The following is a 282344-nucleotide window of genomic DNA, read 5'->3' as shown; positions in this document are numbered from 1 at the left end:
TTGCCGTAAAGAGGTTCACTTCACAATACAATACGGCTGACGAGTTACACACCCAGATCCTCGTACCAACACCGCGTGTTTTTAGCAGAACAATTGTAAACTGTGCAGCAGAACTACACAGCAACATTCAGTGCAGTAAGGTTAATAAAATTGTTATCTCCTTAAAATGAGCAACAAAAAGCAGCGTCTCGGAGATGGCCGAGTGGTTAAGCTCACGGTTATCAGGTCATTAGACAGTGGGTTCGATTCCCAGTAGTGGCTTTTTTTATTTTCCCAAGCCTTGCTGTCAGTCAGTAGCCTATAAGAGACTCTACTTCACCCCTGCCAAATACCAACGGTACCTTAGCCCACGGGATAAGCTCTTCTGCTGGTACTGTCCGCGAAGTCCAGATGAGCACCTAAGTACAGGTTCGAGACGTATGGCCGACTCGGCGGCCAGGGCTTAGGGGCCTGTCTCGTTTCCTCCCTTGCATGGTCGCTCAGACTCTTTTTGGAGTTAAATGGATGGGCAGGGAGGAAGTGTGGTGGGCCGGGAAACCCGAGATCCCAGAAGAGTCCTATATGGAAGCCGGTAACTGCGATTCCTTGCGAATTTCAGGAGTCCGTGCGCCTGAATGCTTGGTCAACACCACATAACTTTTGCATTTTTCCCTCACCAATTTCTTTTTTTTTCTGAGCGCAAAACTCCCAAGGTAATTTTTTAGGTTGAATACATGGATTTTTTAAATCTATAATCTGAATTTGGGGCTTTTTATTTCAATGACAGCACACAATTAATTTGTTTTCACGTAAACCCTCAAAATGCACCTTTCTGTCTCAGTTGACCTCGCTTTCAACTTTTGTTTCACTGTTTTCAAAGGGTGCTTTTATAAATGCTTGGTTTTTTTTTTTCACGGTAATACGCATTCCCATATTCAAGCAAAACAGCCACACTTTCCCAGTCAGGGATAGGAAGGGTGCAGGGTAGGGTTAGGGATAATACAGTAAGGGATAGGGATAGGGTTAGAGATAAGGTTAGGGATAATGGTTAGGGATACGGTTGGGGTTAGGGGTAGGGTTAGCGTTAGAAATAGGGTTAGGGATAATGCTTAGGGATAGGGTTAGGGGTAGGGATAAAGTTAAGGTTAGAGATAGGGTAAGGGATAATGGTTAGGGATAGGGTTGGGTTAGGGGTAAGGTTAGGATAGGGTTAGAGATAAGGTTAGGGATAATGGTTAGGGATAGGGTCAGGGTTAGGAGTGTGGACAGGGTTAGGATTAGTGATAGGGAATAGGAATAATGGTTAGGGATAGGGTTAGGGGTAAGGTTGGGGATAGGGTTAGGGCTAGAAGTAGGGTTAGGGATATGGTTAGAGATCGGGTTAGGCATAATGGTTAGGGTTAGGGTTGGGGTTAGGGGTAGGGGTAGGGATAGGGTTAGAGATAGGATTAGGGATAATGAATAGGGTTAGGGTTGGGGTTAGGGGTAGGGTTAGGGATAGGGTTAGAGATAGGGTTGGGGATAGGGTTAGGGATAATGGTTAGGGATAGGGGTAGGGTTAGGAGTAAGGTTAGGGTTAGGGGTAGGGTTAGGGATAGGGTTGGAGGTAGGGATAGTGTTAGGGTTAGAGATAGGGAATAGGAATAATGGTTAGGGATAGGGTTGGGGTTAGGGGTAAGGATAGGGTTACAGATAGGGTTAGGGAGAATGGTTAGGGTTAGGGTTGGGGTTAGGGGCACGGGTAGGGATAATGGTTAGGGATAATGGTTAGGGATAGGGTTGGGGTTAGGAGTAAGGTTAGGGTTTGGGTTAGGTTTAGGGTTAGGGATAGGGTTAGAGATACGGTTAGGGATAGGGTTAGGGATAATGGTTAGGGATAGGGTTATGGTTAGGGGTAAGATCAGAGAAAGGCTTAGGGTTAGTGGTGTGGATAGGGTTAGGGTTAGAGATAGAGAATAGGAATAATTGTTAGGGATAGGGGTAAGGTTGGGGATACGGTTAGAGATAGGGTTAGGGGTAATGTTTAGGGATAGGGTTAGGGTAAGGGGTAGGGTTCGAGATAGGGTTAGAGATAGTGGTTAGGGATAGGGTTGGGGTTAGGGGTAAGGTTAGAGTTAGGGGTAGGGTCAGGGATAGGGTTAGGGGTGTGGATAGGGTTAGGGTTAGATATAGGGAATAGGAATAATGGTTAGGGATAGGGTTGGGGTTATTGGTAAGGTTGGGGTAGGGTTACAGATAGGGTAAGGGGTATGGTTAGGGACAGGCTTAGGGTTAGGCGTAGGGTTAGAGATCGGGTTAGGCATAATGGTTAGGGTTGGGGTTAGGGGTAGGGTTAGAGATAGGGTTAGGGATAATGGTTAGGGATAGGGTTAGGGTTAGGGATAGGGTTGGAGAAAGGGATATTTTGAGCTATATATTTACATCAACATTTGACACAACTGAATATACGACAGCTTAAGACAGCATATTAAAAATATCTTATAAAAATGACAGAAACATGGCTCACTTTTCAAGTACATAAGGAAGTTGCTGTAAAGAGGCTCGCTTCACAGGGCAAGGTATCTGAAGAAATAGACCACGTATCATCATTCACCACAAAATATAACATGTTATTTAGCAGAATTGTTCGGTTCCCGATTCACTTTCCCCCGGAAAAAAATGGCCTGCATGATACTATTGAGGGTGCATTTCGCGAAATGGTTGTATTTCTGCGCATGACTATTTTGTGATCCCACGGGTTCTTACAATAAGACATGCCAAAATCAGGAGGGATCACAGAAACATTTCTATAAATCCCGAATTTGGGACTGGCAGTTTCCAGTTCGGGTTATTTCTTTCGCAAAAGCCCTAAATTGCGGGCATATTTGGATAGGGGCGGGCGGCGACAATCACAGCTGGGCGAATAGTTTTGCTACTTTGGAGGTATCTTCGAGGAAAGGCGAATAAAAACAATCGTGGCTAAAACCCATAAAGTTGAAAGGAAGAGTGATCTTCTGGTATGGCCATAATCTTGAATTTCCGCTGAAAAAAAGAGACAAACCTCCTCCGAGAGTCAACAGGCGGCGCGTTTTCGCTCTGATTTTTTACTGGTTTCTATGGGCGCGCATTATGGTGTAGTGCAACCTGCCAGAGTTCAGGGCTGTACCACTCAGTGCAGAAAAATTCCCATAGACAGCAATGATAATGCCCACACCCGGGAACTCTCTCATATTGATGAGCGCATTTAATTTACCAAGGAGAAGCTGTCAGGGAGATTTGTGCGCAGGCCCCTTGTGCATTTTGCTACATGATGCACTATTGTAGCGTTGTAATTACTCAGTCTTTGCAGAGCAAAATTCTGTGCGGTATAACTTGGTCAATGGTTTTGTTATCTACGTAAATATGAACGGCCAAAAGCAATTCCCTGAAATTGCCACATGGTTAAGCTCGTGGTTATCAGATCGTCAGACGGTGGGTTCAAATCCCACTGATGACCTTTATTTTCCCAAGCCTTGCTGTCAATCAGTAGCCTATAAGAGACTCTAATTTACCCCAGCCAAATACCAACAGTACTTTAGCCCACGGGGTAAGCTCTTCTGCTGGGACTGTCCGCGAAGTCCAGGTGAGCGCCTTAGTACAGGTTCGAGACGTATGGCCGACTCGGCGGCCAGGGCTTTAGGGGCTTGTCTCGTTTCCTCCCTTGCGTGGTCGCTCGAACCCTTTTTGGGGTTAAATGGATGGGCAGGGAGGAAGTGTGGTGGGCCGGGAACCCCGAGATCCCAGACGAGTCCTATATGGAAGCCGGTAACTGCGATTCCTTGCGAATTTGCATTTTCCCCCTCACCACATTTTTTATGTCCCTGGGAGCAGAACCCACAAGGCGATTTTCTGATTTTTAATGCAGTGAGCTGAGGTATTGATGCTGATTTGTTTTCATTTCTAATCTTAATTTCCTTAATTTTCGACAATGAAACACCCGACAATCCAAACCGTGTTTCGGTCAATTTCTTCTCAATGATTTTAGTACAAAAGCTGTGAGATATATAGTAAATATTTATCATTGATGATTCAACAGTTCGGTAACAGATCCAGGGGTGGAACAGCCGGGCGGCACTTGCCTCGCTATTTTATTGATGGAAAGTACATTTCCATTTGTATATAACAGCAAATTTCGTTGGCTTTCAACTGCAAAATAATTTGATATTTTCAAAGAGAAATTCTCAAAAAAGATACGTCTCATACTTTCTTGAGTCACCCCAACGTCCCAACAAATGTGTTGCAACTGCCGTTCTTTCTTGTGAGTGGAAAATCCATCACTGACCAGACAGGTCTGCCAAAAAATACAAGTTGGAAAATAATGAAATAAACTCAAAAGAAACGATCGATGCCTAGTCGCTGGAATTTAAACAACAGAAAATGACATCGAGATTGCACTAAATGTCAAGATAGTTAAAGCTTTTGGTTTTACCTCATTGTCGCCGGAAAAGGCGCATAGGCCATTCGGGTTTTCCCCCTCGTTAACCCACGTTAGATTTAGTAATATTTTGATCTGACTGAAACTTAATGTTGTCATTATAGCTAATGGGTGCCTCATTGGCCACAGGTTTAGTATCGGTATTCGGAGTTACAAAAATGGCACGGCAAAAAGTCACCATTACGTTGTCAAGTACTCCCTTTTCACAACTCAAGATAGAATACTGCCAAAATGTACCTGTCATTTCTCGAAAATTTCTAAAAATCAAATGCAAGTATTGACCATCCCATATTTATTTTTTGCACAGTTATGGAAAGTAATGCCATGGTACATCGTCTCCGATGCCCTCCTGCAAAACAGTTGTGACTGTACACGCACAATACAAAATGGACTATTGTCCTACTTTTGCTTGTACAATTTGCCCGAAATGTACATCTGTCTATACGTAACAGTTGGCTGGCATTTGTTTTCCGCAAATAACGCCAGAAAAAATAGGCCAAACGGCACCGTAGACACAATGTTGGGTCTATGCGCGCCGTCTGCGCTCCCGCTGGACAGGATAACATTGACCAGGGGAGTGGGGATCGGGACTGGAGATCGTATGGCTATATATTGCCAAGTGTCCCAACAATTTAGGCCGTTTTACTTGGTTTCGTCTCTGTTCAGGCTTTGTCTCGAAAGCAATCTGCGTTTGGTGTGAAGTGATCAAAGTAAATGCTGTAATACATTACTATTAGCATCTAATTTGATGTTCATGAAACACTATCTGACTTACTTTTGAGCTTAGACTTCAAAGTCAGGTATATACAAATTGAAATAAAATGAAGCCTCAAATGGAGACGAAGTCAGGTATTGGAAAACGGCTCTACGCTTTCACGCGCCAGGTGAAGATCACGACAACTAGAAAAGCTTTTTTCAATTTCACCCTTATTAGCCACCTCACTTCTTAATTATCCCCCTTCCAAGACACCCTAAAGGTCCCCGCTAGCCTCTGCAAAATAACCCACAAGTTGGAGGTATTTGTGGACTAAGTAAACCCGTGTTGGAAGCCACAATTCCCACGCCCTTGATTTAGAGAGAAAGTGCTACAATCGGTCCTGATCGACCATGACGCCTCTTCTTGTTAATACCCCTAAGGGATCACAAAATATAAATATATAGCAAACTGGTGACTTTCGTCTCATTTGCTCTTTTTACCCTTATTTTTTATCCGCGTTCCTTTTACCCTGCCTTTTCTTTGACCCTTTAAACATTCATTTTCTCTATGGGGGCGGGGGAGGAGGGAGAAGCAAGTGCCTCTGCCTAGAAGCTAATGGGTGTTATGTTGCCTCCTGAATTTCAACTCATACCTGTTAGACTCTCCCGCAATTGCGTGGCCACTTTGCTTGGATATGCGTTACCAGTTAGTTAACAACAGTTCTTTCTGTTAAGAATTTGCAAAGATTAAGATTTCTGAATATTATGTAAACTAGTAAGTGGAGGCCCAGTCACTGGATTCAAATAGTAGTCCGCGCTGGGGTCTGACCACACTGGACTTTAAAAGTTCAGGAATTATATTCCTCGTTGGATTCTGAGCTTTGCACTTTGAGGGCGTGGGCAATGCCCTTCCTCATATGCTGTGTTTCTACAGTCTTCAGGCGTCATGAGTGATCGTTGATCGTGCAGCCGAGGTCTCCGTCTAAATTGCCAAGCCAAACGACTGCTGGCAATCTCCTCGCCACCGCCACGCCCTGCGACCTGACCCGACGGGTCCACGAGCCCGAGTTCCCGCCGGCTGACCCAACAACCTTTCAAGCAGTCCTGTCGGACCGGTGCACGGGATGTTGGAGATCGCCCCAGTTGCCATCAAGACCAAGGCAAGAACTCTCTCACGACGTTCCGAAGACCGGCTTCGGAATACCACCCTTGGAGGCACTTCCTCTTCTGCAGCCATGGCCAAGCCGGTTAATAAATTTACTTTGTAATGAATATATTTCTTTCAAATTGCTGATCTCAAAAGTGTTCTTTAGTCAAGTGTATATAATTAAATTTTGATTATTTCTTGTTCCTAAAAACCCTTGATTCTGGTTTTCAGTTTTGCAGTGTTTTATTCCCACAATTAATTGTTGTCTGTTATGTTGTTTTGCTTGGATTTAAGCGACTTAGTAACACTTCCTCGATTGTCTGTTCCTTTCTGGTTCTGTTCCAGTTGAAATTATTTACTTTGACCGGTACCGGAGAAGATCCTTGCATCGATCATTAATTGCTTTTGCAACAAAACATTACTTAAATTGTAACAGGCCTCCTATGTAAAGCATTGTTCTGACATTGTGACGTAAGAGAAATCAATATTCAGTTAGGTAGGCCAACATAATTTTTAAAGTTTGTTTTGTACAAAAATTCTGCAAAGGTCATTAGATCACGTAATATTAATATTTCTCAAGTGTGTTATAATTGCCTAGACTTTTCTACCATGCATAAACTGTTGATCTCTTTCACCTTTTTTATCTCAAGAAAATAAACGTGCGCAAATAGGATAATGACTTACAATTGCAATATTTGGGAAACTTCTGGAAGTTGGCATTCAGAAATCTTGCGAGATGTGTTAACTTGGCTTTTGGTTTAGTCTGTATACACTGCATTATCTCTTTAGAGTTGTATCTATTAGGGATTATAATGTTACAATACGCCCACGTCACTGACTGTGCACACGTCATGGTGTACGTGGAAACTTCGCCACAGGAAAATTAAACTCCCAACGGATCATCTCGCTCGGGGCAGGGAGTAATACGACTCATATCATGCTAAAGAAGACCATTCGGTTGACGACGGACTGATGGAGCTGCATTGCCACTAGTACAGTAATACAACTAACACCAGCAGACGTCGCCTCAACTAACATTTGAAACAAAAGCTTCTACGGCAGGGGCAGAAAAAGCGCCCTTGGCATTGATGTGTCCTACTGTTTTGAATGTACTCAAAGATAAGGTTGGCATGTTCAAGACCATGAACTTCGTATACCTCTTTGTGTTGTTTTTGCTGATTGCATTCAGTTGTAAGGTGGGTAACCTTCGTTTTTTCTTTCTTTTTAGTACAAGGTATCATAAATTGTACACCGACTAAATTTTGCTACACAAGTGGTAGATCAGTGTAGAAAAAGACCAAAGGAAAGGACAAACGGGCATACTTATCTTACTTTCTCGGTATATACACACTACTTAGGCCCTAGGCGCTTTGGTAAACTTTATGTATTTTTGTATTAATCTGATCACTTAGGACTAAGTTTAATTTTGCTTAGTTGGCATTTCTGGTAACTCTTGACCAGAAATGTTGTATTCTACATTGTATTCTTATTTCTCCAGGCTGTATTTGTAGTCAGGTATTAATCCCAAGTTTACCTTGATTTGATTTGTTTGCCTTTCCACATACGATAAAATAATAATAAAATGCATTTTGATTTCAATAAAACTATACATAAAATTAAGATATCAGGACTTTGGCTACATACCAGTATTACAACGCAAAAACATTTGTGGAAAGAGCAGGGATGACGCAAAAAAGTTGTAAAAACTTATTTCCATTGCGGTCCCAAATATTATCTATCGTTTAAAAAAAAGAATATAAAAAGCTTAATAAGGTTATGTGAATTCCATAAAAGGGGAAGTGATTCCTATAAATAAAAATGTACAAGTATGCTGTGCTGCTCGTTGCTTTTTGCACTTGATCTAATGCAGGTTCTCGGTTCGACGAATAGTAGTGATGCCATTTTGTTAGGGCCAACAACAATACCGCCCATGAAGATCCACTCAACGATGTCGCGAGAGCCAACCACGACGATCAAGCCAACGACAAAAGTTGTGCGTACAACATCAACTGAACCCATCACAACACAATCTTTTAAAACAACAACTCAACCCATTACTTCTGATTTCAAGACAGCTATGGTGGCCACGCTTACAACACAACCAAAACCAACTGAAATAACACAGTTTCAGTCCAATACAACACAGACCCAGCCTGTCACAACTTCTGTCACTCAGCCCAATGCAACACGGACCCAGCCTGTCACAACCTCTGTCACTCAGCCCAATGCAACACGGACCCACCCTGCCACGACTTCTGTCACAACGCAGACCACAAAGCCGGCCCAGCTATCAACAACTGCAAATTCTGTCAAAACAGCCAATCGCGGCATAACACAGCTGCAACAGACTGCAGCGTCAACTCACTCCTCTACTGCAGCCGCCAAGACTGTCACAAATCAAATAGCAAGCTTGCCCCAGCCTGCAGCTCGGTCGACAACACTATCCCAGCTTTTAACAACATTTACACAACCTCTCACAACAGCAAAGCTTACCACAAAAGAATTGGAACAAACCACGTTGGCTCGGCCTACTATTACACCAGCTCGGCCTGACGTAACTCCAACCAAATCTATCACAGCATTGGTCCCGCCTGTAATGCATACCCAAGTGATTACAATGCAGACGAAGGCCGAGCCAGTCACAATAAAGACCATATCGGCTGTCCAGTCTATTACATCGCTCTCCACCAAGTCTCACACTACGCAGGCCCGGTCGGTAACAACACCATCCCAGCTTGGCACAACGGCATCCAGGGCCTCTAAGAAACAGACCTCTACAACCCAAATTTCCACAACCGAGTATGATGAGAGCGATACTTCTACCACAGTTACCGGGGGAGAGATTGCAGGCAGTAAGTTGTGTAGCTCCTAATTAATACCCGTTGCTGAGTTTTGTCGGTTTTTTTGCCGTAGAAACCCGCAATGTGACTGTAGTTTTTACAGTAAAGCAATGTTAACTTTAATGGAACGAACTTTTTGTCCATAATTATATTTAAATCATGGAATTTATAACACCAACTAAACTAATCGTCAGCTGTCTTTTACTTAACGCTTGTGATAATTAATTATTTATGTATTATTTTGGTAATTCTCTGTGTCCTGATATTGGGAGGAAATCGACAATGTGTCGATTGTTCCCGATCCCCAATTTTTGAATTTTGGATTTGTTAATTTTGTCCCAACCAAACCAAACCAAATCAACCAAACTAATCGGCCCAAAAGCCCAATATTACAGAGAAAGATACAGATTGTTGATGGAATGAATGTGCCTATTACTTATGAGCAGCAAAGTGCTCTAATGACGTGAATTAGGACCATAGAAGCGTCGGTGCATTTTTTAATCAATCACTTTGTAAAAGAAGAAAATCCTGAAATGTCTTTTTCAAAATAACATTGACATTTATTTACAGTTCTTCATCGAAGTATAACAAAGGACGTGTCCTTAATTTACCTGTTTTCCTAAAGAAATTAGAGGCCTGTGCCAATTGTATTACTTTTCAATAAAGTGTTTATTTTTACATTTTCCTCCAACCTATTACAGATTCATCTTCGGAGGCGACAGACGGTATTAAGACTATCACTTTGGCACTAGTCGTGCCAGCACTCAGCCTTATACTGATTATGGTTGTTACTGCGCTGTGCTTGGCCAGGCTGTTCCAACTGTAAGAAAGTGATTAGAGTCGTTTTGTTTCTTTAGAAGTGTCGTTTAGCCATGGTTCTCATTGGGGGATGAGTGGGTGCCTCTGTTCTTAAGAAAAATTGGCTGTGCACGAAAAGTTTGATTAGTGAGAAGGCTTTGAATGGGCCAACTGGACGTGTTAGAAGAGGTTGGGCTTGTTGAATTTATAAAGAAGGAAGTCGGAGTTCGTAACTGTTTGCAGGATTTGCAGTTTGGGATCTGTTAGAGTACTGGTTGGTTTGACACGGGCATTATTTTGTATTTTCTTTTCACAAGTTCCTAATATCACTTTGAAATATATGTTTTATTTTAATGAATTAAAAATCAGTTTAAAACTGATCTGTCTGAGACCAAATGCACTGTTTGAAACATGTATCACAATAGTCTATGCATTTGTTTGCTTTTGTCGTAGGCAACCTCTGCGTTCAGTCTGCCGTGGGTGTTTTCAAACAAGCGTAAGTACACTTGCGCAATTGTTACAGTTTGCGCCATGTTGAAATCTAAATTCTTAGTATCCGGTAATAAGATGTATACCACTTTTTAAAACAAACATTTGTGGAACATCCATGTAGGAAGAACAAGCTGTGGACTGTACTTACGTACATTAAGGAATAGAATCAGTTTGCAAGAACTATATTCAAACACAGAAAACAAAATCCCAGACTTTTCAAGGTATTATTCCGTGTCACATTACTCACAGCGCACCAAATGTCACAGTTTTATTTCTATATTTTATATTTTTAACATGAAATTAGGAAGTCGCATCAAAATTATAATTCCAACTGTCTCATTCAAATTTGAATGCAAAGTTGAACGAGTGTTACTAGAAATATCCAGAGTGTCAGTTTCTTTGCAATTTCGAATAACTTTCGAATAAATTCAGGACCCAAAGGTGTGACATTTGTGTGTCACTTTCACATCTGCCCCGTGTAATTTTGCGTGGAAATATCACTGGAATTAATTTCAAACTGTTTCTATTTGTTTGACAGGTAATTTGCATTAACTCGTCACTCTTGGAAACTAGAGAATGTCTTCTCAACCAGTACAAAATCATATGTCAGCTGTGACAGGAATATGGAAAAAATTGGACCCCTAATTAACAGAGTGACCTTTTGCAAAGTGGAAATTAATTGCAACACGATGGGAAAAGTGCTACAATATGCAATGATGTTCACGTCACAGTTATTCCTTGGGGGATCATGTGACACAGCGTTAAAATAATTGTATTAACGTTATCACCGGGTTGCTGGGCCACTAGAAATTATTTTTAATCTCATGGAGTGCTTACAACTATATTGTACCCAGGCGTTCAAATCATTCGGGATTTTTAATACTTTTAATGGTTTTCAGGTTTTCGGTTTGGGTATTATGTATCCAACGTTTATATATATATTTCGTAGAAATTTTCACAGACAGCATCACTCACTCATTATAAGTTGATTTATTACATGCACATTCGACGCTTCAAAAATCGCTTTCTCACATTAAAAGTTTACCCCTCTGTACCTTAATATTTCTTTTATGAATAATAATCGATCTAATAATAATTGACCCATTTTCAAAGTTGCATCTTCCCCCATCTCATTCTTGTCAAAGGAAATATGTCTCTTTTTTATAGTTCTAACGTCATTATATTTGTTTGGTACCGGTATATGCCCTTGATAGACTCATTTATGACACTCGAAACAAAAATGAAAATCTTGTGGGGGTTATCTCCTTTGAAAGAAATCTAGACATAAAATATGTTGCAATTAGATTTGACTGCATTTTTCATATCAAACTTAGAGTGGTATGTCAAAGTTATTGCACAACCCCATTCTACCATTGAAAGAACACAACCTAAAACACATGTCTGTATTAGTCTTTGAATTTGGTATGGATCAGTAACTTCAGCACTTCTAATTTCCGAATTCATTATTCCGAGAAAAAAAGGGTGCTTCAGTTGCCAAACCCAAGAATTGAAAACAGTGGGCAAATGACACGTCGTATCGGCTCCGTGCCTTCCGAGCAATGACCAAGGAGATCGAGAACGGGACGCTCCAGTTCGTGACTGTCATGCACGCACACGGGGCTCTCACTGGAGGCCTGGAGGAGAAAAAAACGGGACACTCGCGTTGCTTCTCATTAACTTCCGGTTCCATGCCGGTACTACCTTAGCCTTTCGTCAAGGCCTTCGCGGCTGTGTTTGTGTAACTGTAAAGCGGCTGGATGGGAGACCACATGCACGAGTGGCGCCACTTGCCTGCTCTCGTGTCCAGTCGCTTTGCAGGTACACACACACACACCCATCCTTACACAGCTATACTTGTGGGGTATTTCCTTTGTTCTCGTGTACAAAACTCCCACACAACACGCAAAAAATTTCAACTCACTCCAATTTAAACAAAATTCCCCTTCCTTGGTTGAAATTTCGACCGTATGTCCCTTATTTAAAACACTTCAATTTGCGACGGATTTTTACCCATCTTTTACCCGTTTTTGAGTTATTTCCCAATACCAATTTCGTGAAATTCTTGTGGGGTATCAATTTTGGTACCCCACATGCCAACTTTAAAAACTGGCCTTGTGGGGTACTTCCCATTGTTCCGGTACCCCACAAGGCCCCATCTTCAAGCGCGCACACACACACGAAGGCCTTGACGAAAGGCTAGTACTAGCTCTGTGTGCCTGCGGTGGGTGTGGTTTAAACTAAGGCGACGTCACACTTACAGATCGGATAAAGGATAATACGCTACAAACCCCAAAATATGAGCAGAGTCATAGTTTTTCTTTTATTATTATTATTATTCCAGCGTTCGAGAGACCTGAGGTTTTCCGACATTCCTATTGATGACAGCCCTTCATACCCTTTTAAGCTGCGTAGATTTTTGCTAGTAGACGAACAACCGACGCAAGAAACCGATGGTCTGGCTTTGTCAAATTGAGATCAGTGGCGGAGGATGATGAGGACTAGCTGTCGGCACACTGAAATGAATATCACTCAAAATGATTCAATAATGATAACGCAAGAGGAGGACACAAAGATCTATCCCTTCCTGTTGAGAAAATGATGAGGCCAACGATGTTTAACATGTATTTCTAAGAAAAATGTGCTTGACCAGGATGAAAAACATTCCACGCAGCTACACGCACTGGGTGGACCAGGATTGTATAGCAGTGCTTTTTCCTTCTAGACAAAATAATTGAGGGACATAAATTACCCCAGTTACGTAACTAGGAACCTTCATATCTTATTGAGAATTTTCTCACATCGCCAGAAAAATAGGTCCCCGGTGTGGAATAAATGGGCCACCAAGCAAACAGACTTAAATGACCAATTTGCTCAGTATAAGTGATGGTGTTGAAGCAGATTTTCTATATTTTTCAGCTCAAATTGACATAAAATTTTAATATCTTGCTCTTGATACTTCTTAATTTTCATATCTGCAGATGTTTCAGCTTAAAATTGACTTAAAATATTTTATAATGAATGTATTTTCACATTCGTGTTTGTGTAATATAAATCAGCGCTCTTATGGAAAGTAGTTGAATCTGATAAGACCGCTCTGTATCATAAAACGAATAAACAAATAAATTCAGCTGCGTTTAGAGATTGAAGTTGAGAAACCTTTATTTTATTTTTAGTTTATTTTCAAAAAGGTCACAACTGTGAATAGAGAAATCGTTTTGATGAAATGGCTGGTCTAGTTTGAAAAGTACTCTCGCGTTACTGTGGCTAACAAGCATGATGGGTTTGTAACAAGGACATTATTTCTGAAAGCTCGGCTTTACTCAGTGATGCACCCAAGATTTGTCGGGGGGGGGTGCGGGGAGTGGGCCTCGGATTTGAATTTACCCCCCCCCTTCCCCACAGGTCATGATGATGATGTGTAAGACTCCACCCCGCCCTCGATTTACGCCACAGAGGACCGGCTTGTACGACCATATCAGGACTACTAGTTGTTTAATGTAGGTGAATTAGTACCTTCGTTCTTCAGGAAGTAATAAAAAAGACTTATGAAAAATGGACAACCTCGGGGTCGGAACGCCCCCCCCACCCCCGCTCCCCGGGCGGCGCCACCGACTTGGCAATTAATGGTTGGCGGAGACTCCAAACTATATCTAGCATTTGAGGACTCAGATTTAATGTTCGCCGACCCATGCCCCCCCCAACAAAATAACACAAATAATAATGATATATAAGGAATAGGCTTTCGTGATGAAATAGTTGGCGCCAATTAAAATCGTTATCAAGACAGCTGTAACTCGGAGACTTTGCGAATGGTCAATGAACGAAGCCGAAGTCCCAACGTCATGCGTTTTTATCGAATACGCACACCACTACACCCAATGCCATACGTACATTGTACTTGGCAAAAGCCTGCAGTGTTGGACATTTTCACGCAAATTCTGCTTGCTAATATGAAGTTTTAACTCAATAATAAGTGTACTCCATACCAAAAACCAGCTACTGGAGTATTTCTATTTAATTTGAACACTGTAAGACCGGGCTACAGTGAGGGTCGTTATTGGGAGACAAAGCTGAAATGGGACGAAGCCGGGTATTGGAAAACAGCCACTACTCAAACAAATATGGCGGCCTCCTTAGACGTGATGATGCGTACCGATACTGCACTTGCTGTAACAGTGTAACGTAAGTGCAACTGCAACTTCAGTGCAAGAAAACTGTTGCCGGGAACTAAAGGTTTCTATGTATTTACCAGTAACTAAAGTTAGGCTAGTAGTAGTTGGTCATGTTAGTAAGGTTTTTATGTGTTTTCTTCCATCACCACTGACTGAGGTCCTTTGCCATGATGATGTAACAATGTATGAACTATGATGTAGGCCTAGGCCTATGATGATAACCAACATCATATGAACATGACTAACGTGTAGGCCTAATAAATTCTAGCGTTAGGCCCACAACATTGACATAATTGATTCATGATTGAATGTTTAATTAACGTCCTAATCAACTAGTAATGGAAAATACCCTCAGAACAGTCTGTTGTTGGATCTGCAGACTGGCATGACTGGGCTGGCCTGGGGGTAGAGCCTAAATGGAAAAAGTTCCATACCACCTGCCATGCCTGCATATAGGCGAAAATGAGGGACATTGGGACCTACTTGGCACCTTGTGCACGAACCCTATGGCTATGACAATATTTTAGGCCTAGGCTAGTATGAGACTGGTCTGTTGAATGCTTCAACATGACATTCTAGAACATGTTATTACCTTACCTCCATGCTTTCTAACATGTTCTGAAGGTTAATAATAAACCTGTGGTTCTATAGTAGCCAGGTTTCTAATTTCACCACTTACTGTAAAAACCAATTAGACTTGACAATAGGTGGCAAAGTAAGGACCATGGGGACCTGGCGACTATAAGGTCATAAACTTTAAACCTGTTAACAGGGCCTTTCATATACTTTTCCATCGATACTGGGCCCTGATTACTGATACAGGAAACAGGGGCAACTTTTGTCACTTGACCTCCCTACATGTAGGTTTTATGAGCTCATTTCTCCAGAATGCTTACTTCTTACCTATATGTATCAGACTACAAATAAGTTGCTGTTTCAGGGAATTGGCAAGAGGTTGCATGCTGCCACCCCTATTATTAATTATTTCTGGTAATGACACCAAGGATTCCTCAACAAATGCCCCAGGTATTGTAGCTCACAAGGCTAAAGAAACCTGTTGAGAGGAGAGAATGAGAAGCAGTTACAGATTTTAGAGGTGGGAGGAAAACCCCAGAGGAATATTCTTGGTAAAACCCACGGAATCAGGGGAGGGACTGAAAACCCAATCCACATGTGGGAGGAGCTGGGATTTGAACTTAAACTGCAGAGTTGGAAGCGAAAGAACCCCAGGACACCAACCTGACTCTACCAGAAGGATTAGTGGGACTTACAACAATGTAACAGTTCAATATACATGTACATGTATGTTAATAATGGCAAACATACTGTAGGCCAACTGGACATATGAATGTATGCATGTGTGTTGGATATGTACATGAACAGTAGGGTTTACATGGTTTAAGCCTGGTGTGGTCAGTGTATTCACTGAATCATCGCGTCTTGAGCATGTGCACCTGTTATTGGAATTGCCGATCTTCAGGTGAAACTAAGTAGGCTCTCCTGCTCAAACGCACAGCCGCAGCCACAGCTAGTCTAGCCTACAGCCACAGGTTAGCCTAAAATCCCAGACCAGCTGAGGGCTCTGCAGAAGGATGAGCAAAAATGTCTGGCCGACCTTGGATTTTGAAAGAAGTCCATAAATATTGTATGCAGTTCAGGCTAAACAATACATTAAAGTTACACTTTCTCGTAATTTCCTGTTGAGGTCTCCTTTCCATTGTGCTCATTTGACTCTGAAATTTACAACAATAAATTACAGCTAGCTCCATTTCTTGTAAAATTCAGAGTCAGATGAGCACAGTGGAAAGGAGAACTTTAACAAGTTCCATCTATTAGGAGGGTTTTTACAAGGACAGAGGTTTTACTCAGTTTAGTACATGGAGGACTCAAGTTGAAAAAATTTGGTTTACTGGTTGGTTTTTTGGACTCCCAAAAAGTGAGATGGTTCAATATGGAATTATTTGTGTTGTACGCTAAAGTTTGTACAAATGACTGAATTATTTTCAGGCTTATTGTGAAATTGCTTTTCATTTTTGGCAGGTTATGTGATGCATGATTATAAAAATGGAGGCAGTGATGCAGAACCGGCCTCTGCTTTTAATGAAGCAAGCCGCAATTTGTGCGCTCTGGTCAAGGACTTCATTTTCAGCCCCCACACTGTGCGTACGATCACAGCGACTCATCGGATGCTGTCTCCCATCGCAAATGCCCCAGAGACATTTTGCTCGTGCAGAGAAATATTGTCGGTCGAATCTTCGCTATTGTCATGATAGAAACCTGATTCCCCTTGCCAGCTCTGACTGGCAGAGTGTGACCAGTTGTATCCAGGGTGAACCAGTTCGAAGGTACTCTAGGGAAACGTCCCAGAGAAAGCTTGAACGCAAGCTGGAAAAACTAGAAAGACGCAAGAAGGAGAAGAAAGAGAAGAAAGTGATTGAAATCCATGAGAAAATGAGCATTCTGGAGCTTTCCATTGCATTGGATATGGACTTAGGTGAGGGGAATCAAAGCACTCACAGTTCTGTTTGTTATTGAATAGTTCTCTTATTAGCTCTGCATGTAGTTCTCCTCCCTTAAGATTCCTCCAAATCTACTACGAGTTTTTGGAGGATTTTGCTAGATTGATGATACTCTTGAAATTTTAAGGAAAACTGCATGTACAGTAATGTACTGCTAGGTTCAATCATGGTGAATATCATTTGCCTTTATTGGCAAAAATACCAAAGAAGTTCATTGAAATTTGTAACAATTTCCCAAAAATGTGTTTCTTCCAATTCTCTCAAGTGTGAATTTTTTTTCAATATTCAACTTTTGAAAGATTCCTACTGACATGATCAAGATCATTCGATGGGTCTATGCTGCTTCATCCAGTATTTAATCTTGAAAGTGAAGTATGTTTGCATATCATGTCAAATTAATTCTAAAAAACTATTTTGTTCGTATTATTTTGATATTAAACCTAATTCGTAAGCTAATTTGTCAGTATTTGTCATGTACCGGTATGTCTAGGCCATGTGCAGTTATACATATGAATGTCATTTTGTAGTGCAACCACTGAGTTTGTTTGGACCACACAGACTGATAAAGATGTCATAAGACAATCAGCGGGCCTCAAAGAGGGCAATGTTGATTGGTTCATTCTTTTCAAAATATTTCCAGATAGGATACATATATATTTAAAATTCCTTTTTTTCCTTCCGCAGATTACATTTACTCAGTCGTGTAAAATTTACAGTTTGTTATAACTGTCTTTTTCATTCTTCACAGATGGTGTTTACGAATGTTTATTAATGAAAACAGATGTTGATGATCTAAAACCAACAACAGGTAATTAGACCATCACAAAATTCGTCAACCTTTTACCAGGGTTGATATCGGTCTTACAGAATGATGGCAATGCTTCCCCCAAAAAAGTCTCAGTGTTCAAGTTTGTTTCTATGTCCAGAAGAAAATGCGTGGTACATATCTGAAACAGTCAAATTCTCCAACAGATTTGTCAATTTCAAATATTATGTTCAGCTTTTGACTGCAGGTGTTTCTTTTTGCAAAAGTGACTCAAAAGATTTCCCAGCCATTGTTGGTCAAACCAAACCCTTTTCAAACCAAACGCGATTGGCACTATTTTTAACTGTAAGATATACATGTACTTGTATTTGGTAATATTTATGTTTGTTGTATGCTTTACCAATGTACTTTTCCTTATGACATTGATTTCTTACTTCATACTGTTAAATGATCTGTAATGTATTGCAGGGCCCCAATGGAAACCAGTATTTAACTGGGCATACCCTGGGTAAAGAAATGGAATAAAGATACGATGAGGTAAACTTTCATTTATTTGCAGTGCTGAAGTTGGAAACGATAAAAGAAGTGCTGAAATTGTTGGGAATGACATACCGCTTTGCCTCCTTGCACAAAGACGATGCCAAAGAGAACAAAGACACTGTAAGAAGGTGAGGATGCTTTGCTGGTTCTAAAGAATGGACGGATGTTATCTTAATTTCAGCTTTGGCATGACATTTCTCATCCCTTGTCAGTTTCTCCGTTCAGTTCCAAAGGCCTTATTATCTATCGCCTATAAGGAAGAAATTTACAGTGTATTAATTGCCAGGTGGTCCAAATGGCACCTTATAGTTCATTTGCCCAATCACTGGTACTGCACATACACTTTAAAAACCAAAGGTATTCTGTATTCTCTCTAAATCTCCATCAAAATGACCATTCCATTTCCTTTTGACTATTTGAGGATAGAGTAAAATACTTTCAAGACAGAATACTGATCAGAGTATTCAAGGATAAATAAAGGAGTAGTTTCTCTTCCTTTACAAACTTCAGACCACTTAACCATATTTTTATTTTATCATTAGACCGCCTCCTGATCCATCCCAGCTGAAGCCACGGCCTCCGGTCGTCACGGTTATGGGTCATGTGGATCATGGGAAGACCACTCTACTGGACTCCCTCCGCAAGACCTCCGTAGCCGCAGGGGAAGCAGGTGGCATCACCCAGCACATCGGTGCCTTTCTCGGTTAGTCCAAGTTTAAGGGGGGTCAGGTTGGCGTAGTGGCTCTTTCCTTGCTTTCCACCTCTGCGACCCGGGTTCAAATCCCACCCAGCTCAGCTTGTGGATTGGGTTTTCAGTCCCTGCCTGATTCCGTTTCCCTGGAATTTTCATCTGGGGTTTTCCCTCCCACCTCTGAAATTGAACATTTCTTCATTGTCATCTTAAATGTCACTTCACCCTGTAAATTGACACTAAATCTGCTGTTGGATGAACATCTATTAATAAATAAATAAACGAAGTTGTGGCCTAAATTCAACTTTAGCAGCTCGTTTCCCCAAGGAGAGAAAGCAAGAATTGGAGATACTTATGGAAATATCTCTTGCATTGCTTTTTTTTCTCTGTGGACGTGGACTGAGAAAAATGGCCGAATAGCACAAATCTATTCTCCCTTGCACCCAAATAATGCACAGTGTAGATGAATCGTTATATCTAGCAGTGAAACCGCATAATTCCTCAAACGTTTTCTTCTATTGGCATGTTCAAATGTACGTGCTCACATGTGCAATGTTTGAAACTCAGTATTACATGTATCTCAGTAAGACAGTGTCATATGTGCAGTACAAAGATAATCAGTAATACAGAACCATCGTATGAATGGGGATGTTATCTCACTGTGCTTGCCAGCTTGAAAAAATCTATCAAGAGAAGACAACGACGAAGTGTCCATCTTTAGGGAGTAACCCTAGACCAATATACCAATTCCCTTGGAATCAGGTTGAGACACAGAACCCATTCCACGGAGTGACCCAAGCAGGATTGGAACCTGGTTCACAGAGATTGAAGGCAAGAGCAGTACCACCCAAGTGCCAGCTTCAGATTTTGGAAACAAAATGGCTGTTTATGATGCGTAATATAGAGCATGCAGCTGTTGTATACAACTGTCTGTTTGCACTGGTGCATACACCTGCCAGTTTGTTTCCCAACAGTGGTGACACTCATGTCGCAACTCTCTCCATACAACCACCCTACCCCCTGCGCCTACCTGACTCCTTTTTTTAAAAATTGCACACGGTGCTAAAGTGTCTGTGTGCATAACACCCATGCCTTGCAATGTCATTGCAAATATTGCATCTTGTGTATAGAATCTAGAGGAAGAGATGGTAACGAGCATAGTCTATTTCATTATTAATACAACTGTGAAGTTTCAATTCATCCATCATGCTTCTTGAGTTCGTCGCCATGGTCATTTATATTTCATGCTCTCTTGTGCATTGGCCCACGTACATTTAGCACATATTCAGTAGGAATAGTTACATTTTTTGGCTGACCTCTCTCGTAGAAATTTGCAGTGCTCAAGAACAATGGATGTGACATTCTTAAAAGTGATGATCAAATCAAAATGAGATGTTACAGGAAATTTTCTTAAGGCTCAGCTGTCAGCATGAAAAAAAAGCATGGAAGATATTGGAGAAACTATGGGGACAGATTCCACCTCCCCCTGGGTCTTTTAGAGGTAAACAGGTTAGAAAGGGGAAAACTATTAGAACCTCCAGAGGAAACGTTTTACTTTTTTCTGCACTTGCTGCATACAGTTCCTCTTCCGACGGGTCAACAGATCACCTTTCTGGACACCCCAGGCCACGCGGCATTCTCATCCATGCGTGAGAGGGGGGCCAACGTGACTGACATTGTCATCTTAGTGGTTGCTGCCGATGACGGCGTCATGGACCAGACCAGGGAGTCCATCAAATACGCCCAGAATGCCGGAGGTTAGGGTTGAAACAAACTGAATCATGCCCCCGGGGTTCCCCCCAAAAAAGTAAAATCAAGATACACGTGGCAAAGGCGACCATTGCTGACCGTTCGTCTCTATTAGAATATACTACTTCTCTGGTTGATTAATTGCTCTCACTTGTGTTCTGTAAACTACATCAGTCTTACATTGTGTGGCCTGCTTTAGGACCAATCCTAAAGCGGAGTATTTTACAAACTCTTATTTTCAGTTTTTTACATTTTCCACCTTTTACTTTTGTTTCAGTGTGAGGTGGCCATTTTGGTCAAAAAGGCTGAGTTGATTGCTGGGAACTATGGGGAGGGCAACCTCGAATTTAAATAGACTTGGACACCATAAATGTTCTCTGTAAGATGTGGGCACACAGTTCTGCGATTTGGTGTCCTAAGTGATGCCTGTGTTCACCGAGTAGGAGTTTAAATTTGCATAATGAGCACAAAGGCCGAATTCTGAAAAGTAAAAAATACTCACAGATAAAGGTCGAGGCCAATTTTTGGGGATTTAAGATTTTAACCACTTCCGGCCAGGTGGAGTTTGCACATGCAGGACGCATTGCCGGGTGATTTTTCATGATTTTTCTGTTTTCAAAATTCTTCAAAAATTCATATCTTCATTTACTGGACACTTACGCCCACACGAATGACTGTCTGGTGGCTACTCTAATCTGACAGGCAACCTCCATTGACGCCTGAGTATTGCAGCCAGGCCTGCCGCCCAGTAAAGAGAGCCCTCATTGTGTGGTATTGCATAATTTCCTTTGTTCCCGAAATTGGCCCAGTGCGTTGCCGAATGGCAGTGGTGGCTTTGTAAATGTGGCCAGATTAGCGTGCAGTGGTATTGTATCGCTCATCGCTGGAGTGCTTTCGTCCACACTGATAATCAGCAGGTGCTGAATGCCACATATAGTGGTATACTGTTTTTAACAATGACGGATTACCTCCGCTAATGCCAACACTCTGTGCTGACAGCATATGAAAATTGATTAGCAATTCCCAGCAGCTCGGTCTTTTATTCCCGAATTTGGTCTTTTGTTACAAGGCCCAGTTCCTTTGTGCCAATTTTGAGCACCCTGGCTATGCATATACGGCCAACTTCTCTAGTACCAGGCTCGCTCCCTGACATGAACTTGGTGAAATATTTTGAATCAAAGACAAGACTTATGCCACCGGCCTGTGGTGTAAATGCCAATCGCATGTGGCACAAAAACCAGTAGGTGATCCACTGATAATATTCAGATAACTCAATATTATGCAGACTCCATAAAGACTAATGAAAGCCATGTTTGATTCAATATTTCGTTCTTTATTCAGAACATCTTCATTCCTGAAGATGTTCTGAATAAAGAACGAAATATTGAATCAAACATGGCTTTCATTAGTCTTTATGGAGTCTGCATAATATTGAGTTATGTGGCGCAAATTGTTTCAAAAGTCAAACATCGATAGCATGTCTTTTTGTTCCTCTGTAGTTCCTATCATTGTGGCTGTCAACAAGTGTGACAAGCCTGGAGCTGATCCCGTGAGTACAGAAAACATTTTTTTTTCAAACGCCACATCAACCGTTTTATTTTTCTCAGCCAAAAGGTGCATTTTGTCAATGTGGTAGCTTCCTCACTCCATTGAAATTTTAGGCAGACGCTGGCATACAGCATTTCCTTCCACGTCAACCTGGACCACAAGAATGTACAGATCAACAAATCTCAAACCATTATATTATAAGAGTACCTGTATTAATAAAGCCCACTCAAGACATTTGATTTGTGGAAATCTGCTTTATGCCTGGAATTGCAGTAAAGAATGTTCGCAAGAAATGAATTACATGGTTGGCATGAACTGTTCTTCCTCTGTTCTCTCTCAGGACTTTACCAAGCGAGATCTCTTAGGCCATGGCATTCAGTTGGAGGAGTTTGGCGGAGATGTGCAGGCTGTAGAGATATCAGCACTCAAGGTTGACCATATATTGATTTCACCACCCTAAAACCAACAAAAGTGGGAAATTTCAAGTGCCAGTTCTGGTTTGTTGAGCCTCATGTGTTGCCATGGCCACTTGAGTTTCAGTTTGTGTTTTCAGACTTACATACATCTTTTCCCAATTTTTTTCTGAATTTAGATATGGGAGATGATTCACTGTGGCTTTTTCCTTGATTTTTTACAAGACAGAAGTCACTTGTTACTCAATGAAAACCCACAATTGGCAGCTTGAGAAAGTTTTGTTATTTTACCAACTCACAGGAAGGGTTCATGAGCTCCACTTCAGCACAGAGATCAACTTTACTGAGTCAAAATCCCGTGTTGAATACCAGGTGTGCTGATATTTTGATCATTGTTCATACTACCGACAAAGTCACAATTTTCCCCATAAAACTTCAATGTGGGCGAACGAATTGCCAATTACCGACTTAGGTAATGTACCTGTTGTAAGAGGAAACTAGAGGGAAGTCTGTCTCCATGTGAAAGTTATGCTGGTTTTTACACATCATGAGAGATGTTGTTATCTTGTGGCAGGGAACCAACCTGAATGCCTTGAGTGAAAGCGTTGTGGTTTTGGCCGAGCTGATGGAATTAGGAGGAGATCCAAATGGGCTGGTGGAGGCTACGGTCATTGAGTCGCGGGTCGACAAAGGAAAGGGGTAGGCATTTCCAGGGTTTGCTAAAAAATGCAGATTTAAGCCCATTCAGGATGATAATGCTGGATCTGCAAGCAATATTCTGAGATAAAGTTTAGTAAAACAGTGGTTCGTCTCAGCTCATCAAACCTCCATCCAGTCAGTAATGGTTGGCCTAGCTCTTGGTCACACAAGGCTGATAATCCACATTGAAATATGCAGCAAAGAACTTGTATGATATAAGCCTGTGTCCTGATGACGTGCACTTGTCTACATGGAGCCAGTGAGGGGTCACTGTCTGCTGAGCACCATAGGAAGGTACAGGGTCTATTCCTGTGATCAGCTTGCTTGAAACTAAGGATCTTTAATTGTAACAATGTGCTGATAAAAAGGTTTATACGGACAACTGGCTAAAGTTGTCAATTTAGTTGTCCACTTGTGTCTCCTAATATTTTATCTCTCCTTCTCTCGTCAGTCCCATAGCCACAGCCATCATCCAGCGAGGCACACTGAAGAGAGGCTGCATTCTGGTCAGCGGGACGGCCCAGTGCAGAGTGCGCGCCATGTTTAACGAGAGGGGACAGCAGGTGCAGAAGGCGGAGCCAGGGATACCGGTGGAGGTGATTGGCTGGAAGAAGGTGCCCAGTGCTGGAGACCTGATACTAGAGGTGGAGTCGGAGGTATCAGCTGGGTTTTTGCATTCGGGGGGAAACAGCTTGCCGCTGGGCTCACTGGAGTTCTGGACTAAACATTTAATTGAGAAATGGGTGAACAAGTTTGCCAGTGCCTTTTCTAAAGAATTTTTTTTCAGAATTTTTTTATTGTTTTATTACCTTTCCTTCCATTGTCTTTTCACAAGTTATTTATGGCTACAAAATATAGTTTCATATTTTCATATGTATATTGCATATTGCATTATCTTCTTTCTGATAAAAGACCGGGCATAGCTAAAAAGGAAACGATCAGAAACAAAGTTATGTAAAGGAATTGGGCTGCTGTCAAGAGATTTCAGCTCTTAAACTGGCTTTAATATGAAAGATATCAAAATGCACGTTCTGTATACAAGAATGAAACAAAGCAAGGGTCCTAAATACATGGGTATAGTAAAAATGTTAAACAGTGGGAATGGCTTCAGTTAGTTTTCAATGTGAACTCAAAAGCGTGAAGTTGAAAGTGTGTAGATTAAAATGTGGCAAGAGTTGAAAATATTAAATTTAGATAAAATTACAGTACTTAAAATGGAATAAACTAAATTCTGTCTGTGTTATGTGTTAAAGAACCTTATCATTTACCACATTCAAAACTTACTTAAGTTTATGAATGAAGAATATCACAAAAAAAGCTGATTATTCCATGAATGTTTTCAGGTTAACCTGCAATTACTCTGTGCTAACTTTTTGGAGGAATCGTTTGACAGAAAAGGGCCAAGGAGGTTGTCAGGTGGCGAGAGGAGACAGCAAAGTCCAAGAAGCTAGAAGTAGAGTCCGTCATAATCAGGGGGAGGGCGGCCGAACACCAGCGGGCATATAAAGAGCGCAAGCAGGCCAACAGCCTGCTGCACTGGAAGGTGCTGCGGGCGCAGAGGGCAGCAGAGAGGTTGGCACGGCCTAAGGAGAACATCAAGAGCGATAACCCCGAGGTCAACCTGGTCATCAAAGGTCAGTTAGTCACAGGGAAAATAATGATCATAAACGTGAGATGCAGTACAGTGGGTAATCTTAAAAGGGCTGATCTCATGGCAAGTTGGAAAACCTTTTTTTCCTCATTGGGCGTGCATTGGAGAAGTACTTATTTGTGGATGATAGTCTGGAATGCTAATGACTACAATCACATTGGACTCTATTCACTGGAACTAAACCTTTGGTAACAGGTGATGTAGATGGCTCCGTGGAGGCCATCCTGGATGCCTTAGCAACATACGATAGCCAACAGCAATGCAAGCTGGAGGTGCTGAGCTACGGTGTAGGAATTATTTCAGACAAAGATGTGGAGCTGGCAGACACATTCTCAGGTGAGATTCGTTCTCCAGAAACTAAAATAACGAGGCAGAAAGGTTTCCCTTGCTGAACTCAAAAGTCAGATGGAGGAATATTTTTCAAGTGTGAGTGATGACATCTGAAGCTAAACTTTAAAGGGCGCAACTCGCTTATGAGTAGAGTTGTAACTCACACTCAGAAGACAGACTGGTATTTTATAAATTCTGTATCTTGCATCATGGTTCACACCCTGTGCGCCTTACCATGCTAAATTTCTTTGTCAGCAGTGCTTATGCACAAAACTCTGTTCAAGTGATTTTTCTGAAAACATTTCTCAAAGTTCTGTTTGGCATTTCCCTTGCAGGTATAGTGATAGGATTCAATGTCACAGCATCTCCAGAGGCTGAGGCCTTAGCCGGAGATAGAGGAGTCCCGATGAAGATGCACTCAGTGATCTATAGGATGCTAGATGACATCAAGGATGAACTCAGCAGCAAACTCCCACCCAAGGAGGAGCATGACATCCAAGGTATGTAGACTCATTCTGGCAACCAAGGTTTTATCGACTCATCGTTGTATGGCACGAAGGGCACTGTGACAGCCAAGCGACACAATCTAGACTGTCTACCTCAACAGTTTTGTGACATCTCAGACCCTTGCATTACATTTACACATGCATATTACTATTCACTGACTGTGCTGCCATTCTCTGCTTGACGCAACAGTAGAGATGTGCTGATTATGACATCATGAAAAAATCACAGATCTGAAGCCTACCTTAGTATTTCTGTGTTAAACTGAACATTTATTGAATTGAGCTGAAGTTTTTTTTCCCAAAGTGGTTTATTTGTATAATTATTTTTGTATTTGTTTTCACCTCGTCAAAAATTCTTGTTCATCAGGCGAAGCCACAGTAATCCAGAATTTCAACATCTCAGTCGGCAGGCGCAAGGTGGCTGTTGCAGGTTGCCGAGTAAACCAAGGTTCATTGCATGCAAACAAGATGTTTAAACTACTACGGAATGATGATGTAATACATCAAGGTAATACAAACATTTTTTTTGGTTCAAGCTTTGAAAAACAAGATCTGGAGGTTTGGTTCTTGGGCGGACCGGGCTTGGGCATGGCGGAGGTGCGTTTTCTGAGCTGGCATAGGACGGGGAAGATATGATACAGGGTGGGGTGTGAGATGGGATATGAGATAAGATGTAGGTTGGAATGGAATGGGTAGGGATGGGATTAGATGGGAAGAGAATGATGGGCCTGACTTAACTGAGCCAATTTTTGTTCAATATTCACCTTGGTAATTTTAACACAGAGAGACATATGATGCAAGATATGAGACGGAGATACCCCCCTGCTTTGTGTTGGTCATTGTTTCACTGGAAAATGAGGAATTCTTTTCAGACATCTAGAGGGGATGTGTTAGGTAACAATAGTCCAGAGTGTGTATAGCGATTGGACATGTTGGTGGGTACCCCTCGGTCTCATTTCTTGCTAGATATAATCCATGTATTTATTTTTTTTTTACTAAAATGACAATTTGGATAAGGATAAAGAACATGGTTTGAACAAGCATCCAAGATGTCATCCATAACCCAGAATCACAGTTAGTGCTTCAATCAGCAGCTGGTCCTTAGGGATGTGCAAAACAAATTGAACTGTGGACCTCTTAGTTCATTGTGAGGCAGAGAGATGTTTTCCCCACACATTGTCCGTATGCTGTCTTTATCACAGGTTCACTGGCATCTCTCAAGCATCTTAAAGATGATGTCAACACAGTTCAGAAGGGCATGGAGTGTGGTGTAAGGTTCCAGCAACAAGTTGAGTTCCACGCCGGTGATACAATCATCTGCTATGATATCAGACACGTACAACAAACCATCGACTGGCAGTTAGGGTTTTGAAGAAGGGGCGAGGGTTTAGGCCTCCTCCAATTTCCCCCCCCCCAAAATTTTAATGCCCGTTATTTCTGGCTACTCTGATAGAATTTGAGTTCCTGTGAATTAGATTTGAGATCCAGTCCATCGGAAGAATTTCTTGAGACCATGAGCCACTCACTGAGGTTAAACCGTGCTTGTAGTAAGTCATTACGTGTTCCATAATTTAGGGATCCTCACACGTATGACAGTCATTTGGCAAATCAAAAACATTATTGGAAAACTGTCTGAATTTGCCTCACGGTGAAACGCTTTGCACGACACAGTACACGAACCTGCTAGAACCCAACTTCACAGCACTGCATGATAGAGCATAAGTTGTCCTTACTATAACAGAAAATATTGCTGCTCTTTATGGTGCCATTTCTTGGTGTGGATATCGCAAGACGTAAGCATGCATGGATAGTTTGTTCTGTGGCATCACTTAAGTAACTGTTTTCCTTCGGAGTCAATCAATCATGATTTGCTAGTGCTTACTGGTAAATGGTCTCCCTGGAATAGACCCAGGCTTTGCTACACCTCAAAATCGGCTATTACGCAGTGCTATGAAATTGGACAGAGTTTGTATAATACATACTCCGGGCTTCTGTAACTGAGAAATGCCTCTCATTCACAGTCTACAGATGTTCACATAATGCATCCAGGAATGGTTACAGGTGTATTGTAGAATTATCAGTGCCATGCGTTGTTCACATATTGAAGCGCAATGAGCCAGGTTGGACTACGTTTCACCTGCTTGGCCATGCAGGAGATGGTGTCGTTGTGTAACTTCAGAACATTAATTTGGAACATTAATTTTTCAACCAGTGAACCTTTTCAACATTTTCTGAAGACAAGGTCAATGCGCTATCAGTGCAATGTTCATTTTAAGGAAATACGATTGGTTGTAGCATTTGTAATAACTCGAATTAAATTGAATATTATTTATAAAAACACGTCATTGAAATTTGTCATATTCATGGTTTTGTTTGCAGCAGTGAGGAAAACGGGGCATTCGGATTTTGGTTGCGTCTGGAGTCGGACGTTTTTACCATCAAGTCTTTAGTTTTCTAAAGCCTTTGAGTTTTTTAAACGCTTTTATCTGTTACTGTGTTATGAAAAAGTTGAACTATTTCTCAAATCTGCAATGGAGAGTTATGCAGTGTTCTTTTTGGGTTATTTGTTTGGTAGAAACCACTTTAAAATAACTACAAACCACATTCCTTTTACAAGAAGGACTTGACACAAGCTTGTGTCAGTTTTATTTCCAATCCTCACAAACCGTAAGTGTTAGGCTGCATCCGAATATCTTGTCTAGAGCTAGGTCTAGGTCTTCGCTCCATTGGAAATGTGTGGAGACGTGCAGACAACAGACCTAGCCGTAGCTCTAGAAGCCCGTTTCGGACACGGCCTTAGATACAGACTGGTCTTGCCATGATAAACTGATTTGATTTCATTTTACTTTATGCAGTGGTTTAATTAGGTTGAGGTTTGTTTTGTAAAGTAGATTACCGAGTAAATCCTTGGTGAATGGATGCCAAATCTAGTTTAGAATGGGTGCTCATTACTAGTGGGGCACTGGTTTAACACCGACGCACAGATGGCGGTTGTCAGTGAGTGCATTGCTGCATGAATAACTAGGTCATTTTATAAAATCTATTTGTCCTTGAAGACGTACGTCAGGCAACACTTGCCGCAGTACTGCCGGTCAAAGTGGGAGGCCATGAAGACGCCAGCACCGCACTCCTCGCTGGGGCATTCGCGGCGCAGACGAGTGATCTTGCCGTTCGCATCAACCTGGGGACGACATGATGAATAAATACAATGAGTTCACAGAATGTTTCTTCAACATGAAGAATTTGTGGGATTGACCCCAACTACTGCAGTGCTTTTAAAAAGGATATTTCTGAAACCTCCAAAACCATTCTGCATCATGGAGGAAACCACCACAATATTTAAACTATATTTTTCAAGACATCAAACTTTATGTAACAGCAGTTGTCATGCTTGTGCTTTTACAGTCCTAAATCCTGCAAAATCTCAAAAATGCCCTGGTAGATTCCATGGATCTGGGGGGTCAAATGTGACAGGTCAAAGAAAATTTGTATAGGGTCGGACTAAGACATCAAAGTACTGCATGACTGCACGGTTTTCACTGAGATTGGCAAACATTCCTAGAAACAAACATTTTCTTGGTATCCATACGCTGCAAACAGTATGGCTCATTTTCACCTGTTTTAACCGTGAATTCTTAATGAAATGGACTGATCTCCATTTGTGCCACCCGAGTTCATTGTCATCATTCCAATCAAGTAATGGGTGCTGGCACTGAATAAAGTAAACTTCGACTAAGCCGGCATCACCTAACGTCATATCGTCTAAGTCGGCCTTTTGATAAAAGTCCCAATCGTCTGTAATGCATTTCCATTGAAAATTTCATTTCTAAGTCGGCATTTATAAGTCGTCATTTCATACAAGTCGGCATGTTTTTCTCGGTCCCTTTTCCACAAAACCACAAAAGTTCCTTTGTGTGAGTCGGCTTAAAAAAAAAGTGCTTCGGTATCAATTTCCTTCGCCGCAGTTGCCAAGAAGTGTCAAGTGACAAGTCCCACACTTGACTGATGTCTGTTTATTAGCAGCACAGGCCGTGGTTGATAATTGGCCCGGCCAGCATGAGTACATCAATACCAGTAACCCCTCTAGTGCTACACACATGCGCTCCGTCCATTATTGGGGTTGCGTTATTGAGCAAACTTAACCAATGCGGGTGTGTGGATGAGTGTATGTTTTCTGTACCGTAACTGTATCACGTACATGTACGTACTGCACTGTCGAGTCGTGATGTGATATGCAAGTGGCTTGCCGTCCTTGCTTCGTCCTTAGGGGCCCATGATCAATTGTGGAATTTGCAGCCCGTGAGGATAATAATTGAGAACGTATTTGTTGGGATCGAGCACGGAGGTAGAAATAAAACAGGGTAAATCAAAGCCATTGAATTAGTGCAAGGAATCGTAGTGTACAAAGGCAATACATGTGTACGTCCAAGTCAGCAAAATGACAACTTACAGCACAAGTTGGCATTTGCGTTAGTCGTCATAGTTTCTTAAATCCTGAGAGTACCGACTTACACGGAGTTTACTGTATTTGCCATTTACAAGCTTCAAAGGCAAGCTAGCCTACTATGTAAATACCGCGTATTGTGCCACAGTCTTTACCTACGACAATGGCAGCTGTGCATTAGGTCACGAGTCAGTGAGAGCCTCCTTTCGAGGCCGGTTTATACTTCCAGCAAATACAAAAGTGAAGTGAATTTGATGTCATAAAATGTTTCCAGTGTAATTTTATCTCATTTGAGATGTGTTCAATTTCTGCTAATTCCCAGCCCAAATATGATCTGATGTCACACAATCCTGTCCGTGATCACTTTCACACCCATGAATGAACTGGCCTCGAGAGTGACGTAGAAAAGTTCTACTGTCTGATGCCTTTCTGCGGCAGTCTCCCCCCCACTCACTTTGTAGTATTTGAGCACGGCCAGCTTGACCTTCTTCTTCTTGTGCTTGATCTTCTTGGGCGTGGTGTAGGTCTTCTTCTTGCGTTTCTTGGCCCCGCCCCGCAGCCTCAGCACCAGGTGCAGGGTGGACTCCTTCTGGATGTTGTAGTCAGACAGGGTGCGGCCGTCCTCCAGCTGCTTGCCGGCAAAGATCAGCCGCTGCTGGTCGGGCGGAATGCCTTCCTTGTCCTGGATCTTGGCCTTAACATTCTCGATAGTGTCGCTGGGTTCGACCTAGGAGGGGGGAACGACAGGGTGTGTTTTCAGTAGGACTAGGTGCTCCATATTTCACAGAGTTGCTCAGGGGTCATCAATTTTTTTGTCCTTTTCACAAGCACACATGACGTGCAAGACGGTGGAGTTAACAATTTGAGTACACTCATGCAGAGTGGAATTGGTGAAATGTCAGAGAAATTTCGAGAAACTCTTCCTGCAATAGTACGATGCTCTCTAGGAATTTCTAACCACCTTCCTAGGTTTCTGGCCTCATGTAGACCACTAATGAGAAACATTTGGGTCAAAAATTTGTGACAAGTGGGTGAGGAACTGCAAACCATATCTAAAATTTCTTTCCACAATCCACAGAAACTTTCTGTAGGCCTTTCTGCAAGTTTAACTACTGTACTTGTACTTGTAAAACCTGGTCTGGAAGTAGCCTGATGTGGTAGCTCAGAAAAGTTGTGGTAATTTATGTGAATATTATTTTTTTGCCAAGTTCAAGTAGCAGGCTTGTTTTTTAGGTCTCCTGATCTTGATCTGCAAAAATGGATCTACCAATTGCTAATGTCATTTTGGGAAATCAGAAAATAAATTGCAAAGAACATACATTTCACAGTCATCTTCTTGTGCACAATTTCTGTGGCAGTAAAAAGCATGTTCTGGTCACATTTCACAACACTTCACATTTTTCATGAAAATTTACATCTCTCTAGTTCCATGTCCAAAATGTTGTCAGTTTACTTTCAACAAGATAAAAATAATAGCTGCTAACTCGGCATCAGCAGAATCTGGTGACATTTCTTCTGTTTTCAGCCAAGACATGATTGCGAATATCAAGGAACACACACTGAGGAGTGATTGCAGAATAACCTGCCCTTCCAAAATACACCACGTGAAGTGTGAGATGTACGTGAAGTGTCATCAGGAGCATGAGAGAGTGGTGAGTAAAAGCTCCAAGTTTTAAAGAAAGTCGGTTGCATGGTCCTGAACCCACAGGAAGGGACACGCAGGAGTGAGTGGAGGCACTGTTCATTTGGGATCTCATTTTCTGAATCAAAAATTGTGACCAAAAAATTGTCTTTTTCCCCACACTGTACATGTACCTCCTTTGTTTAATTTCCAACATTTCTGCTATTTATAGTGAAGACAGCAGTTAAGTCATTGAAATAATGCACAAATGAGATTTTACAAAAATATGTATTCTAAGCTTTTCACTGAAAATCCACAGTCATTTTTGTGTACAAAATGATCAGTTTCCTCTGCATTACACATGTACAAAAAAAATCTGAAAATATCTCAACACATCCCTGCATAAAAATCAAATCAAGTTTTCTTTGCTTTACAGAGTCCAAATTGTATCCAAACTTACATTGCAATGTTTCTTATGCCTTCCTCTCCAAAATCACTTCAAAAACACAACAACAAAATTTAAAAATTCCTTGACTTTCCTACCGTCTGACCATAGGTCATAGGAGTTAAATACATGTAGATATGCAGCAGTTTTGATGGCTTTTTTAAAGAAGAGTTTATTGACATGATTGAGAAAGTGGCTTCTTTTACAACGAAAATGTGCCCCGATTTGACGTAACAGGGCTGCACTCATAACTCATACATGTAGCATTACCAACCATTAAAAATTCAATGGCCCTCCACATCAAACAGTGTAATTACTTGGAGTTCTGCAAGTCATGCAAGCAGGCCTAGGCCAGGTTTAGTGTTTGGTTTATCACCCATGTCAGGGGATTGTATATCTGGAGACCCCGTTCCTATAATAGAAGGGAGACTAGACTCATAAACTAATGTTAGCCAGTCAGACTATTTAGCATCAACAAGTGTCAACAAACACTGCGTCGAAAAGCATTAAAGGGTCATGTAATTTAGCGTCAACAAGTCATTCATTTTATGGAAAAAGTTTTAATATAGGCCTAGGCCTATATTAAAATCCTATGTTATTAGGATCCCACATATCAAATTCAATAAAAATCTGAAATGGTATTTGAGTGTTGAAATTTGAGTGACAAAGTCGGGCCTGTTTGTGCAGTCCGACTAGCTGCCATCTTGTTTATGCGTGGATGGCAGAGGAAAGAAAGATGGCGGCCCCCATACATCACAAAAAATTGTCGTTTTCCTGCAACTGCAAGAATCTGGAAGCAAATTTGATGTTTTTCTTATAGAATTGTCAGAGTCTCGAAAATATAATAAAACCACTTTTATATCTGTAGAGGGTATTCTTAAGTTGGTGACGCTTTGTTGATGCTACTTCAGTACTGGTGTGTGTCGACGCTACATAGCATGACCGACGTTAGCTGGTACATGTACATATCACCCTGCATATGTGTATGTTGCAAATTCATGATGAAGTTAAACATGTTAAATAGTATAGGCCTACTTGCCTCGAGAGTGATGGTTTTACCCGTCAGAGTCTTCACAAAGATCTGCATGTTTGCAGTGAAATGCCACCTAATCGAAAGATTGATAAAAGGACAACATATTAAAAACTTAAATAACTGATACAGACTGAGAAACACAAGTAAAATCAGATACTTTCTCTAAGCGTAAAAGCTCACCCTTCCGACGAAAATGGCGGCGGTGAAAGAGAGAAAGACTGGACCACGTGGTACGTGTGAGGGCGCTAAAACAAATTCGTTGAACAATTTACGCAGATTTGTCACAGGAGGGCGCAATTTCATCACAGCCTTCATTCCATGATTTTTAATTTTGTGAACTATGTAGAACAGGATTTTGCCGGAAAATGGCTGTTTCTAAGAAGGCGGCAGCTCGTCTTGAGACCGAAATTGAGAAGTATCGTGTTGAATGTAATTGGGAGAAGGTGTCTGAGCTGATCAAGAACACAAAATCGAAAACACCCCCGCTTGGTATGAAATTGGAAATTGAACTCAAGTTTGTGCCGTGTTAAAACATCATTTATATAATAATTATTTAATGTTTGCCATGTTTGTGTGTTCAGCTGGAGCTCCAACTCCAGCCCAAATGAAATAGGCCCTACTCATGATATCAGAAAAATGAGCCAGTTCAGTATTTCATAAAAAGCAAGGTCATTTGGGAACTAAGCACTTGGTGCGAGTTCGCGCAGGGCCTAGTTGATATAGGCCTAGAACCTCTTTGTTTAACACGGATCCCGACTGAGATCAGCTCTCAGATGCTGGTTCACTGACCCCAGAAACTGCCTGTTTGGATAGAGACAACCAGTTCCGGGATCACTGCTTGAGATTCAAATCCGTACATGAAACAATCAGGCCTATAGTGCAGTGGATCATGCATGCATGTCCGAATGACAGTAAACAAGAATGAATGACTTCCGACACAATTCATTTTGGGCATGCGCTGTTGGAATACTGAAGTGGATGATTCACTGTTGGGTTAATGCCATCAGCATTTTGAGCAGGAGTTAACCTTACCTAGTCCCAAACTGAGGCCAGTCTACTAGACTACCTCCGCATCTTTGGCTCCATGATGGCCCACCCAAAAAGTGGAGACTTTGCGAAAACGCTTCTTATGAGCCCCATTTTCTTAAACAGTTCACTCAACCCAGCCGGTCATTGATCTATCGGTACAGGTGATTTTAAGTTTGTTACTGTCTGTGAAATTTTGGTTTCTATTTTGGTCATCTCAACACAGCCATTCGTTTACTACCGTGATTAATTCTTGATCATTTGATGATCTGTTTATTTATCTTGAACAGTAAAAATTGCTCTATTGCGAATGGGTGTTAGATAGTCAAAATGATGGTTGTGTGTGGTGCAAGGAATGCCTCAATCAATAAAATATTCCAAAATCACGCAAGTGGGCTTAATCCCAGCAACGTGTTGACTGCAAACTTGAAATTGGACCTGTCTGCGGCAAACTCTTGGTGTGGCACTGTGTAGCGAATCACCCGTATTACAGCTACTCTTCGCATCACCAAAACTCTCCCGTGTTTTGAATTGTATTCATTCCTGTTTATGCAAGGGTATAAATCCTAGCTGTTCACGTGTTGTACATAATAATGTATTTACTTTTTACATCACTGCCAGTACATTATCATTTGCAGAGTCCTTGACCCATCTGGCCTTAGGAGAGAGTGAATTGGAGCTGTACCTTCTGCAGAATCCCCCAGGCAAAACGCTTAGCAAGGACGCTAGCAAGCAGCTGGCCAGCGCTAAGCATCATCTTCACCTGGCTGCAAAGTCAGGCAGCAAGGTCAGTTATTGTGTGGTTACCATTCTCTTCCTTGTATCAGTTCCCTAGTGCTGCTAATATATTTGTAAGCAGTGAAATCTGCTAAGTGGTAAAGCTTCTTCTTAAAAGCAAAGGTTATCAACATTTTCCCACTTAGCAGTTCCATGGCAATAGGCCCAACAAAGTACTTGTATTCTGAAAACACACGTATAAACCACTTCATCACACAGGAGTTAACAGAGCACTGTATTGTGCCACACTAAGTTTGGATGCTTTGATCTGTCAGAACAATTGCCACACACCAGTCCATCTGAATCATGTCTCAAGAGCTAGGTCTGGCTTTTCCAGTTGCAAGAACATGTGTAGTGTAATTTGACCACCATAATTAGAGGCCATTACTACGGTGGCACAACGCTCATGGACAGGTAGTACGTATGTGTTACATGTTTCTTCGACCGACAGCATGTCATGATTTGCCAAATGCATGCGTGCGACAAGCTGAAGAATGTGCGTGTGAGTATGGTGCCCCCGCAGTTTTGGCGTCTAATCAAATTATTCTATATGGTCATTGTTCTGACAATTGACTTGGCCTTAGCATTGGAAGTCCATTTCGGATGCAAGTAACATTCACACGGTACATGTACATATACATGTAGGTAGGAAATGGTTGCATTGTTACCATGATTACCGGGGATGCGGTGATTGTAAAACATTTGGTACCCACAGACAACAGCTGAAAGATTTGAATAAGCTCTGATCTCAACTGGAGATTCTCCAGTATCATCATTTTGAACCCAATATTATTTTGAACCCAACAGTATCTAAAAACTGCATAAAAGCATGCCAAATTGTGAAAAAATCTAACCACGATCGCAAGCCAATGTGTTTATTCTCTTTGCTCACAGCATTGATCCAAAATGGTCCATCCAATGGCATTAGATTTCAACAGATTGGGTTATAAGGATTCGTGTTTACAGCACACAGATCCTAACCCTAAACCAAAAGTGATTGACCAATCTCATCAAAATTGGATGCTCTGGATTATTAGGGATGACTCTTAACCCTTTCTGCAGTCTGCATCCTTCCTCAGTCCTATCTGCAGGATTGAGGAAGCTGGGAATTTCTTCTTAAGTTAGATATTTTTTTTTTTTGCTCTGTTAACCACAGCATGTCCTCCGCATCGATGCCCAGTTGCTTCTGGCCAAGCTGGATTACACTCTCGGCGAATACGGAGATGTCTTGAAGTTATTTGACAAGATCCACCTGGATGAAATCTCCAAGTCATCTATGTCTTGTACAAGACTTAAAGCAGTCGCTGAGGCCTTTGCTATCAAAGGTGAGGAGCTTGGTGAATTTTGAAATCCAAAAGGGGAAAACTGCAGTAAATTATGAACAATGTCATTTGAAAACATTGATACGACAGAAAATTATTACATATTTCAATGTTGCAAAACTGTTAACAGGCAAGAAGGGACTTACAAGAAGAAAAAATTCTGTGTTTTGATGTGAAAAGAAATTCTGCTTTGAGCAGAACGTGGGCCTTCCACGGCAATTTCCTGACATCTGCAGTTGCTCTAATTTGCCACATTACCCAATATGCCAAAGGCCTTAACACCATTCATTCCTCCGTCCTGTCAGGAATGTGCAAGGAGCAGATGCTGTCAGCCATTGAAGATACTTCTCAGAAAGAGAAGTTGAAGGAGGAGATTGTGCAGTGCTTTGAGAAGGCAGGAGACATGGCCCTGCTGTATCTGCAGGTTTGTCCACACACTAAATCATTTCCCTATTCTGTGGACAGTTGTGTACAGGCTTTCTTCTGGGGTACTTACATGTTTGCCAAATTCTAGTGCCTAAAACAAAAGGGAATGTTTTCAAAAAGGTGCAATAGTACATTTACTCTAAATTTCCCTTCTAATATAAATCAGTCTTGTATTTTGTGTACCTCTGAAAAAATTTGAAATGATTTGAAACTGATCTGTTTCAAAATATCTTAGTCATTTTGCTTTTTCCTTCCATCTTTGTCTATTTAACTGTGAGGTGGTAAAATTCAACAGAAAAAGCCTGAGGTGGTCATTAAAATAAGCGAGGTGGGCCGCCTCACACTTGAATAGGCAGGGGAAACCCTGGTTGTATACAGCTGCGTAAATGTTCATGTTAGTTTGGCTTAGATGAATGCAAAAACAATCATACGGAAAGTTAGGAATCAAATTAAAAATGGTAGGGCCTTCTTGGTATTTTAAGTAGTTCAAGGCTGTTTAGTGAATGCATGTTTAATCTTTTTTGTTTGCACACTTCCCTGTTGGATTTTGGGTTCAGTCACCAAATGACCAAGATTTTTTTTATATTCCAGGAAGTGGACAAAGGTCGTGGAGCAGGCTCAGTACTGTCCTCAACCAGTAGTCTTGGAGGGGGCGGCAACTTGGTGGGCCCAGTGCTAGAAACAGCTGTGCAGAGAGCACCTCTCATACACATACAAGAAGGGTAATGTACTATATCTACTCTTGTCCCTGTTGCTATGAACTTTCTTAAATATTCTACATCTTTCAGTTTTCAGGAAACTGGTGGCACCCATTGACACATTTCTGCGAGATGTTTTTCATTATTTTACATTAAAACACGAGTAACACTTTATTAACGTCTAAATTACACGAATCATGCAAAGGGCTCCCTCCCTCCCTTGAGATTTTGAAATACATGCATACATATAAAAAAAACCTACCTGTTTGTATCCCCCTGACAAAAGTGTGTATCCCTTGATGGAAATTTACCCCGGTTATGCCGTTGTGTATAGACAAATCATGTGACAACGTTAACCCTGTCATCATTTCTATGCAGTGGCCCCCATCAATGGCGATTTGCATTGTGGAAGCTATTGTACAAACCACTGCTCTGCGACGCTTGCTCTGTACAAACCAACACAATGCTGTGTAGTATTTTGGAGGGGGGCTATGGGTAATGGCCAGTGAAATCCGAGACTAATCCAAGGATACCCTGGCCAACATCCGCACATCCATTCTGAAGCTGGGCACATACATGGTTTGGCAGTTCGCGACCCCCTGTTCAGAGAGGCATCTAAAGAGCACCTCTAAGGAAAACATGTTTGCTCTGATTTTATCTGTTCAAATAAATATGGAAGCATCCAAATTGAAGGCAGTGTCATTTGTGGCTACGTGCTTTGTTTGGCATGCACAAGGGTTTATCCACTACAAACACAGGGCGAGGGTTCTCCTCAGTTCCTCTGTTCTCTCAGAATGGTGCAATCTACATTCAGCATGTTTAGAATTGGCATCTTGGCATGAACAGAAAAAAAGCCCTTTTAAGCTTGTTATAGTTGAGCTCTGAAGTCAAATGACACTGCGCTCGATTTTTTCCTGAGAGGTGCTCTTTAAATGTGTGTGGCACTATGTGCCCCTGAATATCGTTCCACCTCAGTAATGGCCTTGAATTCTAGTTACCAAATTACAGTATACACAACTGTGCTGATACATCCATTTTCCATACTTTGGAGGAATTGGTAGCTTGGCTGAAAGGCCCTTTGCAATTTTCTGATTCACCAATCTGGGCCCAATTTCACAGTGCTGCTTACCGCAAGCGAAAAATGGGCACCTACTGTAGCATAAAATTATGTGCTTACGGCAAACATATTTGACAAGTTGGCGAGGAATTTTGGCTTGTGCACATGTGTACATCCCCTAACTAAGGATTCTGTGTTTAAAAGGTTAGGACAGAATTTTTCTGCTAGCGTGGTTTGCATAGAATGGACATCTTAAGTGCTAAATTCTGAAATAAGTAGTGCCACGAAATTGGGCTCTGTTTTGAGGTGACACATGACAGCAGCCATGCCCTCTCTTAGCCAAGCTGTCTGCCTCAGATCAGTCGTATTAAAGCTTTATCCAGTCACACATCTTGGCGAAGCACTTGCCAAATTAAATATGAAATTAAATTGTTGACTGTTTCTCAACAGGAAGTTGGACAAAGGTATTGGTCGCTTCCGACAAATCCTCAAGGCTGTGGAGGCAAGGACCTCACAAGGCATCCGCACGACCATGGCCCGAGAGCTGGCTGAAGTGCTTCTAAGAGGTACATTGGACCCCGATATTCAGACATAAAATACCTGTAGGCTGACAGCGTTGGGCGCAAGATCGCTGTCTTCCTTGGGCAAAGCATGGGCAAAACCACAATCTCATTATCAGGAGTTACTTTATTTTGCAGTCACTCATTGTCCGGTACATGTATATGCCTCAACTTCTCAGCCTGTGCTATGTACCTGTGTGCGCAACAGGTATGGACAGTTTTCTCATTTGAATATGTGACTTATTAAGACAAGGGTACATGCAACTTAAACAATATTAGTGTCAATATGTGCGCTAGACTACAGCTGAACAAATGGGGAAAGTTTGGAACAACTGAAACATGTTTCACTGTGACATTGAAGAAGATTCCAACCTTACAACACACCCAGCACCCCATCTCAAGCAGTGGCGCACCCAGGATTGTCATGGGGGGGGGACTCAGACCAGATTTTACTCCCCCAAAATAGCTCAAGCCTCCCTTCCCCAGTTGTGCCACGGGGGACTGGGATTTACGGCTGAATCAGAGCTAGTAGTTTAACCCAACCTCTTGGGTTGGGCTCAAGTCCCTCTAGGCCCCCTCTCCCATTGAGTGCACCACTGATCTCCAACCCTCGCCTCCCCCCACCTTTGCCCTTTCACAATGCACACATTGGTTGAATGGATGTCTAGGTGTTTGCAAGAACAGATACACCCCGCCCCCCATCGAGAAGGAGGTGGAGAAGGAGGAGAAGTCTAGTACGCCGAGTTCTCTGCCTCGCGGGCCAGGTTCTGCCTCCCTGTCTTCACTCAAGCCTGTCAGCTCCAGGAGCTCCTTCAAGCCCAAGATGTACACCACAGAAAGGTAAGCCAACAGACCAACTTAAATTCAAAGAGTAAATCATTTTTTTTCCAAAGCTTACATTTCTACATCTTACAAAATTATTGCACCCAAAATCACAGTGTGATCTTCTCAGATAAAGTCAGTGATTGTTTGAAATTATGGAAGTTTTGCGATGGAGAGATGATATGGGTTTTCCTCTGTTGAACAATCGTAATATATAAATTGAGGTTAGATTTAACACTTTTCGTCAAGAATTGTTCTTCAAGACCTCTGTGTAATAAAACTCATTATGAGAATTTTCATGCAAACCTTGCCGTCTTTGTCAACCCGAGAACAAAACATTTCCACATAATGCAGGTGCACGACAGGTTACCCACTTTCTGATAAAAAGTTGTAGTTTGCTGGTAGGATTATTCACAGCGTAAGGAAACCATGAACAAAAATCCAGCCCAAAATGGTATTCACAGTGTTTTAAGAATAGGTGTTCTCTCTGAGTTTCTTCATTACTCAAAAAATCAAATGCACGTCAACACCAGGTTTGTCACAGAAACATTTGTTTGCAAGTTCTTCAATATGTCACCTTGTAGCAACGCTCATACTAGAACTCCAAGCAAAGTAAATGTACAAAGTCTTTGACAATGCTCATCTAGATTCACTGCACTATATTGTCTAAATTGTCATTTTAATCTCTCTTGCATTGTTCTGTGCCCTCTCTTGACGTCACCCACCCTCTCTTAACTTGTCTCCAATATGTACATATAGACTGTAATAGAGCCCTTGGTATGCGTTATCAATAGTAATGTTGTAGTGGAGACCATCACAGGATCATTTGCAAGACCAGAAAGAAAACCTTGCCAAAGACCATTCTCAAGGCTAGAGACAAAACCTTGCCCAAGGCCATTCTCATGGGCAGAAACAAAACCTTGCCTAAGACCATTCTCAAGGCCAGAGGCTATGGCTTGTGACTTGAATTCAGACTTGTATTCTCATGTATAGTCTTGTGGCAGTCTTGTGATGGTCTCAACAGGTCTTGACTACAACACTGGTTATCACAGTGGCGACATGTTCCTACCCCACCATGTATACATGTAGGTGTGTAGAATATAACCTCATCTCTCCATGTTTATATACAGCCGTCCCAGCCACTGTCCAGATGAACTGTAAGTTCCCCAGCTAGTATCTTAGTTCTGGTGGTGGTTCACTGAATGGACATGCCTTGATTCTAGACCCCTTCTATTTGTGTCTGCTTTTATTCCCATCAATATTAATGTTTGGTTGACTTTCCAACAGTGCTGTGGGTTGAGTCCTTTTCCTGAGTGTGTCAAGTATGCTGAAATGTATTGAGGTGATGTGGTAAGACACAAGCCTGGGAACTATTCAGTGCAGCTGAAAACTCAGGTCTCTGATTATTGGTTAGGATCTGAGCACAGCACATGGATGAGATGGTCTGCTGAACGAGAGCTTGCAAAAAACATGACCCAGGCTGTAATCTACATCCGAGTTCTGATGCAGACATACTAATGATAAGCTCTGCATCCAAACGTTCATGTCCCTACTTTTTTCAGTCAGCACGTCTTGGGTGATTTGGCTTAATCTACTGCTCCACCTTACGTTTCAGTAAATTTGGAGAACTGGAAAAGGACTTGGCTGAAGCACTGTTTTTCCAAAGTTCTCTGATATTTTGCCTGTCCATTGTTTGAGAGTAAACAGGTTTCTTGTGTGAGTTTACATTTTCAAGATATGAATGTAAAGATTTCAGAGGTAAATACCAAAATGCTCTCTCCAACTTTTGAGAGCATCAGTTGTAAAAAGACAGCCCATTACTCTGTGCCCAAATGGGGACCGTCTTTTCTACCACATCTTCGGATCTCCTTATAGAGGGTTTGCATGGCTGCCATCTTGCAGGCCAGTGCTTTTGTTCCACAGGGTTTGCACAAAGGAGGTTCCCTTGTGGTACAAAAGAACTGCCTTGCAAGAGAGCTACCACGCAAAGCCTCTATAACTTTAATTTAAAGAGAACTTGAATTGTTCAGGGGAAAAAAAATTTGTCTCATGAAAAATTTTCCCCACTTTGTAATATTGTCAATTGTCACCTTTTGCATGTAAACTTTTCGATGTAAACTTTGAAGTCAGAGAACTTTTGGAATTCAAGACCCATTTCGTGAAAAAATCCTCAACCTGCAGTGGCCATCTTGGATTTCCCCATGCACACGTCTGTGAGCATAAACAAAATGTCTAAGTGGGAAATAGCACGGTGCTCTTTTGGTGTTTACATGCATAAAGCTGACCGTAGCGGGGAAACTAAACAAGATGGCTACCATGTGGGCTTATCTCCAAACCTTAAGCTTGAAGTGCGATTTTTGTCCTGTTGCCCTTCCCTCCAGTTTTCACATGTCTGTCAAGACCGATGTCTTTGCTTCAAATTAATGACTTTTCTTGTCCATGATCTTTGTCTTGAGGACTTGTCCGATATTGAACCCTTTACCTTGTCTGTCCAGCACTGATGTTGCTTCTGCTGGCATGATGCAATATTGCCACTCATTACAATTTCACAATTTTCTCTTTACTTCAAGATTTTCACCAGTTGAATCTTCACCAGTAACAGCACATTTACTGATTTGCATTTTGTAGATAATATTTTGCAGAGTTGTCCCATGAAGTTGGTTAACATTCTAAATTTGCAAAAGAAAAAAGTTAGCTATTCAGGTCATTCTACATTTTTGGGGTCCAATTTTTTGGTGCCTGGTCATAGCTGACGTGATTTTTTAAAAAATCACATTTTCCAAGCGTGATTTTGTGATTCAAATTACACATCTACCTGCCAATGCCAATTTTAGTGCCAAACAACTAAATATATTTTGAAATCAATTGTAATGATTATTTCCATGTCAAATTTACATTCGCCGGGGCGTAACAGAACACAAAAATGTCACACATTTGGACTCAAATCGTAGAATGGCCCACTCGTCTGTAAAGTCAAGTTGTCAGTGCAATCTTGCCAGGAACCTGTCTTAAATCTCCTCAAATGTCCCATGTGCAGGAAACCAGTGCACTATTCTGTAGCATTGAACTCAAACGGTATCAAGTCCCGCGTAAAGTCATCATGGTGGAGCTCTACTTTCTACAATTTGGCTAAAATTCGCCCAACCCTCCAGCTGGATTTTTGAAAGAAACAGGAGGGTTAAGTCCATATTCTAAGTTATCCATGCGGCAGGAAACAGACCTAAACTGGATAAAAATGATGGGGTATCTACATTCAGCTGATTACCAGCATTTCTGGTAATGAGTCGTGTTGAATAACATCTGAATGCTTTGGCATATTGCATAATAGCAAGGAGAGTGAAAACGATCATCACCATATCAAATGGAAACATCTGTGGTAGTGAAGAATTGTTTCTGAGGCTGGTAACTGGTAACAGAATAACATTAAGTACATAAAATAGTGTTATTTTGTTACCGACCTCATTGACGTAATTACAAAAGTAAAAGTGGTTTTTTTTTTAAAAATGGAACTTAATTTGGTGTTAGAAGTACATCAGTTGACCTTTTGCTGTTACTAGTGAAATTATTCGCACATCATCACCTTCACTGAAGGTGTGCTGTAATATGTCAAAGTGTCATTCCATTACCATGGAATTACTTACTGGCCATTGGTCATCTTTTGTAATTTCTATTTGGGGTTGAATAACAAGAGTCATTCCCATCATCATTCATACAAATGATTACATGCAACAGCTTTATTTCAAACTGATTCATCCACAGCAAACATGTGTTGTGGTTTAATACCCAGGGCTGATTGCCAGCTGTTAAAAATGGATGACTGACGAGCCTTGGTCAGTGCATTGTTCCCCCTTCCCCCTTAAGTAAGCGTCTGGCTAGTTTTGGTTTCAAGAGGTCCTTGGCAGCACAAGGGCCCCTGTTTTGGTGAATCATTGCCCAATGCAAGAATTGTGCACTCTGAAACATTGTACCACTAAGGACGTCTTGCAACCAGGACTAGCTTCAGGCCTGCTCCTTACTCAATATAAAGCAAATTCCCAACTCAGTGAATTTAGGCTTACTGTGCGTGACTTGCTGGATGCCATTAGGTTGACAGTGAGGGGACTAATGCACATGTATCTATGTACAATAACATGTACTTGATGAGGTCTGGTGAATGTCCTCAGAAGGGTTCTGTCTTCGAGGGCTAAGCTCATGGGAAGAGGCCCCTGTGGTGGTCACTTATCAGCCTAGACAGTGCATAGACCTGTCAGTATAATCTCGGACAATCTCTTACGTGTATGATAGCCTGAGGAGGGCTCGTGTATCACCAGTCGATCATCAAGAGTATGTCCGGATAGTCTAACTGAGCACGGTACTCCAGACATTGTAAGCATGTGATGCTTTAAGCACCAAATTCATGTTCAACTGAAATTCCATGCACTTGCTTGTATGCATATTAGTGTACGCCATGTGGCTATGCCTGAAAAACCTCCCGAGATGACGATTAAGCTGTGAGAGGTGTGTTATATTCTATGGCTTGCGGCATTTTGGCATGCACGGTTGTTCTAATTCTAACCATAACCATTTGTATCAGGTGTAGCATATTTGGCACAGTTGGTAGGATGCATTTGCCTGCAACACGGAGCTTACATGGAGTGTGTCATGTGGAGTCTTTCCCAATGTTTAAAAAATTATGGAACATCTGAAATGCCTAACTTTGAATACTAAACAATCAGACACTAAGCATTTCTGGAGTTGTTTGCTTCACACTGACATGTCTAAATCACTGACGTAGAGATCTTCATAAAAGCAAACATGCACTCCATCTTATAGTTTGTGTCATGACATCTCACCCACCTGCACTAAATACAAATCAAGCCAAATTCGAAAGGAAACTGCTCAAGTTACAGAATGACACCAACATTAACCCGGTCTTTGTTTTGTCTTCACCAACAATATCTTTTGTATCTCCTTCAGCTTATTCGTTCCTAAGAATGTTGAAGAAGAAGCACTTTTGCTTTTACTGATCAGCGAGCTTCAGGTAATTTCTGTCACCAAAAAATAGAAATACTCCTTAAATCCAAGACAACTCCTCGTAAATGTTGTCACATTGAACTATGATCTGTGGGATGACAAGGATTCACTAGGAGGGATTTGGGTCCTAAATTAATATTGCAGGAGTTCAGGACTTGTGAAAGGTAGCTGTAATGGAATTTTTTAACAAAAGCCTCCAAAATGCACCGTTATATCTCGGTTAACCTCATGTTCAGTTTTTGTTTCACTCTTGTAAAAGTTATTATGCTGCTTTTGGTTTCCATGCGAATGAAAAATTTCATTATTCATGTTATTTTGGTTTGTACTCAAAAACCTCCTGCATTATAAAAAAATTTTGCTTCAAATCTGTGTTTAAAACACACACGCAGCCTTCACCATTTGCACTTTTAAGATTAGTTTTCTTTGGATACTCATTGTAAAAGTATGTCACACAGCGTGTGTACATAATCAAGATCATATACACATGCTTATACCTCAATGTTGTCCACTTACCCACATAGGTGAATCGGGATGTCGTCTTGAGTCGTTCTAAAGAGCATGCTCAAAGTAGAGAACACTCCTTTCTTCACGCTACTGCCGTATATGATCTGCTTGCCATTACGTTGTCCAGGAGAGTCCAGTTTAGTATGCTTGCCGATGTAAGAAAACTCCAGCTGATGTTCACCTCTATACTAAATATGAATATTCTTTCGAAAACATACTTACACTTTTCATCATGAAAAAGAGGCTAGAAAAATTTTGCTTTCCAATATTCCAAGACGATGTTTTGTTTTCTTTTAGTTCTTGGATGGCACAATGAAGTTTTCCTACCAGGAGTTTCATATGTGGTACCAGTTTGCATTGGCGCTCATTAGTGCTGGCAGGGTAGGTCCAAAAAATGAAACAGCAACTAGGAGATTCTGTTATACTGACAGGTGGAGGCGTGTGGCCCATGTTGTTATTCTAACCATGCCAAATTCAACAAGATCGTATGTGATTTACGCTAAACCTTGGGACTTAAAGTCTGTATTGGCCTGTTGTCATTGTTCTATGACCTCTGACATAACTATCAACAAGCTACAAAGCTCCACGCATCCAGAAATACTCTTGACCACCTTGTGCAAGAACATTACATGTACATGTAGGTCCTTTAGTGGAGACTCATCGCTTTGGGGAACAGGTTTGGTGCTGGTCATGCTGAACATGCTCAGCCAGTTTGTGTGCACAGGGTAACCAGATGAAACAGTTCCCGCCAACCTGTCCCTACTTTGCCATTTAGGGGGTGATTCAAGTCCTCACACTTGTAGTTGAGACGCAGTGTGGTATTGGTCATCTCTTTGACATCAGCCAATAGAGGCTTTGCGTAGTAGCCATCTTGCAGGGCAGTTCTTTTGTTGCACAGGGAAACCTCCTTTATGCATACCCTGTGGCACCAAAGCCCCGACCTGCAAGATGGCAGCCACGCAACCCTCCATTATTAGTATTGAGAATCTTTGCCCTTCTTGCTTACTGCAAGTATGTAACACATGTATTTGTCCAGACTGTGAAAGTGATCAAATCAAATGTGTTTCAAAGTGAATTGAGTCATTTAAAATTTGCATCCCAATTCACATTGCTGTAGTCAAGAGCTTCACAAGGCCAGACACCAGACCAAGCAGAAGTAACAATGAAAACTGACAAAAATTTAGTTTGTTTGAATAGCTTGTGACTTGCATTCAGACTAAATGTCTTGTCAGGTTGCGTAACAGTCTTAAGGGATTTCAACTAAACACTGATAATTTCCCTTTTCTGGGGACTATGTTATGAATTTTCAGCACACCAGGGCATTATTAGTGCTGCGAGAGTGTGCCACAATGCAGCCCGAGAATGGGCCAGTCTTGCTACAAGCCACCAAGATATGCCTTGAGAAACTGAATATGGTAAGAGTTAAAAGTCTGAAGATAAAGATGTTCAACATGCAGTGGCTCTTTGTTTTTCAATTGATTGTCCATGTAATTGCAACAGACGTTGTAAAGTTCACATGGAGTAGAACTTCCAGAAATCTGTGTATAGGGACAAAGAACTGTTTTCGTATGATAGCAGCAGTTGACATTGAGGTTTATTTGATGACTTGTTTAATTTAGATTCTGCTCGCTATATGTGGCCTAGGGTCTTGTCGCGAAGGATAAATGTGGGTACAGTAATGTCGCACTTGCCTGAGAAGCACCTGTTCACATACCCCGGAAGACAAGGCATTGTTTCTCCTTTTCTTTGTGTAAGACTCTCAGGTGCATTAAAGACACACATTTTCGAGGACCAATTTTGTACAAAAAATTGACTATTAAAGACAAGAAAATTTGTCTGTGTTCTTTGAGCATCGGAGATGTAGCCCACAGATCACAGACCTTGTGATTAAATTGGACAGAGTGTTTGAATCATTGTAGGCTCTGTTCATGGCTCTGTGTGGCTTACTTGTCACTGGAACTAGTCAAGGACTCTGCCCATGCAAACCTGTTTTCAGTGTTCAAAGAGCCAGGACTACACAAAACCAATTTTCAACGCAATGCACACAAATTTATCCCATCTTTCTGTAAGATGAGTGGGGTGTTGTTTCTCAGGATTCAAGACATCTTTTTCTTCCTCATTTTTGGTTAGATAAATGAAGGCATCGAGTTTGCAGAGAAAGCTGTAGCCTTGGGGGAGGGCAGCCCGTTCATCGCCAAAAGCTATCTGTGGCTTGGTGTTGGCTACTCGCTTAAAGCTAATGAAAGTTAGTGGTCATATTTCACACCTACCATACTGGTACATATTCACCCCACTGCTTGCCGTAATGGAAGGGTAGTGGTGACATACTCTGGCAGCTCTCACTTAAATGGAACAACTGTTGTTTGATTTCTCCTTACTTATTAGACGAGCATGTTGGTGTCGTTTTTATCATTTTTTCTCCTGAGATGTTCTCACTGGTCAGAAATTGACGCAACCTGTTGAGTCTTTGAATACATTCCAATTTGCATGCTACCCCTCACTTGAATGAACTAGAGGGGAAAAAATGAATAGATGCCAACCCCAGAGACTTGGCCCTGCTTTAACCATTAAGTGCTGCCGTAACTGTTCTTTCTATAGTTGACTCTCAATATTAAGAGCACTGCTCATATGAAATCCTGTCAGGAGCAGCAAACTGTCAGGCTCTCAATCTCTCATTTTTTTGGTTTTTATCCCTCCAGTCTGTTTATAGCAAGGTTCTGGTTGTAACAAAGTGACCTGGCTTGTCCTCAAAGCAGTATTATCATGGAGTTGACTGTATTGGCTTCCTCACACATACCATACAGGGTTCCCACAGCCTGGAAAAGTCGTGAAAAAGTCATGGAAATTTGCTTTTGTTTTCCAGGCCTGGAAAAGTCATGGAATATTGTAAAAATGACTAAAGTCATGGAAAAGATATGGAACTCTTCAAACACTGTGTGATTTCTATGATCAGAAATAAGTGCATAAAATGTGTGATTTTATTTGCAATTTTAAATGTCTGAATAGTCCAAGAAGTTGCATTATTAGGTCATGGATTTTCATAATTTGGTCATGAAAAAAGCATGGAAAAGTCATGGAATATAATTGTCCTTTAGGTGCAGGAACCCTTATACATTATTAAGTAAGAGTAGTATTTGAACTATTAGATTCTTCAATATAAAGAATTCATCTGGAATACATAGGTGTCGGGGGAGGGCGACAAGTGAGGTACTTATCCCAAACCCAGCCCCCCCCCAAAAATAAGAAATGATGAAAATCACCAGTTTGCTTGATAATACCTCAGAATTGACCCCTCCTCTGTTAATTATTTAGGGTGTGCCCCCTCCCCCCAAAACAAATCTTTCCCCCTCCTTCCGAATAAATTCTTTGTGACATCTGTGCCAGTATAAGAGCCCCTTGTTAAATGTTGTCCATTTGGGATCATCAGATAAGTGTATACATCATGACAATTCAATGTATGATGACCTTTTTCCGTTGTGCATTACAGCCAGCATACACACAGAGAGGCAGGAGCTACAGAAGAAGGCCCTCAAAGCGTTGGAGAAGTCCAACTCTCTGGATGCTGGAGACTTCCTGGTCCTTTACCACATCGCATGGCAGCTGGCAATATCCCGACAGGTAAATAACAACAGGCAGCAACCAGACAACAACTTACCACAGCAGTAGGAAAACAACACCAACAAAACATCAACAGCAGCAGCGTGACAAGATCAACATCAAAACAGCATGAAAAACACCGACCACGGCCTTATCAAAGACAATAGTCAGAGGAATGAGTGAAACAACTGCATCAACCATGATAACAGCAGCCACACCATTAAATGAGCTCTTACATTACAACAGCAGCTGCAACAATATTAATGGCTAGTTATGAAGGTTTGCGGTAGCACCATGCAAGGATATCTCTTATGTGAGTGGGTGGGGTCCTGAAAAGAACCAAAAGTACTCAACGTTTTGGACTGCCTATCTGACTGACTGCAGTCTCCTGATGATGGACAGAGCACCCTCCTTGCATGGTGCCACCGCAAACCTTTATAACTAACTTGCTACCTTCACCATGAGAAGCTTCAAAGAGCAACAGTAAGCAATGACAAAATACCAAACCAACAACCAGATCCTTGCAATAACAGCAAAGAAATGGACATGAGTATCAGCACTAAAGATGCCTGCTTACAGCTAGAGTTACAAGAGTAATGACACCCAAACTGGAAGTGCAACCACAACCAACTACTGCTCTTAAATGCCCCGGTTTCGGGCACATATATGTAGGCTTTATAAACAAAGCCAGGGAGCCCGAAACCGGACAAAAGAGCTGGGCCTTATAACAAAAGACCGTACTCAGAACAAAAGACTTGAGCTGCTGGGAATTGCCAACATATTTTTCAGTTGTCAATAGCGGAGGAAATCTGTCATTGCTTTAAAAGATTGTACCACTGTTTGTGTCATTCCGCGTGAGCGGCTTACCAACGGGGACAAAAGTGCTCCAATGCTCCAGTGATGAGTGATACAATACCGCTGCACGCTAATCTGGCCCCAATTGAAAAGACGTCAACCACGCACCGTGCCAGTTTCAGGAACCAAAGAAACTTATGTAACACCACACAATCTGGGTTCTTTTTACCAGGTGGCAGGCCTGGCTGAAATACTCAGGAATCCATAGATGTTGTCTGTTTAAGAGTAACCACCAGACAGTCATTCGTGTGGATGTAAACATCCACTAAATGTACTTACAATTTTTTTAAGAACTTTGAAAATGGAAAGTCTTGAAAATCCCCAGTTTTACATCATGCAAGTTCAAATTAAACCCGGCAGCAAGTGATTAAAGAGTGGCATCGACAGTGTCGGCATCAAAACCTCGAGAGGAGTTGCAACCCTAGAAACTCACTTGTATCCAAATCTTTACCAGCTTCTCTTTTTTTTCCTATCCAACACCAATCCAGATTCCAGAGGCTGTCTTGAAGGTTCGCGAGGCTCTCAGACTGAACGGCGAGCATATCCCATCCCTTCACCTGCTGGCCTTGTTGCTGTCGGCCCAGAAGCAGTACATAGAGGCCTTAGGCCTGATAGAGGTAGCCTGCAATCAGTACCCAGACAGTATGAGGTAAGACAGCAGAAAAGATCTGATTGATGAAATTCATTTACTTAAACCACTGTGATTATTGTGTTGCAACCACTTGCAGAGTCGCACCCAGGGTTTGGCTGAAGGGAGGGAGTGGTGTTTGACAAAAGATGGTACAGAATGTTTGACTCACCTCTTTATGTTTTGCCTCTGGAAAACAGATGCCAGTAATAACTGAACTCTAATGTATTCATAGTCGGGCATGTTTTGATTTGGTTTAATTTTGGTTTGGTTTATTTTTGCCTTGTCTTATTTTGTTTTGGATTTTTTTTTGGAGGGCGAGTCTTGCACTCTAATACCTGTTTGATACCCTAACATCAATTACATCTCGTGAAAGGGCCTCTTGCTCCCCAACAGCAGACATGTACCCAAGAAGAGCCGACTGCCTCAAAGTTTCCAAGCTCACATTAGGGTACTTTGCAACATGTCTTCCCTTTTGTCTTGTTAGCCTCATTCTCAAGCATGCGTATGCACTCATAGCCTCGCTTACTTCTGCACAGAGGTTCCCGTCAGATGTCACGAGGACAAGAATTTATATGACGTTTTCTGACTCTGTCCCAAAAGAGTGATATTGAGGCAGTGTTTATTCTTAGAGATGCCTAAAGCCAGATACACAGAAAAGCTTTTATGAAGCTAATAGAGGGATCCCAATACGACGCTTTTAGCATCGATCTGCGCACTTCGGCGTTTGAAAACAAGGCTGTATGTGTCAACTTCAATTTTTAATACGATCAGACGATTGAAAGTAAGGAGTTAAGACACAAAATACATAAAGGTATGTTAAATTCAGACTTTTCAGCCCGAAATTTTTGTGGAAGAGTCTTTCAGGATGATTGGACACGTAAAATCCAAAGAAAAATAAGGACAATTGACCGCAAACTAACATACCTGCGATGGTCGTGTATCTTGTGCAGTGGGCATGGTTGAAATTGAAATGGCGTCACAGTTACGAACCGGATACATGTACTGTGTGGACTCCGTGGGCGCGCGCGAGGAAGTTCAACACAGAGAGCCTCGGTTTCGAGGCAGATATGCGCAGACGGCGCTAATGTGAAATCCCTCTACACGTTATTTCAAAGTCAAAGTGAAAAAAACCAAACACCAGGCAATTGCAGGAGACGTGTCCTTACCTTTTTCTATAAAGCCAACAATTGTGTCTCCTCGTTCAGTCTCATGTTCACCAAAGTCAAGCTGGAAGAGTTACAGTCTGGCCCGGAGGAGGCCCTGATGACCTGCAAGCAGATGCTGTCGACATGGAAGGAAACATATGATGCCATGCAGAGGTAGGAAAGCTTAATGTAGCTGGTATTCATGTACAGCACCTGTTCACTAGAATGAATGGACTAAAGCCATATCGATATCAACCAGTTTCAGCCAGGAGCAACACATGGGGTTATGGGAAGTAGCTCTTGCCGCTAGCTACTGGCATCGTAGGTCTCTGCGTGATTTCCAGCCAGAGCCATAACATTAGCACACAGCCTTCAAGTGTTAAGATATGTACAAGAAGTCTTAGGGAGTCCCAACCCAGTCTCACCAAATTTGGTTGACTGTGAAAGATACACAAATTTGCTGGTGCAGTGCCATGCACCCTCTATTGAGCATAAGCAGTGCGGTGTATAATGAGCTACATGTATTAAGTACATGTATCACAAAAATACCCCTTCCAGATTGGTTTACGTAGCTCAGCAGTTTTTGGAATCCACTCTGTAAACCAAAGATTAGTGGTTTGTATCTCTCTTCGGACTCTCTTTGTTGCAGTCTGTCCTCATTTTTTACACCATAGTGTCAGGAAGAAGTTAAAAAATTTTTAAAACATTAAGTGCATCATTGTGCATATAATACAATTGGTCGGTTATGAAATATGCACAAATTCAGCAAGAGACCAAGTAGAAGTACCCCCTCACTGGCAAAGGAGAAACAGGCTAATGGGAAAGATGGCATTTTGTGAGCAAAATCAAGGGCAAGACTTACATGATCATTGTCATTTGAATTCATGCCTGATTAAAGGGAATATAGGTTATTCACCGACGTCACATTGTCATGTGATTTTAGCTCGCCTGCCATATTGGCCGTCAAGCCAACTTGTGAGACGTGCTTGCACTGCATAGTAACACACAATTTGGATCAATGTTGGAGAAGAAAATGACAAATCTCATGAAAGAAATCATATTTTCTGACTCTTAATATTTTACTAATAACTTGGATGGTGTTCACAGGGTACGATATGTTTCAAAGGTTTTGCAGTACCTTGAGACGAAAGTCAATGGAAAGTATGAAATGCGCTATGTTACGGAACTGTACTGACGTTAGTACTAGGCTTACTACTCGCAATGAAGTGAACACTGCAGAGTCATATGTGCGAGTTTGGAGTCCAGTTTTCTCGTCAAATTGCAGCAAAAGATTTCGCTCTTTTTGCGGATCTGCAGGAATCTGATAGAAATGCAGATCTTTTAAAGTATCTTCACGATTATAGCACCCTGTGGCACAGCAAACCTAAACCATTTTACCGTGACAGCAAAGAAACTGTGCTCATACATTTATTTGGATGCGTTACCATGCATACGGCGCTTGACGGCCAATGACGGCATAAGCAAAACTACAGACTGTATGACGTCATGGGAATTTCCCATATACAAGCATAATGGAGCAGTTTAAACAAGTTCCTGTAAAAATAGACAGTGACCTGGGGAAAGTAAATGGCCAAACCAAAAATGAGGTCCTTGCTTCTTGGTCGCACTGCTAAAATCGTTTGGAAACTCTAGCGCATCCTACAGGATGATCCACAGAAGTGTTGTTTTCAAGTCCATCACACAAGTCCATGTAAGTCCATCACAAGCCCATCACGAGTCATTCAGTCTTTTGGTCAATTCACAAGCTACATGTACTCAAATGAGCTGTGACAAAAGCATTCATTTGTCATTGTTTACCCTGTTAGTCATGACTGGACTTGTGGGACTCGTGAAAGGACTTGTGATGGGACTCGTGACTGGACTTGTGAAGGGACTTGTGAAAGGACTTGTGATGGAGTTGAGTACAACACTGACCCACAGAATATTGCGTTGCTGGTGTAGAGTGGAATTTTGGCTCTCCGAAACCACAGACCCAAAGGTTTTATTGTGCATGGCTGTCTGACAGTACTTAGATCTGTGATCTTTATTTATTTCTGTTCATCCTATAGTGCATTTAGTGTCAATTACACAACGATAATGAGTGAAGAAGACAATGAAGAAATGTTCAGTTTTAGAGGTGGGAGGAAAACCCCCAGATAAGCGTTTCAGGGTAACCCATAGACTCAGATAGGGACTGAAAACCCAATCCACATGTGGACCAAGCTAAATTCGAACCCAGGCCCCCAGAAGTGGAAGGCAAAGAAAGAACCACTACGCCAATCTGACTCCCATTATGTACAAGTTTAATGGTTAAGAGTTCCTAAAAGGAGGACTCAACATTTTACATGAAACCAGGAGGATGCTTCAAACCAGTTGGTAGTTTTATCATCTGTAAAACCACCCATGTAACAGACTGTCAACCAATGGGAATGGGTGAACTGTCCGAGGTGTTTATAAATAAACAAGTCCAAAAAGTCTAAGTATCTTACTGTCGTCATTGTTTCAAGCCCTGGATGCTTTGTGAATTGCCCTTTCTCCTCTTATCCCAATGCCTGATTTCCAATTTTGGTTTTTAATATGGCAGCGAGGAGTCTAGTCGAGGGACAGGACTCCTGGATGTAGTGATGAGTGACCGACGGAGCCTGGCCCAGATGCACCTGTCAGAGTACAGCGACAGAGACTCAGGTGTGTAAAATACTCTGACAACAGCGTTGTTGTCGAGTCCTTTTTGAGTACCAATTTCACTGCCAAATATTGAACAGGTTAGGTGCGAACAAAGCTGAAGAATGTGGACCTTGGATGGTAAAGGTACAAAGATAAGATTACAAAAGAAAGTGATAGCCTCAAATTATCATAGTCATATAAAAATTAAGTTTTCAGGACGGATGTACTCGAAGAGTGCTCCACCGAGTGCTTTCTGAGTATTTTTACGGATTTGTGAGAATTTGAACTCTTAAGTTAACTTTAGAATTTTCCCTTGTGCATTTAGTGCCATCCAATGTCCATGTTTATCAGCTTTATTCCCACTTAACCTGTTCAATATTTGGCAGTACAATTTGGCACTCAAAAAGTACTTGACTGGAACACTGGATGATAGATAATGCCCTGGGCCCAGTATCCTAGTTCAGCTGACTACGGAATTATGGTCTTGTTGTTGCCATTCTTTGCTTACAGTGCCAGCACAGAAATTGGGCACCGACTCTGTAAGGACTGAGGCCTGTGGAACGTACACTACACGTTCACAAGCCAGAATTCCTCATTAACCTGTGAAGTGCGCTGAGTGTTGTCCCCAAATTGTATGCTGCACTCAGTGTAGATTTCTCTCTCAGGAGTATTTATTTTGTTCTGTGTGGTTTTGGAAGGACCAAAATATTTTGGATTCTGATGAAATGTTTGCCTAGGTTTGTGGTCCACATGAACGAAAGACACGAAATGATTGTGTTCTGAGGCCAAAGTCCTATGTCATGTATATTTATGGCATCTTTAGTCCTGGTATCAGCCAGTGATATCTCCCAGGTGTTTGTGTTTGTATGCACTGATTTTTCAGGTCAGCACCTTGGTGTTTTAGGCACTGTATTGGAGCTACCCAATCCTTAACGGTGAAGGTTCCACATCTAACCATATGCCCATTCTTAATTTAGTCATTGATACATGTATGCTGTTACTTCATGATTTCCTCAAGTTCATTTAACTTTGGTGGGATAACCGACATAACAAGCCATCATTATCTTAACATGAATAATTCCACCTGTACATTGAATTGACTTTACTTTGATGAACTCCAACATAAGTAGTTGTGATGTATTATCTCATTGCACCAAGTCACATATTGACTCCTTGGAGTGTCAATTTTTAGATGTCTTCCTGATATTTCGGAACTTTTCAAATACATGTACTTGGGGGTTCAGGTTAGCACAGCATTACGTTCCTCACCTTCCACCTCTGCAGTGGGGTTCGAATCCCATCCAGGCTGACCATGTGGGTTGGGTTATCAGCCTCTACCTGTTTCCATTGGTTTTCTCCAGTAGTACATTTTATCCGGGGTTTTCCTCTCACCGCTAAAACTGAACACTCTCGTCATCTTACTTGCCACAGTACTTCGTATAAAAGTTTCACTATCCTCGCTTTTCTCAAGTTGCTAATGATGGACCATTGATAATTATCTTGGAGAAGACATAGCTACCATCAATAAATTAAGTTCTTACATGTATTGAGAAAGGAAGATGGATTTTCGAAATCACATTAAAAGGTTTTTGTATTCTGTAATAAAAAAAATCAATACACCAACAGTGGGAGAGTTCAGTAATAAATGATATCTTTAAAGTTATTTAACCGCAGATCGACTTCTAATCTGTGTCAGTGAATTGTGCCAAGTCCCAAGCTCCATTTTGTCTTTGAACCTGATGAAAACAAAACCTGCGTGAGTTACATATACCTTTTATTCCATTCAAACTCAACAACGGAGGGAGCCCTTCACCAATCCACTGATGTTTTCAGAACTCTTCAGAAGGTCATGAGTTTGACCTTCAAAATTGAACATGTACCAACTCCCGGAATTAATCACCTTTTTTTTCTCCGAGTTGCATATTTGTGCAGTGGACTGAAGTTGTACACCATACTGACATTGCAGTAACGCAGAGTTTGAAAGACTTCATAACATTTAATCCAGTCGACAGAAAATTAACACACTTAAAATATTTGTTCAGGTGTAGGCATTTGCCAAATAAGGAAAGTAGGACTTTTGAGTAAATAAAGTGGCATGACATGTGATGCTGCAGTTGGCCAATAGATATTGCGCAGCAGAATACTATATGCTGTCATTTCTTTAGTGTAGCCTCAAGAATGTATGACACAGTAATACATGTCCAAGTGCCATTATTGATCCAATAGAAACCACAGAAATTGACGATTTATTGCTTTTGTAAGTACATATAAATGATTTTAATAATTTTATGACACTCATCCATGAACTCTTCAAAGTAAATCTGTTTGCATTATTTGCATATGTGCATTGTAGCCCAGGTACCAAACGTTCTAAAAAAAAAAAGAAATACGTATTTCTCTTTTATGTACGGATGAATGTCAAAGACTTGGGCTTAGTTTTTTTCTATTGACGCTGCAATTCTAACCTAAATTGTTCAAGGAAAATTTCTTAGCAACACAAGATAACAATTGCTTATCAAAGAGGCTATGAAATGATCTATGTGTGATATAAATGCATAGGAACAGAAAAGCAAACATTAACTGCAGTACCAGTGGATGGTTTCTGTGAAAAGTCAAGCACTTCATGCCAGACAGGGTGTGAATCAAGGACACCTCATGCTTTTTTACATTGTTCGTCAGATTAGCGCACACCCATTGCTTTTTGCCATCAACATTCAGTAAACAGATTTTGGATTTTCCCCTTGCTTCCCCGGTGTTGTAACCACAGCACTTCAAAAATTTTTTTTGAATATCCTTTCGTCCTGTTTTCATTTTTCTTGTGGATTACACCCATGAATGGGTCACATTTTGTGGTGGTGAAAATACAAATCTTGTCCCAGCGGCTTTTGGACTTTGGATAGGTGGCACATATTGACTCAGGAACTTGGGTCCAAAAAACTGTCTGCTATCGTTTGAATACTAAAAATGCCAACACAAAATGTTATTGCCTTTTTTCAAATTTAAGTTCTTAAACAAAAGATGTAATACTGATGAAGCACTTGTTGAAAAACTGATGTTCATGTCAAACTTTCTGGGTGAAAATAAATCTTGTCCAGTAAGTCTGATTTTCCCTTTCTGAAAACGTGTGTTGAACAAACGGGGTAAAAGAGATGATTTGTTGCAGACCTGAATCACGTATTCTTCAGAACTTAAATGTACATTCTAAGACAAAGAAACTGTGGAGAATAATGGATCACTTCCAGAAGTCAGAGAAATCCCAGTAAGACACTTTGGACAAAAAAGACAGGGATTCTTTTGAGGACAAAAAAGTCCTCTCCCACATCTCACTTATGGTTGGATTCTAATCAGGGTCCCAGAGGTGGAAGGATAGCACCATTAGCAAGCCCCCCCCCCACCTCGGGCAACTAGTGGCATCCAGTTCAAGACTTGAACCACATATTTCCCTGCTGTTGTAATGTGATATAGAGATTATATGTGCAGTTTTGAAACCCTATTACTCATACTCCCCATGTTTAACCTCATTAACCCTAACAGTCCTCAATCCTTCACCGGAGGACTGAGGACTGTTAGGGTTAATAAGAGGTCCTTCAGACTTAACATATCAACTTGTTAAGACAGGAACCTTGTATTATCAGGAATAAAAACAATGAAGAACAAAGGATTGGGACCTGGATTATTCCATGAGGTTGGGGCACAATTTGTGACTGTGTCCTTGTTACATGAGCAACTTTTACCACCTGTCATGACCTGTAGAGTAGGTCTTTTACTCTGTAAAAGTAACACACTCCTCTGTATTCAGCCTTGCAAGATGTATAATTTGGAATCCACGTGCAGGGAAATAGCTGTTCATTTTTACGGAACCCACGTAACAGTGGACACCATCACAAATTGTTCCCCAACCTCATGGAATGACCCACCTAAAAATATCCTTGTTAATGCAGAATGTTGTATTACATGTAACATTGCTCTTATTAACGAAATGTTAACAGTGCTTTTATTAACGAGATTTCACTGTATATCCATTAAGAACCTTCTTGAATCCCCAGAAATCCTCCACCTTGCAGGCACCCTTCTTTGTAGGCCTACTGGAACTTTCGGGGTCACCAAGCCCTGTTTTGTAATTTAAGATAAATTATGGCTGGGTTCTACTCCTACCACTCTAAATAGGCTTATGGATTTTGAAGGATCTGGGCAAAACAAGGTTGAAGATGGTGATGTGTGTATTGACAGATGTCATTTCAAACATGTATATGCAAATCCTTTTGTTTGTTACCAGTATGTTCCCCATATGTTATTAGTTTTTGTATTTAGTTTGGTGGAGTTTCACAACCCTTACTCTCTTGGGCATTTTTGGCAAGAATCTTCCCCAATCTGATACTCCATTTATTCAAAACTAGGACATCGGTGCAAGTGTAAAAATATATTCAAGAAATAGGAATGGCATTTTGACAGATATTGATTAATGGGGTGAGTCTCTATAGCCATTACGCTAGAAAAATTACCGCCACCCCACACCAGCAAACAGTAATGACAGCTTTTTTATTTAATAATAAACAAACTTGCGTGACTCGTGGTGAATATGCAATTTGCTAATCAGTCGTTCAAAGATCAGATCTCAGTTCCGATAAAAAGACAAGCAGTATCTTTTTCCTTTGATCCCAAAAGTTATGTCTTTTGAGGGCCCAGGGTCCCACAAAGGCCTGCAGATTGCCAATCTAACTTTTGGTTTTGTTTTGTTATCAACAAGACCACAGATAATCACAGTGCAACCTCCTTATAATCAACAAGCATGGCAACCAGCTTTGGGACTATTTTGTATCTGTTGCCGAGGACTCCAGACACTCATTGTCTTATAGTTTTTGCAGTCTGTCTGTCCTGCACCTCGTCCCATTTCCCTTATTGTTTAGTGGGGAAGGGGGTTAGTGTAGCCCCCCAATCTATAGCTACCAATATTTCATTAGCCTTGACATACCTCTGACAGGGAAGACAAATTTGAAAAATTCTTATAATTATAAAACCCAACTCTAGCTGGTCGTTTTACATATTGTAATACTAATAATTATAATCACTGTGGTGTTTTTATTGCATTTCCATTGTACCAATGATCTCAAATGTGCTTTACAAGCAACAATTACCCCCATTATCAGGCAAGGTCAGTCAGTAGCTGGTATAAGCGTACATGTTTTCTCTGCCTTTGACTATTCTCTCTCCCAGCTATTCACATACAAGTTGCCAGGTGATGTACTTCTTGTGGGGACCAGAAACATTATAAGGGCAAATGTTTGTCCCCAGACAAGGCAGTTCCAATTTTCCTAACCAAAGAAACTGTCCAATTAACGTGGGTAAGGCCTTCTGCCATTTGTACTCCCAGGGTGGAGAGAGGCAAGGAGTTGATTGACTTGCCCAAGGTCACAACATGTAACCAGCTGCCAGATGCAAACCCCCCAAACAATATTTGCTTCAACAACAGCTCGTGAACAGAGGTCAAGTCCAAGTTAAACATATGGTCTCCTTCTGTGTGTGCACGCAAAACAAAGCAAAATTTGTTACCCTCCATTATGAAAGTCCGTTACCAGACCAACGACTCCTGCACCGTAGTTGTGGGGACATACACTCAATATTTCACCTGTTTTGTGGGGACCGAAAATGTTGTGGGGACTCAGAAATGCCCTCACAACGCGGTTTAAATTTCCCTAACAAAAGAACTTGTCCCTGAATGCAGTGAATGCCTACCCACATGTGCTAGTTACCAAGTTGTGGGGACTACCTGTACACAATGTGTTGAAATACAAACGTTATGGGGACCAGCTGGGGTCAATTTCATAGTGCTGCTTAAGCGAAAAATTTGTTTAACCGTGAAAAAAACGTGCTTGACAAATCAGGTTACCAGCCAATACTACTTGTGATGTATGTTGCTTTGGAAGGGTATTTACCTGTCTTTTGGTTAGCATGGCAATCACACAGAGTTTGAGCTGGTAACCTTTGTTTTTTAAGCAAGGTTTTTTCATGCTTAAGAAACTTCTGTGCTTAAGCAGCTCTATGAAATTGACCCCTAGAAACATCATAATGACAAATGTGCTCACAACTCAGCCCCGACTTGTCAAACAAAAGAAATGTTCCCTTAAAGTGGGGAAGGCCTCATCCTCTACGAAACGTAAATCTTGGCAGGTCACTCGTCCCATTATGAACTTCTTAACACATCTCCTGAAACTTTTAAACCCTTTACCCACCCCAGCCCTGTCGCCCATCAGCCCTCCATCTGCCCCTTCCACCAATCCCAACATCCCTTCACCCCAATTTCCAAAGCTGATGCAGGCAACTACAGTCTGTACATGTAGCTATTTTGTGCATACATGTAGCAAGCATACGGTTAAACCTGCCCTGTGGTTTTTTTATTAACAGTTTCCAATGCAGCCATATTGGGAGGTACATGGAAGAGTGAGTAATGTTAATATCGCACATTAATAGTTTCTTTTTGTGTCAACTCAACTGCCGGTGATTGGACAGTTACTTGACAGAACCTCTGAAACTCTTCAAAACAAAAATCATCCTCTTTCAATTGCAACACAGGAATCCATGCTCACAGATTTCATGATCAGGCCTCTGAACACCCATTTTATCTCCTCAATTTTTCTTCAGGAAGTCAACTGTTATGTTATACATTCTTTTACTCCTTATTCTTATTGATCTTGTATGCATGCCAATTTCGAAGGGGTGAAAACATGTCTAATATTGTATTGGATGCCCGTTCTTTGCTTGTCTATAACATAACTGGATGTGTGGAAGCAACATGTGTTACTTCCATTAAAATTACATTTAATGCATTGTGATCCCCCCATTAATTTTTGCGGGGAATAGCATGGACCAGAACCCAGATTGGACCTTTTGCCAAACTTCTGCCCCCCACACCAGCACCAACCCCTTGCTCCAAAGCACGCCCAGACCAGGTTCAATTTTCCATTCTCAGCTTGGTCCACATGGGGATTGTGTTGTCAGTCCTGACTTGACTCTGAAGACTATTACACTGGGGTTTTCCTCCCACCTCTAAAACTGTCTGCTTCTCATAGTCTCTACACAAAAGGTTTCTTCAGGCTTGCGAGCTACGGTGCCTAGGGTACTTTTGAGGAGTCCTTGGTGCCATTACCAGAAATAGATAATAGTAATAACTGTTAGGGAACAGTAGATCCAAACAACAGTTATATCACAATGCCTTCGGCCATTATCAGAAGTGGCTGCAAATGGCCAGTGATAGCGTTACCATGGTCACCAGATTTGCCTATATTTAGCACTTTAAAACCCATGTATCAATCTTAATAGAATTAACCAGTGTACTTCAGGTTTAAGGAATGCATGCATGAAGCAATGGTTTTTTCTCCTGGGTATTGTGTCAAAAGGGACAAGGTTTAAGAAATTTATTTGCCTTCTTAATGAGAGCTGTGTTACCTCTGCTTTAGAAACATACTACTTTGCACTGTATTTTCATTGAACACTTTTCACAAACTTCTCCTTGGAAGCTCTCTTGCTTTGGTCAGTTCGGATATTTCTTCAACCATCATGATATTGTCCAAATTATTGAATTCTCTGCAATCTGTCCTCTTTTGTTTGAAGTTTGTGATGTTTTCAATTAAATCAAGTAACAGAACACAGATTGTTGAACTGAATGTACGTGCATTGTAATGTTTTGATGATAGCTTGCATGGATATGCTCAAAGGCTCACTGGTGTTTAAAAGAAATTGTTTAAACCTGTAACTGTGTACGTATAAGCACTGATGTCTGACCACTTTGCCACGTGGATGTTTCAAAGTGAAGAGTTTTAGCATAGAGTATTTGACTAAATATAAAAGACCATGCAATTCAAAAAGACCAATATGTGGGGAAAAAAAGAAATATATTCATAAGTCAGATGAAAGTTGCAGCAAGGTCTGAAATCAGTGTGTGACTGATCATGGCTGATAATTGGTCCATTTTCAATGGGAGACTTTGAGACGCTTGATTGTGGCAAGCATACTGGTCCTTTTACCCAGTTCTGAGCATGTGTGAATAGTTCTGATCACGCACAATACTGTGAAGAAAGACCAACATGTCTGTTGCCACCATCGTCTGAAAGTCTCCCATTACAGTTATCCCTTTTTGTGTTCATCACTCTGTTTTAGGCTCTATCCACAATTCCATTGCCGCGTCCCGCGTCGAGCATGCCCTCTCTGAGGTGGCGTCCTCTGAAGGTAGCTCCATCCCCAAGCAGGGACGGTCTCAACAGATCTGGATGATGCAGGCTCACATCTGGCTGGCCATTGGTGGGTTCACTCAGATTTTTTTGAAATTTCAGTTAGAGTAACACGGGATTTATAATGTGCACTTTTATGGAAGCAGTTTTTCTAAGGCCCTGATGTAGGTGAAACTGAAAATTGAATTCACATCAGTCCATGGGAAAAGCCAGCATAAAAATGCAGCTCAGATTTCTTAGGAAATAGTTTAATCTCACCTGCACAGAGTACATGTAGCTCTGAGATCAACGAGTCAACATTTCCAGGGCCCGGACATAAAGTTTGAAAAGGTTCTCTTTCCCATAAATGGTTGGGAGGTTTCAGAGATAGTAATACATGTATGCTACCACAGTTAAAGTTGCTAATCCTAGAAGCAGTGTCAATTAGAAAACACTATAAAGCACATTGTCACATGCAATAGTAGGTAGTTGGCCTGTTTTAAATTCTCAGCCTGCTATCGATGCTAACCTGTTTTCTTCCAGCTGAGTTGTACCTGAGCCTGGAGAAGCCTAATGAAGCCAGGGCCTGTGTACAGGAAGCCTCCTTGCTCTTCCCCCTTTCTCATCACATCCTTTTTGTCGTAAGTAAAACTTTGTCAGTTTTTGACTTCAGGCTGGTGTGGATCAGCATCGACTAGTATATTGTAACAGAGTTCTTCCCATGATATGTAAGTGGTATTTCAAGGATTGTATGTTCAACTTGGCCGATAGGAAGTTTCCTTGTTAGGTATTAAGTGGTTTTTTTTCTTGTACATGTACATTTTTGGTGTGCTCCTTACAGAGACTGAAAGTAGCTTGTTTTAGAGATGAAAGAAACAGCTGCTGAGAATACTTGTCAGGAAGAAAGTCAGGAGGGCATCTTTGTCATTCAGAAGCACTTATTAAGCCATGAATATCCATAAGTAATGTACAAATGTATGCCAGGATTTTGTACCCATTGAATCGAAAAGCAAAATGCCTCATTTGAGTTGGCCACAGAGCTCCCTCCACAGCTGAGGCATGTGCCCGCATCCATCTTATCTCCTCTCTTACATACTTTGACTTTCATAGCGCGGCTGCATCCATGAGTACAACCAAGACTTTGCTGAGGCCAAGACCTGCTACGACAGTGCACTGGCCATCAACCCCTCCCACATCAAGAGCATGCAGAGCCTGGGGGCGGTGCTGCTGTCCCTGGAACAGTACGAGATGGCCGAGAAGGTGCTAAGGGATGCCGTGAATATTGACCCCACGGCACACATGGCCTGGTGAGCACTTGCAGGGTTTTTGCTTTTGACCAAGCCAATGTTGTCATAAAGCCCATCACAAGTCCTTCCACAAGTCCAATCATCATAAGTAAGAGGATAAACAGTGACAAAAAAGTACTTTTGTCACGGTTCTTAGCCTAAGACTGTGTGACTTGTCTTAAACTTGAAGGGACTTGTGATGGACTTAACTACAGCACTGTATAGCACATTGGGGAAAAAGTTGGACAGCAGTTGTAAATGATGGAGGTTTTGTAATGCTTGGTTTTAACCTATTTTAAGGGTTACAGAAATAGAAACATTTAGTTCGCGTAAAGTATTTCAAAATAACAATAAATACATAACCATTTCAAAATCAAAAATTTAATGTTCACCCCATTAACTGTGACCGCTAAATTAATAAAAAGATCCTACGTTTCCCTGCCCACAAAAAGTCCCCCTTTTGGCCATTTGCGCTCCCAGACAGATTGGATGATGGTAGGAGTGTGTCTTTTAATTTCTACCTTGATGTGAGACAGTGTGTGCCTGTGGGCTGTCTATTGCATTCGATCCTGCATGTACTGTGCGCTGTGTGCATGTACGCTGTACATGCATCGTTGTGGCGATGACGTCATCCAGTCAGCCTGGGAGCGTGAATAGCAAATAACAATAAATGGGGTGAACATTAAGTTTGTGATGTTTTTGAAATGGTTACGTATTTTTTTGTTTTTTTGAAATACATGTAGTTCACCTGAACTAAATGTTTTCTATTTCTGTAACCCTTTAACAAGCACTGATACTCACTTGGTATTTTCCAAGAGCTCACGAGGAAAACTGCATGCACTTGCCATGGTAGAGCTCAAACGCATCAGTTTCTGCTGGTTATTTCATGGCACACCAGTGGCAGATCTGGCGTGTACAAAGAGGGGTGCCCGTAATGCTGGTAACAACTGAACCTATGAATGGGGCATATATTTTCCATTCAAGAGCAGAAGAAAGAGAAAAAAGAAAAGGCACTTTCCCCCCCCCTCCCTGAAAGAAAACCAGACACCAAACAGCTATTTTAATTTTGGCTGTGGCAGGGAGAGTATAAATGCAGACTCATTTTGACTTGTTCCACCCCTTTTGTCACCTTGTGACTTCCCGGACAGGATTAACCTGGGCAAGGTCCTGGAAGCGCAGGGGGAGTTTGAATCGGCCAGCGACTGCCTACTGACAGGGCTGCAGCTGGAGTCAACCTGCCCCGTCCAGCCCTTCACCACTGCAGGCAAGCTGGCCTGAATGAAGCCCATTCAGTCTCTGTTGGATTTGGAGTTGTTCGTGGTCAGAGATAGTTGGTCGGGTCAGACTTTTGACGTGTTCATATTATCGCAGTTAGCAAACCACAGGCCATTTGTGAAAGTATAGTGATGTGAATGAAAATTCATCATCCGATGGTTTTGGGGACCAGTGTATAAAATCACTGTCAACAGCAAAACCGAGTTTAGATGAAGGGCTAATGTGGTTTTGGGACCAGTGTATAAATCCACATCAGCAGCAGAATCGAGTTTTCAGAAAGGGCCCATGTGGCTGCACAACAGTTTTTACCTTAATATGTCAACTGTTCTACTCCATTCAAGTGCTCACTCGAGTCAACAGTTTTAAATAGCACTGTATGCATGTGTAACATGGAGAGGCAGGATGACCTTTTTCAGCCATTCACAAGCACCAGAGATTAAGTCAAGAATGTCCTACAGAGCTTTGGCCATGTGTTCAGCTCTTGCAGCTTGGTCAAGCCAAGTTTAAAGCCAGTTAAGACTCATCACGCGCGTGGAAACCGAACTTATAACCTGTTGCACTTTCTTGGCCTTTTGACAGTGCAGTTGTGCCGTAACCCAGCCTTAATGTTTGTGGCTTTGTGCAGACCCAGCTCTTTTGAGAGGGGAAACATTAACGTCTTATTCTAAGCAAAACAAAACAACCTCTTATTTAGGAGGTTCGACTGTATTTGTGCCAGGGGCTGTTTAAAAATTTTACACGAGACCGGCACCGGAACAAGTTGCCAAATAGAAGTGACCGCCCACTCTAAATATTTAAACTAAAGCACTTCCATCACTGTCTTCCCTTTGTGCATATATATAGTGTTGCTTTGAAACAGAGTTGTTTACTTAAAGAAACTGTAGAATTGAAGTAGTCCTGAACAAGTTTGTCCCGGCTACTATTCAAGTACTACGCAACAATATAAACAATCGCTTGGATTCTTCCCGGTTACCACCCTAAGAGGAAAACTTGGTGGTGGTGGAATGGCTTTCAGTGGAGAGGACGTGGAGTAATTCTGAACTGGATATATATTTAATAATTAATGATCTCAGGAAAATCAGAGGATAGGTCAAAGTTAAGAACAAAGACTTGCATCGAACTGGGAGGAGGGACAAAATCCTGTGCACAAATTTGAAAACAGTCGTTTGAGAAAAGCTTTGCATCAGTTTTGATTGTAAAAATAGGAACTGTCATATTATTGTGTCTGCAACCGGAACACAGTTCAGACGTCATAGGCTTGAATAATTCTGCTTCAGTTTATTTCTTTGTTCAACCATTGTCAAGTTAAGAATGAAGGTTATCGGCATAATTTTCGGTTTGTGTGAATTTACTACACTTGAACCAGGTTTGAAGTGTTAGTTAAACCTCGCTTTTACATAGCTTGCTTAGGCCTATGTGTACCAATCTTCCATGTAATATTTTGAGTGTTTGGTTCGTGACTTCGTCGTGCACGTGCGCGCGCGCACGCAACACTAATTACAAGCTCCCATTGGACGAACACTCAAGTTGCGCGTTAACTTGGTTCCATATAACTAGTTATACAGTGGGCGAGGTTTAAAATAAAATGACGTCACACTGTTAAACCAGATTGCGATTTAAACCCATGTATACCTTTGCCTCACTAACTGACCAGCACTGACCAAAAACTGAACATCAGTGATTCCTGGAAACTTGTATTAGTATACAAATCACTCTGGCCGTCTATTCATTTTGTATTACAGTGCGTTTATGTACATACTTAAACCATTATTCGCAGGTTGTGGATAGACTTTATAAGAAAAGTTTGAAAGGGCAACTGATTCTGAAACACATTTGATCAGAGCTTGCAAGGATGATCTGCAGAAACGAATTTATGTATCTCAATACTTTGGTGAGACTCGGAGCTTTTTCCCTGGGTTTGCTGTGATATTGAGTGTTGAACGTTTACAGATTTGTGTTTATAGTGTGTTACATTTTCGTAATTTTTTCTCCTCTCCCAAAATTCTTTAATTTAACTAAATATTTAATCTACATCGGGACCTAATTTTTGTTGTCGATAATCAATCAATCGGTTACTTTTGTAGTATTTTTTTTAAATACCTGACTGGGTACTACATTGCTTGCGCGCACGGACACGTTGTCATTGAATACCAGGATTTTTCATTTCTTTAATACCTGGTTATACCGTTTCATCTAAATTACTGACACTTGTACTTTATAAGTTATATTTACAGATTATGACGAACTATAAAGAGCATGCATTTGTGCCATAGGCGGTTCTTGTGTTCCTTTATCTTCACATGTGCATGTAGTTTTATTGTCAGTTCTGTTGCTGTCAAGCCGAACTGTGTACGAGTCTAAGAGTACACCGACTGACAAAGCAACTAACAGTAACTTCCACGATACTCTGGTGAGGTACTTTTAATGGAAGAAGCATTAGGGAACCTCACTTCATCTTGAATTTACACCAGATCCTCACCAGAGCCCAAACTCAGATAAGTTTCCTCCGAATTTGGATGGGATAGATTCATTGCATTCTTCTTACACTGTAGTGCAATCGATTGTTGGTCATGTGTCCAAATGATATCTTCCCAGGTGTCGACAAGAATATAATATCAAATCAGTGCTCTGAAATGTGTGATTGCCGAGCTTTCGGTAACTGAGTACCTTCGTCAGGGCAAGCAGATTCAGTTCAGGTGTACTGTTTTAGTCACTTCATTTTTGGTGATTTTTCGTGCAATATATTTTAAAGGCAAATGGTAATTATTCTAACGATGAAATATCGTGATAATAACTTTACCGTTTTGTGTTATGGAGTTTTCGCATCAGAAAAATGAATAAAGATAGCATCTTATAAATGGCGGTTAAGACATGTAAGCGTGGTGTGCCATGTTCACCTCGTGGAGGTCTGTGGTACCGAGCCAAGGTTTCGGTATGTGGAATTTTTCCTGAATCAGCGCATGGAACCAAGCAGGAACAAAACCCTGAGCCAGTACAGGCTGTTTACTTGACGTACATTAGACATTAAAAGGTGCCAATTTGCACTCGCCATGTAAAATCGGTCTTCCGGAGCTATAATTTACATTATACGTCCACGTATTCGACACTAGAGCGGACGTTTAGATACAAGGTTCAGAGACAACGTAATTAAAGATGCTACCAATTCTGGCTAGGCCTACATCATGGTCCAAGGGGGACCAAGAGAGGGTACAACTTTCCGAACAACGGAGGCTCCTATGGTGGGAACTGCACTTCGCTGATTTACAGACGACTAAATACACACGTTACGGTCGCATGGATACCAAGATAATGAACACTCAGCACCAACATCACTTTTCAACCGATGATGGGTGCTTCTGCTCAAGGTGGATATTAATAGAAATTTAGTTTTGGGACTCAGTGTGGTTAGGGTTGTTAGTGAAACATGATGACACTTCTGTTTTTACTATAGGCTACGTTACTGTACCGTACTCATTTCGGCGCTACAGTGTTGGAACCAATTGTGGGAATGATTTTTTTTTCATTCAAAGAATGCCAAAATTAACTACAGGGGGTGCATGTGTGAAGACTATCACGTGGCTGCACAGCTAGCTACATTCTTATTGCACAACAGGGGAACGGCGCATTAATACAACCTTTACACGTTGCTTTAATTTTCGTATCAGCAATCAAGGTTCTGTTCATTGGCAAACCGATGCCGACTGCATTAATTCAAAACTCTTCAAAGCACGCCTTGATTAACTTATACACAGTTTGTGCTTCATTTGGGCTTGTAAAATGCTTTACAAGCGGAAGCAAACATACTCTCTAAAACGGATGGGTAGGATTGACTCAGAATCTGAATCCTGGTCTGCAATATCATTTTCGGGTCAAAACGAACCTTATTCTGGGTCATCAATGGCATGCCACTGGGACGTAAAGACCTGGGAATGGTGTGAGTTTTGACAAGGAAAAAGACTGAGCGACATTCAGGGTTTGACCATGGTTTGACCCAGCATTCTTCAGAGAAACCATTCTTCACTCCTGGAAACAATATGCAAACATCTCTTTGACCGTAATCTGGCCACATAAATAATGTCAATTATCATTTTGCTGCTTGTGAGTGGCTGAAACGTTCAGGTTTTGGCCACGTATACTCACTTAGTTTGTGCGCATGTGTACTGAATCCCACTGTAACCAGAAGCCAGTAAAATGGCTCTTGACTGTGACAGGTGGACCCCAAAAGTAATCGACCAACATCAAGCTCAGAAATAGTTGTTTGCCCCTTATTATATACCGACTAATGTTTAAACATTCAAAGTCCCTTTTGATAACTTGCACATGATAAAAATCCTTTTTCTGCCAAACTTTTCCCGTCTTTCTTACGTACCTCCAAAGTAACAGAGTCAGAAGTTGGAAGTGCTGTCAACATTTTAAAGGGGATTTTTTTCCAGTTTTGCCAGGTTTTCCCTGACATTTCTCTTCTTGTGAATAATAAGGAATATCATGAACTCTCTAATGAGAAAGTATCATGCAAGAAGGAAACCGTATGGGTGAGAACAGAAAGTTTTGGTTCGGGCCTTTTAGTCGGGCAATTTGACGTGTTGTGCGTATTAGTGCAATGCTGTAAAGTCAATTCGTACCGAAACGTACTCGTCCCCAGGTGTGTGTGCGTGTACTTGAATGCCATGCCCCAAATCCAGACAACTCATTTTTGACCACTATCCGGTCATGTCGGACTCAGTGCGGAAATTTGAATCCGCATGAAAAACGAACCGCATTTCAGACAAATGACTATCTTGAAGAAATGAACTGATGGATACAAACGATTCACCAGTCTTCCAGACAGTATCATCGACGGCCCAAGGGGAATTTGACAAAAGTGTAAAAATTGGGTACTTAGGTAAGGTGAAAACACGGAAAATGACGAAAATGGATCCCAATGAAAAACGAAGTAAAGTTTTTAAAAAAAACACGTTTCGTACCTAGAAGAAATAAACTTTTTTGATCATAAGAGTTACTAGTCTATCATGTGGCATCAAAGTTGTTTCAAGGTAAACCCGGTAAAATTGTGAAAATTAGACACAAAGTTAGCTAAAAAAAACAAAAAATTTTCATAATTATCCATTGTCGTAAAATTGACGTTTTCCACTTCTTTGATTAGTTTCCGGAGATCTTTATTATCAGAAGCTATTATATATCACCGTTTGATAGATTCTTGGTAATTTATTCACACACGAGGTCTTCAAGGGAAATGGCTGGACATATCCCGCACCGGTATGCGTCGTCTGCTAGAATATCAGTTTTCAGGCTGACGACAATAATGCTGCTATTGCACATGCGCGAATTAACAACTAAATGCACGCACAGTCAATGGGAACTGATCATACGTGTGGCTTACAAAGCCAGAAGACACAATTAGTCTTTGAGCCTTAAAGCAATTTGCCTCAATGCAAACACAATCTCGCATGCAATGTTACAAAGGTTGTCAAAGGTTGATCATCGGTTAATTGATAACGGGAAGTATTTCTGCCTGTTTTGATAGCACCTAGTACAAGATCAGCCCCTCGACCCAGCGCGATAAGCAGTACGCGCGACGCATTCTATCTGTTTTGGCCTAAATGGTAGGACTTGAACGCGCATCGCCCTTCTTATCTCGGCTGGGAACCGTGATTCGTAGCTTTTTTAATCTCATACAGTATTGAAATCTGCGGCATCTTTCTTATCTGGTTGTGCTGAACGTGAAGTCAACGTGCCTACTATAATGTGAAAAGTGGACAGCATATTACTGCACCGCATTTTCAGGATACTGTAAATTGTTTAGGTCCTTTCGAGTGATCCGTGTCTCAAGAAGATGGGAGCTTTACTCGGTATTCCACAGAGGTTCTGCCCTGGTGAAAACGAGACCAACTGGGCCGATGGGTCATTAACATCAGGTAAGCCTTTCGTTTACATTCATCTGGATTGGACTCGGTGATCGGCAGACAAGCCAAATTCTGCGGATAGATGCTAAACCTGTCATGCCTCTTAAAGTGCCCATCTTAGCTTGGGCCAGTGTCTTGTCTGAGAAATCAATGCCTTGGGCCTAAACAGTTCGAACATGGGCCGAGGAAAGAAATCAATTTGGTTAACGACAGTTTTCAAGACCTCAAAATTCGAAATTTAACATTTGATTCGAAATTATATGCATCGTGAGTCTTCCATGTGAGAATTTTAGCGCATTATGAACTCAGACTTTGTTATTGCGATTAGTTTTGCCCACTTTCAGGTTACAGGTTATTGCATATAATAAGTTCGCCCTGCTGTGTCATGGGCGGAAAGATTTGGGGGTCAGGAATGTTTCATTCGATTATAACCTGTAACACTGCATGTATATTTACAAATGACATTGAATGAATCAAAGTCTGTAGTCACGTTTTTATCATATTTCAGTTTGGTTGCTTTACACTGGTTTATGTTAGTTCATGTAATCGGAACCAGTTGCAGCAAATTGTATTTTCTTCCTTTTCCTGTCAGTCTTGCGGACAGTAGTGGGACTGTCATCCCACTGCACCATGAACAGACACGGTAAAATCTTTGTAGGCATTTGACATTGTTATATTCATGTACAGTGTGATTTGTGCTGTTTTATTCGCATCTTTTACCATGTTACATTTTGAAAGTTTCTTCATATTAATGCTATAAAAGGCATTGAAAATCTTTCAGGTGAAGGTTCAGCTGTTAAAGTTTACGCCACATGAATGAGTGCAAAAATACTCAGATAATGTTAGAAGTGAGATCATTCTGTTCTTTTATCAACAGAGCTGGCTAAATATCCGCTCTTCACTTTGCTATTTTCCTATGCGGCCGTGGCGAGTTTCACAGTCATCGTAATATTCTTAGAAGCTGCGTTCTTTACGGCAACGCGGGTCCCACGTTCGTCCGTGGCCAATCATCGCCTCAATACCGTTATCATGATGTCTGCTTTTCCGGTGAGTCTGGACATGTTTTGAGATACCATCACAGCGTGTCGTGTGGAGAAGACCAGTGGCAGTTACAGGGACAGGTTGTTTCAGGTTACACAGACAAAACAATTTTAGAAAGCTCTTTGGCGCACCAGGTGAATCGATATAATTTTCACGCCATACTGAGAGATCAGTCCGTAACTTTGGCAGTACTTCGGGCCTTAACTGGTTAAAAGTCAAAATTGCAAGCTTTTTTATAAAAAAAAAATTATTATAAAAAATAAAACCTCAAGCTTCGGTAGAGGGTTGGGTTTGACTGAAGGAGGAAAATCCGGTGGGTACTTCTGAACTAGTGCCTTTTAAAGCTGTTGTGGAGTCTGGCGTGGGTCACTGGCTGAAACGAAGGTGAGATTGAATATCGCCGCCATTCATGAACACCTTATAAACAAGTCTTAAAATGTTAACAAGCATTTCAGAAAACCCAATTATATGAAGTATTCTGACTCAACGCCTCCTGGGTTATAAATGAAATTAATTGAGGGGTTAAAAACTAACATCTGCCTCTTCAATTTCGTCATGTGCAAATTAATGTGCAAGCCTCAGTCCTGTTAAGCTTCCATTTCAAAGTGGTCATTTGACGGACTTTGAACCAGTCAGAAGAGGTTAATTGTCTAGTTGTGGCATGCATGCGCCTTCCAGTTTAGGTCGCCGAACAGTGGAGGCCAGTACGGCCCATACAGCTGACAAAAGTAAGAAAAGTGACAGCTTAAAGCTGCTGGAGAAGGTGCACGTGGCGTAGACTAGGTCTCAACCTCACTTCCCAAAGAGATGCGATCTCAGCGATAAAATTGCCAAACGGCCTACAGATGGCCATCTACTGTTGCGACGATTTAAATTTGACAGAAGCACTTTCTCAAAGAGGCAGGGTGTGAGGGCGGTGTTGACACGGCGTGTTGGGTTCACTCTATACTTTGAATAGGCATCTCTGCTCTGCGAATTGAAGCGACTGCGCAGCCATCTTGGGCTATTCAATAAAATGGCATTTTCTAAGTCACCGGCTTTTAGCGCTGTGCATGAATGCACTTAGTGAATGGACTGAACTTGGTGACCATTATTGAATACCCAAAGATCGCTGCGCTATGACTTCAATTCTATGGAATTCCATATCTGCCGTCGCCCGTCGTGCGTCGCCCGTTCTGCGTCACCCGTCACTTTTTTTGGGGGGGGGGTCACGCTTGAGCAGTGCTATTTTTCACCTTTGACCCTTGATCTTTTCACATGTTTGATCGATCTGCCATGCCTGTATATCCTTCCACAATACCCCAATAGACCATACCCCGTAAATACAAGAGTAACTTTGAACTAAATGTATATAATAAATTACTTACAATATTTGATTTCTTAATATCTTTTATAAGAGACGAACTGATTCAACATTATTTTGAGGGCGGACATACCTACAATGAAATCTGCTGTATACTCAAATTAGACATAACTTAAACTGCACGTAGGCACACAGAAGTCTTTTAAACAGTAATATTACTTTACCCCATAAATAATGTTGCTATGCTGGGTATCTGTGCTCATTGGCCTATCCATCATGGCATACACACCCACAAAAACCAAGATGTCATATTTGCTGAAAATTAAATCAAGTGATAATTTCCCCCTAACATTTAATAAACAGTTACTTATCTACAGCGCAATACCGGCGTTTCACAATAGCGCACCTCCAAGAGCTTGCAACGCGTTGACCAATCACAATGCGCGAAATCTGTCGACCCAATGCGCGTTTGGAGATAATGGATTTTTATCTCCCCGTCATTGACAGCAGTGCTAGCAACACAGCGTAGGAAAAATTCCACTAAATAGGCACATCTTGCCGTAAAAAAATAACCAGATTTTGTGAGAACTATTTATCACAGTACTGAATTCAGTTTTTCGCCACTGAAGCAGATAGTTGGGTATGAGTGTTCGAGATCACAGCCCCACTTACACTACTCTCGAGGATAGAACAAATGAAAAATGAACATAAAATGCCCAAGTTATTCTTAATGTCAATTGCCTGCCGTTGAAATTCTACGATGTTTTAGAAACAAAAGTAAACAAAAATACCCAAAGCATAAACACAGAATACCTTAGAGACCTCCAATCACAACCATTTTGTTCTGATTGTTCGTAATTGCATTGAATAAAGTCGATATATTTCACAATTGCTTTGTGGTACTTCCGTTTCACAGTACTGGATAATGCTCCTCCACCCCTCGCAGAAGGCCGATCTAGCAAGGTGCCCCACCTCATCCCTATTTTAAATCTTGAAGTGAACACAGCAAGTGTCATTTTTGCTGTTTCCCCTCATTTAATCTCCTACAGGCTTTTGTACTGCTCTGTCTACCAGCAGTCCTGATTCCGAGTTCTGCTGGATTTTGTCTGGCACTGCAAGACTTGTGAGTAATACGATTTTGTTGAATATTGTTACTATAAACGGTTAAAGACCATGATAGTGACTTTATACAAGTTGATTTTGAGATGTTCAGAAAAGCTACGTCACAGTTTTTAAAATTTAAGTTTAGGCCAACAGGATGTACCTTTGGCCCGGGATAACTTGCTGAGTACGAGCATCATGCAGCTCGATGCTTCCTATGAAGGCATTAACGACTATAATCAAAGGCAGCACCAGTCTCTGTCTTGCACAAGTATACCCATTTTACCCCCACATGGGGAGAAGAATTAGTAACAAGGGAATTTGCCCAACGAACGAGATTAAACTATCCGGTATATATTAAAATCCCCTCAACAGATGCTCTTGGTCACCACTTATAGGGGGCTGTCCTGAAACGGAAACCAGAGTTTATGAGTAAACGTTTAGGAACCAATAAACTTTTTTCTTCGGAAGTGTAAGCACATTCTTTGTGCATATCGTTTGGCGTGCATGGCTTGTAAAAAACAATCGTGACAACAAACAACATGTCTGTAAATCTAGAAAGTTAAGGTTTGCGAAACACATTCTATCACTGCCAATTGTTTTTGCTCTCTCCTAAGATACTACTCCTTCGTCATGTTCAAGTTCATCGTGCTCCAAGTGGATTACTACGGGGGGCATCGGAAAATGATGGCGCGGCTGGCTGCCGAGAAAGTCATGTTCAACATCAATGTGCCGATACTCTGCTGCTTATTTTGCCTCAAACCGGTCCGTCTGACAAGGTCTGTTCCTGACAAGATTTGTCAGTTTGCCACACCAATTAATGCACCGATTGGCAAAGCCGTTGGGTAGCAACGTTGCCCTGCGACCTCTGCCTTACCAAAAGAACTTCTGGATTTTGAGTACATGAGAAACGTCTTTCCTTTTTTTTACAAAAGCTCCCCTTAGAAAGGTCTTGAGGCCACACTAAAACACTGAAATGTTTGCCCTGCCCCGCAACCGAAATTTGGCTCCCTTAAAACATAATTATGATGCCATATCAACGTGATTGTAATAGACCGATTCGCTGACGCCATTATTCCTGTGGTGTCCCCGTCACTCATCAGGCGCACATTTCTTAGCTTTGGAGCGCGAGATTTTGGTTATCAGTGCGCTCCCATTGGCTAATGAGCAAGCATTCAATGCATCTATATCTCTTTTGTTCAAGGGCGTGGGAACACCTCAGTGAGGAGATTTAGATATGATGCACGTATTAAACAAACGTGAACGCAAACGCGACTATTTTTCTTATCGCGCACGGATGCACGGGCGTCAAACGCCTATTTTGAGATGCGCGTCCCACATAAAATGTACATCTTCCAATGACCACGCGAATAAAAGGAAAAATCATCAGTCGCATCCGGTAAATCTCCCAAAGAAGTGCAATCATAAACCAAGCATGAAAAAATCCCAGTTGCATAACCTTTGCACTTTGCAAAAATGTCTATTTCACATTAGCGAATGTTCAAAGCATAATTTTAAACCTTCCAAAAAAGTTGCAGTTTTCCACGTTTTCATCCAACGTGAACTTCCCATGTTTCACGTATTGGACGTCCGCGCAAACCACCCGTACGTGAGAGACAATACGCAGAAAGCAATGATGTCAGTAACAGTCCACACTTTTTCCCGTTTGCGTTCACGTAGAACGTGCAACTAAATCTCTCTAATGGCTCCTGATTCTTGTCACCGGATCTGTCTATGTGCCAAAGAATTTTCATATGGTTTCCTCAAGTCCATTTTTTTTTCGATCTATCGACGAGACTGACATCATGCTTTCTTTTGAACCTTCTGTAAAATCGACTCTTCAGCTATTTTTATCTCGCTGTCTTCAAAATCTTTTAGGAAAAGTTTCACGACGATCAAGATTCTGGTGCTCCAAACTTCCATCCTTAAACCGATAATGACGTTTTTCAGAGCAATCGCTGGTTTTGCGAATGTGGTAAGTACTCTTCCTACCGTCTTCTACGATTGACCAACATTTGAAAACAAAAATTAATCCCAAGAGATGGTGTATGGTCGTTGCGACCGCACTGAATTCAAACATCATGCTAGCAGCGAGTAGACCTAAATCAAAAACTCTAAGCAGCTATCTCCTAAGTACTCCATGGCCGGTCGAGGTTGTCAAAGGATCACCCGAGTCTTCTTTTTCCCCTTGGCAACAGAACCTGCTCGGCGTGCCGGATTTGATCCTGCAAGCCTTGACTGTCGTGTCCACAATGACGGCAGTGACAGGAATGAACATGCTCACCAAGGCATCGAGTAGCAAGGATCTGGAGAAATATGACCTGCCTGCTAAGAACCAGCTCATGACTGCCGGCCTGTTGATGAACGGGCTTCAGCCAACTCTCATCTCCCTGGGGACAGTCTTTAGACCCCTAGGTTGCTTCATCCCTTTCCCTTCACCTTTGCTGGCCTCGCGTAAGTTCGAATAAGGGTGCAGGCGATGAAGTTTTCTCAGGAGCACTTTTTGAAAGTTGCAGCTTTTAAACTCTCACCTCGCGCTCGATGTATGAAAGCACTTCGTGTTCTTTGACGGTTAATTGCATTGAAAAATGTTTGTAAAGCATCAAAGATTGTATGAGCTTTTCTGGAGAGCACAGGGCGCTGTTGCCGTCATGTTAATTTAATCAAATTTGACACATTATGTTCTGTTTAGGTTTGTCTGTTGCTCACTCATTACACTTCTGAAAGAGGGTTGCTTGTTAGCTCATTAGCATGTGCTTAACAAAGAAAAGAATAGCACAATATTAAACAAATTCCAGCAGTTTGTGTGTGTGCTCATCAAAGCAATAGTGACACCACATTTACCTTTAGAATGCGTGCAAAAGGAATATAAGATTTCTTAAATCTCGAAGGTGCATTTTCAAAGGTTTGGGTCGAACATTGCATCGATAGGCTTTTGTGTATTTCATCTTGTCAATTTGGTTTCAAAGGAGATGCTGAACCCTGTTTTAATACTGAAAAATGTGTAAATAAAAGAACCATACGTATACTTTGACCCTAGTTTAGTGTATCAATGAGGAAAGGTCTGTTTGTGTGTCATGCCTTCATTTTAATGAATAATAGAAAAAAAGAAAGAACAAAAATAGTTTGTTTTAGGGAGGAAACCCACACGATCAGACAACTTAATCTTTATGGCAGAGAAATACGGGCGTTTCACAATTGTGTGCCTCCAAGAGTTGAAATCTGCCAACCCGATGCTCGTTTGGAAAGGGTTGACAGATTTCGCGCATTGTGATTGGCCAACTTTTGGAATGTAGGCGCTGCAACATTGCGTAAAAACAATCTACAGAACATGATTCGTTTCCTTTTCAGCAGTATCCATGGATGAAATTGTTCCGACCATTTTTATTTCTTGATTCGTTTATTTCTTATTTTCCCCTTCATTCAGAGTGGCAGGCGTTCCTTGTGATTCTGGAGTCTACATTGATAATGATCCCTGTCCTGAGATACTACAGGACGGCTGACAGCAACGTGGTGGGCGTACCCCCGCCTATCGAGGAGGACGAGGAAGAGCCAACGACGCAACTGGGGAAGATGCGACAATGGATCAGACGACACACACTGATGTAAAGCAAGGACAGGTGAACGTAAATCGCTCGCAGCTTCATTAACTTAAAGAGACCAGGTGGTGGTAGTGGTAGACATGCTTCCTTTTTTTGGAAACTCATACTCGTCTTCAGCGAATGAAAGCAATTTGACGTCCTTCTAGCGGATTCGGTTTATTGAAAAATGTGCTGTTTTAAAGAGTCAAACATGTCAAAGCTTTTCAGCGCAATACGTGTCGAAGGAGTTGTTGCTCTGATGTCAATCATCAGGAAAGACACTGTTCAGTGCTGTAGATTTTTCTGTTCATATTGGGAATCCAAATCTGCTCACTCAATGCGTCACTGAGAAAGGGTTGCCGGTTGCAATGAATTTAAGCAACAGTGAATCACCAAGTGAAGGGATGTTTAGATCTGCAAAATATCAAACATTTCAGTGTTTGAGAGCACAGATTAGTGAAACATTGAGGTTTTCTCTCTTGAGTGTCATCATAGTTTTGCTCATAAATATTTACTTTGCATTAGCATAAGAACCAAAAGAGTACCAAATATTTTGTATAAAATGGCAAATCAGAATTGACAATAAGGTTAGTAAAAGCTCTGCGATGCATATTTGCAAGGACTGTGGTAAAAATGCATTGCATAGACCCTTTAAATGTGATCACATGTTCCAAAACTAGGCTGAGGAATTACAAAGATGTATTATCTGGAAATGACATGAACATATACACATAAATGAGGCAAATTCTATATTGGCCCAGTACCTGCAATGTCAGAAACTTTCTGCAGAAAAACCTTTGAGATGGATCTAACAGTGGAGAGAAAACTTGTCAAACGTCAAAAGTTCATGTTTCAGCATGGTTTCGGGGTATTTGGTCACAACTGTGAATTTTATTTGGCAACACACACTATTCAAGTGGATGATTTTAATGGGTAATATTTCGGAAACGGTGGTGTAAATTGTGTAGTTACAATATGTCAGTTACTACACTAATAACGTTGGACAGCTGAGTTTGTCATGAATAAGCCTTTTGCGAGTTAAATTCGAATGAAACCTGATACACTAAGTTATGATTGTACATGAACATAACCATTTGAATTACCCAGACTAAGGGTACTGTTGCTATACCTCGTGTTTCGGGCAAGCTTTTGCACTGCGACCGCCCTTTCTGGTATGGACTGGTTTCTTTGTGCCCTTCTTATCCATTCAAAGTAGTGCATTGGTGCAAGGCGTCTCTTATGTAACAAAGCAAAAGCCATGAGGTATAACAACAGTGTCTTTAGTGTGGATAATTTAAACTGTAACATTAACGCGAAAACAGAGAATTCAGTGTAAAATTACTCGCGAAAGGTTAACTGGTCAATACATTTGCTATTTAAATGGGTCGGTTTTATGAAACTGATTTACCGTTCAGATGTTTTCACCATCATGATGGTTAAATATAGATTTCGCAACTCCTGCAGATCAACAAAAAGCTCAAGTATCGTTTTACATGCGTGACAGTTCGGGCAAATTGTCTTCTCTAGGTGCCAGGTTTGGCAAGCAGGCCCCGCATTTTGCACACGCATTGGAATAGTTCATGGAAATGTCTTTACCCTCTCCATGCACTGGTGGATTCAAGGGAGGGGCAACAGGGCCATTTCCGGACCCCCCCCCCAGCCAGAGAGAAAACAATGAAACATAACGAGACTGGCGGCTTCTGTGGTTTATTTATTCCTAACGCATGCGTGTAAAAAGTCAAATGTATCCTCACCCTTCAGAGGGGAAGAAACAAAGTTTCCACTCCACTCCCCAAAACATGGTTCCTTCACTGAGATACTGCTGGACGGCCGATGGTAACGTAGTGGGCGTGCTTCCGCCCCTCACTCAAGAGGAAGAGGAACCCAACACGGGAAACGAGAAGATGAGGCAGTGGATACGCCGCCACACCCTCATGTGATGCCGTTCAGATTTTTCCCCTTCTCATTACTTCAAGATGACACGCCCCTCTTTAATCCATATGAGTGTGTGCAGAATGATAGGACTGAACTCTTCTCATGTAGTCACTTGTTCTTTCAGAGTTGCTCAATTTCTCCCGTTTCGTGGATTAATGCGACTCCAGTTTTACATGAAACGTTTACTGTGTTTAAAGAATTCCTTTGTGCTTCTTTTGATTTTGTACTCCGATGCGGTTCTTAAAGCGATTCAAGTTACATTTTTAGAGGTTTTGTAAAATTTATTTCACATCTATGAGACGTTTCTTCAATCTGATTTGGTTTGCATGATATTGCGACAGTGAACATCACCATTGTCCTTGGAACAATCTCTGCAAGATACAAGTAGGCTATTTTCTATATGCTGAACGATGTGGGCTGTTACTTTGAGCTTCTTTAACATGTACAATACTGAAAGTAAATCTCTCAATGAACAATTTCGACACTGTTTAGGTAGTAAAGTGTCTTCCAAGGTATACTATTATTAAAACACTAGAGTGTCTGTCAATGTGTTTAGCACAAAGTATTTTACCAAGTCTATAGAACACACGGGTAGTACTACTCTATTATGCTGCAGTTAGTGTGTATCGAGTAGGAATATGATGTCTTGTATTGCAAACAAATACGACAATGCACTATTAGGCGAAAAGTATTTTCCATGCGTTTCATTCACAGATTGGCTATGCTACTGGGAGCCATTGTAACTCTATAAGTTCAATTTATGCAAACATTCTGCAGGGCAGTTCTTATGGAAAGGGTCCAGTGTTTCTAGTACTTTTTTAAAGAGTGAGGCAGCTTTGCAAGAATTACTTGTAACTGTTTTATTAAAGAAGGTAAACGGTCTTTGTGCTGACGTTGCATTTCTAGGTTTGAATATTTAATACTGAATTGTAACAAATATCTTCAGTTCATAAGTAATGATGAAAAATTGATGATAGATGACGCTGGTTCGTTTACATCTTTCGATAGTATTCATCATGAGGGAATGGAAAACTATTCACAGGACACTATTGTTTAGAATATAACAATAACCCAATTTGTTTGTGCAATTTATGGAGAGTATAAAGTGATTAGACAGTGTGCTCTCACAAGTAACACCCAATAGAAATAGTGTCTATGGCTCCTAGATGTTCTAATGACTATTCGAATTAATAGACTATGTAAATTTTTATATTCCTAATTTTGGGTCCACTATGTTTCTTTTCTTTTCTTTTAGAAACAAAGTTGGAAAAAGACACGTAACTAAAAAAGTTGTTTCATGTTTTCCATCAGGCTCATGCTTTTGCGGTACCGATTTCCTTTTTTCCTACACTCCTTGACTCAAAGCGCGAGGGCATTTGTCAACTAACAGTCATCTTATCATGATGCTAGTTGCTAATACCACCAGCCATTGGCGGATCAGGAAAGCTTGCCATAAAACCCAAATGTAGCTTCCCCTTTCAGACAGGATTACTCTGCCCACATTTTTGGCTCTTACAAAAAGCAGTTTTGTTGTTTCCCCGCAACTCTCCATCTTAGCAAAGCCCACCAATATGGTAACCAAACAATTTTTAAAGAAAGAAACAAGCCGAGGGAGAGCAAATTAGGGCTTTTTCGCATTTCCTTTTTTTACTTTAAGAAAAAAACAGGATTTGTTCATTTGAGATACTAGCACATTTCCATTTCTGGCTTTTTGCTCAAAGATAAACCCAAGAGCTACAAAACTAATTCTAATAGTTTCTTTGGTGACGTCATAATAACGGAATGCGCAAACCCTTTTGGACATTAGAAAATATGGAGATTAAAGTGTGCACGTTTAACGTCACTTCACTTCTTCTTTAACTCGTCTAAAGCCTTCCCCTTATAAGATACCTGCAAGGTTTAAATTCAGTCAGACATGTGCTTCACGAGATAGAGTGCCTTGAAAGTGCACCGTAATGTCACGTGACTTGTCACATTATGTCGTCATCATCACTTAAGATCAATGTTCCTCTAAAGCCCCCAATTTCAAAGTTTGAACCCAATTGGACACGAACTTCACGAGATATAGCGCTTTGCAGTGTGCACCTTTTATATCACGTGACTTTTCACATGATGACGTCATCATCACATGAGGTCTTTTCTGTCTATGACATTTCCGTTTCCAGGTACCTGCAAGGTTTTCATACAAATTGGACATGTCCTTTAGGAGATAAAAAAGCTGCGAAGTTTGCTCCTTTAAAGTCATGTCATCTGACACCGTATGACGTCATTATGATGATGTTCTTGGATCCTCTCCAGCTGGGGGACTGAAAGAGTGCACACAAGATACATAGTAAGATCAGAAAAACAAAAAACATGTTCAAAACCTATTAGGAATATAAAATATTCAAAAATCAATAAAAAACGTCAGAAGGTGACTCACCATGACGTCATAAAATTGGCGTATTTTGTGTATCCTATATCAGGGTTTTGTTGGCTGTAACTTTGATGACAATTCAAGATCGCCAAGTTACCAACATGATGGCTTGAAACCGTGTACAAAGTCAATGGGCTAAAAATCACGGTGCAGAAAAACTGCACCTATAATTGCAAGTCACGTGATTTGCGTTTTAACTGAAAAATATTGGTGAAATGTTACTTAATATTCTGACTGTTGGGCATATTTCAAACAAAATATCAGAGCGAAAGACATACGATTTCTTTCTCCTCATAGTAATCTTCAGCTGAAGTTAAGGACTACTCACTCATCAAACTTAATTATAGTGTGCATTAAAAACAACGTGTACAAAATCTATGCCGAAAAACTGCCTCTTTAATCTCACGTCACGTGACCCCTGAAGATGTCATTATGACGATTTTATTCTGGGACCCTCGCTACGTGGTGAACTACGAGTGTACACCAATATGAAATCAATTAGAGTTACCAGAGTCCTGATGTCTGGCTGTCGAAAAACTTGTAAAAAACCGAAAAGTGCATTCCACCAAATGGTTGTTTTTCTGCGCGTATTTTGTGATCCCACTGGATTTTTCCAATAAGACAGACCAAAATCAGGAGGGACCATAGAAATATTTCTATAAATCCCGAATTTGGGAGTGATAGTTTCCAGTTCACGGTTTTCTTTCATAAAAAAGCCCCAAATTGCAGGTCTATTTTGGATAGAGGCGGGCGGCTACATTCAGAAATGAGCGCTTAGTTTTACTGCTATGGGGGTATCTTCCTTGAAAGGTGAATAATTTTTTTGTTGTGGCTAACCCCAACGAAATTGAAAGGAAGAGTAATCCCCCGGCCATAATCTTGAATTTTCCTGTGAAAAAACGGAGGCCAACCTCTTCACAAGAGTCAACAGGTGGCGCTATTTCGGTCCGATTTTGCACTGTTTTCTATTGGCGCGTATTTGGTGTGGTGCAATCCTAAGAGCAAAAATTAAATATAAAAAAATCAATAAAACGTCACATGATGACGTCATAAATTTGGACTTCTTTTGTTTTGGGGTCTTTGTTGGCTGTAACATTGGTTACAATTGACCAAATGACCAAAATAGTGTCATGTCACGTGTACAAAGTCAAAGTCACTTAAATAACCATAATAAAAAAAATTACTTGATGACGTCATCATGACGCCATCAAGTAATTGTTCTAGACGCATCCTTACACAAGGGTCCTTCACTGATGTAAGATCCAAAAGTTGTTAAGGGACTAAAGTCGGTGGGGGAAGAAACGTGTACAAAACAAAAGGAATTTGGGTCATCAGAAGAAGAAGACTAGACCCGTGTTTGTTGACAAACACAAGCTGTTTTGGCAATGGTCTGTGTGATGGGTATCTAGGAAAAAAATGTGGGTGGCTCAAAAAAGTGTAAAAAGCCATATAACTGAAATTGATGATGACATCTGTTTTCTCTTTCGTCCTCATAGTAATTCGCAGCTGAAGTTGAGAGTCCATGAAAAAGCTTGCTCAAAACCCTTGGGGACAAACTACACCTTGAAAATGATATCACGTAATGTGCGTTTGAATTTTAAAATATCTATAAAAGCTTACTTGATATTTGGACACCTTGGTATCTTTGTAATCGAACAAAAGGGTAAAATTAATCTGATTTCTCTGTCGTTGTCATAAAAAAACAAAAGCTGTTTCGGCTAACTTGCCGAAACAGCTAAAAAAAAAAGTTTTGTCTGTCTTAAGGACAGAGCAAAGGGCTTTTTCGCATGTTCGTTTTTTCCTACGAAAAGGGCATTTCTTCATTTGAGATACTGCCACATTTGGATTTCTCATTTCTTACTCAAACATCTATCCCAGAGCTACAAATAATTCCCAAAGTTTCTAATAGTATTTGGGTGACCTAATTATGACAAAATATTCAAAACCCTTTCAGACACTAGGAAATATAACGAATTAAAGTTTGCACCCTTTACATCTTGTCACTTTTCTATCACACTTCCCATTAAAGCCATCAACCATATTTCAACCAAATACGACATGTAGATCACGAGATATACGGCTCTAAAGAGTGCACCTTAATGTCATGTTACTTGTCACTTCCATTCAAGATCTCAGCAATGTTTGGACCAAATCTTACATGAAGTTCAGGAGATAAACTTCTCCAGAGAGTGCACCTTTAATGTCACGTGACCTGTTATATGATGACGTACAAATCAGATTAGGTCAATTTCTGCCTAAAACCCTTCCCTCTCCAACTATACTCAAAGTTTCAAACCAATCTGACATTTACTTCACGAAATATAGTGCTTTGAAGAGTGCACTTTAATGCCACGTGACTTGTCACATGACACTTCATTATCACTTAAGGTCAATGTTCATCTAAAACCCTCAATTTCGACATATCTGCAAAGTTTGACCCCTATCAGACATGTACTTAACATGTATGTCACGAGATACAGTGCTTTAAAGAGTGCACCTTTAATGTCACGTGACATGTATTCTGATGACCTCATCATCACATCAGGTCATTATTTGTCTAAAGCCCCCTTCAAGCTAAATGCAAGGTTTAAACCCAATCGCACAAGTACTTAACAAGATCCATTGCTTGAAAGAGTGCACCTTTAATGTCACGTGACTCGTCACATGATGACAGTCAATTTTAGTCTATGACACTTCCCTTTCTAGATACCCGTAAGGTTTCAACCAAATGAGACATGTCCTTCAGGACATATAAGGCTTTGAAGTTTGCTCCTTTAATTTCATGTCACCTGGCACCATATGACGTCATTATGACGATGTTGTTCTTGGATCCTCTCTAGCTGGGGATTTAAAGAGTACACACCTAATACATAGCCCGTCAGATCAAGAAAATTTCCGAAGACTGGCTGTGGAACAAAAAACACGCTTGAAACCTATAGGGAATATAAAATATTCAAAATTCAAAAAAATCAGAAGATGACGTTATTATGGCGTTATTAAATTGAGTATTTTTGTATCAGGGTTTGTTGGCTGTAACTTTAATGACAATCGAAGATCGCCACGATACCAAAATGATTACTTGAAAAGGTGTACAAAATCAATGGGCTAAAAGTCCGAGTGCAGAAATTCTGCACTTTTCAATTCAAGTCACGTGACTTCAATTTAATCTGAAACATTTTTATGAAATATTACTTGATATTCTGACTCTTGGGCCCATTTGAAATCAAATGAAGACGAAATAATACGATTTCTCTTTCGTTCTCATAGTAATCTTCAGCCGAAGTTAATGATTACTCACTTATCAAAATCGATATACGTGTCTTAGTACAAAAATGTTTACAAAACCTATGAGAAAACTGCAGCTTTAACCTCATGTCACGCGTGTAGACAAATATAAAGTCAATTAAGATTGGCCACAGTCCCAAAGTCTTGCTTTTGAAAACCGTGTACGAAATCTTTCGGGAAAAACATTCAAAAATCAATTTAAAAAGTCACGTCTTCATAACGTCATAAACTTTAACATTTTTTGTATCAGGGTCTTTGTTGGCTATAACTGTGGTTACAATTGAAGATAGTGTCCAGAAAACGTGTACAAAGTCAATGGCTGAAATAAATATTCAAAAATCAATAATAAATCACTTGATGACGTCATCGTGACGTCATTGTTCTATACACATCTTCAGACAAGGGTCCTTCATTGATGTAAGTTTTTTTAAGTCCCAAAGTTTCTAAGGGATTAAAGTCGATGGTGGAAGAAACGTGTACAAAACAAAAGGAATTTGGGGCAGAAGAAAAAAAAGAAACTAGAGGCCACTGTCACATCTCAGCCCATTTTATTTTTTTAAAATGACAACTGTTATTTTTCTTTCATGTAGAGTTTTATTGAGTTTCCCAATTTTGGCTGCAACAAGAGAAGTTGCTTGATTTAAATATTCATTTCAGTATGTGATGTCATTGATTTGCATTTAGCACAAGGTGCTTGGGGCTCTAGATTGTGGACTTTGCATTTGAATGGTAAGTACAAGCAGTTTGGATGTTTCAGTTGGGTGTGGTCTTTTCATTGGGTGCACTGGAGTCTGAGGGAGTGTGGTGTATATAGAGTGAAGATGTGCTACCCATGGTCAGTCAGTTGTCTTGCTGTAAAGCATATTGACACCAGTGGTCAGGCTCTCCAATCCAACAAGAGTAATTTAAGCTAAGGGCCTTGTGCTCTTTTGGGGTTGCCATACTTTGTCAGCTTATACATCTTTTCCCCGTTTTGAGCGGACCGTCCAATGACTCTGGAACTGGTGACTGACTGCAGACAACCGTGAAGCCACAAACTGTAAGAATTGTTTCTGTGTTGAGTAATTTAGGGTACTTGTATAAAAGATTATCGTAATATTTTGATAGAAGTCATACATTTTGATGTTCCTGGAAAAGTCACAACTTTGATAATTGTCAGCCATGAGGAACAGTATTGTACAACTATTTGGAGTTGAATTTATCAACTTTTCCAGAGAGCCCTACCTTATGGCAGTTTTACTACCTTGGGTCCGGCCAAGATGCTCTCCACTGTTCTGTGCTGTGTCTCGTGAGGGCATCGCTAGCTGTTTGACGGAGCGCTACGACTGCCGTAGACGTCCGAGGCCCATGCAGACCAAGATAAACTGTTATGTCATATTGTATTAAAGGCTTGGTTGTAGAATTTAGCCTGTGTGGCACTATTTATGGTACTATTTAGCCTGTGTGGCATTATTTAGCCTGTGTGGCACTGTTTATGACACTATATAGCCTGTGTGGCACTATTTAGCCTGTGTGGCACTATTTAGCCTGTGTGGCACTATAGCCTGTGTGGCACCATTTAGCCTGTGTGGCATTGTTTACACTTAGTGTCGGGTGAATATTTTCTCCTGAACTTGGAAGTAGCCTTGGTGGCTTTTGAAGTAATTTTGGTGCACTTACCGGTAATTACATGTGTTGTAACCATGGAATATTTTTGTTGAAGCTAATTGACTTGATTTACTACTGTAGTTCTATTGTCTTGTGATTGTACTCCAAAGCATAATGTTTGGTGTTATTGGCGTCTAATGTAGTTCTTTTAATTAAACCGTACAATTCTGTGACGTCATTTTTTATGAATATCCTCATTTGAGGAACTGTACAAAACTATGAGAGGGTGAACCTCGGGACTGTAAATAGGTAATAAATTATTTTATTAAGATAAATTTGTGTGTTTGGCTTTGCACTGATTTAGTTCTCACAGCCATCTGTCTGTTTGCCAAGAGAACAAAGGGCCTTTTTCGCATTCCTTTTGTTAATTTGAACAACGAACCTACTGCACAAGCCTGAGGGTGTAATTATTTCACATCATGACCTTTCGGGTCCAAGGTTTCAACCTATTCAGTCATGCACTTCAGGAAGTAACATGCTTTAACGAGTTTATGTACATGTACTGTGTAATTTAACTCCTCATCTGATGACGTCATCATCACATGAGGTATATCTTGGACTGCAACACTTCCTTTTCTTGTTATCTGCAAAGTTTCAATTCGATGAGATATGTACTTCAGGAGATAGAGGGCTTTATACAGTGAATTTTTAAGGTCACGGGACTTGTCACCTGGTGAAGGCATTATCATATGAGGTCCATATTTGGCTAAATCACTTCCCTTTCAAGATATCCGCAATAGGACATATGCTTTAGGAGATATATACAGTCTTAGAAAGAGTGCACATTTAATGTCTTGTGGCTTGTCACCTGATGAAATCATTATCACAGGAGTTCAAAATTTGCCGAAAGCACTTTCCTTCCAATATATCAGAAAGGTTTAAACCCAATTGGACATACACTTCACGAGATATGGAATTTGTCACAAGAACACGTCATCATCACATCAAGTCAGTTTTTGTCTGAAACACTCCCATTCTGCGATATCGAAAAGGTTTCAACCAAATCAGAAAAATACTTAACGCTTGTGAACTTCATTCATTTGACTTCAATGTTTTAGCTATCATCTAATGAAAACTTCATGCTTAAATCTGTTACGGTTGATTTTTACTGATTTTTTAAGAATAAAAGAACGTTTTAACATAACTTCCGATGTAATGACGTCATCGGCCCCAAATTTCACACGTGTTAACTGGGTTAAGATCATCGTCTAGATCTATTTTCAGGCGATTCAGACAAACTTTGCCATAGACATCTACTCAAAATTCATTTTTCAGAAATTTTAATGTGTCGCTAGAGGGCGCTCGACAATAACTGACGTCATCAGTAGATGATTTGAAGAATGCTATACCCCAATAGATTAACTCTGTTGAAAACAAATTGATGCCCATTACATATATTATTAAATATATAATTAAATACTATTATTAAATATATAATTTTTAATTTATTGAACAATAAGACCACTTCCAGTTTTGACCGGAAGAAAAGGTCACGTCACTTGACCCACACGAGCTGAATTAAAGACCACATTTTATTCCACCACTTGCTGCAAACAGAATGTTGCGAGAGGCCACGGTTGATTTTATGTGGATTTTCATAAATTTAACGAAATATTTAAAGATTCAAAATTTAATAATAAATCACTTGCTGATGTCATCATGACATAAAATACTTCCGAATTTTCTTCGTGTTATAGTTAGTGTTTGCTGTAATTCTGACGACGATCAACGATAACTAAGGTACCAAAATAGTGCCTTGAACACTAGATAGAAGTGTTTGTAAACAAATACAAACACAGAACTGTTTCGGGACTGTTTCACCAACAAAATGAGTATTCTCAATTGTTATGAATAAACCTAGCATCAAGAAACTATGAGAGAGTAAAATTGAACAATTTACTATAATGACGTCCTATACCCTGAAAGAGTTACTTGGTAATTTGCAATGAATTTCAACCGATGCAGTTGGATGTCTACTTTAGAAAATAATCTACCATGACTTGTCACGGGATTTCATTCTGACAGTTAAGATTTTGCTTTGTACTTGTGCCTGTGGAGTTTCCCAGAATTGCTTGAAAATTATATTTACTTAACAGATGACATATCTGACTGTTTAGACTGATGACGTCATCACTATTGGATATGACACCAGTTAAAGAATATTATTTTTAATCAATTCCCTACATTCGACCATAGTATCGACAGGCTAGGTATGAAGCAAAGAAGTACGGAGTGGATTGAATTAAGCATTCGCATTTGAAATAACTATTCATAAAATCATTCTTTAAAGTAGGGAAGGGAAACATACTGTCTTCGTATCTGAGATCGCAATCAAGGTCATCTTATTCCAAACGGATATTAAAAGATGATTTTTTGTTTCGCGCACAAATTAAACTGAACTGGAAGTCTAAAGTTTGTGGAGTCTGTTGTCAGTTAAATTTGTGTATTATGAAAAGAGTGTAATGGGCCTTCACTTGATGGAAGTCAACATCGTGTCAGCCATTAAGATAGCTAGTAACGGAAGTGTTGTAGACAAAAATTGACCTATGATAACGACGCCATTAGATGACAAGTCATATGACATTAAAGGTGACTCTTTTAAGCCCTATATTTCCAAAAGTATGTCAAAGCCGGTTGAAACTTTGCAGATATCTGGAAGGGGATGTCTGATGTCTGTCTGACGAAAATTGACCTCATGGGACGATGACGTCATCGGTTGACAAGTCACGTGACATGATTAAAGGTGCATCCTTTAAAACCCTATATCTCCAAAAGTACATGTCCCAGGGGGTTGAAACTTTGCGGATATCTGGATGGGGATGTGTGATAGACGAAATTGACCTCATGGAATGATGATCGTCCCAATGAAGTTATTATATGACAGGGCGTTAAATCTGTAAACTTAAAAGCCTTTTATCCCCTAAAAGAAATGTCCGATCGGATTCAAATCTTGCAGATATCTTGAAAAGAGAGTACTCTAGAGAAATATAAACCTTATGTGATGATGACGCATCAGGCGACAAGTCACGTGACATGAAAGGTGCACATTTCAATGCCCTTTATTTCCTGAAGTACATGTTCAATCGGGTTCAAATCTTGCAGATATCTTGAAAAGGGAGTGCTAAATAAGAGGAATATTGACCTTATCCGATGATGACGTCACCAGGAGACAAATCACGTGATATTAAAGGTGCACTCTTTAAGGCCCAATATTTGCTGAAGTAGATGTCCTATTGGGTTCAAATCTTGCAGATATCTTGAAAAGGGGGTGCTCTAGAGGAATATTTACCTTATATGATGACAATATGAAAAGTCAAGTCACGTGACATCAAAGTTACACTGTTTAAAGCCCTATATCTCCTGAAGTACAGGTTCTTTCTGCTTGAAACTTTGCAGATTTAAGTTCCAAGGGAGGTGTTATATACGAAAAATCACTTGGTGTGATAATGACTTAGTTGGTCAAATGTACGAAATAATGCGAAAAAAGCCATCTTTTCTGTTGTCAAACAGACAGATAAGTTCTTGTTTTTAGCGGTTTCGACAACCTGCCGAAACAGCTATTGTAGTCGTTCTGTTTTTTTTTCTCCTTTTTCGGACAGCTTCTTCCACCAGTACACTTTAGCAGTTAAGAAAATCAGAACGAATTCAAACTTGGAAGATAGTTGGATGATTGTAAGTAAGCACACTATGAAAAGCAATGGCCGCGCGACCCACCGATGCAAGTCGTACACAGCCCCAAGCTCCATACACAGCGCGGTGTTGCACACAAGAGGCCTACAGTGCACACCACGTCCAACGTAAATGTAACGTAACGTGCTTTGTGTGTATACATATACATGTGTATAACGTATGCCACACAGCAATCTATCGCAGAAGAATCCCCAACAATATGATCATAAAACCACTCAAAAAGTGAATCAAAATCCCACTATCCTTATGTATAAGATCAACTGAAATGCTCTATAATGATCAGCGGTTATGGTGATGATAAGCCCTGTGAGGGTACTTAACCACAAAAAGTACAGAAAGTGAAGAATTTTGGAGCAAAACTTTCTTACCTGGGCGTTGCTCGATTAGCAGCGAAATGGCCACACCCGAGAAAGTTCTCGAACGACCAACACCCACAGCCATAAAAGGCACTGTTCATAGCGAGGATCCCGGACAAATTGCTCCGCCATTCATAAAAAGTGTAAATGCGGATCATTCCAAACCCGAACTAAGGTAACGCATTGGAACTTCCCGTGGAACACTAGCAAAACAATGTTTACAATTAGTTAATTTATAATTGAATGTCAATTAGGCCTAAGGGGTATAATCTTAATTGGGACATAAATCGTGATTCCAAAAGGACTGTTTGTTATGGTGGAGGTTCAGGCTTATGTAATGGAAAGTGTAGAATGGTTTTCGGGCTGCATAATTAATTAGATAAATAGTTTTCCATGCGATAAATTAGAACTACAAAGTACAGGTCACTACAAAAATGATGATTTTATCATTTTATTTATTATTGATTTTTGAATAATTAATTTTTTCCATAGACTTTGTATACAGTTTTCCAACAATGCCCAGTTTTGGTCATTTAACGTAGTTGATACATACTAAATAAATGACGTCATGATGACGTCATCAAGGTGCATCATTTAAAGAACTATATCTTCTGAAGTATATGTCAAATTAGCTTCAAACCTTGCATATATCTAAAGGGAAGTGATTTAGACGATTATTGACCTCATGTGATAATGACCTCATCAGGTGACAAGTCACATGACATTAAAGTTGCACTCCTCAAAGCGCAATGTCTCATGATGTGCAGGTCTGATTGGGTTGAAACCTTGCTGATATCTTTGAAAGGAAGTGCTTTAGGCAAATATTGACCTTGTGTGATGATGACGTCATCTTGTGACAAGTCACGTGACATGAAAGGTGCACTACTTAAAACTCTATATCTCCCGAAGCATATGTCAAATTGGGTTCCAATCTTGCTAATATCTTTGAAAGGAACTGATTTTGACGGATTATTGATCTCATTTGATGTTGACGTCACCAGGTGACAAGTCACGTGACCTTAAAAATTCAGCCTTCTACGGTATCTCCTGAAGTACATATCTCATTGCGTTGAAACTTTGCAGATAACAAAAAGGAATTGTTGTAGTCGAAGATTTACCTGATGTAATGATGACGCCATCAGATGAGGAGTTAAATAACATAGTACCTGCACTCTTTCAAGCATGTTATTTCCTGAAGTACATGTACATGCGTGATTGGGTTGAAACCTTTCCCAAATGGCAACAAGGTTCAAGGTGACTTAAATAACCCTCACCCACTTCCAGTTGATTAAGATGGCCATTATAATAGTCCTCACCAGACTGTAAATGAAACCTGCACCCAGTAAACCTCAACGAGGAAAGCCAGCTCTCAGACAAGGACTGCAACCAACCGTCGCTATGCTATGGAACTCCATATCTGCCGTCGCCCGTTATCCGTCGTCCGTTGGCTTTTGCTTTTTGTTTTGTCACAATTCTGCCATTTACAAGTTCGAAACATGCTATTTTCTGTCGCCCGTCGTTCGTCGTGCGTCGCCCGTCATGCGTCATTTGTCGTCCGTCGTGCGTCGTGCATCGTCCATCAAATGGGTTGCATAGGGCCTGCAAACGCCGGCATTTAACATATGACAATGTGATGATTCCATTCACTTTTAAGGATCTTTTCCTAATAGGCAAATACAAATCGTACCTGCAAAGCATATATTAGTCCCATATTTAATGCCAATAATGCTAGACTACCTCTGCCCCTTGTTAGGAAAATATAGTTTTTCTGAGAATTCAACCAAGTGTTTTATTGGTAAAAACATTTTCAGCAAAAATGTTCAGGCCAACTTATCCACAGTCTTATTCTAATTTGCATACAGTAAAAATGTGCCGACAGATATTCCATTTTGTCCTTTCAATTTCACCTTGAAATACAGAAATACTAGACAGTGCTGTGGATAACAAACTGTTTATTTAAATGTATTGTTAGGGGGCAATTACCACTTGGTTTAAGTTTGAGAAAATGTGACGATTTGGTTTTTGTGGGTGTGTATGCCATGGTAGATAGACCAATGAGAACAGGTTGTCCAGCACATCAGCATTATTTATGGGGCTAACATGTAACGTTACTGTTTAAAAGACTTCTGTGAGCCTACCTGCAACTCAAGTCATGTCTAATTTGGAGTATACAGCAGATTTCATCATAGGTATGCCCACCTTCAAAATAATGTTGAATCAGTTCATCTATTATGAAAACTATTAAGGAATCAAATATTGAAAATAATTTATTATTCACATTTAGTTCTGTAGGATATCGTGCAGGGACAGACAGAAATATTACATAGGCTATAGACCTAACTTCAGGCCGTTAACGAGCAAAGTTACGTCTAGAGTTACTAAGTTATCAATGTAACAAAAATGGTATTGTTTCATATACATGTCAGTTTACCAATGTCAGTCTTTAAAACTGAAAGGATATTATTTTTTATTTCAAGTGGAGTTCGGCGCAACTGCAAAAGCGAATACATCTTCTAGTTCTACTGCTAAAATGAGAGTCAGGCACGATGGATCGATCAAGTACATAGACATGTGAAATGATCAAAGGTCAAAGTTAAAAATACCACTGCGCAATCGAGACAAAAAGCGGACGACGGGCGACGCACGACGGACGACGCACGACGGGCGACGCGCGACGGCAGATATGGAATTCCATACTATGCCAACAAGCATGGAACAACAGCACGCAATCCTTCTAGTCTAAGCTTCGCTAATTCCCCTATAAACTGGTTCACACGGATTCCCTAACCCTATAATCCAACACTTCTTAAATAAACGAGACTGTTTAACCACCCCCAATCTTCAAAAAGATCTGATATAATCTGCAGCGACGGCAACTGAGAACAAGCACCACACTAACTGATCGCACCAGGTACACTTGAGGTAGATCCCCAACCATCAGCGGTCGTACTTCAAGATTTAAACTCGAAACTCAAAGCACAACACAACTGCACAGAGCTCTCGTTTGCACGCTGCCATCTTGAGAAGTCCCGGCAACCTATGCAGCCAGCGCCCATACCTAAGGTAATGCACGCCTCTGATTGGTTGCCGCAGGCATGTTTAATGCATGTTTAGACGTGCCCGAATTATTAATGACTCAGACTAAACACAAGTCTGCGCAGCTACCCTGTTTCGCCACAATATGTTGAGATCATTGAACATGGAGCAGAGACAGGTTTTAATAAGATTCGTAGCTGGTGCTTAGAGAAGATTAATGGTAAAAATCCTGAGCCATTTCATGTGTTTGTGACAGGTGGAGCTGGAACTGGTAAAAGCCACTTGATAAAGTCAGTTTATTATGAAACAACAAGACTTTTTGCTAGAATGATTTATAATCCAGACAAAGTATCAGTGTTGATAGTTGCACCTACAGGAGTTGCTGTATTTAATGTCAATGGTAGCACAATTCACAGTGCTCTTTCAATTTCTACAGATGCTACATTACCGGTACCATATCAACCACTTGGCGCAGAGAAATTGAATTTACTAAGGAAGTGATTAAAATCATGCGAAGGTAATGGAAACTGAAGTGTGAAAGTGGTGAAGAAATCAACATACACAAATTTTGGCAGAGTGTCTGTGGTAAGGTGTCGGTGCAAGTTAAAAAATAAATAAAATTGGGCCTTCCTTTAAATGATAAATGACAATTGGGCCTTCCTTTATGCGTATTTCAAAATACCCTTTTTTACGTCATCATGACGTCACACATTTTTCCAAATTTTGTACATTTATGTACTGCCCAACGAACCTAATACAAAAAAATATTTGTCATATTGCGTTGGTGAGATATTGCAAAAGTTTGAAAATATATTAAAAAGTTTAAAATTATAAATAAAATCGCAAGATGATGTTACGATGACGTCATCTCAAATTTCATCTAGAACACATCCCGGTCTAATAACATGCCAAGTTTCAACCCAATCAGACATACTGTAGATATAGGGCTCTAAAATAATGGACTTTGTAATGACGCAATATGACCAACGATGACGTCATCATGACGTAACTCTTCGGCATACATCTATGCAATAATGACTATGCCTATGACAACTTTGAGTGCTGTGCGAAACTTTGAGTGTTGTGCGACAAAGATTAATGGCAAAAGTGCTGCACAGAAAAAAGTGTGCAAAGTCTATGGGCTTTTGGCCCAAAAAGAAGAAGAACCTCCCCCTAAAAATCCTGACGAACAGAAAGGCTTTTTTGCAATTTCCAAAAATAAAAAGAAGGTAAAGAATGCCTTTTTCGTACAAGTGCGAAAAAGCCCAAACAGAGAACAAAAACAATGCCTTTTTGCAAAATGCGATAAAGCCAAAACAAAAAGAAAAACAGGAACACCTTTTTCGCTAAAAATAGAGCTTACCTGTCTGTTGCCAACAGAACAGATGGCTTTTTCGCCTTTTGAAATTTGACAAATTAATATTCAACACAAACCTTATGGTATAATGATTTGATCATTTCCATATAGGTTCGAGTTTCGAACCCAATCAGACATGCACTTCAAGAGAAATAACACTTGGTAGAGTGCCCCTTTTATAATGTCACTTGACATAATTATCTGATGACGTCATCATCACATGAAGTCGATTTCCTCCCTTCACGACACTTCCATTTCTAAATACCTGCCAAGTTTCAACCCAATCGGAAATGTACTTCAGTAGTACTTTATAAGATGCACCTTTAATGTCACGTGATTTGTCACCTAATGGCATCATCACATCAGGTCACTCTTTGCCTAAAGCACTTCCTTTGCAAAGTTTGAACCCAATTGGACATTATTTTCAAGATGTATTTTTTGCGTTGGGGAGATGTTAATTATATATAACAGGTTTCCCCCTGCTCAACGTATATTAATAAGCACTGTATGCTCAGTGCTCGTCCGAGAGCTTGCGAAAAAACCTCATAAGTTTATTTTTTTCATTTTTTTCATGCCATATTAATTTAATCCATACACAATATTCATTTTGACAGTGACAATTAAGCGCCATAGGCTGTAAGGATTTTGACCGTCCAGTTTTACTGCACACTTTGGTTGTGCTTGTAAGGGGCGATTAATGGTAGCCAGATTAGCATTGAGAGCTCGTGACTTGTATTGTTAAAATATAATTGAGGTAGATAGTTGAGGATTTTTTTTGTTGAGGCGTTACTGTTTTCCCTTTTCATGGTAAAAGCTATGCTTTCTCCATTATTTTGGGCGAGTCCTCAGTAAAAGCAGTGCTCTCGTGCTACTGATTAGGTATGTGGGTGAGAAAATGTCGGTGGAGGTCTGTGGTACCGAGCCAAGTCTTCAGTATGTGTAATTTTTCTCAGTAGCCCAGTGGAACCAAGCAGGAACAAAATCCTGAGCCAGTACAGGCTGTTTGCTTGACGTACATTTGACAGTAAAAGGTACCAACTTGCACCCGGCCATGTAAAATCGGTCTTCCGGAGCTATGGCTACTTCTATTTACATTCCACGTCCACGTATTTGCAGCTAGAGCGGAAGTTAAGATACAAGGTTCAGAGGCAACTTAATGATGTTCAAGCTCAGCTGCCAATTCTGGCTACATCGTGGTCCGAGCGGGGCCAAGAGAGGGTACAATTTTCCTAGCAACGTAGGTTCCTATGGTTGGAACTGCACTTCGCTGATTTACAAACGACTAAAAACACACGTTACGGTCGCATGGCTACCAAGAAAATGAACACTTAGCACCAACATGACTTTTCAACCAATGATGGGTGCTTCTGCTCAAGTTGGATATTAACAGCAACTTAGTTTTGGGACTCTGTGTGGTTAGGGTTATTAGTGAGACTTAATGACACTCGTGTTTTTGGTATAGGTTACGTTACCTGTCGCAACTCATTTAGGCGCTACAATGTGGAACCAATTGTGGGAATGATTTTTTTTTTTCATTCAAAGAATTTCAAAATAACTACAGGGGTGCATATATTTAAATTATGAAGACAATGACGTGGCTGCACAGCTAGCTACATTCTCACTGCACAACAGGGGAACGGTGCATTAGTAAAAGCTGTACACGATGCTTTTATTTAGGTAACAGCAATGAAAGTTCTTTTCGTTGATGAATCGATGCCGACTGCATTAATTTGAAACTCTTCAAAGCACACCTTGATTAACTTATACACAGTTCCTGATTCATTTGGGCTTGTAAAAGGCTTTACAAGCGGAAACAAAAATACTCTCTAAAATGGATGGGTACGATTGACTCAGAAACTGAATCCTGGTCTGCAATAACCTTTTTGGGTCAAAATGAACCTTATTCTGGATCTACAATGGCATGCCACTGGGACGTAAAGACCTGGGAATAGTGTGGGTTTGACCAGGAAAAAGACTTAGCAAATCTGGATTCTATGTCAATATTTGACCATGGTTTGACCCAGTAGTCTTCAGAAAAATCATTCTTCACTTCTGGAAACAATATGCAAACATCTCTTTGACTGTAATTTGTCAATGATCATTTTGCTGCTACTATGTGGCTGAAACGTTCAGGGATTGGCTTACAAAGCCAGAAGACACAATTAGTCTTTGAGCCTTAAGGCAATTTACCTCAATGCAAACACAATATCGCCTGCAATGTTACAAAGGTTGTCTTTGAACATCGGTTAATTGATAACGGGAAGTATTTCTGCCCCTTCAGACAGCAACTATACAAGATCAGCCCCTCGACCCAGCGCGATAAGCACTATGCATGACGCATTCTATCTGTTTGGGCCTTAATGTGTATAAGACTTGAACGCGCATCACCCTTCTTACCTCGGCTGGGAACCGCGATTTGTACCAATTTTAATCTTATAGAGTATCAAAATCTGCGGCATCTTTCTAATCTGGCTTGTGCTGAACGTGAAGTCAACGTGCCTACTATAATGTGAAAAGTGGACAGCATATTACTGCACCACATTTTCAGGATACTGTAAATTGTTCAGGTCCTTTCCAGTGACCTGTATCCATAGAAGATGGGAGCTTTACTCGGTATTCCACAGAGGTTCTGCCCTGGTGAAAACGAGACCAACTGGGCCGATGGGTCCTTAACATCAGGTAAGCCTTTCGTTTACATTCATCTGGATTGGACTCGGTGATCGACAGACAAGCCAAATTCTGTGGATAGATTCTAACCTTCCGTGGTTTAGTGCCCATCTTAGCTTGTGCCAGTGTCTTGTCAGAGAAATCCCTGCCTTGGGCCTAAACAGTTCGAACACGGACCGAGGAAAGAATCAATGTGGTTAACGACAGTTTTTGAAACCTCAAAATTCGAAATTTAACATCTAGCCTAATTCGAAATTATATGCATCTTGAGTCTTCCATGTGAGAATTTTAGCGCATTATGAACTCAGACTTTGTTATTGCGATTAGTTTTGTTCACTTTCAGGTTACAGGTTATTGGATATAATAAGTTCGCCCTGCTGTGTCATGGGCGGAAAAATTTGGGGGGTCGGGAATGTTTTATTCGATTATAACCTGCAACACTTCATGTGTATTTACAAATGACATTGAATGAATCAAAGTCTGTGGTCACGTTTTTTCATATTTCAATTTGGTTGCTTTACAATCGTTTATGTTTAATAGTTCATGGAATCAGAACCAGTTGCAGCAAATTGTATTTTCTTCCTTTTCCTGTCAGTCTTGCGGACATTTGTGGGACTGTCATCCCACTGCACCATGAACAGACACGGCAAAATCTTTGTAGGCATTTGACATTGTTATATTCATGTACAGTGTGATTTGTGCTGTTTTATTCGCATCTTTTACCATGTTACATTTTGTAATTTTCTTCATATTAATGCTATAAAACGCATTGTGAAAATCTTTCTGGTGAAAGCTCAGCTGTTAAAGTTTACGCCACAGGAATGCATGCTTAACTACTCAGATAATGTTAGAAGTGAAATCATTCTGTTCTTTTATCATCAGAGCTGGCTAAATATCCGCTCTTCACTTTGCTATTTTCTTATGCGTCGATGGCGAGTTTCACAGTCATCGTGATATTCTTAGAAGCTGCGTTCTTTACGGCAACGCGGGTCCCACGTTCGTCCGTGGCCAATCATCGCCTCAACACCGTTATCATGATGTCTGCTTTTCCGGTGAGTCTGGACATGTTTTGAGATACCATCACAGCGTGTCGTGTGGAGAAGACCAGTGGCAGTTACAGGGACAGGTTGTTTCAGGTTACACAGACAAAACAATTTCAGAAAGCTCATTGGCGAACCAGTCAATCGATGTCTCGTTTTCACGTCAGACTGAGAGATCAGTACGTAACGTTGGCAGGACTTCAGGCTAGGGCTAACTGGTTTAAAGTCAAAATTGCAAGCTTTGTCAAAAACAAAAAAAGAAATTTTATAAAAAATAAAATCTCAAGCTTCGGTAGAGGGTTGGGTTTGACTAAAAGAGGAAAGCCCGGTGTGTACTTCTGAACTAGTGCGTTTTAAAGCTGTTGTGGAGCCTGGCGTGGGTCACTGGCTGAACCGAAGGTGAGACTGAATATCAGTGCCATTCATGAACCCCTTATAAACAAGTCTGAAAATGCTAACAAGCATTTCAGAAAACCCAATTATATGACGGATTCTGATTCAGTGCCTCCTGAGTTATAAAAGGAATTGATTTAGGGGCAAAAAAATTCATATCTGCTTCTTCGATATTGTCATGTGCAAAACTAATGTACATGCCTCTGTGCTGTTAAGCTTCCATTTTAAAGTGGTCATTTGACGCACTTTGAACTAGTCAGAAAAGTTTAAATTGTCTAGTTGTGGCATGCATGTGCCCTCCAGTTTAGGTCGCCGAACGGTGGAGGCCAGTACGGCCCATACAGCTGACAAAAGGGCCACGATTGATGATCTTGTACAAAAGAAATGAGCTTGAGGATCAGTAAGGGTCCATGACAGCAGGTATTTATTGGAAAAGAAATGGAAATGTGACATTAAAGATCGCGTTTTCTTTAATCCAAGTTTTACCCAACTAATATGCAATAATCTTTCGCTTAAAAGTAAAAAAAAAACCTATAGCACGAACACGGAATACCTTAGAGACCCCCAATCACACAACCATTTTGTTCTGATTGTTTGTAATTGCATTGAATAAAGTTGATTTGTCTCACAAATTCTAACGTTTTTATGCTATTAAGTTATCGATTGCTTTATGGTACTTTCGTTTCACATTACAGGATAATGCTCCCTCCTCTCCCTAAGGTGCCCCCCACCTCATCCCTATTTTAAATTTTGAAGTGAGCACAGCAACTTTAATTTTTTTTATTTCCCCCCATTTCATATTCTTCAGGCTTTGGTACTGCTCTGTCTACCAGCAGTCCTGATTCCGAGTGCTGCTGCATTTTGTCTGGCACTGCAAGACTTGTGAGTAATATGATTTTGTTAAATAATGTTACTATAAACTGTTAAGACCAGGATAGTGAGTTTATACAAGTTGATTTCGAAATGTTCAGAATAGCTACGTCACATTTTTGAAAATTTAAATTTCGGCCAACAGGATCTACCTTTGGCCTTGGAAAAAGTTGCTGAGTACGAGCATCGTTCGTGAAAAGTTTAAGATGTATACATGTGAGGATGACGTGCATTTAGAGAGCACATACCCATCATTACTGATGTCCAAGGCCCAACATCATTATTTATTATTGCCCCCGCTTGCATGGTCCATGAACATTACTGAAACTATCTCAGCTTCAAGTGGGAAGAATGCAGCTCAATGCTTCCCATTAAGGCATTAACGACTATAATCAAAGACAGCATCCGTCTCTGCCCTGCTCAGGTATACCCATTTTATTCCAAATGGGGAGAAGCAATTAATAACAAGGGAATTTGCCCAAAACTAAACTATCTGGTATATATTAAAATCACGTCAATAGATGCTGTTTGTCTCCACTTAAAGGGGGCTGTCCTGAAACGGAAACCAGAGTTTATGAGTAATTCTTTAGGAACCAATAAACAATTTTTTCGGAAGTGTATTCTTATTTGAAAGGCACATTCTTTGTTCATATTGTTTGGCGTGCATGGCTTGTAAAAAACAATCGTGACAACAAACAACATGTCTGTAAATCTAGAAAGTTAAGGTTTGCGAAACACATTCTATCACTGCCAATTGTTTTTGCTCTCTCCTAAGATACTACTCCTTCGTCATGTTCAAGTTCATCGTGCTCCAAGTGGATTACTACGGGGGGCATCGGAAAATGATGGCGCGGCTGGCTGCCGAGAAAGTCATGTTCAACATCAATGTGCCGTTACTTTGTTGCTTCTTTTGCCTCAAACCGGTCCGTCTGACAAGGTCTGTTTCTGACAAGATTTGTCATTTTGCCACACCAATTAATACAGCGATTGGCAAAACCATTGGGTAGCAACATTGCCCTGCGGCCTCTGCCTCTCCAAAAGAACCTCTGGATTTTAAGTACATGAGAAATGTCTTTCTCATAAAAGCTACCCAAATTTTCTCTTTACCCTTAGAAAGGTCACGAGGCCACACTAAAAACACTCAAATTTTTGCCCTGCCCCGCAACCGAAATTTGACTCCCTTAGAACATAATTACGATGCAGTATCCAGAAAAGATACTGGATTGGTTTTCAAAAGCGGATTTCGATGCCGATGCACTGCCAAATATGCAGTTGATTTAACAACTCTTGGAATAACGACCAGAAAAGAACAAGCAGTCACACTTCCAAACAGCGGCGGAAATTGCTGCAATGCTGGGGCGATTGGGAGGCATCTGGTTGGCGATGGGACATCCCCTACGGGATGACTGCCCCTCCCCCATAGTTCGCCACTACTACACAAAGACTAGAGGGCATTTCTCGGCAATTTTACTTGTACATCCTCTGTACTCTTTCTTGCCCTCAACATTTGAAATTCATTAACTTGATCGTTCCAAATATATTGCCCCCACCTGCCCCTCCCCATGTTTAAGAGTCTTGTGCCACCACTGCAACCACCGTGGTGTCCCCGTCACTCATCAGGCGCACATTCCTTAGCTTCGGAGCGCGTGATTTTGGTTAGTAGTGCGCTGACATTGGCTGACGAGGGAGCATTCAATGTGCATTTATATTTCTTTTGTTAACGCACGTGGGGACACCTCCGTAATGGCTCCTGATTCTTGTCACTGGATTGGTCTATGTGCGAAAGAATTTTTATATGCTTTCCCGGAGTTTTTTTGTGTGTGTTTTTTTTCGATCTATCGACGGGACTGATATCATGTTTTCTTGTGAATCTTCCGTGAAATCGCCTCTTTATATCTAATTTTTACCTCGCTCTGTCTGCACAATCTTTTAGGAAAAGTTTCACGATGATCAAGATTCTGGTGCTCCAAACTTCCATCATTAAACCAATCCTAACTTTTTTCAAAGCAATCGCTGGTTTCGCGAGGGTGGTGAGTACTCTTTTAACCGTCTTCTGTGATACCAACATTTGAAAACAACCTTTAGAATGCCAACAAAAGGAATACAAGATTACTTTAACTCAAACGTGTATTTCAAAGGTTTGGGTCGAACATTGCATCGATAGACCTTTATATATTGTATCTTGTTAATTTGCTTTCAAAGGAGATGCTGAGCCCTGTTGTAATACTGGAAAATTTGTAAATAAAAGAACCATGCGTATACTTTGACCCTAGTTTAGTGTATCAATGAGGAAAGGTCTGGTTGTGTATCATGCCTTCATTTTAACGAATGATAGACAAAAAAGAACAAAGATGGTTCGTTTTAGGGAGGATTTTTACCTCGCTCTGTCTGCACAATCTTTTAGGAAAAGTTTCACGATGATCAAGATTCTGGTGCTCCAAACATCATTAAACCAATCCTAACCTTTTTCAAAGCAATCGCTGGTTTCGCGAAGGTGGTGAGTACTCTTTTAACCGTCTTCTGTGATACCAACATTTGAAAACAAAAATTAATCCCAAGAGAGAGTGTATGGTCGTTGCGACCGCACTGAATTCAAACGTCATGTGTGCAGCAGGTAGACCACAATCAAAAACTCCTGTCCAGTCTAGGTTGTCATAGGATCGCCTCAGTCTTCTTTTCTCCCCTTGGCAACAGAACCTGCTCGGCGTGCCGGATTTGATCCTGCAAGCCTTGACTGTTGTGTCCACAATGACGGCAGTGACGGGAATGAACATGCTCACCAAGGCATCGAGTAGCAAGGATCTGGAGAAATATGACCTGCCTGCCAAGAGCCAGTTCATGACTGCCGGCCTGTTGATGAACGGACTTCAGCCAACTCTCATCTCCCTGGGGACAGTCTTTAGACCCCTAGGTTGCTTCATCCCTTTCCCTTCGCTTTTGCTGGCCTCGCGTAAGTTCGAATAAGGGTGCAGGCGATGAAGTTTTCTCAGGAGCACTTTTTGCAAGTTGTAGCTTTTAAACTCTTACCTCGCGCTCGATGTATGAAACCACTTCGTGTTCTTGTATTGAAAAATGTTTGTAAAGCATCAAAGATTGTCTGGGCCTTTCTGGAGAGCACAGGGCGCTGTTGCCGTCATGTTAATTTAATCAAGTTTGACACATTATGTTCTATTTAGGTTTGTCTGTTGCTCACTCATTACACTTCTAAAAGAGGGTTGCTTGTTGGCTCATTGCCATGTGCTTAACAAAGAAAAGGAAGAATAGCACAATATTAAACAAATTCCAGCAGTCTGTGTGTGTGCTCATCAAAGCAATAGTGACACCACATTTACCTTTAGAATGCCAACAAAAGGAATACAAGATTACTTGAACTCAAAGGTGTATTTCAAAGGTTTGGGTCGAACATTGCATCGATAGACCTTTATATATTTTATCTTGTTAATTTGCTTTCAAAGGAGATGCTGAGCCCTGTTGTAATACTGAAAAATTTGTAAATAAAAGAACCATGCGTATACTTTGACCCTAGTTTAGTGTATCAATGAGGAAAGGTCTGGTTGTGTATCATGCCTTCATTTTAACGAATGATAGACAAAAAAGAACAAAGATGGTTCGTTTTAGGGAGGAAACCCGCACGATCAGAAAACTTAATCTTTATGGCAGAGAAAAACGGGCGTTTCACAATTGTGCGCCTCCAAGAGTTGAAACTTGTCGACCCGATGTTCGTTTGGAAAGGGTTGACAGATTTCGCATGTTGTGATTGGCCAACACGTTGTAAACTCTGGGAATGCAGGCAATGCAACATTGCGTAAAAACAATTTACAGAACATGATTCGTTTCCTTTTCAGCAGTGTCCATGGATGAAATTGTTCCGATTATTTTTATTTCGAATCTATTGATTTGTTTATTTCTTATTTTCCCTTCATTCAGAGTGGCAGGCGTTCCTCGTGATTCTGGAGTCTACATTGATAATGATCCCTGTCCTGAGATACTACAGGACGGCTGACAGCAACGTGGTGGGCGTACCCCCGCGCATCGAGGAGGAAGAAGAGGAGCCGGCAACGCAACTGGGAAAGATGCGACAATGGATCAGACGACACACACTGATGTAAAGCAAGAACAGGTGAACGCAAATCGCTCGTTACATTGAGTTAAAGAGTCCAGGCAGTGATATGCTCTCATTTTTGGAAACTTGTAGTCTTCTTCAGTGTGTGAAAACTTGTTGACGTCCTGCACTGTTTTACGCATTTACGTTTGCCAATGCCTTTCTGCACAATAGAGGGCGTTTTTCCGTGATGTCAATCAGAAAAGACACTGTTCAGTTTGTAGATTTTCTGTTTATATTGGAAACCCAAATCTGCTCACTCAATATGTCACTGAGAAAGGGTTGCTGGTTGCTATGAATTTCAAGCAACAATGAATCACCAAGGAAAAGGATGTTTTAAGCTGCAAAATATTAACATGTCAGTGTTTTCGAGCACAGATTAGAGCAACACTGAGGTTTTCTCCCTGGAGAGCCAAAAGAGTACCTAAATATCTTGTTTAAAAAGGCAAATCAGAATTGGCAAAAAGGATGCAGATTTGTAAGGATTGTGGTAAAAGTGCATTGCATAGACCCTTTAAATGTGACCAATTATTCAAAGACCAGGCTGAAGACTTTCAAACATAAAGAAATCGTACTAGATTTAATTCAAATTTAAGCTCACAAAAAGGCTTATTAGTCAATTCATTTAACTGGATTGTTTTTATTAAACTGATTAATCGTTCAGGTGTTTTCACCATCTTGAAGGTCAACTATAGATTTTGCAACTCCTGATCAACCATCGCTCAATCATTGTTCAGCATACATGATAATTGCTGTGGTTGTGGAATTCATTAATTTTTTACCGAAATTTTGCATTTTAAATTAATCAACACAATTTAGGCTAACCTGCATGATGGGTGGCTCAGTACGTGTTGCTCAATACAAAGGGAGGACACTATCTGTACGTGGACTGTGTCTGTTCGTCTTCTCTCAGTAAAAAGTTTGGCAAGCAAGCTCAGCATTTCAGACATGTACTGAAATAGTTCTATAGTCTTTACCCTCCATGCACTGGCGTATCCAAGGGAGGGGCAATGGGGCCATCCCCTCCCCCGAGTAAAAAATGAAACATAATGAGAAGGGCGGTTTCGGTGGTTTATTTATTTCCTTTCCTAACGCAAACGTGTAAAAACACACCTGTCCTCACCATTCAGAGGGGTCATGAAGGATACACGCCCGAAGAAACCAGTTTCCCCTCCCCTCCCCAAAACACGGTTCCGAATCCGCCCTTGCCACTGCCACGATACAGCTTGATATTATACTTCCGATAGTGTTTCGAACCGATTATTCGAATACACATGTTTCTCGTACATCTTAGCAAAGTCACACACAAAACAGACAAAATTCAGAAATGGTTAAAAAGAAAAGTGATACGCAATTCTGATGCTTCGATCTAGCAACATTCCAAACGTATCTGCTCATCGTAAGTGTTTGGTTAGGAATTGATTTGTTTATAATCAATCAACATGCATTACAGAATTATCGATTCTTTTATATGGTTATCTATACCTGCTAGCGCTTTATACTAATGTAAACATTGTTGTTTGTAAATAATCGACACAACACCATATAATAACATTCATCCGCTTATTTTGTACATATGCAATTTGATGGAACTGGTTTCCTCGTTTATTTTGTTCTACATTGCAAGCATCAGTCAGCTGATAACCCTATACACTTCTATATACACAGTATAATGCTTTCCTCTCGACTACACTCTCAATTCCTCAAGCTGTAAATAGAAATATAGTATGTGTCATAGGAAGTGTTAATTTATCAGAGCGAAATGTAATGGAACTGATTTCGAGTCGCAGATCAGCATCGAAAGGATGTATTCTGATAATACGGTAGCGTATGTTAAGGAAGGAGGAGAAAGAGCGGAAAAAATAAAGGAAAGGGCCCGGTTGCTTTTCTATGTGAAACTGACTGTAGAAAATGCCCAGTACAGATATGCTGATATTTACATTGCTGACATTCCTAAAGTATTAGATAATTAACTCAGTATCTATAATTTATGTAGGTGTTAGAATTTTTGGAAATTCTCTGTCTACAGTTTATGTAATGTGTTGGAATTTCTAGCAAGGGGGTCCTCAACCTCCTTAGAGACTGACCCGTTCGTGTCCAACAGTTCGATGGGAAAAATACCAGAATGTGGCAAAGAAGCCAATGGCAGTTATTGGCAGTAAAAAATGTCATTACGCAGGGATCAACAAAGATTCCAGTCACTCGTGAAGCTGACATCTTGTGATCTTATGCACTTTGAAACTGTGAGAGCCATATGCATGCCAGTAGTTATAATGATGGATATTAACCCAATTTGAAACATATGAAGCAAGATATGGGACAGAGAGCACCCCCGCACCTTTATGTTGGTCATTGTTTGATCGGAATCTCGGGAATTCTTTACTGACATGGGAGGGGGTGTTAGGTAACAAAAGTCTAGAGTGTGTGCAGGGATTGGACATGTAGGCGGGTACCCCTCCGTCCCATACCTTGCTGGGTATAATTTGAAATGGCTGTCTGAAAAACGGAGCCATGCGTGATGTTTACTCTTACATTGTTACATTACATTTATGTAAATAAATAGTCGAATTTATGTGCTAATCGATTTCTTTGTAAATGTTTTATTGAGTGTTATAGAGATATGTCACTGACTAATAAAGAGTTGACAGAATACTTTACATTCTGTTTTTGTCAAGGATTCTGTGAGAATCGAAAGGTCAGGCCTTCATGGCGTTTTTAGAAATCTTGTGAACAAAGTCAATCCCGTTAATTTTGACCGTATCACTATCCCGTGACTGTGCTTACATGAACTTTCAAACCATGACGAATATTAAAGTCAAGAAAGGCCTAAATAATTGTTGCGAATAATGTAGTGGATAAATAAACCAGTGGATAAATTTTCCAGCGCGACACAGCGGCGTAGCAATGATTCCGAGTACGGGGGAAGGGGTTAGCGGGGGGATTCACGCTAATTTGTGTGGGCCTGATCAATAATGGTGTCCCCAGGACTAGGAACGGGGGTTCCAAAATGCTTCAGTTTCCAAAATGCAAATGAGGGGCGACAATTTTCATGAAGGGGGCACCCCCATTTCTTAGCCACGCCGTTGGCGCGACATGGTCGGCAAATCAAGGAACTTCGGTATGAAAACTGGTTGATCTTTGCCTAAGAACTTAATTGGCAAAGGATTCGTGCAACTCAACTCCAAACTGAGACCGATTAGGACACGCATGGGTTGCGCATCTTTGACCTAATGATAATTTGTCAAACTGATTTGTGCAGAAATTACAAACGTTGCTCTCGTGGAGTTATTATATTGCTACAGTCAGATAAATTATGTGTATCTTCCACATTGCAGTTGAGTCCCGCTCCTGCAAATATAAATTGGAAGATAAGGAAGTGCGACCTTACCTGGGAACGAAGTTCAAGGCTCTCATTAACCCGCAATTTTTCATCGAGTAGAGGCACCAAAAATGGCTAGTTGGCAAGCAAAAGAAATGTAAAGATTTTCCGTAGGGATTTGTTTAGATGTGCTGGGAAAAAATCTCCATGTTTCTGAAGTGGACTCTGGTAAAACGACTTCCGTTTGAGGGGGTAAAATGTGTCTCACCTTCTAACTATCGAACTATAATGGTTTGAAATGGGAACTATTTTAGGTATCGACAGTGGTGAAGACTGTACTAAGAATGGAACCATCGACTTCACAAAGGGATCCCTCACTGGTGGTAAGAATGTCTCCTCTTCTGGTATATTCCCATTTTTCGATTTTCAGTCTTACATAGAATCACAGAAAGTAGGATCGATTCTCACAAGGTGCCTTTGCCGTTTGGGAGGCGTTTCACGACATACTAAAGGGAAAAGTTTTAGAAACCGGTTCAGAATTATCTTAGAACAAGCATCAATGTTTCCACTCTCTTTGGATATTGAAAATACCATGCTACTCTCCCCGAAATTAATTCACCGTTTTCGTAATTCACAAAAGACAAATGTAATATTTGCTATAGTTAAGTTCCCAAATAGGGAACAGTTGCTAATCAGTTTGAAGAACTGGGAAGTAGAAAATAAAGTTGGTAAAAGTAAGGGCCAATCCACGGGGCCGACGGGGGAATCCCCCCCCCCAAAAAAGCCAAAATATTTTTACAACTTAAACAGGAGAGAGAAAGGCGAGTTATTGCTATTTTTCATTTTTCTTCCCTGTCAAAGCATGTAAAAACCCTAGCACATAATCTGTGCTTGGCAGCGCCATCAATATGCATCAGTTGACAGTTGCATTCTGCTTTTTTACGACAGAGTTTGGTGGATATCCTGTCTTCACCTTGCTGTTTTCCTACGCGGCCGTGGCAAGTTTCACGGTCATTGTGATATTCTTAGAAGCTGCGTTCTTCACGGCAACGCGGGTCCCCCGTTCGTCCGTGGCCAACCATCGGCTCAACACTGTCGTTATGATGTCCGCCTTTCCCGTAAGTCATGTCGCTCTCAAGATACCGGTTGTTGACGACTTCCTGTTTTGTGCTTGGTCGTTGGTGTCAACGCTGCGTGCTTTGGTTTTCTGTTTGCATGTAATGCCTTTAACAGCCCCTTCTACCCCTGTTACATGTACAATGTCCACATAATTGCAACACACTCTAAACGAATGATTATCAAACACATCCCCCAGTGACTCAAGAGTTCCTGAGATTCCCGGGAACGGAGTGAAAACTCCCTGGACATTTTTGACATTATAATTACAAGCAATGGCACTTCAGATAGGGTGCCAAGCCATCTTTCTTTGGGGGAGGCCGGGAGGGGAATGGTGTAGTATAAGGATTCTTTTACGCACCAAAAAGTGTAAAAATGTTTGTAGAAAACGACCGCCATTTTGCCCCCGGCGTGAATGGCAACAGATACGCAAACTTCATGACAACTCTGTCTCGTGCTTGTCGTTTTTAACCCGTATTTGCATGGGCGTAAACCCCAAGGAGGGGATTGAGGTGCGTATTTCCTCTAACTTTTGGGGAGGTAGGCTAGTGAATCACCCCCCCCCCTTCTCGTGGGAGAAAAAACAAAGGCGGATTGTGAAGAATATTTCGAACTTCCCAACAACCAAAGTGTATTCAAAAGTACTGAAAAAGGGAGTTCTATCTAAAACCCAGTAAATATGCCTTTCTCATGTAAGATTCTGCAGGATTGTAATACAGACGTACATTGTACATCTGTATCATGAACGTTGGCCTTAAGAATCGTCGTGTCCGGCAAAAGGTCTTGAGCGCTTACAATTGTAGTTTTTCCACGGTCAATCTCTGTTCATTTTTTATCCTGATATCACTTTTGTTTCTTATTACCTTCATTTCTTTGTTGCCATTGTTGTTGTTGTTTTTGTCGTTTTGCCTAATCTCTTCATTTTACTGATTCTACATGTATTTTTCTATTTTAACTCCTGGTAGGTGTTTGTAATCTGTTGCTTCCCAGCTCTTTCAATTCCAAGTTCTACAGCATTCTGTCTGGCACTGGTAGATCTGTAAGTTATGATGGAGACCAAAATTATAATTGTCGTTTCGTAATAATGGAGTTTCGAGGGGATCAGTTCAATGTAACTATCCCTCTGTCCATTTTAATTTTTCATTGTGAACCATGTGATGGTGCACGGGGATCCTCCCAGGTATTAAACATAGCTTGCATACATATATAGATTTTTGAAAAGCGAACTTTAGCCAAGACACCAACTGCCAAGATCTTAAATTTCTAAACTTTGATGAAACTGTCCTCGAACACCCGATAATGGCATAACGTTTTAAACTGGCCCTTTTCCTACAGGCACAGTTTACATTGTTATGAGCAGGTGGAGCAGACACACTCAAAACAAGCAAACAAACCAACAGACAGACACTAAACCAAAACCCTCAAACTTTTGGTTGCGTGGCATTATTAGTTGTTAGGGAGATTGTGTACTTTTTATCTCGTGTTCTTGGCCCAGAGCGCGACTCAAGTGGATATTAACCTTGTTTGAGCTACGGTACCTAATGCTATTTATGTTTTAATGATTTTTTTCTATTGAAACGAGGATCAAACTTCAAATAACGTAACTGATTACAACGCACTTTACTGCTGACGGAGTTTGACGCACATAAAGCCTGTCTAAATGAAGGCATAAAAATACTGTGCTGGAATAGCTCCACTTCATCGAAATTGACATTAACTGGGTACAAAACTTAAGCAATCCAAAAGTGCGGATCGAATTATTTTGTTGTGAAACAGTTGATGAATTTCATGCCTGGATTTTTAGTTCGATTTTGTCCCCATCATCTTACTAACAAAATTAGAAAGAGAAAGGCAAATATACAATGGATTAATTTTAAAGTTTCACGAAATTATCTCCTCGATTGTGAAAGATTAATCATGGAGGTTTGTTGAGTTCATTTGGTAAGATTCCACAAAATTAGGGTGTTTTCTTTTCCCTCCATTATTTCTCATAGGATTAAACTACAGCTCTCTAGAATACAGGATGAGTTCGTTGAAGTCACTGATTGGCTTACTCTAATAAAAATGGGTTGTTTCTCAAAAAGTGAATATTTTGCCAACGTTGGTCAAAAATCAAAATATAACAACTGCGTGAATAATAATAGTCCTGTCCAACATCAATTAGCCAGATATTGTGACTCAACCTAACGACATGAGTCGCAGGTCACAAAAGCCACGTGCCTGTTGAAAACATTTCAAACATTCTTGCACATTGTAAATCGATTACATGTAAAAGCATCCACAGGTTGACATTTTTCACCGCACTATGTAATTTTTTCGGAGGATGCCAAACTGCGGGATGCGTCAAAACAAACAGCTTGGTTGCTCTTCCTGCAATATGAAGTTGAACAACGTCACTGGAGGAAATTAAGTAAGATTCTCTTTGTGGGATCCTGTCATATTTTGGGTGTTGCTTTCTACCAAGATACTACGCCTTCGTCATGTTCAAGTTCATAGTGCTCCAAGTGGATTACTACGGGGGGCATCGGAAAATGATGGCGCGGCTGGCTGCCGAGAAAGTCATGTTCAACATCAACGTGCCGTTACTTTGTTGCTTTTTTTGCTTCAAACCGGTTCGTCTCACACGGTCAGTATAATCTAGATCCAACAATCGCTTTGCTACCGTGTGCTTTGACTGAGGTTACAATGTATGGGAAAATCAGGTTGGGTTCGCAATATGTCACATACCCAGAATTACAGGGAAACATTACATAAAGATCTATATAGCTTGTTATAAGCAATTCTTTCACTCGTCCTTCTACTTTCATCTTTTGACTTCATATTATACAATATAAATGCATTTATGCATTGTCAAGAGGAGTACGGCATTAACAACCCGTTTTGTCCATCCTAATTGTGTGTGCTTTAACTAAGAAAACCAAAACTAGAAGTGGTGGGAAAACATTTGAGAACACAGAATAATGTTCGAAATAAACTGTGCTTTAATTGGTTAGTCGGATTCCTACCAACTGTAACCAGAAATTACTAAATCTACAAGGCACCGCGCAGCTGAACTTTACACGGTGGCGTATCTAGGTTTTAAGTCGGGAGACGAGGGATTTCTCACTGAAATGATTCTCCAAACTTGTGCTTCTCTGTGAAAGAGGCTTACTTCTATAAAGGAGCCTGCTAAATATCGTTCGCTCTTTTGGAACAAAAAATGCAGCGTATCCCCGGGGGGTGGCAACCTCTACCCTCTCCTGTTGGACACACAACTGGATTTTTCTTATCCCTTCCATGCAGATGGAGCTTCATAATGATCAAGATTCTAGTGCTTCAAGTTGCCGTCCTCCGGCCCGTAGTGACGTTCTTTAGGGCAATTGCAAGCTTCGCCAAACTGGTGAGTGTGCATAATTAGCAGGCAGTGCAAACTCGATACGAGATATTACCTGTTACACTCTCCTACTGAGAAAACCATTAAATTAAGCCTTGATGTCACTTTCGCTGTTCCCTTACCGAGTCATGGAATGGTTGTAATGATCGCAGACAGCCCGTGAGATGTCTAGACGAAGGGAGTCACGGAAGAGACAGTGTGACGTCCACAGACATCGCAATTCATTGTATAGAGATGAGTTTATCATACAAATATCGAGCGTGATTTGGATGTATAACCGTCCTTTAATAGGCACTAACACGGTATACCATATGAGCCTGTTAACCTATGAGAGGAGAGAAGAAAATAACATAAATACCACTTTGACAGTAATGCAGTCGCTGTAGTAGACAAGGATTACAACGAAGAGTATTTTCTCATTTTTGAAGGATTTACAGATTACTTTCTGCCATTCTAAGATTAATTTTATGGCAAGAGCACGCTGACAAACTGCTGCCCCGCATCTACGATCTTCGTATTGTAACGCGCATGGAGGGCGCTGTCTAATGAAAGGTGTCCAAAATCCTCAAACAAGTATCTGAGTCAGTAACTCGGCCAGGATTGAAAGGGTTTTGTTGAAGAGGCTTCAACTGTGCCGGCTATTTGCGTCCGTGTTTGTGTCAGTTGAAATAACGCGTTTCCATGATTGCATTTCATCAGGGACTGTCGGTGCCCGTGACGATGCTACCTGCGTCTATTTACGTCGATTATGGTAAGCCGTTTTCCAATTCTCGATTTCGTCTCCGTTTAAGGCTTCGTCTCCATCAATCCCCAATTGTTAGGCATAAGCGTTCAAATTAGATTCAAGTATGTTGCTCATTCGTCTCCTATTTGATGTTCCTTTTGGCACTATCGGGCTTACTTTTGAGCCAACAACTTCAAAGTCCGGCGGTTAAAAAAGAAAGTCGAAGCCTCCGACTGAGACGAAGTCGAGTATTGGAAAACGGCCTCGGCTTCGCTATAGAGCCTGAAAGTTGACCCCTGGTGGCGCGCTTCCGGAACCCTTGGATATAAAAAATAACGTCCAAAGATTTTAGAATTCTTAAATTTTTGGTCAATTACTTCTTAAAAAATCCAACTCGGAAAAGGGGCTTTGGACAATATTTGCTAGTATATCAGTTGATAGAAACTGAAAAATTACCTGACCGAAAGGAGAAATATCCTGCCAAAAAATTGACCCATCATTTCCGAAAATACCTGAAGAACAGTGCAATGCGGCAGCCTCTTACGCAGATGAACATTTTACAGTTTGAAATTTTATGGTAGTCTGTTGGTGAAAGCCGAAATAAAACATATCAAAATATTCTATAAAAATTTATAATTTACAAGGTAATAAACTTAAAGCAATATTCTACTTTTAAGAAAGATTCTAATATTTTATCTGACTTTTGCTGACAACAACTGAGTGGTATCAACTCAACGGAATCTGGAACACGTTGACGGCAGGTAGGTAAATCTTTGCAACGTTGTACAATCTCGTTTTCAAGAAAGCACAGCGAGTGAAAACAAACGTGCATGAACAAGGAGATCTAGGTACGATATTGCCGGACGTGAAAGGTCGTTTATAATATTTGTTTTTTACCCATCTCCGGTGACTTATCCTAAATATTACTCTAGGAAGGTAAAGGTAAAATTCCAACATGAGTGCTTCATGGGGTGGTTTCAGTCAGGAATCATTTTTCCATAAATTATCGAACGTAATAGGACAGCCCAATGTAAAATCTCCAAAGGCAGACCGCGCAAGGGTTCCGGAAGCTCGCTGAGTGATCTTTTACTTTCAGGCTCTATCCCCCATCGCCTAAGACAAGTAACGCAACAAACTCCTTTGATATCTTCTAAGTAGGCGTATATACAAGTATCACATATCATACATTCTATATGCTGTTTTGAACTTTTAAACCCTTTTTCAACCATTCCAGTCGTTAGCTGGTCTCCCCAATCTTATCTTGGTGCTCGCCGTATCTGTACCGTCCACCTTGACCGCAATAACAGGGATGAACATGTTAACTAACGCCTCCATTAGCAAAGACCTCCAGAAATACGAACTACCGGCAAAGGCACGTCTGATGACAGCTGGACTCATAGTTGTTGGCTTTCAGCCAACGATCATTATGATTGCAAACTGGTGGCGACCATTGGGATGCATACTACCCTTCCCAGCAGACACGCTGACTGATCGTGAGTTGCTCTTCACCTAACTCAACCATAACTGCCTATTTATACGCCAGGTACCGGAAGGCAGTCGCAGGAAGTGGTACTGCCGCGCGATATCTTACGTTTACACTGAAGCGAAAACGCGTGTAACGGCTGCAATTTCATCGAGCGACTGCGGGGGTTTTCCGCTTTGACCGTAAACGACCTTATAGAAAATCATTTGTCCTTTACTTCAGACGGCACGAATTCTGTTACCGCGAGCGTGAAATGGGCCTTTATAGTTTGTGACGCAGAGCGCACACTGAAAACCAATATGGGCGTTTCACAACAGTGCGCCTCCAAGGGTTTGCAATGCGTTGGACAATCACAATGAAATTTGTCGACCCGTTTGGAAAGGGCAACAGATTTCGCGCGTTGTGATTGGCCAACGCGTTACAAACTCTTGGAAGCGCGCTATTGCAAATCGCCCATATTAGGGAGCAGTGCATCTATTAGTCAAAGTGTTTTGTGTCGCTAGACATCAAGAATTCACACCTCTTGAACTGTTGAAAAGTAAAGTGTACACAAAGTTTATGAAAACTATGATATCAGTAATAGAAAGTTTCATTTATTCTGTTTTGTTTCAGAATGGCAGTCATTCATTCTTATTATAGAGTCAACGTTGCTCATGATCCCCATCCTGAGATATTACCGTACGGCTGATGGAAACGTGGTGGGCGTGCCCCCACCAATCGAGGAGGACGAAGAGGAGCCGACAACCCAACTGGGCAAGATGCGACAGTGGATCAGAAGACACACGTTGATGTGAATTCACATAACGTCTGTAACATGAATAAACATCATCTATTTGCACAACCCAGATATGTGGTGATGTTGGATGAAGAACTAGTCAGTAATTTGTACCCAAAACAAACTGTCTTTTGTGTCAAGTTGACAAACCCCGATAGAGTCATTTCTAAGATCACGAAGGAAATCAGGTGGGCACTTTACGCTTCCTCGCAATGTATTTGGCTCTTTCAATTCCCAGCCAAGCCACAGTGTTCGTCAGGATGACAGTTTCCACCTGATTGTATTTATCCACCAGGATCCATAATCCCCGCTTTTAAGGTCTTACCTCGGTCTGGGTCTAGGCCTATTTGTGTTCAAGCTACTAATTGGGAAAATAGAGTTCACTGTTTCTGGAAGTGGTGGAATACATATCAAAATATTCTTGTTTAGAAGCATCTTCTGTATACGACTCGAATAGAGAAATCTCTCTTCGCTGTATTAAACTAATACATGAAATTACTCGCTTTTTATTTCCATTCAACTACCTGCTACAGAGAATGACCATTATTAATTCGGTGATTTGTAGCGACTAAATTTACTTTAAAATTGCAGTGATTTCATCATAAGACCTGCCACGACTCCGATAACACGGTTTGCTCTTTTTTTAAAAAATAGTTAAGAGTTTTTCCCGCTCATCTACGTCGTAGCCTTGAGCTCATTGGAAATGGACCACTAGGTGGCGTGGGATACGGGTAAGTTCGGGGCGGCAAGAGTGATTTAGTTCAACGACATAGTGAATGGCTTCTTATACTAATCACATTCGCTGTGTGTATAGGCGCACTCGAATATCCCTGGTGGACCCATTCCATGGAATCCCATCGTAACTCGCATTATGCCGTTGGTTGCATCCATAGCTGCGTTCGTGATTTCTGTTATCTCGAAAATTATGGTCATGGCAATGGTTCCTTCTCTATCATTTAGGACAAGGCTGCAAGTATCGATAACAATGAAAATTGCGCCCTCTCTTGGTCCCGCTCTGGTTGTGCACCAAGGACGGCTAAAATCGACTACCCACCAAAAACAGAGCTTGTTTTGGTTGTTTTACCAATCAGACATATTGACACTAAAAATTCATGAGCAAGAAAAGTTACCATGTGTTATGTTGTATAATGATAGTTTTGGTGCAAGTGGTGTTTTCTATAATGTTCCATTTCGGAGTCTGTAGGTTGTTTACCTTTGTGAGAAAAAACTTCATTCCCAGACATTACACGTTTTAATAATGATCGATGTAAATAAAGAATGATTTAGTGAAAATGAAATACCTATACTTCAAAAAGACCCAATATCACTGATAACTTTGTACGAAACGTTTCATTACACCTTCCTCAAAGAAATGGAAGTATCGAAAATATTTCATTATTCAGCCACTTTTGTTTTTGACGATGTTTTAGTTTAAAACAATAATTAAATCCCTCAACTCAATAACTAAACCTGTTGGTGTCTTTCTTTCTAGAAAAAAAATTCTTGGTTATCCCAATCAAATTCTCATTTTGTTTTCGATACGCAGAGCGATGCAGCCCTTTCGGTATTAAATACTGCCTTTTGATTTGATTCTCAAAAGGCATGCAGCGCCACAGTAAATACCCCATAACCACTGTCTTCTTTTAATTAACAATATTTTAGCAGGGTTAATTTTAATCAAATATAAATTTTCGAAGTTCTTTATTATGAAGTAATTTTTTTACCTTTTTTCGGGGGGGATATTTTTCCAATGTTCGCTTGTACAAGATATATAGTTGAGTTCTTTCTTATAAGATTTATGTTTAGAAAAAGTGTTTGTATTTCCAAAAACAAAACGTGTCACAACATTTATTCACAAGTTCGTTTTTAGGAGATACATAGTTTTGTACTTCGTTTTTTATGAGTTATATTTTTGTGAAGTTCGTTTAATGAGAGGTGAAATCAACCTTGAATTTATATGTCTTGAGAATAAACTTGGAAAAATACATCTCATAAAAACAAATTTGATCAAATAATATAAAGAGTAAAGACGATTTGTTTCCAAAAGTTATAATGTTTATTAAAATTAAACTCATAAAAATGAAATGAACTGGAGAAAATATGTATTTGATAAAAAAATCACTTTTTAAACGAAGTTAAAAAAAATATATACTTCACTTTTTGAAAATATGTATTTGATGCACTGCAGGGCTTTCGTGCTAGCAGAACCTTTTCAACCCGATTTTTAAAAGCTTGCTCGCTATAATTATCAAGGTACATTACGGTACATTCCTTATCTGTTGGCCTCTACGTTCCTAAACCCATTGCATTGTACCTAATTTGCTTATGGTGTATTTTGTTAGCGTCTGACCTTAGCCTCATATCTATTTGGTAAGTGGAACTTTGGTCGGCCATTATTTCTGCTGTTTGCATGTTATAGCCTTTTTGTATCCGCTGTGAGGCGAGCGGTGCCTTGTTATCCACATAGAGGAGCTTATTGCCAGGCTTACCAAGATTCTTTCTGATAACCTAGAATCAAGAGATTCTTTTGGGCTGAATCCAATGCACAATACAAGAGGGAAGAAAACAACATGGATGTCGGCGAATGAAGTATTTTTATGCTTTGGATTTCAAATTGCAGCAAAATTGCCATGTAGGAAGTAACGACCTTCCAACCTAATGCGAGTGGGGTCCGAGAATTCGACTGCTTGTTCGATCCTACCGCTGCCGAAATTTTCGCAACTAAAACTAATTCGCATTTCTTTCTTTTGAGAACTTTGAAGCAACTGCTATGTGCAAAGAGCGTGGGTGCTCACAAATAAACTCAGTTCAAAAGCGGAGACTCGGTGTAATTTTACGATTTAGAAATCAGAAAAAGTGATAAACAAAATTCTGAATTCCTTAGGCACGGCGATTGTGTGGTGTCAAAAAAATACTGAAGTATATAAATTATACCGGTTCTGTAAATTGATAATCTACAGCCAAACGTAGATTCACGAACATAATCTACATATAGTGTAAATAAATGAAAAATAACTTAGAGTCAACAATAGTCTGATGTCACCAAAATAGTTTTTGATTCTCGAGATATTACAACCAACTTTGTCTAAAAAACTTTTGTACAAATCAACTTTACGTTTTCCAAGCGGGTTTCTAGTGAGGCAAATGAACTTTAAAATAAGGTCTGATTTTTAATTGTGTGATATGCATGGGCGTTGGGGTTTTCTAGGGCCAGGGTATTAAAGTTTTCCGGCTGTAAGCACTTATGCAAATGCGCACTGAACCGCTGACGGTGGAAGGAGTTCAATTCCAAAGCATTTTCAAGAAAATTGGTGATTTGAATCCTCTGTCCTCTTTATTTTTTTAATTTAGTTAAATTTATCTTCGCAGAGACTAGTCATAATGAATCCACTACCTCTCTAAAGTTCTTATTTATATACATACTTGTTCACTGGCTATTTTTACGTAACTGTACAAGGAATTGGCAAGGAGGAACTGAAAATTTGTGTTTTGTCAGTCTGGCTCCCCCCAAGAGATATTGCTCCTCTTCTTGCCACGCCCATATTTGCCTGCAAGTTTTGACACTTCCAGTTTTCAAAGTCACACACACCGTTTGGAATCGTGCATGAACAATCCACGAATAATTGGCGTCATCTGATTAGATTACCGATCACGTTCCATTAAGTTACCCGTCCAAGCCCCCGAGTGCTCTAGCCCGAAAGACAAGGTTCCATTAGACCGGCACATTGGAGCGCCCATGGTGTTGTTTAAAATAATGAATTTTTGGAAAAAAAATAATTCATGAGGTGACCGTTGGAATGTACTATTCATGTCAATTTTGCCTGGAGGAGTGTAACATTCCATCTGTTACGTCATGTTATTATTCCTGTAAATGCCCTGAATCGTATAAAAAAGCAATGGACCACTCTTCCTCGGAGTTTTTGGGGGGATTTGGAGAATGCAATGATATTCGAGAGGAAACTGAATTAGAGAGGAAGTCAAGCTCCGGCACGGTGTTCTGGAGTGGAATATGGGTGGAATCAGGAGCCAACTGAGGTCATGCCCCTCCACCTCACGCCCCCCTCCCAGCTTTTTTGTCTATTTCATTTTTATTCCTTCCCAAAAGCATACGCAAAGTCCCAGAATGAAGCTTCACCCCTTGGAAAAGCCATAAAAGGCTACATTAAAACACCCTCAAAAAATAGTTCTGGATCCGCCCTTTGAGTGGACAGGCTCAAAAGCCGCTCCTATCTAGCCCATTTGTGTGCTCATTTCTAGACAAATTATGATGAAACTGTTATCATTTAGACTCCATTTTTTAATTCCTTTCAGGAATCAATGGAAACCCCGCATTTCTTGCTGTTGACCATGACCATCTGACCATTGGACAGATTGCCAAGAATATCCCGCACAGCGAACAGGCGACGTGTCTGATATGGATGTTTTCTTGCTGGCCAGTGAGTTGAGCTGACAATCGATAACTACTTTGTGTATAATTGTAAAGTCTTCATTGGAATGTTATTTATAAGATCCGAATCATACACCAAATTTTTAATACCTTCCGACAGTGTTCATAATGCCACCGAAACTTGATTAAAGATAAATTAAAGAGATAGGATAGACAAAGGATTCAGTTACAGCTTCGGGACAGTTTAGATCGACTTCTAAAATAACTAATAACCCAGTTTTTGTTGACTGTTATTTTAAAATTGTATTGAAAATTTCGCAGGTTACTTTTCAAACTTTCCAGTTTCAACATTTATATATGTCTGTAGTTCGTGAAAACGACGTCAGCTGCAGCTTAATGAGTCAAGTCGGTCTTTCACGAAAGCAAGGTCATTCGAGAACAAAGCACTCGTGCCAGTCGCCATGCGGCAGTGCTGATAGGGCGGACTTCGCGCAAATTTGGTTCCATCATATAATACTTTTTTTTGTAAAATCAATTTTAACCCTTTTGGCCTTTTTTAACAAACAAACTCAACGCCAATCAATAGACAAATTCTCAAACAAACTTGGTTCAGTCGTTTAGGGCGTCCTATGCCATGCGCAACCATGTATGGGGCGCGATTAAGCGATGTCCACGATCGCGCGATCTTTAAGCGGTCTGTCGATCTTGTTGCTCAATATTATTTGGCATTAATGTTGATATCAGCTAATTGCCCTTAGTTTCTATGTTAACATTTATGGAAGATTGTTTCCAAAAGGGGAGGTTAAGTTGGAGAATTCATGCAATTTATCTACCGATAGCGCAATGCGATCACGCAATGATGCAGATCGATAGAGAGCGCCTGACACACACCAGCGCAGCATACAGCTACAGGTAGGCGCAGCGCAGGCAGGCGCGGTCTGGGAGGATGTATAGGGAAGGGGCGTTATCATACATGTCGCCTCTACGTCTTAAAAGTTTGGTGGAATGGAGTACGTCAGCCACCACGAATTTCATTTTTTTTCCCGGATTGTGTTCCAAAGTTAAGAGTAGAACGAGTGGATCAGTTGGAACGGAGTTGGGCGAATGTATAAAGGATGACCTTGTATGATCGAGTATCATCGATAGGCCTACCAAAAAGAAAAAGAACTGGATGTGGAGAACATTCAGATCCTAATAGAACTCCTACAGGAGAAATTGAGAAGTGTCCTTTAGGCAAGGAATTCAACCAAAAAACCCAAAACTGAAATCCGCCTACTCCTATCACGCATGGCTTGAAGAACAGCGATACAGACAAGGTTCTCTGCCATCAATTGCAATTAATAAGAATAAAAGAACCAAAATTAGAGACTGATAAAGTGCGGAAAGAAGGCACAGAAAATAAGCTCTGTATCCCCCGACACAGAAGAGAAAAAAGCAGGTGGGATATTATCACCGGTATACTTTAAGTCATTAAATGAAGTAGAAATACAAACCACAAATATACACAAAAGAGCCCTTGCATCGCCAAGCTCCGGGTACGGACTGAGTTTTAAAACTACCGCTCTCTGGGAAACACTAGCTTAATTAACGGGCATGCGGGCGAGTTATGTGTTGAAAAGTGCTATCCACCCAGTCTCGTGACCTTGCACGAGACCAGTGATGACTTCCTAGTTAACAATTGAACATTAAATTGAAGCGAATTTCAGACATACTTTCTAGGTAGCTCCAGTCTGCAAAAACGCTGATATCTCTACCAGTGTATTAAAAGCGACATTAACCTAGTAATCATTCCATGCTAGTCGCAAAAAAGTGTTCAAATACATCAGGGAAGACCGCTTGTCCACGAAGCTGTGTAAAATCAAACAATAAGAAAAGAGTGGGAAATGGCCCTGTTGATGCCGATAACAAATTTCATCCACTCTCTGCTATACAAAAATAATTTACGGCAGCAATCTTCTTGGAATATTCCTGAAAACCCCTGTTAGCAAAAGGATAAATTGGCCAATTATTGCTTGAATCTTGATTGCACCGACGGTTTCCCTTATTTTCTCACCCATAGAATTTAGAAACACTTTTAAATTTGGAAAAAGTCCAGAAAAAACCATGAACCATGGTGGTGGCTGTACTCCACTCCACCAAACTTAAGACGTAGGGGCGACATGTATGATTTTGCGTCGTCCCTATACACACCTCCCGGCCCGATCGTGGACATCGCCTATGTCGCGCCAAACACATATTGCGCGTGACATAGGACGCCCCCAACGATGGAACTCAGTTAGTTTAATTGAGAATTTGTCTATTGATACGGGCGGCCAAAAGAGTCAAGATCGGCCAAAAGGGTCAAAATTAATTTTATAAAAATATAGTATTATACGGTGGAAACAAATTCGTTTGATTAAGAATTTTTCTAATGATTTGCTTTTAGCTTCGTTGTTAAAAATTGAAATAAACTGTTGGCCACCTTTGGTTAAATTTCGACAATTTGCTTTCTTATTTTATTAATTATTTCGTATTTTGATTTACTGTTGTTTTTTAGGAACTTTTTTGGGGCATACTGTTTTCGAATGTTGGTTATTTATTTTTAAATAATTTCTTTTAGGAATGTTTTTTGTGTTTGTCTTGTGTTTTACTAGTTACATTTTGATAAGAGAATAATGGTCGCCCGTCATGGTAATTGTTTATTTTTGGTAAAATTAAATTTGGTGACATATTACTTTTAATTTTTGTTATTTAATTTTTCAATAACTTGGTTTGTAAATGGTTTTTGGTGTTTGTTTTGCGTTTTGTTGTTTTTTTTTTGGCCGCCCATATCTGAGCAGAGAGGAATGCCATCAGTGTTGCATTTGGGGAAGATCTATCAGTAGCCTTAAAATGGCAGAATGACCACTATATGTTCCTGACAGAGCCCCAAATCGCCCCATGTGTACCTCCTGGTCCTCAACACCATCAACACTCTGTCCAGCAGATGGAAGCGCCGTACGATTTATTGAAACAACATTTTATCTTAAGATGGCGACACATTTCGGGCAAGGTGCCAATATCCTAACATGATTTTTGGGATGATAGCATCTTGTAAAATCAAGATGTCAACATTCTGAAATCAAAGATTTTTGGATGACGACATTCCAAAGAACAGAAGTCGATATCCTTTTATAATTCATCACGGGACGGCAACATGCTGGTAACATATATCACAGGATAATGATATGGTGGAAGTGGGAGAGTAAATCCCACTCTGGGTAATTTCGCGCGATGACTTTAGGTAAATACAATTCCGCCAACGTCGCCCACTCAGTGATGGATGGCTTGGTCTATCAAAAGTGGACAATCTAGAACCAGGCCCCATACGTTATTCAATATCAGCACAAAGGGAACCATTCACATGAATTGACTATGAGCCCCATGACAGTTGCACCCAATGGCAAAATATGAGGACGATGAGATTTCACAAAACAGACCAACATGGGTCATTTGTCGTTGACAGTTGAAGGGGTTCTTGTCCAAGGTGGTAGGTGCTTGCCTGAACTTGTCCACTGTTAGATAATTTAACAGTACGTATCACTGACCGCACCATTAGAAAAGCAAGATCTGAGTACTTGTTGGAAGTTGGAGAAAGTCTAAAAACTGGGGACACAAACCCTTCTGGAGATTCATCAAAAACAACCGCCAGATTTTTCAGGTGTTGCTGCATTAAATACTGCAAAAGGATTTGCTTAACCAGCTGTAGAGAAAGCCAATGCTTTAAATGAACAATTCCAATCTGTATTCAAAGAAGAAGATCGCAACAGTGTTTTGAAAATAGCACCTGAGTTTCCAGACTTGCCACCTATTTACATATCTACTCATGGCGTAGAGAAGATTAAGGAATTTACAGTTCAGAAAGCACCAGGCAAAGGACCAGATTGGATAACTCCAAAGTTACTCAAAGAAAGTGCCAGCAGTATTGCTTCTCTGCTGACTATACCAGAAGTCCATTTCTACCGGTGAATTTCCGGCTAATTGGCTGAGGGCGCACGCCACTCCTTTTTTCAAAAAAAAGGAAATCACTCAGGGCCAGGGAATTATCGTCCAGTTTCACTAACATCCATACCTTGTTAATTACTGGAACACATCATCCATTCAAACATAATGTTTCATCTGGAAAAACATGGATATCTAAATGATCAGCAGCAAGAACCGGTCATGCGAATCTCAACTTGCATTTACCATTGATGACGTTACTAAGATCCTCAACGACAAAGGCCAATTAGATGTAATTATTATGGACTTGAACAAGACCTTCGACTGCGTTCCGCAAGAAAGACTCTTAACTAAGCTTAGCCATTCGGGAATAAATGGCTCACTCCATACCTGGATTAGGACATTTCTTGCAAGTTGTTCTACAAGGTGGAACCTCATCTTCCATTCATGTAACATTTGGCGTCCCATAAGGTACAGTCTTAGGCCCATTACTATCTTTGGTCTTTGTGAATGACATCTCAAATGGAATTACATCGAAAGTACGTCTATTTGCAGACGACTGTATCCTTTACAGACAAATAGACAATATTAACGATACCCAGGATCTTTAAAATGATATTAACTACCTCTGCACATGGGAACAACGATGGCAAAGGAAGTTCAACAAGTCCAAATGTTACACCATGCGAATTACCCACAAAAAGAAACCAATTTTGGCAGATTACAGGTTGGGGGATACGGCACTACAAGCTGTCACAAACCACACTGACTTGGGAGTCGGGATCAACAATAAATTAAGTTTGGCAACTCATATTCAAGGTATTACCGCAAAAGCTAATCAAATTCTAGGTCTGCTACATAGAAATCTGTACAGCTGTTCTTCTGAAGTAAAGGCGAAGGCTTATAAAACACGAGCCAGATCCCATCTGGAGTATACTTTTCATCAGTCTGGGATCCCAATCACAAGGAACATAAAATACAGCTGGAAGTGGTTCAACGACGATCTGCCAGATTTGTCTTCAACAACGACACAAAGAGGGAGAGCGTCACCAAAATGCTGTCCCAACTGGAATGGGAGCCCTTGGAACATCGTAGAGCAGCCCAGGGATGACCCTCCTCTACAAATCTGTCAACAAAATCGTTGCTATAAATACGGACTCATACCAGGCCAAACCAAACCATTCTACAAGATAACAGGTATCCTCCACCAAACCATCCTCACATAAAGACTGCTACACGTTCTCATTATTTCCAAGAACTTTTGCAGAATGGAATAAATTACCACCGGAAATACGTCATGCACCAAGCATTGCATTTTTCAAGTCAAAACTTCAATCTCTCAATATAGGTGACATCATCAGGGGGCTCACTTTCTGTAAATATCTGCTCAGTCAGGAGATTATGCAGTATTCCACCACAACTAGAACCAGAAAAGTTGACGATAGTTTGAAAGTAGGCGACGCGCTATCTTAGGATATTGATAGCCTATACTCATAGGATGTCGTCATCTCGTAATAATGTCTCTCAGGATGTAGTCATAGTGACATAAATTGTCGCCTGATGTCGACTTCTTGATTTCAGAACCACGTCATTCTCAGATAATTCATCTCAGGATGTCACATCTTCTCTGTAATTATAATTATGTTGTCATTCTGAGATAAAAAAAAGATAGAATAAAGCAGGATAGGGAATAAATCCGATTGCACTTCTGGAGCTCCTTAGTTTTTGCTTGGAACTGTTCAGGTTTTCACCTTATTTTCGTTATTTTAGCTCAAAATGACATTACTTATGAGTGATGTTAGATATGAGAAATTAAGCTAAGATCGGTGAAAATAAGAGATGCTAGTTAAATATTGGAATTAACCGACTTTAAGCGTCGATCTCGGGGGCAATCGCGACCATTTTTTCCTTTGTGAGTATCGTATTCAGGGACAGCTTCCATAACTTGTGGCATATTTTCTTATACATGTATGTTCACCTCTTATTTTCGTCCTCTGTTCAAAGGTTCTCTTCAGTCAACTATTGTGGGATTGGTTTGGTTTAGTCAGGTTTGGTTGGTTTGGGTTGGCCTTGTTGCAATTTTCTTTGGTTGGGTTTGATTGGATTTGTTTGGTTGGGTTGGGTTTGGTTTGGTTGGGCTGTGTGGATTGGGTTGGGTTGGGTTGGGTTGGGTTGGGTTGGGTTGGGTTGGGTTTCCAGAGTGGTGCAAAACAGAAAATATCTCTAACAGTCAGCGTATCCCATAGGTTTAGACCAAAGTGTGATGTTTCTATCAACTGTTTTTGCTATATCCGAAGAAATATTCTGTATACTTATTATTACACACGAAGCACGCATAGAGGACCACCAACGATGAAGTTGAAGGAAACAGGAAATGATTTTTTCTTAGAATCGCTTTGTGTATATCTGTACTCTTCTTCCATGTATGAAGACTGTTTGACATCTTTTTTGAGTTATGTGAACTGAAAGGTGCACTTCTTGAAACTTTAAAAATTGGCCAAGCATTTCTGGACAAGTGAGGGAGCTTTTCCTTTGATGTAAATCCAGGAAGACATCGTTCAGATTGCATGTTTTCATGTTCAAATTGTGAACTCCAAAGTTGCTATCTGGGAACATTTCTGTGAAAAGGATTTTGGCTGGATTATTGCCATATACTTACACCGCAGTAATTTGCCAAAGAAAATAAAATCCGCCATAGCAGTGCTTAAAGGAATCTAGAAATTTTTCGTGCACAAATCAGTGCAACATTGATATTTAGGGCCTTTGGATGACACCATAGTTCTGCTCATGAATATGCAAATACATGTAGCATTAGCATAAAACCAAAAAAGCATCAAAATGTTGGTTAATATTGCAAAAACAAAAATTAAAATAAGGTTAATTGAAACCCAAAGATGCAATTTCAAGGGTTTTTAGTAAATTTATAAAAAAATATTTCTATTTCCTGGTTCATTAGTAGTATAGTAGTATTGGAAGGGAAGAGACAAGCCGCTGAAAAATAAATAATACTGGGTGAGCTTTGAGCTAGTTGATGGTTAACTTGCTAGATTATAATGTTTAAATATAGGCTACCGAGGTACCGGCTTTTAGTCGAGCGCCGTTTTCACGCTTATCAGCAATCCAAATATCAATCCGAATCGGACAATATAGTAGCATGTTATGGAGATAAGATCGTCAGTTATTTTGTGCCAATTTGTCAATTACGGGTGGACTTTACCCGCAAGTTGGCGAGAAGTTTGCAATTTATTGTGTGTGCGCGCTGTTAGGCGTACGCGCCGATTAGACAACTAAATTCGGCTGCAGCTCACACCGACAACGGCACTCACATTGGCGCGGTCGATTTTGAACCTAGAAGAGAATTTACTTCCAGTTATGAAAGGAAACACTCTGACTGCTTTCAAGCTTGGAAAATTGCCGTGTAAGAATGGATTTGACTCTGCAGTGCAATGCTAAAAAAAGTGAAAACGACAGATCTCTGAGTGACTGATTCGTGTTAGTCTTGGAACTGCAAACTCCCGTAAGCTGCCACTCAGCATGGAGGAAGAATTCAACGAAACGGAATATTATAAAATTTTCAACTGCACATCAGACCCCTCAGCATCGGAGATGTTTGCATGTAAGATCATGTCTTCTTCCGTTTTACAGGCTCACACAATTATAATTCGTGCCAGGTGATGTGGACATGTACTCTAAAGGGGATTTTTTGTTAACCTTTTACAAACCAACTACAGGAAATTAGTTTAGTATTGCAAAAAAATTGAAAACAAGAAAGTTGAGTTCATAAGGAACAAGGTGCGCTATTTCATTACATGGAGTGATCATGAAATCTGGTAAATACGCTTTTGTTCCAATGCCATGAGCAAAATTATTCAAACAAAGCACAAAATACTGTAAACAACGGGGCTATTTATTCCAAACTAATTCCAGAAGAAAGCGTTAATTAAAGGCAATGACTGCACATGTACATTTAGAGCACTCGGGGTAATGTAAACAACTGCGCAAGTACGAAATTGATGTTGCTATGAGATTATACCAAGCACCAACAAATGTATGAATATTCAATTTCCTATACCTCAGTACACAAAGTTTTAAGGATGCAGATTACCAGCGAAAAATTGTGGCGGCAGTCATGGGTTACAAAGGGGTTTTGTGGTTGCAAGCGCTCGCTGCGCTCTGGCTATGGACATACTGGGCATGCCAAAGAGCGGTAATTGGCCAGATGTTATTGCCCAGGCAGTTCAAACTCCTTCTGTGTCCTTCCTCTATGGTTAGTCCTGGCATATACTGTGGTGTTTGAGATGCGATCATCCCACTTTCTATTTTGCAATAATAACTATTTGAAACCATATAAAATAATTATGTTGCTAGCCCCAATTCATCCATTCCCACCACTTGAGATACACTATACCTGGGGTTATTTTTAAATCCGTATAAAAATGAATAAGTATACTCTAACAAACGTCACTTTCTTTTTATAGTACATTACATTTATAGCATTTTAAATATATACATGTAAATAATATTTAAATAAAATCTAGTGAACTGACTGACAAAAATGCATAATTGAAATTGAACAGGTCAACGATTTAGGCAACACAGAACAAGAAATTTCCAATAATTTGTTCTGACAAGAAACGTTTATTAGAATAGTTGAACAAACATTGGTAGAACGTTCGTTTGATTTTCTAAACTATATTTTATTCAAAATTAGTGATGCAAAAATCCTCTTTTCAATCCTTCAAGATTTGGAGCTCTACTAAACTTGGGCACCGTGTTGTAATTTTTCCCCTAACGAAGTAAACTGCTCACCGCAGTTGGTGGAGGTGGGCGTGGGAAGGGATCACGTTGCTAGTGTACTAATCAGGCATTTTTACCCCTCTCCCCAGGGTGTGCCCCACCACCTTCACAGTTGAATTTCATATGCATGTAAGCCAACACCAGAGGCCCTGAACGTGCTAGTTGCCCTCCCATCAAACAGTAAACTCTTGCCGTCAACAAGTGGTTGGAGGGAATGGTGTATTTGGGGGCCCTGATCCTGTAATAAGCGAGGCCTACATTTTAACTTTTGGATTCACCTAACTAGATGACTGTGACATCATACTCAATGTATAACCAAATAACCAACAATAACCAAACAACACTTTAAATTTCTTTATCTTTGCCTCAATTTCTTTTTCTACCAACTTATTACAACGAATGCCAGGGCCGCCATGTTGAGACACATTCCCCGGGGACTTTGATCACCCGCTAGTTTGCACAGTTTCGCAAGAGGTCATTGATTTGTTGCCTTTTAAAATCTTTTATCGTCATTCTCACCGAATAACCCTCTTATTTGCTAATCTTATCAGCAACCTTTGGATCCGGCAATTTGAAGTTAATTTAGGGCAAAATGTAACGAGTTCCATATGAAGCTTGCACCGTCGGTGCAAGGATGCACACATTAGGGGCGTCGATCCTACGTGGGGACGGGAGCATATATCTCCCACCTTCCCACACACACCTTTTGACTGGGATTGGCCCATTGAATCATGTCCCCATCCCAACTTTTTCGTGAAAAGGAGGAAAAGCAAGCGAATTTTTAGGGATTTTGCGAAATTCCCGACAACCAGAATGGATTCAATGGTACTGAAAAAGAAGAAAATTAAAAAAGCTTCAAATGCAAAATAGTGTTATGTGGTGTTCTGCAACCACCGCTCTTCGAATTTCCACGGCTGGGGCAATCTCATCCTCCACCCCCTACTCCTGGGCCAAGACGGCAGAACTCGATAGTGGACTCGATCGAGCATAATTAATGCCTCGCTCACCGATTGTTATTGCGCCCTCTCGTGACTTCAATCGACGGCTCGTTGTACTGTCTTAGGAATCTCCTACAAACCGTTTAAATTTTTCTTTACTTTTCCTCCGGATTTCCGGAGGAACCAAACACCGCCCGGGAAATTCCAGTTGAATACGTATGTATGAACATGGATCAATGAACTGCATAACATGACCTATCACGTGATATAATGTACATGTAAACGTAGTACTACGCGACGCCAAACGTACTAGTTAGGTACCAGTAGGCCCTACTGTCACTGTTAATAATGGCCGCGGTCGATGCATTGGAACAAGGAGCGAAGAAGTAAGTCTGTAAAAGACTTCCTACAACAAAACTGAAGAAAGAACAAGGTGACGCTATTAATGCGAACCCGCTCCAACGCTCTGTTTTGTATCCTATTTCGCATCTTAGGGTCAATGTGAATATTCATATAAACTACTATTTTGCATACAAAGGCCACGCCTCGGTTGTAGGAGATTCTTAAGACGGTAGACTTGACTAAAGTCGGGATCTTTGTGACGTCTTCGTTCCTGCTTTGGACACATCGAACGAAACCACGCCCCGTTGCTTGCTTTGCGCCCCTCTTGTGTCCACTTATTACTTGAGTTCAGCTCAGATATCCCGACTAAGTTGACGAATTTGACAACCGTTTGTACACAGCGAATGGGCTCATCCACCAAAAGTGGTAGCAGCCAATCACTTTGCCAGGCTTGTTTTTACGTCGTTCATACCTGCGTTAAAATGAACGGAGTCTACAAGTCTGGCTACTTTGATTGGTGGAAATTCTGTATGCGTTATGCAAGTCATGCCATTCATGTGCAATTGTGAATAACTACATATCACCGACAGGGGTCCGATTGGCTTATCCGTCAAGTCGGACTTACTGACTGGTGACGTATGACACACGTTGTACAATAACGGCTATAATGAGGGCGCCTTATGAGGGTTATGCGATTATATATATAACGGGTTTGCCCTTACCCAACGTATATTTATATGCACTCTATGCTCAGTGCTTGTCCGGGAGCTTGCGAAAAAACCTCATAAGCTTGCTCGGGTGGGACTCGAACCCACGACCTCCTGCTTACTAGTGCAGATGTCTTAACCACTCGACCACCGAGCTTGCCGGGGTCGGCTGGCCGGTCCGAGTCAAATAAACTATACCTGACAACAAATCGTATTTAATCAAACACTTGAAAAATTTGAAGAGGGGTCATTGAGTGCCCATCAATTTGCCAATCAATCTAAGGTCTAAAGGTAAAACATAACTGTATTTCGCATGAAAAACATTTAAATTATTTCTGATTGGACATGTACGAGTTCAGTATTTGGACTCCTTTAGTTATAACGATTTCCACTAGCAAAACACTTCATTTGTATAGGCGTATACTAATCGGGAAGTTCTAAGAAAAGGACCACATGAATCCCCCTCCCCAAAAAAGCAGAGAACAATTTCATGAAGTATAAGCAACAAATTAATTGTATTCATCGTTTAAATTTTCCAGCCTATTGTCTTTGCTGATGAGGCTATACTCTGTCAAAAAGTTCCTCATACGAACTTCAACATTTTCACTTCCTCGAATTTCAGTAGTCTAAATGCCTTTTCTTCTACTTAGAAATCCAGTTCATTAAAATTCAATTGTCGTCAGGGGTCGTTATACTGTAAACGAGTCAACGCCTTATACTTAACAGCATGTTTTCCATTTGACTTCGAATGAAGATGGATATCAACCTGAGGTGAATCCGTGTAAAGACGATTTCTGTTCTTTCAGATTTTGAACACAACCCAGGGGGCCTGGCTTGTCTGATCATCGCTACTGTCATCACGGCAGTTCAAACAGTTATCATGATCGACGGTGTCATCTGGATATCGAAGAACATTCCACACGCAGAGAGATCCACCTCCATGATGTGGCTGTACAGTATCTGGCCGGTGAGAAATACTTCTCATTTGCAACACGTGTTGTAAAATTAATGGTCACTGTTATGCACAAGAACGGGGCTCATCGAAATTGAAGCACGGGGGTAAGCTAAGTCCCTTTAACCCTTGAAGAGCCCAAAGGAGGTGTAGAACTCGCTGCAATCATCGTCATAACGTCGCTGTGAGATTTTTTTCACGTGCCGAGCTTTCAGGATTTTTTTAAAGTAACATCAGGCAGTTCGTTTGACAACATCGTTGTGAAAAATGGAAATACCGTTCGCACGCAGCGCACATTTTTCTGAGACAGGTCAACCAAGTACGTACACTTTTTTCATTGAGTGCTCGAGACATGCTGGCCGACACACATGTAGCCTTGAATTTCAAATAACCAACAAAACCGTAAGTCGGAAACTGTACAGATGCGAACCACACGTAAAGACAATCGGGAATGAGGCAGCCGAGTTCTTAGGGGCAGAATCCGCACTGCCCCGTGTGTGAGATTGTCCGAAACAAGCTCTTTTAATACATGCACTAACAGTTCTTACATAGCGCATCTAGGAATGTCTCTGGGTATTTATTATCATTATTCATGCAAATCGGGCTCACATCATCTGAACATTCCTGAAACCATGTCAGATCCCTGGGGAGTATACTAGCCTGATGCTGCCATTTTGGCGCAAACGGCCGACCATAACCGTGTCTGCCGTCACAGGTACCCATTTACTCCTGGAGGGATCGAGAAGCACATAGGGTAAAGTGACTTGCCCAAGATCACAACATGCTGCCACAGCTGGATTCGAACCCCCCGACCCTATGATCAGAAACTACAAAACCCAACCACTAGGCCACATGCCTCCTTGTCTGGAACAAGCTCTTCTATGGTTTAAAGTGCTAGTCTTGCAAATACATTTTTGTTTCATTAATTTAACCTCCATTTTAATTTTATTTTACCATTTTGAGAGTATTTTAGTGCCATTTAAGTCCTATGATATAATGAATTTGCTTGTATTCGTGTGCAAAAGTATGATCTCTTTTAGGAAAAATATTCAATGTCACACCTATTTAAGCGCCGAAGTTTTTCAAAATTTTGGACATTTTACTTTCTGACACTTTCCTTTCTTGCGGGGGTATCCTATTTCTCTGAAATTATTGAAATTTAAAAACAAAAGTTTTCAAAAATGCACTTTTCAATAACATTAACCAAAAAAGATGACTAATCGTCCTCACGCATAGTTTGCAGTAGAAGAAAGCATGCTTGTATTCGAGTCATGAAACATCGAGTCCAAGTCACATCTCTCGAGTCTCAGTCCGAGTCCCAAATCATCCGGGTCAAGTCCGGGTCCGAGTCCGCGAGCCCAAGTCCGAGTCCGAGTCATTTGTCAAAGTGACTCAAGCCCGAGTCGCAGTTTTAAAAATGTGACTCGAGTTGTACTCGAGTCTGAGTCAGGAGTCACACAAGTCTGGTGGAAAGTGGTAAAAAATATCTTCCCAATTAAAATTACATGCACCAAAGTGTGAAGTTTTGCACCGAATGCTTAATTTTACTGATGTACAGAAAGCATGGGCGTCGTAAGGACGGAGGGGGAGGGTACTCCCCATCCACCCCTGGAAAACGAAGAAAAAGATAACCACTGGGCAAAAAGGAGAAAAGTAAAAGTGTGAAAAACTAATAATAAAGAAGGTGGATGAAAACTACCCCTTTGCATAAAAATACCTCAGAATCATGGGCGTGAACTCCGAAAAATGTTGCGATGCCCCCATGGGAGCGAGCCATTTCCTTAAAACCCAAACCGTGTTCCCTTCAAAGACTTCATTATGATTATTCTTTCTTCCTCTAAGGTGTTCTGTATCGTCTTTTTGTGCGGTTTGTACATACCCAAAGCTGCTCTTCTTTCCAAAGCCGGCGCAAATTTGTGAGTATTAAAATCGGAACTCAAAGTTGTAATTAACTGGCCTCCTTCCTGGAGCCGAAGTCATCATGTGGACGAGATTCAATGTGTGTGTCAAAGATGCCAGCAACTAACTTGTAAACCCAAATCACGGCGATGGCTCATGATGCCGACAAGACCTTAAATGGGACACCCCAGTTAAGGTAGTTTATAGTTATGTTATAGTTTGTCAAGATGGCAAGTTAAAATTCTTACAATTAAAATACCTGCCGACACTGAATTGACTCAGCCTGAATTGAGGGTAAATAACTCCACCTTACCGCTCAGAGTTCAATTTGGGACGGTCGCATTTTAACTTTTTTTAATCTGCCAATTTTCAGACAAACAACAGGCGTCTGTCCATGTTAAAAGTCGATAACCCATAAATGTCTTGCGTCATTTTGGTTCTATTCTTGATATTTTTCCTTTCCTTCTCCATTCTTTCCCTCTCTGGGGACAGGTTTCTATTCCCCACAGTTTACAACTACTTAGCACTCCTTGTTGACTACTTCGGCGGGGAAGACGCCATGATAGGTAAGATGAAAGATGACCCTGTCAAGTACAATAAGCCTCCGTGCTGTTGTTGCTGTCCACCAAAGAAGTGCCGCGGAATCTTGAAAAGGTGAGAAATGCAGACTTGAATGACAAAAACAGTAGACTAGAGCCAAAACGAGAAGAGATGCACATCTTTTACAAAGGTGGACTGTCTGGGAACAAACAACTTGTCGATTCACAATAGTGCGCCACCAAGACTTTGCAACGCACACTTCTCTCTATAAACTAAAGAGATGGTCACACCCGTGCTGTTGCAAACCTTCACAGGTTGATGCCATCACGGCAGTTTCAAGTCTTGATTAGAATACATCTATAAATTACTCTTTGCGAGTTATATGGTGGGGGACAAGATAGATCGGACGACCTTGCTCGAACGTTAGGGAAATTTTCGTTTCCAAATTATCAGCTACGGATGTAAATAAACGTGCCATTGCTCTGTACGAGTGCATCTTATTCAAAAGACGCGCTGACTTTCGTGTACGTTGTACTTGCGCGTTGCATTTAGAATACTTTACTCGATACTCATTCATCTGATTTCGAATTTTCCACAAGTACGCACATGAATTCAAAATGTCTGTGCCCAGGACGGCGTCATGATTTTCTCCGCGTGGAGAATGAGAAGTTAGCGCTCTAGTTTTATAGCTCTGTGCTGCACCCGTAAGTTGGTAGTGGCTTGAGATACCATGTGCGGCTATGGAGTCTACTGGCAAAAAGGCTGCAGGATCCCCACAGTCCTGTGTGTTAATCCTATAGCCTTAACAACCACTTTATTCAGACACGGCTTTACATTTTTCCTCTTTTGTTGGTCTCATTTCCAGGCGTCAATACAACGTTCTAGAGCTCCTCGTCATGCAGGTTGCAGTCGTCCAACCGCTACTCTTGTTTCTGTCTGAAACCTTCATCATTGACGGGACGTTTCCAATGCAAGACCCTTTTGTAAGCGTCAAGTTGTTGGTGGTTCAGAAATTTCATTTCACATTTATACCGTGCGCATTATCGACGTAAAATAATTATGATCGCAGGCAACTTTGTTTCGTGTCGTCACTGCCAACTAAGTCCATGTTGTCACCACTGTCAGCATTATCCACTGTACCACACATCCCATCACCCTCGTTACATGTTATGTTGTTAAAGTTACAGCCTACCAGTACGCGATCCGATTTCCCCGCGCCTATGATGTGGCTTTTAGTCCCCCTCTCCCCCCCCACCAAAAAAAAGTTTTCTGAGATTTAGGCATCGGTGTTGCATGACGCTTGGCAACTGGCCGTCGTGTGCGACACTCAGACACAAAACTTTAACATGTAAAATTGACACAGAAGCAGGTTGCGCATGTTATTAACGGATGCGGGGACAGGGGACCGTGTTCCCCTTCCTTAATTAAGGGATCTAAACAAAATTTATTTGAAAAAAAAGAGAGACAAAGGTAATTTATTCGGTCTATTTCATTTATGATGTAAACATTAATTGGTTCTGGATCTACCCTTGAATTCGGACACAGGGTTCCATGAGTACCAATGTGTTATGACAATGGGTGAACAACATTATTTTCAAAGACGTCTAATCCATCGAATCATGAAAATAGAAGGGGTGCTACCGATACGTTCATGTATACGTCGTTGTCCTGTATTCCCCTTAGGTGTGTCGTCAAAACATCACTCTGCATGTCGTTGAAGCTTCCTTCCTCCTCACCACTCTCTCATGTCTCTTTTAAAATCCAGAATTACATGGCACCGGGTCTCTACATACAAATTCTAACCGTGATCAGCACCCTCACGGCGATGCAGGTTCTGGGTTCATTCAGTTCTGCCTTCGCGCCTCGTCTCACTCAGTACAAGTACAGCACCGGGCCCAAATTCGTCATCGTCCAGTTTGCTCTGCTGATGTGCAACGTCCAGAGCACGCTGATCAACTTCATCGTGGGCGCGGTGTCCTGCAGTAATCCGTACCCGTACAAATCCCGCGACAGCAGTGAGTTAACTTGACTCTGGAGAGAGATTTCCAGATTTCCAACCTCAGGAATTTGGAATTGTTGGGATCGTGTTGTCAGGTGTCACTTTTCTCTCTTAGATGCCGTCTACCTGTAGCGACAAATCCATGGAGTGTCAACAGGGTCCACGCCCCCCTCAAAAAAGGCTATATTTTGTTATCACGTGAAAGTTTGTTCAAGGGATTGGGACTTACGTTTCCCCTTATTCCCCAAGTGTGTAAAATAAAATGTGAAATAAAAATTTTAAAAATTCTCGCCCTATAAGACAGGCCACACAAGGTTTATCAAGAAATTCCAAAAATTTCTCAATTCCTCCAAAATGGTCCAGGCAAAAGTTCGAATAAACCTTCAATAAAAACCTCGTTGACATAGCATTGCATCAAGGTATTGGATGACAAGCAAGAAATGCATTTGCCACGAAGCTATGGAAGATGTGAGCCCGCAACACTTTAATCAATTAGTGGTTATTAAATACCCCGGATAAAGTTATTTTTTCATTGTATGGCATTGAAAATTTTGATTTTAGATGACCCTTGCGGGAATCCCTTCTACAAGTATGATATTCTGTCTTGAACTATGACGGTGAATGTCAATAGGTTAGCATTGACCAATCGGAATCAGGATAAGAAACTCGTTCCTACCGCGTTGGCAAATCACGTTCATTCTTTTAGGCTGATGACTGACACTTAAAAGAACGCCTCTAAGGAAAACATGTTTTCTCCGACCAATTTTATCTGTTCAAATAAATATGTCCTTGTGCATGTCAAGCAATGCCTACATACATTGTACTGCATGTAGGCATTGCTTGGCGTGCACAAGGGTTTATCCGCTACAAACACAGTGCGGGGGTTCCGCCTCGTTTTCTCTGAATGACGCAGTCTACATTCAGAACTTGCATGAACAGGAAAATAGCCCCGTTTAGCTTTTTAGAGTTGAGCTCTGAAGACAAGTGGCACTGCCTTCGATTTGGACACTTCCATATTGATTTCAACAGATAAAATCGGAGAAAACATGTCTTCCTTAGACGCGCTCTTTAATTAACGATATCTGGGGCTTTCTCTTTACTTTTTATATACTCTTATTTTTCCAAAATACTTTTTCAATACAGCCACCACTGATATTATAAAGAGCATGTTCTCATAAGGTTTCGGGACAAAAATTAATGTTTGACTGATTAGCTTCCTCCGTGGGGTTACGCAAAGCCTGGCTCCCAGGCCAAAAGATGTCAACTATTTTTGAGAGATCTTCAGGTCCGGTAGCGGCCACGGTAACATAACAAAAACAGGATATTTTACGAACCCCATGTCGTTGATATTTCGAGAACTGTCGATACCAATAGCGGGTGTATATAAACTGATTTCCTTTATCGCTTTGCTCGCATGCAGTACAATTCTAAACCAATTCCCCAATTTCTTTTTCAACGGATATGTACATGTTTCAGCGAAAAGTAACATCCTACACTTGAGGTCATACATTTTCATTATCAATACGGCAAGATAAAACCTAGATTATGCTTAAAATCAAACGCTTGTTTGTCATCCAATCCAGTGATTCGATGTGAAAGTCTGAGGTTTATCCCCATACGAGTGTTTTGTGTTGTTAAAGTTCCGGGTACATTCGACAAAGATTAGAGATTCGCTCAGCAATCGTGCCAAGTTATCCAAATAATAGCTGGCCTTGCTAATCGGCTAGTGACCACTCTATCCTTCCAAATTAGATTCGACTGACTCACAAAGCCGATTGAAGTTTAGAGTGTTGAGCAATTTTGGGGAAAAAAAGGCATCCACCGTGCATGGGGTATGTTCAATGGTGCAGTATACATAATGGCACTACGGCATACTCTGTATTTTTATTGCGCATAATTATTTAGGCACAGTATTGCCTTGCTGAATTTGCCCAAAGATTGCTCAAAATAATATGATCTGACTTGATATTGATCACCCTGATACTCCTTCATGGTGGATCAATAACCGAATATTAGGGGGTAAAACCGAATTTTTGTGGGGGGGGGCACAATCACATAAGTTTTAGCAAAATTTATCTATTTATTGTGCATCAGGAAGGTCTTAAGAACAAAAAGATGAGGACAAAACAAACAAACGAACAAGGTTCATCATAACCAGAAAAATGACACACTCGAATCCCAAGGATGTCGGAAAAGTAAGACTTTTGATCCCCCGGTCGATCAAAGAAAATAGTATCACCTCTTCCTATTTTTCTTTCGCCACAGTGTGGAACGGTTTCCTCGTAATCATTGAGAGCCTAATCTTCCAGCCAATTTGCATCAAGAACCTCCGTACCCTGAAGGGGAACGTGTTGTTTCTACCGCCGCAGCTGAAGAAGTCCAGCACGTACGCGGGGTCGCTGGTGAAAGCCGGCGGCGGGTCCTTGCTGGAGAAGGCCTTGGAAGCGACCGACCTGAACAAGGCCACGGAGAAGACGCCGCTGTCCATACGCCGCTCACGCAGCAGCAGCAATCTCAAAGAGGGATATGGAAGTGTCATCACGGTATAACCGCGTACTTCTCAAGCCCGTATCTCAGTAGGTTGCGACAGATCGCGACTATTGGAGACACAAAATTGTATGAAAATCTGCGAATCTAGCGACAATTTTCACGTGGACTCACACTGATTTGGTAAGGCTTATGAAACATTTGCGTATGTCATTTGCAGGGGAAGCGCACGAGCTCCCGGCAAAATTTCGGCCAGAATTTGCCTGGAGTTCACATACATGCCGTGCGACTGTTCATGTAGCATGACATTCGCGCCTGTCTCGCACTTGGAATGTCAGATTCTCATTTTTGCCTTCAACCAGTCACAGTTTCGTTTCACAGGTTGCCACCCCCTCACAACGTTGTCTAATATTTCTGGCACTTTCTGACTCATGGAAACTAAATTGAGAAGGGTTTGAGACACTTGCGACGACTCTGTGACTATTTTGAGAGAAAATATGTCGCACAATTTTTTTGAATCGTTCAAAATTCCCGCGACACGAAAGCGAGACCCTGCGACTCAAGCGAGGAAATTGAGAACCCCCACGAGCGTTTCGAGACATTTTGGAAACTCTTTCGGAAATGCCGTTCGCAATTTGCCGCCAATAGTCGCAGCCAAGTGAGAAACGAGCTTTAGGGAAAGCGACAGCTTGACTAGGGACCAGTGTCAGAGAACAGCGAAGTCCTCCTGCTCAGTGAAAAAACCACAGACAAGTTCCCGGTCAATATTGCATGCACGTTGTATATTGCTCGCAGTTAATTTCTGATGCATGAGATAGAAGCGAGCTTTAAATACTGTGATTGAAAGAACAATGACCGGTCCGAAATTAAGTACATGCGCCACCTTTGAGGAGCGTTGTCCATCTTCGAAACTCGCATGCACAGTCCAGGATATCCGGTTGTTCAATTTTTGAGGTCTGTATAAAATCAAGCCTTAATGCATGGTTTGTATAGGTTCTTGGATTTAGAATGTTTAGTGGTACTGACACCGATTGGTCCGAGTCTGGCTTTAGGGGTTAGTAATATCAAAAGTGCACTCGTATTGCTGTGTTAACTTTACCATTTTTGCCCGACCGTGGGTTGCTTTCGCGCGCTCTTAGCCAGGATTACTTCCCAAACTCCACCTTCTTTCCAAAACCAAGGCTAGCCACCAACTTCATGAACAAAACCCTGGCGATTTCAGCTCACAATCGGTCGAATTTCTGCTACACATATACATGGGGATCAGACCACATGATTTGAAATCAAAGACGGGAATTTTTAGGTGGAAAGCCTACTAACAGCCCTAGAGTCAAACACAAAATATAAACCCGCACACGATTCCCGAGCTCTGATGAGGTCAAGTTTGCATTCATGGGGCTGCCGGACTGACGCACAATCTGAGCGAAATTTACGGCATCTGCACCGTCCGAAATCTTCGGTGTTCTGCTAAGTTGGGATAAGTAGAGTTAAACAGTAGCAGCCAAATCATTCCGACACAGCCAATTTGGTTCAATTGGACTCTGCTTTCGCAGCTTGGTCAAACGCCGGACCAAGTCTTTGGGGGAGGAGATAAACCATGCGCGTATTAAGAGAAGATGATGTGCGAATGAATGGAAGACTGTAAGCACTGCAGTGCCATCAAGTATATATCTTCAAAGGTGAAGTACATTTGTATCGAATTCCGTTGTTAGGAGAATTTTTGGAACTTCGTTTTTAAGAGATATTTCCACAGTTCGTTTGTTTGAGACATACATTCTCCAATTCGTTCTAATGAAACATTGTTTCAATTTTGGAAATTATTCGTTTTTACGAGATAAGGTAAGTACAGGTAATATGGACCATTAAGCTCATTTACATAATTTGCATGAAGACTGAGAGAACAATTAGAAAGAAGCATTGGGTGTTGGGAAGAGTAACAACTACTTTTCCTTTAAATGCTACAACTTACACCATGTTATTTCCATAACAACAGTTAAGATGCAAAGTATGACGTCATCACCAAAGGCAGTATGGGACAGCGTGATGTGCAGGTAATATGGGACACTGATTCTAAGACAATGTAATGACATTATAATTATTTTGCACAACTGGAAATATTTACACATGCTATTTCATTTAACACGTTTAATGGAAATAAAAAGCATCCTTTGACATCTCCATACATAAAACTCAGACAAGACGTGTAATTATCTCACTTTTAAAATGTTTATTTAAGTTCGGTTTAAGAAGATACAGTTTTGATGTTCATTTCTATGAGTTATGGAAATTTTTGTGGGATAAATAAATTCAAACTTGAAAATGTATTTCTTGAAAATTAGCATAACTTGGCAAAAATATACACGTATTTCATAAAAAACAAACTTGATAAAAATGTATTTCGTAAAAAAACATATTTCTAAAAATAGACACGTTTCTAAAACTAGATCCCATAAGAACGAACTGGAGAAGATAAATATTGTACAAACAAACTTTGGAAAAAAAATCGTAAAGACGAAGTTGAAAAAACCAAATAAAACGAACTTCGAAAAAAGACACTTTATAAAAATGAACTTGAATAAAACAACTCCCCTTTTTGAAAATACATATTAGATGGCACTACAGGGCTTTCATACAAGCCTTTCATTCATGACATCACAAGGTGATACCCAATCACGGCCAACTGTACTCACTGCAAACAAATTGTCGCAGGATCAACCTGCATCAGAACTACAGGTATCAACTGACGATTTACAATATTTGGCTTCCTGAAACCTACGTCATTCTGTAAACCTGAATGAGCAAACACAATTTATGGTCAAATCTATTAGGGAAATATAAAAACCGATACCTGCAATGAAATCAGAAACTAAAACCAAACGATAAATGCACAACAAACTCTGTAAATAAGTAGGCGTTTTTCAAAATTCAAACTACATGTATCCGGTATAACTTGATTACATTTGTAGTAAAAATCGTACATATGTAGGGATTTTCTTCGGAGAAACTAGGCTGCATGACACTCAGCTTATTATGACAATTCTGACACTCCGCTCATTATGACAATTCTGACACTACGCTTATTACAACAATTCTGACACTCCGCTTATTACGACAATTCTGACACTCCGCTTATTACGGCAATTCTGACACTCCGCTTATTACGACAATTCTGACACTCCGCTTATTACGACAATTCTGACACTCCGCTTATTACGACAATTCTGACACTCCGCTTATTACGACAATTTTGACACTCCGCTTATTACGACAATTCTGACACTCCGCTTATTACGACAATTCTGATACTCAGCTTATTACAACAATTCTGATAATGAAGGATTCTTAATTTTGCATTCCTTAATCCATTTGTGCCACTTTTAAACTACTGGTGGCAAAATAGCTATCTCCCTGACACCAAATAGTATAAAACTCACAAAAGACTTGGTGATGGTTCGAGAGCTTCCTTCATCTAAAAGGTTCAATGCCAATCAAATTTCTTCTTGAACCAAAAAAGAAGGCTTTAAAAACTGAAAAAAGCGTCTGTAACAGCATTTATTCATGAATATGGCTTGTATATAGCTTGGGCACCTTAAAGATTTTGCATACTACGTGTTTCATTGTAACACCAGGGCTCATAGCATACATGTAGTGTGCGTTTCATCTGTTAAATAAGGCCACATTATAGAACAAGGAGTAACTGGACATTTTACGTATACAATAAAATGAATACATGGCTGGGTGCATTAATATGAAGAAAATTATGTCAAGGATGTTGGAAATTAATGTGATGGACTGTTTACTTACAATGTGTTTCCCGCATATTAAAGTTGAAATATAAACTAGCATTTTAAGACAACCATTGTCAAACCTAAGGGTGCTGTGTCCGTTTTTGCTCCTCTCAACCACCATGTACTATTCTGATTCCGCCCTTCATGTTCAACAAGCTTTTTTGTACTGCAGTTGGTACTGCCATGATATATCAAATAAGAATTTTCCAGTTCATATACGTCATTTTTGTACACTATCACTACTTAGTTCTAGAAAATGCAAGTGACTTAAGTGTGTTCGAACATTTCTATTTCTTCTGAAATACATTTTTGTATGCATTTGCCTAATATATTTCATAATAATCATATTGACATAGAAAGCACAAAGTGTCTTTATGTGTATGAAAGTAAATATCAATCATGAAGAAGAGTAAATTTGTTCGGAGTTTGAAAACACAGATGTAAGACTCTTTAAGTATTTATTTTGTAACAACTTGAGTTCCTTGACCAGGTATTACCCATGTTATTACAAGACTCAAAAAAGCTGAGAATTGGTTACTGATTTGTTAACATTTTGTCAGGGGATGGAATTGGTCCATTCAATATTGCACAGGATAAAAAAGCTGGAAGCTTTAACCTGTTCATGTATGGTGATTTTTCAGTCAAATTTCATCAAAGAAAGGTTGAAGGCTCCTCATACCAGCATTAAGTCATAAAAACTGGCTAACAAGATATTTGGAGAGAGCAGCTTGCATAGTCGATGCCTATTCATGTAGATACAGGGTCGGCTCTTTCACGTGAGACACTTCGAACATATCCACTTTTGTGATTCTGCACCCTGTACAAATGTGCATGGAGCACAAGCTTGTTTTTCTGTTTGGAAACTGAAGACTTCTTAGCAATCAGAATAGTCCTTTAGCAAGGAGTGCAAAAAGGACCAATCCACATTGCATTAACACAAACCCTCTATTTAGTCTTTAAAAAGGACCTACTTCTCACAAAATGATTGCACAGCCGACAGTGATGCCTGCCATTGTAAAAGTTTTAATAGGCCTACTTAGTAATCTGACCAAAGGGCATTTGGAGAACTGAGCTTAATAGAAAGCTGCAACCCAAAATAAACAAAACAAAACAAAATTAAAACCAGCTTAACAATACTGTAGAAAATAGCTCCCACACAAACTCACAATTCAGAGAGATTTTACTTTCTCTGGCTCCAAATATTCCAGACTTTAAACTAAAGAATCTTATGATAGTTACAATAAGCTGTAAGTGACACTTGGAAATGAAAAATCAAACTCTTCAAACTGGGAAGAGGCACGTAGGTTAGTAGCTGCATCCAAACATTTAGTAGAACTTGGCATGTTTGCCGCAGTCGGGGTGAATGCACTTTGTGCCCTCCATCACCTCGGCTGGCTGCTTGAAGCACGGACGTATATAAAAAAAACCTGGACTTGCAATGCCTTTGTATGAAAAAGAAGCCAACCAGCGGCCATTTTACTGAGCCGAATACAAAGGCGTGGGTTGGCTCCCTACTATTGACGTCAGGAAGAACAAAGGCGGGCATTACCAGGAAAGCTTTGTATTCGGCTCGGTAAAATGGCTGCGAGTGGATTCAATGACTCTATAAGCTGATTAAGGGCATTGCGAGTCCAGATTTTATTATACACGTCTGTGGCTTGAAGGGGATGCAAAGGCTCTTGGCCCCCATGGAAGGTGCCCCCACCTCTACATCTTGATCCCTGGGGGGAATGGAATAGAAACTGTCTGAGGTTCTGTCTTGGACGAAACGTAACACAGTCTCAGTATCTCCCAATGATAAACACTCCCAAAAACAGCCAGCAGGTTGTTATCACAAATCCCAGATGTGATGCCAACTCATTCTGCTCATGTGAAAATTCAAACACGTGCAAGCACTGTATTCCAGGAGCATGTATCATTGAGCACTAGGTCAGAGAAGGGAATGTGAAAAACCATTAACAAGCCACAATAAAATTTCGGAGCTTTGAAGGCACTAGTCCAGCTCACATATGCCGATGATACAAGGTTGTGTCTGGTGTCCAGACTCAGGCTGACTTCTGACGACCTGTATATGAGGCCATGGCTGCAACAATGAGATACTGAAGCTGTGTTGTCCAGACCTTGCTACACTACTTGCTGTACTGCTTTGCTTCACTGGTTCTCACATGTTCAGTCATTTTAAAAAGGTGTCCAGACTACAATACATAGTCTGGAATACAAAGACATTAAGATGAGACCTGGGACACTCACCCTGCACTGTCTTTCTTAATCCTGTCTTCACAGCTGCCCTCACCACAAAATGGGGCTTGGATTAGCTGAAACAAAAAAAACAGAGGGAACACTGGCCACTGAAACAACCTGCAGTCCGTTAGGACCATTCTTGTATACGCATGTAGTTTGATTGCTTGGTCTGGCAACATAAAATCCCAAATTTGCTGATCATTTTGGGACAACAACTGTCCCGAATCCCCAACAACACACCACTGCATGACAACCCAGTAAACAGTCTTTGCACTTTGACATTTCCTGTCTGAATAACAGAGGCCAGGCTTTAAAGCTCCTCCTAAATCTTAAGTGAAAAATTTAGAGGCCCCAGGAGGTGTACCATTAAAGAGCAGTTTGTCTACCTAATTGCATTTACTTTTCTATCAACCTGGGACACCTACTGCAGCAAGTTAGGAGACTACCAACAAAGACCAATATGGCAAAGAATTCTAGAAATTGCAGCAGCAACGACATGTACAGTTTTGTTCAAGCTACCAGTTTGTATTTCATTCATATCTGATCATGAATATTATTCATCAAATCAATTAAATTAGCTGCATCAGATGTTGACTTGTATAGTTTTGTAATTAGTTAATACCACATTGCTATCATGATGGTCCAACTGATCAAATGCCAATCATCAAGTTGTTAAATTTATGTACCAAACTTTATTCCAAAGGAAAAAAAGCGAGAACGGAAAGTCTGTACCTGATACTACAAATGGCCCCATTTAAAAAGTTGAATGATTAATCTTTTATGCATTACGCATGTTTTATATAAGTAGTGTTGCAGTGGATGTGTGGCCTGCTGAGTAGGGCTTGTGACTCATCATCAGAGGTTCAGCGGTTCAAATCCAGCAATAAACTGTAGCTTTGGGCACGCCATTTCACACACCCCCTTGCCTCTCTACATTCAAAAGTTAAGTGGCTTCAGGAGAGCCATTGTGATGCACTGGCATCCCATCCAGGGGAGGACAGACATATTTTCAGTCTCTTCATGACAAGAAAGGTTGGGGATAAATACTGTCCTCATGACATGGATGAGAAAAAAATGGTAGAGACAGAGTTTGCTGTGTTGTAGTGTCCTCTCTTACTTGATGGTCTTCAGCTTCTATTCCTGTTCTTAACTTCCAATTTATTGTCAATAGTGTTTGGATCAAAAATCTGAATATTTTCTTTGAACAAGAATATCTTGGCTATCACTGGAATGTCATTTCCTTTACAAATTGGGTAAAAGGGTTTTGGAATGTGCGGGAGGGGTATAACAAGACAGAAAAATGAGGCATCAACAAAACTTTCATGGATTAATAAGTTTCACTCCAAGTCCCCTTTTTTTAACAAGAAAAGAACTCACATTTTTCAGGTCCAGATATGAGCAGAATTCATTCCAACTCTCGGTCACCTTCAGGTGGTTCTTCAAGCCCTTGCTTGCCCTATCAAGCCAAAAAAGTCACTCAATCGAAAAATGGCCCGAGGAAGGTGATTTTTGGACCCCTGACCCTAATAGAGGTTTTTGGATAGAAACAACCACATTTTGAAAGATTTTGTACATAAAATAGTCATCCAATTGCATTGGGCCTATTTTCCTCTCACCTCAGATTGAAGAAAATCACCTGCTACACTTCCAGACAGCCCTGAGAGGGGCATATGGCCATAGAAATCATGCATTTTCCATTCTGAACACTAAACTGAGATTTACTTATCATAGAGCCGGTGGTGAATATCTTCCAACATCTCCTTGGCTTTGCTAACTGCCTTGCTCTCTTTGTAGGTAACTTTCTCCCCCGTATCACGGCAAACCATGACAATCTCTCCTCTGTCCACGTCGCAGGGGCCCAGCTCCACACGTACCGGCACACCCTGCTCAAATTAAGACGTTTTGCCATTGTCGGGATAACAAGTTAATGCAAATCTCTCATGCTGACACCAACCTCAAAATTTATGACTCATGATACCCGGTATGTTAATGCATGCATATGATGAAACCACCATACAAGTGTTTTATTGCAGGATGAAAAAAAAACTGGTACTTTGACAAGACTGTATTGCCATTTACATACGAATATCTTCCACACTTGAATGCCAATATTGCCTTGCTATCAAATCATACAAACACCATATTAATGAGCACTTTTTGGAGATTAAAAAAGCATGCATACTTTCTGGGTACTCCATGTGCTTCTGCACAAACAGTATACAATTCTAACATGTTTTGAGGGTGGATAGTTGATATTAGCTACCCGAATTGATGGGAGGCAAAAACCTCTTGAGGTATGAGTAATACAAAATAATTGCATTACAAAGTGTTTTCTATACAACTAGTACAGTCCTTCCACCACTGCCGTGGTGCCAAGTTTCACTTATTCCATTAATAAAACCTCTCACCAGTGTGATCAACTGACCTTGAGCTCCCAGTGGTTGAACTTCCACCCAGGACTGTAGTTGTCTCGGTAGTCTTTGCGCACTTTGATCCCCACCACTTTGAACTTGTCAACGTATTCGTCGCACTTGCTGAGCAGCGTCTCTTTCATCTGATTGGTGGTTGTCTTGGTGATTCCACACGGCACAATGATAATCTGGTTTCATACAAAAAGCAAAATCCATTGTGAGCAAAAAGAATGAATCATATTCTGTGAAAAAAATCCCTCCTTTTCTGCCGTTTTGGTTCCCTAAATTTGCTAACGAAAACAAAGCCTAGCCGAGACAGCAGAACTTGAAACTAAGCAAAAGTAAATGCACAAGTTGTTGAGTTCCAGGGAATGGGAGAAATGCATGGTCATCCAGCAAAAGAATCCTAACAATAATAACAATACAATGCTGTGACTTCTCAGGCTTTATTACAGGAAGAGTTTTTCTGCCAAATAACCATCATTATGTTATTATTAAGTATTCGGGGAATGAAATCAAGCATTCCCCTAAAATGCCTGAGGCACTTTAGCTGGCAAGCCTGAAGAAACCTCAGTGGAAAAGAGACAATGATAAGCAGTTGCAGTTTTAGAGGTGGGAGGAAACCCCAGAAGAATATTCTGGGTAAAACCCACTGAATCAAGTGAGAACTGAAAACCCAATCCATATATGGACTGAGCTGGGAATCAAACCCAGGCTGCCGAGGTGAAAGGTGAAGAAAGAATCTAATGCATAGGGTTCTATACGACATGCAAGACGTAGAAAAACCTGAATGGTTAAACTTTTAAAACTACAGAAATCTAGAAAGATCCTGAGCAACCACACCCAAACGGGCAGCTGCAACTTTGAAATTTGAAAAATGAAACAGATGTTTCCTGAGGGGAAAGGAGGCTGACAAGATGTGATGGATTTACTTAAAAACTGGGACATTACAGTGGCTCAGCTTAGTAATAGTGAATGCATCCGAACTCTGCATATTAGTCTGGTTACAGGAAGTGCTTAGATAGAAGTCAGTGACATGGAACAACACACTGGGAGACTGTTTCACCAGACCTTGTCTGAATAGGAAAGTGCAACTAAATTCTCTGGATGAGATTTGACTTGTGGGACATTATTTGCCTCATCAGTGAAGGCAAAGTGTGGAAATTTACACTACATGTACCTTTATTACAGCATTTGTCACACAAACCAAAATAAATGACCAAAGAAAAAAAAAAAACCCAACTGGTTTTAACAACCTAGAAAAAAAAAGCAGCTTAGTCTATCTGATTAATGCGAGAAAGGACATGAACTTCTCATATCTCTACATGACTCTCTCATCCCCTCACAAATGTACTCAGTTTACACTCAGTTTCAGGACAAACGTGTGTTATCATATACATGTAGTCGCCAGGTCCCCGACATCGCCACATATTGTCAAGTCTGATTCGTTTTCACAGTAAGTGGCAAAATCAGTAAGGCTGTGCCGAATGTCCGAATAACCGAATATTCTATTGATTCAAATATTATTTTTGAATTTGAATGCAAAATTCATGAAAAGGGAGGGAGAATTTTCTTTTGTTTTAAATGACAAAAATTGCTTGTTCCAAGCAGATTCAAATGAAAAACTTACGATTCAAATGGTACATTATTCATTAAAAAATTTAAAAGGAATATACAATTTCATCAGGACACGAAGTCTTATTCGTCTCTTGCTAAATCGTGGCTGGAGATACTCCAAGTGAGAAGCTACTACAGTGATTACAATGTACAACTGTGTGCATTATTGCAACTGATTTTGTATACGTTTTTTTTCTCAACAAAGTGACAACCGAATATTTGGATATTCGATTGAATTGAATGTCGACTATTCGAATAGTAAATTATTTGAATTGACTCAGCCCGAAAAATAAGAGAACTGACAACTATATGGACTAGTTGTCTTTGAGTTGTGAATCTTTCTGTCCAAGACAAAAGTCCATCTGCATGTTGTTTACAACATGTCCTTTGTATCATAAACTACCACAACAGCAAGTGTCATCAGTTTTTGCAAATCTACAATTCATATTCTTGCTAACATGTTCCTCCTTCAATAGATCAAACACTGATGAATCCTGTGTCCTGGGTGTTAACTACAAAGTTTAAAAGAAAACAATGGCAGATTTTTTTTTTTGATGTCACGTACCAACAGCGTATCTACCATGTATAACTTGAGCCATGCACATTTACATTCAAAGGACAATGCATCAGTAACTAACTACATGGTCCTGTGTTTGCTCAGTGGGCCAACATCATCAACCAGAAAAGAAACTTCCTCTGAATGATATCAACTGACAAAGGTCAACACTGTAATCTACTGACAAATGGACTAAGCTCTGATATGCAGAGTTTGATCAATGGTTTTTGTGGTGTAATGAGTCATTGAGAGTTCAAAAACTTGCATCTTTGAGAGTTCAAAGACCAAAATTGAAAAGGTCACTCATTATCATTAAATTCAAATCAGGTGCTACGTGCAGGTTCTAAAAATATCTGAAGAACATTCATGATAAATTGATTTTGATTCTATCGTAAGGACCCCTCAGAACAACAGGTAATATACATGTACACGTATTCAACTGTCCATGAATGAAATTCCATGCAATATTCACCCAGCTTAATACTAATACACTGCTTAACATAAAAAATAAACCTCTATTGTGCTTAACTTTTATCCCAAATCAAGAACTCTACTCTTTTAAATTCCTCCTTGTTTGCAACCATAACTGATCCAGAACAGATCCAGAACCAGACAAAATTTTCGGGGGGGAGTCAAATAATTTGAGAATACTTTTATGTGATATTTTGTGGCATTTTGAGGGGTTAGGCAAAAGTTGGGGCTTTTTACATGCTTTTGGAAAGAAGGAAAATAACAATGTAAATATAAAATGATGTAAATCACCTTTTACTCTTTATATTTTGAAAACCTTCTTTTTTAATTCTGTGTTTCAAAAATCTCCTATTACTCTATACATATATATTTAACAAATCTCCAATAAATCTTTTTTATCTCTTCTCATACAGGGCAACTTTCATTATAGAAAAGGGTGTCTTCCTCATTCAGAATGGACTTGAAACAAGTCTGACATTCATAACCTATGCACCTGCGACAGATCTCAGAGATCTTCAACTGCAACATGCATGTAATCTTACTTGTACGCAGGCCACCCTGGGAGGTAGCACCAACCCTTTGTTGTCCCCATGGACAAGGCACAGGACCCCGATGGTCCGAGTGGTGATGCCACACGAGTTCTGGTAAGCAAACTCATGAGTGCCCTCCTGTAATCAGATTCAATGAAAGACAAAATCCTAAAATACTGAATCTTCTTTGACTCTGAGATCATTTCCTAAGGTTCTCTTTCTCTAGGAATAAAATCCAACAGGGAAAAGGGGACATCTGTTGAACAGATCAAACAGATTTGACACACCTGTCCAGCCAAAACTTCTGGAAATCCACCACAGTTAAAAATAAAAGTCTTCAGGACTAATAAGTATCCTTTGGTTCCGATGAAACAATGAAACTGTGTGTGGACAAACATCAACCCGCACATGGCACACAATTTGACCAACAGATATGATTCAATCATTTAACTGAATCGAAAGGATGAAATTAAATTACTCACGTTGTTAGGGTCTTCAAACTTGATTTCTAATATCTTGGAGTAATTCTGGCCCAAGTGATGAGCTGTAGCACCCTGAAAAACGTCCAAAAGAAAAGGATTAATTTCACATTGTAGTGTTTAAGGACACCAATGCTTCCAGAGCAAGAAAGCTTTGGCAGGGGAATGTTACATACATGTACACCTTAGCCAAACTAGTTCAACACAATGGACTGATGCAGGTTTGCAGCATTAAGATTCAGCCTCCACACCCATTGCAAATTCTACATATTGAGGGTCCAAGTCCAGTCTGTGAGATTGTCGTACATGCGATTTGCCGGAGTGGCTATTTGGGCTTGAAGCGGTCATCTCAAGCAGCAAGCATAGGAGCTGGAATTATTTTGGGTGTGTTTACAGACTTGCAGAGTTACTGAAGTGCCTTAAACACAGGTATCTCCTCTTAGCAGAATATGAATGAAAGTTGCTGTCGTCGTTTCTGTTACTTAGACGATGTCCGCTGGACTTATTCTTGAACACAAAAGAATTTGAAGCATATTGGTTCTCTTGCATCATCCAAACATGGCTTATTTTGTAAAAGAAAAAAAACAGACAGACCAATGTGACATATTACAGATTACGGATATGCAATGTGACTGGTAAAATTCTACTGGCTGTAAGTACAATGCCACTGTAAAGAAAAAAAGTCCCCACCCACAAACCTCTCCTTCTCAGTTTTCTTTCCCTGCACCACAGGGATGGCCAGAAGCTCCTCATAGACCTTGGCGTAGTGGCCCAGGATTGTGAAGACTTCCTCCTCGGCGTTGGCACGGTTGGACCAGGCTGTGTGGCCCTCTTGCCAAAGGAACTCGCGAGTCCTGAGGACGGGTAGTGCATTAGACTCCCACCTCTGATGGAAGAGACCAGAAGTACAAAGACATACAATTTCTATTGCAATCTGGATAAAAGCTGCCTTCTTTGATGGAAAACTTGCCTCTTAGCAGTGAGCACACAAGAATCACTGGAAAAGTTAGTGGGCCTGACATTTCAATCCCAAAAGAAATTAAATGTTCAAAGGCAAAAGAATCACATATGTATACGAAAAATCACAATCCAAATGCTAAATACATGTATTCAAATATTCCACCTTTCTATTCCATTAAATTATCAGTTATACCAAATTCCCATAGAGCAGAAACAAAATACATGCATGCATTTTTGTACAGTGAAACTGGTTGAATTTCGGGGAAGGAGTTCATTCCCTGGTTTAGGGAGGAGGCTGGGAGTCCAACTTAGCTTCGGTCCTAATTCATTATTTATTTCCTTGCTCCAAGTGAGACAACACACCACCAAAAAAAAAAGAAAAAAGAACATTAGAAGGAAACAACTGTTTGGCCTTGTGGGCCTCGAGCTGGACCAAGAGAGGGCGCTATTTCCTTAGCAACGGAGGCTCCTTTGGTACCAACTTCACATCACTGGTTCATGAACAACTTATATATGGCCCACCATTCCATAACAGGACAGAAAAATTTCAAGCTGTTATCCTGAAAAAATGGATGATGCAAATTCCACAACTTACCCAAAAAATTGGATCACTCTGAAGAATGGAATTTTATAGTGCAGGACAGAAATTATCAAACATCTATATGTACCTACTTCAGAATGGCTCTACAATGGCGGGTCACATATCTCGATAAAAAATGTAGCGCGAATGACATGCTCATTCTGAACGGTGTTTTCCTTTGCTCTGTCCTTTCCAAACTCGATCTGTAGTACCCTTGCACACTTTCATAAAGAAAATCTCTTTTAAACGACAACTTAGTCAGAAAACATGCGGACGAATCAGTGAATCAGGTGGGGTGATGTACATACCACAATGTTGCACCACTGGTTGAGTTTGATGGGGAGATCCCTGGGGGACAGGACCCATTTGGCGAATGCAGGGTACATCACTGCAAGAAGAAAGGGAAGCCAAATTTTGCTTCATGCTCTAACTTCACAATTAGTGACTACGGTTCTGTACTTTCACATGTCCTGTTTAGTTTGTCTCTACACCGTCACAACAATCTAGGAGGAAACTCATCAAGATTTTGACCAGCTTCCCCAGCAAAACGCTGGAGAAGGCTGCTACCATCAGGTTCATAAATATAAATGAGGTATTTAGAGCTCATGACTACATTTATTATATGGGCATGACTAACATGTCTCGCTGGTAGGGGGGATGGCAATTGGTTCGGCCATTTCAGAGCTGCCCGACTTGGTCACCCAGGCAACCTTGGAGAAAGAAATAAATGTAAAATTTGACATAAGAAAGGTACAAAAATGCATAAAATCTTGAAGCAAACATTTGATTAACGAAGACATGGTTTCCCCATTAGGCCCCATAAAAAAATAAGTTGTTGACCGTCCTTTTTTTCCAAAAAGTTGGGTCGGTTGGGAGGTTTTTTTCTCATGACACCACTAATCTGACACGAAACAATTGATCATGTTTAGTTTCTCACCTGAAAACTTACACGTGTTTCATTTTTTATCTTGGCTCCGTGTCAATGATCAATTTCACTTTCAGATAATTTTTCTAATTCTACAAAACCAACAATGTGTGTGCAAATCTGTGTGAATGTTTGGTCAAACCATGCATTGCCAACACGTGCTGCACGGGTGATTGCCAATCTGGGCTTCGTCTCCAACTTGCTTCATTTATCATCCAATAACTTTGGAAGTTCTAGCTCAGTAATGCTATGCTACTGACCAAAAGATGGAAGTAATAAATACAGGCCAACAAGTGATTTTTATGTCAGAGGCAAATGTGCAGCAGAGGCGAGGCAGAAATTTGGAAAAGTTTTTCTAGCCTTCCGGCAAGATTATATTACAACAAGCACACTCTGTGATTGTTGAACCGAACATTTAGCAGCAAACAAGTCTAGATGCAGAGTGCTGTCATCCGACTAGTCCGGTGTCACATATCAGGTTTCTGCGAAGTATTTGGATGGATTCATTGCATACAAGTACTGTACAGCTCAAGCATGTGGCACAACCTGCGCTGCGGGGCCAGTGCCGCCACTACACCTGCAATTCCACATGAACAGAGACTTCTGAAGTTAGCAGGTTCCGCTCTGGATTGTACTGTCTCTTCATGGGTTTGTACTCAGAACTGAATTATTGTGGTCTCAATCTTCACCATATGAACTTTAAAAGACAGTGATCAGGCCATTTTGGTAGGTCGGGCGGGGACGATAAAAAAATTATTTTTATGGGGCCTGAAGAGTGTTAATGCAGTGCACTTTCCATGTTGTAGAAGGAGTCACAGGTGAACATGTACCTCTAAGCGCAAACAACAACTGTACGTAGCAGGCTACAAAATTAATGGAATTTAATTTGCAGTTTAAAACATTCCACTGTGTGCAAGACAATAAATGTAACTTTTACCAAATTAAAACTAACAAGCGTTTGATACAGGTAGAGGCAAAATTCAAGCTCAAGTAATCTGTGTCAAGATAAGTGAAGCATTCATGAGGACCAAAAAACAAGATCAATATGAAAACAACAAACTTTCTCGTTCTCTGGTACAGGCTGTGATGACATTAATTTTCAGTGTAATGGCAATAAGTTAAAACCATACAACTAAAAAGCTGGGCATTTCTTTCTCAAGTAAACTGAATACTTTTACTCTCTGACCTGGGTTTCCCCCAAAATATGGCTTTATATCTGCCTTCCGATTCCAAAAATTTTAGAAATCCCCATTTCTTTGTTTTCGCGTAGTTAAGAAAACTTTTTTTTTCATTTTCTTGAACTGACAACACTTTTAAGCTGGATTTCTGTTGATAGTTTCCTTGACTGTTCTTTTTCCTTTCGCTCCAGATAACCATAACCCCAAAAGCCTCTAAAACTGTTTTCAAGGAAGGGGGTAACCTTGTGTGGACTTGTCTTGGTCCACACAAGGTTAGCAAAAGCTGTATTACATGTACTAGACCTCCTATATTCATGGGTCCACACAAAGTATGTACATGTAAAGTTGGCAGACATTGATAAACTCTGCACTGAACTTTCTCTTGTCGTTTTCATGTTCATTGTCCTGTCAGTTTCGCCTCAGCATGAGTGAACTTTGAAACTGTTGGTCTCGTCTGGCTTACCTCACAGGAGAATTCAGCTGTGTGGTCCTTCCCACGGTGCAGTGCCGCATATGATTCAAACATGGGGAAGTAGCAGTTCTCCACCCCCAGTTTTTTGATGCAGCCGCCAAAGTACTCTTTGATGGCTTCCTAGATGGCGTAGGACCATGGACGCAAGACATAGCAGCCACTGACGTCATAATACTCAATCATCTCTGACTTGGTGATGACCTGGCCACAGAACAGAAAAGCACTACCGCTGAGCAGGCTTTTCCAGGATTTTGTTGACGTAGCACTGTTGAAACAGTTCTCCGGCTGGTGCATGTACGCACTGAGCCGGTATGGTCCCGGTCACTTCAATGCACATAATTAAATGTAGTATAGTAACACGTGTGTAGTTACAGTTATACACTGTCCCAAGTGCGAGGCGCAGAGCCTTACCGCCTCGAGCCCATCGTGCCACCGGAGCGCCAATGGGATCCCAATCGGGCTGACGATGGGGCCACCGCTGGTGAACAAGGCAGTGAAGGAGTCCATGATCATTTGATAAATATGGTTTGGTAAGTTCAGAGTGAGGGACAGATGTTTTTCAATGTTTTTTATGTTGTTATTTTATTCCGAAAAAAGTGTTCCCGGGCGAAGCTGGCAGCTCAGGCATGCAGGCCTTTGTACAAAAACATATCCACGAAACCAGATCCTGCAAGGTCATGACGTTTTTCGTTTCCACTGTGGTACGTAATCAAAAAAGCATTTCTGCGTGGCACCACCAATGGTACAAATGTGGAAAGGTTTTGAAAAACCTGCTGAATTGGTCCATATTTTTCATCACCGTTGGGGTTGCTCTTTAAGTGAGCTCAGTGCTCAAAGGTGATACTCTAGGCCCTACACCATGGCTGTTTTATCATGGAGTTCTCTGCATAAGATCATCAGTGCATACTTACAGTTCAGGCAAAGACAGACTCTGCTTACCTTGCAAGAAAGATACCTTTTAGTTGTGGGATGTTTGCATGTGCTGAAGCCAAATTACCCTGCTAACCTTGGAGATATGCTTATTTCGAATGCAAGATTTTCTGCTAGGGGTTGGCCATATCAAAATCAAAAGGGACGTTGACTCTTCAAGTTTGGAACTTAAAAGTAGTAATAAAAGCAATACAATAGAAATGTGTATATCGGTACTAGTTTATTACGATGAGTAATTTTACATTTATAATTAAACAGACCTTAGTATTTAAACCAGGTAATGAAACATATTGAAAGGGGGCTTGGCAAGCCCAAACATCATATCATAGTCTTCTGACATCCATATCAAGACATGTAGTTCACAATTTAGAAAACAGATTCTGGGAGCATGATCAAACTTGGCTTCCTTCTGTAAGGTTGATAGACCACAGACATTTTTATGTGACATTGGGCAAAGATCCTAATTGGAAGCCATTTCCTTGAGTAATCAAAGCATTGCAAGCCCATTATAAGCCAATCTTCTGAGTAGAAGTACATGTAACTTCTCACCAGCTCATTGAAATGGCCAGTACTTGGTACCGAGTCAAATTACCTGTGAGTACCACTCACTCAGATTCTTGTCTTTCTTGACCTCCAGGCCCAGCCTCGGCTGATTCTTGCCCACCCCTGCTGCTGCTACCTCCTTGATCTCTTCCTTGGCTTTCTTGGGCTCTGCCACCATCCCCTTCTGCTTGTCGGCCCTCTTGTCTGCCTTTTGACAACCCCCTGGGGGCTTGTAGTCACTGCCAGTCAGGGCTTTGTAGTCAGCTTTGAGGCCGAGGAGAGTTTTAATTTCAGTGTCTTCCGTTTCCTGTCAAATGAAAGGTTCTAGGTTTTTTCAAAGTTCACTTTAGATCATAAGACAACCACTACATGTAATTGAAAAGGTCTGATGAAGAGGTAGCTTTTATACCATATTAAAAGATCTGTTCCCTATAAGTAACAGTGGCTGAATGATTCCAAAGCGGGGGAGGCCCAGTTGTGAGACTATCAGGCATCAGCCATTAACATACATTCATTAAGCTCAAGCCCATTATAGGACCTGCAAAGAGTGGGGGAATGCCCTCCCCCAGTCAAAAAAGTGAGGAGGGACCACTGGCCCCCTGCCAGCTTACATGTATAAGACCTCTTCTTATCTACAAATACCAGCTCAGCTCAGAAATGAGTTGTCAAATAATCTGTTCCTGTATTTTTTAAAATGAAATAATACCTTTGGTGCCTTGTCTGTTTTCAGCTGCCAGACTTTATCCCCCTGGGCCGTTATCTTGTCGGCAAGTGCTGCCATCAGGTCCTGCAGTCTCGGCCACATCAGATCAGAGTGATCAATTGGGAGGGGAATTATCCTTGGGGTTACTGGCCTTCTGGCCACCAGTGGCTGTGGTGGCTGAGTGGTAAATTAGCATGAGGACGGTGGAATTTTACATGGCATGAAAATATGGTTTATTACATGTAGATGCCATCTCAGTTTCCCAACAAACAAATGAGGACATTTTTTTAACAACACTACATTCACCCTCTTTCTTCAGATAACAGTATAAGCTGATATCTAAAGAAACAGGATGAATAACAAGAGCAATGTTAACTGAAGACAAAAGCAAAACAAAATTGTGGTCAGTCTGCTAAGGTCGGGTGTAAGACCATCTTTGCTGAAGACGTGTCCATAGAATCAGACTTGTGGCAGAGAGAATTTACACTTCTGTTTGTTCAGCTTGGCATTATGGCTCTGAAGTCTGTCGAGTACTGCTTTCAGGTTCTTGTTGTGTTCCTGTCAGTCTTTACCAGAGACGATGATGTCATCTGACACATTTTGCATCCGTCTAGACTAGTGAGGAGTTGTGCTACGGCTGTCTGGAATAGTTTAGAAGCAGCATTGATGGCAAACATCAGAAGTTTGTATCGCAAGAGAATGCCATGAGTGTTGAAGGTTATGTTGTTGTGGCAATCGTCCTTCAGTTCAAACTGGAGATAGCCGGTGTGCTGAATACGGTCCTTCCATTCAGATCAGCAACATTTGATCATCTAGGGTGGGCACAGTGGGTGTCACTCTCGCTGAATAGATTCTGTTCACACCTGAAGGCTTTGGTATGAGAATACGGCTTACCCATGAGGTTGGACCATTAATGCTCTCTATGATGTCAGCATCTTTCAATTGCTGTACATGTACATGTAGCTCATGCTCCACATCTTAACCAGTGTGGAAGGGAATGCGTCGTTATTTTTGTCGTTTCGATTTTACTTCAGGATCAATATGAAGAGATATTTTGACATCTTACATTTTTTCAATGCCCAAAAACACGTCACCAGACTACTTCATTATTTGCTCAGCTCCATATTGTTAGCGGAACTCAGCAAAGTATTGGGGCCAATTAGTGACTGCAGCTTCAATTACGCCACACACCAGGTAGGGTGTCTTTGTACCATAGGCGAAAACTCTAGATGTAGATTTTCAGGTTTGGAACTTCTGGCCATTACACTGAAGGAGATCAAATGATGTGAGATTGAGAACCTTAACAGTTGCTCCTGAATCTATCATGGCCATCAAGGCAGTGTTCCCAATGGTCATCTTGTGTGTAGGTACTACATGTAATAGCAGAGTAAATGGCACATGCAGAGTCATGCTAGTTGGCAAAGATGTAGTCAATATCGGTGTCATCTTGGTCAATGGTGCCAACAGTTAAGGAACAGCAAACAGAATCAAAATGTCTGATTTTTCTGCAGTTTTGGTACTTTTTCCCTTTTGATGGGCAAACTCCGGCATGAAAGTGCACTCCTTCAACTAGTCAAATATCGCGAGGTTTACATTAGTAGTCAATATCGGTGTCATCTTGGTCAATGGTGCCAACAGTTAAGGAACAGCAAACAGAATCAAAATGTCTGATTTTTCTGCAGTTTCGGTACTTTTTCCCTTTTGATGGGCAAACTCCGGCATGAAAGTGCACTCCTTCAACTAGTCAAATATCGCGAGGTTTACATTAGCAGTGTAGTTGGCTGCCTGGTTACACAATTTAGCCAGTTCCACAATAAAAAATGTCCTTCGTTTTCAGAAAGACAGAACTGCCGAAGACTCAGTTCGTAGTCTGTAACTTAAAGGTCTTCCAGAATAATAACATGCGGAACCACTTCAGTGAATCACGAAGAGCGGCCCACTCGTTTTTTTGCCGCTTGCGGTTCGCGATAACTGCGCGTACGCGTTCTGCGCAATGTTGCATTTACTGATCTCTTTACTCGATCGTCACTGAGTTTATTTGTTTCAAACCAACCACCCATGCTACAATTAGAAATTCACAGATTTTCCGCCATAATAATAGAATTTTGTCTATTAATGCCGACAATTGTTGGGATGAATTGCCCTCTCATGGTGTTCAGAAAGAGAGTGCTGCTTGAGTGTTCGTATAAGGCATGTGTGACTTGAACAAGCTCTTCATTGATGTTAAATCCTTGAGGACTCTCCAGCGGCTTCTGCGCATGTCAAACTCTGTAAAAAGGGTCTTTTTTAAGTCAATCAAATTACACGACAAGTGCACAACAAAACTCTGTAAATATGTAGGTGTTGATCCAGTGTTTAACCATGATCAAGTTTCTTGTACAAATTGTATGTAATTAAAGGCAATTCTCTAAAGAAACCAGGCTACACATATTTGCCTCATTACAACAATTCTGACAACGAAGGATTACTAATTTTCATTTCAATTACTACATTTGTGTCACTACGCAAACTGTCGGTGACAAAATAGCTATCTCCCTAACACCAAATAGTATCAAACAACTCAGAAAATACTGGTTGATGGATCGAGAGCTTTACCTCATCTAAAAGGTTCAATGCCTAACAAATCTCTTCATAAACAAAAAAAGAAAAAAGTAAAAGCCTCAAGAATTGACCAAACACAAAAAGCAAAAGAGCAAATACAACATGACATGGCTTGTATATAGAATAGAGCACCTCAAACATTTTGCATACCATAACACGCTTTAGTGTAACACCAGAGCTTATAACATAGTGTGAGTTTCATCTGTTAAATAAGGCCACATTATAGAACAAGGAGTAACTGGGTGCCAAATAAAATATAAATATCAGTCAGGGATGTTGAGCATGAATGCGATGCTTTGCCTCTTACTAATTATGTAAGTATTCTCCGCATAAGTTGGAGCACCAACTTACACTTTTTTAAAGACAAACCACTACAAAAACTAAAGGGTGTTTTATCCTCTCTTGATCCTCCTGCCCACTATTCACTATTATGATTCCGCCCCTCATGCTCAAAAAGCCCACTGTATCACAATTGGAAAAGCCATGATCTATCAAATAAAAATGAGTTTTTCAGTTCATATACCTGTTTGTTAAATGTCAAGACTTTGTTTAAGTAAAAATCACTTAAGTGTGTTCAGAGAGTGTTTCTTTTGCTTCTAAAATAGATTTTCTGTATGCATTTTCCTGAAATATTTCATTAAAATCTAACTGACACAGAAAACACAAAGTGCTTTGATTTGTGTGAAAGTAAATACCAATAATTACAGAGGAATAGGTTCCTCCACAGTTTGAAAACACAGATTGTAAGACTCTTAAAGTAATTTCATGTCATAACTCACGAGGTCCTAAACAAGGTCATGTTAGTACAAGACTAACAAAAGCTGAGAATTGGTTACTGATTGGTCGACATTTTTTCAGGGGATGGAAGCTAAGGACAAAATGTTTTCGGAATTTTTGTCCTGTTCACATATAGCAGGTTTTCAGTCAAATTTCATCAAAGAAAGGTTGAAAAATTCTCAGACCAGCATCAAGTAATAGAAACTGGCTATTAACAAGAAATATCTAGAGAGAGCGATTTACATAGTTGATGTCTATTCCTGTAGATACAGGGTTGACTCTTTCGAGACACTTCCAACATACAACTATACAGTTTTGTGTTTCTGCACCCTGTACAAATGTGCATAAAGCACAAGTTTGTTTTTCTGTTTGGAAACTGTAGACCATCTACGTAATCAGAATAGTTCTTTAGCATGGAGTGCATAGATGACCTACTTCTCACAGAATGATGGCATAGCCAATGCCTACATTTTAATAGGCCTCCTAAGCAATCTGTCAAAAGACATTTGGAAAAATGACCTTAATAGAAAGCTGCCTGACACACACACACAAAATACTGAACCTCCCCCCAGAAAAGAGAGAAAAGAACATTACAACCAGCTTAAGAATACCGTAGAAAATAGTTCCCACCCAAACTCACAATGCACAGACATTTCACTTTCTATAGTTTCAGCTTCAAGTAATCTAGCCTTTGAACAGGAGAATCCTATGATAGTTACAACAAGCTGTAAGTGGCGCTTGGAAGTGAAGAATCAAACTCTTCAAACTGGGAAGAGGCACGTTGGTTAGTAGCTGCGTCCAAACATGCAGTAGAACTTGGCAAGCTTGCTGCAGTCGGGGTAAATGCACTTAGTGCCCTCCATCACCTCGGCTGGCTGCTTGAAGGGGATGCAAAGGCTCTTGGCCCCCATGGAAGGTGCCCCCACCTCTACATCTTGATCCCTGGGGGAGGGGGGAATGGAGTGGAAACTGTCTGAGGTTCTGTCTTGGTCTAAACTAAACAATGTCTCAGTAACTCACAGTAATAAACACTCTACAAAATGGCCAGCAGATTGTTGTCATAATGAACGCAGATGTAGTGCCAACTCACATGCAAATCAAAACGTGCAAGCACTGTATTCCAGGTGCATATATCATTGAGCACTAGGTCAATATGAGTAGGGAATGTGAAAAAACCATTAACAAGCCATAATGAAATTTCCGGAGCTTTGAAGACACTGGTCCTGCTCACATATGCCGATGATACAAGGTAGTGCCTGGTTTCCAGACACAGACTGGCCTCTGATCATTTGAGGCCATATCAAAATGGTGTGGCAGATACTTAGGCTGTGTTGTCCAGACCTTGCTGCACTACTTGTAACAATGCTATGCTTCACTGGTTCCCTGGTGTTCAGTCATTCATGTTTCATTCATTCATTTAAAGTCATTCATGTGAAAAGGTGCCCAGACTACAACACACTACTTGAAATTTAATTATGTACTTCTTTGACTCAGGAAAATAAATGAACGCAAAGAAGAGTTTCCCTGATTGCTTGAGGGGAACAATTGTAATTTCAAATTTCCTCTTAAAGGGCCCGTTTTATGAATTTTGAGCAACTGTCCCCTCTTATCTGACATCCCTTTTGGGTTAGTCTTGCTGAAAAGGGAACTTCATTTTAAACGTTTACAATTTCTCACACTTTTCCTGATAAATGAGGGTGCTGTTGCTGTGATTCCATTTCAGACATTTTCCGTACCAGGGCCTTTCTCTTTTGGCTAACACGTAATTTGTAAGGGCTGCCAAAGTTTACAGAAAGCTCAACCATGGTCAGTGACACGTTTGTTCCGAAAGTGCAAAATTGCCCAATTGATGTTAAAGAGAGAGGTATTTTCATTGATGAGTAAGTTACTGAGGTTTGATAGGTGCATGAGAGTTTCTGAGGCTTTGTGAATTGATTCGTTGCTGATACTCAGCCACATTTGACCAGAAACTAACAAGCAAGTAATTGAACTGTGACATAGCAAGAGCCATCTCTATAGACCTAAACATAATGATGCAGCACTTTGTTTACATGTGTGCTTTCCAGTGTTGTAGTCAAGACCACTTAAGACCTTAAAAAGACCAGTACAAGACCAACACAAGACCTCTAGTTTGAATTCAAGCCACAAGCTATTCAAATGAACTGCAACAAAAGCATTCCTTTGTCATTGTTCACGCTGTAACTTGTTACTGGTCTTCTGCATGGTCTTGTGCCTGGTCTTGTGTCTAGTTTTGTGTCTGGTCTTCTGATGGTCTCGACTACAACACTGGTGCTTCCCTGCCGGGGGGGGGTGCAAACCATGGTGGACGTCATGTTACAGGTCTATTGCCAGTCCCAAATTTGCTCAATGAAATAATACTGTCATGAAACTTTGCTTACTGGCCTGTGAAAATGTTCAACAAGTATCCAAAACATCTGTCAGACTTTACTGCTGAAACAGCTGTAGCATTGAGGTTTCTTCCTAAAATGACATCACACTTTTGACCATGACTGTGCAGACTGCATTAGCTTAAAAATTTTGAAAGGCATCAAATTACCCTTAAACACACTGCATGCGAAAAATACACTGCATGGGAAAATATGCAGCATGGGGCAGTACAAGGCAAGGGAAAATACACGGTATGGGAAAATGGACTGCATGGGAAAATACACTGCGTGGGAAAATATGCAGCATGGGGCAATACAAGGCATGGGAAAATACACGGTATGGGAAAATGGACTGCATGGGAAAATACACTGCATGGGAAAATATGCAGCATGGGGCAATACAAGGCATGGGAAAATACACGTTATGGGAAAATGGACTGCATGCGAAAAATACATTGCATGGGAAAATATGCGGCATGGGGCAACACAAGGCATGGGAAAATACATGGTATGGGAAAATAGATTGCATGGGAAAATACACTGTGTGGGAAAATATGCAGCATGGGGCAATACAAGGCATGGAAAAATACACGGTATGGGAATATGGACTGCGTGGGAAAATATACAGCATGGGGCAATACAAGGCATGGGAAAATAGATTGCCTGGAAAAATACACTGCGTGGGAAAATATGCAGCATGGGGCAATACACAGCATGGGAAAATGCACCGTATGGGAAAATAGATTGCATGGGACATGAGACACTCACCGTGCACTGTCTTTCTTGATCTTGTCTTCACAGCTGCCTTCACCACAAAATGGGGCTTGGATTAGCTGGAAAAAAACAGAGAGAACATTACGGCAAAAATAACATGTACAGTAATTTGATTAAACTTACAAGTACATGTACTTATTTTTATTCAGCCCTGATTATAAATATTATTCATTAAAATAATTTGAGTCATCTGCATCAGACGTTGACTTTGATAGTATTTGTTAATTTTGGCTAACATCAACTTAGCAGCTTTTGTGGCACCAATTGCTGTGGTCCAACTGATCAAATGCCAATCATCAAATTGTTAAATTTATATACAAAACTTTATTTCAAAGAAAACTAGAAAAGCAAAGCCGCCATGGCTCGCTGCTTGTTATGAATTTGAATTTCTTTCCTGTAATAACAGGAAAGAAAGTGACATCAAGTTATACAAATATGGTTACTAAATTAAATAAGAAAATACTAACCAAGTTTCATCAAAATTTGTTACAAGATTGGTTGACATACGACTGCAATACAGATGTACAAGATATTTTATCAACCTTAGCAATAAAATCCATTGTACTCCAGAAGAAAAATCCTAGGAGTTTGTGCTGCATGCAGACTGTGTGTTGAAAGGTGCCTGTCATTTAAAAGTAAATCGACAAAGACCACCAACAAGGGAGATACAGGTGCAAAGGCTTCACAGTTCTTCACAGGAGAGAGGAATGCCTATAGAATGTGGGTTCAGTACAGTCAGACTAGACCTGGATGATTATACAAGCAGCGCATTTGTGAGTTTGATGGATGGTGCATAATTAAAATTCCTCTTAAGTACAGTTCTGCACTTTGTATCCAACCCCATCATCCTATCCTCCACAATTATACCTCTATCATCCATATCCCGTCATCCCATATCTACCATGTCTTCTTTGACTCAACCCCTAATCCCATCTATGTATCTCCAATCTCACATCCACCTTATCTTTCCATTCATATCCTACTTCACCCCTCCCCATCATCTTATCCATCTCCTACTCCAACCCTCCCATCATTCTATCCATCTCCTACTCTGCCCCCTCACCCTCATCCTCTCCATTTCCTACTCCAACCCTCCCATCATCCTATCCATCTCCTACTCCAACCCTCCCATCATCCTATCCATCTCCTACTCTGCCCCCTCCCCATCATCCTATCCATCTCTTACTCCGCCCCTCCCCATCATCCTATCCATCTCCTACTCCACAACTCCCCATCATCCTATCCATCTCCTACTCCGCCCCCTCCCCATCATTCTATCCATCTCTTACTCCGCCCCTCCTTCTTATCCTATCCATCTCCTACTCCACCCCTCCCCATCATCCTATCCATCTCCTACTCTGTCCCTCCCATCATCCTATCCATCTCCTACTCCACACCTCCCCATCATCCTATCCATCTCCTACTCCGCCCCCTCCCCATCATTCTATCCATCTCTTACTCCGCCCCTCCTTCTTATCCTATCCATCTCTTATTCCACCCCTCCCCATCATCCTATCCATCTCCTACTCTGTCCCTCCCATCATCCTATCCATCTCCTACTCCAACCCTCCCATCATCCTATCCACCTCCTACTCCAACCCTCCCATCATCCTATCCATCTCTTACTCTACCCCTCCCATCATCCTATCCATCTCCTACTCTGCCCCCTCCCCATCATCCTACTCCACCCCCTCCCCATCATCCTACCCATTTCCTACTCTACCCCCCTCCCCATCATCCTACCCATTTCCTACTCCGTCCCCTCCCCATAATCCTATCCATCTCCTACTCCAACCCTCCCATAATCCTATCCAACTCCTACTCCAACCCTCCAATCATCCTATCCATCTCCTACTCTGCCCCCTCCCCATCGTCCTATCCATCTCTTACTCCGCCCCTCCCCATCATCCTATCCATCTCCTACTCCACACCTCCCCATCATCCTATCCATCTCCTACTCCGCCCCCTCCCCATCATTCTATCCATCTCTTACTCCGCCCCTCCTTCTTATCCTATCCATCTCCTACTCCACCCCTCCCCCATCATCCTATCCATCTCCTACTCTGTCCCTCCCATCATCCTATCCATCTCCTACTCCAACCCTCCCATCATCCTATCCACCTCCTACTCCAACCCTCCCATCATCCTATCCATCTCTTACTCTACCCCTCCCATCATCCTATCCATCTCCTACTCTGCCCCCTCCCCATCATCCTACTCCACCCCCTCCCCATCATCCTACCCATTTCCTACTCTACCCCCCCCCCATCATCCTACCCATTTCCTACTCCGTCCCCTCCCCATAATCCTATCCATCTCCTACTCCAACCCTCCCATAATCCTATCCATCTCCTACTCCAACCCTCCCATCATCCTATCCATCTCCTACTCCATCCCTCCCATCATCCTATCCATCTCCTACTCCAACCCTCCCATCATCCTATCCATCTCCTACTCCATCCCTCCCATCATCCTATCCATCTCCTACTCTGCCCCCTCCCCATCATCCTACCCATTTCCTACTCTACCCCCTCCCCATCATCCTACCCATTTCCTACTCCACCCCCTCCCCATCATCCTATCCATCTCTTACTCCATCCCTCCCATCATCCTATCCATCTCCTACTCTGCCCCCTCCCCATCATCCTACCCATTTCCTACTCCACCCCCTCCCCATCATCCTACCCATTTCCTACTCTACCCCTCCCCATCATCCTATCCATCTCTTACTCCGTCCCTCCCGATCATCCTATCCATCTCCTACTCTTCCCCCTCCCCATCATCCTATCCATCTCCTACTCCAACCCTCCCATCATCCTACCCATCTCCTACTCCACCCCCTCCCCATCATCCTATCCATTTCCTACTTCGTCCCTCCCCATCATCCTATCCATCTCCTACTCCAACCCTCCCATCATCCTATTCATCTCTTACTCCACCCCCTCCCCATCATCCCCTCCATCTCCTACTCCACCCCCTCCCCATCATCATATCCATTTCCTACCCGTCCCCTCCCCATCATCCTATCCATCTCTTACTCCACCCCCCCCATCATCCTATCCATTTCCTACTCCACTCCTCCCCATCATCCCATCCATTTCCTTACTCCACCCCTCCCCATCATCTTATCCATCTCCTACTCTGCCCCCTCCCCATCATCCTACCCATTTCCTACTCTACCCCTCCCCATCATCCTATCCATCTCTTACTCCGTCCCTCCCGATCATCCTATCCATCTCCTACTCTTCCCCCTCCCCATCATCCTATCCATCTCCTACTCCAACCCTCCCATCATCCTACCCATCTCCTACTCCACCCCCTCCCCATCATCCTATCCATTTCCTACTTCGTCCCTCCCCATCATCCTATCCATCTCCTACTCCAACCCTCCCATCATCCTATTCATCTCTTACTCCACCCCCTCCCCATCATCCCCTCCATCTCCTACTCCACCCCCTCCCCATCATCATATCCATTTCCTACCCGCCCCCTCCCCATCATCCTATCCATCTCTTACTCCACCCCCCCCATCATCCTATCCATTTCCTACTCCACTCCTCCCCATCATCCCATCCATTTCCTTACTCCACCCCTCCCCATCATCTTATCCATCTCCTACTCTGCCCCCTCCCCATCATCCTACCCATTTCCTACTCTACCCCTCCCCATCATCCTATCCATCTCTTACTCCGTCCCTCCCGATCATCCTATCCATCTCCTACTCTTCCCCCTCCCCATCATCCTATCCATCTCTTACTCGCCCTCTCCCATCATCCTACCCATCTCCTTCTCCGCCCTTCCCCATCATCCTATCCATTTCCTACTTCGTCCCTCCCCATCATCCTATCCATCTCCTACTCCAACCCTCCCATCATCCTATTCATCTCTTACTCCACCCCCTCCCCATCATCCCCTCCATCTCCTACTCCACCCCCTCCCCATCATCATATCCATTTCCTACCCGCCCCCTCCCCATCGTCCTATCCATCTCTTACTCCACCCCCCCATCATCCTATCCATTTCCTACTCCACTCCTCCCCATCATCCCATCCATTTCCTTACTCCACCCCTCCCCATCATCTTATCCATCTCCTACTCTGCCCCCTCCCCATCATCCTACCCATTTCCTACTCTACCCCTCCCCATCATCCTATCCATCTCTTACTCCGTCCCTCCCATCATCCTATCAATCTCCTACTCTTCCCCCTCCCCATCATCCTATTCATCTCTTACTCTTCCCCCTCCCCATCATCCTATCCATTTCCTACTCCACCCCTCCCCATCATCCTATCAATCTCCTACTCTTCCCCCTCCCCATCATCCTATTCATCTCTTACTCTTCCCCCTCCCCATCATCCTATCCATTTCCTACTCCACCCCTCCCCATCATCCTATCCATTTCAAACTCTGCCCCCTCCCCATCATTTCCTTCACTTCTTACTCTGGCTGTCCCATTATCCCACTGATCCAGCTCAGCCATTACACCAACCATATCCAGCATTTCATCCACTTTCTACATGCACATACATGTACATTGTCCCCATGATCTTCCTCCTTAAGATACCCCTCCCCCAACAAACATTCTAATCTGTCACTTGGAGTCCCCCCCCATATCTTAGATTTTTACAAATACAAGCGTCTATGCATTAATGCCATATGAGACTATTTAAATACTGGTCGAATTCCAAGAGGAAGCAAACAAACACTCAATGGCACATTTTAACACCTGTGGACCTGCAAGGAAAAACTTTTACATTTGAGGACGGCCGGACAGACGGACTGACGGACAGATGAGGGAAATCGGTAATACAAAGGCTCGCGTAAGCGAGAATGGAAAATTTGTACCCGATGCTAAAATGGACCCATCCGAAAAGTCAACAATTAATCTTTCATGCATTTTGTGTACACGTACATGTATTTTGAACAGTAGTGTCACAGTGGAAGTGCAACCTACTGGTTCTACCCCCCAGCTTACCTCTCTACTTTCGAAAGTTACATGGCTTTACTTGGAGAACATATATTTTCAGTCATTTTATGGCAAGAAAGGTTGGGGATACATGTAAATACTGTCCTAATGAGAAACAATGGTTGAGACAGAGTTTGTTGTGTGCCCTCTTAAGTGATGGTCTTCAACTTAAATTCCTTTTCCTCACTTCCAATTCATTGTAATGTTGTTTGGGTGAGAAATCTGAAGGTTTTCTTTGTACAATGATGTCTTAGTTTGCATGAGAATGTCATTTGCTATACCATAGCGTGAAATTACAGTCGGACATCGGTCATTTTCCGAGCACTTATTGTGTTTGTCCGAACAAATTCAAAGATGCTCTGACAAATTGTCCGACCAACATATCAATAACAGCTCTTAAATGTCAACACAATACATGGAATTATGGCATCCGATTTATTATTAGTTTTGTGTTAGAATTACGTTAATTATGCCCAAGGTATTCATCAGGGCTGATCGCTCATCACAGGCCCATGTCACCTAGCCCCACGTGTACATACTTTACTTGCGTAGACATGAAATCGCCCCATAATACTTTGCGCTGTCACAGTGGCGAAAACATGTGCGCGAAACTCTATGCATTAAACAAGCTGCTCTGGTTCCCACCGCGCCGCACCCATGCAAAAGAATGTGTGATGGAAATGTAGCAACCAGTACCAGTCTGTACTGTACATGTATTGAATGTACTGTACATAAACACTCTTCATCGGCCGTAAACGTTGCGAATGCAAAAAGGCTGCAGGCCGGAAAAGACATCGATGTTACATGTACATGCATGTTGCCTGAGGTTTTCTGCAAGTTAATTCACAGAACTTGGTCTCTTATTTATATATGTATTTTCTGCATTCATAAGTGTAATTTGTTCTGCTCATGGTACAAGATTTAGCACCTGCTGGTCTAGATGCATCACGCACGCTTACCACGCGATACACGGACATTGTTGGCCAGTTTGCCGTCATGACTGTGTGAATTGTTCATAATTTTCTTGTGAATTGTCGTATGTAGAAATTTTTACATAGACATTAAGACAGGTGTTCATCACTTTCTGAGATAATTTTGGAGGCTGTCGTCCCCAATGATGCCATTAAATCAGCTCAAAATTGCCCTCAAACAAAAAATTGTTCCGACCTACCGACCCAATTTTTGAGAGGCATGCACAGCACAACTACATCGTGTATTTTTTGGGCCAAATAAAAGACTGCATGTATGCAGTAGGCCTTAATTAAATAACAATAATTGTGGATTCTGAGAAATCTTTGGCAAGTGTTGATCCAATTTGAGCAAGCAGATTTATGGCATGACCTACCCGATCGGAAAAACTAAAAAAAAAAATCGTCTCGGCTTGCGCCCTAACAAGGATTGCTCAATGAAGCTGCATGTGCAGTTCTAGCAGGACAAGGGAAAAAAGTTAATTTCGACCCCTGACACTGCATGTTACAACTCTACCTTTTATATAATATGGCAGATAAAAAGCTGGTAATGGCAGAACAAAATTGATGATGAATGACATTTTGTCCGAGCACTTTTTTGGTCTAATTTCGCACTCTGCTACACAGTTTCGGTAAAACTGTTTCGGAACGTGCGGAAGCGGTATAACAAGACAAGGAAGATGAAGCGTCAACAAAAATTTCATGTATTCAGTCAAAAGAACGAATTGCTGTCCACGTTGGAGCCAAGTTTCACCTTATGTCCCCTTCAATCACAAAAACAAGAAAACAGCTCACATTTTTCAGGTCAAGATATGAGCAGAATTCATCCCAACTCGTGGTCACCTTCAGGTGGTCCTTCAAGTCCTTGCTCGCCCTGTTGAGTGAAAAAGTCAACTCATCAAAAAAACGAGTCCCAAGAAGCAGATTTTTGTCCCCTTACCGAAATGGAGCTCATTGGGATGGTAACAACCACATTTTGAACAATTTTTTCAGTGCTTTTCTGAAAAACATTCATCAAATTGTTTTCAAACTACTTTCCGCTCACTTCTGATTGAATAAAATCAATTGCCAAACTTTCAGACAGCCCTGAGCATGGCATATGGATGCAGACAAGCATGCATTTTCCATTCTGAATACTAAATTGAGACTTACTTTTCATAGAGCCGGTGGTGAATATCTTCCAACATCTCCTTGGCTTTGCTAACTGCCTCGCTCTCTTTGTAGGTAACTTTTTCCCCCGTATCGCGGCAAACCATGACAATCTCTCCTTTCTTCACGTCACGAGGGCCCAGTTCCACACGTATGGGCACACCCTACTCAAATTAACAATTGTTGCCATCAAGCAAGTTAATACAAATCTGTCTCACTGACATGAACCTCAAGATTTATGATTCAGGACATTTTTCTGTGGTTATCACAATTTTAAGACATTTTTACATTCGTCTTCAAATCACCTTTCACCTTAGTTAAAATTAGATCCCTGAAGTACTGGAAATTGACAAAATAGTTTCCCTGGTGAAAACTGCATGTTTGACTTGAGCACAAATCCTTGCGTGCACCTGACAAACCGCAAAAATAGCAACTGGCATGTGACACTGAATGGACCAGTGAGAGTTCAGCTCTCAATCATGAATATGTATGAAGAATAGTAATACAAAATAACTGACCTACGCAGTTTTTTCTATACAACTAACACAGTCCTTCCACCACTGCCGTGGTGCCAAGATTCGCTTATTCCATTAATAAAACCTCTCACCAGTGTGATCAACTGACCTTGAGCTCCCAGTGGTTGAACTTCCACCCAGGACTGTAGTTGTCTCGGTAGTCTTTGCGCACTTTGATCCCCGCCGCTTTGAACTTGTCAAAGTATTCGTCACACTTGCTGAGCAGCGTCTCTTTCATCTCATTGGTGGTTGTCTTGGTGATTCCACACGGCACAATGATAATCTGGTTTCACGCAAAAATGAAAATCTGTCTAGCAAAAAGAATGTATTACAACTTTTTCATGTCAAAACACTTGTATTTACATGTTCTCCTACTTACATTCACAATTTTTCAAAAGAAACTTCCATTATTATCACAAGTTGCCTTAGCGTTTCGCTTACTCTGTGGTGAAAAACGTGCACAATACTCAATGAATTGAAGCAATGATGCGCTGCTTCCCACTGCGCAGCGTCATAGCCAAAGAAGTTATGATGGAAATGTGGAAACAAGTCTATGAAACCCAGCCGAGATAACATTGTTGCACTGTATGTACTGTACACCACACATATCACACGTCGAAAAACATCGATGTTGCCAGAAGATGACTCAAATCTGACATTTGTTACCAATGCATGTTTCAGATCGCAGACATCTTCGACTGCAAAATCAGTTCAACCCTGCCTACTGCCTTACCTGTATGCAGGCCACCCTGGGAGGCAGCACCAATCCCTTGTCGTCCCCATGGACAAGGCACAGGACCCCGATGGTCCGAGTCGTGATACCCCACGAATTCTGGTAAGCAAACTCGTGAGTGCCCTCCTGTTATCAGATTCAATGAAAAAAGAAATTCTAAATAACTTAATCTTCTCTGACTCAGAGGTCTTTTTTTAGGATATCTTTTCTCTTGGAATAAAACCCAAAAGGAAAAAAGACCTCTTTTACACAGATCAAACAGATTTGATGACACTGCTTGGGGATTTTATAGAAACCTGCCATACAGTATTAAAAATCTGCAGGACTAATTAGTGCCCTTGTAGGTTTTCATGAAAAATATAATCCAGACACAGCGCATAATTTGACCAATAGATAAGGTTAGTCTACTATTTAACTGAATTGGAAGGATGCAAGGATATCACTTACGTTGTTAGGATCTTCAAACTTGATTTCAAATATCTTGGAGAAATTCTGCCCCAAATGATGAGATGTAGCACCCTAGAAACCATCCAAAAGAATGGGATCAAATTCACAATGCAATGTTTAAGGATAGCAATCCTTGCAGCGAAAGGAAGCTTCAAGGTGGAGACATAATATGCACCTTGGCCAAACTAGTTCCATACAGAGGACTGATGCAGCCTTGTGTTGTCAAGTTTAATCATAAGATCAGTTGTTAATTCAGAGGACTTGAAAGTTTGAGTCCAGTCTGTGGGATCATTGCATGGGTGTCATAGGGCAAGATGGTCTGCCAGAATAATTATTTGTGCTTGAAACAGATGCTTCAAGTAGCACGCCTCTGAGGGAGCTAGGATGGTTTAAGGAATGCTGACAGATTTACATAGTTAATTTAGGAAAAGAAAGATGTTACAAAAGAGAATGTTACATGTGCCTTGGACAAACTAGTTCTACATAGTGGACTCTGCTGCAGCTTTATGGTATGAAGCTTCGATCCAAACGTCCGTTGCCAATTGTTGTATGAGTGGTTTGCCCAGTCTGCTATTTGTGCTTAAAAGGGAAATTTTAAGCAGCAAACCTGATAGGGAGCTGGAATGATTTTAGATACGTTTACAATGCAGTGTCTTGAACACAAGTATCAAATCTTAGCAGAACACAAATGTAAACTGCTGTCAACATTTTTGGATGTCTGATGGACTAATCCCTTAGTACAAGAGAATAAAGCATCTTGGTTCTCTTGTGTAATCCACACATGGCATTATCTTATTCAGCAAATGAGACAGACTAATGTGACACACTACAGATATGGAATGTGACTGGTAAACGTACACTAGTACAGTACAAAACCACTATGAAGAAAAAAGATGCCATAATCAACATTTTGTATATCGAACATTCCCATTGGTGCTCAAATTTTCTGCATACTTTAACCGAAAATTAAAAATGCTTTAAATAAAAGAAATACATTTGGGTCATGATAATGACTTTATTAACCCTAACCCTCCTCAATCCTTCACCTGTTGGAGGACTGAGGAGTGTTAGGGTTATTTTCAACTTACTTTTATGGGGTAGACTAATCAATCTTTCAGGGAAGTGCTGGTTGGGCAGGAGGTGGGTGAACCAGCGACCGAAAATTGCTAGACTGAACGACCGTTACCTTGAGCAATTTTTGTGGACCGCATCATGTTTGTTATAGCAGTGCTGTACTGTACTCGTTGTCCTTTGAATTACCTGGATGGCTCTGCCACTGGCCGAGATGAATGCCTCCACGGTGGTGGTGAAGTCCCCGCCGGCAAACTTCTCCTTCTCGGTTTTCCTTCCGCGCACCACAGGGATGGCCAGGAGGTCCTCATAGACCTCAGCATAGTGGCCCAGGATGGTGTACACTTCCTCCTCAGCGTCAGGGCGATTGGACCAGGCCGTGTGGCCCTCTTGCCAGAGGAACTCGCGAGTCCGCAAGAAGGGTTGTGGGTGTTTAAACTCCCACCTCTGATGCAAGAGACCAGAAGTACAAAGACATAAATTTCTTTGTGATCTAGAAAACAGCTGCCTTCTTTGATGGCAAGATGGCCCCCTTGTGGAAGTGAGTACACGAGTATCATTTACACAAAAACTTTGAGGGCCTGACATTTCAATCCCAGAACAATCTTTAAAATTCAAAGGGAAAAGAATCATATGTACAATAATCACATATGAATAAAATTGCTGGTTAATTTGAATGCTTGAATATTCAAATAGTCGACCTTCCTGATCCATCAAATAATCAGTTATACCAATTTCCCACAATAGCAGAAACAAAAGACCATGTATGCATGTTTGTGTGGTGGTCTAACTAGTTGAGTTTCAGGACAGGAGTCCTTGGCAAAGTTTAAGGATGCTAGGAGTCCAGCCAAGGTTCAGTTCTGATTTGTCATTTGTCCCACTGAGACAACACACCACAAAAAGAAAAAAATGGAAGGAAACATGATTTTTTGGCCTTAAAGTGGGGGCATATTGCATCAACTGCCTTGAAGTTTACTTGTAACTTGAAATACACGTGTAGAATGCATTTTTGTAACCAAATAATTGACTTTTTTATTTCATTGTTTTTCAACTCTGAATATTTGTATTTGAAAATATATGAACATGAATATTTCATACATTTAATAATTAATCAGTCATATTTGAACATAAAAAGCTGAATGGTGTCCTCAACAATTGATGCACTGAGCCCATTAAGCTAAGATTTCAATGAAAAGGGCAGGGAATTGCTGATATTTGCTAACCCTTGTCGGGTCCTGTTCACTTTTGACAAATACCCAGGTCTTTCACAGGTCTATGTGTTGGAGAATAAAGGCATTAAACACCCACAGGGTTATTCTCTTCTCACAGGAGGTAATTTGAAATCCAAGTTTCAAATGAAACATGAAACACAAATTGTCGTCTCTAATATATGGCCCAACATTCCACAGCCAGACGGAAAAATTTTAAGCCACTATCTGGAAAATGCAACCAACATACTTGTGTACATGCAAAATCCAAAACTTCAAACATTAAAATAAAGTGGATCATTCTGTGTGGGACAGAAATCTTCAAACATCAACCTACTACAGCCTGGTTCTGGGATGGCGGGTCACATATCTTGACAAAAAGTACAAGTGGAGTTGGGGTTGAGCAAGCACAGCATGCTCACCATGAATGATTTTTTGTTCATTTCATACTTTCTGGACTCTGAACTACCCTCACACACTTGCATCAACAAGTCTCTTTCAGAGTACAACTAAATCAGAAAACATGCAAACTCGTCAGTGAATCAGGTGGGGTGATGTACATACCACAACGTTGCACCACTGGTTGAGTTTGATGGGAAGATCCCTGTGGGACTGGACCCATTTGGCATAGGTAGGGTACATCACTGCAAAATGAAAGGGACGATAACTTCTGTTGCATGCTACAAACTTGCAATAACTAACTGTTGCTCCAATCCCTTTTGTCTATGACTTTTATGTCCTGTTGAGTTCGACCCTACACCGACACTACAGTCCAGGAGGAAACCCATCAATATTTTGACTAGTTTCTCCGGCAAAATGCTGGAGAAGGCTGATACCGCGATTGGGTGTAAAAAACATAAGTTGGTAGTTTGGGAACAATACTTGCTAAGATATTTTTTCAGAGTATTGTAAAATGTCAATTATAATACAGGCCAGATGCCAAAGATATTAAGAATATGTAAAGGGGACGGCTGTATGCCTTTACGCACACTTCCCTTCTGGGACTATTGGTCAAAGAAAGAAGCCTTCAGGCTCGTGAATATGCACAAGGTATTTAGAGCTCGTGACTACATTATTATGTCGGTATGACTGACCTGTCTCACTGGTAGGGCGGATGGCAATTGGTTCGGCCATTTCAGAGCTGCCTGACTTGGTCACCCAGGCAACCTTGGAGAAAGAAATGAATGCAAATATTTGAACTAAGAAAGCCACTTAAATACATTTTCAATTTCAGAAAGAAGAAATGATTTCCCTAACATGGGTGTTAATGCAGTGCACTTTCCATGTTGTAGTTCAGATGTAAGTGCATAAAGTAACCATGTAGCAGGCTCCAATATTAAAGGAGTTTGAAGTTTAAAAGGGTCCACAATATACGTGCAAGACAATTTATGTAACTTTTACTAAACTTAATAACTGAGAAGTGTTTGAAAGTTAGAACCACAATTCCAATTCATGTAATGTACCTTGTGATATGTGCAGTGTTCAACAAAACCATAAACCAAAACAAAAAACTTGCTTTTTTCTGGTACAAGCTGTAATTACATATTTATTCACCATAACGTCAACAACTTAAGACAACACAACTGTACATGTGAAAAGCAGGGCATTTTTTCCAGCCAACTGAATATTTAATTCTCTGACCTGGTGGGGTTTGTTTCAAATGTGGCTTGATCTCTGCCTTCAGATTCTGAAAGTTATAGAAACCTCCATTCCTTTGTTTTTGAGTTGATAACTCCTGGAAATACTCAGTTTTTTTGCATCTCTTTTAAACTGGATTTTGTTGATAAGTTTCTTTCCCTGTTCTTCTTCCTTTTGCTGTGGATAACCCTAACCCAAAAAGCCTTTAAAGCTATTTTCCAGAAGGGGTAAGCCACTGTGGATTTAGCTTTAGTCCACACAAGGTTCATAAAGCTGCATTATGTGGACCTCTTTTGTGTTCACAGGTCAACAAAAGGTATGTAAGATTGGCACACACTGATCTTCTGGTTTTCATGTTCACTATGACATCAGCGCAACTGGGCCCTTAAAACTATTGGTCTGATCTGACTTACCTCAGGGGAGAAGTCAGCTATGTGGTCCTTCTCACGTTGCAGTGCAGCCTGTGAAACAAACATGGGGAAGTAGCAGTTCTCCACCCCCAGCTTCTTGATGCAGCCATCAAAATACTCCTTGACGGCTTCCCAGATGGCATAGGACCATGGACGCAGGACGTAACAGCCACTGACGTCGTAGTACTCGATCATCTCTGCCTTGGTGATGACCTGGCCACAGAACAGAAAGTCCTATCGAATGAGCTGGGTGAGAAACTACTTACTGCTTAAGTTGTTTGGGGGTCTGTGTGTGGCTCTGTTTAGTGTTGTAGATGACACTCCTAATGACCAATACAAGACTCCACAAGACCAACACAAGACCTCTAGGCTAAATTCAAGTCACAAGCCATTCAAATGAAGTGGCAAAATGGGGACTCCTTTGCCATTATTTGCCCTGTGATGTGTGACTGGCCATGTGACTAGTCTTTTGCATGATTTAGTGATCTCAACAAATACAGGGGCTGCTTGTCAAGTGAACTCCGTGCTGGTACTGAAGGTGTTACTCTGGGCCCTATTTCACGCCGATTTTCATGAAATTCTCTGCTTAGGATCATCAGTGCATATTTACAGTTCAGGCACAGACAGAACATGTCAATCCTACAACAAACACGGTTTTTAGTTGAGGGATGTATGAACATGTTCAAGCCAAATTACCTAACTAACCTGGGAAATATGCTTACTTGGAATGCAGAGTTTTCTGTTATAGACTTTATTCATGGGTTGGGTTTTAAAATTGAAAGGGGGGTTAACTGTTCAGTTTCGGAACTTGAGAGTAGAAATAAAAGAATTAAAATAAATTTCATATGAAATTGGTATCTGTCTATTATGATGAATAATTTCACGGTTGTCATTAAACAGGCCTTAGTACCCAAACTAGGTTTAAAACATACTAAAAGGGAAGCCTGGAAAGAGTGATTCATACAATAGTCTGATACCATTTACATCAGTGGTTCACAATTTATAAAACAGATTCTGGGAATGTGATCAAAAATGGATTCCTTCTGTAAATTTTATAGAAGGTGGAGATTTTTAATGCAACATTGGGCCAAGATCCTAATGGGAGCTATTCCTTGAGTCTTCCGAGTAGTAGCACCCTCTTACCGGCTCACTTGAATGGCCCTGAATGGTACCCGAGTCACATTACCTGTGAGTACCACTCGCTCAGATTCTCGTCTTTCTTGACCTCCAGGCCCAGCCTGGTCTGTTTCTTGTCTGCCCCTACTGCTGCTGCCTCCTTGATCTCTTCCTTGGCTTTCTTAGGCTCTGCCCCCTTCTCCTTCTGCTTGTTGGCCTTCTTATCCCCCTTCTTGTCTGCCTTTTGACCACCCCCAGGGGGCTTGTAGTCACTGCCGGTCAGGGCTTTGTAGTCAGCTTTAAGGCAGAGGAGAGTTTTAACTTCAGCATCTACCGTTTCCTGTCAAAAAAAAGTCCTAGGTTTTTTACACGATTCATTTTCGATTAAAAGACAACTTTTACTTGAAATTAAAAAAATGGTCTAAGAGGTAGTTTTTACCAGATTTGAAAGTCTGTTCCTTATTAGACTTCTCACCTACAAAATTTTAGAGATAACACTTTTTTTCATTTCAGGGGATTAAAGCAATCATCAGCTACAAAATGATAAATCATTCACACTGGGTGGGGGAAATTTTGAAGTTTTTTCAAGCACTTCAGTGGTTTTCAGTCCCTTTTATCTCTTTTCTTCATTTTTTTTGCCTTCCCCTTTTTTTAAGTTTTCAAAATTTTTTTGCAAAGGGGGGAGAAATGCTCCCCTGCTCCCTTGCCTCTCCCCTTCGCAATGCCCACAGATGTCTGTCACAAGCCAACACGACTCATCTGTCTGGCATTCATTTCCAGTCTCAGATGCAAGAAACGACAGAAAATATTTTTATTCCACCCTCGATGAGATGCCAGTCTATCTCAGGTTGCTCCCCAGATAATGCTGGCAACCAAGCTTTAACCCTGGGTGGAAAGTGGCAAATGGGAGGGGAATTAACAAAAACATCTATTTATCGGTCCGCCTGAAAAAAAAAAAAAATTGGTTACCTTAGGTGCTTTGTCTGCCTTTAGTTTCCTGACTGCATCTCCTTGGGCCGTGATTTGACCAATGAGGGCATTCACATTGCCATTTACAGCTGGTCTGTTACCTGGACTCGAAACTGGATTCCCTTGCCTCTTGCTCTTATTATCCTTTGAGATTTAGAAAAAAAGACGGCAGGTGCCCAATCTGTGAAAATGTCATCTAACAAGGAGAGAGATTTTTCCACAACCCATACATCTTAAGCTTCTTAAGTTCAGAATTCCAGCTATAAGTACGAACTGTCACCAAACAGTGATTACAAATATTTCGCTAGAATTCTGAGCAATTGGTGAAAAAAAGGGGTGCTAGATAAGAAAGTGGCTCCAGAAATGTTTGTTAAGCCGAAACTGTCGAAATTATTTAACATTTTCCAGCTGGGATGCTGAAAGTTTTTGATTTTTGTAGGGTACTCTTGGAAATAAACAATTTTCAGAAGATTCTTATTTCTTACGAAATCTTCCAAAATTATTTTTGCCTACATGTAGTTAGGACAAACATAAACGTAATTAAGAGAAAAGGTTACTGTGGAAGTATAAAGACCTGTAACTGACATCACAAAAATTTACGGAGTGGCGTAACTTCAGTTATGCAACATTTATTGCACACACTGCACAACAAATGATTTAGGACATTCATCATGAAACTTAAGCATCACATATGTCCTAAACCTGGGCAAATTACGTTTGGTTACTAATCAAGTTTGCTTAAGGGTAATCATTGCTCAAATTAACAGGGTTCAAACAAGATACGTAAGTAAGTACAGGAATTTATAGAGTTTTCATCAAGAGAATATAGAAGATGAAATATTCTGGGATTTTGTCAATGTGGCATCCAAAATTGTACACTTGGCGACCGGACTTTCAAGCGTGTTACGTACTTTTTAAACCTGGTGGAAGACAAGCGAAACTTGGTGGGCCATCAACCTGCTTTTACAGGGTGGAGAACCCTGCTCCACATACCCAATATTGAAACCACTCAGTAATGATAGTTTACACCCTATCCGGTTCGTAAGTGTGATCTCACTTCAGATTAAACCACGCCCAATGCACACGTGCACTGCACATAGTTTTACATGCATTGATCGCCATTTACATGGAACCATGGAACCGGAAGTTAACACAGCTTCAGCGATTGTCCAATGAGAGCCTGCAAATCGTGGCACATTTGCCTTGTGACGAAGTCACTTACGAACCAGATATACTCACCTTAGCCGGCTCCTGTGCTTTACTTGAGCTGGAGGTTGTCTTGTGTCCATCTGGTATATTGAAGAGAACACAAGGGCTGGCCCGTCCACTATGCCGGCTGCATGGGAGAAATCAAGAGCAAAACAATGTGTATTTTAATGAAAGCTACACAAGATTTTGGACAACTTTTACACTATCCTTTTGCTTCAAGTCAAATCAGTTGGCAACATGAAGTTGGTAAATCTACAGGAGACGACTCTTTCTCTGCCAACATCGATATCCTACGAGGCTGACATACTGCATGCATGCACTTGTTAATGCCCACATTGTGTAGGGTATCAACCGAAAATGCACCAACCCACAGGATCTTTCAGTGGTCGCCATGAGCTCAGCAGCAAAGCTGTTAAGTTTTTAAATAGTCTCTCTATATTTCACCAGTAAGTCCACATCTAGTGGAAAAGTGTTAAGCTGGAGTACTTGCCTTGGCTCCTCGTAAGCCTGATCACATATAAAGAATCCCTTGCGTTGAAGCTGAATGATGTCTCCTTTCTTCAACTTGGCAAGTTCTGGGTCGCCAAGCAGCACTGTCTCGGTCTGAAGATCAGGAATAAAGTGGGTTGAATTAAACAGGCATCTCCGTCTTTAATTTGACAACTGCTGACAGAAGTCTACCCAACCACTTTCAAACAAAATGTAACAATGCAAAGTAAGATATTTGTGAAGCTTCAGTAGTCACACATATTAATGTAAAATATGGGAGGTGAAAGTACAAAAGCAGATGCACGGACAACCTCCAAGAGAAGATTTATATTTTTGAAGTCGGAGTATGCCACAGTAAAACTAAATAAAAACATAGTAAATGATGAGAAAATTTTTTTAAAAATGCAAAAACACAAACAAAAATGAACAGCACACACAAACAAGAAAAACTAGGGAAAAAGCACGACAGAAGAAATTAATTATATGCAAAACCATGGTCTTCAAACAAAGCAAAGAAAAAACCCAAAACAAATCAGACAAAAAAACGGAAAAAATCAAGATATTTAACATTTTATAATTTAATTATTATTCTCTCTATGATTTCCTTTTTAAAATACCACTTTTTTTTCCAGCCTTTGTAGATTACCTTGGAGTTTCTGTTCACAAAGTTCTTGAAGTCATCATCTTTACCCAGAATTCCCTTGGTGATGATGTCCTCAAAGCGCACCATAACAGCAGGGATCAAGGGTGCCCTCTCAGTTTCAGCTAGCCAGGTCAGCTTTGTGGTCTTCTTATAGTCCTGCAGTCGTCCACATCAAGAGTGAAATGTCAAGTGACAACTCAAAAACACAGGAGGAATATAGAAACTTACTAATGCCATCCATAAATACCTTTAAAGATGGCATTACCTAAAAAGACGATTTATCCATTGCTACTGATGGAGAGCCAGTTACGTGGGTGGTTTTAGCAGACGATAAAGGCACAAACTGGTGTCAAACACTGTCCCACTTTCATATGAAATTTTGACTTCTATTTTATTGATTCTATTACCCTCATGCACAACAATCATCACTGTCACATGGGCAATAAAACCAGGGAGTCAGCATTTCATGGTCAGAATTTTACTCCTCACTAGCTCAGCAGCATTCTCCATCAAACTGTGCCGCACGCATTGTGTGTGCCAGTTTCCATTCAAAGAAATTTTTGTGCTGTGCGCACAAGGAACATTTCACAGATAAGGCAAGTGGGGTGTTTCACAACATTCAACTCAACCTGATGAAAAAAATCACTGGGAACACGTGAATTTTCCACTTACTTTGACTTTCCAACGACAAAATGTATGTATGGATGGGAAGAAAAGTGTGAAGGTGTTGTCGCTGAACTAGGATCCTGTTTGGGGCCTGGTGAGGATAATGGACCGCACCTTGGGTTTGGTCCATTACTGTCCAAAGACCCCTATCCAGTTTTCAAGGTACTAGTTCCCCATCAACTTATTATTCCTTAAAAAAAAGTTTCCTTAAATTACCCAACATTACAGCAGCACCTCAGACATTTTCTGCATGTTACTTTACTCAAGCTAAAATAATGCAACTGCGCATTATACTAACATTGCACCAATCAGATATATCTGCAAGTTTGCCCTGCAAGTTTGCCCTGCAGTTAACCAAGCAAAATCAGACAACCAGATAACGTGGGAGGTGAATCCATATATCAGTGTTTCTTTAAAAAACTAAATTACCTGATTTTCCAGATTAAGTCTCGCATCGACGGAAATGACTTTCCCAGAGCTGTCTCTGCAATGGAAATAATGCAATCGTTACATCAAGAATGTTCAAACTGATATGCGACATGATTCGTTTTCACTACTGTGTCACAACTGTAACCATTTAGTGAAATAAAGTTGCTCTTCATCTAGAACTGTTCCTTTACTTTGACAGTCACAATTGGATAGGGGAATTTATTAGCAGAAAATGGCAGAGAGAAGGTTATTTGCATCACCAAAGGAATAAAATGGAACACTTTAAAGATTGTAAATTGTCAATGCATTCGTCTGGTCTTTGTAGAAAGGAAAATCACCTAAGAATGGTGCATTGCCTTATTTCCACTCTTACATCCTGTTCTTTTCTCAGTTGAATCTGCTACTTACTTGCTGATTTGGTTGATGATGATGTTGCCCCAGTTGACGAAGGTCACGACCTCGCCTTCCTTGAGGATGGCTGCATCCTCCTGGTCAATCATGACCTTACTGCTGTACCACACTCTCTTCATCCCGACAGACTCGTTCTAGGCGGCAAATGGCATTTCAACAGCATTGTATTACAGCAAAAGAAAGAAAATGGTTGGAGAACACCAATGGCTGACTAACGTGCACCACAAAGACCTAATGCAGAAAACTATACATTTTGCACCTGCATTTTAACACACAGGGATTAACTAGGTATTACTACATGTATCTGAAAAAGAGATGGCGTGTTTTCACACCCTGCCTCGGACCCCCTTAACACAATGTGTACCCAACGTCAACATCCTCCTTCCCATGTGTACATACTTTATAGACAGCCCTCATGTCCACACAGAACATGTACATGTCATATGTGGTTTATTTGATCAGTGGTAGAATAAGAAATGATGTCCGAGTACTTCTACGTATAAGGGAACGTTTCATAATTACAGAAGGCGGTATTTACTGCGGTACCACTGTATTTTTGCGGTACCAGCATTAAGCCCTTTCGGTTAACTAGTGCGGTGCCTCTAAAAAACAGCAGTACCGCAGTAAATACCGCCTTCAACAATTGTGAAACGCTCCCTAACTGCAACATCTGCGGTACTATTGGGTGTTCCAACGGAGAGCTGACACTGAACAAGACTACTTAACGGACAGCCAAATCACCCAACCACTCACCTTTGGATGTTTAGCCACTTCTTTGACGTCCTCCACTGCCCCGATCATCGTGATCGGCACGGCCTCGGCTTTCACCACAGCGGAGAACCGGGGAACCTTGGGGTCGATGACCTTGCGATTGAAGCTCCAGAGCTTGTCCCATTCCATCATGACAACGGACCGCGACGAACCCTTGATCAAAACAAATCAAAATTTTGTATCACTTGTGCATGTCCGTACAAAGGGCAGGAACTTCATCCTTGAAGGGGCAAGGAAATTTCTCATTTGAAAAGGGCACTTGTATTAGAAAATCAACTTGTCTGTGGGGATGTTTCAAAGGGCATTGAAGCAAAGACCAGGGGCATCAAAGCAATTGCCTCTGATGCCCCTGATAAGTTCCTGCCCTGTGTACACATCATTAAACCACTCAAGCTACGGCCATTTCCAAATTACTGGACCACAGTAGCATTGGCACTGCACTAAAAATTGTAAAAAGTTACTGAAAGCAAAATTTGTTAACATGCCATTATGGTTATTTTCTGGGGCATCCGCATATCGCTCAAGGCCCATCGAAAGTTCAAACTTTCAGAAGTAGCAAATTTACCTTTTAATCTGACAACAGTAATGTTTTAACATGCAACATGCATGAAAGTTCATGTCATTTTTATAGCAACACAACTTTTTACATGTGACAAATATATATTCCATCAACACGCAGAATGTGCAATTTTCACGGTTAATATGGGGAATGCTGCAAAAAAAGGAAAAAATACTCTAACAACAACAATCAATCCCTCTTGTCAGTTGAGATAGAAGAAAAGTGATGGGAAAAATGAAAGTGTGTAATGACACCAACAGCTTACCTGAGCTGCAATGAACAGCTTCAAGCCTTCCACAGTCATTCCTCGCCTCAGCACACCGCGGACTGTGGGGAACCTTGGGTCATCCCTACCGAACAAATAAAAAAAACAAGAAAAATATGAAAAAAAATACCACAAGAAATAAACGATGGTACGATATTTGGCACATCGTGTGCTACATTTATGGTTGAGCTGTCTTGGGACAAATGGGCTCTGTGCAAGAAAAGGCTGTCTGATTTTCACAAAATTTGTGTCAAAGTGACAGCGAGGTATAACTAAAAGAGCTACTGAAGGCTCAGTGAGAAAGAATGCGCTACAATGACATCATACAACCCCCTTCTCTCCCTCCTTTAGGGTTGAAATCAGAGTGCCAAATTTGTGAAGCTGGAGTCGGCCACTCACCATCCATCCACCAGCCCCTGCTGCACAAACCATGTCAGCTTGCGCTTGGACAGCACTGTGTGCTGTAGGTTCAGCCGGCTGTAGGCCCAGATGAACACCTTGCGGAGCCTCAGGTTCTCCAAGAACCAGTTGTACTGTTCGTCCCTGTCGGCATACTCAGTTGTGCGGAGGGCGTGGGTCACACCCTCGACTGAGTCCACAATCGGGCAGGCAAAGTCATAGGTTGGGTAGACCCTGAAAAATCACACAGTACATCTAAGAATCAGAAATTTATTCACTATCCACACCTAACGCAAGAAACTATTAACCCATCAGTCCTTAAGACAACCTCGGCTTTCAGCACAGTGTAGAATTCTGAAAAACAACCATTGGGAGGGAATGACATGGATTCTACCTAAACATAAAATGTAGTTTTCATTTTAAAATGCAATGTATTCCTGGTATGAACAACCATGGATTATTGCAAAACAGAGGAGTTAATTATATTTGTGGTAAGTGCTCACAGAAAGAGTCAACAGGATTTTAATGGATGCAAATATGCCAGTAAATACTGGTTTACACTGCGTCCCTTTAATATCTTTACACATGGTATCAATTTCTATTCATTTCCATACAATAACTTAATTTGAAAGCTAAAATGTATTTCAGATCAACGCTAAAAGGCCCAGTTGTTTATTCCGAAGACCTCATGCTTGTTTTTTCTGCTAGGAATTTTCTTAAATCCATACCCCGACAAGAATCCAGTGGCACTGTCTTTGTGCAACAAATACATTCAGGAAGCATCAAACTCACAGTGAAGGAACAGTGGCTAGACTCCACCTTCCTCAACTCAGCAAGATACTCATAAATGATAGATTTTGAAGGATGCTGAAAACTATGGATTAATCCTTCAAATTCAATTGACGGAGCTAAAGATCCTACATATTCTTTAAAAAAAATTGTTTCACCCAGTTGATTCTCATTTGATGGCTAAGGCAAGTTTTCCTTGAATCACTCACTTGTACTTGGTCCCTGTCTTGACATGTGGCTCATCCTTACATCTGAAGATGGTGGGGTCTCTCATGCATCCGTTGTTAGACTGCATGTCAATCTTGGCTCTCAGGCAACAGGTCCTGCCGAAGGTAGTGGCTTTCTTCATCTCCTCCCACATTTGGAGGTTCTTCTCCACGGCTGAACAAACAAGAAAGCATCAGCCGTTCAAAGGAACAGGTTTGCACATGAGTGACAGGATCCACTTACATTGGAATAAAATCATTACAGGTTGAATAATCTAGTCCATTATTTAAAAAGGCAAGGACATTTGAGGACAAAGCACCCCTGTGAGTCAGCGTGTGGCTGTGTTGATAGGGCAGACCTCACGCACCCACAATGCTGCACATGGCCATGTGCTGTCTGAATACCAAAGTGGCTCATTGGTGGTTTTCAAGAAATGCAGTTATTGCTCTGTGACGCATTCTTTTTGCAGCAAGGCAATAATTAAATTGGTCATTTAACCACCCTTGACCATACTTGTAGCATAGGCCAGATTCAAAATGCGTTTTGTCTTTGGTGTTAAAATGGAATGTCAAGGCAGCACAGAAATGCTGCAGATTAACACCAAAGTTGAATTTTGTAAACTGAAAAGCCCAAGGGTCCAGCTTTGAATTTAAGGGGGGGTCACAGAAGGGAAATATGGTTTAGATGTAAGGAAAATGTGAGTCTGCAACCACTGCCAAAGCAATGCCATGTCCCAGCTAACTGGCTGTGGCTGGTAGTTATACAACAAAAACATTTCTGTAGCCATTAGCCAGTAGCTCCCTCAGGCAAGTGTGTCCTTTCTAGCCACAGCCATAAGTTTGAAACAAGGTCTAGTTCTTTTTACTAGGCTGTTGAATTAGGATTCTTCAGTGTGCCTTCAATGGATCAAGCACAGAGCCAATCTAAATACATAAATTCCGCCTCCCCTAAAGCTCCAGAGGTTTTGAACCCATTTACGGTTGAAACCCAAATGAAAATATGGAAAACTGCAGCCACCAATTAAAAAACGGAATGCCTCTGTGGTGAGAAACAGTGCTACTCTGATTTGGGGGTCTTGATCATACAAGTACATGTAGAAACCCATAAACTTGATACCCAATGCCTAACATGGAGATGAACAAGACTTCTGGGAAAACTCCAAATGCTCTATCTGTCCGACTCACAGTTCAGCCTGTTCTTGGACTCGATCCTCTGCTCTCGCTCTTTCTTCATCTGCTCGGCCTCTGTGTCGTCGGCGTACGCCTTCCCTTCCTTTAAGAGCCCATCGGCATACTGGATGATCAGGTCAAAGTGGTCTGAGGTGTGGGAGAAATGGTCGTACTTGATGCCCAGCATGGCAACGTCCTGCAAAATCACCTGGGTGAAGAACACTAATGTATTCATTTGATTGGAGTACCATACGTTGCACCATTGTCAGCTTTAGCAGTTGATCCATTTCTCACTCACAGATCAACCCAGCGACGGCAATTAGAAGTGACTGCCGAGGCTCCACAGCACTTTGACTGCGCACAACTCATGCATGTATGTCCTGTGCTCTGTCAAACAACCAAGGATCTTAAAATGCCGCTTGGGCAGATGTTTGACTGTTAAAGATGGCCACTGCCTTTTCTTAAAAAAAAAACAACGAACAAATTCATAATCTCTTCCACAACTCACAGCATGAATAAAATCTTTTCCACAAGAACTTACTTTCTCAAATTCCTTATCTTCCTTCGCCGGGTTGGTGTCGTCGAAGCGCATGATCAACCTTCCCTTGAAGTGTTCCTGATAATACTGATTGAGCAGGGCAGCCTTGGCATGGCCTATATGCAGGTATCTTTGTGATCACCAAAGAAAATCAAAGACTTCCTCTGAATCTGCCAGTGATTTTAATCCCTCATGCTCGTGCCCAGAATTCAAGGTCTTGGTTTTTATCATGGCTCTTTGGTAAGATCAAGGCACGGCAAAGTGATTGATCATCTCAAGATTAGGTTAAACAAGGTAATTTGGGATTTTTGAAATTGTTGAATATTAAAATACTGAGGTTAACTACTTCAAAACTCACTTGAAATACCAGTTAGTGTATAGAAATCATTGCTGTTAAGGTCAGAACTGTGGAATGTACATTAGTTGGGGGCTAAAATTTTGCAGTGTTGAAGGAAATTCTAACTTCTTATTAGTCCATTACAATTTTAGCAGTCCTAAATAAACACCACACCCCCCCAGTTTATCCTCTTGGAATATGGTAGGTTCCTGCATCATCCTCATTTCATCAGTGACAATTACAGTTTTTCTGACAACCTTGACACCTCGTTTGGGAATGGTACATGCATAGCACACCTGAATGAACATCTCACATATTTCCGGTTCACGTATTCCTCACTCTCCAGCTTCTGAAATTTAGTACAGTACGTCACAATTCCAAGCACTGCTATACCAAACAGTCAGGTATAGGCAATTCCAGAAATTCAAATTAGGGATCCATTTTTTTGTGTTGTGTATGTCCCTGTCACATCTGGCATATAGTTTTGTAAGTTCAGAACACATTTCCTAATTTCCAAGAGTGATGAATTAATGCGAATTACCTTCCAAACAAATAGTAATAGTTTGAAATCAATTCCAGTGGTTTTTCCATGTCAAATAACAAAGGTCAGATGTAACAGAGAACAAATATGTCACACTTTTGGACCCCTAATTTCTGGAATTACCCAAACACCAAACATGCCACATGGTTCCCAGATTTTCTGTTCACTTTTTAAATTAAAAAAAATGAGAATGCAGGGAATTTAAGGTTCTTTACAGAGTTACTCACCCACTGGCTTCGGGTGGGAATCGAACCACTACCTTGCCCTCCTCAGCCCCTGGCAAGTCAAAGAAGCCTCCCACATCTGCCTGCTTCCCCTGGTAACAAAAGTTGCAGTTAAGACAAGAAAACGCTTGCATCAATTACATGATAATGTATTTTAAACATATCCTCAGGTTAACAGTCCCATTGTAACCCTAAAGTGCAGGTGGGGAGGGGGAGACAAAATAATAATAAATAATAATAATAGTCAGTTCTCATATAGCGCATATTACGGAATGTCTCTATGTGCTTATAAACTGCCCATCCCCTTCGACATTCTTGTGGTATTGTCACAGTGAAGTTTTTCCTGTGCCAAGCCTTTTGGAGTTGTTTCAGTGATGTCTTAAGATCATTATGAAAGTAGGGCATGTACCTGTAACCTTCTCACAAAGTACCCATTTTTACAAGACAGTTGAGCCAAAAATGTATACTTTTGACATGCTTAATGTACATGGGTTGACTAGCATTTGAAGCCATTAACTTTAAATGACCCTAACAACAAAATACTAGGTCGGGCTGAATTAAAATTTCACAGATGTACTTATTATGAGTATCTTCACATGCATGCCCAATTTCAAATAGATCGTGTGTAGGACAGCCAAGTTCTTGGATTATGCCCCCCCGTGACATGGTTGGAAAAAGTAGTTTTCATTACTTGGAGCCTGATGCTTCTTAAAGTTTCACACATGAAGAATGAGCCACTGGGTTACTGGCGCAAGGCAGGCTAATGTACAAGTACCACCTGACTATCCTATTCAACCTACTGCCTTGTCCTGGTTATTGGCCGGGCCAGCACTGGGAAGACCACTGCTGACTTTCTTGACTTGACTCTGGGCTGAGAGGAGCTTGTACCAACGGGTCACGTTGGTCGGACCCTGGCCTTTGGTCAGCATGCCAGTCCATGTTGAGCTTCCTGCAAAAAAAAGACACCATTTACCAGGCTTGAGAGATTCAGTGAATTTGAACTCCCGCTCAACTGAGTACACAACATGGCTTCGCATCAATTACTGTGTACGTTGTATGTCACTCCTAGATTGCTCTAAATTCATCTATTTGTAGGATTTGAAGGTTAACAAAGGCAAGGCAATGCCACTGTAAGGATTAATGTTCTTGGCAGTTAATCTAAACCATCTCTTCTGGGATTTTGCAAGGTTAAGCAAGGTTAAATCTTGAAACTTTCATCTTACAGGGGCTCGGCACCCTTTTAATATTACAGTACTGTGAATAATGTCTGCCATTAGTCTACGTATACATGTAATTCAGAAAATTTGAATGATTCAGGACTTTTCTTCTTCCCTCCAGTCAAAAGTGTCTCAGAACATCTAATAGAAGTTACAGTGTATTGATATGAATACAATTGAAATAGATTAATAGAAATACAAACAAAAAAACTACTAAAATTTTAAGTACTTTAACAGACTGAGACTACAAGGTTCAGTTAAATGTGCATGATATTAGGCCAAATCAGGCAGTAAAGACACATGTATCTCGTCACAAGTTATTTCCAACCCTTTGCACCAAGCAAACAATACAGGTGAAGCCAAGTAATTCAAATTGGGAAGGGCCATTTTATTCTTCAAAAGATAGTCCGTGTCAGTCATCAAGAGGCTGAATGCAGATAACATCCAGAAAGAGGAAACTTGGTACAAAATTTTTTTCCTTCAATTAATAATGCTGAAGCAGAGTTGGAATGGTTGTTTCACGCAACCATCTTTCATCTAGCATATGCTTTTTATAATGTAAGTGTTGAATTCTCAAAGCCTAATACTTGAAGGTTCAGAATTTTCAGACCAGTCTTTGACTCAATCTTTCCTAGACAGAACGTCTCACCTCTGAGCGTTCCCCAGACAGCCAGGTCAGCTATGGAGAGGCTCTTCCCGACCAGGTAGGTGCGAGGACCCAGAGTCCTGTCCAGGTGGCGTATGGCTTCGGGGAATTCCCCCGCTTGACTAAGGCGGCTGCTGCTGAAGTCCAGCCAATGGTCAACCTTTGAAGTGATAACAGTGCAGTGTTTTATAACAAAAGTACTTCATTACTACATGGGCAGATCCACAACCAAAGTTTCAAAGGGAACCAAGAGTGTTTCTTCTTTGAGGTGGGGGAAGGGCCAAAGAATTCCAAGTTTTCATGTACATGTAATCTTTTACGGCCGTTTCAAAGTGAAGGCTACACTTTTTTTACACACTGTTTGAAGAATAGAAAATGACAGAAATCCAAAAATAGGTGTGCTCTCCTTAATGTTAAAAAAAATTATTTTTTTGCTCTTTTTTGGTCCCCTACTACAATCTACCTTTGCATTACTAGTCCTGTTCCTCAGGCACATAAGCTACTCCAGAACAATAGGATGACAGGATTACTAATTTTAAAAAATTACAAATTAAATTACAAACAACAAGCATTATAAAAGGGAAATGCTAGTTAGAAGTATGTTCTTGAGGGTTTTGATACCAAACACCCCCAAGCCTGTTCTATGTAGATGTATGCAAGCGCCAGCATGGAAGTTTACCTGTAGCAAAACCACAGAACAAATCTTGTTCTAAATTGGTTTAAATCTTGATTGCATTGTGAAAAAAGGGCATAACTTTTGGACAGTAAAATGGTACTTATTTTTTATTCAGTTTTAAGACCAGCCATAACCACTCTTTGGTTTTGATCCACTTACAGTCCTTCACGCTGACTTGAATTTCCTACAAGCTCAGGAATGTTCAAACAAATGAATGTTGAGAAAACTGCTATGAAGGAAACACTGCATTATGCACACAAAAAGACTCACTACCTTTTGTAAACCTTTTTGGTATCATTTCTTCATACCTCAGTTGCTTCCAGAGGATTACTTCCATACAGTCCAGCGGTAGGAACCAGCCGAGCCAAGTACCGGCAGATGGCCTCAGAGTTGGTACATGTCAGATCCCTGCAGGGGAAATAAATAAAAGCTTTGCATCTGTTTTGGGATGGAACAGCACCAGTAGGAGGCACATGCATAGAGCAGATTTTGTTCCCCCAACTCTCTTCATAATTGCTCCGAACACTTTTGTTGACTGTTAACTTGGAAAACAGCCTCTCCACAGCATTCTCTTGGTGGTGCACTGTACTGTGAATTGCCTGTGTTAGAGTCCCAAAACAGCACAACGTAAAGCCTTTTTTATTCATTTCATCCTTGACAGGGTTACCAAAGTGACAAAAGTGTCAAAGTGCCTGCTCCCAGTTTCAATAATCCCTAAAATCTCTAGGACCCAAAAAACCAGCTTGAAAGTCTCATCTAGTGGAATAACACTGCTCCTGTTGATGCACTCAATCCAACAAGGTTCCACAGACCAGTCTATCTGTTGAGTTTTAATACATCTAACAGGGTCAGGTTTAAAACAGAATTTATCAGCTAGAAAACAGCATCTGTTATGTTCAAACACTACCAAGCTCAAATATTCCCTCATCATACAGCACCATATAAGACTAACGACAAGCAAATTTCGAAAAGCTTTGTGAAAAGTCACTTACTCCGACACCTTGAGACTGGTGGTCTTGCCCCACTCGATGCTGACATTCACCTCACCACTGATGTACTCTGCAGCTACAAGTGCAGCTGTTTCATAATTAAAAAAATGACACTTGGTCCATGACTAGATGGAACTGGGAAACCTGACTTGAAAAATGCATGAGGTCAAGTAGGGATTATCGAGATTGGTTGGAATTGGAACACCTCGCTTGAATAATTAATAAGGTCAGATTCTTTGTCCCCCGTCCCCATCTTCACCTCTAATGGTTTTCCTTGAAAATCTGAAAGTGAAATTTCCTTGAGGCTTGACTATCTATTCTCAACACATATTTTCAAAACCAGCCATGAAACTAGAGAACCATCAGATCACTAGTGAAAACTGATGAAGATTTCCAAGTCTGGCATATCAGCTTCAAAGCTATATCTGGACTATTGTCCTAGATTAAAATGACATCTTAATTGTGAAAACAGGTAACTCCATGTAAGGAAGCAACACCAAACTGCGTGTAGATTAATACATAACTGATTCTCTCATGAAATCTTTGCCTGAGTCAGTTGTTTTTGTTTTGTCCAATTTCTGCCGGGGGGGCAGTAGAACCAACGTCATATAGAAGATAAATTTGTCAACAATAGTCAGGTTTCCAAGAAGTACACTAGGCTAGGTATTTGGTTCATACATGTATTTTTGTGACCAGTTTAACAATTTTGATCTCTTGCGACCATCCTACAGACATATTATTTATATATCATGTATATCACATGCATATGTTGAGCATGATCACTCTGTGCAATTGGTCCATTCTCCATGAACATGATGACATCTCAGACTTAACTTCCCTTTTGAAACAACATTTGCACAACCATGAATCAGAATGAAAGGGCCACAGTCTGATGGTGGTATTATCAACTAATACTAGGCCTGATGCTCTTAGACCAATGGATGGCAAAAAATTGCACTAATCGATGGATCGGGGAAAGAGCTCCATATAACTTAAGGATTATCATTCCCTACTCTACAGTGACCTACATGTACCATGTCTACTAGTACTACCATGACTACCATCAGAGAGTAAAAATATGTCCAGAAAAGTTCAATTTAGGAGAGTGGGAGTGGGGCGGATGTTGGATCTCACAGTTCTGGAGGTAGGCACACTCATCATGGTCGGGGGGTGGAAAATAATAAGTCTTTTACTTTGAAAACAGAATTTTTTTAGACTAGTCTCAAACACCGTCAAAGCCTGGGTTTGTGCATGGGGCGTCGAATGGCGTATGTGGAACTCTTTCCCAGATCGCGCCAAACATTTAAGCTTGGCCTACATCAACTAGATAACAGATAGGTCATAATGAACACTGGTGAACATGAAGCTCAAGCCTGTCTGCCGGTCGAGTAGAAACCCAGCTGGCGACACACGTGTTCCACCGTCATGTTGGCCTGCTACGTGGCATTCTGTTCCACATTGAAGATGCCTACATCAGATTCTGTAGGAACAAATACTTACCGATCGCGGGATTTTCGGAACTAACGCAAAGTGTCACCGCCATTTGGGCCTTTTTCCTCAGAGAACGTGTCTTCGCTAAAACGGATCAATCTTTGACAGCAAAATTAACATCTACATGGACATTGTAGCCTCCGATGAATAAGCCACATGTGTACGTGTATGCCCTTCGCCTACAATAGCGCCCTCTATTGAAGAAAAACTTGCTGAGCAATCATGGTGCAACATAATGGTTGTATGCATACGTGTACAGTTTGTGAACTTTGTTGCCCGAAAGGTTGCTGGAGTTGCATCATTTTACCCTGGTGTACAGTACGTGTTTACACTGGTGCATGGATCACTGTTCCATGTTTGATTGGGGTCTAGAAAATTTCACAACAGCGTACAGCCTAATGCCCATTTTTGGCTGCCTATTTTTTTTAGAAAAGGATACTAGAGAAGTCATCCAAAGATTAAAATCAATTACTGGTCTGAGAATTTTCAGATTAACAATGCAACTACGATGCAATCCACCTCCAAAACAGATCAAGATGCATCGAGATTATCCACTGGAATCTGAGATTGCTTTATAATTGATTTTAATGTATAACCTTTGCAAGAAAAAAAAATACCCTAGAAGTTGAGAAATTAAAAATGGGGAAAAAAGAAATGAAAAAGAATGAAAATCACTAATTTTCTACAAAATACCTGAAAACCCTTCTACATTAATGGTTTATCAGTTTGCTGAGGAATGCTTTTTCCCCTCCCCCCCCCAAAAAAATCCTAGTGATGCCTTTGCACAGGAATCATGTAAATTATGACATCAGGTGAGCAGAAAAACACCTGAGAAATATGGACTGTGCCTCAAATTGGGAAATATGACTTGGTTTTGACACTGAAGGTTACAGGAGAGACACTAGCACTGACAGACTTCTTGTCCAAGCACGGGAGCAGTATGAAGCACAAGTAATGGCACACAAGGTGTGATGGACACAATCTGTCTGATTAACCCAGAGACCAAACTGAAGTCATAACAGAGTTGGTCCTTACCTAGTGAAAAGATTATACGTGTTAAATGCCTCTTTAATGAACAAGGTGTTGACAACTTGCAAAACTGCTCATGGGCGTAAGCTCAATAGTGTGGGAATAGTGAACAATCTTGAATTTCTGAAAGTGGTTAATGTAATTTACCTGCCCAACAAAACTTGTTTGAAATCAATTTCAAGGATAAATCCTTTTGTGAGTGCACTGTGCATAGATAGGTCAGGTGAATGGACAGAGAATATGTCACTTATTCTATCGTAAACTTCAGAGGTTTGTTCTTCCTTTTAACCAATTCCTATTTTCAAATCTCTCTCTTCAGAACACAACAGATGTTTAATTGAATGTACGCTGCAATAATCCGCATGGTCTTATTCAAATGAAATTCAACTGTTTGCTTTATCTTTACAAAAGGTTATCTGACTGACATGAACAGCACCCCCTTAAAAAATTGCAACATTGTTCAACTTCTCATTTTCAAGCAGATCTGGTTTTTTTTATTTCTGAAGTATACACGTTACATGCTTACAACATCAATTTGACTGTTTTTCCATGAACATATTTGGGTGTAAACCACAGAAGATCTGTCAAATCTTAGATCTGAGTCACTGATGGGGTGACGGATTGAAGGAGCTTCACCATGTAGACAGAAGCCATAGTCATGATTCATCCAAGGTCTGTAGGCAGGACCAGGTTTCCTGACGCACTGAATGGTAGTGATGGACACCGCTTTCCCAAGAGGCGTTCATGATGAGGGTGGTTTGGAGCAGAAAGTGAACTGCCTACCAAGAAAAGACCAGCTGCTTCTAGACTAGGTTTTAATCCAGCTGCAGGGAAGGGAGCAATGAAAAAAAAGATATTATTTCAATAAATATGATGCCACCGTGTTTAACATTTTTAATATGCCTAGGCGGAAGTCACTTTTGGGACAGTCGGTAAACAGCACAAAGATTTGCAGCTGTGTCACAATGTGAACTGCACCAACTATCCCTCACGGGAATATCAGATTGCACTTTTGTGCTGTCCAACATCTGTGCCTACTGTTTCATGTGCATGATTGTGCAGTAAACCAACTGCAGTGACGAGGAATATCCAAAAAGAGAGCTCCGTCATTTTATGCTGTCAACCAACTGTACACACATTGAAGCTGTGCATATCTGTGTTCCATATTGAGAACACATGTAACACAGTGACTGTTGGCATTCCGTGCATACATGTACATGTATTTGTTAAACCACAGGGAGGATAAGGATTGAAGCAGCTTTTTGCTTTGTGGCTGGCATATATTATCCACTGGTTATATCCATCGTTCACTGTTTAAATTGGGTCAGGGATGTGAGTAGTCACTAAAAATTAAAGCTGAAAACAGCTAGCAAAAAGCTGCAATGTAAAAAGTCCCAATACTTTTGTACAGACCAGGTGTACAAAAAAGTTGAAATTCAGGGACAACATCTCAACAAAAAAAGCTGAAATCAGCTAAAAAGCTGAATTATCATGCCCCTGTTAGGTACAACACAGCCATGAATTACATTTGGAAACCTTAAAATAAAAATTTGTTATTGTTTGGAAATGCCAAATTCTTTCAAGTCGTGACTTTTCTAAAATGCCGAAGCAAAGCTTTGTCCAACAGAAACACTCTTTGGCACATGGATGTCAACTACCAGGCTGGAAAGGGTTAAAAAGTCTGAAGACAGCTTAGTTGTCTTTCATCAAAATGTACGAGAATGAGTCTTTTCGTGATAAATCAAAGCGAAATGCCAATAATGTACATTTTCCAAACATCACCACTGTCAGCAGAGAGAATACCACTTCTCAAACTCAACATTACCTCTGACACATTCACTGAAATAAATGTCGCAGTTTTAAAGTTAAGCGCTACTGATTTGAAGGTACGATGTTTAACCCTAACCCAACCCCCTACGGACCATTGAAATCATGCATATGTTTGTTGGATTCAGAATGGTAAGAGTTAATCCTGAAATTTTCTGAACCGTCAAAACAGAAATCATCATCTTTTCAGGTCATGTGATGGAAAAAAGTTAAAGAACACAAGCCTGACAGTGAGCCCAACAACATGAACAAAAAATGTAACTATGTGCTCTTCTGCACAAATTTCTTCTTTCCCCCGGCCTGGAAACAAAGCCTTTGGTCAAAACCGAATGGCAACCCAATCATTCTAGTGACTTATTCAATTTCTACCTTTTGGAATCCAATGTCCTTTGCATACATGCGGAAACACTGCCGGCAAATGTTCAGGGCGTATTTCCGGATCAGTCCATGACGGTTCCCACACACCCGACTGAAACAAAACAAAAATCAAAACAAATCTCTCACAGCATTTCTTAAGAAGCAGACATGCTGTATGGGATGCTCTCTAAGCTATCGGTTTGCTCCATTTCACACACATCTGGGGTGAGCACCACAACTCGGAGACTGTCCCCAAACTCGGAGATGTCTCATTATTCAGGAGAGAGAATCTCTCCAACACCAGGAACATTCTTTGTTTTCCAGTGGGCTTGGAGATCCTACCATTGCCAGGGGACCCTTTTAAATGCCACAGTTAGATTCCGCAGAGGAAAACACAATAGGCTGCAGTTTAATAAAAAAAAATCTACTCTTTACAAGTAAGAGTCTGCAGTGGAACATAAACGGTACAAAAAAGACAAGATCAAAACAATTTTACTGAATATCAATCCTTTACATACAGTGAATCAAGTCATATGGTACAAAGTTCATTAAAAACTTAAATAACTTGAATGAACTAAAAAAGGGAAACAGGGGAAGGAAAGAGTTTCATGTATGAACATCACTGATTTTCCCTGAAAATGTTATAAAAGCCATCAGAAAGTGATAACATGTCCAAGAAATTGAAAGTTAGCAAAGAAGGTTCTAAAACATTTACTTTGAAAACCTGTTATTTTCCAGACAAGTTACATAGGTTTATGCACAGGGGCCGGGCACATCTAGTGCTGTCCCTATATTATTGGCATGACTGACACACAGCAAAATCGAGGGTGCCTATCACTTCAACACATAAAGGATTTGCGGTACCACGCTATGAACAAAAACTTGAAAGTAGAACACGCTTGTCATGTTTGTAAATTGTTAAATATTGTTGCTTGTACAGTGCTTCGAATTCTAAATGTCAAATCCTGCATTGCACCCATCTGCCCATGTTATACGTTAGGCCCCAGTACATGTGTTAAAACACAGTGACAGAAGCTTCATGTCACTGTATGTAAATATTCAATATGTAGGCTGAACACGAGTCATGGATTGCATGTTATAGGTACGGGCGCGGTGAAATAGCGCTGGCCAGTGTGTCTAACATTTTACTTATTTAGCAAGCATGCCAAGCCTAACGTTAGCGCACCAATCAATACACGATGCCCGGCCCACCATCAGCAACATGCATGACATGCCCAACATGCCCAAGGCCGGCGGGGGCACACATAAACGACGACATTATTTTCACATTTCATCATCATCTACAACACATATTTCTATCCATAATTGTGCTTGGACATTTGAAGAATTTACTAGTACAAAAAGATCCCTTCATACCAGCTTCTGGAGCCAGGCCCGTACTTCCTTGGATGGGAATGCCAAATGTTCGCGAAACCCATGATGGCGGCCACGAGGAGCGAAAGAAAGATGTTGTGGTGGTTGACCGCCAGGTGGCGCACTTCTCACACAGTCGGTCAACGCTCAAAATCATGAAATCATTAGGTTTGTTTAATCTACTAACCCACTGATTTACTGATTTCCAGATTTAAGAAAGTGTTTTGAGAAATTATTGTAAACAAATCAGTGACAAAGAAATCTCTAGACAACACCACCTTCCAAGACCGCTTAGAGAAAGGATATTGCGTTCGTGTCATATAGCAGTCCACTATCACGGTTGGTTGGCATGCCCGCCCGGCCATCAAAATTTGAAAAGCGGGGATCATGAGGGATGGCAATGATTATATTTATAGAGGTTGATTTAAGCGATAAAGATGTAGATCTGTAATATATGTTACATTCGCGCAGAATATTGCACCAGAATGGCATATTCATGGTTTTAAACTGTTTTTCCTTTTTGAGTATTACTGAATGCAAGTCGTTGGGAAGTCCGAAAATTCTTCACAATCCGCTCCGTCGAATCTTCAAGTTTTCAAGTTGTTCACCACAACAAGTGATGATTTAATAGCTCTTGGCCCCAAAAGTCGGGGGATCCCCATTTTAATATACCCATGATAGTTTCTATGCTTACTCAAGGAAGGGTTCTCTCTTAAATTTTTGTCAGGGATGTGAGGTGTTTGGCATTGTAATGTAGTCAATTTGAACCCCCAAAAGAGTCTGTGTTCTTCCGCAGTGATACTGTCGAATGGCTGCCGAGAAATACGGGTTCATCGGCGTCTCCACTCCTCCACCGATGAGGCCTAATCTTCGCAGGTTATAGTGCTTTGCGCCAAATTTGGACAAAAAACAATTGTAATGAAAATAAAGAACAGAAAAAAAGAGCAACATTAATACAGGCCTAAATCACAGTCTCCAGTCTCTATCCGCCAAAATTTTGATCTCCGTTGATTCAATTTTTTGTCATTTTAATTTTAACCCTTTTAGAATGTATTATTGATCATAATGTCCCTGTTTACTCCAAGGCTTTTTAGAAATTTAAGGCTTTTAGCTTTTTAATACCCTTTTCTTTTGTAATTGTACATATTATTGTATATTTATTTGTTTTAATGTACATGTAAATTGTATTCACAATTCGGCCCCTGGCGGCGAGGAATACAGTTAAAATAAATAAACCATTCATAATAAAACTGATTCATTCATCGTCTCAATGACCCCCAAATTTATATTTCTTTCAAGAGAAAAGTCGTCACATCAAGCCTCCGCCAGTTTTTATATTAATGCTGTTCCACCCCATTTTTTGATCTTCACTTTCCTGGTTTATTGTAAGTTTAGAGTTTCATGGTGCATAAACAATTTTCTTCAAGTTATTTACGGGTTTAGTTGATTTTAGGATTTACTGTCTACGGTTTACGTCTTTTTAGCCTCTTGTTTTTGTCAGAGAACCTTCACCGTCCTGTAATTGCCTGACTTGTGCTGCTGTATAACTTATTATGATGTAGGAAAAGGCCTCCATGGTTTCAGACCCCGCCTAGAGCGGTGTTGAAAATGTTCATTAAAACCATTACTCGAACAATGAGAACATGTTGAGTTTCAGGAATCTTTGCCAACCAATCGGACTCAGCCAATAAACAATTTTTTTTTAAAATGTGTTATATGTGCTCAGGCTTAATCTACTCATAGAGAAATAAAACACATGATCTACTCTGCGGGTTCAAATTTAAAGGCAGGTGGTGCGAGGTTCGGCTACGATTCGTCGAGCTGAGAACGTGTCGATACGCGAAGTATAAACGTACAAAGAACCTGTGCCTTGAGTGCTTTAGGTCTAGCACAGGAAACAAAGGTGATCTAATTAACCATCAATGGTTCAATCTGTGTTTCAAGCAGTCATTGTCAGGGGTCAGATCATTGTAAGAACCAACATAATGAACATAAATAATACGTCTTGTGTGCACTGTGTCTGTGCCTGGCCCTACCAAGCTAGCCTGCCATGCGTAAAATACAACCCTGCCAGCTGGAACTGGTTAAAACCGGTTCCATCTCGCCCAAAATTTCCATCACTCGAACGCCCAACGACACGGACAGTGGACGTGGATTTCGCGTTCTGGGCATGTTTGTCACATTGTCCCTGTCGAATTTTGAGCAGTTGGAGCAATTTATGGTTCATGCCAGCTTTTCTGCGGATTGTTGGAATCTTGTAGATGAAAAAGTATTATGTGTTTCACAAGAGGACGTCTCGTGGAAGCTAATCGTTAGGCAGAATACTAGCACGATTCCAGTAACGTTGTGCAGCTCGTCTCCGTATCTTACAAACCCCGTAATAAACATTTGGCTGCAAGCTCGACGTTGATTGGCAGATGAAGGTAAGCGGCAGATTTCTCGTGTTTTGATTGGTCAACCATGGCCATGTTTTTCTATTGCGCTAACGTGTTACTTGCTCCATTTAACATGTTCAAGTGTGATGTTTGTCGAAAAGCGTGCATGTTATTTTTTGTTTGTGATGATGTGTAACTGTAACTATACAGTTTGGAAACTCATCGCTCATGCAACAACGAAGGCATAAAAAAGCAGTGTAGGCGTAGCATGTAATGGGACATTTTGTCTTTATGCTTTGTATTCCAAGTGATGTCATGGATGTACATGTGTATCTTCTCAGTTTAGCCTAGGCTAGATTCTATCTCTTTGCGCCAGGCATGCTATTGCAAGGCCTGTGATTATAAACATCTCTTCCTACCTCCATGTTTAAAACAGTATTTAAATATTGTCAAAATTTACCTAAACTAGGCCTATCAGGATTGAGTAATGGTTCCTCAAGCCTTGTCAAGGTCAAAATGTTAGTTTGAGAAAGTTTACTTTGTTTCCTGATTTATTAGGTAATAGGAACAGGGTGCTAAGGTAATGAAGGCCGTGTAATGTTGGATGTAGAAGTTCCATCAAGTTCTGGCACATCTGGGAAGGTGCTACTTCCTGAACAGTACGGTACATGTACTACTCTGTAGATCTACTGCACTCCTTGTTTTTTTATGGTTCCGCACACTTTTGCATTTTGAAAGCTGCCCTGGAGTACCAGGTGAAACATCCGTTTTCGTAGCTCAGCTGAGTTGAGCGTTAGTAGGGCCTATTCCTTTTTTTTTATTTTGGACGGGATCGTCATACTAACACTCCACGCTCATACATACAGTAAGGTTGAAAGAGTTCTCAAAAATTCCAAAGACTCGCCAAAAATTCCTCTATCACCACCTCCTTGCTTCCGTAAATGCCAACGTCAAATGGTCGGGGCTTCAATGATATTTGGCAATAAATCTATGGGCAAAACATGGTCCTCCCAGAAATACGCATGAGTGGCCTACACGTGGTCTGGGCACAAGACTTGATGATCGTGATGGTTAGGAGTGCTATCAATGACTGTTTCCTCTACGGGTGAACATGGTCCACCAACAAAACCGCAGGAGAGGTCCAAATGTAGTCAGGGCACAAGACGCATTTTGACAGATTTTGAAGTCAGAAATATCATTGAAGCCCTGGGAGTAGTCAGAATTCTGGGGACTGGTATCCAAAGCAACATGAACGTTCGTTACACGAATAGGCTGCACAGAGAATGCAAATGTGTGCAGATCGTTGAGGGGAAAGAAGTAAGGATGGTAGGAAAAAACTCATTTTTTTCCAATGATATAGGTTACATGTAAATGATACAAACTACATTCATGCCAGGTACAGTCAAACCTCGTTAATAAGAGGTCCTTCGGACTTGGCAAATTACCTTGTTATAACAGAAATCTTGTATTATCAGGAATGAAAACAATGAAAAAAGAAAGGTTTGGGACTTGTAATTTTTCTTGTTATAAACTTATAAGCAGAGTCTTATGTTAACAGTGCTCTTATTAACGAGGTTTGACTGTAGTTCTATATAGGTTACATCTAGTTTTTATTATAGGGTCTTGAAGGGAGGATTTGCTTCTGATGGCACAAATGGATGTTTCATCTGATACTCAAGCTGGGTAGCTTTCAAAATGCCAAAATGTGTGGAACCATCAAAAACGTGGAGTGCAGTAAGGTCTACGGAGTAGTACCTTTCTGTTCAGGAAGTACATGTACATGTACATGTAGGAAAGTGCCATCCATAGGGGATTACGAAGGTGGACTTGAGGCCTTACAGAAAAAAATTATTAAAAAGGATACAAAAAGAAAAAAATGAGGTAAAAAAGTTTTGGCCGTGTTTATGCCTCACTAGGAAATAGACATGTACAAGATAGAACAAATACATTTGTTACAAAATACATTTGTGTGTACATGTACATCGTGCACATCAAACTTAATGACTGTTAAGCCTACATCATAAAAGACAGTTACGTGTGTCACAAGCAAACATAATCACAGGGCAAATAAAGTTTTCAAGATTATTCTCATTTATAAGTCTCATGGATATGCAAAGCAGTTAGTTTTGTACCAAGTTTGCACAGCGAGCCAATACCGGTCAAAACTGGTTCTGTCTTCAGTGAGCGTCCAGATTTGCCTGTCACTGGAAATGTTTGTACGATGAGGCTTCTGTATACTGTACCACCTGTTCATGACGACTGTATCTCTTCCACATTTCTTCCCGGACACTGTGCCTATTTCATCTGTATACTTGCTACTTTTAAAAGGTTTGTCACAGTACATGTCTAACCAGAATTACCTGAACAGGCTTTCAGCCCATTATTTTTGTGTTGGCTGAAGGCTTAACTCTAACATGATTTGGTTTTCCCCTTCCCCTTTCAGGTTATACCAGAAAACATGACGACGCTAGCAGAGCAGTCAGGAAAACTGCTTGATTTTAGCCAGAAGCTAGACATCAATCTGCTAGATAGTGTTGTTGGATGTCTTTACAATGGTGCTGGCACACAGGTAAGGAAATTAAAATGAAATTTAGAAAAAGTATTTGATCTCCGAATTGTTCCTCTTATTTAACACTGATCTTGTATTGAATGTTAGAGCAAGTTTTGAGCCCTTGCCCCCCTTGAGTTTATTTAGTTTCATTGCCTCACTGAATGGATACATGTACATGAATTTCTAGGACTGTGATGAGGCTGACAGTTGTTTACTGTCAGTTACATCATTTAGCTTTAAATTGGAATAAGTCAGAACTGGTCAAAACCAGTTTTTTCAACCTTTTGTTAAGATGTCAAGCCCATCCCAAAGCATTTGAACGGATGATAACATTTTGGCACCCAGAACCCGGTGAGACCAGTCTTTATTGATTGGATGTTCATGTACGTGTATAATCCTGGAGCCATGAGTGTGACAGTAATGTTGTACCATTTGGTTTGATTTTGAATGAGTCTGTACTTTGAAGTTACAGAACTGGTCAAAACCAGTTCTTCTGAACTTTTGTTATGATGGCAAATCATCCGAAAACATTGTCTGGATATTTGCACCTAGGATCTGTGGAAACCAGTCTCTTGTGTATGGAGATTTTTTTATGTGCATTTGTGTCGTTTCCTTTTATCAGCAACAAGTTGCCCAGCAGATTCTGACCAGCCTCAAAGAACACCCTGATGCCTGGACTCGGGTGGACACTATCCTGGAATATTCAAATAACCCACAAACTAAGGTAGGATAAAGTGGCTTGCTCAGTAAATTCACTGTTTCAGTACTCCTTTCAGAACAGTTACAGGAAAAAAGAAAAAAATAGATTTTTGTTTTAGCACAGTGCAGTGAGCATGAAACATTTTTTGTTGTATGTTAATTATACAGTTTTATTCATTATCTTGCAGTACTACGGTCTGCAAATATTAGAAAATGTGATTAAGACGCGATGGAAAGTACTTCCCAGAACCCAGTGTGAAGGCATAAAGAAATTCATAGTGGGCCTCATTATCAAGATCTCATCTGATGCCACAGCAATGGCGGTGAGTTTACGTCTTGTTTTGGGGGATGAGATTCTTCATTTAAAGCTGGCCACAGCTGAGCAGGTGCTTTTTCAGCATGCTGCAAATGGACGCCATTGTAAAATGTCATATAGAGATTAAAACCACTTGAAGCTGAATCTCTGCCCATGTTCATAGCAGATTGTAGAAATTCCATTTTGTTCAATTTATTGCTGTTCAGGCATATTTAAGCAGTTTGGCTTATTTGCTGGGGAATCATGCTGTGATCAGCCGTCTGGATTTGGTTTGTTAATTACACTCTATAACCCTAGCAATCCTAAATCTTAACCTGTCGGAGGATTTAGGATTCACTTTTATTGACTTTTTTACTGACCATTTTTTTTTTGCCATACAGTCTCAATCTTCCATTATCTTCCAAAACCATTTGGAAGCTTTTGGACGATTGAGGACATCTAGGGTTATTGTTCAACAGGCTCCCACCACAATTGTAAAGCCAAAACCCTCATCCAGGAGACTCGTTGCCAAGTAATTACTTTACACATTGCTCAGTGTAAACTTTTAATTATGAGATAATGTACATGTATGAAAAGGTGGTTGTGTCTATGGTGTACCTCTGAGATAGATTTGCAGTCTTGAGTGCTATACGGTGTAGTCTCTTTTGAAAAATAGCCATGTGTGGTTGTGTGATGAATGGGAGTTATTGGCGTGCATATAAGTTGCAAAATGCGATGATAGAAAATAGTGCGTTAATGCTGAGAATAATTACCTGTACATGATTTTAGGTTGTATTATCAAAGTCCAAGGAGTATGCGTGTCACTTGTACATTATACATGTATGTGTGTACTTCTCTCTGTCTGCCAATTGGTTTCTTATCTGCTCACTTCATCATTTGGCAGTACCACAGTCAGACAGAGTGTTGCATAGGCCCTCGGCATCATGCCCAAGTCCCTACTCTGCTATATGGTGGGACTGTTGAAATGTACAGGCCTACATGAATGTATTTAGGACAGGTGCATTTGTCAACTTTTGGTGGTACATGTATGTTTACTGCCACCAAGAATCTCAAAAGTCTCTCAGTATCTTCTAAACTTACATTTTGAAAGAACAGAGACTGTTACTCACCAGGTCCCATGCTTTCCAATGGCTGTTGTTTATTAGACTGTGCCTTTCAATTCTCACCAGCTTCATTGGGCAGAAGTTGACACTTCACCAGAGGATGAAACATTTTTATTTCATACTTCATAAAGAGTCATTATTCATCAAAGATATATTAGCTTTGCATCATGGATGTTACTTGAGAGTTGCAAAAAAAAAATCACAAGCTCACTGTACTAGGATTTGAACCCACAACTTCCTGCTTACTATTGTACTAATGCATCAGTGCATTAGTTGGCAAGAAGACGGTGGTTTGAATCCCACAGAAGCAAACTTGTGATGTTTTAGCCATGATCGGATCACACTGAGAATACAGTGTGAATATACATTGGTGTAATGGCAAAACCTGGTACATGTATAACAAAGCCAAGTTACTATGTTTGACTACACTTTTACCTTAAGCCAGCAACCCAAACTCAGTGGTCGGCTGGCAAGACATTCTGCACTTGACAGTAGGAAGTTGTGGGTTTAAATCCCACCTGAGCAAGATTGTGATGTTTTTGCAAGTCTCAGACCAAACTGAGCATAATGTGTGAATACATACTGTACATGTACATGTGTGTCTGTGTAAGAGCAGAGCCTGGTTTAAAAAAAATCAATTTTTCATGTTGTTTGGCATGACATACATGTACATGTAAGTTTGCTAATATATGAAATACAAAAAAATTGCCAAAAGTAAGATTTCTAAATGTGACCAAGCCCAAATTAACACCCATCTTTCTGAAATACTGTTGCTTTTATCTACATTTGAAATTCTTCAGATGACGTGATTCCAATTTGATATTCCATTCTATTCACCACTCAGAATCGATACCCTCTGATTTGGGGCAGTTGATATGCGTCGTAAGTATGGTAGAGTTTGGTATTATCTGATATTAAATTGCATTCTGTGATCACGAAATCTGTTCATTGTTAGTCCCATTTTGAGAGATTGACGATTATAGAATCACCCTTAATGAGAACTTCAATTGGATCATAAATTCAAAGTGTTACATGTGTAGTGGAAATTCTCTTATACAGTATCATACTTCTTTCTTGTCTTCATGTCTCTTAAATACTGTTCCAATATGAACAGGGGATTTGATAATGGAGGAGAGGAGTTGGTAGGATTTGAGGAGTCTTTAGGTCATTGTGTCATGTACTTGCAGTGCATACATGTACATGTAGATCTTTCTCTGTCAGTCATATTTTTTGCCAACCAGTGGGTGGTAACCTGGCTGGCCATCTGTAAAAAACAAAACAAAAAAATAATCCAAAATGTGTTAAGAAACCATTGCAATACCAAAGAATAACCACTTCTAAATACCAAATAATAAAATACAGCCCTCTTTGAAAGCAGTGGGGCAAATGTACATTTTGAGGTTAGACGTGATCCCAACCAAAGGTGTTACATGTATGTGTACATATGTATTTCTACATACAGTACATTGTACATGTACTGATGTTGGCAACCCATGTAAAAGAGGTCTCTTAAGCCCTGTTCGCACTGGACCTTTTTAAGGTAAACTTACCAAGGCGATGGGTACTTTGCCCATTTTGAATCCAGTGCAGACGTCCCCGGTAAGCTTCCTCTTGATTACTTTTCCCGAGCCATGCCAGAATTTTTACCGGCCAACTTCTGGCCAGGAAGAATTCCCTAGACAGAAAGTACAGGGCAGACAGTACGAGTCGGTAAAAGCAGCTCAGGGAAGCGTACATGTACATCCGGTTTACTGGCAAGGTCAGGCTCACACGAACCCGGCGCATGTGCGTTGTAAGCGTCCACGTGACGTACATATGTACATACACGTACACACCACGAAGCTTAATTCTGGTGCTGTGCAGTGTTCTCGAGTCTCTCATTGGAGAACTGTCATGACCGGAAGTTTGTAAAAGGTGGGCGCGTGCTTGGGTCAAAGGGTGAACACAAAAGGTCATGCAAAGTGCCCTCATGTGCCATTATAAACATGATAAATAGTGACAGCTCGGTTATTTTTCCCAAGCATCTCGGTAAAAATCCCAGCGTTGAAAGTCCAAGTGCGGACGGCGGTAAAATTTGGCCATTTTTCCAGTGACTCGGTAAAATCCTCGGAAAATAAAGTTCTGTGCGGACAGGGCTTGACATTAGGTTGTCCTTTTATTGTCAGAAATCCCCTGTCTGTTGGCAGTACACAAAGACATGAGAGATTTTTGTACTGATATGCACAAATGATATAAAACGATGCTATAAAACATTACGGAATTCTACATACATATTTTAAAATGTACATGTACGTGTACATGTACAGTATAAGTGATGCCCAAAGAGCATAAGAGTTTATGATTTCCTTTTGAGTTCATACATAGGTGTCATTTTTCATGACAAAAAGTTTGATGTGAGCATTTCATTGACGGATAAACTGATTTGACCAATTATCCATTTGAAATGATAGAATGATGCAGTGCTTATTAATAACAAATGGCAGAACACAATGTGATTCTTTCTATTTTGCATGCGCGGGGCACCAAGGATATCATTACTAAACTTTCTTGTCAAATTTTACCTTCCTTTTTTGTAGCTCCATGGTGAACTGTCTGTTGTGGCAATAATTATGAAATCATTCTCTCTTAAATTTATGTACATTATTTAATATGTAATTAAATATTTCCAGTCATTATAAACTATTAAAGCTCAGTGTAAAAGTAAAACTGTGACTGTGTCAAGCTTCTTTTTAACATTGAATGGACTAGGGGAAGTTTATTTTTTTATGATCGCCAGCTGTGTGTAGCCTGTGTTGGCGTACCTCTTTTTCTAGTTATCACTGTCAGAACCAGAATTAAGTCCTGGAAAAATCAAACTTTTGACCTGGAAAATCCTGAAAAAGTCCTGGAATATTTTTTTCACAAAGGTGTGCGAACCCTGTTCCAGTTAATGTTGACTACATTCTGTTACCAAGTGATTCAATTAAAAAAGTATTTTTGTTTATCCAATATTAAAAGTCTTCTTTTTTCCTCTAAATCTGACATCTTTAGAGTACTGTTGCATTGTTTACAATGAACTGCTCAACATTAGATGGTGAAAGAAGTGCTTGGAAAGTACTCATAAAACTACAGTTTATAAATACATGTACATTAAGAAAACGTTGTGGAAATAAACTTGTAGATGATTGCTTGTTTACAGTTACTAAGGCATTGATTCAAAGGAGAAAAATTGCAAATTCCAGTACTGTACATTTAATACAGACTTTGCTGTGTGTATTATGGTGCTTGAAATATTTCTAAAATGGCATTAGAAAATATTGCTTAACTATTGCTCCTGTGACAAGGAGTATCCCAAGTATATAAAGCACCCATGTGTGCTTTACACATACTTAGGATGCTTTTGCTGGCAACTAAGCAACAGTGTGTTCAGCAAACATATGTACATGCATATGTGCTTGGCAGCTGCATGAAATCAGCCCAGGTTGACAGGACTAGTCAGGTCAGAGATCTTGCATTTTCTGGTTCCCACTGGTTCTTTGTCATTACTGGTTCTAAGTTGCAGCAGCCACAAACTGTGCCACTGTTGATCTGAAAGGTTGATTAACAAGTCTCCCCTTTATCAGTAATACAAGGATGGACATTGGACCTGTGTATGGTGGTACAGAGTTAGCCATTCCAAGAAAAAAAATTGTATATTGAGCGACTCTCTCATGAAATGTTATTCAAAGTCATTGTGCAACTTAAAAATTGTTGAACTGTTAGTAGGATATGGTCAATCAATTAACTGCAGTTCCCATTTATTCTAACAAAGGCTGGTTCGGTTGGAACACATTGAATTACCAGTTGCACTCAGCTTCTTGTTTTTCATCTATTTTTAGATTTTTTGGCAACAAAGATCAGATGAAAATGGACTGAAACATAAATTAGAGAGTTTGATCTTGAGAGATAGAAATGTTCTATAAGTACTGTTTTGTGATTTTGAAAACACTTTGAATATTTGCTAAAGTGTAGAAGTTACATACATGTATACGTCCGACCCGCAAATCATGAAGTTCCGTGTACTAGAAACCTTTTCACAGTTTGTTTCGCATGAAAAAAACATAATTATCTGAAGAAAAAAGTCTGAAAAGAATATCAGTGTTCAAAGCCTTCCCTCGTGTGTTTTTAGACTCGCAAATGACAAAAGCAACAGTCATCCAGAAAATGAAAACAAACCCCCACACTTACTTGTGTCATTCAAATGTTTCCTTCAAAGAAGTACAGTGTGAAAGTGCACAGAATTGGTCAGATTTGTTTAGCCTCAAGTATTAAGATCTTAAAAATTTTGTTAAAATTACATGTACATGGATCTCTTGGGGGACTAACGTGAACAGATTCAACATTTTTAGTATTTTGTGTACAATGTACATGTACGTACAAACTGTACGAATGAATGAATATTGAATGTAGGCTTAAGTGTGTGTGTGTGGACCATGTCACCAACGGCTTCTATTTTCTGGCTGGCAAGATTCTGTTGTTTACTATCCACACTGAGAACTTTCCATTGAGGCATCGCATGAATAACAGTCTCCATTCTGTTATCTCTGTTCCCCTGCAAATAACAAATTCTGTATTTCTACCAGTTTGGAGCCTATTCATTTACAAAATTCCATTTTTTAAAAAAGAAATGAGGAACCACATACGTGTACATGTAGTACAAATGTCAGTCAGTGATTCCCTTCAGTGTTGGTTGACATGGTCCACAAAGTGTGTGATCACAGTGGAAATGAGTTTTACAGTTACTGCAGTCTTTGCAGGCCTACATTGAAAATAATATGGTTAACATGTGAATGTTTTTAAGTGCATTCTGGCCTTCGTAGGCTTCGTTGTTTGCATAATATAAGTAGTGCAAGACATCTCAAATTTCAAGGGTTGCTGCAAAAAGTAGTGATATCAGCAGTAACATGCACAGTCATATCATACACTTAAAAGTTAATTGTGTGGTCTTATCCGTGGGACACAGTATTGCTTCACGTTCTGTTAACCGTAGGCACACATTTTGGCAAGCCACAACACCCTCTTGGTGAAGAAGGCATTTGAATACATGTACATGTACAGGGTCCACTTCAGTTTCCTTGTGAACTGACAAAGCACGTTACCTGCACTGCTTCTTCTTAGCAACCCTATCCCATTGCACATGACATGTACGTGTACGTTAGTGCTGTAGCTTTGACATGCAGCTTAAAGTTGACCAGGTGAGTTCTTCTTTCCAACACCTTGCAGACAGAGAAGATGTACCTGGGGAAGCTGAACATGATCCTGGTCCAGATACTGAAGCACGAGTGGCCAAGGAATTGGCCTACATTCATCAGTGACATAGTTGGAGCAAGTGAGACAAATGAATCTCTGTGTCAGAACAACTTGGCCATTCTAAAGCTGCTCAGGTAAAGGTTTTAACTCCCTGTTCCCCAGAGTTTGATGGTATGTGAAAAGTGAAATGTATAGTTGACTCTTGTTTTAACAAAGTTGCAGGGACCAGACAAATTACTTTGTTATGCATGTAACCGGGACTTTGTTATAAGAGGAGTGGAAAAACAAAGAAAAACTTAACAATACAAGAAAGTTGGATTCTCAAAACCATTCTGTGTAACACTTTTTTGTAGAGGCGACTGTACATGGTAAATATTAGGATTTGGGAGTGTTCGGTTAAATCTTGGGATTTGTGTTGTCATTGGCCAATGATACTGGTACATGGATTGCATTTTTTGAATTTGTTGGAAGTCATAACTGAACTAAAAGCCTGTCATTTTAAAATTTACATTTGGGGAAGAAATTTACTTCAATACAAGAGTCATCACTTTTTCCCTGGAAATTTGAGTTGCCTCGCTTTATATTTTGTGCACATGTCCCTTTCGTACATTTACACTTTTTTCGTCTTACAAAAGTGGTTGTGTCGACATGTCTTTTCAATGAATTCGGTACTTGGCCTAGAAATTAACATGCTTTTCTTTTGAAACTCATTGTTATTAATCTCTTTGTCAAAGCAAGTTTACCAATGCCAAGAGTATCTTTGTAAAGGATGACCATTACTAAAAAGTGCATTATGGTCCCTTAGCCTCCTGGTACCCCCATCACGATGGTAGAATGCCTCTTTAGTCACTCAAATTGTTTTTTTCCTTGTGCGAGGAAGTGATGGTGTCCATTCTGGAAGCTGGTGGTTGAAATTTAGGAAAAAACCAATCTAGTTTGAAGAGCCGACATGTGGATTCATGCTATTTTTGCTCGTGTTAAATTGTTTGACACTGGCAAGATGCCTCCTTTCATTGATGTGTTATTGATCTGAGGAGCTGTTCAAAACACTGAAGCTCACCCAGATGTGCATACTTGTACATGTAAACGTAGGAGCTTGCTCTCGGGCAGCACTTGAAACCCACATTCCCACAACTTCCTGTTTTCCACCAGAGTGAGACCATCAACCTTGCTTGGGTTGGTGGTTTGCAATTAGTAGCTAAAAAGTGGACTTTATTCGGGCTAGCAGAATTCAGTTCATTCCAATTGCCCGTTATGTTTTTAAAGGGGATGGGGCTAAGGAAGTATAATTGATTACATGTACATGTATAGTGTACGTTAAAAAAAAAGGAAAACTTTCTGTGCAAATCAGAACCTACATGTATCTCAGTGAAGGGCTTAAAAGTTGGCAGTGACACCATAATTCAAATTTTGGTGTCTGAGACAAATTAAGATGACCTTTTCTCTCACATTCCAGTGAACAAAACCCAATTTACCCAACGATAACCATGAATCCTTGAAGATATTGTTTCATGTAACCGAGCAAATTAGGGTTACTCTGTCTGCTTACCAGGAGCTTAGCCTGAATTAAAATGGTATGGTAACTACAGTTAGCAACAAAATCAAGATTTTCTTCCATTCTAGAATAAATTTGTAAACTTCTAGTAAACTCCAACATATTCCTTTGCAATTCTGTGAACACTGATACCTTGTGGAAGTTATAATCTAAATGGAAGCATGGTTTTCCTATCCCTGGCAGTGAGGAGGTGTTTGATTTCTCAAGTGGCCAAATGACGCAGGCAAAAGCCAAGCATCTTAAGGACAGTATGTGCAATGAGTTTTCAAAAGTCTTCACCCTGTGTCAGTTTGTCATGGTAAGTCCTAAAGTAATTGAAGTATATTAATACATGTACATTTCCTGAGAATTACGAGGCCTCTATCCCATTGTTCATTGAAATGAATTCATCTTTTTTTGTTTTGGTTTCACAGGACAATTCACAAAATATACATCTTGTAGATAGCTGTTTAGACACACTTCTGAGATTCCTGAACTGGATTCCCCTCGGTTACATCTTTGAAACTAAGCTAATCAGCACCCTCATTTACAAAGTAAGTTCTTTTATCGCAGCTTGCTATAAAGTATAAATCAGTTCTCTGCTTGGCAAAACGTTCACTAGTTAGTTATGGAGAACGTACAACTTACCACCATATACAAGGCTGGGTATTGTTTTGGTTTAGTACTTAAACTGATTAGAAGAGTTTCATGTGTGCTAAGTTTGGAAAGGAGGTTAGTGAGAGTTTTGGGAAGCTAGATTTGTTGCTAGTATATAGCGTAGTTTCACCAGATCACAAAGCAATAGTGAGCTCAATGAGTGAACGAGTGAGTAAGGTAGTAAGCGTGGTTTGAGTATAAGGGGTCATTGCATATTTACTAAAAGCCAGGTCCATTCATTGCACTGAGCCATGAAGCCCATTCGCAAGGATGATTAGTTCCCTGAAAGTTTCTCTGGATTTTTTTGTGCAGTTCATGAATGTACCCATGTTCAGGAATGTCACCATGAAATGCCTGATGGAGATTGCTGGTGTTAACGTCAGCCAGTACGAGCAACAGTTTGTGGTGCTCTTCACTCTTGCCATTACTCAACTGAAACAGGTAGGCTGTGCTGTGGCATGCACGAACACCTTCTACACGTAGATGCAGTGTCCTCAGTGTTTGTTGCCTTTCGCGTTAAATTCATGGATGTCCTTTGCAAGGCTTTTTCTTTCATGTTTACTTCCCTGTCAAACACGCTTCAGTACCAGGAGTTAGTCAGAAAATAACTACAATTCAGCAAATGAAGATGGGGACTACATGCAGAGTGCGAAATTAGACCAAAAAAGTGCTCGGACAAAATGTCATTCATAATCAATTTTGTTCTGCCATTACCAGCTTTTTATCTGCCATATTATATAACAGGTAGAGTTGTAACATGCAGTGTCAGGGGTCGAAATTCACTTTTTCCCCGGTCCTACCAGAACTGCACACTCAGCTGCATTGTGCAATCCTTGTCAGGGCACAGGCTGTAACAATTTTTTTTTGCCCTAGCGGGCAGGCCATGTGATAAGTTTGCTTGCTGGAATTGGATCAACACTTACCAAAGATTTCTCAGAATCCACGATTATTCTGCTTATTTAGCTAAGGCCTACTGCATACATGCAGTCTTTTAGTAGGCCCAAAAAATAGTTGTGCTGTGCATGCCTCTCAAAAATCGGGTCGGTAGGTTGGAACAATTTTTTTGAGGGCAATTTTGTGGTGATTGAATAGCATCAGTGGGGACGACATCCTCCAAAAGTATCTAAAAAGTGATGAACACCTGTCTTAATCTAATGTATAAATTTCTACATATGGCAATTCACAAGAAAATTATGAACAATTCACACAATCACAACGTCAATGTCCGTGTATCGTGTGATAAGCGTGCCTGATGCATCCAGACCAGCAGACGCTAAACTTTGTGCTACCAGCAGAACAACCTCAAATTACATTCATGAACAAGGAAAATACGTAAATAAGAAACCAAGTTCTGTGAATTAACTTGCAGAAAATCTCTTGCAACATAACATCGACATGATCGATGTCTTTCCGGCCTGCAGCCTTTTGCATTCGCAACGTGTACGGCTGATGAAGAGCGTTTATGTACAGTACATTCAGTACATGTACAGACTGGTACTGGTTGCTACATTTCCATCACGCATTCTTTTCATTGGGTGCAGCGCGGAGGGAACCAAAGCAGCTTCGTTTAATGCATAGAGCTTTGCGCACGTGTTTTTACCACTGTGATAGCGAAACAAGACTGTTGATGATCCGCCAAGAATTATGGGGTGATTTCACCATGCAGCTATTAAACACATGTACACAAGTAGCGCTGGGTGACAAGCGAGCAGCCCTGATGAAAGCCTTGGGCGTAATTAATGTAATTCTAACACAAAACTAAAAAGAGCCACCAGAGCCACCAGGCTGGATAGCTCAGTTGGTAGAGCACTGGTACGGTGGTCCAGAGGTTGCAAATTCAAATCTTGCCCCAGCCAATTTCTTTGTTCCTCTTTATAATCTTTATAAGCACCTAGTCAGTTTCCCTATATAGTTTCTTTCATAACATAAACTAATAATAAATCAGACACCATAATCCCATATATTTTATATATATTTTTGTATATTGATATGTTGGTTGGACGCTTTGTCTGAGCATCTTTCATTTTGTTCGGACAAACACTATAAGTGCTTGGAAAATGTCCGATGTCCGACCGTTATTTCACGCTCTGTACATGTATATGGAAATGGTGGGGCATGTATGAGGTTCTTATGTCAAACTGCTTTTTAGTATACTGATTTAGCTATGTGAAATTATTTAAGTGCTAACTCCCTGCGTGAAGTGAAGCTTGCTGGCATGGGCAGATCCTTGCTTGAACACAAGCCTCTGAAAATCTTGTTTTTTGCACACCGCCTGTAACATTAAAACAATGCATCAACGAAGCCGGTATGTCATAAACCTAGATGCACAATCAGTAAATGTTTTGAATGGTGTAATGAACACAAATGCTTGCACATTGTGTTGCAGATGAATTTTGCTGAGGCCTTTTAATGAGTAATACTACTGGTGGAAAGTGTGCTTACATGCCATTTAGATGTGCTGAACAGTGTACAGTATTTAGGCATTGCATTCAGAGTACATGAGGCATTAGTTCCATTGTATTCAGTATTTTCTGCAAATTCATGCATGAATGCAAAATACCTCTGCCCAGGAGGTTTCAAATTTTCCTGGCAGGAAATGATGAGTTAACGCTCTAGATATTTAATATAGCTCTGTAGATATACCATAGGGTTGCTGGTTATTAGTAGCTTGTACCAGTATACTGCTAAAATCATCTGGGCACCAGTCTTTCCCAGCATACATCCTGTAATGTTTGGGATTATTTCCAGGGTAAATCACAGTCATTGCTAACTCCTCAATACTGTGTCTAAATTGAAAAATTTTTGCATTTTTGTTCCCCATTGATGTTTAGATATTGCCACTCACCACCAACATCAAGAGTGCATATGCCGACGGAAAGGATGAGGATCAAAAGTTCGTCCAGAACTTGAGCATGTTCTTGAGTACGTTCTTCAAGGAACATGTGACACTGATCGAGAAGAAGATGGAGTTGCATGAAATACTCTTGGAGGTGAGAAATATATTATTTGGCTTCATCAAAATTTCTTTTGCACATTTAGCAACAATTAACCACAACACTATTTCAGTAAGGAACCTCTTGAGCCCACCACTGTGCGGGAGCAGAGGGACACCCTTTTAGTGAACTCGGTGTAAAATCTCATGCAAAGTAATAGTGGCTAGCATGGGCATTGGCAGGATTTTCTTTTTTAGGGGGAAGAATTTTTCCGGGAAGGGTAAACTGGTAATTTTCACCCTTTTTTTCCATTTACTTTTCTGCTGCTCTTTCATTTGGGGGAGGGGTAGGCATCCCCCTTGCCCCCCTCCCCGCAATACCCTGGTATACCCTCTAATCCTCCCACATGTAAATGTTTCAAAACCTGTCAGTAATGTACAATCTACATTTACCCCCTTCTTTCTGCATTCACCCCCTTTTTGTCAAGACATACAACATACCCAAAGCCTCTAACTCAACCAGAATCTGGCCAAAATTGATCACTGTTCGATCCATCAGTGAAGAGGGTCCCCTCCTGATCAACCTTTATACTCCATCTTTTCAACCAGGCCCATCATTACCTGCTACTGATTTCGGAAGTGGAGGACACTGAGATTTTCAAGATCTGCCTGGAGTACTGGAACACGCTTGCCTCGGATTTGTACCGTGAGAGTCCCTTCTCCTCTACCACACCATCCTCGCCACTGCTCATCGGCAGTGCTACACAGGAGATACCACCCAGGCGGCAGCTCTACCTGGATGTTCTGTCCAAAGTAAGCATGACTTCTTATTCAGGTGCAATGGTAATCAAGAACCTTTCTGATTTGACACATTATCACCGAGGAGAGATGAGATATAGTAAACTCCGACTAAGCTGGCATCCCGTAACCCATCATATCATCCAAGTCGGCCATTTGACAAAAGTCCTGATCGTCTGTAATGCATTTCCATTGAAAATTTCATTTCTAAGTCGGCATTTATGGGTCGTCATTTCGTATAAGTCATTAAGATTTTCTCAGTCCCTTTTCCACAAAACCACAAAAATTTCTTTGTGTAAGTCGGCATTAAAAAAAATCGTGCTCCAGTATCAGTTTCCTTCGCCGCGGTTGCCAAGAAGTGACAAGTCCCGTGTCACACGGCCAGCATGAGTACATCAATACCAATAACCCCTCTAGTGCTACATGCATGCGCTCTGCCCATTTTGTGGGTCACCTTATTGAACGTAGTCTGGTTCCCTGCCCAAAGATTCCCTGACGACCCTTGATAATAATTTTTCGGGTAGTCAGAATCATCGGGTCTGGTATCCAGACTGTATTGAGTGAACTTAACCAATGCGGGTGTGTGGATGAGTGTATGTTTTTTTTTACCGTAACTGTATCACGTACATGTACCTACTGCACTGTCGAGTCGTGATGTGATATGCAAGTGGCTTGCCGTCCTTGCTTCGTCCTTTGGGGCACATGGTCAATTGTCGAATTTGCAGCCCGTGAGGATGATAATCGAGAACGAATTTGCTGGGATTGACCATGGAGGTAGAAAAAAACAGGGTTAATCAAAGCCATTGAATTAGTGCAAGGAATCATAATGTACATACATGTAGGCAATACATGTGTACGTGTAAGTCAGCAAAATGACGACTTATAACACAAGTCGGAATTGGTGTAAGTTGTCATAATTTCTTGAGTCCCGAGAGTGCCGACCTAGCCGGAGTTTACTGCATACTTTTTTCTATTCTGAAATCTGTTGAAACAGAGGACATATTTTCATTGTGAAAAATGCTCCACTGCGGCTGAGAATCCTGTGAATGAGGACAAGAAACAGAGTTAAGGGTGGGAGGGGAGCAAAGTTTTGAGAAATGCCTTAGTAGTTTGCATTTACTCAGTAGTTTGTCACGTAAGGCATGATTTCTTCACAAGCTAAGCATGCTCAGTCATGAATAATGTCTGCAACGGTTTCTTTGCAGTGCCAATTACAAATTCACATGGCACATACAGTATAACTAATACTCTGTTACCATCAGGTGCGACGTGTGATGATCTCCCGCATGGCCAAGCCAGAAGAGGTGCTTGTGGTGGAGAATGAGCAAGGAGAAGTGGTCCGGGAGTTCATGAAAGACACCGACTCCATCAACATGTACAAGAACATGAGGGAGACGCTCGGTGAGTTAACATTATTGAAGAGGTCTGCCAACCAGCCTCTCATTTAGTGTAGCCAGGGTGCATTTCACACACTTTCAATAACAACCAACGAGTTAGGTGATGTATCTCGCAATCCTACATTTGAGCTGGCCCAAGAAGATCGGTTGCAGAATCAAAATATGTGCGTTTTGGCAACTCTGGAGATCCCCTGGGTGCACATTATTACTGACAGGTTCATTAATTCTTTCAAATTCCTTTTAAGGAGTCCAGTGTGCAGGTTGCTGTGGCCATTGTTGGAAAACAAGTTGTCATCATTTTCCATACACGCAGTGGACTGGAGCATCAACCACTCTTACCTCACTGCCAAGATGTACACAATAAACATGCAAATTGTTGAGTAATTTATTGCTGTTGGAGGAATGTGGCTTTGTAATGGGAGACTGTTGGAGTGAAATTAAACTTGTGTTTTTTTGTTTGACAGTTTACTTGACACATTTGGACTATGCAGACACAGAGCAGATCATGACTGAAAAACTGACACTGCAAGTCAATGGGGTAGAGTGGTCATGGAAAAACCTGAACACAGTAAGGAGTTTGAATTAGGTTTAAATCTTTCAGAGAGCAGTCTTAACTTTTGCATTATGTTGTGTCTTTGTGTTAAATTAGTGAATACTGAGGTATTGAAATTTGGTTGTAATTTTTGTACAAAACAGACTCCAAAATTTAGGACAGATGACTCATTTGTCAGAGGTCTCATTGAGTTTGGTAACAAGAAGTAAAAGTAAATAACAGTTATAGCAAACCCTGACAGATCAACTTATCAAATATTTTTACCAGCAAACAGGCCAAGGTGAGATCACCAACCGTGATATCTATCAACACTTTGAACATTGAAACATTAGTTCCAAATCCCAGTGCCACGTTGACTTTGGCCCTGGGTTATGAACAGGGTTTTTAGGTTTGTTTGGGTCCACACTGTCTCTCTAGTTGTGTTAAGCCCCTGACACTAAAGCGTAGCAGAACATACAAGTTACTGTAGGGTTGTTTAGTAACCAACTACCTGGTTTCTAACATCCCGTGAAAGTGACAAGATATCTGATGTCCCAGCTCCTCTGATCCCTCACTTCTGCAGCTGTGCTGGGCCATCGGTTCCATCAGCGGCGCCATGCATGAGGAAGATGAGAAACGATTCCTGGTGACTGTCATCAAGGACCTCCTGGGGCTGTGTGAACAGAAACGGGGCAAGGACAACAAGGCCATCATCGCCTCCAACATCATGTATGTGGTTGGGCAGTACCCCAGATTCCTCCGAGCCCACTGGAAGTTCCTCAAGACTGTTGTGAATAAGCTCTTTGAGTTCATGCATGGTACGTAAAATTTATTCAGTGCTCGTAGGACTGGGATGTAATTAATATGCTATGTACTGCTTATAATATACAGTATTCATTAGGACTACTGAAAGTACCCACTTTTAGGAATATTTACACTTGTGCACATTGTGGGATTGAGACATTTTGCTGGAGTAGCATAACATTAGACCAGTTTAGGATAGTAAAACAATATTTTGTGGGTGCCCAAGTAAACTTTGATATTTGGAACCTTTATTTTGAATGTAGATTGTGTAATGAAACAAAGAATCGTGTTTCCGCTCATCCAGAGTTATGTTTAGCACATTTTTTTGCTACTTTTCCAGTTCCTTGAACTTCCCCAAAAATCCTACCACAGAACTGGTCAGAAATTCTTTTTCAGCCTGTTTCTCGCTAAGTGATTGAGGTGGAAGTGATTGTCTTCTTGTAAATCGCGCATTCCTGTGATGAATGCCTCGAATCTGAATGTTTTTTCAGAAACACACGACGGCGTGCAGGACATGGCTTGCGACACGTTCATCAAGATTGCCCAGAAGTGTCGGCGGCATTTTGTGCAGGTCCAGGTCGGCGAGGTGATGCCGTTCATTGAGGAGATCCTGAACACCATCACAACCATCATATGTGATCTTCAGCCCCAGCAGGTGAGAAATGCACCCATGAGGAATCAGTGCTTGTTGGTAACGCACATTGTCATCACAGTATGTCCTAGTGGTAAATGCATAAATGTAGCCCCAATCCTTGGATTGGAAAGTTTTGAAGCTAGAGTGATCCACTACTAAACGTTACAGTTCCCAGTACTTAAGTTGGAGGATTGAGGACTGTTGGGGTTAACTTGGCAGAGGCTGATGCTGTTTAAAAAGTTAAGTGCACGGAGAGGACCACAATCTAGTGTTCCTTTAAACATGTGTAACTTGGAGGCTTACTGATTAAAACTTGCTCATTCATAGGTACACACATTTTATGAGGCAGTGGGATACATGATTAGTGCCCAGACAGACAGTATGGTACAGGAGCACCTGATAGAGAAATACATGCTACTGCCCAACCAAGTATGGGATGGAATCATTCAACAGGCCACCAAGGTATGTTCATGGAAAACTTTCCCTTCAACTTGCACTTTGGTAGTGAGATTTAAATTAGATTTCAATTTTTTCTATTGAAGCTGATTTTGTGGTTTTTCCTTTTAATCATAACCCCCCCTAATATCTTCATTTTCCCCCTTTTTCTCAGGCTATCCAATTACTTGTCTGAAATAGAAATGGTTCAGAGGCTCAGAGTTTCTGCACTTGAATACGGGCATTTCACAACAGTGCGCCTCCAAGAGTTTGCAACGCATTGGCCAATTACAATGCACGAAAATTGTCAACCTAATGCACGTTTGGAAATGGTTGAAAAATTTCGCGCATTGTGATTGGCCAACACGTCGCAAACTTTTGGAGGCGAACTATTGTGAATCGCCCGTATTGTGCTGACAAAAATATTCATTTGGAAAGCACATTGTTGTGCATGGTGTGCAGGAAACAGTTTGTTGTTGGCAAACTAACGGAAGACCACTAGAAAAAAAAACCACTGATAATGCCTGCCAAGTCATATGACCTATCTGCCCTGAGCTGAAGTGCACCCCCAATTGGCGAAAGAAAGACCGGCGGTTACAAGCAGGTTCTTGCACACATTCTACATGTACGCAAAGACCATATAAGCTGGGATAAATTACTGGCGCGTACTCAGCTTGCTCCACGTCAAACGCGCATATAGTTGCACTCCTCTTTGCGCGCCTATGCAGTGAGTACCATAAAAAACACACCCTCTTGTATTTCGCTCGGAGCGGATAGAGGGTATCAAACATCAGCAAGCATAGTGTCCTCCCTTAGCAAAGCGTGTTATATGTGTTTTTTACCAAAAAATAAAGCTGACCGTCAGCATAGCGCTGAGATTACCGACGTACAGAGTGCTGTACTGACAATATGCTTTTGGTAAACAATACACATGCATGTCACACACGTTGCTATGGGAGAACACCACGTTTCTTGATGTTTGATACCCACTCTAGGTCATGTGACTAAGTAGACACAATGAGTCAGTTGCACTCAGTACTAACTGCAACAGAAGTGCATGTGAATTCTCCTAATGAAATTTATCCATTCCCATTTTTACTTCTCATCTTGTTCAGAATGTGGACATTCTTCGTTCCGAGGAAATTGTGAAACAGCTTGGCAGTATTTTGAAGACAGACGTCAGAGCATGCAAAGCAGTCGGTCATCCATTTGTTGTTCAGGTGAGTTTCACTGCTGGAACTTTGACGCTATTTATATACACTTAAGAAATTGGGTCCCACCTTGTGTTGAAGTGTGCACATATTCAAATATCCTTCAAAATACTTGCACACTGCTCTGTTTTCCAATTTTGACTTATGTGAGGTCGTGGATTCCTTATTCCATTAATTCGGGTGTGTGGAAGAACTTGAAATTCATTGTTGGTTTCTCACGTTTGTAGCCAGTGGGTCTTCCAGGTTTTGTGAAAGCATTTTATTATATTTGGCATGTTCTTCATAAAATGAACCAAAATTCAATCCGGATGTCATTTTTCAAAACTTCTAAAAGAGTGACTTTGATCATGTAAAATACAAATTACGGTAGCACCTTCAGGTTTATAAAAATAATTATTTGGGGATAATTTGGCGTAATGTATACATTTTCTGGACATTTGGTAGGCTACCAGTGCAAATCAAACGGAGTTGAATTCATTTAAAGTTTTACGTCACAGTGTTTACACCAGAGGACTTGATTTCAAACTTTCCTCAACCAGGAGAATTCAGTATATTTTTCGACTGAAGTATTTTAAAGCACCTAAGAAATAACTTCAGAAAAATATAAGTCACCAAAAAAAGAGCACAAAATTGACAGAAAATGATGAGAAAAATTTGTTTCTCTTCTTTCTTTTACTGTTTATAGTCACTTTCACTATACCAGCATATCTGCCAGGTCTTATGCCTTTCAACCACCAAGAATTATCTTCAAGTTTGGCTGCATCAAAAATTTATAATGAGTACAGTATGCTCATTGCAAACGTCATATTTGACAGAATTTTGATGACGTTCAAAAATTTTGACCAAAAGTGCATGACGTACAGGAATGCAGAAAACGCTATCACATGTAGTGATTGAACATACCATACGCTTATTTTGGAGATTTCCCCGCTGAAAATTAAATTAAAATTAACAACTCTGAGCATTAAGTTTTCATCATGAATCGTATTTTATGTCTTGGACATCATTTTTCTCCGAACCTCATTCAGAATGACCGATTTTCCTTCGAATGTCATTCAGAATGACCGAGTTTCTTTTGAAAAACCTTGGTCTGAAGAGAAAAATTGCGGAGCGTTACCATTCCGTTGAGGGGCTCATGAATATCGAATGAAAAAGAGGATGCACTATCTGGGTTGATGTCAAAGGTCAAACAGGACACGATGCTGTGAAACGTTTCTCTATCGGCGCCGCAAGACAATGACGGAAGCCGCAAATTTGCCACGATCGGCATTTTGGACTGGTTTTCGGAAATGTACGTGAAGAAATGTGATTGGTCCAGTTGTAAAAGGATGATGGTTTAGCGGTGCTTTTTTGCACTTCTTAAAACTTATGTTGTACATCGATTTGGATTTTACTTGCTGTTTTTGGTAGTCGATTTTTTTGACACTAATGACAGAATCAAATGACATTCGCGACTGCCGACTTCGGGACCCGATTAATTGTGAGAGGTGTTTTGTAATTTCGTGATTGTAGTTTTAATATGTGTAAATTTTATCACCTTTCACCACATATAAATCTGTGTAAAATAACCATGGAGATTGTCACTCCTCGGTAAATTTTATTGGCTAGGATTTCAACAGGTTGTTCACGTCCATCAAAAATGCTGAAAGATTAAGTTGAAAGATGGACACGGTCATCATTGTTCCAGATATCAGCCATGACTTCCCTCATAATCAGACATTGGGAATTAATTCACTGCTGTTGACTTCAGGAAAAATTAACCCTCAAAGTTGAACATTATCTAATGGTCCATATTTTGAGGGACCTGCTATTTTTTAATTGTCTAGTCTTGTGAAGGAAATAAAATTTCTGTTTTTTACATCGTGCAAAACAAATCTATTTGTCAACAGTTGGGTAGAATCTATCTGGACATGCTGAATGTGTACAAATGCATGAGCGAGAATATCTCGGCAGCAATTACCAGCAATGGGGAGATAGTCACCAAGCAGCCACTAATTCGCAGCATGCGTACCGTCAAGAAGGAAACCCTCAAACTCATCTCAGGTTGGGTCAGCAGATCTACAGACCCAGTTATGGTAAGTCTCTCACCAAATTGTCTTGACAAGTTCATCAAGAATTTGTTTCCTTCTGCATTTGCAGTTGAGAGATGCTTTTTCTTTAGGGTGTTTCTAAATTTGAAGTTCCGTGCCGTTACCTGTAGAGTCACAGTTCCATGTTAAATCTTCAAGGTGTAATGAGGGACATTTATCTTCTGTAGGTTTTCTTTGGCTCGTTTGGGTAGTTCAGCTAGCTGTACTTAGAAGTTAGTTACGTTCATTCATTTATTTATTGGCAGGTTTGTGAGAATTTCATCCCACCTTTGCTGGAGACAGTACTGGCAGACTACAAGAAAAATGTCCCTGCTGCCAGGGAACCAGAAGTCCTGAGCACAATGGCAACAATCGTCAACAAGCTGGAGGTAAAAATGTTTGATTTTATAGACAGAACAAAGTCTTCAGAATTGTACGATATTGCTCTCCTGTAAATGGGAAAATGCCTTAGCTCTCTGTGCCAAGATATCTACCCCTGCTGCAAAAGAAGTGGTAAGAACTCTGGAACTCTCACTAAACTACAGAATCATATCACGGACGAGGTCCCCAAGATCTTTGATGCCGTGTTTGAGTGCACCCTGGAGATGATCAACAAGAACCTAGAGGAGTACCCGGAGCACCGTACCAACTTCTTCCTGCTGCTTCAGGCCGTCAACAATCATTGCTTCCCGGCACTGCTGAACATCCCAGCCCGCCAATTCAAGCTGGTGCTGAACTCCATTATCTGGGCGGTCAAGCACACCATGCGCAATGTCGCAGACACCGGTATGAATGAAGAATTTCTGATGTGATCAATAAGAAACATACTGGCCCTGGTTGTTTCTACCGCTAATAACAGTTTGCCTTCGTCCAGTGTAATGACATTATTGGTGTACGCTTAGTGCTTTCCAAAAGCTTTTGACAAAAAGCTTCATTCTTCTCCTGATACATAACTCATAGCCATAATCTCCTTGTGTAGATATATTGTCATCTCGGTCTTTGACTATGCACCAATGTACTAATGTACATCATCCTCTGTTCAAAGCCTCCTCAATCAGCTGCCATATGTACTCTGTGACAGTCTGTGAATATAACCGTTTGAAATTCATGGAAAGAGCAGAAGCGCTTCACCCTCATAAAATGTCATTGGTAGTAGCTATCAGTGTACATAGTTCATAATTTTTTTGATATAGTTGACAGAAGTGGGTTTTATTTATTCTTTTTTCTTGTGTCCAGGTCTGTCTATCTTGTATGGATTACTGCAGAATGTGTGGCAGGACAACTCAGCAGCACAAGGCTTTTACCAGACATACTACACCGACGTCTTACAGCACGTCTTGTCAGTTGTAACTGATACATCGCATACAGCTGGTAAGTTAAAAAGGGGCAGTCCTTCCACAAATGATGTGAAACTTTTGAGATGTACTTGGTGGCGGCAAACATTCTGGTCCTTTTCTATTTATTGCTTTTTTTTTTTCATTTTTGAGTTAATGTGCGTATTCTCAAAATGACAGGAGCAATACCAGTCTGGTTACATGGGACAGATGTATTTGTCCCCACAAAGGTTTAAAAGTTTTTCAGTGGATTAACCTGGTGAAATCAAATTATGAATAAATATATTTTAAAAAAGAGTTTTGATTGATACTGTCTGTGCAAACCAGTTCTGCACACCACGTCCATTGACAAGATAGTTCGAATTGTACTGTAACAATTTTGGATGGGAGTCTCTGTTTGTGCTTGCCATAGGGATTGAACAAATCCTGGCATTCAATCACCGTAGATCCGGAAAGCCTGCATTACTGGCAAGCATATTGTGCCAACCATTTTACAAAAATAACTGATAAGTGACATTTTCCTGGAGAGTAGCTGGCACAATGCTCATACCATTACCATTCCTGATGTCTACATTGATTGTATGTCTGGATTCTTCTACCAGCCAATAACAACGTTCAGGGGCTTGCTTTGATCGGAACTTAGTGCACCCAGTATGCTGGGCCCAGACCGACAGGAAAATACATGTAGTTTGTGCAGATAGGCGAGTATTACTATGCGAACTTTGACCTGCAGGTTTGACCATGCATGCCAGCATTTTGGCCTACATGTTCAGCATTGTGGAGACCAACAAGATCACAGTGCCACTGAGTGCAAGCCAGGGCAGCCAGTCTAATGAGTTATATATCAAGGAGTTTACAGCCAGTTTGCTGAAGTCGGCATTTCCCCATCTTCAAGAGTAAGTCAGAGAAGTATTGCTATCAACCTGCTAGACGTAGTTGATTTACCTTTACTGACTAAATCAGAATGTTGGGGAATTAAATTTTAATGATTTTCACTTAGAAAAACGAATGAACAAAACAGTTCCAAGTGGTTATATTTTTGGTTCCTGGTTTGAAGTTGATGCACTCATGTCAGCGGACCATTTAGGTTTTTGTGCAAGAATAACATCACACTTGCAGTGGGACCAGTTGGTGTACATTTGCAGTGGTACCAGTTGGTGTTGAGACAGTGCTCAACTTGCATGCATATTCAACCAATGCCATCATTGGTATTGTCTTGGATATGATCCATTATCAATCGTCACACAACGTCTTGGATTACCTTTTCAGTGTCCAAATCCAGATATTCGTGAAGGGCCTGTTCAACCTCAATCAGGACGTCCATCCGGCCTTCAAGGAGCATCTGCGAGACTTCCTGGTGCAGATCAAGGTATGACATGCTCAAATACATGAGGCCGAAAGCAGATGGTTGGCTGTCACAGACCAAGCTCTGTTGGCTCCCTATCATTGTGTCTGACCCTTCGATTTGGCAGACGTCTTCATTTCTGTTGATTGTCCATTTTGAATGGCACAACAAAATCAAAAGGGGATATGCAAACAACAGTACATGTACATGTCACAAAAAACTGAAACTTCAAAAATATGTAACACCTAAGTGGCCTATGAAGACCTATTTATTTTACCTTTATGCCCACTACTGTACATACCCCTAAACTATTCACTGGCACCCCCACAAACACGAAATGAAAACATCTGTTGGCTAATTGTTGGTCATCTTTTTCTGCCAGTAGTTAACATTGCCATTATTCCTATTGCTTTAATATTGCTTTGTCATTGCTTTGTCATTGCGCTTACATTTTGTTAATATCAGTGTGAAATTTTCACTTCTTTTAAAACACACTGTGAAGGTGCTTTAATGATTTTATATGAAGGATTATTAAAGCTTTCTTTTAAGTTTGATAAACCTGTAGCAGTTCTCAGGTGTTTTTGTGGGGGGGGGATGGGGGATCAGGTGACTAATCATGTGGCCCGGTTTCTGTTCTTTTAGGAAATTGCAGGTGACGATACATCCGACCTGTTCCTGGAAGAGAGAGAGGCTCAGTTGAGGCAAGCTGCCGAAGAGAAACGCAAGATCCAGATGTCGGTGCCGGGCATCATCAACCCCCACGACATGCCGGAGGAGATGCAGGACTAGGGGAACCATTGCACCTCTCGAACGTGCAAAGTCTGATCTGCCCTTGTGATGAAGAAAGAACTCGTTGCTGCATTCGCAAATGCGTGACCCTAGTCTTGAAGACAGCTTCCAGAGACAGCCATCCTTGAAGCATTTGAAGAATATAGTGCAATCGTTGCCATTAATGCCACATTGTCATTTGCCTAATAAGATTGAGCTATGAGGGTTAAGATGAGCAGGATCTCTCAGAGATCATGTTGCAGAAAGACTCCCTCCTCTCCTTTTTTAAAGGAGGAGGTATTATCAGCCAATGTTTTGTAATTTGGCTTGATTTAGATCATGGTTGCATGCTAGTAAAGATTATGTCACCGTACATCTGAAGACCAGTGGACAACGCATAACATAGTCAATTTTTTTTATATCTGTGCTGACCAAACTCAAGTGGTTCACATTATCTGTGCAGATTTCTGACTTCAAAATGTTTGCATTAACCATAGGAAAGAAAAACACAAATTACCCTTGTAATTCCCACTTTTGTGAACTACTATCTTGGCTGGTTTTCACTCATATCCTGTCTCAGTTTGCTCTGCCAAAAGGGAACAATCATGGTTCGGTGGCAAGAGAAGAAACCTGATTTTGGAAATGGAGGTTGAATCCTGAATCATTTTTCATTTTTTGTACGGGAGAATTATTATTCAGTTTGTACATATCTGTATAAAAGGTAATAGTTATTGGGTCATGTACATGATTTTTGATGCCAAAATTAAGACATGAAGTACATACAATGCTTGCATGCCAATGGAGAATTAGAGCCAACATTAGATTGAGATGGAACACACAGTACAGTGGAACAAATATCAAGGTATACATGTGAGTCTAATTATTGGAAGATGGGTTGTAAAACACTGGTTAATCAAAGCTTTGAACGAGTGTAGGTTTCTGTTTTAAACAAAATTGTCTAGTGCTTAAAAGAAGTGATGTTGATAGTGGCACTAGAGAGGAGACCGGAATTGAAGTTAATAATAGCCTTCCCTACTGACGCATTCGCTGTTGATGCTTTGTGGGATTTCCAGTCATATTGACTGTTTTCCTAAATTTGATACATAAAATGTACATAGTATAAATACGTTTTCAAAAAGAAATTGTTGTTGTTTCTTATGTTGGATGGAAGTTGAGCGGAAAACATGCTATGAAGGTTCCTAAAAATCATCATAGTGAAGAGTGTGGATGTGAAATTGTTGAAAATCCTTTGTAGAATTTTGCATTGAGTGGAAGGTTGTGTACAGATTTTGTTTCCACTAGGTTTTTGTTGAGTAGCTTGTGCCTTAGATTGCTGGTGACTATTAACAAGATTTCTCTCTGAATGTCTTTCCCCCTCTTTCCCCGAACACCTTGACTCTGTCCATTTCATTTGTATTTGAGTAGAAGTGGTAATTTTTTTTTCACATTTTTTTTACCAAAGATGTAAAAAAGGAAAAAGTATCAGATTGTTGGTCACATAGTACTTATTACAGAACTGTTATTATGCAGAGACAAATGGATGACACCCAAGCTACTTTTTTGACTTTCTAGCGACTTGACAGCAGGTTAACTCTTCAAATTTAAAGACACACCTTGCTGCATTGTATTAGTAAAGATGACTCTTCCACTTCAGACATCATAAAACTTTTCAAGAGTATAATCCTTACGGAAGATGTGGAGAGATTCTGTGTTGCTTGCATCATAAATACTTTCTTGTATTAAAGGATATCTATGGAAAGAAAATGGGGCTTACAAGTTTGGTTAGGGCTGTATGTAACACGGGTCAACTTTTTTCAGTGCCTATTCTGAATATTTGTAGCAATACCCCTTCCTTATAACAGTGACCATACCTGTTTCTTTCTGTTTGGGTACGTTTTGTGGCACTGGTGGATGTAGTGAGGGGAACATGATTACTTGGATTATTTCTTAACCTTGCCCATGTAAGATTGAATAGTCTGCAGCAGTTTAGCAGGTGTTTGCTCTTAGGCACTTACAGCTTGGTCAATACACCTGTAAGATAATGCCATGCTTTGTCTACATGTGCACTTTACTATGACAGTCAGAGGGGCCATGATCCGTCAAGCCCCCATAGAGAAGTGCACGTGTAATCAGGATCTGATTTCTATTGCACTACAGTGGAGTATACACAGACTTAAAATTTGGACTGTACGCACGCCCAGTGGAGTGAGGTTTTTGGAGATGGAGATAATGAACATTGTTACAAAGAATGATTGTATTTGAACATCTTACCTAGATGTGTAGGCATACGTATCTGTGAATGTTAGTGTTAATGCCAGCACTGATCCTGTGCATGATGCGTACACTTGGATTTTCTGAGGCATATGGCCATTCAGTGGAACAACCTGACCAAAGTGTTTATCAAGTCCAAATGAAAGTGAGTACCAAGTACCAAAAGAAGACTGAATTATATAGACTACAGAAATTCCAACAGGTACTGTTAATTTATTTTGTAGTGTTGTGGCTTAGACAATTTCCAACAGAAAAATTTTGGGCCCTTTTCTTTGGCCGTTGTCAAATGTAATATGAAGGAATGGTTTGTGACTTGTGTATTCGGGCACGGTGTATTGTGCATGTAAAATAAAGCAACTGATATTTGTATAACAGGAACTAGTTAGACTTGCCAGTTTGTTTCTCTTTATTTAGAATTAGTAGAATGCAGCAGTTCAGTTTTCTGGGATTTAATATATGAGGGACATTTTAAGAAGATCAGTGTCTCAGAAAAACTTATTAGGAATCTAAGGCTGCATCCGAATCTCTTGTCTAGAGCTAGGTCTAGATCTTCACTCCATTGGAAATGCGTGGAGACGCGTAGACAATAGACCCAGCCATAGCTCTGAAAGCCTGTTTTGGACACGGCCTAACATGAATAAGACCCACTGTAATATTAGCTGCTTATTTCTGGACAAAATGAGAGAGGAAAGATAGCAGAACCGTGCATTTGAGCAAATGTTTAATTCACAGAGTTGTCTCTTGTCTTCTTTGTTGAATATTTTTATATATATGTATATTTGTGTTAGTATTTTGACACGTTAATGTCCCAGGCATGTGCACCGTCCATTCTGATGCTTGCAACTCCATCGTTAAAGCGTAAGAGTGAGACATTTTTGTTATGGTTGCTAAAACTCAAGAGTCCTAATAAAATTATTCTTTTACTGGAAAATTTATGTTGACTTTGTGCTTGGTATTGTCAACATCCAAGGTGCTTTTCACAAGATATATTTACTTATAGTATTCAGGGGCCTATTTTTAGGCTGGTTTCCAGTCTGCAAGATTGCCATAGCCCAATAGACCGATTGCACCTGCTATTAAAGTCACGTGACCTACAGTGGGTATTAAGTATCAACAAACACGGCATCCACCTAAAGCAAAGTGTTTTATATGTATCGTACCAAAAATAAAGCCGATGGTAGGTACCTACTCGGAATACTGATGGGCAGAGTACTATACTGTAAATCGGCTTATGTAATTGCACTCAAAACACAGGTTGCTGTGGGGTTGGTACCAGAGTTGTAATGACTGGAGTCAATGACTTGATTCAAGTCCAACTGGTCACAATTTTTGGCGACTCGACTCAAGTCCCAACGGGGAAATGACTCAAGTCTGCGACCAAATGACTCATCTTGACTCAAATCTCTGATGGAGACTTGACACAAAAAAAGCAAAAATTTTTTGTGAAAAAAAAATTTGAAATTGTACCCACTGTGCTACTCTCATATCGATCATATTGTATTTTGTTCAAAAATTTGTGACTCAGATTGACTCAAATGTACTTTACTGCACAAAGAGACTCGACTTCTTGACCTAATGACACCACTGGACTCAGTCTCTGAAGTTCTTGCCTCAGGAGGTAAAAAACAGATGGGCAGTGATTGGACGTTAATTAGCTTATCTGATGAGTTGATTAGGAAACAGGTTCTACGAGGTGTCCTTCTGAGGCCAACACTACTGACTACTGATTAAAAATCATTTGCCATTCACTGTAGTCCAACTACCCTTTCTCTGACACATCTCAAGGGTCTCAAGAATTGATAGGAATGCTTCATTTGCAGGTCAAGAGAGGGGAACAGGGGCTATGCCCCCAACCCAAATTCTTTGTAGATAATGAAAGGTGATTTGGGGAGGACTCGTTCATTTCTCTTTATTCCAAGTGTGGAGACTCAAACTGTAGCATCAGCCCTAATAAAAGTCATAAAAGGCCACATATAACGGTGCATAAAAAAAATCCAAATTTTATGGGACCCCTCTCAAGAAATGTGGCTCTGGATCCACTGTTGAAGATGATGTATTTTTGTTAGCTGTCCCCAAAATTATATTGCCCAATTATAGGAACAGAATTCTCTTGGCCAGTCATCAGCAAGTGTAAACATTGCAAGTAGTTTGCCGACATTTTCTTTGTGCTTCACCAAAATTATTAATTAAAAAATTAAAATTAACAGTTGCTTGGGTTCTAAAAACCTGAAATTAGTGGATGACCACAAGGTCATTGGGGTTAAAGCACAGGAAATAAAATTACATGTAATAACCAGAAGAAAACACAAATGAACAAAAGACGAAATGATGATGCATTAAAAGACAAGTATCTACTAAGGCGAATTGTTTATTTTTTCATGAAGCAAACAGCACAAACAATTCAATTTGAACTACAGGAATAGACGAAGCATAAACTCCTGCGAGGATACATGTAAGTACATACACCGAACAAGTGCTGACTGGAGTACACATATCAGACAGATACACTCCATCTGAGGTGAAATCTTGGCTTCCAGATGTTGTTGAAGCTTTATAAGTGATAACATACTACTGTGAGAGGGTATTAACCAGGGCTGAGATCTGAATATCCACAAACTAATGACAACAAGTCTGAGTGCCCCACAGAAGTGTAGTGTCTAATGGTATACAGTGTACATTTATGTTTGCTTAAAGGCATCCCTTAAAATACCAATTTCGAGTGTTCTATATCAACTTTTGATAAAAACAACTTTTAACTCCAGAATTTTCCAGATTGTTAAAGGAGATTGTTGAAAAATCCTGAAATCAGGAAAATCCAGATGATAAAGTCCTTGAATTAGGAAAAGGTGTGACAAATCTCACCCCTGGCTACAACTATGGACCACCAAAAACGTGTTGTTATTGTTGCTGGAGGTTTGTGGGTGATAGCGGTTCACTGTGACAAGGCCCTCCTGCAGCAACTGAGTATCACCGTAAACCGATGACGTATCAACTTTTTGAAATCAAGACCACCTGAAGTGAAGCCAAGGATGCCTTGCAATCCTTGACCGAGTATTAAGTGAACATCTTTTCTGTTCATTCCCACCACCGGTATATTGTGCCAGTAATAAACACAAAGCTTTCCTGTCAAATGTGACGTGGGGGGGGGTTACACAGCTCTGTGTGCAAGGCAGGGTGCAAGAGGTAATTTATGTCATGTGGCATGCACGAGGTATTAAATTTTTACTTTGTATGCTTTATACTTTGTATGCATACATCTGCATACAAATCCTACCATCTGTTTGAAAGTCCAGAAGCATAACCATTCTGGCCCAGTACACCCACATTCATTGCTTCAGTATCCGTAATTGGAGATGTACACGTAAGCTGAAAACTAAACACCAAATTTTTTACAAATCACTACTTTGCAAGTACATGTATATAGATCTGAAAAAATTCTGTTACAAGTATACAATTATACATAACTTTCAATATTGAATTTTTATGAAGTATTTACAACTTACTTTCTTGTATACAATTACAAAATTTGTTGCATTTGTAATTCCTGAATTGAAACACTACTGTGTGCAATCACAGAAAATAAACATATCTGCATATCACTTTTCTATGGATTTGGATGGGAATGCATGCCTTGGCAAACTAGAAGACTTTTCTCTTTTTAAGGCTTACATGTACATACAACAAGTAAACATTTAGGCACTTTCGAATGAATAACACACAATTTGATACCAGAATGTGTACAAAACATGCATAATGTGCACCTGAATACAATTTATGTTCCCACTAGTAAAAACGCAGAAACTATCCAAAAATGATTTTTGATTTGCAGGTGCAGTAGTTTGTCACCTGACACAGCATACATGTACATTTAGCTGCTTGCAAAACTTCTTGCATAACTTGTATACATGTATGCTTTAGGAATCATAGAAACCTTAATTTACATCTTTTCATTAAACCTACAGGTACTTACATTATGTGTCGTACTCTAACACTTTTCTTCTGAAGGTGACTTTCTACAATTTCAGTAAACATATACATGTATCTATTCCATCTTTTTCAAACCATTTCAAATAACCTTTGAACCCTGGCATGTACTAAAAATATGGAAATGTTAAAAAAAGCCAGACCTTGTGGGATTGTTCTACGATTGAAGGAAAAACCCATTACATGTATTTGAAGGCTAGCAGTGAAAAAAACAATCAGTGAGTTTACAAGCAATGACGAGTTGGAGATGACACAAAGAACCAAAGGAAGAGGGCCACATACCATGAACACAATTGCTTTGCTAAAATGACATGCTAAAACAGAAAGTAGCTGTTTGCCAATCACAAGCAATGCATATCAAATGACATATTGGCTGCTAAACCTGTCTTTACCAGAAAAATATTTGTTTAAGCTTAGCAACTTGTCCCTGCTAAGCAGCTCAGTACAACAGACCTCTGTACTGATGACACCCATACTTTGTGTGTACTTTTCCTATGCTGCCCAGTGGACCTTGGGCCTGATTGGTTATGTAGGAAAGTGTACATGTAGAGTATGGCATCATCAATGCAAGGCCCTATTGACCAAATGGCTATCAGCATATCAGCCCTCAAACACTGAATGTGTAAAGTTTAAAGGCAAAAATAGGTCATTCTGGCACTGTAAGATTTCATTATTGTGCTGAGGCTGTAATCAATCATTTGGGTACACGGAGGACTGTGGCTGCTATGTGCAAGGTGTGACATTTGATGCCAACTAACAGTGGTGTGTCATCTTCTGTGACTTCATTTTTCTCATACACATACCAAAGACCACAATCATCAGCTCTTGCCAGAAGCCCCCAAAATCCTACATTTCAGCTTCCTCGCTATGAATTGAGCTGATGGATCTATTTTCATCATCGTCCTCCTCGTCATCAAAGTCGTTGTCGTAGCTATGGCTCCCTCCCTCCTGGTGTGACCCCATTCCTCCCTTGGCACTGCCTAAAGACACATCCACATCATCTTGTCGGCCAAAGGTCAGATCTTCGTCGCTGTCGTCAGGATAGTCGTACGACCGCATGGATGCCTGGGTGATACTACCACGCCCTTTGCGAACCAGGAATTCCTCATCCAAGCCTGCATCTTGCAAAGCCTGTTGGTACTTCTTCTCAGCCGCTTTCTTGGCGTTGACCTTAAGTTAGGAAAAGTGATTGTATATGAGAATTAGTTTGTTAACCAGTTTTCACTATCAACCCATTAGATCTTAGACAGCTCTGATGTGCTCAATCGTTAACTCCTTATATAGCTAGAACACTTTCCTGGATTTTTGTCTTTGCTTTTTAACAGCACTACATTAAACTGCTGCTTGATGCAAAGAATTGCTTCAAAAACAAACACAGAAAGACAAACTGTACTGCAAGGCCAAACATAAAATAGTTGTGTTTCTGTGTACCCAACTTAACCTAGAAAATCATGCATCTCTTTATTCAAAAGAATCCCCCCTCAGAAAAAGCATTCAGTCTCCCCTGAAAAAAATATTGGTTCTGGATCAATATTTTTAGAAATGACAAGATTTAATAACTGAATGTCTGTGACAAGTTCTCACCTGGGATTGTTGTTCAAAGAGCAGCGGTCGAGATTCCACCCTTGACATCATTTCCTTCAGCTGCTGCTCGTATTCAGCTTGTCTGGACTTCCCCGCTTGGCTACAGATAGAATTGAAGCAATATACCAGACAACTGATTGGCCAATACTGTAACAAAAATGAAGCACAATGGTCCAATGGGCCCCCAATTTCTTTTTTTATCTTTCTGAAGAGATTAGATGCAAACATGACATACATGTATGTCTAGTACTGCTTGTTTAACAGTGGAAATGGTAATATGTGCATACATTGTACATGCAGCCCCCCAAAAAGTACGACACAATGGAGTCTATTGATCATGTACATGTATGTATGCAGCCTATTCTTCTTTTGACAGAAACTGGAAACTATGAACAAATTTGTCCCCTTGTTTTCAGTTGAAAAAAATCTTTTCACAAACAAAAGTTAGCTTCGATAAAAACTACATATTTTAGTGTAAATCCTACGGGAAAATCAATGTCAGCAACATTTGCACAAAGGGAAGGGAAGGGATACCGGTAGGTGCATGCCTTCATTACAGACCTTCTGGATATCAACCCAAAACAAGTAATGCCCAAATTAAATGTCTTACATGTAATTCTGCAGCTTGGTTTTACTGCTGACAGAAAGACTCTCCGAATTGTCGTTAGCTAAGGCCTTCCTGGTGATGAACTGCTTTAGTTTCCTGTCTTTGATCCTTTTCTGTCTCTCCCTTTCTGCCTCTTCTCTCTCCTTCTCTGCTTTCTCCCTGAGGGCCCTCTCTGTGACGCTCTTCCTCATTTTGGATGCTGCTGTAGTCTTAGCTGGGATCACATCTTCCGAGATGTTAAGAGAGCTGCGAAGACTCAGTGACTTGGAGCTGGATCCCCTCAGCTTCTCCTTCCGCTTTTCTTCCTCCTGCTTCATTTCATCCAGGATTTTATTCATCTTGGACGGGATGCGGGCTGTGCGTAAGTTGAAAGGCTGCACGACTGTGGGTTCCTTTTCTCGCTTCTTGCGTTGCACTTCCTGTTGAAACTGCCGGTACAGTTCGTCATAGTCGGGCACTTCACCATTGACCTGTGGACGGAACTTGTGTTCCGTGGTGAGAAAGGCCATCTTCTCTCGACTCTTAAACAGCTTCTGCCGCATTTTTCCATCAGTGTACTCCTTACCACGGTGCTGCATGTTTGGAGGCAGTGATGACTGGCGCAGCATCTCTTCTGATCGCATTTTGATCCGAATTTTTCTGTATTCTTCCTCCTCAAGGATCCGGTCGGATACCGTGGGGTCAAACACAGACTTGGGGATCTCTTTGGCTTTAAACTGTTTGGGCTTCTTTCCTTTGGCCTCTGTTAGTGGCAGTGACTGAGATCTGCGGTGTTTCTTCTTCTCTTCTTCTCGTTTCACAAAGCTAAATGGCCTCTGCTGTGACAACAGGCGGGTTTTGCTATTCTCCCGATTATTTCTGCTTCGTTCGATGTCTCTTTCTTGGATTTCATCATACAGCGGCATAAATGTGTGCACTGGCGCCGGTGTGGCCTTAAACTTTCTCTGACACTCTGCCTCCTCCGCTTTTTCCTTCTCAGCCAGCTCTTGCTCCAACTCCAAACAGGCTCTGGATTTGGTTTTCTCCTTCGTCGCTTCTCGCTGTGTCATCTGGAAAGGTTTTGGAATGGTGATTTTGGGGGACCACTCCTTGGACTTGACACTCCCTGTGCTCCTCACTGATGATGCTCTTGAGCTGCTCCTTACTCGAGGAGCATACTCTTCCACAGAAAAGTCATCCCACATCCTATCTACCATGTCTTGGCTGGTTGAGTAAGGCTTTGACAAATTTTGGGTCCTTCGACTTTGAGTGCTCATGTTGCTGACATCCAACTCTGATCCACTTGTGTCTTGACCACTGTCACTGTTCCAGGTGATATCACTCCAGTTTTCTGTTAGCATGCTGCGGCGTAAACTTCGTCTTGACTTGCCTGCCCATGCCGTTTTAGGGCGGCCAATGGGAGGCTTTGCAGACATGTCCTTCACATGATCCTTCTTTGCTGACCAATCATGGCTTTTTGTGAACTGTTCAATTTCATCATCAATGTGACAAAGTTTGTGGTCTCCAATGTAGACAGGCCCAGACTTTGTAAAGGGTGGTTCCTCAACTTCAATATTACTTCCTGGGACATCGTGTCCATTCAATGTCAACTTTTGATCATACAACACTTCCAATCTATGCAATGTTTTCCTGTGTTCATCCTTCATTTCTGTCAGCTTCCTGTAAAATTCTTCATCAGTGTAGGAGTCGATGTTGTCTTTGAGGCTTTCGAAAAGCTGATCAGGTTGTAGTCTCGAGTGTTCGTCTTGATTGACAGGCTCACGTTGACCGCCGTCATGGCCGTCTGAATAATCGTGGCCATTGTCAAGATTGTGAACATCGCCGTAGCCATAACGGATGCCGTTTGGGGCAGTATCGTTCACCAATTCTCTTTCTTCATCTTCAGTCCGTTTTTCACTGTATGGCTTGAATGAGCCTCCTCTCTCAGTGAAGGTGGCCGCAAGCCTACTTCGAGGATTGATCGGCAGTTTGACACAAGAATTTGTTAAAGCAGATAAGCTGTGGCCGCCCAATGCAGTTGCCATGTTGGTTTCCACCAAAGCTATTCGAATTTAGGAATTTTATTAATAGTGTTATTGCAGGACAAATATCATTTCAGTAGGTAAATATTTTTTTTTTAGATAGTAAATTAAAAATCTTTTGCTAACTTTATAAAGCTGTCAATATTTTTTTGGTTGATATGAAACACAAAAGGGACTTTTGTTTCGATATAAATTTAATTTGTGTGACAAAGACTGCTTGTTTTCGAGAACTATCGATGACCTTTGACTTCAACCTGGGTACTGGGATCGTGTGCATTTGTCGGCATGATCACATCGTGCTTACTCGAACAGAACGCCATTAAAATCTAAAATTATCTCACGGTTAAAACTTCATCAACGGTTGTTCTTCACCTATTTTGAAAGAGGAGAACTTGGACGATCGCCATGCCTGAAGTTAAGTTGAGAAATGCAGCAGGACCTGGTAAAAGTCCGGGTTCATACAAAGATAAAGAGAAGCCTGGGCAGATACGCGAGTCGAACATATCCGCTGCTAAAGGTGAGCAACCCCTACATTAAATTACAAATAGTCATACATGTAAGACTAACTAAACTTACTTTTATTTCTGAAGGGAAGAAGGCATCCCTGACTTTCTTAGTTTGTATGTTTCTGCTCATGCTTTACAACTTTATGGTACCCCAGAACTGTGGGGTCCGACGTCCGGTCGCTCTCCTCTCCCACAAACCCCCCCCAGAAAAAAAAGCCCTTTTCGCAATGGCATAGCCGTAGGCTAGAGTAGATGCATGGCATTTAACAGGGCATTAACAGCGATTCCAATCGAGTTGTGTACCCATTGAAATGTTTCATTTTCCCCAAGAGTTTTCTGTAAGATAGTTTACAAACATGACAAACATATCTTTGTTTTGAGTATCAAGAAAGAAAAGGCCAAAACCATGCTGTTTCCAAAAAAAGGTGGTTCCTGATCAGTCTCTGAGAGTCACGCGGTTCACACGTGTAATTGCGAAGACGAGCCGCGACCAAATCGTTGACTACGGCTGTAGATGGATACGCAAGACATGGAAATTGGCTACAACCACTTTCCGTACATCATGTGTGCAATTCTTAGCTGCGCTGGTTGAAATGGCAGTTGGCTGCGGCGCGCTGGGGGTCACTCTGACCAATCATAGGGCTCGTCATTATTTATGCCAAAATTGAAGGAAGACAAGCAGCAGCCGTTGGATGCACAAAGCCGCTCAACAGGAACCGTCCACTGTGCAACAGCAAACAGCACGCTCACATGCACTGGTATCAACAGTTGTTACTTGTTGGATGGTTTATGCCAAGAATCTGGGATAACAATTGTACTTCTGCAGTATTAGTGCCGTTTACAAGTTTAAGCTTTAAGTTTAAGGCTAGGCTAGCCCAGGTTGGACGTCATGAACGAACGTAGATTGTTCACAAATCGTGACGGAATGCGTGGAGTTTTGCAACATTTCCTGCAAAATGCGTTGTCTTCGGCCGCATTGAGTAATTTCAACACAGCACTTGTGGAATTCGGGAGAGGCCTACAAGGTACATGTACTTGCAAACGATCATTTGAACTGTCTTCGTCAGGTAAAAATGTGAGGAAAATCCGTTGACAAAAATTTCGCACATTAGGAGAACATTATACCCTGAATGTTAGTCGCAATGCAATGTAGATGACATCCAACCTGGGCTGGCTTAGGCCTACCACCATGTTTACCAACTGAACTTGGCCATGTCAACCTGTCGACTCGGTCTCGGGGGCCATGCTATTTAGCATCAACAAAGCGCTGGCAAGTTATTAAAGCATATATGCTTTTGTGAAGAACCGGGTACCCACCATCGGTGGTTCCACATTCAAAGAGCTGACTCCAAACATCAAATCCGAGTCCCAGTCACCGCTCAGCACCCATGAGTGACAACTCCAAACATTGAATCCGAGTCACCGCCGCTCCCGCTTGCTGTACATGTAGCAGGGCACCTTTCCACACAAGGGAAAAAGTGTACACAAATGAACTGTAAAATACCCTTGTGTCTAGGTACCAAATCACATTGGTTATTGCACGTGCACCAAAAGGTTTTTTTTTTTCAGACCAGTCGCATAGGGTTGTGCTCGGGGTGTCAAATGGCATCCGTATGTGGAACTCAATCCTCCAAAATCCTCAAGCTTTTAAATCAGCATTCGTTGTCAATCCCCTTATATCCTCCAGTTTTTCAATCAGTATTCATCCTCAACCCTTTCAAATCCTCCAGCTTTTAAATCAGCATTCATCCTCAATCCTCCAAAATCCTCCAGCCTTTAAATCAGCATTCATCCTCAATCCTCCAAAATCCTCCAGCTTTTAAATCAGCACTCATCCTCAATCCTCCAAAATCCTCCAGCTTTTAAATCGGCATTCATTCTCAATCCTCCCAAATCCTCCAGCTTTTAAATCAACATTCATTCTCAATCCTCCAAAATCCTCCAGCTTTTAAATCAGCATTCATCGTCAATCCCCTTATATCCTCCAGTTTTTCAATCAGTATTCATCCTCAACCCTTTCAAATCCTCCAGCCTTTAAATCAGCATTCATCCTCAATCCTCCAAAATCCTCCAGCTTTTAAATCAGCATTCATCCTCAATCCTCCAAAATTCTCCAATGTTCAAATCATCATTCATCCTCAATCCTCCGAAATCCTCCAAAACCATCCAGAGGATGAGCTTGTAAGAGGACATGACCTTATTGTAAGAAAATTGGCACCTGTTAAAGAATGTAACGTGCGAAGAGAAATGAACTCTTATACATGTACGATGGTTGGCCGACCATCGTGAAAAAGGAAAACAAGATTTCTCTTTTCTCAAAAACTACAGCATTCAGGGCAGAAATATTTGACAGACTGAGGCTGTTATGTACTTTCAAGTAGGATGTGTCTGGATTATATGGTAGTCCAATTTGGGGGATTTTTACATGTACATGTACCAATGGTGTACACTACCTTTAGTTTTACAGCACAAATGTGTTGTGTTGTGCAGTGCACAACACAACACAACTGTGCTTCTTTGAGGTGTTAACCAAGTGACCCAAAGAGTGACTTCAGCATAGGAGGCTTAAGGTAATGTTTAACTCTGTTATTTGAAAACTAACATTATTGTTTTTTCCTTTGTTGCCTATAGCTGTTGCAGATGCGGTCAGAACCAGCCTTGGGCCCCGGGGTATGGACAAAATGGTAATTAAATTGCTGTCACATTTTTGTTGGAAAATTGAGTAACACTGGAAACTAGCGAATGCGTTCTCATGTTGATTTCAGTTGGCCTGTACAGAAAAGCCGGACAGGTTCACTTTTTTAATCAGCAGAATTGCTTGAATGTCGGCAGAGTTTGATCCCCTTTGGACAGTATTTGTATAATGCTGCCAACAGAATCGTGTAAAACAAGGAAACAAGATTTTTGGCAGGTAAGTTTTGAAGTACAGTGAGACACTACAGATACTGACTCATGAGAGTTATTTGAGCAATAGAAGCTTTGCGTGGCAGCCATCTTGCGGGGTAGTCCTTTTGTTCCACTGCAAATACCTCCTTTGTGCATACCCAGTGGAACAAAAGCACTGGCCTGCAAGATGGCAACTATGTAAACCCCTTATATTTGTACAGTGTTTCTTAACTACAGCCAGTCAACATCGTATTTTATAACACACTGGCGTACCCCCACAGAAAGTGTTCTAGCTAGGACCATTTTAGTTCCGGGTAAATTTTTGGATTACAAAGCATAGTGAGCGCAGTTCTTAACTACTACCAGCCGGGGACTCCGAAATCGGAGCCGTATGGTTTATATGCGTGGCCGGGGTCTCCTAACTCGGTCAAAGGAAACAGGGCCCTGTAACAAAAGACCGTACTCCGAACAAAAGACCAGGCTGCTGGGCATGACCGGCATTTTTCACTCTCAAAAGTGGTGATAATCCAGCGTTATTTTGAAACCGTATACCAGGGTTTGGGGTATTTAGAGCAAGCGGATTAACACCGGGGACAAAAGCTCTCCACCACCGCAGCGATGAGCCACACAGCACCGCTGCATGCTAATCTGGCCCCTATTGAAAAGAGGTCAGCAGTGCACTGAGCCAGGTTCGTGAACAAAAGACAGTTGTATAACACCGCACAATCTGGGCTCTGTTTACAAGGCTGCAGGCCTGGCTGAAATATTCGGGCGTCAATGAAGGTCACTTGTCAACTTAGAGTAGTGCCTGAAGATTACTCCGTGCGGCTATAAACGACCGTTAAATGGAATGATGAATTGTTGAAGGATTTTGAAAACGGAAAAAATGATAGTCATGCCGGCCCAGCATCCTCAACGTTGAAAAATGCCTCGGCCCGAAGTGGTTAATGCTTTCTGGTGCTTGAAATAGGATCGAATTGGTACATTTAAATTTTCAGTAATATTTCAGTTCATTTTTTGGAAAATCTGTGCTGGGTGGCACAGCCAATTTCAACCCTGAGTGCCAGGCGGAAATTTGCAGTACGGGGTGGTGCCGCCCGGCGCTGCCCACCGCTGCTAGAACCCTGCCCACAGAGCAATATTTCCTCCAATAGGCCCTGCACAGCAGTCAAGTTCAAGTTAAACACATACCTAAGGATGTTACACAGACTCCATCAACAATGTGTGTGTGTGCTTGCGGATACAGATGGCCAGATAATATTTGCATTTCCTTTTATGCAAACTAGTTTCAACAAACTCACAACCTGAAAAGTATACTCAAAGGTTTCGAAAAGGTAACAAGTGTCACAGTAAAAGGATTCCGACATCTTATCACGTCTACAGTCGACGCTCGGTAATATGAGCTCGGGTAAGACGGGACTCCGGTTTAGACAAGCGTATTTGTGTAAAATGTGTAATACATGTACGAGCTCGAATGTTACAAGATTTCAGTTGATTTTTTTTTTTTTTTTGGTGCGCTGGCCAAGTGCAAATCTATTGTTATCTGTCTATTTAGCACAAACTTTTTGACGGCAACTTGTCAATCAGCCAGTCCATTCAATTTTGAAAGGCGCTTCCGTAATTTATGCGTGTACAGTAGAACAGCGCTGCGGTTTTCTCTCACCGAATTGAGCCAGTGCTGCAAGAAAGACGAACAGTCGGCATTTGTGGTTCACGTACCCAACGTAGAAATTCTATATGGCGGCTTTCGTACCACCTGATGAACACACACGAGTGCCAAAAGTGCTACAGTATTGAGGACAGTTGTGAACAACAGAAATCTGTTGTTTGATTCCCCCACCCCCCCCTAAAAAATTCCCGAAGACCAAAGTCCCGCCAGGAAACTAATAAAAAATGTGTTCTGTAACCAAACACCCAACCCAAAAACTGCCCACCCTCCGTCTAAAAATCGTTACCGGCTCCCCACTGTAACATGAAAATTTCATCCCTTCTGATTTTGACATTTTCTATAAATTCTCAATTTAAGAAAATCATGATTGAAACCATGGTTTTCAGTCCAAAAATGTAAATAATAGGAAATAACAACCACAAGTTTTAAAGAAAACAGTGTATCCCTCGCTAATAATTTTTCACCAAACCCACACGCCTTTCCAAAGTAAAATCCGATATTCGCCCTCTACTGTCCTCACCACCAATAGCTGGTTTCCTCTCATTTTTATGTGCAACAAGTGCAGCTCTGGTGTTGTTCACCAACTAAAATGTTAATATACTTACATTACATGTACTTGCGTGCATGTGGATCTCATCCCGGCGTGCGGGGCCAGGGACATGTCGCTCGAAATCCACATGACTGGTGGAAATTCCACTTATTCCGTTCTTACATTTGTAATTATTCTTTATTACAAGTCTTTATTTATTAAACAGTATCTCACTTTCATAAACAAACTTTTTAACCGTAACCCCCCCCCAAGGGTTGCTGGCCCTAACCTTCCCCATTCACATAAAGTTAAACACCCATATGGGACTTTGTGCATAGAGGCTGTTGGACTTTGTTTTTCTGAGGTATGCCAAACCCAATGCAAAAGCCAGCTGTTATGGGCCTACCAGACCTATCCCCACAGAATGAAACACTTTACTACTGTTTAATTCTGTGTGGTTGGGGAAGGTTGGGGTTAAAATCAAATTCATGTAACAAAACAATACTATGTGCCTTTAAACAAAAAGTTATGCACACTTGTAGTTGTACACATGTACGCTTTATGTACGGTCAATTGGTGATATGTACATCAAGCAGGACGGCAGCTTTTGTGTAAGACGAGGTCCGGACGATATGAGCTAATTTAGTAAGTCCTAAGGCCCTCGTATTAACAAGAGTCGACTGTATAAGAAAAAAAAGTGGTTCATATCCAGCCTTCTGCAAAAAACAAATATTTTTTCTTGAATAGTGGAGGCTGTCATCTTTGTTTTCTAGATTCCTTTCATGCAAGCAAAATAGCAGCCAGTTGGGTTTCATGAGCTCAGAAATCATTTGAAGTAAATTTGACATTGAGTATTTAGGAGGCCAGTTAGTATTGTATGCATCTTATTTACCAATGGAAATGCACATCGTATTTGTTGACATTTGTTAACCCTAACCCCGTAGGGTATATGTAAAATCGTATTGAAAGTGGAGGATTTGGGACTGTTAGGGATAATGGTAAATAGATTGACCCTTTTGGAACCACTGAATGCTTTCTGAGATTTTGTACAGTCACTTAATATATGACTTATGGGGCCAGCAGAGGGTTTAGTTTGTAAAATGTTGAAATTATGGTCTCAATGCGATCAAAATTCAGTGGGCTTTATACTAAACTTTGTTCTGAGTGTGACTGTTCATAACTTGAAAGTGGCTGCGTGTGAAGAGATTTGATTTCCTGTGTATTGGCATTTGTTGTAATTTTGCACTCGGGTACATCTACAGATACAGAGCGCCAATGGCGATGTAACCATTACCAACGATGGAGCCACTATTCTCAAGCAGATCCAAGTACTCCATCCAGCAGCCAAAATGGTAAGTTGTCGAACTGCTTCAAGAAACGCAGGGTTAGATGTAGTCACACAAACAGGATTGATGGCCTGAATTAATGAATGCGAACCCTAGGAACCCTAAATCTTCAACAATCCTGCTTTGGACCCAACTATTCCTAAGTCCTTCAAAATCCTCAGTGCTTTGACGGATGAGAGTGCGGGTTAGTGTTCGTGCATATTTATGAACTCATGCATAGTTACGAGCTTGGGCTTTTATTACTTAAATACAGATTTGGGATTTGAAGTGAGATCGCTTTGCAGAAAACCGTTGTGAGATTTGTGCAAGTGATGTTGAACACAAGATCCAACTCTTAGTCACCACTGTGTGATGATGTGCTGAGAAGCTGTAAATAACCTCTGATGCACAACAGGTCTCAACTAAATACAGCCCAAAAGAAACCTCCAGGTGTATTTTGAAAGGTGTGGAAGTTTTAGGGTTAAGGAGGTTACTGACGAAAGAATTAAGGAAGTTTGGGTTTAGCATGCTGACAGAAAAATGTTGGAGCTTTTTAACTTGTCGTAAAACTCGTCTCCTGCCTTCCATAAGGCAGTAATTTAGCCACCTATATTGCATTGTGAGTTGTGTGGAAAAATGCCCCTCAGCTGGTTGGATTCAGCAGACAGCCATTGCAGGCTATTGTTTTTGGACACACAGAGTGACCCCAACAACAGAGAGATGCAGACAAGCAAGCTGCCACTCTCATTGCTCTGTCGCGTAGTGTGAAAGTCTTGTCGCTTGTTGCTGTTGACTGTTCCCTTGTTCCATTTCAGCTTGTGGAGTTGTCCAAAGCTCAGGACATCGAGGCCGGAGACGGTACCACATCTGTGGTGGTCATTGCTGGTAGTCTCCTCTCAGCTGCCTCCAAGCTACTCAACAGAGGTACTTGTATCATAGAGGAAGGACACAGAAGGAGTTGCAACTCAGGCACTTCAAAGTGTTCAATGATGGTCGCCGCCGAGTCAGACGAATAATAGAAAACATTCCAAAAATGCCTGATTACTGCCTGCATCTTAGCTGGACAAGCGGGGCCAGTAATATCCTAGCAATACTTGCAGTTTTTTGCTTGCAATTAAATACAAATTATCGCTGTTACCGAGAAATAGGGAGAGAAAAGGTACCTGACATTAGACCTACTTTTGCCATCGTAAATAAAATGTTTAAATTTTGATACACTGTTCCATTATTCATGCAGAGTTTGTAATTTTATTCTCCTCCGTCCAATACATCAGTGTTCAAAGAATTGTTATGAATTTGGCTAAGACTGGCCAACAAAATGTTCACTACTGCTGGAAAGCTTAGTTCATTAGGAACAAAATGTGCTATTTCATCACAGGGAGTGATCGTGAAATCTCATAAAGTACGCTTTTGTACAAATGCTATAATAAAAATGATTCAAACAAGACACAAAATCTTGTAAACAGCTGTGCTATTTATTCCCAAAATAACTCCAGAAGAGAGAGCTCATTCAGGACAATGACTGAACATATAGATTCAGGGCACACAGCTTAATGCAAGCAACTGGGCAAGCATTAAATTTGATGTTGTCATGAGATCACACCAAGCAACAACAAAGGCGTGAATATTCAATTTCGTATACCTCGGTACTTGGAGATTTAAGGATGCAGATTACCATTGACAAATTGCGACGGCGATCATAGGGTACAAAGGGGTTTCGTGGTTGTGAAACAGATAATGCGTAGCAAGCATTCGCTGTGCTCTGGTTATGGACATACCAGGCATGGTAGAAAGCAGTAATTGGCCAGATGTTTCAGCCCGGGCCGTTCAAATACCTTCTGTGTCCTCCCTCTGTGCTTGTATGGGACAAAATAGAAATTGATGAAAACTATTCCGTACTAGGGACAGAGCCCCCATGCATTGTAGAAATCTTAAGTTCTCATGCATTGCTGGTAACATGTATATAATCATGGTATTAAGCTGTATTAAGACTCATGTCGGTTCAAGCAACTGCCATGGATAATGGCTTGGAAGATCTTTTAAAACGTAGTTCCCATAAAACCAGTGAGATATTTCCTGGCCAGTTTATTCTTTTCGAGCACTCTTGAAAACATCTGAAAGGATTTTCACTTGCCAGGATTCAACACGTAAAAAGAACATTTTGTTGTTGGGAAACAGTATTTTTTGTTCAGAAAGAAGAGGGGGAAGGATACATGCTGATCCTCTAAACCTTTTGGCGTCAAGGTTCTGTTCCTCTATCGATAATCCTTAATTGAATTCGATGCTGTGTCCTCAGTGAGACGATGTGCAAATGATGCATACACAAGATCCAACTCCTAGCAACCACATGGTGGTTGCATGCGGAGAACTACTCCAAGGAACCTCTGATGCATGTCATCATCTCACTGGATGGTTGAGACACATGACTGGCGTTTGCCTCCAGGAAATTGTCTCGAAAATGTTAAACAAAAAATCCAACAAACTTGAAAAGTGAACTGGACCAACTTAGAATTTGATTGAAATTTAAATTTTACATGTATGTTTTTGTTGTGTGAATTGGCCTATTTTCAGGTACTAATTTGTGAAAAACTATTGTTTCATTTATATCCGTCTTAGGCATTCATCCCACAACTATCTCAGAGTCCTTCCAACGAGCAGCAGAGAAGGCCGTAGAGATCCTGGCAGACATGGCCACACCAGTTGATCTTAATGACCGAGAATCTCTCGTGAAGAGTGCCAGTACGGCACTCAACTCCAAGGTGAAAGCTTAACTTGAACTCACCAAGCTTTTTTGCACTGAAATTCACTTCCGTGTAGGATACCAGACTGGAACTTTCAACAAACATTAAGCCCCATGTAGAGAGTATTTGTTGGGTTCTGCTTCTCCAGCCCTTCAAAATCTTCCAAAACCTGTTTGATTCCGGAGGATCAGGTACAATCAAAATGACATTAATATGCATTGCCGGAACTCTCGCACTTTTGAGCTCATGCATATTCATAAACTTGGATGGCTGCTTCCACTCAAAACAAAGTTGTGAGATATGTGCAATTGATGTGAACACAACATTCAACACTTACTCGTCACTACGTGATGATGTGCTGATCTCTAAGGAACCTCTGATGCATGTTGGCATCTCACAATTTTTTCTGTCCATTCAACTTTCGAGGTACAGTCCCATATTTGCAGCTGTCCATAAAGTAACTGACAAAGTTACTATTCAAATGTACACTTGGTTTTATATGGATAGTTATGAGACCAAGCTCCTTGTTGAAGAATTCTTTCAGGCAGACTAACTTTCAAGAAAGATGGCCATTTTCAGTGATGTGTCTAAAGACACACTATTCTTAGAAATTGCCGTTGGTAGTTAATTTTGAATGTGGGAAAGCATGCTCAGTCATTGACGTGATGTACATTTGCACGCTGTTGTTACAATTTGAAAGTTAAGTTCGCAACATTGTGTAGCTGTAATAGGCTGGATGAGAGTGTGTCTCGGAAGCTGAAATTTGATGCAATTCAAAACATGACTGCAACTTTGGTTTGAAGTTGAGATCCTAGAATGTTGTTTTTCTGGAAATATATAGTATTCACTGAGCTCAAACTTCATAAGGTTTGTTGTAAAGCATGTTTCTTTAGATTTTGAGCGCTTTTGTTGCCTCAAAACAAACATAATGTACAAATGATAAATAACGGACCGTATTTCAACATTGTCTAGCACCGTATGATTTATTTCTAAAAAGCATGTAAACAAGAATCCCTTTGTTATTCACTTGCAGGTTGTATCCCAGTACTCGGGCCTGCTCGCCCCTCTTGCTGTGGATGCTGTGTTGCGCATCGTCGACCCCAAACAACCCAACACTGTAGACCTGAGGGATGTAAAGATCATCAAGAAGTTGGGGTGAGAAAAAAAACGAAGAAACTGACCCACTTGAAAATCAAGTAAATTGATCTAATGGAACACCCTGTTTCAGTGTGCAAGGTGTGCGAAACTTGTCAAAGATTTTGAATCCAGAATCTGTTTTGTGTATGCAGTGGCACCATTGAGGACACAGAGCTGATCGATGGCTTGGTGTTCTCCCAGCGGACAGCCGGCAGCGGTGGACCAACAAAGGTGGAGAAGGCCCGCATTGGTCTCATCCAATTCTGCCTTTCACCACCAAAGACAGACGTAAGTCATTTGGTTGATATAAGTGGGTCTTTGTCAGTCGTTCTTATAGTGCAGCCCTACTCATTAGAGTCTTCACTGGTGTGCAGAAACTCCTGTTTGTGAGCTGAGATGCGTCTGGTTTGAAATTTGTGACAGCTAAACAAACAAGGTTGTTTTTCCTTTGTTTTGGCTAATGGACATTCAGAGTAACTGAGCTGTCATGACTGTTTAGATTTAACTGTTTTTAGCAGTGATGGAGAACTAAAAGTGAACTAGGTTTAAGGGGGCCAGTCATGTTAGCATCGTGGCCCCAATGGTTGTCGATTTTAGCCATGACTTGAACATCCCAAAACCTGTTCTGCATGTAGGCTGTGTTTAACTGGAATGAAAATAGAGGAGCTGTCCCATAATTTCAGACAAAAACAACAGCCAGTACTGAAGGTGAGTGGTTCTTACATTGACCTCTTTGTGGTGCATGGTTTAACCACCTTACCCAGATGGACAACCAAGTGGTGGTGTCCGACTATGCCCAGATGGACCGTGTCTTGCGCGAGGAGAGAGCCTACATCCTGACCCTCGTCAAACAGATCAAGAAGGCTGGCTGTAACGTCTTGCTCATTCAGAAATCCATCCTAAGGTAGGCGACTGACTTCACTGTTCCATCTCCCTTGCAGTTGACCATCTTTGAACCAAAGGGAGGCTGCACCGGTAGAACATTGACTCATTTCATCGTGGCCTCCTCAAGCTATCATATAAAAATTCATTCAGTGAGGCTTTTAGCAAAGAAATGCCTATTAAGTTTGTGAAATGGAAATTTGTGTTCAGAAGAAAAAATATGGACGCCGATATCTACAAAAGATTTTTTATGAATTGACTTTACAACTGGTTGTTTCTAGGGATGCCTTGAATGACCTGGCCCTGCATTTCCTGACCAAGATGAAGATTATGGTGGTCAAGGACATTGAGAGGAGTGATATAGAATTCATCTGCAAGGTGGGTGGTAGAATTACTTCAATTGGGGTATTTATGCTTGTACGGATACATTTGGTCTTATGGGGGCATTATTACTGTCTTCATGTGGTCTCAATAGGGGTGTGAACACAACTAATTTTGGGTGGGGCAGTACTCCATCTTAAGTTCTGTGCCACGAGATCCCAGTCAATCTGTTCACTGGCGTTCTGCCCTTTGAGGTCTCAATCGGGATATTGCTCAGAGTGAATTTCAGTTGAGGCCATTTATATACAAAGCTGGAGATATTTAGCTCAGTACGTGTGTCTACTTGTTTCCCTAGACAATCAACTGCAAGCCCATTGCCAGTATAGACCACTTTCAGCCTGAGATGTTGGCCAGTGCTGAACTAGTCGAAGAAGTGACGACAGGAACCAGTAAAGTTGTCAAGGTAACAGGATCAAATCTTCTGTCACAGTTCTGTGCAGTTTTGTCATTTTAGTAGTACATTATAGAACAGTGAATTTCGATCAGATGTTGTTTATGCCATTTGTTTTTGTCATTTTAGTAGTAGATTATAGATCATTGAACTTCAATCAGCAATTGTTTATACCAGCATGGATGAGTTTTGTGGAGTTGGTAGTCACCATTGTACTAAGTACACAGAAGACTGGCTCAGCATGAAGTGCATTTTACTGGTACCCTGCTGATCTGCAAAACAATATAAACATGCAGAGTGGTATTTTTAGCTTAGCTGGTGTTTGAAGTTGGACCAATATTGAATTCAACACTATGAAAGATCTATTTATTGATTGGTTGTCTCAGATTTTCTTGACAGTGAATGTGTTGCACCAAGTGATTTGCTTCATTGTATGCCATCAAGGCATATTTTTTATTTATTAAAGCTCTTTTAATTAAAGTCCTATCAGTTATAAACAGTTCTGCCGAAGGGCTCTAGGGCTTGGGGTGCAGGTAACGAGTTATTAGAGTTTGAAGGTAGCAGAACCCACAAAATCAGGTAGGGACTGAGATTCCAATTCACGATTTGTCCTTGGTGGCATTTTAACCTAGATCATCGAGTTGGAGGCTGATAAAGTACTATTAGGCCAGTCTTACCCCCCAGAGGGTTGTGGTTGAGTTGATCACAAGGAACAGGATGGGCAGTTGACATGTGATGAACTTATAGTTACATCTGATGACTTGCGAAGGGACTCAAATAGAATTGCCAGACTTCACCTAATATTACAGCTGGCGTCTTTATCTTGTTGTGTTTTTTTTTTACCATCCCCTCAGATCACTGGAATAGCAAACCCCGGCAAGACCGTGACTGTCCTGATCCGTGGCTCCAACAAGCTGGTCTTGGAAGAGGCAGATCGCTCCCTGCACGATGCCCTCTGTGTCATCCGCTGCCTGGTGAAGGAGAGGGCGTTGATAGCCGGCGGCGGCGCTCCCGAGACGGAGGTGGCGCACCGCATGACGCAGCACGCCCACACCCTGACGGGCATGGAAGGCTACTGCTTCAGTGCCTTTGCTGAAGCGCTAGAGGTTGTGCCCTCCACCTTGGCTGAGAACGCCGGCCTCAATCCCATTGCGGTGGTGACAGAGTTGAGGAACAGACATGCTCAGGGTGAGAAAACTGCTGGAATCAACGTGCGCAAGGTACAGTGTCTGCTGATGGTTGTCTTTGGGTTCAGTTTTCTTAATTCAGAACTGGTTAATTTTTGTCCCGTCCAGTGAGAGATGTTCTAGTTCTTTCTTACATCCTGTTGCTTTGTATATTTTACATAGGTTCATTCTCATTAGGCATTGTGCTAAAGTAAAGACCAAATTATTGTATTAAACTTTTTGAGTTTAAATTTAGAACTGGTACGTAAGTTCCTGTGAGTTTATACTCGCCGGTTCTTTTAGAACAACACCTCGTCCAACAGAGATTGATTCCATGGTGTATCCACAAACCAATTACTCATCTTCCTGTGAATTCATTGTGGCTTGAAGTGGCTTAAAAGGAATTCAATATCAATTTGTCTAAAACCCAAAATAAGAAAGGTTTTATTCAACTGATAATTATGTGTCAAATGTCCACAACTCTAGGTTAATCATGATGGCAGTAATCTACTGTAAATTTCTTTGTAATGGCAACATAACTAAATCTGTTAAGCTGACTTTCTCTTTTAGTGATACAGAACAAAAGAAAAAGATTCTCGCATACTAATCTCGGGCAGATACAGTTTGATGAATCTTTTCACAAAGATCAATTTCCCACATTGCCTCTTGTATTATACTTGTATGTGCTTTGTACACCACAGTTGCTTCACCCTCTGCGTTTCTTGCTTATTTGCATTTTGTAGGGAGCTATCACCAACATCTTGGAGGAGAACGTAGTGCAGCCATTACTAGTATCGACCAGTGCCATCAGGCTAGCAGCAGAATGCGTCACTAGCATCATGAAAATAGACGACATTGTAAGTAGTAATCCACCCCCCCTCTCAGCACTTCAAACCAGCATCGGTAACTTGGTCATGCCAGTAACAGGTTCATGATGCTTTTTGCTTGAGTGAAGGAAGAGTTCTGACAAGAGTAGGACTAATTTTGCCTGTGGAAGGATATTGCAGGTCTGCTCATGTCTTATTCAGTTTCTGTTGACAATTTTTGGTTCTTTTCAAATTAGTTCCTGCTTGGGTTTATCTAATGACTTTTGTTTTTACATGACACCCCCAAAACAAGACACCCCTTGCAAATTGAGTGTTTTTGGATTCATTACCCTTGTCAAATATCTAATTGACTTTTGTAACCGTGTGTTATACATGACTTCCCCCTCCCATCCAAAAAATAAACAAGATTTCCTTCTGAAATTTTAAAAGAAATATGGGTGATTCACAATGGAGGGTGTTATGGAAAGGCTTTTTTGCAGTGCATTATGGGATATATAGTCGACAAAGTCTCCTTTGCTACACTGCGCTGTGTGTGGAAAACTTGAATTTTTCCCACGGTTATGTATCTTGGTTGAAAATCTGAAATTGCTGTGTTGCGAATGGGTGTTAGGTAGTCAAAGTGATGGTTTTGTGTGGTGCATGGAATGTCTCAAATATTCCAAAATCACGTATGAAGTGTGCTTAATTGCAGCAGCGTGTCAACCGTAAACTTGAAAATGGCCTGTCTTCGCCCCTGCAGCAAACTCTTTGTAGCGCACTGTTTTGTGAATCGCCTATATTGATGTTTGTGTCTGAGAATATAACTCATAATTTTAATAGTTGTGGCAGTTTCTATGGCATTCCACTTGAGGCATTCTCTTCCCGTCTTTAACTTTTATGTTTTTTCATTTGCGTTTTTCAGGTTGTTACAATGTAGAGCGGTTTATCTGTGAAGTACTTCAGTCCTAAATTAAGATATCTATGTGGTAGCTGTTTCACACCCCTGTGCTGGCTGGCAAGACAAGGAACAACCATGTTAGGGTTGGAATGAAATAAACTAGTTGAGTGTATGGACAGTCTCATTGCCAGCGAGGGTGGCTGTGCTCGTGTGCGGCAGTTTATTGTCGACGATACATGTCATGATTTCCACAGTTGGAGATTTATATTGTACTGCTCCACCGGGGAAATGTGGTCTTCGTTGTGCTTGGGGATAGTGCTTTATGGAGCCGCATTTCAATAATGCGAGACCTACACTTTGGTCCACTTAATATGGATATGTCAGGTTCCATAAAATGTTACCGACTGCATGTTTCCCTGTGTTACCTTGAATGTTTCTTCACTGCAAATTCAAGCATCAGAGAGGAATTTGAATTGTTGCATTGCTATGCGTGTTGCTCTCACCAGAAAGTTCAGAGTCTCATTACTTGTCTTTTTGAAGCTGCGAATTTAATTTGTTGAGCATGCAGAAAAGCCATGGCCAGGGTAACACGCACTTTGAAGATTGAAGATTTAATGCGGATTAATCACCAATCTTCAAGAAAGATGATCCATTAGGTATGCACCACCTCTAAATCTTTGGCTTATACTGCAGACCTTGGCAACATTTTGGAATATTTGTAGTCCATCGCTCCATTTGACTGACTGAAAAGAAAATATACTCAAGAAAAATTTGTCAGACTAGGTTACTGTATCAAATTTACCGTGGTGGACGGAGGTTGTTGTCAAATTACTGCAGCATGATTGAATATTTGTGTAGGCTCAAACCTGACCTATACTTGAATTTTTGTGTGTAAAATATGTAACTTACACGTGCAGTAGTAGAGGTACATGTAGTTGATAAATGATACCTTGATTAACCCTCCTTTTGCTGTAACCGTCAACAACAGTAAAAAAATTCCTTCCACTTGATTTCCCCCAGTACATAGACACGTATGGCAAATTTGACTGATTTTGACTGAAATGACAGCTGTGTCAAGAATGTGTCTTTGCATAGGAGGGTTAATACCAAATTGACTTTCAGAAGTCAATTTTAGTTTTGCATGGAGGTCAAATGCATCCGCACAAACCATAAAAATATTCCACCCCAAACATTTGATATTTCTGCTGGAAACCCTCGGGACTACCAACAGAAAACATTGAAGTAAATCCAGTGGCATGTTTTTTTCACCGAAAGAGAAATTGGAGGTTGGTTTGTGCACTCTTCAGAAATTTGCAACAACCCCACATTTATTTGGCAATGTGACATTCGACACCATTAGTAGAAAGTCGTCAGACTGTACATTGGTAGCATTCTGGATATGTGCTGCAAAATTTAAGCCTATGTTTACAAGAGTCTGAAATACAGACTGGTAGATATCTAACCATGGCATTTCAAAGGTGGGGGGTTGGTAAATGTGCATGCATTTTTTCACACTGTATTTTATGGAACTTTCAATATCTGCTATCTTTTTGTGTGCAAAAGGTTTGATATATTGAGTGAAATCTGTGAGCAATTGAAAAATAAAACTGGGAAAAAACCCAAGCATGTGTACAAATTGATGCAATGTGTCCTTCCCTGAAACTCACCGGCCAGCAGATTCCAATACATGTCATCACCGCACTCATTGTGTAGAGAATTGAACATTAAAACGTACTACTCGTGTGCATCCAAATTGTTAAGTAATTTTTGAGGCTTTGCATGGTGGAAGAGACATGAAAAAAATAGGTTTGCAGGTTAAAGAACCACACCTCTCCCAAAAGAGATTTACTACATGGTGTACCTGCTAACGTATTTTTCATCTTAATTGTTGGGACACACGTGGAGGCTACATGGCAACCCTTTGGATCCTCAGCTGTGCCTTGGCAGTATATCAAGTCTAGTTCGGTAGAGAATCCTCCCCCACATTAGTTCAGGAGAGTCTGCTAGGGAATACCTACATGATGCCTTTGCCATTCTCTAAAAACTTGATCAATTGTAGCGCACCCTCTTGCTGCAATGCAGCATGTCCCTGCTGCTATTTTTGGCATTTTTCGGAGCACAAGGTCTGAGCCAAACTTTGGAGGACAGGCGGGTGCCAACTGTTTGGATAGGTTTTTCCTAGCAGACTCTCTCACACTACTGTGGGTTAGAGTCCACTGCCGCTCCTGCTGCCAAAACAGTTGCTACTTCAGCAGAGTAGCACCAGATCCTGGAGGATGGTTTGCAAGGGTACACAGATTGAGAGAAAAAACTCTGATTAGTGTCTATAGAATTTCTTGAAGAGGAAGAAGGGGGAAGTGCTGAAAAGTCGCCTCCGGTAAGGGTCCTTGTGGACAAGATTGTGTTGTCATGGGAGCAGTCTCAATTCAAGACGTCACTCAGGTAGAAATGAATGGTCAGGGTGTCTTCTGGCATGCCGCCCTGCAGATGTCCTCCCTTTGGACGCCATGGGTTTCATTGTCTGAAGAGATCAGCTATTCAGGATTGGCAAACTTGATGGTGGATACAGGCCATCTATCTATAATGTTCGTGCTTGCTGGCCGATGAGGTCTTACTGAGGTAATGAAAGAGCTGAGATGTTGGACATGTTGGCTTCTCAGCCCTGGCCAAATACCATTTGAAAGTTCCAATGGGACACCATGGTTTGCCATCACGAGAAGTGGAGTGTTTTGTGATGTTGAGAACAAGGATGTCTGGTGGGTGGAATCATGCCCATTAGTTCTTGGCGAGGAAGCCTAGGGCTAGGATGAAGCAAATTCCATTGGGGCTCCCATCTGATGTGGACATCTGCGACAGAGTACGCCTGTAGTTTGCTTCCTTGGCACGAAGTGGTTACTCTAAGTAGAAAAGCTAGGTTTACCAAGATGTGTGATAATGAGGCCTCACTGAGGGGCTTGAAGGGATGACCCATGAGGTGCTGAAGGACATGAGACAAGTCCCAAAGGGAATGAGCCGTGTTGAGGGAGAACCGTGGATGGACATGCCACAAAGGAAGTGATTGAGGATGTTGTCCAATAGAAAAACCATCGTGAACAGTTCTTTGTGAAGAACAGTAGTTGTGTCTAGTTGCTACCTGTAGTCCTGAGTTGAATAGGTACATGAAACAGAAACAGTTATAGAGGCCTCAGTTGGAACCACACCATGAAGTACAATGTTGTATTATGTTGTAGACTTTGTGAGTTGACTGGCGTTGACCTCTTGCGGCCATTTCAGCAGCATGGATAGAAAAGCCTGCTGCACGGAATGATCATTAGACAATGGACTGTAGGTCAGGTGAAGAGCTGCTGGCTTTGAGTAGAGGACGTTGGACTTGGGTTGGAGAAGGTCCGGTCTAAGTAGAAGGATAAGAGGGACTTGTACTGACAGTCTAGTCAATCAGGGGAACCAGGATTGGTGAGGCCAGAACAGAATGACAAGAAGAACATGGCAATGCTCCAGTTCGATCTTGAACAGCACTGCTGGGATTAGGGACGTTGGAGGGAAGTGTAAGCAAGCACCCCTTTCCAGCTGATACGGGAAGGGAAGCACCCAATCCAAGTTGGGACACATCATTAGTTGTTGTCACCTGAGGATCTATCTTTGGGAAAGAGAAGCCGCAATTGAGATGGCTCCTGATCAGCCACCTGCAAAGGTGTAGGCAGATGAAGTCTGTTCTGGGAACTAGAAGGTTGATTAGGTCCCATTCGGGTTGGAAGTACACCATTAGGTGGTGCTCAGTGGAGGGGCTTCATATGAAAACAGCAAAAAGGTACCAGGTCCATCAGGCTTGCTATCAGGCCGAGGAGATGTAGCCATGCTCGGACTGGGGTCGATTGGCAGGATATGAAGAAGCTGATGCATTCTGGAAGATTATTGATGTGCTCCGGTGTTGGTGTGATGGAGCCTTGGCGAGGTTGAGAACCGCACCTAAGTAAGTCTGACTCTGGGTAGGGGTGGTCTCAACTTTTTGTGGTTGATTAGGAACACTAGACGGCTGGTAAGCTTGTAAGGTGAGTGGAAGCTGCAGCCTCGTCTGGAGATCTGCCTACAATAACCCAGTCACTGAGGTATTGGAATATCAAGATGTCTAGCTAGCATAGGTAGGCAGCAACAATTTTCACCACTCGGGTGACAACCCTCGAAGATGTCGAGAGACAAAATGGCAGGGCTGAAAATTCAAAGGTTCTTCCGTTGTAGATGAATCGAAGGAGCTTGCGGTGTCGTGGGTGGATCGGGACATGAAGGCAGGCATCTTTCAGATCCAGTGACGATGCCCAGGCTGGAATCGGCAGGGACTGAGTGACTGTTTGGAGAGTCCCCATTTTTGCTACCCCAACGGGGTAGCAGAAATCAAAAACATGAAGAAAAACATGAAGAATTCCTGACAAGTTGGAAAAAGCCTCGTGGCTGCGCCACTCGTGCATGTGGTCTCTGGTCCAGCCACTTTCCAGTTAATACACATAAACACAGCCGCAAAGGCCCTGACGAAAGGCTTGCCAGGACCTTGCAAGTACTGTAGGCGGCCCCTGATAGTTTCGGGATCGGAGACCCCAGACAAAGCTTTCTAGTCATCGAATGAATGGAGGTAGCACTGGGTGTTCCCCTCTGATCTGCATCCCTTCTGTGCTGTCTGAGAAGGGAAAGGTAGAGTAGAACTTGACTGGTGTACAGGGGACGAAAGGAGCGAGTGGAGTTGTCACCAGTGTCTTGCATGGGAGAGGACTTTGTACGTTTATGTGCAAGAACAGTCTACAGGCAGTTCAGGAAAGTTGTTGCCGAGGATTCCAGTCTGGCTGCATGACGTTTGAAGGATGGGCTAGATTCGGAGTCCTCCGACTGGTGACAAGTCAGGCAGACCCATGACTTGAATCATGTCTCTCTGGAACTGATGAAGACAAGACTCCGCAGGGTAAGGCTAGCAGCGGAGTCTGTGTCTTTGTCCCGACAGACACATCTTGAAGATCAGATCATGGCTGGACCAGGTCTTGTTGCGTATCTTGCATGACATTACATAGTCATTCTACAGTTCACAGAGTTGGGAGGAGGCTGTGCATGATGAGCATAAAAGACCGATTTGGGGAGATTATTGCCCCTCGTCCTTGTCACGTGGCCGGACCACCTGAATTGTCTCTGGGTCAACATAGAGCTTCCACACTTGGGATAACGGCATGGTAGAGGACTTCAACATCAGGGACCCTGTCAGACCAGTATTTCCCCATTATTGGCCTCAGCTGTGTCATCTGAACTCTCTGTAACCACTTTATGTGTCTTCGGTCAAGGATATATGTTTCTGATGAGTCAAGGAGGTAGGTCAGAACCACTGCTCTGTAGACTTTGCACTAGCTGGCCAAGCTGATGCCCGTCTCTTCTACACCAAGGCTGGAAGTTTCCATAGGTGTTCTGCAGAAACTGCACCAATGCACTTTTCAACCTCTTTTTAGACTGTTGTCACTTAAGACTGTACGTGCTGCCAAGTTATGTAAACTGCTTGAATGCATTCAAGCGGCTACCATTCAACATCATGTTGGGTTCAGGGGTTTCTGAGTTGCGGGGCGTTGAAGCATGACTTCTGTCTTTGTCGTATTAATGGTGCGGCTGAGGCTCATAGCAACAATGTGGAAGCTGTCCAATATTCTCTGCAGGTCAGCTTCAGGTGAGCAAACAAGAACTGGGAAACCGAGTTGTAGGCAATTCAGAAGGCAGCCCCCGTGTGCCGCTTGGTTGCAGCCCCCCCAACACACGGGTATCAGCCTATGTCTTAACATCCCAGTTGAGTGGTGGTTCATAACAGTAAATACAGGTTAAATGGCCATGCCTGGCCCTGATCATACTGTTTTTGAGTTTATAAATTAGAGTTGCCGGTATGACCCTATAAAGGTACTTTGTAGCAAGATTTCCTCACAGAGTCAACATAGGATAACCTGGAAGTGCAGACACACAGGAAAGAGAAATACAAATACACATATGGGTCATGAAGGGCCACAGGAAGGGCACAGGAAGAATAACAATAGGGAAATGAATCACAACAGAACCGACAAAAATCACTTGAACAAGGGAATGACACATAAATAAGGGGAAAACCGACACAGCACAATGAAAAGGAATTTATTTAAAATACATTACAGTTGATCAGGTTTAACACAGATGATCTAGCAAAACAGAAAACTCTAGAAATTCCAGGATGCAAAAATGACATGTGCCATAAGCAATGGCACTAAGAAGAAGGATAAACATTGCAGTGGCACCATGCTGCATTGTAGCACTAGAGGGCACACTACAGTTGATCAAGATTTCACTGAATGGCAAAAGGGGTGGAAGAAAATTTGCCAAGGTAGTGGCTGTTTGGATAAGATGAGCACAGTGGACTGTGCATGTTCTTATAGTAACCAGACACAATTAGGTGCACGCAATACACTGACTAACAATTCAGTGTGTTTATTACAATATGCTGCCTCTAATCATTTCAAAATATCTGAAGTCGGCACTACATGAAATCTCTTCAACACTTGAATTGCACAAAATGATAAAACAATTCTACAATAACAATCTCTGTTTCATTAGCTGATTCTAGTTCATTAAGGATAAAGCTGATAAGATATAAAGTCCCATCCAAGGGTTTCCCCAAACATAATGTGAAGAATGAAATCTACTTTGGTGACACAATCCATGTAACTATATGCAACAAAACCAATCATTAAACTTATTACACATAGAGTATGCTCGCTTGAAGACGTGTTAAGTATATGCATACAAAACAACTTTTGTAGTGTGTATAAATTATACATATAAATATATTTATAAACAATTTTTATTGAGATGAAATGTGATTGCCTCATTATTGTGTATACAAACTGCCAAAGAAACATTCTGGTAACACTATAAAGTAAAACAGTGTAACACTTCGTCATTTTCACACACCTCTCACCTTTAACATCAAACCTATTAATGAATTACAAAAATACATGGACACTCTCACATCCTTCAAATTTCTGATTCATATGACTCCAACAGGTTGGTACAACATGGCAGCTTATGTTATGCTGCAACCACCTCTGTGTAGCATCCTGATGTCATATTCAGGATTAATGTGAAACTTGTCAGTTTACCAAGGAACCAGCCTATTTTAGCACAAGCCTCATAGAAAACTGAAAGGTATTATTTTGATGTAAAAACAACATAGGTGAATTACTCCTTCACAAAAATAAATCTGAAGAATCATCTATGATTACATCTACTGAACTTAAAACAGAAGCACACAAAAAGTACTACATGTTTTTATGGCATTACACTCACCAATGAAATCCCAATGTAATCTTGTAATTGACTGATCAGTTCGGACAGAATCACCTAATTGGTGGTCCCTTGCTTGGTGAGCAGGATGGGCAGCCAATTTTGTCAATCTCAACTGAAAACTCACAAAAATACCCCACACACCCTCGTCCTCCTACCATAACTTTGGTTCTCATATACTGGCCCAATTGTCCCTTTCCAATTTTGAACCACATGATTGTATAAATTTCTATTTAACAGTTACAAATTCAGTGACAGACAGACAGACAGTGACAGGCAAAACTAACAAAATTCATATTTTTTGTCGTTGCGCCACTTCATATATCAACTTGTTGCCCATTTTGTTTCATTCAATGGTATATCCACAACAACCTTTACACAGATATGTTACAGGTATTCATTTTTTTGTCCTTTTAAAATTTGCCAAAAATTAACTCCTCGATGCAAAAAAGCAGCTTTCACCCAAACCTTTATTCAAATCTATCATTCCTCACCTATTACAAAAGTTTATTTATGTGTATCAGCTTCAAACTCCTTTTGTTACTTCAACAGTCTGGAACCTGCTTTTAAAAGATACCGTTTTGAGTAAATAAAATCAGAGTTCTATAAAAGTTGTTCTGGTGGAAATTCCAAGGCACATGATTCAAAACAGGAGACAAGACTTATTCTGTAGAAACTGCTGCGATCACCGACACATTCCCAACAATGAATTTCTCATCTCCTTACTAAGGGTGTTTCACATCTTTGACTTTTCAGCATTCCTATCCAAAAACAATATCTGACAATCTCCAAACTGATCTTACATAACTGAAGAATATCAGCCGACAAAAATTGATATCCAGGGTGAATTTTCTAAGACTGATCAAAGAAAACCAGGCCATAGCTTGTCTAAAGTTTGAAGTCAGAATTATCTTACTAGTAATTAAAATAAAAAATCCTGCAGACCAATGTATATTATAAGCTCTAGTGGGTGTATTCAATGTAAACAGTCACGCTGTTCCAAAGGTGTTATGAATTGTGCACTAGCCTTGTTTTCCAGAATGCACTAGAAATGTCAAGCAAAAAAAAATTGATTCAACATCAAATTTCAACCATCAATAGTTCGTTCTTCCTCATTTTTATAGGAAATGTCAAAAAACAGGCACAAATTAAATACATTACACCAAAAAGAAAAAACCCAGAAACTAATATAAGACAATAGTGCAAAGTGTAAATCCCAAAATGTAAAATAATTCAGAGTTAGTTTGTGACTAGTTTATATATTTTATTCATTTGCACTCAAACCATACTGCTGATGTTAATTTAACAATTCATATCTTATTAGCAATTCATTCAGTTGCTTTGAATGTCATGTAAAAACATCTGTTATTACTAAAATTATCCTTGTCAGGACATGTGTTAGTAGATCAATTTGATTGACTGAATTTTCAACAAGAGTGTTTGGTTTGGGGAAATGCTTCTACAATTTCAGAATACTAGGAACCCAAACTTGATTTTCTAAAACCCATGAAAGCTGTCAATCAGAAACTCTCCACAAATTTGACAAAATTATTGATTAAAACTTTTTCTCCTGGAATAAATTGTCAACAGTGTGCAGCAATAGATGCAATAATTCCATTATCAAGTAGAAACTATTTTGAAAACAAAACTTAATGAAAACATATGCATGGACTCCTATTATGAAGTTAGCTATATGCTAGGATTCAATGCTGAGGGGTCAAGTTCGCATGCCAGTGGGTCAAAGGTCACAAGTATCAAGTTTATTGCAGCAGGAATCCATGTCCTTTTACATAAACCATTTTCAACTTCAAAAGTAAAATTCTAGTAAACCTCTCACCGAACCCTATTGCACCAAACCCTGTCAACAAATTGCTAACATTTCATCAACGGTACGATTGACTTGTTCATCTGTGACCTTCACAAGATTCCCCATCTGTGACCTTCAGGGTGAGGTCAAAGACCTCTTGGTATGATCGTGATGTTTCCCCTGCACTGCCCGCACCGGTCAATAGTAGAGACAAGGTTATCACAGTCACCCACCCTAGTACAAAGAGAAGGACTGTGGGTGGAGTTGCTAAAATATAAGCACTAAAAGTATGTGGTTTTGTACTGACAAGAACCTTCCGTTCTGTGACAAATGCCACAACATCCCATTTAGAAGTCCTCAGCATGATAAACTTGGCCTGTCTAGTGCCCTCCATACGTGGGCACCGGGTGTGAATGAAGACTTCATCCTGTACCATAGCATCATGGGAAGTCAGTCTGTTTCTTTACTCCTCCTCGTACTGTTTACGGAAGCAGTCTCCGACGGGGAAGAAGTCCCAGCACCGTCGTTGGTACAGCTGCCAGACATACGACTCCTGGGGATAACAACCAGATTGAAATTACCTTGACAAGCAAATGAAGAATACCCCCCACTTCAGACAATGGGGTCAAGAATGAGCAACGATGGTGTAAGCATGACTGAATTCCAAAGGCTGGATTATACTACAGGCAAATATGAGGCCAAGCAAATTTGACGTTACAAAAGATTTACAGCACAATTTTGCTTGAATTTTTTTGTGAATGTGTTCAACTTTTGCAAATTGCACTGAGTATGAACCAGCCTTTATGTTTCAATATAATACCAGCCTTGAAACCTAAGCTGCTGAACCAAATCAATAGAGACCACACCAAACCAAATTTCCATTCAATTATTTCTGTCGGATTGTTATGCACGTTTCATCTGCAGCCACAAAAACAACACAAGCAGCTATGAATTCAATCATTTAAATCCTCAACATAGATATTAGTTCCTATACATGGAATTGAAATTAGCAACCTTACAACCAACAATCAAAAACCAAATTTTTGAGGAAATTTAGGCCGTTTTACAATGTGTCTCTACGCTGTAATGGCTTTAATTAATAATATCAGATGTGAGACACAACTTTATGGGGGGTTCACAATCAAGGTTAGGGGTAAGAACTGAACTGACCTGTCCAGTGTGCTCCGTTTCTGGCTTGTTGATGAGATACATCAGGAAGAACCTACAGAAAAACAATCAAGATTCGTCGGAGGGGAACAGTCGAGTCCGTCACAAGTCCTTACACAATGCCAGTCACAGTAACAGGGTAAACAATGACAAAAGTATGTTGTTGTTACAGTTCCTTGGAATGACTTGGGATTTGGTTTCAGACCAAATGACTTGTGCTGGACTTGTGGACTTGACTACAACTCTAAAACAAGAAAATAAGAGTATGAGAACAACCACATAAACTTTGTGGTCAAACTCTAACGAGAGATACATGTACCTGTAACTTTTGGGTTGTGAACATTTAGTCAGTGCTGGACAAAACTCAATACTCCAATAACCTCCAATAAAAAATTGGCCAACTGCATAATTAGCTGCAACAGCAGATTCAATTCAACTTGCAGACCCAGGCACACATGGCAGTTACGTGTCAGGCCACTCTGACTGGAAGCTCCTCCTCCCAAGCAAAGATGACACTGGGATCAATTTCAGCCAAGCACACAGTGCTCATCTAAAGAATTGACATTTCAACAGAAGTTGGTCGAGCGTTCTAAGCACGTCTCGTGTTCAAAACCTGTGCGCAAGAACCCTGTGCACACACGTTTTCTAACCACAGGGACATCACTCCTGAGTAAAAACATGCCATCTCTTGTTCCTGCATAGAGTGGATATATACTCACATATAGTTGGAGAGATCATGCTCTTTGGACGTGTGGAGGTCAAAACCATGTGGGATCTTATCAAAGTACTCACTGCCTATGCCACAGATGAAACATTTGGTCTGCAGAAAGTCAATACAAATGTTACCATCAAATAAAATAACAGCAATAATAAAATGTTGACTTATTCAGGAACCTGATCAAGGTGCCTCCATCATTATTACCCCTGCTCACTGGGCCCATACACATTCCTCAATCTCAGCTTCCTATACACCTGCCAACACAGTTTGATGCCGCCATTTTTTGGAACAACCTGCACTCACAGGTACCCATTTGTACCTCTGGGTGGAAAGAGATAAACGGGAGTAAAGTGACTTGCCGAAGGTCGCGACATATAACTAGCAACTGGCTTTGAACCTCTGACCCCATGTTTGGGTGTTACAAACCATCACCACTGGGCCACATGCCTCTTGAATTGTGAGTCCTGTGGGCAAATTAACCACAATTTCTTACAACTCCACGATATAAATTTACAGTTCAACCCAAGAAACTGGAAGGAGAAGGGTGCAAGGAACAACTATGGATTAAGAAACAACTGCTTACTGCATAAACCCAACATTGTACACTGATCTAGTTCTTGGATCATGCTATGACTTAATGCATCTGAATGAATCTTTTATGTATACAACTTTACCAATGTGTTTTTGTCTTGGGCACATGTCCTACAGTTTTACGAAGAATTCAGCTGGCAACAATCTCCCCCTCACTCTCTCTCTCTATCAAACCTACCTCCATGTCACTCTTGACCTGCTCAAGTTGATCTCTCAACTCGCCAAAGGCATCAATGATCAAACCTGCGAGATGGGGAACCAAACCAAACAGACACTGATGTAATGGTTCATCAACAGGTGTCTGTCCATGAGGACTTTGGTTTGATTTCTAACAGCAAACCAAATCTCTGACTACGGCCCAAACTATCGAGCCCTTTCAGTTTGTGAGTCCATCTTTTCCACGACCAAAACTCAAACCACTTGGAGTACATGGGCACATTATGAGTCACACATGTAAGACAAAGCTACATACATGTACATTTGTCGAGTATTGTGTTAATAGCACTGTGTTGTATACGGCGTTATCTGGTGTGTCAACATCCATGTATGGACATGAGAATGTGCATTTTGGCTTCAGTTTGTCTGGCATTTCATTAATCACATGATTTTTGCGCTGCAGCTTGACTGGCTGATTGTGAAATGCGATATGACACTTAATATGCAAATTAGCGTCAACCAGACAAACACAAAATGGCGTGTAAATAAAAGTGTGTTTTCAAAACTTGTCATTCTACTCGCATTTCTTTCTAGCTGCTAGATTTCCTACATATTCAAAACATATTCAGAATGTTACTCCAAACTATTCAGAAAACAATTCAAGTTGTGATTTCAAATATTCATTAACAAAACTTCTGGCCCTTGAAAGTTTGCACAAGTTGAAAAATGACAAAAAATAGGATGAAAAAATCCACATCTACACAAATCCTCCATTCTGTTTGCTTTTTTATGACCATGACACCAGATACACTGACATTTTTGAGGGTCTCACCTTGGATGATGGCCAGCAAGATAATAATGACAAAAAAGAAGAAGGTGATATCAAAGATGATGCGGTAGAATTCATAGTCATCGCCATCGGGAGGCTCAATCTCGTCAGCTGGGCAGACACACACAATGCAAGGGGAAGGAATTGAGAACCCAAGCAATTACTTTGGAAGTTACAAGGCCAATCTAAATTATCCTAGTAGAAGAGAACTATAAAATGCGAGTAGAAAGTGTGAAAGTACCCAGAACAGGAAAAGGGAAATGGGGAAATGACCTTATTTACAAGTTGGCCATATTAAATTGAAAGTAATATGAAATTTTTATTCACTACAGATTAATTTCAATGACAACGAGGAATAATTTAAAACTTGTGATTTATTAGATCTAAATTTTTGCAATCCTAGTTGCAACAGTTTAGAGTAAATAATTGCAAAGTAACTTGCCACTGCACCATAGAGGAAACATCTCTCATTTAAGTTAGAGTGAAGTCCTGCATAGGACCAGGACATTTTCAGAATTTCACCAACTCCCATAAGAATGGGTGCAACCACAATATACATCACATTCCTTCCTCCACCTTGATATCTCATCCAAATAAAATCATCAGCTCCCTCCTTTTTTCACTTACCGATTCCACCTCCTGCTCTAAGCCCTGAATGCAGATGGAAGATGAAACACTGTAGGAAAAAATCACAACCACAGCTCCGTTAAATGTTCCTTTTTGCTTGAGAATAAAATTCACCTGACAAAAACAACCATGGAGCTATTATAAAGCACATACAGAGATCGAAAGGGTCAATGATGGCCACCGCCAGCATTGCACGTACTGTAAGGACAAAACAAATTATGTGCCGCTTGCGGGCTATGAGGAATGCCTGGAGTTCCATTTGTAAAGGATTGTGAGTACCGTGCATGCGTTACCGTGCATGCGTGTCTGTAATGCTTCCCCGTGTTCAACATGGCTGCCATGAGACGGAAACCACCGTCATCGGAGACTTAAATTTCGATAATTTTAGTGATTGTTCTGATATTCCAATGATGATGAAAGTCTGGTTACGTCTTTACATAACCAAAACGTCTTTTTTAACAATAGACAGAATTACTAACTAACACAAACTCTCCAAAATACGTGACAAAAAACTGAAAGAATGTAGCTGGTCTAGAGGAAAATAAAAAACACACAAAAACATGGGAAGATTGGTTGTCCTTTCTGTCATTGGCCACAACTGGCCAGGCATGAAACCTCACCAAATGTATGCTGGCGGCATGTTTCCACCTTCTTTTAACCGTAGGAACCACTAGGATTGCGACTTATGATATTAATATCGCAGCGCATATTTTGGGTATTTGTTCTCTACCCCCGGAACCACAAAATGTCATAACTAACTTTAAAAACGTCTGACTTATGCCAAATAACCACCGCTGATTTGGAATTTTCGAGCGCATCTGCGGAGATCAATCGCTGACTCCTGAAGACTACTGAACAGAACTCCAGTATGCCGCAGCGAAACACGGCGAGTGTGTAGGTTACTAGCTCCACGGCGGTAACGATCACTTTGTACAAAAAATGTCTGGGGTCTTCACCACTGAGGCCGGTAATCGCGCTTTGTCTATGGAGCCGACCAGAGCGGTTAATCAAATTACGGTCTGTAGGGACTTTGTTCTAACTCCTTGTGTTTAACCACTTGCTGCCGTTATCAATGTTGATGATGCTGGTCTGGGATAATTACCATTTCTTCTGTTTTCAAAATTCTTTAAAAATTCTTATCTTCATTTACTGGACACTTAAACACACAAAGAACTGTCTGGTCTCCACTCTAGGCTGACAGACAAATCTATTGACGCCTCAGTATTTCAGCCAGGCCTGCAGCCTTGTAAAAAGAGCCCAGATTGTGATAACTTTCTTTTGTTCGCGAACCTGCCACAGTGCGCTGCTGACCTCTTTTCAGTACGGGCCAGATTAGCATGCAGCAGTGCTGTGTGGCTCATCGCTGCGGTGTTGGAGCTCTTTTGTTCCCGTTGGTAATCCACTCGCTCTAAATGCCCCAAACCATGGTATACTGTTTCAAAACAAGGCTGGATTATCTCCACTTTTGAGAGTGAAAAATGTCGGTAATGCCCAGCAGCCTGGTCTTTTGTTCGGAGTACGGTCTTTTGTTACAGGGCCCAGTTCCCTTTGTCCGATTTCGGAGACCCCGGCCAGCATATAAAGCATACGTCTCTGGATCCGGAATCCCCGGCAGGAAGTGGTTAATAGCTCCATGATACACCATACCCTGAAGCATGACCAGAAACTTCTCCAAATACATCTTAAGGAGCCAGTTCGGCATTCCAACAGCCCATCCCCAGTACGACGCTATTCAGAAACAGCTACCCGTGCCGCACACAATACGTGTAGTCCGTCCTATCAGGACAGCCATACGCCAGCTCATACCCATGCCTTGATCCAGAAAGACCTTGGCTTTTTTAAATATCAAACTGGCTCACTTGTGCTTATTCCAATAGGAGGCACTGACAACATTTGTCTAAAAAATCCCTTCACATTTTTTTGCTTTTCATAATAGCTCTGTCACATCCTTCAATCTGAGGAGATGTCACCACTGCTTAAAGTTGAAGCAAGAGTGCATTTTGTTAAGTCACAGTACCCAATTGGTTGAATGGGCATGTATACAGGTACCACCCATATGCCATAGCAACAGCTTCTAACAGACCGACTGTGCCCGCTAAATCAAGTAACCTATAGTGGGTATCATTCCCATAGCAAAGTGTGTTTTGAGTGTTGTTTACAAACAATAAAGCTAATTTACAGTATAGTACCCAACACATCAGTAGTCTGAGCACAGTCCCTACCGCCAGCTTTATATTTGGGAAATGATACTTATGAAACACTTTGCTTGTGGTTGAGATGGTGTTTGTTGATATTTAATACCCACTTAAGGTCATGTGACATAGTGGGTGCAATCAGTCTATTCTGATGGGTGGATTAATCTAGAAATAACAATGAAATGCCCATGTGCTTAGACTCATACTGTCTCATTAGGACGTAATTACAAAAATCACCTTACAGTCACAATATACTTGTGGTACCGGGGGGGGTGCTGGTGGCCCAATACTCAGCTTTGTCTCCATATCCAGCTCCAACTGATTTTTAACTCAAGTTGCTATCTCCAGGCAGTGGCAGACAGTGCCACTGGAACACTGAATTACGTGCGAAACAGCCATATATTGACAAGTTTTATTTCACAAATTTGAGAACTGTAGACCAATGAACATTCAGCCATTGACAAAGCCCAAGACGAAGATGCAGCTAAGTAGATAGAAACTGCCATGAATTCAAGAGGGACTCAACTACAAAAATTGCACCCGAGGGTACAACTGCAAAGCATCCCCACCTCGCAAAACAAAGCTTAAAAATACATCTACTAAAATAATACATTTAAGGCCGTTCTTGGAATACTCACTGTCATCATGTTGTGGCATTTGTACTCTATCTGTCCATCCTCATCCTTCATGTAGAACTTGCGGAAGAAGTTGAAGGCCAACACCGTGTACAGGTAGATGACAACGCAAGTCATGAGAACAGTCAACATCAGCTATGTAGGAAAGCATCAGGATGAAGAAAGGGTTTTCAAGGGTATTCATGGGATGTTGGGCAGTTACAAGCACTTGCTGGTTTGAAATGCATCACTTTGTACTACGACTGGTTCCAGTGGCTACGATGTACCACACATGTTAAGTGGGCACCATTTAATTTTCAATGACGTCACATTTTGGAACTGCACTGCCGATTTAGCGCCAATTTCAAATATAAAAATATTTGCTCGGCAAACAAAAAATGGCAATGGCCAAAATGTCATATGTGTCCTGTGATTGGTTCTTGACTAAGCAATGTTTTCTGCGTCCAGCCCAATGAAACCAAGGCAAGTACAGTGTTTCTCGTTGGATTTATACCTTTACAGCTCTCATATATTCCTATATGTAACAGCCCTGTAACAGAGCCTTCAGCAATGCTTTTGGCATGCACTCACACTTAGGTACGTTAATCACATGTGAAGACGTGACATTTTGTGCATATTCTGCTGAAAACTGGTCACACATACAAACCATTCATACAGGCAACTTCAAAAGCCATATGCTGCTCAGAGTCAAGTGGTTTAGCCATTAATGCACGCTACACAATACACCGTGACTCAAATCTTCTTTTTACCTGCTTGCCGTTGTGGGTGACTGACTGCAGCACCGTACGCAATGTCTTGAAGCCCATGGCCATGTCAAGCAGGTGGGCAGCAAAGAAGAAGTGATTGATATGGCCCAGCAATGAGAAGGTCAGATACCAGGCGATGTACAGGAAAGACTGCAAGAAAGAGAAGCCAAGTGTGGTTGATGCGTGGCAGACAGGAGACCAGACCTTGTACAGGAAAAGCAGGCAATGTCATCACAGCTACAGAATACACTGAGCTGTTTTCAATTACCAGAGCAGTCTATACCTCATCAGTCCCCATGCAGAGAGGTTTTGCCATCTCCTGAATGCAGACATTTTGATCTCTTGTGTGCTTTTGTATTCCATAATGAAATAAAATGGATCGCACTGCGATCTATTATGCAACGCAAAAGTCAAACAAGCGCATAACAAATAGTGCCTTTTTATGACGTATTATTACATCCCATTCATCTGCAGCAGACATGTTTGCAATTGATTACATCACAGAAAATGAAAGTTCTGCTAAGGTTTGCGGAAAAACATGGATGCATCTATCAGGCTTCACTTCGCACAGCGAGTTAGCACTCCAGTAATTGAAGACAGCTCTATGATTAAATATTTTGTGTCGGGACAACAGCAATTTGACCTTAGTCCAACAGGCCAAACATTCTGCACGGACGACAGCCATGTGTGAAAGGGGCTTCCAGATGTCTACATTTCTTGTCAATGTGTGCGAACAGATCAGTGATCTGCAAGACTCAGACAAAGCTCTAAACACGCAGCCTCAGGGAATGAGTGGAGCTCGACACAACTGAAATCACCATAAATACACAAGCCTGTGTCCAAGCTCTTGGTTGGTGCTTGGCTCTGGCATGTTTTGGAATAAATATCTATGAATTGAGATGGACAGTACTCGTGTATTTACAACACATGGTGCTTATGGTGCCCAATGTCATCATTCTTGTACTTAACAGATATACAGAAGACAACTGGCTCTCTAAAAAATGCAATAAGGGTAGGCTTATAGTTCCAACAACAATTGTCTTTTTCCGCCAAACTCTTGTAGAAGCAAGGCACTGGTGACAACGTCTTGAAAACATAACATGAACAGACAGCAGAAGTTCAGGGAATTCATCCAATGATATTGCCATCCTCAGGAACTATTTCTTGGTTGTGGAGAGATGCTTAATAGCTCAGACTAATGCATCTGAAAACTACACTTTCTTTCTGCACACAGGGTATTGAAATGAAGTATGTATGGGTAATCATAGTGTATTTCTTTCAAGTGTTCCTTTTAACACTCACCCTATCTGTACAGATGACTCCACATTTCCAGAGCTGGTACTTCCAATCAATGGCATACAACCTGCGATAACAAAAAGTGAGCATATTCCAGGGTTTATCGACCCCTTCTCGACTGGCTTTTTCAGAGAAGAGTCTGCTGAAATTCCAACACGAGTTCCCCCACAAAAGTGAGTACACTCCCAGTGTACGCATTCCATCATCTTGTGGCCCCGTCCCTATCTGATAACGTAAAGACCTTTGACGTACTCGGTTATAACCAGACTAACTTGCCTCCTCCCAGTACCAAGCTACCTATTAGCTGCTCCATGGGTCTCAATAGGAAGAGGGCTGGATTTTTAGGGGGGTGGGGTCTAAGCACTCAAAAGCAGTATTTACCAGCAAATTGGAAATTTTCATCCCCTTTATTCCTTGTTCATTTCTCTCATTTTTCCCTGTTTTATTTTTCTTTCTTTTCTCTGGAGAGTAAGCATCCCTCTTGCCCTCTTTGTGATGACCATGGTCACATCCCCTTTCTCCAAAATGCCAAATTCTAAGCGAGGGCTGTTATTGCACTTAATGACAACTGCATACAAATATCCACCAAGGCGGATATATGAGTCCGCGAAGTGGCATGCTACATCTCTGGCCCACAATGTTTATTTCTACAGTCTCTCCCAATCTCCCAAATAACCCACACAGCCAGCTAACCGCCACAGTCCTTGAGACCCAAAGCCCTGGCAGCAACCTTTAAGCTAGCCGTCCGCCCAGACTTGAACCACTTCTGTACCCGGCACCAAAGAGACAGGCTGGCGGGCAGTTTTCCAATTCGGCTTGCGATACCGATGCAAAGACCAAACACATCAGTAGAAATTGGTAACTCGCGCTCAGCGCATGTGCACAAACCCATGCCCCATGTGGCAAGATCCCACCAAAGGACCGTCGAGTGAGATCCCACCGAAGGACTGTCGGGTGAGATCCCACCAAAGGACTGTCGGGTGAGATCCCACCAAGGGACTGTCGGGTGAGATCCCACCAAATGACTGTCAGGTGAGATCCCACCAAAGGACTGTCGGGTGAGATCCCACCAAAGGACCGTCCAGTGAGATCCCACCAAAGGACCGTTGGGCGAGACCCCACTAAAGGACCATCGGGCAAGATCCCACCCAAAGGACTGTCGTTGCCATGTTCAAGCAAGCCATCCCTTGTACCCTGGAAGGAGCTGATACTCACAGTGCACTGATCAGTCCCTGTGGTGGCTTGCTGCTCTCGCTGTCCATTCCCAAGATCTGACTCAGTTTTTCCTCTCCTAGACTTTCCCCGTATTTTTTCATGACCTGAGAAATGATCGCAAACAACAGTCCTTGAAACATTTATTAACATACGCAATATTATGAGAAAAAAAACAGATTGAAAACTGAAATATATTGTTTCTTAATTGGGGCTGGCAATATTCCTAGTCATCCACTGGATGTGACAGTGGTGATTCGTGATGGGATATAAAGCCTACTAAGTGTAGAAATGATGACTCAGACAAAACTCACCTTTCGCTTGACAAACTTGTCCCAGTAGTTGACTGGAAATGATCTGAGGAGGAAAATGACCAATGCTGAGAGTAAATATACCAATACTCCATTCAGTAAAGGACTCACAGTTAAGCAAGGAGTTGACCAAGTACCAAGAATGGGTAGTTTAATTTCTGCAGAGGGAGATTTCAGCAATATCTTCAAATCTTATTGGTGGGCCAGCAGGTGATGAATCCAAGTCAAAAGTAACAGGGGATGTGGACAATAGCGAAGGAATGCCTTCATCACGTTCCACTTAATTGGCTGTTGACTCGATTTGGGACCATGGACTTCTGCAGAAATTTTCAGGACAGGGGAGGCAAACCATTAATGGGGGGGTGGCTAGTTTTAAAGTCGTTTTCATTCACTTTCCTCATTTTTTCAATTAAATTCTTTTCCTTTTGTTCTTTTTTTAATATTTTTTTCTTTTTATTGGGGGGGGAGGGACAAGTTCCCCCTTTCCCCTTTGCACAGATGTTGTTGGGCTGGTACTGTGAATTGGACTCAACAACCACACCTGTACCAGAGTGTTTTCCCCAATGTTACATACCTGGTGCTGATGGCCAGGGAGTCCCATCGCCCCTTGATGTCTCTTGCTGGTTGCTCCTCGATCCATGCTCCTTCAAACTCCAGCTTGCGGGCAATCTCCTTCTCCCTCTTAAAGATGGCCAGAGGAACCTAGCCAAAACAACAGCAAGCATGAAGATCTTTGATACTTCTAACCTGAGGGTCCAGAGAAGTAGGCCAACAAACACCTTGGCTTTCTCAAAGTGATTTTTGTTCCAATGACCTGGACAGACCAGCTGAATTAAAGCACGCCCTCTATAGTTGGACAGTTACTTAACATGTGTTTTTGTCAGCCAACTTTGTCTATAGATGCATTTTACAGAAAGTTTGCAGTAAAACAAACCTGAGTTTTGTCAGCTTTCATGTTTGATACACACAAGTTACAGTACATGTAGATGACAGAAGAGTCTTGCCAAAGAAGTAAGTGACAATTCCATTATTATTTTCAGATATGCATTGAAGTTTAGAAAATATAAATCCTGGTTGTTCTTGATTATTGACATGTGACTGAGAACAATGAACATGTTATTTTATGATGTTTATGCAGCATACATGTACATGTAAGCTGTCTTGTTGGAAATGTAGATGTGTTTTAGAGATATGTGGATTCAGTATAGTATTCTTGGGCTTTCTCCAAGCAAAAGGTTTCTAGAGAGAACGTGAACACTTTTGGAACTTTTGACTGAGATAATTATTTATTTCAAGAGACTTTTCATGCAACCTCAATTTCAGCAGCAATTTGTGTATTTCCACAATTTAAGATTGATCAGTTATTCTAGACAATGAGATCGTTGGATTAGATGCTTGAGATATATGAACCTCTTCAACTTTGCCCAAGGAATTCAGACACAATTTAGATCAGCAGTTGTCACGTATCAGGATTTACATGTAAGGACAGTTTTCAAGCACGGTGGTTGACTTAACAGTTACGCAGTTCTCTGCTCGTCATTTCTGTTAGACTATTAATTTTACTTACTCAAACATGCAAGTTAACTGTAATTTTGTATGTCACGTTCTTTTTTCTTTTAGATCGAATAAACATAAATATATGATAAGCAAGATTTCTTCTGCTGACCCTTTAAGTGGTTGTGCTCTCCGACGGTCCAATTTTAACCGTTGTTGTTTTTTTGGTGACATTATCTTGTTCTACAAATCCACAAACATTTTCATTCTAGAACCTCAAGTGACGCAGATCCCAAAAAGGATAATAAATGACACACGTCCATTTGTGTGTGGAACTGACTTGAAATTTAAAGCCAGACATTTTCACACAAACCATTGGCTCAGATCTGCATTAATGTGCAGTGGGCTGCTGCAGATGCTAAATGAATCAATTTTTAGCATATTTTGTTATTACTGATTAAAACAGGGGCATGCTTTCAATGTCCAAGGAAGATATTGTCTGCTGCCTGGCAAAAGGCTGTAATAAGCCATTCATTGCACAGTGAATTGTGTGAAAAAAGCCTTCCCGCTGGGGCACATGACAATGTGAAGAAGGCAACTTTGCCAATACTCAATCAATTTATCTGAAATGGCTGTTTCACGATTCAATGTCCCTGCAGTTGAAGTACGACAGTTGAAGTATTAACAGGCTTAACCCTAATTTCAGAGGGTGTTGGACAACTTTTTCACTGAAATTGAGGGACTTTGGTAATATTTAGGTCAGTTACGAAGACAGCCTAGGCTATTTACTGTGCTACTGCTGTGCCGAACTCAAATAATACAATTTTTAAAAGTTCGGTGCGTCAATAGCAAGGCTCGGCAAATTCGATTCAGCCTGGCAAGCCCTTAGCTTGACAGGGTATGCCGCGATATTGTCATTCCAAATGGAAGTGGCACTACACTGCTCTATTTAAGTTCAGCGTTTAGCACAACTGCCGCACCATTGCCCTGCTACTGCCGCACAGCATCTAGTCTTGGCATTAAGGACAGGACTGAGACAAATTCTCTGCCAAAGCTTTAATACCTTGAGAGCACAGTAGGCAATCATCATCGAGACGGAGACCAGGGTGTGGACAATGCAGAGCAGCTGTAGAATTGGTTCCAGGTACGTCACCCCGTCGTGCAGGATGATGACCTCCTCTGTGTCTGACTCGGGCTCTTCGTCGGGGGTTGACGGCACTCCGTTGTCTGCGATGGTGGAGTTGATTTCGTGGAAGGGGTTGTCCTCACTTGGAGCTGGGGTGGTGTCTGCGAGATATACGGTCACCTGAAAACGCACAGTGTGCGTGTGTTGAATTGAAAATATGGAAGCTGGGTAGGACTGTGGCTCATGAACAAAACTGAAAATATTTGATCGATTACTGGATAGCCAGATACTATAATAATATTTTTGCTTCCAATTACAAACTAATCCTAAATTATTGTAATGATTAAAATGTGCTATTTGTGTATCAATAAAATTGCTTCTTTAGAGGCTTGGCTGACAGAAAATTTGCCCTATAACCAAATATTCAATACTGAATCAAATTACAAGTAAAATATTTGAATAATTAATTATTATTCAAACTGGCTCAGCTGTGCAATGCCAAATACACTTTTTCAACATTGATATAATTGTGGACATGCGAGTATTTCTCACCCGGAAGAACAGTAGACATAAGTTAATGATGAAGGCCAAGATGAGAGCAAGATACTTGATGTTGTAGAAATTACGTGCAAAGAAACTCTGGCGGAAAGAACAGACCATGAAGAGTAAAATAAAACGTCAACAGAAGAAAAACATTGTCTGGGCAATAGTGTAGTGACATTACGCACAAAAATTACAGATACAATTCTATACTTCAGGTCTGACATTTTAGGGTCTTAAATGATGAAATTAAGCCTGGTTTCCATATGGTCACAATGAATGCCTATGGCTTGCAAGATGTCAAGATGCAGACAGTCACAGAAGAGACACTGCAAGATATCATTCCAACAAAAACAACATCGCATCTGTTACTCAGAAAGTTCTGCCCAAAATACCCTTTTAAAATGGCAATACCACCACTTGATGCCACTTGATACTCCAGTTTGATGTAATAAGTTTTAATCAGCTGTTTTGTTGACAATCGTTTGAAGCCTCTTGTGCCAGCATGCGTATTTGTATAGGCCTTCTCAAGGCAACTCAACGCAAAATCAGCAAATTTAAGCCGGATCCAACTTTTCCTACTGTCAGTATTGACGTTTACGTTAGTCAGGATAAAGCGTTTCCACATCACTGTGTATCGTCAGGGACTGATAAACCATGTTCTTTACGTCTCTCTACGTCAATTTGGAAACCAGGCTATGGCCCGTCATTTTCTACAATGCCTTGATTGACTGCATATGATGTGCAAAAACAACTTCTGCTGGTTGGGTCGTTCCTTTGTTTGCTTGAAACCAATTTCACAAAATATTGAAAATCAACACACTGATCTATGACCTGTTATGTGACCTTTGACCTACCAGGAAGGTCTGCTTGACGCGGTCCATGTTGGGCTCACAAAATTCCTCTTCCTCCTGCTCATCTTTCTGCAGACCGAGTTCCTGAGCCAGAAACAAACTGAAAAACACAAGGAAAGTTCATTAAAGTGGAAGACTTCATCAAACACCAGAGAACCGTACACGAACCAAACCGTTCTCTCTCGTGGAAGTGGCAATGATAATGGAGTGTAATTGTTGAATGTGAATTTCAAACACTGATCACTGCATAGAAAAATGCCGATCCTTTGTGCCATTTAATTTAAAAAAAAGAGTCTAATTAACTTAACAAGCTGAAACATGTTCATATGAGGCCTTAACCTTTCTTAAATGAACTGTCATATATATATAAAGGGGAAATTTGTTTGTATTTTTGAATAGGCCTATTCCCAAACACTGATATATGAACTGCACCTAATGGCATACAGCAGGTTGACAGTTTTGTTTCATAGGGGAAAAACAAAGGTAATTAACACTAGACAAGTGTAAAGAAGTTAATGGCCTAGTTTAACAAGCAGTAGGTTCATCCAACCCTTTGAAACTTTAAATGGCCACTCTATTTAACAGATGAAAAGCTAAAATGCACTCAAGAATTGTTTTTACCTTGGGAAGACAGTGCTTTCTCTTCTATCCATTATGTTACGTGACTGGTTGGCTGAACCATTCTAAACGAAAAGCAAAGAACCTTCCTTGTATTTATAGTGAGCTTGTTTTAGGCTATGCCTGTAACTATGCCCTTGGAGGCAAGATGTAACATAATAATGTTCTTGGAAGAAGCTTGAGTGCCACTGCTGGAGGGTGCCCGCCTACAGATATGTTTCTTTAATGTAAACAACCCAAATTTGTGCCTATTCTGTTGATAATCAAGCACCCGTACTTAGCACCCCATACATGGCGGGAACCGGTGTATGCGAATGATGTGTCCTTCCCTGGTTTCTGTAAGGCGAGTTGTGCCGCCCATAGTTTTGCATACAGTCCAATGTAGCTACAGAAAAATTGAATCAATGACAGCCAAACATGGAAGAGTAAAATGATTGCGGTTGCACCATGATTGCAACCGCAACCATTTTACTCTTCTAGTTTCTTTCACCATGAAAACCTTCAAGTCTTAACAGCCACACATGTTCCAGAAAACCAGAAGAAAGGTTGTTTGTGATTTTTTATGCATTCCACATTAAAGAAATGATTTTCATGACACAACACAATTGAAATTTTAAACAGATGCTTATCTACAAACCATTGCCCTTTTCAAGAAAACAAAAAATTCCAGGCAACACTTTTCTAATGACACAGGTTTTAATGTGGATATCACAGCAACCAGGGTAGTCTTACGATCATTGCGGCGATTGTTGCCTCAGGCGTGTCGGCTCCCGGTGTCGAGGGTGGTGCCAGCGGCCCTTCCTTGCCCTCACGGTCAAAGTCAAAGCTGGAGGAAGGCGTGAGCTGGCGGCGTTTACGCCGCATCCTCATCTGGCACGCGCTGCTCTCACTTGAGTCTGATGACTTTCGATCCTTGAAGAAGTCGATGCCGAACGCTGAGACGGTGGGCCCACTACAGATCAAAATTCATGCAGATGATAGGCAAATGAAAAATAAAAAACAAAACAATGTCTTTACAAACATAAATGCAATGCCTAGCGCATGACTATAATTTGTGATCGAAAAAAATTGTCTCCATTGGGAAAAACCATTTCTTCTGTCATCTGACAAAATGACTTTAATTTTTGACAAGCAAGTCCAAATGACTTATACATGTAGTTTTGATCTAACAAGAGACATTTGTGCTATACATGAAATGTATTCACACTGAAAGTTAAGAAGTGTCTCACAATCCTCTGTGGCAATTTCTTTGCGAAAAAAAGCTTAATGTGGCTTGTGGGGCAACCAGTGATGAATGTGTACAAGTGAATAGACCAAAATAATTGCTAGTTATAAGCTTCATTTGTAAAGACGAGGAATAAGAACAAAGTCAATATTCCCACGATTGATTCGGGGCAGAGTAATTAATGCTCTTGTTGACATGGTTTATTGAAAATGATGACTGGAGGGAACTTGGTTAATAATTTATGATGGCATGAATGTATCCTGATTGGGATCACTGATAAATGTTTTGAAACCAGTTTCAGAAAATGAAATGGCAATGGTACAAGTGAACTGACAACATCCCAGAACAGATAAAAATTGTACACACGATTTTAGAGAAAAGAGACATAAATATAGACTGGTGCCGTAATGATTTTGCCTCTCCTGTGTGAGTGTGATAGGAACCATGCAGGAAAATAAACAAAGTATAACACATGTCCTGTTTTCAAGGTGTTGAGAGTGATGAAACTTCATCTTTGACTCTGTGCCCTCCGGTTGTGGATTTTCTGCCAACAAAGTATCTGCTTATTGATACCCAGCATGCTTTGGGTCATATCCTAGCAACCAAGTGATTGATATCGCATAATCACCTCCTGGCGGCCGGTAACCCGTAGTTCTGCATGGTATGCAATCCCGAGGCCTGCTGCCTGGCAATGTTGGGTACCTTGAGTGTTTCCTTCAGGGTACCGGTGATTTCCCGTGCATCTTCCAGGATGCGGTTACCCAGCAGGATGCCGATAAGTTTGCTGTTGGTGGGACGGTGAGAGGCCGAAATGAAGGACAGACAATGAATGGATATCCCCAAATATCCTATAGTGAGCTACTTGGACATTTTAAAGGGCCAAAGTCATTTGAGAACAGAGCAAAGGTGTGAGTTGGTGTATGACAACGCTGATAGGGTTAGCCCTTGCACACATATTGCTGTTCCCAAATGACTTTGGACATACTTCACTTTGAGCATGCGCTGTTGGAATACCCAATTAGCTTGTTAAACAGTCTTGCCAAACAGTCACCGCTTTTTTCTGCTCTGTGTATTTGCTTAGAGTGACTAGCATTTTCTTGTAAAGTTAATTTTCAACTTTTTAACAACTAAAAATCCACTTTGCTTTTATTTTAACAAGGAAGAATCCCATCTGAACTTGGTCAAATTGCAATTCCACTTCCAAAAGGACAAATTCCACAAACCTTTGAGATCAATGAATTTCGACAATAATTGAAATGTGAAAAAGAACTGGGCGATCTACTGTTCCACCAAAAATGACCTTTTAGATTAGTTTGTGCTGTGGCGGTAGTGATCAACACCGGCTGGAGGGTTCTAAGCATGAAGTTGAAAATAAGAGTCTAAATGCGAGACCTGATGAAGAATGGGCCAACGTGATAAATGCATTTGGAAATCTGAACACATAAAATGTATGCAAGGAGTGAAATGTTGAGAAATTGATCCCGTTTGGAAAATAATGTTGACACATCCGTGACTGTATCGTTCTTCATGTAATCCACAAAATATGGCAAGACATGCACCACTTCAATGAAGTGTGTAAGCCTTGTGCAACTTCAACCAATGCCGTTCCATGCTACTACCATAATGCTGCATGTATTTTTAGCACACTATAGAGGTTTTTTTTTTTACGTGATGTAACATTATGGGCAAAGGCATTTCAGGAAGCGTACCATGTCCGTGGAGGCGCATGGATTTGTGTAATTCTATTGGCAGTTTCATGTGACCCGGAATGTTGAGAGACTTTGTGGCATGGCATGTGCGTTTCCTCGCACATCCGTGTAAATTGAACGCTGACCATCAAATATCATGTGACTGAAAATTTTCAATATAAAACATTATGTTCATGACATCACTGTGTCCATAATGGAAGAAATTTGCTGAACTGTTCTGTGCACAAATATGGACTTGTCTACAAGGAATAACGTAAGATTGTGCGTGAGCACACTTATGCTACGGCTAAAAATTATGTCTGCAGCTGGGAATGGCATGCATGCCTGTGAAAGCCACTGGCTTATGACTGAAACAACCTCCCACAGAGAAGAGTGTGACTCCCTGCCACAGCCCGTTAATCTAGACATGGACTAAGAAAGGGCCATGCCATTGGCCCTTTCCTCTCAGAGCTCCTATTCTAGAACGCCCCTGGTCAAAGAGGAAGAACAATCGCCGCTGGCCCACCTGATGAGGAAGAACACGAAGGCACACATCTTCTTGGACAGAAAGAAGAATATCTTGATGAGGCCCCACAAGATGGAGAAGATGGAGATAGAGCGCAGCTTCTTGGGGCTGTAATCCTCCAAGAGGTCATTCACTGACTTCCGGATGCTGGACGGACGCAGGGAACGGAAGAACCACATCAGCCATGCCCTGGAGAGAAGGTCACATGTTAAAGTTGGCCTTGTTCACGAGTTGGCCGACTTGAATCGAAAGCAAGGCAATCCCGGTGAAAACTTTCTAAAACGTACCACGTGTGGGAATGAAGATGATACAATAGGGACAATGATACGTTACCGTCATTTCGCTCCAAAGGACAGTTCCAAATTATGGATATAAAGTCATGTTGCTTTTATTGTCCACATGAAAAACATTTTCACACAGAGGCTATATTGTAATATCTAGTAAAATAGCCAGGCTCGATCAGATTGCAGGACGTTTTATAAAGTAAATTAATAAAGTGGTTTCAGGAGAGCAGGATCCAAAGTAGCCATCTTGTAAATAAAGCCCATTCCACAGTTTCAAGTAGAGAGTAAAATATTGAAACAGTCTACAGGGAAGGGTTAACATTTGGCCCCTCAGAATATGCTAAATGCCACAACACTACCACTTAATGTTAGGTCTAGACTGCTTTTTCCTTTAAAACTCCTAAAATTATCTTTTTTTTGACGGTAGCCCTTCCAGCAAAACAAAGAGAACAAAGAAACAGGTACTGTAAAGCCACAGAATACACAATTAAAAACACAATGAAAATTGTAAAATGTATCCCCCCATCTGCACACCACAGTCCGCTTTTGAGAAATATATGGGCCACACAGTATCAATCATGCAGAACCTGAAACATTCCATCTGTCCCCGGGTCAAGATCCTTGGAAATGAAATAGGACATACATATGGTTCACAGTTCAAAAACTCCTGGAGCTGAGAGTAAATGAAGGCAGGCTGAGGAACGGTTTCAAAATATTGCTGGAAGACTGTTACAGAAAGATGTGCACTTTAGGACTATAACTGGTCTAAAAAAGGTCACAATGAAGTTTTCCAGACCAGGCAGCATGTGAATGTTGAAGCGGAGACTAGAAATCTGACGACTTACTGCGAGTCTCTTCCCCCGAAGGCAATGAGACTGACTATGCTCTCCAGCATGCCTTCTGTGGTGTTACTCATACTGGCTGCATGCTGCATCTGTGGACAGAAAACAAAACTGGACCTCAGTTTTTACTGGACACAAACTTTTCCATTGATACTCATTTCCCATTTCAAGGCTAGATTCACTGAACCAGCTCGGCCAAAATGTTGACTTGGCTTTGTGTAATGATCTCACTAACGGGGGTAAAGTAACCCTTCATTTCTGCATTTTGAAAGAAAATGTACATACAGAGGATTCAGTGGTGGTTTTAATCAATCAACAAAGGCTTTAACCTCTTGCTGCCGAGGAACCCCATTTCGAGCACCATGGTTTTATACGCAGAGCCCAGGTACCCGAAATGAGACAAAAGAGCTAGTCCGTGTAACAAAAGACCCTACTCGGAACAAAAGACCTGCTGCTGGGAATTGCCATCATTTTTCGGCTTGCATCTTTTAATAATAATAATAAGGAACATTTATATTGCACAGATACTATGCAAATTTACTCAACTGCACATAACAATACCCATCACTAGCAGAGATGAAAATCAGGTGTTGGAAAAAGCTTCATGAAAGAGATGAGTTTTTAGAACAGTCTTGAATGTGTCGACAGATATAGCATTTCTTACATGAAAGGGCAGGTTCCAAAGCCAAGGAGCAGCACAAA

General features: G+C 40.9%; 14 protein-coding genes, 2 long non-coding RNA genes and 1 pseudogene across 38 annotated transcripts in view; 10 read left to right on the top strand and 7 right to left on the bottom strand.

Annotated features, from left to right (window-relative positions):
* Nucleotides 1-7080: 7080 nt before the first annotated feature.
* Nucleotides 7081-13551, top strand: LOC110986874 (uncharacterized). Of its 2 annotated transcripts, none has more exons than XM_022249146.2 (5): nt 7081-7471; nt 8146-9127; nt 9817-9937; nt 10367-10409; nt 10944-13551. In XM_022249146.2, the coding sequence occupies exons 1-5, from the start codon at nt 7364-7366 to the stop codon at nt 11019-11021; spliced, it is 1332 nt and encodes a 443-aa protein (XP_022104838.2). In that variant the 5' UTR covers nt 7081-7363; the 3' UTR covers nt 11022-13551. The 2 variants fall into 2 exon arrangements, with proteins under 2 accessions (XP_022104838.2, XP_022104837.2); XM_022249145.2 differs by having other exon boundaries at nt 7084-7471; nt 12747-13551.
* A 774-nt stretch (nt 13552-14325) lies between these two features.
* mtif2 (mitochondrial translational initiation factor 2) lies at nt 14326-28329 on the top strand. Of its 2 annotated transcripts, none has more exons than XM_022249128.2 (15): nt 14326-14587; nt 16618-17071; nt 17845-17904; nt 18422-18530; nt 18945-19105; nt 20674-20850; nt 22342-22391; nt 22731-22820; nt 23378-23502; nt 23954-24158; nt 24896-25136; nt 25349-25489; nt 25819-25983; nt 26357-26497; nt 27192-28329. In XM_022249128.2, exons 2-15 carry the CDS (start codon nt 16630-16632, stop codon nt 27359-27361), a joined length of 2277 nt encoding a protein of 758 aa, XP_022104820.2. In that variant the 5' UTR covers nt 14326-14587; nt 16618-16629; the 3' UTR covers nt 27362-28329. The 2 variants fall into 2 exon arrangements, with proteins under 2 accessions (XP_022104820.2, XP_086995996.1); XM_087139870.1 differs by having other exon boundaries at nt 14522-14638.
* Nucleotides 28330-28597: 268 nt separating this feature from the next.
* On the bottom strand, nt 28598-33791 carry rps27a (ribosomal protein S27a). The gene is made up of 4 exons (XM_022249129.2): nt 33713-33791; nt 33539-33605; nt 30888-31160; nt 28598-29170 (listed from the first exon to the last, which is right to left on the bottom strand). Exons 2-4 carry the CDS (start codon nt 33584-33586, stop codon nt 29030-29032), a joined length of 462 nt encoding a protein of 153 aa, XP_022104821.1. The 5' UTR covers nt 33587-33605; nt 33713-33791; the 3' UTR covers nt 28598-29029.
* Nucleotides 33792-33834: 43 nt separating this feature from the next.
* Nucleotides 33835-68262, top strand: LOC110986866 (tetratricopeptide repeat protein 7B-like). Of its 3 annotated transcripts, XM_022249131.2 has the most exons (22): nt 33835-34021; nt 35197-35345; nt 36492-36660; nt 36963-37081; nt 37675-37805; nt 39289-39404; nt 40067-40238; nt 41351-41377; nt 45177-45240; nt 45755-45892; nt 46035-46118; nt 47048-47152; nt 47868-47982; nt 49225-49355; nt 50678-50838; nt 52026-52139; nt 54550-54650; nt 61032-61067; nt 62784-62924; nt 63377-63474; nt 63944-64140; nt 65268-68262. In XM_022249131.2, exons 1-22 carry the CDS (start codon nt 33898-33900, stop codon nt 65395-65397), a joined length of 2622 nt encoding a protein of 873 aa, XP_022104823.1. In that variant the 5' UTR covers nt 33835-33897; the 3' UTR covers nt 65398-68262. The 3 variants fall into 3 exon arrangements, with proteins under 3 accessions (XP_022104823.1, XP_022104824.1, XP_022104825.1); XM_022249132.2 differs by lacking the exon at nt 41351-41377; XM_022249133.2 differs by lacking the exon at nt 61032-61067.
* A 2568-nt stretch (nt 68263-70830) lies between these two features.
* LOC110986871 (organic solute transporter subunit alpha-like) lies at nt 70831-83047 on the top strand. 2 transcript variants are annotated; one of them, XM_087138422.1, is made up of 8 exons: nt 70831-71309; nt 72175-72344; nt 74691-74764; nt 75360-75521; nt 76621-76717; nt 76941-77196; nt 78170-78362; nt 82424-83047. In XM_087138422.1, exons 1-7 carry the CDS (start codon nt 71228-71230, stop codon nt 78349-78351), a joined length of 1023 nt encoding a protein of 340 aa, XP_086994548.1. In that variant the 5' UTR covers nt 70831-71227; the 3' UTR covers nt 78352-78362; nt 82424-83047. The 2 variants fall into 2 exon arrangements, with proteins under 2 accessions (XP_086994548.1, XP_022104833.1); XM_022249141.2 differs by lacking the exon at nt 82424-83047 and having other exon boundaries at nt 70833-71309; nt 78170-81477.
* A 681-nt stretch (nt 83048-83728) lies between these two features.
* Nucleotides 83729-87881, top strand: LOC147800591 (uncharacterized). Its single transcript, XR_015425731.1, has 2 exons — nt 83729-86998; nt 87174-87881. It is a non-coding gene; the product is annotated as an uncharacterized LOC147800591 (long non-coding RNA).
* Nucleotides 87882-98329: 10448 nt separating this feature from the next.
* LOC110986858 (organic solute transporter subunit alpha-like) lies at nt 98330-107697 on the top strand. Its single transcript, XM_022249117.2, has 7 exons — nt 98330-98724; nt 99595-99764; nt 100954-101027; nt 101791-101952; nt 102949-103045; nt 103710-103965; nt 104943-107697. Exons 1-7 carry the CDS (start codon nt 98643-98645, stop codon nt 105122-105124), a joined length of 1023 nt encoding a protein of 340 aa, XP_022104809.2. The 5' UTR covers nt 98330-98642; the 3' UTR covers nt 105125-107697.
* An 823-nt stretch (nt 107698-108520) lies between these two features.
* Nucleotides 108521-118478, top strand: LOC147800590 (organic solute transporter subunit alpha-like). Its single transcript, XM_087141613.1, has 7 exons — nt 108521-108819; nt 109385-109554; nt 110518-110591; nt 112017-112178; nt 112835-112931; nt 114884-115142; nt 115745-118478. The coding sequence occupies exons 1-7, from the start codon at nt 108735-108737 to the stop codon at nt 115924-115926; spliced, it is 1029 nt and encodes a 342-aa protein (XP_086997739.1). The 5' UTR covers nt 108521-108734; the 3' UTR covers nt 115927-118478.
* Nucleotides 118479-127482: 9004 nt separating this feature from the next.
* Nucleotides 127483-143140, top strand: LOC110986877 (organic solute transporter subunit alpha-like). The gene is made up of 7 exons (XM_022249148.2): nt 127483-127870; nt 131845-132005; nt 133833-133906; nt 134382-134543; nt 135295-135412; nt 136195-136444; nt 138694-143140. Exons 1-7 carry the CDS (start codon nt 127789-127791, stop codon nt 138975-138977), a joined length of 1131 nt encoding a protein of 376 aa, XP_022104840.1. The 5' UTR covers nt 127483-127788; the 3' UTR covers nt 138978-143140.
* Nucleotides 141853-157436, bottom strand: LOC110986878 (bifunctional glutamate/proline--tRNA ligase-like; annotated as a pseudogene). The gene is made up of 13 exons (XR_015426572.1): nt 157303-157436; nt 156646-156903; nt 155115-155324; nt 153186-153258; nt 152857-152936; nt 151619-151894; nt 151012-151083; nt 150542-150667; nt 147370-147543; nt 146667-146827; nt 146322-146400; nt 144954-145018; nt 141853-144424 (listed from the first exon to the last, which is right to left on the bottom strand). The product of XR_015426572.1 is annotated as a bifunctional glutamate/proline--tRNA ligase-like (transcript).
* A 2188-nt stretch (nt 157437-159624) lies between these two features.
* LOC110986875 (bifunctional glutamate/proline--tRNA ligase-like) lies at nt 159625-193888 on the bottom strand. Its single transcript, XM_022249147.2, has 30 exons — nt 193703-193888; nt 192206-192290; nt 191522-191621; nt 190541-190697; nt 189475-189623; nt 188678-188766; nt 187576-187702; nt 187050-187242; nt 185868-186039; nt 184870-185103; nt 184471-184555; nt 183629-183799; nt 182873-183009; nt 182465-182519; nt 181373-181525; nt 180728-180840; nt 180268-180364; nt 179029-179172; nt 178130-178399; nt 176947-177156; nt 175990-176062; nt 175460-175539; nt 173877-174134; nt 172617-172688; nt 172170-172295; nt 171546-171719; nt 170925-171085; nt 170568-170646; nt 163833-163897; nt 159625-161619 (listed from the first exon to the last, which is right to left on the bottom strand). The coding sequence occupies exons 1-30, from the start codon at nt 193743-193745 to the stop codon at nt 161463-161465; spliced, it is 4029 nt and encodes a 1342-aa protein (XP_022104839.2). The 5' UTR covers nt 193746-193888; the 3' UTR covers nt 159625-161462.
* A 1299-nt stretch (nt 193889-195187) lies between these two features.
* On the bottom strand, nt 195188-198413 carry LOC147800589 (small ribosomal subunit protein uS14-like). The gene is made up of 3 exons (XM_087141687.1): nt 198284-198413; nt 196919-197018; nt 195188-195546 (listed from the first exon to the last, which is right to left on the bottom strand). The coding sequence occupies exons 1-3, from the start codon at nt 198343-198345 to the stop codon at nt 195538-195540; spliced, it is 171 nt and encodes a 56-aa protein (XP_086997813.1). The 5' UTR covers nt 198346-198413; the 3' UTR covers nt 195188-195537.
* Nucleotides 198414-200384: 1971 nt separating this feature from the next.
* xpo1 (exportin 1) lies at nt 200385-230248 on the top strand. 3 transcript variants are annotated; one of them, XM_022249118.2, is made up of 23 exons: nt 200385-200703; nt 203099-203224; nt 203829-203930; nt 204094-204228; nt 210566-210726; nt 212331-212445; nt 212561-212680; nt 213096-213224; nt 215615-215773; nt 216325-216528; nt 217776-217914; nt 218375-218478; nt 219026-219260; nt 219738-219901; nt 220208-220342; nt 221431-221535; nt 223416-223601; nt 223862-223984; nt 224141-224381; nt 224832-224966; nt 225663-225825; nt 226199-226298; nt 226917-230248. In XM_022249118.2, the coding sequence occupies exons 1-23, from the start codon at nt 200698-200700 to the stop codon at nt 227061-227063; spliced, it is 3234 nt and encodes a 1077-aa protein (XP_022104810.1). In that variant the 5' UTR covers nt 200385-200697; the 3' UTR covers nt 227064-230248. The 3 variants fall into 3 exon arrangements, with proteins under 3 accessions (XP_022104810.1, XP_022104812.1, XP_022104813.1); XM_022249120.2 differs by lacking the exon at nt 200385-200703 and adding an exon at nt 202601-202983; XM_022249121.2 differs by lacking the exons at nt 200385-200703; nt 203099-203224; nt 203829-203930 and adding an exon at nt 206169-206206 and having other exon boundaries at nt 204126-204228.
* On the bottom strand, nt 205950-208880 carry LOC147800588 (uncharacterized). The gene is made up of 3 exons (XR_015425296.1): nt 208747-208880; nt 206875-206999; nt 205950-206588 (listed from the first exon to the last, which is right to left on the bottom strand). It is a non-coding gene; the product is annotated as an uncharacterized LOC147800588 (long non-coding RNA).
* A 1417-nt stretch (nt 230249-231665) lies between the features above and the next one.
* LOC147800587 (protein FAM161B-like) lies at nt 231666-237544 on the bottom strand. Its single transcript, XM_087144502.1, has 3 exons — nt 235492-237544; nt 234882-234981; nt 231666-234467 (listed from the first exon to the last, which is right to left on the bottom strand). Exons 1-3 carry the CDS (start codon nt 237510-237512, stop codon nt 234144-234146), a joined length of 2445 nt encoding a protein of 814 aa, XP_087000628.1. The 5' UTR covers nt 237513-237544; the 3' UTR covers nt 231666-234143.
* A 211-nt stretch (nt 237545-237755) lies between these two features.
* cct4 (chaperonin containing TCP1 subunit 4) lies at nt 237756-254568 on the top strand. The gene is made up of 13 exons (XM_022249136.2): nt 237756-238026; nt 240647-240699; nt 244362-244451; nt 245240-245348; nt 247041-247183; nt 248199-248320; nt 248455-248590; nt 249067-249206; nt 249466-249562; nt 249861-249968; nt 250811-251176; nt 251866-251979; nt 252851-254568. The coding sequence occupies exons 1-13, from the start codon at nt 237915-237917 to the stop codon at nt 252863-252865; spliced, it is 1605 nt and encodes a 534-aa protein (XP_022104828.1). The 5' UTR covers nt 237756-237914; the 3' UTR covers nt 252866-254568.
* Nucleotides 254569-259284: 4716 nt separating this feature from the next.
* Nucleotides 259285-282344, bottom strand: part of LOC147800585 (ryanodine receptor 2-like) — a 191447-nt gene continuing 168387 nt past the window's right edge. For 14 of the 15 annotated variants that reach the window (XM_087144452.1, XM_087144448.1, XM_087144476.1 and 11 more), the window contains 20 exons: nt 281646-281734; nt 280517-280705; nt 278931-279086; nt 277810-278029; nt 277081-277142; nt 276463-276559; nt 275618-275704; nt 275003-275245; nt 273020-273147; nt 272449-272491; nt 272138-272241; nt 270929-270989; nt 269630-269776; nt 268884-269015; nt 266051-266099; nt 265427-265534; nt 264617-264681; nt 263849-263949; nt 263133-263184; nt 259285-262515 (listed from right to left, as the gene is read on the bottom strand). In XM_087144452.1, the coding sequence (XP_087000578.1) occupies nt 262426-262515; nt 263133-263184; nt 263849-263949; nt 264617-264681; nt 265427-265534; nt 266051-266099; nt 268884-269015; nt 269630-269776; nt 270929-270989; nt 272138-272241; nt 272449-272491; nt 273020-273147; nt 275003-275245; nt 275618-275704; nt 276463-276559; nt 277081-277142; nt 277810-278029; nt 278931-279086; nt 280517-280705; nt 281646-281734 (2223 nt within the window). In that variant the 3' untranslated portion in view covers nt 259285-262425. The remainder of the gene's footprint in view (nt 262516-263132; nt 263185-263848; nt 263950-264616; nt 264682-265426; nt 265535-266050; nt 266100-268883; nt 269016-269629; nt 269777-270928; nt 270990-272137; nt 272242-272448; nt 272492-273019; nt 273148-275002; nt 275246-275617; nt 275705-276462; nt 276560-277080; nt 277143-277809; nt 278030-278930; nt 279087-280516; nt 280706-281645; nt 281735-282344) is intronic. The other variant, XM_087144495.1, reaches the window with a different exon arrangement.

Source organism: Acanthaster planci, linkage group LG01, assembly GCF_054643075.1.
Source record: "Acanthaster planci isolate LZ-2023a linkage group LG01, COTS_SCS, whole genome shotgun sequence".
NCBI classification, from domain to species: Eukaryota; Metazoa; Echinodermata; class Asteroidea; order Valvatida; family Acanthasteridae; genus Acanthaster; species Acanthaster planci.
Note: the sequence above shows the minus strand (reverse complement) of the source record. Positions and strands in the feature narration are given on the sequence as shown.

What these genes read in the sequence shown, in the direction of transcription:
- LOC110986874 (XM_022249145.2), top strand. Translation starts at nt 7,364, where the DNA reads ATGTGTCCTACTGTTTTGAATGTACTCAAAGATAAGGTTGGCATGTTC. An exon ending in TGATTGCATTCAGTTGTAAG is followed by an intron (nt 7,472 to 8,145) that starts GTGGGTAACCTT and finishes GATCTAATGCAG; the next exon opens with GTTCTCGGTTCGACGAATAG. An exon ending in TTGGCCAGGCTGTTCCAACT is followed by an intron (nt 9,938 to 10,366) that starts GTAAGAAAGTGA and finishes CTTTTGTCGTAG; the next exon opens with GCAACCTCTGCGTTCAGTCT.
- mtif2 (XM_022249128.2), top strand. Translation starts at nt 16,630, where the DNA reads ATGATTATAAAAATGGAGGCAGTGATGCAGAACCGGCCTCTGCTTTTA. An exon ending in ATACGCCCAGAATGCCGGAG is followed by an intron (nt 20,851 to 22,341) that starts GTTAGGGTTGAA and finishes GTTCCTCTGTAG; the next exon opens with TTCCTATCATTGTGGCTGTC. An exon ending in ACAAGCCTGGAGCTGATCCC is followed by an intron (nt 22,392 to 22,730) that starts GTGAGTACAGAA and finishes GTTCTCTCTCAG; the next exon opens with GACTTTACCAAGCGAGATCT.
- rps27a (XM_022249129.2), bottom strand. Translation starts at nt 33,586, where the DNA reads ATGCAGATCTTTGTGAAGACTCTGACGGGTAAAACCATCACTCTCGAG. An exon ending in GTAAAACCATCACTCTCGAG is followed by an intron (nt 31,161 to 33,538) that starts GCAAGTAGGCCT and finishes CCCCCCTCCTAG; the next exon opens with GTCGAACCCAGCGACACTAT. An exon ending in CCGTGCTCAAATACTACAAA is followed by an intron (nt 29,171 to 30,887) that starts GTGAGTGGGGGG and finishes TGTCGTCCCCAG; the next exon opens with GTTGATGCGAACGGCAAGAT.
- LOC110986866 (XM_022249131.2), top strand. Translation starts at nt 33,898, where the DNA reads ATGGCTGTTTCTAAGAAGGCGGCAGCTCGTCTTGAGACCGAAATTGAG. An exon ending in GGCTGAAGTGCTTCTAAGAG is followed by an intron (nt 39,405 to 40,066) that starts GTACATTGGACC and finishes ATGGATGTCTAG; the next exon opens with GTGTTTGCAAGAACAGATAC. An exon ending in AGTTTAGTATGCTTGCCGAT is followed by an intron (nt 45,893 to 46,034) that starts GTAAGAAAACTC and finishes GTTTTCTTTTAG; the next exon opens with TTCTTGGATGGCACAATGAA.
- LOC110986871 (XM_087138422.1), top strand. Translation starts at nt 71,228, where the DNA reads ATGGGAGCTTTACTCGGTATTCCACAGAGGTTCTGCCCTGGTGAAAAC. An exon ending in TCATGATGTCTGCTTTTCCG is followed by an intron (nt 72,345 to 74,690) that starts GTGAGTCTGGAC and finishes AATCTCCTACAG; the next exon opens with GCTTTTGTACTGCTCTGTCT. An exon ending in TTCACCTTTGCTGGCCTCGC is followed by an intron (nt 77,197 to 78,169) that starts GTAAGTTCGAAT and finishes CCCTTCATTCAG; the next exon opens with AGTGGCAGGCGTTCCTTGTG.
- LOC110986858 (XM_022249117.2), top strand. Translation starts at nt 98,643, where the DNA reads ATGGGAGCTTTACTCGGTATTCCACAGAGGTTCTGCCCTGGTGAAAAC. An exon ending in AAACCGGTCCGTCTGACAAG is followed by an intron (nt 101,953 to 102,948) that starts GTCTGTTTCTGA and finishes ACAATCTTTTAG; the next exon opens with GAAAAGTTTCACGATGATCA. An exon ending in TTCGCTTTTGCTGGCCTCGC is followed by an intron (nt 103,966 to 104,942) that starts GTAAGTTCGAAT and finishes CCCTTCATTCAG; the next exon opens with AGTGGCAGGCGTTCCTCGTG.
- LOC147800590 (XM_087141613.1), top strand. Translation starts at nt 108,735, where the DNA reads ATGGGAACTATTTTAGGTATCGACAGTGGTGAAGACTGTACTAAGAAT. An exon ending in AAAGGGATCCCTCACTGGTG is followed by an intron (nt 108,820 to 109,384) that starts GTAAGAATGTCT and finishes TTTTTACGACAG; the next exon opens with AGTTTGGTGGATATCCTGTC. An exon ending in TTATGATGTCCGCCTTTCCC is followed by an intron (nt 109,555 to 110,517) that starts GTAAGTCATGTC and finishes AACTCCTGGTAG; the next exon opens with GTGTTTGTAATCTGTTGCTT.
- LOC110986877 (XM_022249148.2), top strand. Translation starts at nt 127,789, where the DNA reads ATGGAGGAAGAATTCAACGAAACGGAATATTATAAAATTTTCAACTGC. An exon ending in AGCATCGGAGATGTTTGCAT is followed by an intron (nt 127,871 to 131,844) that starts GTAAGATCATGT and finishes CTGTTCTTTCAG; the next exon opens with ATTTTGAACACAACCCAGGG. An exon ending in TGCCGCGGAATCTTGAAAAG is followed by an intron (nt 134,544 to 135,294) that starts GTGAGAAATGCA and finishes TCTCATTTCCAG; the next exon opens with GCGTCAATACAACGTTCTAG.
- LOC110986875 (XM_022249147.2), bottom strand. Translation starts at nt 193,745, where the DNA reads ATGGCGGTGACACTTTGCGTTAGTTCCGAAAATCCCGCGATCG. An exon ending in CCGCCCTACCAGTGAGACAG is followed by an intron (nt 175,540 to 175,989) that starts GTCAGTCATACC and finishes TTCATTTTGCAG; the next exon opens with TGATGTACCCTACCTATGCC. An exon ending in TCAACCACTGGGAGCTCAAG is followed by an intron (nt 171,086 to 171,545) that starts GTCAGTTGATCA and finishes TAATTTGAGTAG; the next exon opens with GGTGTGCCCATACGTGTGGA.
- LOC147800589 (XM_087141687.1), bottom strand. Translation starts at nt 198,345, where the DNA reads ATGGGTTTCGCGAACATTTGGCATTCCCATCCAAGGAAGTACGGGCCT. An exon ending in GGGCCTGGCTCCAGAAGCTG is followed by an intron (nt 197,019 to 198,283) that starts GTATGAAGGGAT and finishes GTTTTGTTTCAG; the next exon opens with TCGGGTGTGTGGGAACCGTC.
- xpo1 (XM_022249118.2), top strand. An exon ending in ACAATGGTGCTGGCACACAG is followed by an intron (nt 203,225 to 203,828) that starts GTAAGGAAATTA and finishes TCCTTTTATCAG; the next exon opens with CAACAAGTTGCCCAGCAGAT. An exon ending in TGCATGAAATACTCTTGGAG is followed by an intron (nt 215,774 to 216,324) that starts GTGAGAAATATA and finishes CTTTTCAACCAG; the next exon opens with GCCCATCATTACCTGCTACT.
- LOC147800587 (XM_087144502.1), bottom strand. Translation starts at nt 237,512, where the DNA reads ATGGCAACTGCATTGGGCGGCCACAGCTTATCTGCTTTAACAAATTCT. An exon ending in ACCAAGCTGCAGAATTACAT is followed by an intron (nt 234,982 to 235,491) that starts GTAAGACATTTA and finishes TTCTATCTGTAG; the next exon opens with CCAAGCGGGGAAGTCCAGAC. An exon ending in TCTTTGAACAACAATCCCAG is followed by an intron (nt 234,468 to 234,881) that starts GTGAGAACTTGT and finishes TCCTAACTTAAG; the next exon opens with GTCAACGCCAAGAAAGCGGC.
- cct4 (XM_022249136.2), top strand. Translation starts at nt 237,915, where the DNA reads ATGCCTGAAGTTAAGTTGAGAAATGCAGCAGGACCTGGTAAAAGTCCG. An exon ending in CTCCAAGCTACTCAACAGAG is followed by an intron (nt 245,349 to 247,040) that starts GTACTTGTATCA and finishes TATCCGTCTTAG; the next exon opens with GCATTCATCCCACAACTATC. An exon ending in ATATAGAATTCATCTGCAAG is followed by an intron (nt 249,563 to 249,860) that starts GTGGGTGGTAGA and finishes TTGTTTCCCTAG; the next exon opens with ACAATCAACTGCAAGCCCAT.